Genomic DNA, 268,589 nt, shown 5'->3' with positions numbered 1-268,589 from the left:
TCTGTTTTTGTTCTCGCTGTCATTGTTTATAATCCAGAGGGATCTCCTTAATGACACAAGCTTCAGTAATCAAGGCCATGTGAAATTGGGAATTCATTTTTTTTTTTTTTTTTTTGCAAGTTGGTGAGTCATGAGAGCACATTGTGAAATGTGCAGGTTGACATGCTGATGTCATGGCCAAATCTTAAAAAACAAGCTGTTGACTGATTTCTATTTATTATTTATTACAATAGAGAATGTAAAGGTCAAAATGAAGGCTACTGGCCACCCTTGTGGCTAATAGAACAATATGTAAGGACAACAATGCTCATTCAATCTACAAAGAACTGAATAGTTGAAAGCTTGTCCCAGTTGTTCATGCTATCATTATTTCATCCAGTTACACTTGAGCTGCTGCAGTAATTCAGGCTATTTAGTTTATCCTTAACATGGACTAACTCTCTCTTTGAACCATGCAGACTAAATCCACACTGATAAGACTTAATTTGGTAAAATTCACAGTTCTGCGTTTTAGCATCCAGTAACTGTTGAAAAGTTTGCTGCCCCACGATTTTCAGTTTGAAAGCAATGAAATCAGACTTTTTGGAAAGATGACAGAGACCCTCTTTTGCTCCTTGATTGGGTCTTATCAGTCACAAGAAGTATTCCCCTGATTTGTTATGCCGCTATAGCATGATCCATCATGTTTGACTACCAGTTGTTAAGTCAACGTGGATAACCAAGTACATTCATTGCTGACCTTTTCTTTTTGTGCAAGCAGGTGTTATATTCTGCCTTTAATCATGTTACTGCTGCGTACACGTGCAGAAGCCATGCCAAGTGCTCAGTGAGTCACGTTATCTGCACATCATGTCATGCATAGATAGAAATGATGTGCAGCATGTGTTCTTCCATATGTGATGTTTTTATGCGTATTTAGTGACGGGCAGCATGATGGTGCACTGGACTCAGATTCACTGGGTTAGGTTAATTGGCAGCTCCCAATTGGCTATAGGTGTGAATGTGAGCGTGACTAATTGTCTGTCTCTCTGTGTTAGCCCTATGACAGGCTGATGACCTGTCCATGGTGTACCCTGCATTTCACCCTATTAATACGGGGTGAAACAAGTCTCCACGGCCCCTTTGTGACCCTGAAATGTATAAAATAGAAGAGGTTTGGACAGATGGATGGATAAACAAAATGTGACCGCTGCCTGATGAATAAAAGGTTCTTGTGTATTTAGTTTAATAGAAGCCTATCCAGTAAGTCTATGCTCCAGTTTTGTTTAGTTAAATTCTGGGACGTCTTGGATGTTACTGAGTACCAATTAGCAGTTTTCTGTGTTTGTATGCCCTCACCCACTTGTGGCTAAAAAAAGTGCTTCAAAACAAGATTTGAAACTAAAGGGTGGCCAAAACTAAATGGTTACAGTAAGAAGAAATCCCTTCATAGGAAATTCAAAAGGCACTGGCATGATACATACTTCCAGTTAAAATACATGAGCCTTAAAGTAGTCCTATCTGTCAGGAATAACAAAGGACAATGCATCTCCATGCACACGAACAAATGAATCACATTTTGTGACTATTTCACAACTCCCCATGAGACTGGGCCATGTTATTACTGCTAGAGGCAGACTTAGAAGGTCATGCTGCTTTCCAACGGTCAGCCTGTCAACTCTGCTAATGGCCGGGGTGCTTCAGTTACCATACGGGTGCATATTATTACCCACCTTCTTCTTCCCTCATTTCTTTGCTAGTCACAGAAAGAGCTTCATTCTAGGAAACAGCGCCCTGTTTTTGTTGAATTTATTGCTAAATGCAAGCATAACATTTTCATTCAAGTGCAAGAAAGTTTTCTTTATCTAAGTTTCCTTCATGTGTACTGCTCATTTCCGTGGCCTCTCACACACACACACTTTAGCTGCTTGTGTGATGAGCTCTTGCCCCAACTCTTGCGGGGTGAAGTCAGTGCACATAACTGTTAATTACAGTCACTGAACTGTTATATTTATACACAAACCCAAGAAAGATAATGGTGAGATTTTCTTCCAGGTTCTTACTTCATTCTTTTCCATAAAAGAATTTCTTAGGATTTAAACTGTCCAGCATTTTACTTTGGTTAAACATTTAAGATTTACAATGACTGGCAAAACTTTATTATGATTGAGACTCTAGTATTACAGCCTTCTGAAATCATGCTTTACATGACATAATGTTGAAGGTTATAAATCACAAAGAGGATTACTTCATTCTGCCTGTTCCTTGACGGTCAAGGCTGCACATAAACTATATGTTCCAGTGTCTGTGAAGGTTCCCAGTCATCCAAGTCATCGTAGTCAAAGGAGCTTGCAAAGAAAAGCGTCTGGACTTCTTTAAGTTACTTGAAGACGTTTCACCTCTCATCCGAGAAGCTTCTTCAGTTCTTCAGAACTGAAGTCCAGACGCTTTTCTTTGCAAGCTCCTTTGACTATATGTCCCAGTACACTGAACCTCCCGAGCTTTCTGCATACTGTATTTTACAAGTTGCGAGAAGGTTTATTGACATTGTTATTTGTCCTGCCTGAGTGAGAGAAATATATATTTAGGAAGATTAATGTCATGAAAGAAGTTGGAGATGATTTTGCCGGTTTACAACAACAGTTACCTCAAGGTGTTTTACATTGCAAGGTAAGGACCCCAAAATGTTAGAGAGCAAGCAGCTCCTAATGGTGGGAACGAAGAGCTCCTATTTAACAAGAATATTCCTACTGGCAGGCTCAGGGAGGGGCAGCCATCTGGTTTGGGGGAAAGAGGCTGTAGCAGCATAAATAAGAGGTGATCACTCCAGACTGAGAGGTAGTTGCACAGGAGAGGGGCCAGATAGCTGAAGGTTCTGCACCACTCTTATTCTGCTTTTTAGAAACTCTAAGAAAAACAAGTAAGCCTGCAGTCTGAGAGTGAAGTGCTCTGATAAAATAACAGGACACCACAAGGCTTTTATGATCTGACGGGGCCTGATCTGACTTTGTATGTGAAAAGAAGAATTTAAATTCAATTCTGGATTTAACAGGGAGCCAGCAAAGAGAAGCCAATATAAGAAAAATATGATCTTTCTAGCTGGTGTTAGTTTTATTATTGGTGTGTTAGATCACACGGAGGCTTTTCAGGCAGCTTTTAGAACAGCCAGATAATAATGAAATACAGTAGTCCAGCAAATGCATGAAGACAGAGACAGTTTGTTTCTAACTTTAGCAGGACTGTGCACACAAAGGAAAGCATTCATAGATATTTGCTTAATGTGTGTGTTGAAGGACGCGTATTGGCTAGAAATTACTCAAAAATTCCTCAAAGTAGTGCTGGAGGCCAAGGTAATGCTTTTATGATTTTTTTCTTGCCAAGTACAATAACCTCTGTTCTGTTTGAATTTAGAAACAAATTTGGGATTTATACAATGTATAAAATAAATATAAATATAGTAAACGTTCATTTTTATTTCTTCAGCCTTCAACCTTAACTGCAGATCAATAACAATGTGGTAGTCACCAATTCCTGAAACCTGGGAACTTGATTTATCGTCTTTTTATGATTTGTTGACAGCTACTAGTGCAAACACGGTGCTAAGATAAGAGCATGTTGACAGACTCTGAAGGTGAATAAAGTGCAGGATAAAAGCGTGTGCAGCTTTCCTGCAACATGACACTGGATTTTACTTACTGCAACATTTACCCATTAGTCAGAACATCGAGCTGCGAATAAGAGTGGAAGAGTCAGATGCCTTTCACTTCACTGTTGCAGTCGTTCAAACATTTCCAAAAGCTATAAAAAAGTGTTATTTTTGTTCCTGATTGTTCTCTGCCACTTCAAATTCACACTTAGAGAGTACAGTCTCACGTTATTTAGAGACTTGCAGTCAGTTAAACAGCGATGAGAGCTTGTGATGGTCTCTTGAAATAGCACCAGTGACATCAACAGTGAATGGCAGGAAGGAAGTTCAACATGAAAGGATGAATGCATTCAGAAAATGGCCTTTACCCAAGTCGCAGACAACAATAGTCAAATGAGCCCGTCCCACATCAGCAATGACGTGATAAAAAGAAATAACAATAGACCGTGGCCACTTTGCAGCCAACATTCAAACAAAATAAAAAACCTCCAAGACTGACCGGATCCACATTCACGTGAGAGAGATGCGATTTGAAGCATAAAGGAAAATAATAACTAAATATATTTTGCTGGATGGTCTGAGATTCACTACTGACAGATCTAACTAGAGCATTTCTTTATAACTGAGATAACCTGAACCAATAAAGGATGCTGCCCTTTAAGAGAGGAAATAGACTAACTGGCCACTTCATTAGGTACACATGCTAGTTAGCCAATCACAAGGCAGCCTACTGAAGTTCAAGCTGAACATCATAATGGGAAAGAAAGATGATTTCAGAAATTGTTGATTTTTAGCTCAAATGTGAATGACCTGAAAAAGAGAGTGAGCAGCAGTTCACTGGATCATTACAACCAAGGCATGCAGAAGGCCATCACACCATGAAGCAGATGGGCTGTACTAGCAGCAGAAGGCTACACCAACTATCACAAGTAACTGAGGCTACAGTTTGAACAGGCTCACCTAAATTGGACAATTGAAGACTGGCAACCTTTCCATGGTGTATCCTATCTCTCGCCCTGCTTAGATAAGCAAAGGAGACCTTAAATTTTTGCTTGTTTTTTCCAAAAATAATGCTACCCCCCGCTTACTTTATTACTTTACTTTATTACTTTATAACCACGATTTTATTTTTCTGCTTCAGAAAAAACAACTGCCAAGTAGTTTCATTTCATTTTAATTCATTTCGTTGTCATTTGATTTTAGTAGGTTTTTTGTACACAAGGTTAGAGAGGCATGGCTGAGATTATTTGGACGTGTGCAGAGGAGGAATAGTGAATATACAGGACAAAGGATGTTGAAAATAGAGCTGCAAGGCAGAAAGAAAAGAGGAAGAGCACAGAAGGTTCATGGATGTAGCAGAGAAGGACGTGCAAGATAGTTGGTGTGATAGAGGAGAGGAGGAAGCTGGAGATAGGGTGAGATTGAGGCTGAAAACTGAGGAAGTATAAAAATACTTACATATGCATATCATACACACATGGTTGGATTACCAGAGAATTATATTTGACATTTAGAAACATATGCACCATGCACTGAAGTTCTCTGGACCACACAATAAGGCTATCATGCCTAGATAGTGTATTTGTGCATGACTGCGTATATGGTCTGTTTAAAACTCATGTTGTTGCCTCTCTAGAGTGAAATAAAGCATGTCATATCACAAATTTGTATTCCCATTCTGGGTACACTGATTTGTGTGAAGCAAGACAGAATATCCGTTGTTTACTAAGGCAGGATGCCAGTGAGGGCAGTAACCCTCATTACTGTTGAACTTTTTTGCATTTTTGTGCTTGAGTGGCCACATCCACTATGACAAAATGATTTTAAAGATTTATTACAGAGATTATAATATACTGATATCAGAAACTGCACTTAAAGTCCATGGAAGTACTCTCTGACAGGTGACAGTCTGAAGAGTATTTTGCCTGCTTTGTACTTTGTCTGCTTCTCACATTTGTGTATTGCAACTTTAATTAAAAGTTAATTTCCCATGCCCTGGCAGAGTCCTGTCAGGGCTGGAAGTCTGACCGAGGCGGGGGGAATTCCTGAGGCCCTGCCATCGACTTCCACGCCTCCATAAAAGGTATACCTGTTAAACACTGGACTGCACAAGTAATAGAATTTTTTTATAAGTAGCTTTTGTTCATGGCTGTGAGTAAAAGTAAGGTTTCAATGTCCTGGAACAATAACATGTTTTTTTGTTGTTGTTGTTGTTGTTGTTTTTTTTTTTTAGCAATTAATATGAAAAGTGTAATTTGTGAAGAGAATAAAAATGTCAGACACTTCTAAGACATGCTGTCACTTAAAAAAAAGAGAAAATATAAGGAAAGGACCACCTGATCACAAGATGATAAATTTACTAAAACTATTGAAAAAACGAACAGAGAGATACTTGATGACATCCACGAAGCATGAAAGGTTTTTTAACGACTATAATAATAACTATAATCGAATTATTTTCTTCATTAAATACAAAAAGTTAGTTTTAAATTTTAGTTTTAAATTCTTTAGTGACAAGCAAATTTACATTTCAGTTCTCCAAAATACCCATTCTCAAAACATATGAAATGCTAAAAGTTGTATTGTGTTAACTGAGTATTGTGGAAAATAAAAATCAAAGTGTTTTAGAAGTCATTAAAATGTGTTCAGAATTTCCAAAATGGATAATGAGTCCTCTCATAAGTCATTACACACTGATGTTCCCTACATGAGCATCCTTAAATAATTTCATTATTAGTGAAATCTGTCAGCATTGGTCTTGGTATCGGCACTGGTGGTACTGGTGCTGTATTTACTTAATACCGGACAGATACCAAAGTTTTCAGTTTTGCACAGCACTAACCACAGCTATATAATGAAGCCTTAGTGTTCTGTTGGCTGTCACCTTCCAGGTGGAATTGGTCAACTGGTGCTTTAGTTTGTGATAGTGGATTGCCACGTTCACCCATAGTTTGCATGGAAACACTGATTTGTCAGCATCTGCTTGCCAACTAAAGTAGTAATGAAACTGTGAACAAATGAGAAACATGACATTCGCCTTCAAAGTAAAAGCTGAAACTTACTGTTAGAACCATCGTATTTCAAAAGCTGTAACTTTTATTTTAAAGCTAAATCTCGTTTCAGTGACGGCATGCTGATAATAGAAGGGAAAAAGATTAATTGTTCAAACTCTTGATGCTGCAACAGACTCTTCAGAACTTCCTGATTGGGGTAAAACTTTTAAATTTGGAGTCCAGGGGATCAAAGTCAAACAGACGTGTGAACGTATGACCTTTTACACTCAGTGTTACACAACATGTGACACTTTATTGACAGTGCTTTGTGCACAAAAACTGGGTGGGGGTTGCTTTCCGACTACTCGAGCTTTCGCTCCTGTACACTCTGTCCCTCTTGCTATAGCTCTGTCTACTTCCATTCCTCCAAGTCCCAGGGCGCTACTGAAATAGAGGAGACATGATGGAAATAATGAGGGTCAGCTCTGGCCTCCAGCCTCCCCTAGCTCCCTGAAACAACTGCTCCACCCTTCCCCTGCAGCCGACCCACCAACCACACCCCGCCACAGGACGAAACCTCAAGTGTGGACATCTCAAATCTCCTGCATTTTAGTCGAAGACCATTCTTTAATTTATGGATCTATATTTATTAGCGTAGAAATCTAGTAGAAGAAAGGAAAATGTGGTATAACTGATCTGCAGTGCATAAAATGAAGTTCTCTACAAGTCGGGACGTTTCAGTGTTTCTTCCTGACATGTTTTCTGCTGAAGGAGTGAAACTAAAACTGCGCAGCATTTGGCAATCGAGGGAAATAAAAGTTTACTTTGCCTGTTTTTCTGTAGTCCTTGCATAAGAAAGCGGTACTGTACAGAAGTCTTACAGCTGAAGGATAAACTTCTGGCTGAGTTTCGCCACAGAGGAGCCCCCTGGCAGGGAATGAAGAAGGAGGAAGAGGAGGAGGGAAAAAAGCAAGAGGAAATTGAATTAGAGACGGGAGACTAAACAGAGTGCTCTGAAAAAAGACACTTCTTGCACTACAGTTTTTTGTCTCTCAGTGTATTGTAGATTTAAATAGATATCATGTTTTGTATTGCTGGCTTTCAAGTCAAAGATTAGCTGTGGGAAATGTCTGAACACATTTTTATTGTTATTGTTATTTTATTCCACTGACCAAAAAAAAAAAAGAAAGAAGAAAGGGCTAAAACCTATAGGCTATAAACTGTCATATGCACCCATAGCAGTGATGAGTCATGCTGTACATAATGTAGTTAAAAAAGATGTGTTACAAAGAATATGCAGTATCTGGTTGCTAAAATTAGCCAACACAAAAAGAAATTTTACTGGGTAGTTTTTGTGCTTATGAATATATCTTTTTTTGTAGCATGATACAAGAACTAGGCATTACATAGGTGTGTCTTGAGGAACTTCTGTTCTTGAACTGCCATTTTTAAAATACCTCTGCTGTCATTAAGGAAGTCATTAAAGGACTTTTACATCAGACCAATGCACTTTGCAGCATCAAAGGGAGAGAGTGAGCACTGGCTGACAGGATCTCTATTTCCCAGAATAGAAAGTGAAGTCAGCTGAAGTGTGTGTGAGAGAGAGAAAGTGAAGAAAAGAAACACAGAGCTAATGAGAAACGTGGGGGTTCACAGACTCTGGAAACCTCATACACAGTCACACACTCACACTTGCTAAGATGGAAACACATATTCATGTTTCGGTGTTCCAGTTACAAACATGCAATGCAAAAAACAGGTGTTCATTAATATACTGAAGCTTACAGTGTACCGAAATCACAGCAAATTCACATATTGATGAATACAAACATTTATACACGCTGTCACATAAATACACTAACTGCCCTTTTAGCACAGATGATAAAAACAAACTCGGAAAGAATACTTAGGTCCTATTTGAACATACTCAACTGAAAATAGCATTTTTTTCAGATAAGATGTCTTAGAAATTTCCCATTGATTCTGTATCATGTTACATAAAAGCCTGCATAAATATCATACAGTTTTTGCTCTGCTCCTTTACCCATTTAAAAGGCAGCCATAAGTCATAATCAAGAACAAAATGCCATGCGGACTTAGCATGAGCTTCGTACTAGAGACTCGAGCAGGTCTGGCTCCCCTCAAATAAATAACACAATTTCACAGACACACTTTACTGTTTATTTTCATTCATTTAAAAAGGTTCAGCCAAGACAAATACAAGTGTTGAATCAGATCGATTGCAAAAGCAAACCTATCTGTCTGTGCTGATGTGGCTAAATCAACCCTGTTGTTAGTGCTACACATCTCGTGATAATGCTGGAGGGGGGAGGGTGTGTGTGTGTGTGTGTGTGTGACTGGAAAGGAGCCACAGTTTACTAAAAGCTCTATGTGCCATGGGCAATAGCCCAAACATCCTCTCTCCTGCAGCATCTCCAAACAGCATGATAAGGGCCAGTAATTTAGAAGAGAGATAGGTGTAGTATGAGCAATAGATTGTAAAAACTAATGGAAATTCTAAACTGGCATCCATTAATTTTTTTTTTTTTTTTTTTTTTTTTTTTTTTTTGCATGTCAGGGAGGAGGGACTGTACCCCTCCCTTCCTGTCTGTTATCCAGGCAATAACAAGTGCAAGAATATGAAAAGCAAACAAGTTTAGGGATGTTTTCATTCTTTTCCCGTTTTGAATATCTCATCTCCAACAATGATGACTCTGTTGCTCTTGTTCTTTTTTAATATTTTAGTCAGCTGCTTACTTTAGAAACTCATTTCCATTGCAAATATATTCAACAAAACCCAGATGCTGGAAGAGTAAAATTTGGTTAACAGCATCTGCAGAGTAATAAGAGCATCCAGGGACTATATTGCAGCTTTCATGCAAAGAACCGGGGCGATGCTTGAATGATTTTTCAAAGTGCTCTTTCACATCAAAATGTGGTTTAAAGCTGCTATCTTCAGGCAGAAATTGAAACCTCTGAAACATATATCCCAATTAAGCTTTTTATAAGCTTTTAAAAGCAACAACTTTGCTGGATTTATGAAAAAAGTACAATTCAAATATTCCATAGCAGAACTACGTAAGAGCACAAATCTAACACCAAGATTGTGGCTCTAACAAGGTCCAAACACAGAACTATCAAACAGTGTGGAATTCAGATAACCAAAACAGCAAAAGCCCTCACACTTTGTAGCTGACACAACCATTTATGGTAGACAAATGCATCCCCAGCTCAGATCTCCCAGCAGCGTAGTGCATCAATCACGCTGGTGGAGGGTGATATAAAGAGCGGAACCCTCAAATGTAGTGCAATAGAGTAGAATAGAAGAGCAAACCCTCAGGAAAGAAAGCAGCATTAATTTCAGAAAAAGAGAAAAAGAAATGAGCAAACTGAGCTGTTAGTGCATGAACAGCACAAGCACGGTTGCAGCGACTTTTGGCTGATATGAAATGACAGGCTTTTTACTGAGGTAAGAGAGGGCAAAGGTAAAGCAATGGGGAGCACTTTGCCCTGCCATGAGGCTTTTAAGAGCTTCGGTGAGGGTTGGCGTAACTTCATTAGTGTCCCTGGGCGGCAGTGAGAGCAGGTGGACTGCACTGAAGGACTCGAGGGAGGAGAAACAATCCCATCTGCAACTAAACAAGCAATTACAATTACAGTTACAAATAGTCTGTGCCACCTGCGTCGGCTATGACAAATAGAAGGCGGATGAAGATTACTGTGCAATTACGATGTCTATCTAAGCCATCTATCTAGGTGCTCGTGGTATAAATGTGTTCTTCCTGGTTGCTTTTATTTTGTGCGTGTACGTGTGTATTTGAGTGAGATTTTGCGGAGGTGGAGATCACACTGCTGTCTGCCGAACAACAGGGAACGAGTGAGGGCAATGGGGGCACTCATTGATCTGGACACTGAGCATACAAACACACACACAGAGTTAACTGTGTGGAATAGAAAGATTGCCTATTTGTTGCTACGGCAACAGTTTGATTAAGTTCTTACACCCAGAAGGGAGTGCTCAAAAACAGAAATTTCCATTAGTATGCATGTGACAGAAAACACACGCTCTCTGTAGAGAACATGGCAATTTAGATAAGTGGGGGTAAAGTATACTTAGTTAAAAGGGTTAAAAAAAAACACTAATGATGAGCAATAAAGATTTTTTATAGACTAAATATATCCAACAAACCTGGATAGATCTGAATTAAACTGTTTACAGAAGTAAATGTTTGCTACTTATGAAAAAAAAAAAATCCATAAACCAGTTTTAAATCTGTTATCTGAGAGACTGTGGCTGTTCTGGGGGCATCATATACACCTGTATATAGAGCCTCTTTTTGTACTTACAACTATCTCAGTTTTTTCGCATTTTGAAAGGTTTTATTTCAAAGCTTTTTAGTAATGAGCCACCATAAAAATGTGTTACAACCCTGTTTTGTTGGGACCCAAACAGGGACAATCCACTTAACCAACAACAACCTCTTGTTATTGCTGTCTGACACTCTGTGAAAGAAGCTTAATACTACACTGGATGTAGTGTTCAGATGTGGAGAACCTATATGGTATATATGATCTTAATAACCAAAGGGCTGCAATAATTCTACAATAGAAACTGTCAGTAATTGATGCATACTTTTTTCGGATGACTTGTGAATCTTTTGTCCTCTAGCATCAGCTAGTGGATGGTAGAAGCTATTGTCAAAGTGTCAATACTATACATCTACAGGAATATAGCAAAGCATTTGATATTTGCTCTGCTTGCCATTAGGGGGAGGCCTTATTCTTTTCATTTCCAGCTGTGGGTAGCCTTGGGGCAGCTCATTACTTTTACTGTGGCTGAGACAGCGAGAGTCTGGAAGCAAACTGAAACTAGTGCTTTTCCTCCACATTAAGGATATTTAATACACTCATTTCTTTTTGCCCTCTATATTTGTGTGCACATTACATATTGATGTCTTTCTTCATTTCTTTTTACTTATCTACTCTCTCTATAATGATTCAGTTATTTGGCCATAATCCTTTTTTTTAATAACTGTTGTGTTTATACAGTTGTACATAAGCAAAAAATCCACCTAATCCTGGCACCGAAATATTTTGCAGTGATTCCAACAGTGCCATCATGTGGCTAGTTTAGTAACTCACAGTGTGATGAACGCCGTCCACACCAGTGATTCAGTCACACAGACCTTTTGATTTTAACCAGCATCGAGGACGCACTAACGGCCTGAGTATCTGGGAAACAGTACCAAGATTTAATTCTGAGTTGATGATTATAACTATGTAAAATATGTGTATGTCTAGGTTCTTCCGTGTACTTTTTTCACTGTGAATAGAGTCAGCCAGAGGGAAGACATCATGAAGCACTAAGTGCATATTTTCAGAAATGTTGTAACGTGAAGGTAACGTCTATTTATGTGTGTGCACACACTAAAAATATCCACAGTGTCTTCCCTGCTGGCAATATATTAGGAGATTATTTGATCCCTAAGAAAAAAAAGCAAAAATACAAACTATTGCCCCTCAATAATGGTGACATGCCCAGAGTTTATTCTGCCTCATGCCTTAGGACAACTGGAATAGCTTCACCGCTATGACCACGAATTGCACAAGTGATTGCAAAGTGGATGGATAGTGCTCCCTTAATTCTTATGCAGACTACAGTTTGCAGGCTATTGGTCCCTCATTCGCGTTTTTGTCTCATATCATGCAAACTTCAACAAAATAATGCAACTGCAAGATGTGCTTTGGCATTCAAAATATAGCTGCTACCTGACACACGGGCTGAGTGACATAGTCAGTGTGGTTTTCCACCTATATATTTATATGCCAACACAGTATTGCACAAAAGGCTTTTGCCAGACTTTTTTAAGTGGTGTTGAGCAATATTTCTCAGGCTTTCTGACAATCTTTCTCTGGACATTAGTTTTCACTCATTTTGAGTCGACTCCTAAATATTCTTATATTTAAAAGAATATTTGTGCATTAAGCCACTTAGCACTGACCTGAATCATTTAACCTTTCAGTTGATTTTCAGTCCATTTACTGTTCACCAAACCGTCATTAGAAATTGTCTCAGTGGGAGAGAAGCTGTTCTTAAGGAACTCAGAAGGGAGAAAATGCTGAGACACAAGAAAATAACTGAAAATCAGAGGCAACAGATTTTATGGAGGGGCAAATCTACATTATTCTAATGTTTTTTGGTTCAGACTGTCACAACAGTAAGTGTCTTTAGCCATGTGTAAAATGTAGTAGGGGCTCTGTCATGGATTGGGACTGCATTTCAGCCAGTGGTGTTGGGCATCTTGTTAAAATTGTTGGACTTATAAACACAGAAACATTCTAATCAAATTTTGATCCACCATACAATACCACGTGTAAAACATCTGATTGACAGTATAGTGCAGTCAAAGCATAAAACAGAACTCATTATTGGCAGTGTGGTATCACCGTGGTGGACAACAGAACAAACACCAGACAAAGAATTACTTGGATATTACATGGTTATTACTTTGGTAATTGCATAGTAATAACTTAGAAATTACCACATTATTACGCTTTTGTTTCCCCTTGTTACCCTACTATTACCCCTTTATTACCGAGCTGTAATATTAAGTGCTTCCATTGCTTTTTATTCTCTAGTAATTATCATAAACTATGCTTTAAATTTTTTTTGCCATTGTAGATCTATCCTTTCTCTTTCAGGTACTGAAAATGCTGACTTTATTCTGTCCACCAGAGTCTGGTGGAGCTTTAATCCACTGCATTTGTAGATTCCATCATCATTGGATCAAATGTAATATGTTTCTGTAGGATGATTTTTTTTTTGTTTAAAAAAAAGGGAAGGATGCTGCTTTGAAGAAAGGTGCTATGTTTTTTGAAGGTCTGTTTGTTTCCTCAAACTGAAAGTTGAGTTATTATAATCATTCAAATCTAAGGACAACAGAAGGATTGAAATATCTACCGAACCTTTTAGTCAGGATCAGGTAGATGCAAACCCTGACACCCACCCACACCTACACATGCATATACATCACACACAGTGACACAAACAAACAAATGAGTTCAGGTTTACTGAGGTCTGTTTATGTGTCTGGCAGCCACATGCATCACTGGCTGGTTTTGACTAAACCAATCAGCAAATGGCTCACTTGGCATTTCCTTTTACCGCAGCAAGTGACCAAAAAGACTGTAAAGAATAAAGAAAACAATGAAAGGTGCACGAACGAGTGGGGGAGACATCAGACCACTTACTACAGTGACGTGGATTTCCTAATTGTACGTCAACCAGAAGAGCTGTGTCACGCTGAACGGACCAATAGGAGGCACAGAAATGGGGCCATTTATGGCATCAACGCTGGCATGAGATGAGAGCTGCTTGCATGAGGGAGCTTTCCATTGAGTAGACAGACGGAAGGAGCATACAGCAATTCTCCAGTCACTGTTAATACAAAAACACAACCCACATGCACTACACCTTTCCACCAACAGCAGGTGGATGTGCGTGCTGTAGATCAGCTTGAAATAAATCCACACAGTTCAATTCTTGCAGAATAAATGATATGAATGTAACGTGTCTCCTTCTGTAAATGTGCTGTTGCTAAATTAAAGGTTTAAAACAACCTTTAATAGAAAAATTCATATGCATTTGTCACAGTTCTGGGTCATTTTCACCCAGCATTTTCTGTTTCTTATGTTTTGGTGTTTTTCTGTATTATGATTTATGTCTGATTCTTTAGCTATCCTGTGTTGATGAGTATTATAAATCGATGTTTCAGTTTGGTTCTAGTCATGAGTTTAGTTTGATGTTAATTCTTCTTTAAGTCTCTGTCGTCCCTGGGTTCCATGTGTTATATTCTTTCAGTCTGCCTCTTAGTGTCAAGTCTGCGTCTTTGTGATTTGTTTCGTGTTTTCTGTTTTATTTTGATAGTCCCAGTCTGATGTCAGTGTGTTCAGTTTTACTTCTCCCCTGTCTCATTAGTCTAATTTCTCCCAGCTGTGTCTCCCTCCTGTTTCCCGTTCCCTGATTACTCCCAGTGTATATAAGCCCTGTGTTTCTCTTTGCTCTCTGTTGCGTCGTTAACGTCTGCTCACCCTCAGATTTCACTGTGTGTTCCGTTACCTGTTATGCCTGCCTGTTAGTTTATTTTCCCCCAGTTAGTAGTTAGTTAGTCTTCTGTTCAGTCTGCAACCTGCAATAAAGCTGTTTATTTTGAGTTCAACTTTGCCTCAGTGAGTCCTGCATTTTGGGTCCTTCCTCCCTGCCTGCCTGCACACAGCCATGACAGAACAACGCGACCACAACCTGGACCCAACGGATTCATCCTGGGAGTGTGATCTCTCCCGCATCCACAGCCTGGTCAAGCGGATTTCCCACACTAAGGACGCTAAAGTGATGGCAATGGGATTAACGCTATTGAAGCGATCCTGGAGGGGAATCCTCATCTGCACCCGCTAAGAGGATTTATGGGCTTGATGGACCAGCTGCACGAAGCCCAGGAGGTGCTACAAGCTCGGGAGCTCGCAGCTTTCACCCGTTCCCGGTAGTCTATCCCAAAGCCCCCGCCACAGCAGCAGCGACACACGGAGCTTTCCGCTACACACCAGCGACCGCCATTGGAGAGAGGCGTCTCAACACAGCTGCCGCGGAATTCCTCCTCGTGCCATTCTGAGCCTAACTCACCGGCCTCCTTGGCAGCAATGTGGTCAGAGGATGAAGAGCAAGCCTTCATCGCTCCACCATCACCAGTTTCCTCCATCACCTCCGTTCCCTCATCGGAGAGGAAACGCCGTCGTTCACGCCGCGGGCACCCCTTAACTCAGCCAGATTCTGGGACTTCTGAGCAGCCGGCTGGGGTGAGTGACAAAAACACCAACTCTGTTCCATCTGAGGGGGGCTGTTTCATCAGGAGACACAAATGACTCTGTTCATGCTCCTTTAGAGCCTAGAACTAAGGCGAGCTCAGCCAGCCTGCAAAAGACTGTTTTCCTGTTCACTCAGAGCAGAAGTATCTAAGACTGTTTCCTCTAAGCTCTTCCAGCTAGTTAAACCGTGTTTCAGGGACTCAGGAGGACCTACTCCATCCCCCATTTCACTTGGACTCCAGCAGCCACCAGCTCAGTTAGCTGCCCAGCAGCCACCAGCTCAGTCTTCCACTCCACCACCTGCTTTACAGCCATCATTACTGCTTTCAGCGAAGCCGGTAGCCCAGTTAGCTGCCTGGCCTGTTGCTCAGTCGCCAACTCCACCACCATTTTCTCCTCAACCATTACCTCAGTCCTCTGTTCAGTTGCCGTTAGCTCAGTCTCCGGTGTCCGCCGCTACCCGTAGCTCAGTCTCCGGTGTCCGCCGCTACCCGTAGCTCAGTCTCCTGCTGAGCTGCCCTCTTCACTCACTCATGCTAAACAAAGAGATGCACTCATTAAGACTGTCTTGTTCCCTCAAAAGCTGGCTTCTCTAGAGAGTGTAACTCTCCCCAGGGCCTCCCCAGAGGCTGAGCTTCAACCCTCAGCTGACTCTGGACCCCTGGAGACCAAGAAGCTAGCACAACCCGTGTTACCTGAGAACTCTGAGCCCTCTCAGCAATCATTCTCCGCTGAGAGCCCGGGAGAGTTAACCCAGTCACCTCCGCCCTCTGTTGGGAGTTTCTGTGAACTCTTTCAGCCAGCAGAGGACTGCACCTTGCTGTCAGTGCCTGAGCCAAACCTATGTGCTGCTCAGCTCCAGTCAGCGTCAACCTTGCCAGAAGCCTCCATGCCTGCTGGAGGGTCCAAGGGGCCCGTTCAGCAGCCTGCTTCCGCTGGAGGGTCCGTGCAGCCTCGGCATCTGCCCCGCCTGGTGCGGCCTCGGCATCTGCCCCGCCTGGTGCGGCCTCGGCATCTGCCCCGCCTGGTGCGGCCTCGGCATCTGCCCCGCCTGGTGCGGCCTCGGCATCTGCCCCGCCTGGTGCGGCCTCGGCATCTGCCCCGCCTGGTGCGGCCTCGGCATCTGCCCCGCCTGGTGCGGCCTCGGCATCTGCCCCGCCTGGTACTGCAGGTGCCATGCCACCTTCAGGTCCACGTTTGCCGCCTCAACATCGTCGGCCGTCTGCCAGGCAGCTTATTGGGCATCATCGCCACCGTGCGCAACCTCCTGACTGCCACCACTGCCTTCCGCGTGGCCGACCTCTAGACCTGTTTCACCTGTGCCGCCGCCGCCGCCGCTGCTTTTCACACAGTCGGCTTCCTGAACTAAACTGTTTTGGCCGCATGCATTGTCGGCCTCCGGGTAGGCCCTCTGAACTGTTTGCTGGTTCTGTTTTTCTTGTGCTCTAGTATTTTTGGTTTGTCTTTGGACTTTGTTTTTGTTGTTTGTTTCCCATTCCCTGATTACTCCCCAGTGTATATAAGCCCTGTGTTTCCCTTTGCTCTCTGTCGCGTCGTTAACGTCTGCTCACCCTCAGATTTCACTGTGTTCCGTCACCTGTTTTGCCTGCCTGTTAGTTTATTTTCCCCCAGTATAGTTAGTCTTCTGTTCAGTCTGCAACCTGCAATAAAGCTGTTTATTTTGAGTTCAACTTTACCTCAGTGAGTCCTGCATTTTGGGTCCTTCCTCCTTGCCTGCCTGCACACAGCCATGACAGTATTAAAATATGGCACTATTTTGGACATTTGAGAAGCATAATAATGATGATGATATTTATGTGCACACTCCTGACTAACCTTCACGTGAAATCATACAAAACACATACAAAACACATACATCACCATATGGAGGGAAGCAAGGACCATGAAGGAATCCAGTTAGCCCTATCATGTTTCTCACCTCAAAGAGCCCACTCTCACACACAAAGCGCACACACGGGTGGTGATGAAGTGGCTACTCCTCCTTACTCATGAAAAACAGTGAAGACCACAGTACAGTATCTGTATTTTCTTCTTCTCAGTATGTACCTATGTGGTGTAGGTAACTAAAATGATATTAGACATTCAAAAGCTACTACTCTAATTTGAGAGCTTGGAAATAAAATTTCAACCTTTAACTTTTAATAACCTCTAAAACCCAAGTTTGTCAATCCAAAACTGCAACCAGGAACAAGCCATCATTCATGGCCGCTGATGAACATGCGTATACAGAGTGTGTAAATAGCGCTGTTTTCAGTGTGTCAACAGTAACAACAGTGTTAATGGTACAATTTATTGATCCCATGCAGGTAGAAATAAGGAGCCATGCTCCCATGTTCATTAAGTGAATTGCGAATGAGTGTTGGTTAATCTGAAACCTTATAAGACCTTGAAATCCCATCATTTTCTGTGTGCTGATCCTTGAGGCACCGACAGTGACGCTGTAGAGCACAGACACAATACATGCATGCAAAATGCAAACCCACCCACAGACTCAACAGTACTGATTGGTTTCCACAGTCAGGGGCCGGGTTTTCAGAGAAATGTTTTGTGACTGTGCATGAAATTTCAGCATGGCATGAATCACCAATGCTGGATACCCTAAGATGGGACGTGAAGTGTTGCTACGTCTCCACAAACGTAATCAGTGAAATAGCTGAAAGCCACTTGGCAGAGATGTTTTAAGTGGCTGGCTATGTGGTTATGATTTCTGGTTGTTGATGGATTTCCAAGAAATTTAGCAGCTATTGCAAAGAGTGTGGTCACGAAACGGCCTCATAGTAAGGGGTAATGATTCTGCTATAAGCTCAGAGTAACTCAGGGAACAGCAGCAAGTGAGCTTCACAAACTTATAGAAATACCTCTGGGGGCTGTGGGAAATTTATAACCACACAGACTGATGCGAACCAGCCGTTCTTCTCAAGACAGGACACGTGGAGTGCCAGCTTATCCAGACTGTTCTCACATTGTTGACATAATGTGCAGATGTTTGGACTCTTCTTTTCTCATATATGAAGAAACAGACCACATCATTTTAGTAATAAATTATTTTTAAAACATTTCCCTAATATATAAAGTTTTGGGAACACACTGTTAAAAATAATGTATAAGAGACAGGCCAGCTTCAATCATGTATAATAATACTGATGTATTTAACATGGGAACTTGTTCTGAAAAAGTTCAGATGAGGACCATAAATAATGCCGTTCCTCTGTAGAGGGTGACTCCCCGGGATTTTACTGTGCATTAATCTGCATTTCCATCGACCCTTTTTCTTGCTTTCTCACCCTCCCCCTGCTCGCTGTTGCTGTGAGTCCATGACTCCTATGGGAAGGTGTTGAGACGATAAGAAACAGACAGTCTGGAAAGCAGGAAGAGGCAGAAAGGGGGCAGGGTGAAGTGATGAGGCCTTTACAGCTGCGTGTAACGGTTCCTTTGCTCGCTATTCATTATTCCCAGGTGCATGTAAGACAAATCCCGGTTTTAGTGGAAGAACACATGTGTGCACAGGCACTCGAACACATGATGCACAGATTAGGATAAACTGCTAAATATATCATGAGTGACTTTAGCATTTTGCGAAAGAGTCAGATCGCCAGGTGGTGCTTTTTTTGTTACATAACACTGACGTGCTGTTCTTTTCATAGACTACTTTACTAAGAAAAATAGCAGAGTGGGACACATTAGAGAGAAACAGGAAGAAGCACACGGGGGAGTGAAATGTTTGACTTTGTAATGTCTTTATTTATGAAAGCTGAAAAGCATACAGTTATGCTTGACCTGAAAGCTGCTCAGCACAGCTTCAGTCCTGTGCCATTTAGTCAGTACCACTGTGATGGTTGCTGTGAGGCAGCAGGGAGTGTTACTCATTTACCGGAGTGGTTGTTTTTTTTCCTGTAGTCCTGAGGATTTAAAGAAACAAGTGTATGAACACAAACCCAACAGACTTTCCATGGTGTGCAGATATTCGCCCTTTGTGTGTGCATGTCTGTGTTTATCAGTGTGTGTTTCTATGATCCATATATTTTGTATTATATACAGCCACAAGAAGGAAAATTCACAATTAAGAAATTAGCACTGAAACATAAAAAAGTAAATAAAAACAGCTGCTGTTATCATTGCTTACACTCCCCTTCTCTTTTACTGTTTGTGCAAGTTGCAATAATTGTCATTTGGCTTTTGGATGGAATGGAACTTGCCCATAACATCTGTAAGACAAAAATAGGAAGCACTGCCGAGCTTTATACACCGAGCCAAAGAATTTCAGTCTAAGTGCACTGGCTGCCGATGGATATGTATGAGGTGATCTGAGATGGTTTGAAGAGGAGAGCGACAGGAATATTAATGCCAGAGCAAATTTGTTTGGCAAGACGTTTGGCTCTTAACATGTTGTGTATCCTTAATTGGAATCCTTTGAGCCAAACGTAATATGTTTGCATTATCTGGTACGGTGCCGTATGGCAAATAGGGAATAATCAAAATCCCAAAAAGAAAACTATGTTTTACTGTGCAGGTGCATCCATTGCATAAAGACGGGGATTATTGTAATTTTAACAAATGTTGACCTACATCCATGTCATTGCATTAAATAAGCTGCTTCCTGTGTGTTTTGATGTGATTATCATGACTGATCCAAATCATATCTGACTGATAAACTCAAAACTGTTCTTACCTGAGGGTTCAAATCAGTTCATAAGATGAGCGGCAAAAGTGTCACTGAATTATTAGTGTTTATGTTGATAAAAAGTAAATAAAGGGGGGGGGGGGGGGGGGGGGGAAGCAGTAAATCTATACTTTAATGTCTGTTTGATACAAGCAGCCCCACCTCAAACCAGCCATTGTCCAGGTTACTGGCTGCTTTGATGACTTCTGCATCTCCCTGTGTAATTTGAATTTAGCAAGTATATGCATTTCACAAGATTACAAACAGTTTCACTGTATGCTAAGCAAAAATCTGTCTAATACAGTCCTGCATTATAAATGCTCAGCTCTATATTCTTTCACAGATATCCTCCTGAGTTTGCCCAAACATCTGTTTGTGGACTGTAGGTGAAGGCCAGATGCACTGGTTGGGTGTCTGTAGTGATGTGGATGCTGTGTACTAGTCCTGTTGTGAGAGAAGCGAGTATGAACATGAAGACGTCAATTTACTCTCCTACCCTCACCTAGTCTCGCTAGCTCTGGGTAGTAACCAAAAGAATGAGATCGCTGATGCAAGCAGTGGAAATGAGCTTCCTCCAAAATGTGTCTGGGTCACCTTTGAATTGGGAGGGGGGTGGGGGGTCAGAATAGATCTGCTACTCCTTCACATTGAGAGGAGCCAGCTGAGGTGATTTGGACAACTGATTAGGATGCCTCCTGGGCGCCTCCTAAGGGTGGTGGAACTCAGTGGTGGAAGATAGACAGAGACGGATAGATAGATAGAGTCACAGATATATTGTATGACTGTAGCTGGAGTCGGTTTTAAAGCAACAGTGACAACTTTAAAGAAAATCTAATTCTGCCTCATTGGTATTTTCTGAGACCATACTTTCAATAGTAAAACTGTTAACCCCTCTCCATTCTCTAGGGAGTTTGCATTCTGATCCCTTGAATCCAGTCAATACATAGCAAACAGCTTGATGTAAAGACAAATAGATTTCTCTTTGAGGTTTAGCATTTACTGAGAGATTGAGACAAGGTGATGCACAGGTATTTGTCTTTGTGTTCCGCTTTCATTCATAATATGAGTTCTGGGCTTCTCTCATCACATGAGCAGTTGTAATAAAGCTCGCAGCAGTAATAATTCGGGAATTTGCCCTCACAGTTTTTGTATTAAAAATAAATGTCAATATGTGTATCTTTCTGTGGTAGGGATAGAGCTCATAATGAACAAAAAAATAGTCCAAGCATTTACAAAATCTGCAGAGTCTGCAAACCGGGACAAAATAAAGGGAGGTCATGATGTTAAAATGAAACAAGAACTGTGCTAAATTGACTTGTTCCGTCACTTGCAGTAAAATCAGCAGGGACCGGAGGTCTGAGCCCTCTTGGTGGATATGAATGTTGCATGAAAAATGGCCACTGCCAAAACACACACATAAAAGCACAAACAAACAAATCCTCCCTGGAAGCAACATACCACCCCTCTATAAGAGTAGCTGTTACGGAAAGACAGATGACTAGCATCCAGACAGTTTCCTGCTCCTCAACTGACTAAGAGTCGTTTGTATGGATGCTGCATCCCCGTTTTGTTCCTGGTGGGTGTATTTGCCTCTGTGTCCACATCTGTGTGTCTCTGGTTGTGTGTGTGTTGTGTGTGTGTGTGTGTGTGCGTGTTTTTTTTCTCCCTCTTTTTCTTTCTGTGCTGGTGTTACAGTTCATGCATGTGCAGCCATGCATGCAATTGTACAAGTGTCTTGTCCTGTCTGCCTGAATACATCTTCATTTGAGCATTTGTCTTTGCCGGGAAATGTTTAAGAACTGCAACTGCAAGCCATGATTTCAGCTTTAAGGGGGGTATTTGCACCTTACTAAATATTTTATGAAGACAATAAGGGCTGTCTGCCTGCCTGTTTAGCTATTGATAGTTAAATGTTTTCAGACACATAATCTTTAGTCTTTATACCAGTTTCCCAAACTACTATGCCAGAAGTCATCACATGTATATACTCACATGTGCATACATCATATGTAGTCCCTTTAGCATTTTTTTTTTATTTCATTAGAGTACATTGCCGTCCCTTCTCCTATTTTTCTCCTCACTGGCCTATATTTTTTGTTTGCTTTGTCTAATATAAGACTTTTGGAAAGAGATAAGCTTTCGGTTTATCATAATGTGCTGCTCTGAGTGCACTGAAAACCACATCATTAGCGAGTAAAACCTGATAATTATTCTTCCAGCTGCCCACACAGAGCGACATATGCTGCAGCAGAGCAAACAACAACAAACAAAACATTATTTTGAATAGCAAACAGGTATAAATAGACAATTAGCATAATGTTCAAAAGAACAACTCTCACTAGATGGGATACTTAACCCTGAGGACAACAAGAGGCCGCGGGAGTTGTCCGCATAAATACACACAAACGCACAGCCTTTTGATACACCTCTGCACACACCCACACACCTGCCTCTTTTTTCATGTCTTGTGAGCCCAATTGACCAGACAGTTTTTTTTTTGTTGCACCACAGATGCAAAATATCCATTTGCATATTAATCATTGAGTAGATGCAGCATATTATTCTTGTACTGAATTATTGAATATATGAATTAAACACTAACATCCATGGTATGTGCAGTTGCTGGCTCACTGCTCTAAGATGGCTGATGGACATCTTGGTGGCATAATGAGCTTTGTGCCCAAAACTGGATTAACCTTTGTTTGGAAAAAAAAAGTCAAAGAGTTGTGTGGTAAATAAAGCCCTTTTAAACACACTTTAACCCAAACCGTAAGCGTTCAAAAGTAATGGGATAATGTTACATGATTTTCAGGCAGCTGTGTGCTATTCGAACAAAGGTACGGACAACAAAAAAAAAAGAGCTTTACAATAAGGAGACATTGTCTAAAGGGCTGCAGAAGTGATTGTGAGAACAATGAAGGAAGATAAAGAGGCTCAAAAAAATGACATTTATTGGAGGGGGCATCAAAGGTTTGCAAAGACCAACATTTGCATTTGCAGCTTTTAAAAAATCAATTCTAATCAATAACCAGCAATAATCACTAACCAGCTGCAGGGCTGACCCTCAATACATTTGCACTCAATTCTGCAGTTAAAAGCTGGGAAAACTGTGTCATGGTGTTACATGAAAAAATATGGCATCGTAGCTGTAATACAGTCGCAGACTATTCTATATATAGGGTTTATTTATTTAAGTGGGATTTCTCAAGCACAGCAGAATGAGTAGCCCTACATCTTGTCTGTGTGTGTGTGTGTGTGTGTGTGTGTGTGTGTGTGTGTGTGTGTGTGTGTGTGTGTGTGTGTGTGTGTGTGTGTGTGTGTGTTATCCCAGCAGATCACAAAGGTTTGCAGAAAGCTGGACAAACACAGCAGGAGAAGGTCAGGCAGAAGTGGTAAACACACAGCAATGGAGGAACTGTACACAAATAAATTAAACTGAGACCAGTGGTGGAATACAGGTAGAAATCCTGGACACAATGTTATGTACACAACAGCCACTTTTTGAAATAAACCAGAATTGTCCTGTAAGTAACACACATACATAGACGCACACACCCACACTTACAGCCCTGATAAGCTTCTTTTTTTTTATCCATGGATTCCTGAATGGTTAGCAGGCACAGCTTATCACACTGCTGACGCAATGCCATCCCGCTGCCCAATAAAGACATTCTTTCAAGTTTGACTAACAGGGACTGACTGGTTTGGTTGTGTTTCCTGATCTCGCCTGATGAGCTCAGGGAGCACTTGGAGAGACAAGACTGAGCAAACCTTACTATGGCTCTTCTTCTTGTGAGAGAATTATAGCAAATTTCTTTTTTTTTTTTTGCTCTTTGTGAAGCACAAAAACATTTAAACTCATATTTCATAAATTTCTCTTCTCTGTTACCACACACACAGAAACTTATAACGACACGGGTATTTGAGCTGCAAGTTTCAGGTCATTAGTGGTGAGAACTGGCCACTGTTGGAAAGAAGCAAACAGGATATGGCAAATGTTATGCTGCACTAACTCATAAACAAATCTTAATCCATCATATGGTAACAGTAAACAGAGTGGACTGAACAAGGAGCATGTGTGTGCGTGGTGCAAGCTTGGATTTTGCATGTGTGCATAGCAGGAAGTTCATATTTTCCTATGTTGAAAAGCAGTTCCAAGAAGTTCCACTGAATGTAGTTAAAAACAGAATAAATTTCATAGTTTGCTAGTGATGATCCCGCCAAGCAATTTGACACTATTTGCCATTTAGGATACGACCACATAATTGTAGATGTCTCAGCTAAATTTAGACACCGCAAGTGTGGAAAGTGAAATGTTTGGTAGATGCTAAAAGGACACAAACAAAGGTCAATGTTAACATTTGATGCATTCTTTGGAGCTTTTGTTATTTTACATTTATTTACATTTACAGTCCATACAGTGACCTAACAGCTGAAAAAAATATCTACTAGATTTTTCATTTTTCATTTACAAATTCCATAAAAAAAGGTCTGTATTTGAACTGTGTGCTTATGCAGGTTTTTATGAGCTCTCAATTTCTCAAAAAAGAAGAATGAGCATTAAAATAATTTTGCCCAGAGCAGTGCTTAATATACTGTAGATGTGTACTCTATGTGCAATCTTCCTGCACATCCACGGCTTTAATGCCTCTGTTCCAGATACAAAAACAAACACAGAAAGTCATTATACTTCACTGTGGTTTTTTTCACAATGTAATAAAGGTCTTGTATAAGAGTTGCATGCTTCTGAACCATTTTGTCGATCAAACTCAGCTTTTTCTAAGACATCCTCGGGCCACTGCTGATTTGGTGGGCTTTGTTTAGAACGAGTAAGTCATGGGTCTTTGGAAGGCGTGCTGTAATTGAAACGGTGCAGTTTGCCCATCCAAGCTTTACGGTGTCGAAGGAGCACCTTCAAAGAATATTTTTTGAGGGGTAGCAAAACATGGAGAGGCAGAGGAAAGACGTGAGAGAGAGCAGTCATCTCACTGCTTTACAGCCTCCAGAAACATAGTCTGTCCTCTCTCCTCTCCACATTTGCACATGTACACAACCCCAGAGGCATGGAGTCACTGACACACACACACACACACACAGGTTCTCCACAAGCAGCTGCATTTGGTTTTCATCTACCCCGTGATGTCTTTCTAGCCCGGTGTGTCAGAATATAATCAACAGGTTTGTTTTGCAATATGCAAAGAGGTTATGACAGCAGGAACGCACTGTATAATGTCTAAAATGCAGAAGTTTATACAGGAACACAAACAGTGAGACAAGGTTTATGTACAAACCACAGGTCGTGACACTCTTAGTTCTGGTTTATGTTTCAAATCCCCTAAAAAAAATAGCACCTAAAGGTCTTTGTTAATCTATAACTAAGTTAAACAGCTAGCATCGTTGTGACTCATCATATCATTTGCAGTGGCTTTAAATTTCCCTTTGTTTTTCAGTACAATATGTGCTCACAGTTCCTACTGATATATAGTTTTTACCACTGCCACAGAAAATTGCAATGAACTGGTATATATTTCTGAATTTAATTTTTAGGATATAAAGTCAGTAAAGTAAGTAAGTAAAATGTATCTATAATCACATTTAAACAGCTTTAACCGAACAAAGTGCCATACAAAGTACACTTATATCAACATTGTACTTTTTTCATGTAATTACATAAAAAGTACAATAGTAGACAAATAGAATAAGGAATTTAACACTAAGGAGACACATAATGAAAACAACAACAACCAAAAGACAGCTTAAGGACAAACAACGGTACAGATATAAAAATAATGAGAGATTAGTGTGGTAATGTAAATGTAAATGAGATGTTAATTAATAGTTTTTGGATCATAGCTGAACTAATTAATGCAACATAGAAGTTTAATTTTAGAAGAAAACACAATGCCTTTCAGAATCTGCTCAAAACACAAACAATGACTCTTAACAGTAACTTGAAAACACTTTCTTCATTCACATTGTTTGATACGGAGAAGAATAGGAGCTGAATCAATGAATGATATCTCTGACACACTCTTAATAAATGCAAATGTTTTAGCTGGCAAAAACCCAAACATACATTGGTTGTGATGGGGTTTCTCCTCTGGCTAGCTACTCACGGTCCCCATAATCCACAAAGAGTCATTTGACATATTTCCATGTGAACAGGGTGAAAAAACAGTTTTGATACTTAAATTGTGTCAAAATGACTTTTTGAGGCATTTTTAGTGTAAGATGTACTTGGTAAATGTGTGCGGATTTATTTTTTGTACGTTAGCTGAGTTGTGTTACCAAAATCAAGTCTCCTGGACTCTTGGCATTTTGTTTCCACCCAAACAGGTCAGACCGCTGGGTGGAATATTTAGGTTACATGAATGACAGTATAAATATATGTCAGGATGCATGAGTTTGATTAAGCGACCATGCTACAGATAACTCAATAAAACCAAGCCATATGCTCACATCCAGTTGTCCTCCAACACTTACCAGTAATAGATGACACCGTTACTACACTTCCTCAGTATACCTGGAGAAGTGTGTCTGGACAATGTTTCCAAGAGGAAAGGATGAGGAATGTTATTATCATGGCTACCTTTGCCAAATGTGATTTATTGTATGCTGGCCCCCTGCAGGGGCCAGCATACTGTAACCTGTACAGGAACACATCTTCGTTTTCTTTGACATGGTTGCGAGTTGGAGACTAGTGCGTGTTAAACAAAATGAGTGTACGTGGTGATTTCCTTTGACCAGTTCAGTTTAGCTGTAACGCTGACGGCCGCTGTGGAACACAATCAACCAGAATAAACAGCCGGAGCCAAACTTAACAATCTAATCTCTTGTTCTGACATACTAACCAGCTTAAATACCGATGAACAATTTGTGCTGGCAAAATTTTCCCAGCGCACTGCGATAGGATGACTAAAACCCAAGATTTATACCCTGATTGCACTTGACTGATTGCACCGACCCATGTTGTGTAACACCAGTGTCAGTGGAAATAACGTTCCAAAGTTACAGCACAAACTACCAATGTGGGGAAGGATAGGCCTCATATTTTCCTGATGCATTTACACACAAAATAAACTGCACCCAGTTTATTAACTGTCTGCTTATGACTTCTTTGTCTTTCGGTAACATCTGTACTGCTTTACATGTTAAAGAACCCCAGTTTGCCAGTGTTGTTGTTGTAGTATTTTTACAGAAAGATATTACAATAGCATTATGCAGATGCAGTCTCCTTTTAAATCCTCTCACAAAATGTAGGCCAAACAGGTGAAGGCCGCTAACTTGCCCTGTCCCGGTCTGCCACACAGGAGGCACAGGATGATGTGATTTAGGATTTTAATCCGGAAAAAAAAGAAAAAAACATGGCTCGCAAGATTACTAACAGAGGAAAGCATTCTTCTCTTTTTTTGGACTGTGCTTTTCATTTCACTGCGTGTTTTTAGAGGTACACAGTGCGCACAGAAATGAAAGCGAAGGTAAATAAATAATTAAGTCATGAAAGATTGAAAGCTTGATGAATGATATTGTTTAAAGCTGCATGGTACCAGTGTGCACAGCACGACATCCACGTTTTGGTGTTCTGTCATATTTACAGTGCACAGCACTTCTAAAATGTATAACAGGATTGTTATAGTCAATTCTCGTAATGACCCGCTCCATCTTCCCGAACAAGCCAGGAAATCTTCGTATAAACATGGCATCCATCCACTGCGAACTGAGTCACATCCAGGGCGAGACCGCAGCCTGCAGAATGAACAGCAGAAACACACGGAGGAGGGGAAGAGCCAAAACGTGATGGAGGAATCACCGGAGCGGCAAAAAAAAGGAAAAAGGGGGGATAATTTCTAGTGGGAGGGGAGAGAGAGAGACGAGGAGAGGTTGAGGGAAAGGAGAGAGAAAAACCATGTAGAGGAGTTTGGGTAGTGGCCTAGATGTGTGAAACGCCAGGGGTTGCCTTTTTTTCTTTCTTTTTTTGGTTCACTGCTTGACTAACACAGTCAACCCAATAGTGGAACAAATATAACAGGGACGTCCTGAAGCACCAAACTAAATGAAAAGTTGTGTAGACCGCTCAGTTTTGCGCTTTTTAAATAATATGCAAACTTTAGAGTTGGGGTGGTCCTGAGTTTTGGTGCACAGAAATACAATAAAATAAAAAGAGTTATTGGTGGTATGTGCAAACTAAAACACCCACACAGGGACTAAATCTATCTCTTTTATGCCGCTTGACTGATAACGATGGCCTTGGAGGCAGACGGAGGTTCATCAAGGAGCGCTCCTGGAAAATATCCCCGGGCGGCGTTGGAGCGCAACGGCTACGTGAAGACATGTGTCACCCCGCTGTTCCAGGACGCAGGGTGCCAGTTGTCGTGGCTCAGACTCGCCGTGACATGGACTTGCCGAGGAGTGTCGTCTGCGGTCTGCGTTGCCTCCATCTCCGTTACTCTCGCTCTGCTGCTCAGATTGGTCGACTGGGATGCAGGCAGCAGGACCAACGGAAATAGCAGCGGCTCCGACTCTCGTCTTCATTTCGCGGCGGGCTGCGCTGTCGAGCTGCTTTTGAGCGTGTGTTACTGCGTCTCCCCCGCTTTTACACTCGTATGTGCCTTCTTCTGGGTAGGGCTGTATCTGATTCGCTGCGGAGTACTCATCCGCACCGCGCTGTTTCTGTTAGCGGTGTGCCACTTGGGCGAAGCCGCGGCGCATTCCCTCCTGTGCGGCGCCGAGGAGCAGCTGCTGTCCTTCTCCGCAACCCTGGTAGTCCTCGGCTGCCTAGGCAGCGGGGCTCTGCTGGTCGTCCGGCTGGGTCAGGGAGTGTCCATCCTCGTCTTCATTAGCGTCATCAGGACCGTCTCACTTGTCTCCCTGAGTCGAGTCCGGGCCAGTTGGAGACCCTACCTGGCCTACCTGCTGGGGCTGCTGGGGGTTTTGCTTGCGAGGTATGCTGACCGGCTCTTGCCGGCCTCAGGGACCAGCGGGACGGGGTGCTGTGGCTCTGTGACCGGGGCGAAGGAGGAGGACATCCCTGTCTTCAAAAGGAGACGGAGGTCCAGCTCCATAGCGGCCTCGGAAATGATGGCTCACAGTCAGAGCAACAGCAAGTCCCACCGCAGGACTTCGCTGCCTTGCATTCCGCGGGACCAGGTAAGATGCAACTTTGGACCGGACCTTACTGGATGTTTTGTTACTGATTTGCTTAGGAACTTTCAGTCACTGGCATGTAATACTTTCGAGTCCCCCTCTTTCTCTGATGGCATGTGTGAGAGCTTTACATGCATTTTTTTTTTTTTTTAACATTGGGCCAAAACGGAATAGGCCGAAGACACTATAATAACACTTGTTTTGATGACCTGTTTGCTCCATGCAGGGCCACATCTGTGTTTTCCCAAGATTCTTGTTAATGTAGTATTTTGGTCTTTTGAATTTCACAATCCTGTGCATCCCTTTAAACACCGATGTTTACCTTGAGCCTACTCTGACGTTGTTCATTTGGTCATCATAGTTGTGCTGTGCTCTGTTTGGGGCTGCTGATAAGGAAATGGATGGTTAGTTATCACGCCAAGTTACCGCGTGCCTGTGTGTGAGTGTGTCTCTATTCGCGTGCATAGGTGTGAAGTCACATGTAAATATTCTTGCAAGCCTCTGCTTCTCCAGCTTGCAGGCCCGTGGTGCCGTGTCAGACTTTTTACACATATTATCTTTATGGCAGCATAAGGGATTGTGAATAATGACTCACAGCTTGTGATTGTTTATAGGCACACACGTGTATATATATATGTGTATATATATATATATATATATATATATATATATATATATATATATATGGAGAGAGAGAGAGAGAGAGAGAGAGATACTAAAACTGGGAAATTTAAATAAAACATACATAAAAAATGATGTGACTTAATGTGATTAAAACTTAATGTGACTTAAAAAATACTTGTTAAGTAATGTTAAGCTTCTAATATATCACAGATGGTGCCTTCTTCTTAGAACAGTGCCCCAACCTCCAAACATCCATCCCTTCACACTCATGGATGCTACCTTGTTTGAATGTTCTTCACCCGTCTTTGCCCCCCTCCTTCTTTTTGGTTCTTATGTCCTACACCGGCAAGCTGAGATAAAATGAATGTTATATGAAGCCACTCATTTTCAACTGAAAGTGTCACCACATGGTGCATAGTAATAGGGAGGCATGCTCGTGTTTTCACAGTGGGGATTCGGTGATCATCCCGAGTGGGTGAGCTTGTGTCACAGTCACCCATGTATGGCTTAGCTACAGAAGCAGCATAATCCTGATTACGCTGCTCTTTTTCTTCAACTTTACCCTGATCTCATTTGTAGATTTTGAGAATAGAGAGAGAAAGGAAACATGGCGGAGAAAGAAAATCTTAACAGTAGCAGTTAAATGGCTTGGTTTGTGGTGTAATCACAGTGGATGATGGTGTTTTCTGTACGTCTACACTAAAACTTTGGTACTTTGTACACACTTTGTAGCTTTCTATTATTTATATTTGTCCTTTGGAAGAGGGAGCGTACCTCATATTGCTTTCTGGAGAAAAATATACAGGTGCTGTTTTCTGTGATTTTGGATTTTACTGAGACTGTTTGATGTTTTTAATGAGAATCAAAACATTCAATAATGCCCTGTTAAAAAGAATGTTTCCTTCCTGACTTTTGCATTATAAAACATTATTATAATTAGCTATATATCCATGTTAGACTGAATTGCCATAGATGCATTTTGTCTCACAGAAGCCTAAAATTTGTGTTTACCTGAGATGAACTCAGTGTGGGTGATGGTGAGCCACCAAGTGCCCCAAAATAGCAAAGGGAATACACCTTTCAGTTTACTAATCTGGACTCACCCACATTGTCCCAACACACAAGTTTCATTCTCTCACGTCAAGCTGTTCCCACATCAGCTGTCTGACTCGTGATGCTGGGATGTTCACTGCTAATTGGTATCTAGGGAACAGTGAGTTAGTGGACTATCTGTACTATTAGAAGAGCTCCATTACCCATTCTGGTCACCATGTTTGGAACAGGAATAGTGACAAATTGAATTCTGAGAGTTAAAAAAAAAACAATGAAATTTTTTTTTAACTGACCAGATGCTTAGGACAGCGCGTCCTCTTTTAACCTTTTCTCACTGGGTGTAATCTGTAGGACCGACGCACGGACACAGATGTACGCCACAAAAAGAGAAAGAAATGCAAAGCAATTGGGTTGCTCTTAAACCTCCTAAACCTCCAGCAGGTCACCGGAGAGCCACCTGGGGTTAGCACTGGGTTTTTGTTTTAGCCACACACATTACATAGGTAAATTTCCAGAAGCAAAATGAGGTTATATTAAAAATCAAGCCCATTTTTGAGGTTGTGGCCTTTTTCTCAGAGCTTCTCTTTGACACAGATGCTCATAGTTTATCCATACTGTAGAAAATGAAGCTCTCCAGAGTGCAGTTGTACCTGAGAGAAGCGGGCGTTTTCATCAAGCGTTGGTTGTGCAGTATTTATGAAGCAGGCTGGTGCAGCCTGCCAAGCCAGAGGCAAGACAGGCACTCTGCTGAACAGGAAGCTGGGAAATAGCATTGGCTCAGCTCCATGGCTTTATTTCAGTATTTTTTTTCTCTAAAGTGAATGGGATTAATTCTCCTGCTGATGCACCACTACGTTAAAGCCTGTTGGTTTCTGCTGTCCATACAAAGGAGTTTATAATATTTGATGATTTTAACATGAACTTAACTCCATTATGATCCTTCTGGATCAGCTCCACACAGAGGCCTTGTGTTTTGACAGGAGTTGTTTGTCTTTTAGCCAGGGTCTCAGTGGGATGGGGATTTTGGAGAATAGTATTTTGTTTGTTGGGTTGCATGCAGCTGACAAACACTTGCTGTGTGCAACATGACAACAACCATAAGTATGTCGATAAGCAGCGTAATATTTAAATTTATTTATTTATTTTTTTGATGCCGGTGTTTGCTTTTTCAGTTGCATAGCAGCAATATGGGTTTACTGAAATATTTGCACATTGTTTCATTCGAGGCTAATTTCACTACTTTATATCACGATTAAGGTTGCTCTCTTGTTCAAATCATTTTCATAATCTCTTCACCATATAAAGTATCTGTGTCAAACAGGAGGGGAAAGGCGGGAGAGAGACAGATTCTAAAGCAGAAACATGTGCTCTGAAATCTATTTGAGGGAAGGCCCACATTCTCTCACTGACGCACATACATTTCCAGGGAGACACAACCAGCTCCAGTCGCCAGAGCGCTCTTACTCTGAATGGCATCCAGTCTTAACATACAGTATTTTTTCTTTTATAGGATAATGATGGAGAGTTGTAAAAATAATTTAAAATGCATAGATAATACAGCAAGGTTTTTATCTTCTCAATAATTGCCAGTAAAAGCACAGATGACTGTACAATATCAGAAACTGTGTTAAAGCTTTGCAGTGCAAATATTATAGGATTATGGTTCACTGAACCTTGTTATTAGGACAAATAAACCGTATACAAACTGAGATGTTATAAAAAAAACATGAGTTGTGGGCTTGTTGGTTTGAGTATACCTCATGTTTTGTTATTTATTGTTGTTGCAGATGTCACCTGTAAACAGCAACGGTATTTATAGAAATAGCCACTTCCATAATAATTAGACAATTCCCTGATGTCAGTGTAACTGTTTAATATGGTTAGCTGAGCTTCCCTGCCATTTTCATGTGTGTTCATTTTCCTATATGTATATTTACTGGAAACTGGAAACAGAGAAGCTTCACCTTCAGTGTAGAATTTGTGCCTTACCACCAAAACCAACATGTTTCAAAAGTTGCAACTTTTACTTTGAAGGGGAACGGATGCTGTTTCCGGTTTGCATCTCACTGGTGCTCTATGATAAGTTAGTGAGTGTTTACAGACGAATTGGAGTCTTCCATGATAACTGAAGGTGGCCGTGCTAATCTGCTGGTCTCCAAAGAAATCACAAGGAGGTTTTTAGTGCAGCGCCCTCGGTGGGACCAGCAAGCTAAGCGGTCAGGGAATGCATATATTTCTCTAAGGACCGGCAGTTATCAGGGCAACATTGATCGGTCTTTAGGCCTGCATGACCTGAGAGTTGGAATTTTCCAATCAGCCTGGGCCATTAGATAATAAGGCTGTGCAAGGTTGTGTATGTCATTGATTTATCTCACAGTACACCTGAAAAAATGTTGGACTTACTGTGCTGTGTATAGTAGATGAAAAGATTATGAAAAAATATATTGTACTGTGGAAAAGTCTTGGGTCACTCTCCATTTCTTTATTCTTTGTTAGGAAAATGGGAAAAAGGTGCTGCAGTTTATTGAACATTGTGCAAAAATACATGGAAATACAGTGTATGAGGTAAAAAGAGTTTAAAATTCTAAGGTATGATCACCTTTATTCTTCAGGACAGCCTGAACTCTCTTAGGCACGGTTTCTTGTAATTTCTTTAAGTGATCTTCAGGAATAGTTCTCCAGGTGTCTTGAAGGACATTCAAAGCTCTTCTTTGGACGGTGGCTGCCTTTTTATTCTGTCTTCTGTCAGTTATCCTACACTGCTTCAGTAATGTTGAGGTCTCTGGGGAGGCCAGTGCAGGACTGATAATATTCCACTGTGTGTTTTCTATCCAGGTATGGTTTTACTGCACTGACAGTATGTTTGGGATTATTGTCATGCTGAAAAATTAAGCTATTGCCATTCCAATACTTCCCAGATGGTATTGCAAAATCTGACCATATGTTTCTATCGCCATAATTTGGAAGGATTCTCAGTTCCAATTTCAAATTTATTGAAATTGAGGTTAAGTGGCTTAATGTAATCCTCTCAACATAGTCAGGTACTGACCACGTTGGACTGAAAATGAGTGAAAAGGAAGTCAATCTCCTTCAGAAAGGCTGGAGAACTATTGCTCGAGACCACTTTAAATTTTTACAGAAATGTCTGACTCATTGCATGCAAAATATGAAATAATGAGGGCTGGCTCAAGACTTTCACACATTACTATATCTATACATAAAAAACTTTTTTGCTATACCTGAGAAGCTTTACAGTGTTGTCTACTAGATTATGGTAACATTTAAAAAGCAGTAATTTAAGTACCTCAAAGAAAAAACCCCCCACAAAGTTATATTTGTGCATAAAGTGAAAAAGTGTGTGCAGGAAACATAACAGTCTTGATTAGATATTACTGTTTATATATCACTACATTTCAGTTATAAACATATATACTCCTTTACTATTAAAAAGACACACTGAAAAACAGGGAAGGTAGTCATAGTGATAAAACAGTGAAAACAGACTTCCTGAAGAAAAGTGATTGAAAGAGTTGAATCAGAACAGGGTGTATCTATCCATGGGTAGCACCGAGACATGGGTGAATGTGTGTGTGTGTGTGTGTGTGTGTATGTGTGCGCGTGTGTGTGTGCGCGCGTGACAAAGAGCTTTAAAAAGCTGGGGGTGGGGGGTAGCTGGAGTTAATGTGGGGTATAAGAGGAGTGTTGAAAGATTTGCAGTTTACAGCGAGGCAAAACGTGGGAGTGAGAGGAGATTCTCTGCCAAGCTCCGCTTAAGTGTTGATTGTAAAAGGACAACTATCTGATCCTCGTGTTCAACCTCTGTGCTTCTATTCTAAACACACCTTTGCTCTGAACACTCACATGGACTCACACACAGCTGAGGCAAGTTCGTACTGACTGCTTATAGTTTGCCTGGCAGTTATTGCGTATGTGTTTTTAATGTGTTTGTGCGTATGTAAGGTGAAGATGGCCCAGTGCCACATGCCTCCAGAGAGAGGGAGAGAGAACACAGGGCAGGGGGAAAAGAGCAAGAGCAAAAGAAAGTGTGTGCAATAGAGTGGCCTCCCCAGCTTGCTCTTTAAAAGCAACAGCAAATAATTTTAACCTTTCCTGGTCATTTCTGTATACTGTACACGCGCTTACACACACACGCACATACAGTGGCTTCCCTGCTGGCTGTCCAGATGAGGTTTGGTGGCGCTGGACAAGGATTGCCTTGTTACTTGATTCAATGGTGTGTTTTAGCTCCAAAATATGTTTGGTGAGAGGTGAGGAGGGGTGAGGGGAGGGTGGTTGGCCTGGGCAGGGGGCAACATTGACAAGCAGACTCTAGACCTGTCCATACATCTGTCTGCAGGTATGTCTGCTTCTCTCTTCCCCTACAGTAAACACTCTTACACTGTAACAGATTTGCAGCAGGGGTGGAGCACTTTACTTTCATGACATTTGTCAGTTTAAGCCTTCATGAAAAACCCAACACGCCACCTCACACATCACACATTTAAGTGTTCTTTGTTGTTCAGCTTTCCCTTTACTCTGTGGACGCAGAGCATGGGCAGTTTGGATCAGTGAGGACATAAGCAGAGGTACATTTTTAAAACTGTATTTATGCAGGAATTGCTGGCATGTGTGCATTTCTTTCATTGCTGTGCCCTGGGTTTACAGACTTAGTTAACACCTACTGACGTACCTGGGAGCTACACAGCAGCACAAGCAGTGTTGGAGTACTGGTGACCCAACTAGCTTAAAGAATGCCCTTCTCCTTAATGTTTTCAGAATTATCAGGAAATACGAGGGATCATTTTCAACAACCGGCATCAGATCATCCTGGCATCTCCAAAACCTGTTAAAAATATACTGTGGGTTCAGGATGATTTTTGAGCAAAGTGATGTAAAAAAATATTTCTAAAGTTTTGATGAAAAAAAACCCTATTTTTCAGTGGCAACATTTCCTGCAAAAAAATGCATTTACATATTAAAACTGGACCATTAACATCTTAACGGCTAAAGTCAGTCTAATTATTGTTGTATGTATTTAAATTGTTAGCTTTTTTATTTTAGCTAAACAAAATTATGGGAAAATATATTTCATCATTTAAAGTATTTAAATGTTTAAATAGAATATTATTTAAATAGTATTCACAATATCTATACGTTGTTGAGTGCATGCTCAAATACAGGTGTGTGTGTCTGTGTAAGACTGTATGTGTGTCCTTCGTCGTGGTTTATGCTTGGTCAATAGTCTGCCAACACCGTGTTTATCTTGGACGCCTCCAGCCTGTCTGTAGATTACCCAATCAGATAATCAAGGATATAATTGCATCACATGCATCTGGGAGTGTTTTTCCCTTCCATTATCCCTCATAATGCACACATACACGTCTTGCTCACACACACATACACGCTGCAGACACACGCGGGAGTGACACGCATACAGCAGCTAATTGTGGCTGACTTTCAACTGTGTAAAGTTGTGGTTTCATCTAGGGATAAGAATGCAAAGCTGCCTTTACCTGCTGTATTCTGTTTTGACAGAAGAGCATCACTGACTGCTAAAGTGCTTTGAAGAGAGATACTCTGGCATACCTGCTCTTTCAGAAATGAGTCTGAAGTTATTATAATGATGGGGAGGTGGACATGAAACAATGCATGAGAGACTACCATGATATTTTGCTTCTGATGTTTAAAATAACTCACGGGTTTATTTTAGTTTGTAATGAGTCCTTTCCCCCCCCCCTCTTTTTTAACCAGGGGCAAGCTAATGGAGCAGCTTTATTATATTTTTCAAATATAATTTTCATTATAATTTTTCACTTTCTGGATGTAGCTCCAAGTTTGTTGTTTTTTTCCCCTCCTTTACAGTTTTTGCATTGGAGTAATTGGTAGTTTCAGGGCTGCTAAAATATTTTCTTAATTAATGAATCGGGCCTTTATTTATTGTAAATGCACATTACATCAGGCCTATATTTGTGGGAAGCATATTATTTGTTAGTCCCACTGTTTTATTAAAACAAGCTGTCATGTAAATACACAGTAGTAGGGCTTCAGCTATGAATTATTTTAGTAATCGAGTAATCTATTGATGATCCCATCGATTAACTGAGTAATCAGATAAGAAATACTTCTATCTTATAGTCAGCAACAATAAATATTTAAGAGAAAAAACACAGGTCTTTCAGAATAAACTGCTCATTGGTTTCCAGTATAGAAACTGGAATGTTTTTAAGTTTAACTGCATACAACATATGTCAAAAAAACAAAAAACTCTACACTCTGTGATTGAATGTACATGTCATACTGGAACTTTTAAACTCTTGTAAAAAAAACATTTAAATGCAAAAATGTATGAATAATCAGTACAGTCAGAGGTCAAAGTCAAATAAAATGAGATATATGTATGTACATACATATATATAACAACACCCAGCACGCCCCTGCGGGCGGTTTATCCTTCAAGCTCGGGTCCTCTACCAGAGGCCTGGGAGCTTGAGGGTCCTGCGCAGTATCTTAGCTGTTCCCAGGACTGCGCTCTTCTGGACAGAGATCTCCGATGTTATTCCCGGGATCTGCTGGAGCCACTCGCCTAGCTTGGGAGTCACCGCACCTAGTGCTCCGATTACCACGGGGACCACCGATATCTTCACCCTCCACATCCTCTCGAGCTCTTCTCTGAGCCCTTGGTATTTCTTGGTAGTTAACAGTCTGGTAGTCTGGTTACATCTGTGTTATAGACCAGCGTTTCTTTCCATGACTGTGTTAATATTATTATCAACAGTAGTAGTAGTGTATTTATTTATTGTTTGATCTTATTTTACAAAGGACAGCTACAACCTTAAGCTAACACATGTCATTGGCTCACTAATTATGTTACACATGAAACAGTTTAAAAGGCTAATAAAAAGCTGTTGTTGTTGTTTTGTTTTTTTTTAAAAGAAAAACAAAAAATTGGAAAAAGAAATTGAGATTCTTTCTCTCTCACCTATTATTCCCACAGAGGCGGCAAGAAGACCCACCTAAACCCAGGGGTTAAAGTAGGATTTGGCAGGTGGAGGAGCTTAAAAATTGGGTGTAGAGCTGCAACATGTGGAAATAAGAAATAAGTCACATAATAATGTGCATTGTAAGCTCCATTAGAGTTTAATTTCTATACAGGTTGTGATGAGCTGGCCCGTGATACTGCTGCTCTAAGATGCTCTGCTCTTTGTGGATTTAGCAAACTGAATTCAACATGATATGAGATTTCATGTTAACCTGATTTTCAACCTCTAGACACTATACAGCTGTTATGAAAGGTCGAAATTGGTGAGAGAATCTAATCAGCATACTTACCTTAAATTTAAATTGATGGCTGCTACCCTTGATGTAACCTCACACCACAGCCTGCTCTGTACCAGTCAAGCATAGTGCATTACTGTAAACTTCACCACAGTACTGGATTGTTACCACTTTCATCTGCACTGAACTGCCTGGCTTTTCATGTTATCTGTGAATAACACAAATTGTTATACTGCATTGCATTTACATTCCTTTAAAAACAGTCTCTCATTTTCCTCTCTTGTTCTCTCTTTCTTACATCGTAGTCCATCTCTGAGTGTGTCAAGCATAACTCTATCCGTCCCCGGGAAATGGACGAACTGTATATTTAGCTGCAAAGACACAATAATATGCCAAGTAGCAGAGAAAACATTTGTATCTGGTGATTTTTGTGGAGCTGTTTGAACAGTTGCATTTGAAATTTACCTGCCACTTAAAAGACATTAGTCCATTTATGCTCAGTCCTCCTCAGTAGTGTTAGATTGATGCAAAAGTAACGAGAACACAGTTTTGACATGCGCACCATGAACGCACCACAGGGACACGCAGTATAATGTATTAACCTGCCTATCAGATAACTCCTAGCCCACTTTAACCCCTGCTTAAACCTATACACCAATTCTGTTACAGTCACACATTTAACTTCAGCGAGAGTAGATAGCATTACATTATTCAATTGCATTGCTACACTCTCCCACCTTTCAATGCTGCAGTTGCAATTAGCTTTCTTTACATCTCATTGCTACATGACAGTCATTAGCTCTCTCTCCTACTATACAAGTTTAGAGGCATACTCAGCATGATCATTCATTTATTTAATTTTCTGTCCAGGAGCTATTCCCAGCATTGGAAAGCTGCTCTCATGTTTACTCTTGTTTTGCTCCTGTTGTTATTATTTCTTTTCCTTGCACCCCATTACAGTTTCTTTCCGGAAGTTGATGCCGGTGGTGATAAGGGTAGCTTTGACTGGGCTGCAATATTAACATAAAGCCATATTTTCCCTTGGGGTATTGTGCCTCTGGCCATGGGCAGTAGTAGCAAAACAAACAAATATTTTCTTGTTTCTTTTTTCTTTTTTTAATCTTGTCTTCGTTCACCCCTTTTCTGCCCCATCTTCTCTCTTTCTTTCACTTTCAATTGGCTTTTTTTTAAATGTGTCCCTCTGTTTTCTCTCCCACTCACCCGATTTCCTCCGTGTCCAACTTTCACAGGACAAATGCCAAAGGCAGTATTATTGTGTCCTCAGCTGCCATCACTCACTGTGTTATGTAAGACATTGCTTATGTGTGTCTGTATGTGTATGTGTGAGCACACGTGTGAGGTTTTGCTTGTGTCTTACCTCAGATTCTGGCCTTCTGACAGTTCACAATCATCTCCATTTATTAAAACTGAGGCCAGACACGTAGATCTAGAGCTGTGTGGTCTGGTTCGACTCTGACCTCTTGCTCTTTGTTGTTGTTTTCTGTTTTAAATCTGCACAGAATTGGCAGCAGAAGATGATCTGCCAACACAGGGCATCACAGATTTGGTATATGGTATGTTAACCATATACCCAATCTGGGTATATATAAACAAACTGAAGTTAAATTAATATATATTGAGGTTGCCTCCACATACACGCTTGGTTCCGGAATCGAAATTTTAGAGATGCCCTGGAATATCCTTTTCCATACAGTAGTTGCTTATAGCAATAGGCCGCTCTGGGAATTCTCAAAAATCCCTCTCTGAATTCTGCTGAGTTGGCATTTTCCCCTGAGAACATAAAGGGGAAATGAGAGGAAGGCTCTAAGTATTGGTGTACCTATGAACAGCAGTTAAGTGTATTTGGAGTTCTTGGAGAATTTAGGTCAGATCCTGGAAAGGAAATTGTCTACGGACTAGTAGAGATTTTACCATTGGGGTAGTTCAGCACTCATGTGAGCAACGTTGAAGACATATATTGATAGGTGATTAGGAGGAATTCCATACTTGGAGGTCTTTGGCCACGATGAACATGATATTCAAGCATTGCTTTTTGTGGAACTCCTGATCCATACCACCATGTCTTCTGTGGAGTAGTTAAAGTTTGAATTCTTAAGGAAAGCCTTAAACATATTTCTACCAGAGGAGTTAGGAGCTCATCGGTGGTTAAGTGACAGGTTTTGGATGAGCTGTGTCTTTAGATGCTAAAGGGTTCTTGCTATTTTTGGCCCTTGTTCAGTAGCATGCCTCTTCAGTATCACAAGAGGTTGGGAACAGTGACTATACACTATCAGAATAGAGTATAGGGAATAGTCACAATTTTTAAAGGGGAGGTGGAGACAATGAATCCATAGCAGACTCTCTATGTTGATGTGTCATACATCAAACTACATGCTAAAATCACTGTTTAGAAATGCAGTTTCATGCAACATATCAGATCCAGCCAATCTTATACAACATCTACAATTTTGTGTGTGCCTTCAGATGCAGGCAGTCGGCAATCTGATGATCTTATATTTTATGTCAGGGGTCGGCAACCCAGGGCACGCGTGCCACAGCTGGCACACAAAGGGTTAACTGATGGCACGACCATAGCTGGACTGGTACCAGGCATTTGTCCGGTGGACCGATGTGATTTTTCGTTTTTATGGGTCGATGATTTTTGTTTGTTTGTTTGTGTGTTGTTTCGTCTTTTGTAACGATATAAACAATGAGAGGTGGTGGTTTGGCCAGATGCTGGCCGATGTGTAAAAATAACTCAATTGTTTAGTCGTGGCTATGGCGGAGCTTCCACAGAGGCCAGCAGGTGGATGAGGTAAAGGGGAGGCAGGAGGAGGAGAAACCCGAGGCAGCCGCCCCCCGTGTCAGGTGAACTGAACTTCAGGTAAGAAGTTATGACCTGCAGTCTATCTGGGTCAGATATAAACCAAGTTTAGGTGGAGTTTATTTTTGTTGTGCTGATTTTTTATAGTCAGTTACAATAACTCGTACTGCGTACTAGCTAGCATGACGGAGTTTATATACTGCTGGGTGGGTGCTATGATGTTACTGATAGTGAACTTTATTGTATTCATAAGGTTATTTAGTAGAGTTGCCAACCGTCCCGTATAAAACGGAATCATCTGGTATTCAGAGAAAATATTACGCTTTCTGTATTGAGCTGAAAAGGAACACAGTTTGTCCCGGACTTCAGCTAGAATGGAAAAAGACACAAAGCGTCTCTACGCTGTCAGCTGCCTCTTCTTCTCTCATTCTCTCCCCCTCCCTCTTCTGTTGTTACTTCAATCATGAAACTGATCAGTGATCAGCTGATCGGCTTTTCTCTCTTGTTTGTTTATCTTCCACTTTGCGCCAGAAAGAGGAAACCAGTGGAAAAACAACAGCAGCACGTTTAAGCTTGATCAGCTGTTGTTAGAATTTATTTAATATTCATTTCTAGTATCAGCTGATGTTTGCTGGAGCCACAGCTGTAAAGCTGCTGGTCATTATATCGGTTTGGTTATCTGGTGAGAGGGAAACATGCAGATGAAACCAGGAGATGTCCTTACTGAATCATCAGAGCTGAACAGGTGATGGAGAAACAGGTTTACCTTTTAGGTGACATGAATGAGTTGAAGTTATGAACTGTTTCTGAGAGACAAATAACACCAGGATCCTTTTCTAAGTAGCTGACAGCTGGTAACTGTGCAGGGGTGGGTCTAGCAAAGTTTTGCCAGGGCATTAACAGGGAAAGGGGGGCACAAAGAAATACTTTTCTTTCTTATTCTCGTTTAAAATGTCTCGCTTTTAATAAATAATTATCTGAATCTTACAACCAAAGTTTAATCTGACGTAAATGTATAGAAATCATACATATACCAACAAGACAGTGTACATCACTGTCGCAACAGCGTTTGTTTTCATTGTTGTGAGGATACCATAAATAGCATTTGCATTTTCTGTTGTACAGTTCATTTGCTGTTATGGATAAAAAGTGTCTTTTTTTGTTTCAAGATAGCTGATAATTATTCGCTGACAGCTGCCAACATCTGTGAACAAATATAATTCTGTAAAGTTGTTTTATATAGTGTGTAACTGTTCATGTAGAGTGTTATTAAATTTATTGCTAATGCAATCATATGGCACATTGACTTCTGAGGAAATTTTAGACGGCACTCGTCATCAAAAAGGCACTCTTTGTTTTTTATTCTTGAAGTTCAGTTGCAGCATGCACCCGAATGTCGAACTCCAGGCCTCGAGGGCCAGTGTCCTGCAGGTTTTAGATGTGTCCTTGATCCAAGACAGCTGATTTAAATGGATAAATTACCTCCTCAACATGTCTTGAAGTTCTCCAGAAGCCTGTTAATGAACTAATAATTTGATTCAGGTATGTTGACCCTGGGTGAGATCTAAAACCTGCAGCTCCAGGCCTGGAGTTTGACACCCCTGCTGTATGAAGTGTAGTTTGCTGTTGTGATGGCCAGTATCTTGTCCAATGAGGCTTTCTTTCCTATAGGAGCTGATGATATAAGTCCTGATTCTGCTCTCAAACATTTTAAAATCTTATTGTTTACTTATAAAATCCTAAATAATATGGCACCTGATTACTTAGCTGATCTCCTCTGTCTGTATAGCCCTAAGGGAGCACTAAGATCATCAGGTCAACTGCTATTAGTGCAACCTAGGTCTCGGCTGAAGACCAGAGGAGACTGTGCCTTTGCCATTGCCACACCCAAATTATGGAATAATCTTCCTCTAGACATTCGGGCATCAGATTCTATTCAATCTTTTAAATCACGTCTAAAAACGTACTTGTTTAACCTGGCATTCAAGGCTAACTAGTGGGATTTTCATCTGGCTCTGCATTTATATTATGTAACAATTTTATATCTGTAGTTTATATTTTATATTGTGATTTTATCTGTATCGTGGTTTTACTGGAAAGCACTTTGGTGTACTTTGGTCTTTAAATGTGCTAAACAAATAAATTTGATATGATATGATCAACTTAAACCAGCGTACCTGCTACAGGCTGTGGTTGGAGTAAACCTGTAACTTGCACAAGATCTTGTTGAACAGTGCTCTGCTCTAAGGGAAATCTAAAATAAATAAAATAAAAAATAAAATACTTGCAGATAAAAGCACTATCCAAGCATTTCAGTTACACTTGAACTATTAAAAAGTGATTTTGACACGTGTACACAAAAGAATAGTGGTGAGTGGAAAAACAAGGTATCCTTAACAAAGTTTCAGAGATACAAATCTTTGCTTCTAATCATATCTTTCAGATTCAAATTAGAGCAAAAACTGGGCACCGAGACTTGTGAAGACAGCTTTTAGACCTGAGCTGATGTGACAGGTGTTTTATCCAGATAACTATATGCCCAGCTAATCATGGGATTGCTTTACATCATGAATTCAATTTAATCTATGGGTGGAGCTGTGCAGACTGTGGATTGGGACGCTACCAAACACAGATTGTATTGACCAGATTGTACATTCCTTTCATCAGTTAGATTTCAGGTCAGGTTTAGATATTCATAAATACCTGGATACTATTTATAGACATTTTTTTTCAGAGAGATGTGGTAAACCATCACAAAGTGAGCCCTTGGTTCTCATCTGAAGAGCAGATGAAGGGGTTGGGCTTGGGCTGTGATGTGTTCAGAGGACAGCACTACGTATACAGACACACACTGTCTGCTTTGCCGTTTCTCCCTGATTTGATTGCTCAGTCAGACAAACACACATACATGGAGTACATTTCTGGCCTGTTTGGTTTCTGTATGATTAATCTCGTTTTAATGTTCATGTATTTTATTTTTTCTTCTTCTTTTTCTTTTTTCCTTAATACATGTCTCTTGCTTCCTCTCCCTTTATTCTCCACCCACTTTTTCCTTCTCTACTACTTTCTCACCAGTCTCATTCAAGAAGCAATTCAGTGACTGAGTCCTGATTGTATGAACTTGCTCTGGTTATCGTCTTTAAAAAGTATCATTGAAGAACAAAACTTCCCAAAGAACAAATGCAAAACGGGATGTAAGTCGTTATGCATGCAGCGTCAAATGGAAGACCAGTGTCTGAATGCTCATGCTATTCCCATGGGACCCAGCCTGAAATGCTCACGCCCGACAATGTCAGTGTCTATCAGCAAGAGCAGAAAGCTGACAGAGAGAAGTGGGTTGCGCGAGCGTGACGCACTCACCTCTCACAGTAATAGGAGGAGAGAATGACAAGCTGGCGTCAGTAGCCTAACATGGGTACAACAACACAGGGGAAAAGCACTTCACTTAGCCATGGAGCCTTGGAGGGAAGGAGGGAAGGAGGAGGAAGACTAGGATGAAATGGTTTGTATGTTTTTGTGGAGGAGTATTTATGCATGCATGGCGACTTATTTGTGCATGATGCAGCTTTCTCAGTGAAGTAAAGATGACAGTAGACTGTGCAGTTACACGAATGCACAGGACGACTGTTATTGACTTCTTTATACATTAATTTATCATCCATCTTATATTATTTCTCTTTATTCTTGTTTATGTTTGTTTTTCACTAGTTTACTGGATCTCAAAACTGTTGGAGATGGCTGCCCCACCCTGAGCGTCGTTCTGTCTGAATGTTCTTCCTGTTAGAAAAAGATTTTTCTTCCCACTATCGCCAAGGGCTTTACCTTACAATATAAAGCAGCTTTTGTTGTGATTTGGCACTACATATATATAAAATTTAACTGAAGAAAATAAAAAATAGAGTTAAATTGACTTTTGTATATAGGACTTTTCTACTCAGTATGAGCACTCGAAGTGCTTTCGTACTACAACCCGCGTTCACACATTCATACGTTTTTCTATACCTGAGCACTACTAACCTAACATGGACACCCTCACACTCTCATTGATAAATTAGTTCTGGGTTAAGTTGCCTAAGGATACTTCAACATGCTTAAGGACACATGGATCAAACCAAATCAAATCACTTTTATTGTCACATCACATGTGGAGGTACACTGGTACAGTACATGCAAGTGAAATTCTTGTGTGCGAGCTTCACAAGCAACAGAGGTGTGCAAAAAATACAATACCATAAGAACAAGCAAAATATAAGAATGGCTAAATCTGAGTTATATGAATAAATATATGTAAAATATAAGAGTGTATGCATATTACTGAATGTGTATACTAAATATGTATATCTACGTGTGTGTGTGTGTATATGTGTGTGTGTGTGTGTGTGTGTGTATACATATTTTACAAATTAAATAGAGTAAACAAACAAATAAAATATACAGAGGTTGGTAGTTGGACATGTGCAAAACATGTGGCATTTATATACAGTATGAAGTGCATAATGTTGAAGTTCCAGTAGTGAAGGTGAGGTGTCTATGAAGTGTTCAGCAGTCTGATGGCCTGATGGAAGAAGCTGTCTCTCAGTCTGCTGGTTCGGGACCGGATGCTGCAGAACCTCCTTCCTGATGGAAGTAGTCTGAACAGTTTATGGCTGGGGTGACTGGAGTCCTTGATGATCCTTCCCGCTTTCCTCAGGCACCGCTTCCTGTAGATGTCCTGGAGGGAGGGAAGCTCACCTCCAATTCTTCTTTCAGCACACCGCACTACTCTCTGGAGAGCTTTGCGGTTGTAAGCAGTGCTGTTGCTATACCAGGTGGTGATGAATCCAGTGAGGATGCTCTCAATGGGACAGCGATAGAAGGTCCTGACGATGCGGGGGCTCATGCCGAATCTTTTCAGTCTCCTGAGAAAGAAGAAGTGCTGTTGCGCCTTCTTCACTGTTTTGTTTATGTGTACTGACCACATAAGATCCTCAGCCAGATGTACACCAAGGAAGCGGAAGCTGCTCACTCTCTCCACAGCAGCACCGTTGATGGTGATGGGGGTGTGTACTTCTCTGCACCTCCGGAAGTCCACTATCAACTCCTTTGTCTTTGCGACGTTGAGGGTGAGATGGTTGTCTTGACACCAGTGGGTCAGGGCGCTGACCTCCTCCCTGTAAGCCGTCTCATCACCTTTGGTGATAAGACCCACCACTGTAGTGTCGTCTGCAAACTTCACAATGATGTTGGAGTTGCTAGTGGCCGTGCAGTCGTAGGTGTAGAGTGAGTACAGGAGAGGGCTCAGTACACACCCCTGTGGAGCACCAGTGTTCAGTGTGATGGGGGATGAGGTGATGCTGTCCAGTCTGACCACTTGGCGTCTGTCAGACAGGAAGTTAAGGATAAAGTTGAGGAAACCACCAACCTTCCAATTAATACACACCCTGCTCCATCTCCTGATCCTCTGCAATACAGTTGCTAAGTTTCAGTGCTAACATAGCTCCTTAATACATGATTGTGTTGTACAGTCATGATCAAAAGTTTTAAGACCACCTGAAAAATGGCAAAAAATCATATTTTGCATGGTTGGATCTTAACAAGGTTGCAACAAGAAGAAATAGGAGTGAGACAAAGCATTTTTTGAGCATGTAGTTTCTTGAAAACAACACTTAAACTGAAACAGGCTTGTGGCAGGGGTGTGGTCTCTGGCCTGCTGCAGCGGAGGGGCCCTACAGTGAGCTCTCAAGGCGATGCCCAGGTGTGGCAGAGAGGACACGTGTGACTGCTCGAGGTGATCATCTTCTTCTTCTCTGTATGTTTAAATAGTGACGGGGGGACTGAGAGGAGGAGGAGGAAGCAGCTGTTCCTGTGCGACTGGTGCCGGAACGTCAAAATACAGTTGCTTAAACAAAAATAAAAACTAACCTATAGCGCATGAAATCCAGTGTGTGCGTCGGGTCCTTACCACAAGGCTGTTTTACAGCTGATCAAAAGTTTAGATTAAAGGCCAAATCTGTGCAAAAATGTGGATTCATTTTCATTTTCTGTCAGGTGGCCACACTGTCACGACGTTCTGAAGGCAAAGGCAAAAAACCTTTTTGAACTGGAAAACTACAAAACCACAACAGAAGTTCATGTGTCAAAGATGCAAAGGTGACTAGAAATACAAGCAGTACAAATCTGTACTTGCTGACAGATGCATACATGCATTTACTTGACAGTACATGCAAAGGCTTAGTCATGCAACTACACTGTGAAACACAGAAGCACTCAAAGACTACCATTCGGCTATATTAGTGGCTGACATCAGCACAATCCATGCACGGGGACAACAGGATAGACAAGAATGAACTGATAATAAGAACTAATACTTTTGGCTGCGATATAGTTCACAGAAAATTATGGGTCAGAATTTGGCATAAACAGCAAAAAAACAAAACAAAACATGGATCCATCTTGCCTTAGATCAGCGGTTTAATTTGTTGTTTGTTGGGGTGTAAGAGTGTGGGAGATATTTTTTGGCACACTTTGGGCCCCTTATTACCAAATGAGCTGAAATGTCACAGCCTGCCTGAGTATTGTTGTTGACCGTGTCCATTCCACCACAGTGTACTAATCTTCTGTTGGCTGTTTCTAGCAGGATAACACATTATCTCAAATCATCTCAGTTTCTTGAACATGACAATGAGGTCACTGTATTCAAATGACCTCCACAGTCACCAGATCCCAATCCAACAGAGCACCTTTGAAATGTGATATAAGGGAAAATAAACATGGAGCAGCCGAAAAATCTGCAGTAACTGTGGGATGTTATCTGGTTAACATGGACGAAAAATCTATCTCAGTGGTCAAATTAGGAGAGAGTGGAGGCATAACCTGGACTGCTTACCAGTACATCAAAGGGCTAAAACCAGTGTTCATCTTAACAATATCCACAAGTTGTCTTTTAAAATCATCCCTGTTAGTAATTAGGCTGAACTCATTCATAAAGTGTTGCATTTTAGCTCATTTCTGGGTTTTGGGTCTATTGTGGGATTAAACCCAACCAGCAACTAACCAGTGAGGGAAAGTAGAAGTAAACAAGTGTTTTTTGTTTTCTGTGAGTTCTATTTGTTAACACCTGCCAACTTCAATACTGCAATCTCACTACTCAAATTTAAAGTTACACAAGTGTTAAATATTTCTATGGGAAGCTGCCTGACAATTTTCCCCATGCCACCACCTTTTTTGCAGCTTTTTTGCAACATTCATTGGGCAGATCGGCATCATAATTTTCTGTTAATAAGTATAGCTATACCAAGCTGGTCTCCACTCTTAGTGTTGCTTTTTCAAATTTATTAAAGCGTTTTGACAAATTCCTTTTAATCATTTTAATCTCTTTTTTAACACATTCAGAGTTGTGCTCCATATTAAGTCCATCAAACATCTGCTTGCTGACACACAAACTCTTGCTTGACAGAATGACGTCAGCCTGTAATAAAATCAATAAGCAATCATTGGCGTGGTCTGGTTTCACAGTGCATTGACAAGACCCCTGATGTGCTGATTGGGAACAATTAGCATCAGTGAGCGCCGCTAACAGGGTTTTGAGTGATGACGGTAACGAGTGCATGTCTGAATTCACGTGTGTGTGTGTGTGTGTGTGTGTGTGTGTGTGTGTGTGTACGTGCGGTGTGGGTGGGTGGATGGATGAGTCATCGTTATCCAGCCCAGGAGCCCCATCTCTCTCCCTCACTCACACACACTGTCATAAACACACACTGTCATAAACACACACATGCAAACCATGCATGCACATGCAGCTTTGCCAGTTCCATCTGGCTAGCTAGCTGTGTTCAGGGGGTAAAATGGAATTCACCGGGTCAAAATGGACCAGTTTTTATAGAAAATATAGACTGCTTTCACTGCATGTTGTGAAATATAACATAATTATGATACTGAGCAACAATATGACAGAGAACTTACCTTAATGAGAGGCCAGTATCAGAAGCCTAACAAACTCAAGTGCTACAACAGGGAATTAGTGACTTATAAAAGGGTATTCTGCAAAGATTTTTTTTGCTACACCAAGGCTAAATATAAATCTTACCATGCAATCTCTACATAAGTAATATTTATTTTCTAACTCAGCTCTGTTATGTCCATATTTAGGCTGACAGTTTCATTTTTACAAACCAAGGTTTTATGTTTTACACAGATTTGCTTTTGATCACCTGCACACCTACCTGTTTAATTTAAAAATGTTTCAGGTCTAAGGCGAGGTGCAGAGTCACGTGCTTGTGAAATGCTCACAGGTACAAAACCTTTCAAAATTGATATTCCCAGTCCCATAAATATACTAAATGGTATACTAAATGTATATCATTTAGTATATTTTATATTTAGTACATTTAGTATATCTAATAGATACAACCCAAACTTACAAAGAAATCAGACCTCATGTTAAGAAATTATTGTTTTTTGAAAATAGAAAAGCATGTCATAACTAATCATTCTGCTGGATTATGGTCATATTTTACAGCATATGCTCAAACTGCAGCAGCTATTCTTAAGAAACTTTGCTATAGTACCATTTCATTTAATATTGGAAAGAAAGGCATCAATTACATTGAAAGTTTGTCTTCAATAATATATAGACACAAGACACAAGCATACTTGTGTAACCAATTGCTTAATTTCTAAGGCTACGTTCACACTGCAGGTCTTAATGCTCAATTCCGATTTTTTGATCAAATCCGATTTTTTTGTCTGCTCGTTCACACTACAAATAAAATGCGACAGCAAACGTGCTCTAGTGTGAACGCTCAAAGCGGCCCGCATGCGCAAAAGAAGATGTCACACACTACGCGCTCTGTTTAGACCCAGAGCAACCAATATTGTTTGACTGATGGCCGTTAATATAAAGACTTCGGACTTCACGTTTCCCAATTTTTGCTTTAAGTTATTTTGTTATTTACATAATAATGTAAACATTATTATGTTATTTACATGATCCTGTCGGTGGCGCTGTCACTTGGTGTTCGCTCGCTCTGTGGTATAGTATCACTTCCTGTTCCTGCTCAAACACAGTGGTGTTTCTGAGTAGCTTATTTGCTTAGCAGTTTAATTAAACAACTTCTAAATACATTCTTTTTTCACAGTATAATCTTCACGTGCTTCATCCGAAGCACACTTTCTGTGTACTCACTACCTAATTTATAGCCAAAGTATTCACTCACTGTCTCTGTACTGTTTCGCTAGCTTAGCTCGTAGCCGACCCGTTAGCACCATGGCTACTTCACCTGTCCCTTCTGCACTTTCTTGCTCATTGTGTCAGATGTTTAGTTACTCCTCGGCCTCCTTTAGCGGTAATGATATCTGTAACAAATGTAGCATATTTGCAGCTCTGGAGGCCAGGATTACTGATCTGGAGACTCGGCTTCGCACCTTGCACTCACCCTTAGCTAGCCAGGCCCCTGTAGCTGGTGCAGCCGAAGATAGCGTAGGCCCCGCTAGCTGTTCCCCGGCAGACCCCAAGCAGCTGGGGAAAGGCTGGGTAACGGTGAGGAGGAAGCGTAGTCCTAAACAGAAGCCCCAGGTACACCACCAACCCGTTCATGTGTCTAACCGTTTTTCCCCACTCGGTGACACACCCGCTGGGGGTCAAACTCTGGTAATTGGTGATTCTGTTCTCAGACATGTGAAGCTAGAGACACCGGCAACCATAGTCAATTGTCTTCCAGGGGCCAGAGCAGGCGACATTGAAGGAAATTTAAAACTGCTGGCTAAGGGTAAACGTAAATTCAATAAAATCATAATTCACGTCGGCAGTAATGACACCCGGTTACGCCAATCGGAGGTCACTAAAATCAATATTGAATCGGTGTGCAACTTTGCCAAAACAATGTCGGACTCTGTAGTTTTCTCTGGTCCCCTCCCCAATCAGACCAGGAGTGACATGTTTAGCCGCATGTTCTCCTTAAATTGCTGGCTGTCTGAGTGGTGTCCCAGAAACGATGTGGGCTTCATAGATAATTGGCAAACCTTCTGGAGGAAACCTGGTCTTGTTAGGAGAGATGGCATCCATCCCACTTTGGATGGAGCAGCTCTCATTTCTAGAAATATGGACAAATTTATTAAACCCCTCAAAACATGACTATCCAGAGTTGGGACCAGGAAGCAGAGTTGCAGTCTTACACGCCTCTCTGCAGCTTCTCTCCTCCTGCTACCCCCCCAAAAACCCATCTCCATAGAGACTGTGTCTGCTTCCAAAAAGACAAAAAACAAACTAAAAACCAGCAACAAACAACTTAAACATTTACAAAGAAAGAACAATACAGTATCCACATCTGAACCAAAGAGTAAAACAGTGAAATGTGGATTATTAAATATTAGGTCTCTCTCTTCCAAGTCTCTGTTAGTACATGACTTAATAAATGATCAACAAATTGATTTACTCTGCCTTACAGAAACCTGGTTGCAGCAGGATGATTATGTTAGCTTAAATGAATCAACACCCCCGAGTCATTCTAACTACCAGAAATCTCGAAGCACAGGTCGAGGGGGCGGTGTGGCAGCAATTTTTCACACCAGTCTATTAATTAATGAAAGACCAAGACAGACTTTTAATTCATTTGAAAGCCTGATGCTTAACATTATCCACCCCAGCTGTGTAACTCAGAAACCAGTCTTACTTGTTATCATCTATCGTCCACCTGGGCCTTACACAGAGTTTCTGTCTGATTTCTCAGACTTTATATCTGATTTAGTTCTGAGCTCAGATAAAATAATTATTGTGGGTGATTTTAACATCCATGTAGATGCTAAAAATGACAGCCTCAACATGGCATTCAATCTGTTGTTAGACTCAATTGGTTTCTCTCAAAATGTAAAAGAACCCACCCACCACTTTAATCACACTCTAGATCTGGTTTTAACATATGGCATAGAAACTGAACATTTAACAGTGTTTCCTGAAAACCCTCTCCTGTCTGATCATTTCTTGATAACATTTACATTTACAATAATTGATTACGCAGCAGTGGAGGGTGGACTTTATCAAAGTAGATGTCTTTCTGAAAGCGCTGTAACTAAGTTTAAGAATATAATCCAGCCACTGTTATCATCGTCAATGCCCTGTACCAACACAGAGCAGAGCAGCTATCTGAACGCTACCCCAACAGAGGTCGATTATCTTGTTAATAATTTCACCTCCTCACTACGTACGACTCTGGATACTGTAGCTCCAGTGAAAACTAAGGTCTCTAATCAGAAGTACATGACCCCGTGGTATAATTCTCAAACACGTACCCTCAAGCAGACGACTCGTAATCTGGAGAGGAAATGGCGTGTCACAAATTTAGAGGATCATCATTTAGCCTGGAGAAATAGTTTGTTGCTTTATAAGAAAGCCCTCCGCAAAGCCAGAACAGCTTACTATTCGTCACTGATTGAAGAAAATAAGAACAACCCCAGGTTTCTCTTCAGCACTGTAGCCAGGCTGACAAAAAGCCAGAGCTCTTTTGAGCCAACCATCCCTTTAACGTTAACTAGTGATGACTTCATGAACTTCTTCACAAATAAAATTTTTATCATTAGAGAAAAAATTACCAATAATCATCCCACAGATGTAATATTATCTACAGCTACTTGTAGTTCCATTGATGTTAAGTTAGACTCTTTTTTTCCAATCGATCTTTCTGAGTTAACGTCAATAATTACTTCCTCCAAACCATCAACGTGTCTTTTAGACCCCATTCCTACAAAACTGCTCAAAGAAGTTCTGCCATTGATTAATTCTTCGATCTTATATATGATCAACCTATCTCTAATAATCGGCTATGTACCACAGGCCTTCAAGGTGGCTGCAGTTAAACCTTTACTCAAAAAGCCATCTCTAGACCCAGCAGTCTTAGCTAATTATAGGCCAATCTCCAACCTTCCTTTCATATCAAAAATCCTTGAAAGAGTAGTTGTCAAACAGCTAACAGATCATCTGCAGAGGAATGGTTTATTTGAAGAGTTTCAGTCAGGTTTCAGAGCTCATCACAGCACAGAAACAGCTTTAGTGAAGGTTACAAATGATCTTCTTATGGCCTCTGACAGTGGACTCATCTCTGTGCTTGTCCTTCTTGACCTTAGTGCAGCATTCGATACTGTTGACCATAATATTCTATTAGAGCGATTAGAACATGCTGTAGGTATTACAGGTATTGCACTGCAGTGGTTTGTATCATATCTATCTAATAGACTCCAATTTGTGCATGTAAATGGAGAGTCCTCTTCACACACTGAGGTTAATTATGGAGTTCCACAGGGTTCAGTGCTAGGACCAATTCTGTTTACATTATACATGCTTCCCCTAGGCAGCATCATTAGAAGACATAGCATACATTTTCACTGCTATGCAGATGACACCCAGCTCTATCTGTCCATGAAGCCAGATAACACACACCAATTAGTTAAACTGCAGGAATGTCTTAAAGACATAAAAACTTGGATGGCCACTAACTTTCTGCTTCTCAACTCAGATAAAACTGAGGTCATTGTACTCGGCGCTGAAAAGCTTAGAAATATGGTATCTAACCAGATTCTTACTCTGGATGGCATTACCTTGGCCTCCAGTAACACTGTGAGGAACCTTGGAGTCATTTTTGACCAGGATATGTCCTTCAACGCACATATTAAACAAATATGTAAGACTGCGTTCTTCCATTTGCGCAACATCTCTAAAATTAGAAATATCCTGTCTCAGAGTGACGCTGAAAAACTAGTTCATGCATTTATTACTTCCAGGCTGGACTACTGCAATTCATTATTATCAGGATGTCCAAAAAACTCACTGAAAAGCCTTCAGTTAATCCAAAATGCTGCAGCAAGAGTACTGACAGGGACTAGAAAGAGAGAGCATATTTCTCCTGTTTTGGCTTCCCTTCATTGGCTTCCTGTTAAATCCAGAATTGAATTCAAAATCCTGCTCCTCACATACAAGGTCTTAAATAATCAGGCCCCATCTTATCTTAATGACCTTGTAGTACCATATCACCCTATTAGAGCACTTCGCTCTCGCTCTGCAGGCCTACTTGTTGTTCCTAGAGTATTTAAAAGTAGAATGGGAGGGAGAGCCTTCAGTTTTCAGGCCCCTCTTCTGTGGAACCAGCTTCCAGTTTGGATTCGGGAGACAGACACTATCTCTACTTTTAAGATTAGGCTTAAAACTTTCCTTTTTGCTAAAGCATATAGTTAGGGCTGGACCAGGTGACCCTGAATCCTCCCTTAGTTATGCTGCAATAGATGTAGGCTGCCGGGGGATTCCCATGATGCATTGAGTTTTTCCTTTCCAGTCACCTTTCTCACTCACTATGTATTAACAGACCTCTCTGTATTGAATCGTATCTGTTATTAATCTCTGTCTCTCTTCCACAGCATGTCTTTATCCTGTCTTCCTTCTCTCACCCCAACCGGTCGCAGCAGATGGCCGCCCCTCCCTGAGCCTGGTTCTGCCGGAGGTTTCTTCCTGTTAAAAGGGAGTTTTTCCTTCCCACTGTCGCCAAAGTGCTTGCTCATAGGGGGTCATATGATTGTTGGGCTTTTCTCTGTATCTATGAAGCGCCTTGAGGCGACATTTGTTGTGATTTGGCGCTATATAAATAAAATTGAATTGAATTGAATTGAATTGAATTGAATTGAATTGAATTGAAATTGAATTGAATTGAATAATGTAAATAACCTAATAATTATCCTTATTGCTGTTTTAGAGAGGAGCGGTGCTTCAAAGGATAGTTGCAGATTTCTGTCAGGATCTGCAGATTATGCAGTACAAATAAAATGTTAACGTTTCTCCAACGTTGTCTTCCCAGCAGTTTCACCGGATGGCCAGGAAGCGTTCGCGATGTCTTATCGGGTGCTTCTCAAGCGCTGATAATTGGCGTCTGTCTTGTGTCAGTGACGTAAAAGACGGATTTAATACGACTTGACCGTTCACACAGCAGTCGCTTTCTGAAACATCAGATATGTATCGGATTCAGTACCACATACGAAAGTGACCCAGATCGGATTTGAAAATATCGGATTTGTGCTGTTCACACTGTCATACCATGATCGGATATGGGTCGCATAGGGTCAAACAAATCGGATTTGATGCGCTTTCGCCTGCAGTGTGAACATAGCCTTAGTCACAAGGCTTATCTAAGTATATAAAAAAAATAACAAAAATATCTCTCAACTTACTCATGAGTTGAGTTCAGAGCTAATATAAGCACAACAATAGAAAGTTGGTAACCAGTGCACCATATTACAACTTGAAACTTGAAAAGATTGCTTGCTAGTACTTCACAACCAGAGTTGACCACATGTACATTTCTAAGAATAGTTGTTTTAGTGAATTTGTATACTCATTTCCATATCTCTCTGTCTACATACATAGATAGATAGATAGATAGAAAGATAGATAGATAGATAGATAGATAGATAGATAGATAGATAGATAGATAGATAGATAGATATCCTAGGGTGACCAACAGTCCTCTCTTTTTGCACTTGTTGACTTGTAAAAGCCTATATGAACCTTTTTCATCTTACCATTCATTAACTGCCCAAGAGAAGGCATCATTCATATATATACATACACACACACACACACACACACACACACACACATATATATATATATATATATATATATATATATATATATATATATATATATATATATATATATATATATATATATATATATATATATATATATATATATATATATATATCAGTTATCTCAGAAGCTTACTGAGATAAAATGAAATAGGAATTATTTCTGTCCTTTAATTCCCACCTTCTCTGTCTCTCTCTTCATGTTGGCTATGTGTAATGCATTTCCCTCCTCACTTTTTCTGTCTCAGCTGGGCTCTAGTAAGAACAGTTGCTGGTCAGTAGGGGTTTTGGTCTAGCTTGCTGGGTTGCTGAGGAGTGGAGCGTTTGAGTCGTGACACCGGGCATGTGTGTTTATGTGTTTGTCAGTGCACACGTTAACCGTTTGTACATGTGTCTTTGCGAGTGTGCAAGTGTGTAGGTGGGCAAGATGAAATCCATGCTCCTTTAGCCTTTAATTGTCATTTGTCATTATGTGACATAACATGCACAGGCTTACACAGACTGCTGCTTAGTGTTTTAGAATAAGATTTTTTAACTCTTGTAGACTAACCTAACTGGTTTCACACTGCCAGCGTGAGCACCAGAAAAAACACAGATGTCGTTTCCATGTTTTTCCTGTGGTTGACTAAACTGTGTTTTATGCAAAACAAGAGAGTGTTTTTTCAACCCTGTGCGACTGCTGTTGTTATTTTTAGCTTTCAGATATTTTTTTCAATAAGAAGTAGGTCATCATGTGAACATAGTTTTTCTTGTCATAATAATTGGATCGATAATACAGAACAGAACTTCAGGGGCAGTTAAGATTAACAAAACCCATTTGTAATATAAATATCAAAGTGCAATATCTAGTCTAATTTAAGTTTTAGGCAAAGTTTTAATTTGTGACTAACAACTGTTCTTTTCTGGTTTTCCACAGCAGAGTTTTACATTTTTTAAAGTAAATTCTATACAAGAAAAGGGAGACTAAAGGTATCAAACTATACCAAACAGATAATAACAGATTATGACTGTGTCTTTGCTGTGATGACAGATGAGACCAAGACTGAGCTACTTGCCATAGACAGGCAGTAGATAAAGATCAGATACTATAGTATGTAACATATAAAGATTCCAATTATAGTCTATAGTCCAGTTTTTTTTTCTTTTTGGCTTGAACAAACATTGCAGTTTTTTAAAATTTCTTTCCTACCCTGTTTAGTACAAAATTCACAGCAAATTATCAGTGGAAGCTGCTGTCCAAATTTGTTGTGTTTTCAGAGATTCATGCAGTTATAGAACATTTATGTACTGTGTAGCTGAGTTTTTATCAGTCTGATGGTGTCAAAGACTAGTGTTCTATAGAAGTGCTGCTTTTGTAAGTTTAACAGTTTTTAAATGTGGTCCAGCTTTAGGTGCAGTGAGGTTTGATATCTGTGGTCCTGAAGTCAACCGCGGACAAGTGTGTGATCCTATTGTCTCTATGGGACCTGGTCTGCTTCTTTCCTTCTCTGTATATTAATGTTTGTTTTTACATTCATTAAAGTTACACCACTAAAGTTATTATGTTATTATATCTATGTTATTGTTAAATATCAAAATGGCCCAAACTGTAGAGATCCTTTTTAAATATCTTCTTTGCATCTTCTTTGAAAATCACTGACTTAAAAAAATATGGAATCAATTTTATGTTCTGCGTATATCAGAAAACCTCAAATAGACTGAAATAGAATAGAATAGAACACCTTTATTGTCTGTCACAAAGCAACAGAAACGTATCTTTGATACAGCTCAAGAGAAGCAAAAAAAATTACACCTGCAAACTGCATTAGACATCAGAGCAAACATTATGCTGATAGTAGTAAGTCAGACAAAAGAGCTCCCCCTGCAGACCACAGTATGATGATGCATGTGCCAGGCGACCCAGCAAAATTAGACGTGTGTGTGTGTGTGTGTGTGTGTGTGTGTGTAGATGCACCATCCCTTCGTACATATGATGTTGACTTTTCAGTTTGTGTCAGTGAAATAACTAAAAGTCTAATTAAGACTAAATAATGGAGCTGTCAGAGTTTATGAGGCTCAGGAGTACATTAGACCACTGTGATTTTCCTGGCCTCTTATAGACTTGACAGCACAAGTGTATATGAGCTGTAATTGGAGGCTGTCAAGGGACAGCCGACCACAGAGGAAGGTTTAATGGCCTGTGGTAAATATGGATGCTGAAATGCTTTGGATTTCTTTGATTTCTGCTATAATGTGGCTCTATTTTAATGCCTTTTCTCTAAAACAAAATTTTCACTAAAAAGAAAGGAATGCAATGCATTTAAATAGCTATATATGCAGTGTATATATGTGTAAAGAGTTACATGTAATTCAGCTTTCCTGCTTTTTCATTTTGTGACGTAACCGCCTTCCCATCCTCAGGGGCTCACATTAAACAAATCCACTGTATTAGGCAGATTATCTCATCTGCCATTCAAGATGCAAAGTCATCTCCAGTGGATGACGGTTGCACTGTCAGGACATCACATTTGATGAAATCAGCGTACAAACAGACACTCACAGACACACACAAGCATGCATACTAGGCCTGGGACCAGTTATCAGTTAACAGTTATTGTTAATAATAATTAAATGGACCTAATGTTGCACAAGAAACATGATGCACATTGCCTTTATGCAGGCAAGTCAAACATTTAAATATTAAAAATGTTGTGTAACCTGGGGGTGTATGGTATAGCCCTGAGTATGTAATGATATGATGTCAAATTGTAAAACATAAATTGTAAATAGTGTAAATTACTATTATTAAAGTTTTTGGCTTTTTTATTTGTACACTAACTTTTTGTTTATTTGTGTTTTTAATTTTTATTTTTTCTTATAGCTCTAATTCACATTGTCTTATGACTTTTCCCCAGTGTGGGGTTAATAACGTTTATGTCTATGTCTATATATATGATGACAGAGAAAAAAATATTGAACATTTTAGTAGTGGATGCAGCTTTCAGGCAGCAGCATTCATTAGTCCACACAACATTAGCGGCATTTTCCATACTTCTTTTCCAGTAAGCTATGTTATTGATGGCGGACCTCTAGTGCCATGAGTTACCAGCAGCAGCAGCAGATTTATAGTGTAGGGACACAATATATACAGTAATACAGAATAAGTCCAGAAGTAGCCTAGGTAGTAGTTTTTATGGAAATATTAAGTAAACAGACTGAATAACTGTTTAAAACTTTAGATCAATATGTAATTGAAAAATATGTATTTTTTACCTGGTGTGTTGTAACTTGGGTCAAGCTTTTGAACCATTTCCTTAAGTGGTTACCACCATTGACCCAGATCAATGAGTTCCATCCACTCTTTGCTCTTCTCCTCATATGGAAAACAGTAGTGAGTGCTACAGCCATGTGCTGTGTTGCAAATCACTACTAGCATATCCTCCTTCATAGCCTAGTTATAGTCAATGGTGTATTTTTGCCTAAAGTGTTGCAACAATGTGGTTATGGGTTTAGCAGGAACAGTATTCGTGTATATTTTGTAAGGCAATGTGCTTTGTTGGAGGCCTGAACTCTTGTACTTCCCTTTTTTTGGTACTAGGACAATGGCAAGGAGTCAAGGAGACAAGGAGTTTGTTTGGGTTTTCTCTGTTTTGTCTATCTTATTGTAGAAAATGTACATTTAATAAATGTTAACTGCTCATATATAATTTGAAAGGATTCTTTGTGATCTTTAAATTAAAAGTAATTTATAAAGCGTACTGTGTATGCACCTTGTCTCTAGGCGCACAGGTAAAATACAACATGGCACGTTCCACAAACCAGCGCTCACTCTTATGTATTTTTAATGAATTCATTAGTTTATGAGATCACATTTTGTTGGAAGACATAATTACACACTAATCAAAATATGTTTATAAGTACAGCATTCTTTTTTCCTATTAAAAAAAACTTACCTTTAATTTTAGAGGGAGTATCACTGGTATACACAGTGTCACTAGTTTGAATGATTTGACTATTATAAATAAAGACATACCTAGAACACAAAGGTACAACCTTTACATACATCTAAAGAACTTTATTCAGATGTATTTTAAATTATTTTAAATTCTACATTGTCCTTTTTCAAACGCATGCATCTGTACTGCTAATACTACTACTGCTGTCCTGAACAGCTGTTCAAGAACAAAAACTGATGATAGCTTTGCCCCAAAGTGTGCAAGCCATTGCTTCTTTTTACATTTATCATTGTCTTGTTTTGTCCTGGTTTCTATGTGCATGTATTTTTCTACCATTACATGAAGTTAAAATTGCAGTGGTTGCAACTTTAAGTTAAACTATTTAGAGAATCACACAGAATTCTTGTGCTTGATTCTTGATGTTAAATCTAAACGTTAAAAACTTCTTTACCAGTGCACCAGCTTTCAGCATCGTGGAATGTAGGTCAGAGAAGTATAATTAGAAATACTCACAATGGACAGTTTCTGTTCTTTGTTGAAGTGCCAAACAGTTACCTCTTGCTTCCATCTGGGGCCACTAGTTCTCTAATGTAATTTCAAACTACCTGTACATTTTGAGAAATCCCCCTACTGGTCATCTTTTGAATCAGCAAATGTCTAGAATGATGAGTAGGCAGCCATGCTCTGTTAAAGACGCCGTCGTTTTAAGCATTAACCTTTTCAAGGTTGTTATCAGTGTGTTTACCTGAATTACTCTTTTTACCTTATTGAAGGAAGTCTTAAAAAATAACTTCATAGAGGGTACAGATACAGGATGGTGGTGGAAGAGAGCTGAAGAGAAGCAAATGTAGATCAGCCCTCCAGCATTAAGGGTGCACGTGTCTTTTTCTTTTTGTTTATCAGCTGTGCCTGCTCTTGTTTATTTTTAGATGGGAAAAAGGAAGAGAGGAGTGGTAAGCAAAGGAGGGACCGTAGAACAAGAGAGATGATGTTATGCTCCCAGATAGCGCTCTATAGTTTAAGTAGAATGATCTTTGAGAGCAGCTTCTGTTCATTAGCTTTTATCTGCAGATTATGTGCCATCCAGATTGGGACCACAAGACAGCTCTGGACAGATTCTGGGTCAATGCAGCCCAGAGGGAAAGGGCAAAAAAGGATGTGTGTCTTTGGCAAAATTTCCTCTTCTAATCTGAAGATTTGCTGAATATCAAAATAGCTTCAAAGCAGATCTTTATTTTCATAACATTAAACTCTTTTTGTTCCTGCTCAGCTGACTGTGCAAGCTGTCCAGTCTTTAATAATCTGTTTTAATACACTCAAGACATTTCAGCACATTCCTATTCATGTTTGACTCACTTCTGTCTCTCCAGTGATATGTTAGTGGGGCACGTTTGCATTGTTGTTATTATTGTCTTAATAATTAATATTTCAGGTTTTGATTGGGAATTGATCTCAGCCAGGTGACAAAACGAATGAAATAAAAGCTAGTTTTTATGCTAGTATGTTTACAAGTTTCAGTAAATCATTGCACCAATTTCCCATTTTCCTAGCAAAAGAAAAGAGTGGTGGCTCAAGACTTTTGCACAGCACTGTAACATAGTGGTATTATATCACTTAACTCTCAAACATTCCCGTAGGAAGAATTTTGACAGAGCAATGTGCAATTTCATATTTATATACTACTAAATCACTATAACAGTTGCCTCAAGGTGCTTTATATTGTAAGGTAAAGATCCTACGATAATACATAGAAAACTACAAAGTAAAATCTGATGAATGCTAAGAAGCATCATCCTTGGAAAGGGGCCTCTAACTTTTTAAGATTCCCATATTTTGAAGTCAATATGGTCTTTTCAGAAAGTGTGGCTCTCTCCATACTGTGGTGATTTCATTTTTTTATATAGTAGCTAAATCATCTGTTTTTTTTCCCACATTTGACATGTAATTCCAGCTTTAGCCGCCACCAACCATGTTAACAGACTTTTAATGAATCAATATGTACCTCAGTTTCCTGATGCTGAGAGTGCTTTTCTTATAACACACGTTACCCACTGTTTGGTTGTCATGAATCATCTGCTATCACAGGAAACCCTTGACAAGTAGAAGGCGTAGTATAACTGTGGCCAACTGAACCCCAAACAACAATTTTATGGTCCATAGATGAATCACTTTGATCTTTGCCCCAATGTGTCCTAGCAACCAAGTATTTTCAATATAGCTGATTTCTATGTGCTGCAGGTTTTGTTGTCCCTGAACCACCAGTGAACCAGTTTTCAATTGGTAGATGTGTGGAAGCAGGGGCGGGTGAGATGATGAGGCAGGGATGGGGGGGTGGGGGGGGTGGGGGGTGGGGGGGGGTGCGCGCTCATGAAGCAGCAGCAGCAGAAAAGAGACGAGAAAGTGCAAGGAAGTGTTTGTGGGCTACATTGTTGAAATGTCAGTTGCTTTGGATTGAGACTCTTATGTGTCACTTACTGTGACATTTGAATTAAGGTTTAAGGAAGTGAGGACAGCATAAAGCTGTTGACTTCTCCAGGAATCTTGTTGCAAATATCACGAGTGAGTGGCTCTCTTCGAGCTGAACGTTAATGATGCAGAGGAGGCACTCAGCAAGTACCATGGGGCGCCACCAGGACAATCTTCTTAAACAGGTCCAGTATTGGTTTGATTCACTCTTGGCATAGGCTGCTTGTTCTCTATGTGCTTTGTGTGTGTGTGTGTATATGAGTGTGTGCGCTCGTGCATACACATGTGTGCAAGCCATTTTATCAGTAATGATGAGATGGTTTAAATAGGACAACTTGAAGCAATGTCTAAATTAAGCTTCTTGATAGAGCCTAGTTTTTAGGTCACAGAGTCTGGCGTTCATAAGAAGGAGAGTGAAGCCTCTACTGAGAGATTCACTGTCACTGTTGTTCTTAAGTGAAGTAGTCTTGGGGAGAAGCAGTTTTATCCGACTCCAGCACAATGGTTTGTGTAGTTTCTCCATCTTTAATCCAAACACTCTTTAATCAATATCTTCTGATCTGTGTTTGCATTTCAGTTCTGCCGAGTATGAGCAGGAGTTAAAGGAGCATTTATTGCAGAGATACAATTTTGCAAAGAAATGTAGCCTCTGGGGCATTAACAATCTTCAACTGCTCCCCTTCCAAAATATATACCATCCATTATTAAACAATCAATTGATTTACTTAAGGATTAACTGTTGGTCCAGCGATGAAATCCTGTAACTGTTTGTAAATCTTTAATAGTCCTCTTGGCGATTACAGAATTCAGAATATGAACTTGGCCGCTGGCAAGCCGTGTTAAATATCACTACTCCTGAATTAGTTCATAAATCTGAGAGGAATGAGAGTTTTTTTTTCATATTTTATTCTTTTATTTACTTCATATACAGGAAAAAAAACATTTGTCAGCTCTCCACTGTAGTGCTGTATTTACAGTTGTTGTAGATGAGACTGTGGAGGAGCTCAGCTGGTCTGCTAGGGTGAGCTGTTCTCTTTTTCACTTGATTGGCCATGGCCTGCCTGTGGCCATAGCTTCTCTCTTTCTATGTGCCTATCACTCTCTTTCTCCCATTCTCTCTCTTTCCATCCCTCTTTTTTGCTTTATCTCTCTCTCTCTCTGCTCTCACCATCTGCCTTTATGCCTGATCTGCCTGCATATTTTCTAACTGTCTCTCAGGAGAGGGCTGGGGGATGGGGGTAGAGAGGAGAGAAAACTGTTATAGTGGGAAGTGGTGGATATGGGAAACCTGAGGAAAAATCCTTTGTGTATCATCTTCATTTGTGTGGAAAGAGTTTGAAACTTGTATTTGACTTGAATGTATATTCCCATGGTTACAAAATCACTTGACATATTATTAGGTACACTTTGGTAGTACCAGTTTGGACTCATTTTGCATTGAGAACTGACCTAATTCTTTATGGCTCAGATTCAACAAGGTGCTGGAAAGAGATTTTGCTCTATATCTGGACACACACACACACACACACACACACACACACACACACACACACACACACACACACACACACACACACACACACACACTGACCCTGCTTCAAGGTAAGGGTTATGGGTATGCTCTTCTGCAAACCTTGGTTGTAGTGAGCGGATGTTTCGGTTAACATTGCCTTCCTATCAGTCATTTTCCTCTGACCTCTTGGCAGTTTCACTCAGAGAAATGCCTCTCACTGGATATTATTTCTTTTTCTGGCCATTTTCTGTAAACTCTAAACTAAACTAAAGATCGTTGAGCAATAAAAATCCCAGCAGATCAACAGTTTCTGAAAGATTCAGACCAGCCTACCCAGACCAACAATCACGCCACCATCAAAGTCACTTAAACCACCTTTCTTTTCCTGTCTAATGTTTGGTTTGAACTTAATTGGTCATTAGTTTTAATTGCTGCCATGTGATTGGCTGCTCAGATATTTGCATGAACCAGCAGTTGAACAGTGTCATAAAGCGGTCCCTGAGTGTATATTTACAGTATATACATAAACTATGAACCCTTTGAGGTCAGGACTTAAAATCACACCAAAAATAAAAGGTAAAAATGTTTTCTTTGGAATTTTTTGAGCGCTGTGGTGTTTTGTCCTGTCAGTTCAAATGCAATTGAGAGTGGTTTAACCTTTAAACACTGATGATGCAGTTTGACAAGTAAACCAAATGAGGATCTCTGTGGTTTCATAGGAGCCTGGCATACACAGATCTCTTTTTATTTCTCTGTGTACATCACCAGAGTCGATTTGTATTCTGTTACAGTGAACTCAGTTTGAGAAGGTTTTATGACCTATGTTTCTATGTGTACTACATGCTGTCTCAGTCTGATCCCAAGGTAGGTTCTTGTACATGCATACCTCTGTGTTTGTGTGTGTGTCTTTATGCACATCTTCATGTGTCCACTGTTGATTTACTCATTGACCATTGCTCCCCCTGTTGTAGCCTGTGGTCCTTCATACTGGGAGAAATCCATAAACTCCTTCCTCACCTTTACACCAACATGTTTCAAAACAGATCTCTGTAGCATCCATCAGCTCAAATTCTTTTGCATGATGTACTGAATGTACTAGCAAATGCACAGACATAAAATTAGATTTTCTAATCTAAATTCATTGCAAGAAAATAAATTAATCTAGGAAGTTAAATATCAGAGAATAACATTGCCATAAAACAGCCACATCATGTCTCCGTGTCTGGGTGGGTGTCTACAGGTGCACACAAATTGCTGTTTCTACTATGTCACTCCCTCTGTGACATTAGCTCAACAACTCTATTACTGCCAGGTAAGAGGTGAATGTCACAATAGCAGAATGTCATAAAGCTCTGGAGTGGTCTAATGGGTTTTGTTCAGGTTGAGGTAACACATGCACACTACCGTGCACACGCATGTACAGACACATGCTCTTCCAGTAAACTATCACCTACGTCCTTGTTGCATTCACTCATCACAACTCTGAGTCCTGATGTGTTTGAAGAGCTAATAGATTTTGTTTAAAGAAGCAAATTTTGAGAATCAGCTGTCAATTAGTTGGAATATGGAGGGGTGCCTCTCCTGTTGCTGTCTCATCTTGATCTTTTTTTCCTCTGGACCAAAAAAGAATTGAATTAATAAAAATCCACAAGCGGGTCACTCACGAGCTCGAGATATAAAAATAACACTTTAAAGTCCGACCAAAGTGAAAAAGTTTGGCAGGGATACAAGCAAAGTAGCAAAAGCAGAGGTTGCTGCCAGTTGTCAAGCCTAGCAGCCTCAGGGGGCAGGCAGATGGGAAGGCTTATGGATGGAGTGATCATGTGAGCTAAATTAGCTTCATGTGCTGCCACAGTAAGGAAAGAAAGATACAGAAGGAGAGGGGGTGGGGTATAGTGGAAAATATTGTTCTTTGATTTGTCTACATTAGTAATGATCTAGTTTTTAATAACCACGAGTCATTGTTTTATTTTCAGTATTCTCCTATTTCTAGTAAATACACTATATTATTATTATTATTATTATTATTATTATTGTTATTATTATTATTATTATTATTATACTGTGCAAAAGTTTTAGGCAGCTGTGGGAAAAATTCTGTAAACAAAGAATGCTTACAGAAATATAAATGATTGTTTACTGGCCCCAAATGTATTCTGCAGCAGGACAACCACCCCAAACATAAAGCCAAAGTCATTAAGAACTATCTTCAGCATAAAGAAGAACAAGAAGTACTGGAAGTGATGGTATGACCCCCACAGAGCCCTGATCTCAACATCATCAAGTGTGTTTGGGATTACATGAAGAGACAGAAGGATATGAGGAAGCCTACATCCACAGAAGATCTGTTGTTAGTTCTCCAAGATGTTTGGAACAACTTACCAGCCGAGTTCCTTCAAAAACTGTGTGCAAGTGTCCCTAGAAGAATGGATGCTGTTTTGAAGTCAAAGGGTGGTCACACTAAATATTGATTTGATTTAGATTTCTCTTTTCTTCATTCACTGCATTTTGTTGATTGACTTGATTAACACTTCCATTTTTATGCATTCTTTGTTTACAGCATTTCCTCACCTGCCTAAAACTTTTGCACAGTAATGTATATTTATTGCACCTGCAGACGTTATTGGCCATGGAAACCTGTGCTAGGCTCCTGACACACACTTTTTGTGCTGATGTTAATGTCAGATACAGTTTGGAACTCTATTAATACTACTCTGCTACTCTATTACTGAGTTAGCAAAGCACTAGTGTAAAGCACTTTTACTCTCTCTGAGTCTCACGACTTGCTAACCCTGCTCTGGTACTTTGTGTGGTCTGCTACTTTTAAATTGCTGTGGTTCCCAAACCCTTGCAATAACACCACTTACAGTTGATAGCTAGGAGGCATGAAACTTAACAAATTGCAGTTTCCAATTAAGGACCACAGTTAAATTCAGTGAGTTTTTTTTGAAATAGCCCATTCCCAGACTGCATGACCAGTTTCTATTTTATACACTTGTGGCAAACACAATAGCTTAAAATGTTTGGAATGAATTCTGACAAAACCTTGTAGAGGTTTAACTGGCTAACATCTACAGACATCCACAGATGACAGTATGATGGTAGGTCATTATTATTTGTTTTATATATAATACAAAAACTGCCAGGACTGAAATCAATAGCAACAGATTTTGTTCTATAACTTTAACATTATCCTACTCATGTAATTTAATCAACAACAAAAGTAGGGTCCTTGGTATTAAAATATAGCATAAGTGTAAGAAATAAAAGAAAAGGTAGTCTTCCACCCTTAACCTGAACTTTCAGGTCTTAGATCAATTTCTAAAAGTGCTCTGGATATCAAAACTCAGTACTACAACACACAGGCTGGTGGTTTAGGGACAAAATATGAGAGAGTGCTTTGAATCAAAAGTAAAAAATATGCAACACTTTGTTACATATTAGTATTTGACAATTTCAAGTATTAAAAGCTGGAAAAGTTTTTCTGTTTTAAATCCTATATAGAGAACCTCTTTTCCCATATCACCAAAAACCAAACCAAAAATCTGCAAAAATAACTTAAGTATTTAAAAAATGACAAAGAAAGAGCAATATACATCCTCAACCGGACCAAAATATAAAACAGTTATTTGTGAATTATGAAACAATACTAGGTCTATGTCTCTCGGTTCTAATTGCCTTTTAGTAAATGATTTAATAATTGATCCACATATTGATTTATTCTGCCTTACAGAGGCCTGGTTACAACAGGATGATTATGTTAGTTGGGCGATCGTGGCTCAAGAGTTGGCAGTTCGTCTTGTAACCGGAAGGTTGCCAGTTCGAGCCCCGGCTCGGACAGTCTCAGTCGTTGTGTGCTTGGGCAAGACACTTCACCTACCGCCTACTGGTGATGGCCAGAGGGGCTGATGGTGCGATATGGCAGCCTTGCTTCTGTCAGTCTGCCCCAGGGCAGCTGTGGCTACAAATGTAGTTTGCCTCCACCAGTGTGTGAATGAATAATGGAATTGTAAAGTGCTTTGGGTGCCTAGAAAAGCGCTATATAAATGCAATCCATTATTATTATTATTATTATTATTATTATTATTATTATTTAAATGAATCAACACTCCTGAGTTATACCAATGTCAGAATCCTCGAAGTACAGGCCGAGGAGGAGGATTAGCAGCAGCAATCTTCCACTCCAGCTTATTAATCAACCATAGACACAGAAAGAGTTTTAATTCATTTAAAAGCTCAAGTCATGGCCTTGTACACCATATACCATAATTAGAAAATGGCAAAAAATTGTTTGGTCCAACATTCGCTGTTTTGATTGGTGTGGGGGTAGGGATAGGCTTGGGGCGTCGGGGGATTCCTTGGAGGACTCAATCCGGGGTTGCGGTCATGGCCTGTTAAGGGCTCTGTTGGCTCTTAGGCGATGGTTTCCTCGTGGCTGCGTGCAGCGGGGCTAGGGGAGGGTCTGTGCTGACGGACATGGGTTACTGACCTGGTAGCCTGGCTGCCCCTGGGTGGGTCCGGGGTGGGCGTAGGGTTCTGGGGGTGCGCCGTCTCCGGGCCGGGACCCTGGCTGGGCCTTGGGAGCTTGGATCCTGGTTGGTGTGTCGCCGGGGTTGTGGGCGGGTGGGCATATGGGGGTTCAGTCCTGGCGCGGGTTTCCGCCGGTGCATCAAGCCACCTGAGGGGCTCAACTGGTGGGAGAGGCTGTTACATCTTTGCAGGAGGTCTCCTCTCTCCAGGAACTCACTCTGCCTGTGCCTCAATTTTATCCCACAACTTAGACATTCACATTACTCACATTTTCATAACACATACATATAGGACCTTGGGGCCCACCCCCAAGGTCCTATATGTATGTGCATGCTACACGGCAACCAAAAGACCGCCAGGGTGTACGACCTCACCTCTGGCGTCGTTGCCCACCACTCAATTTTAAATACACGTATACATTGAGGGCTATCAGGAGGGGCTATGCGTTTACCTGCTGCTCTCTGGCAGTTAGCTCCATGACCTCCTGGGTTTTAAATGCACCTTAGAACACACATGCATCAACACTACATATGAGCGGGCGGAGGGAGGTTTGGAGTCTTCATACACCCCCGTTCTCTGTTGCCTGTTGGGGCGGGGGGGGGGGGGGGGGGGGGGGGGCTGGGAGGAGGAGTTGGCCATCCGATTGGGGTCTGGAATGTGGGGCCGCCCTGCTGCTGCGGAGTCCGGGCAGTCTGCTTCTCTCCACCCCAGGGGAGAGGGTAACACTACCTGGGTCTGGGTGCAGTTTCCCCCTCTAGGGGCAAGAGTACCTAGACCTAGGGTATAGAGTGCGTTTGGGGAGTGTGATTGTGTGTACAGTGTCTATTTATGTCTGTCTCCACGTTGGGTGAGTGCTGAGTAATTGCATATGAGAGCATGAGGGTGGGAATGGATGTTCGTATCTGTGTGTGCCTGTTTGTCTATATGTCAGGCCAGGTATCAGACGCCACCTCTCTAGGGACTATCATCCACTTGGCTCTTACTTTGAGTTTCTATCTGATTTCTGGCACTATATAAATAAAATTGAATTGAAGTGATCTTTTTGAAATCACAATAGAATAGCATTTTATTTAGACAGAGACATTAAATAATAATATTTAATATCAAATCTTAGTTTGGGGAACTGATCCCTGCAAGCATCAAAGTTTTACTTTTCAGCCCAATTATTGTCTTTAAGATTTTTATCTTTTGCTTTTTTATCGAGAGGAGACATGTCCAAAAAAAAAAAAGACCAGTAGCTAAACAGAAAAGGTACTGATCCTTCACATGTTTAAAAGCATTATTTTATGGCACAGATCATGTAAGCTTCAGTGAAGAGGCACAATACTCGATCACTTCTACATCTTTTACACTATACAGCCTATTTCCTTAAACCATTCACTGACAAAAAATAAGCATCTTCTTTGGGAACTAGTCTTCTTAATCTTTTGATCTTTAATTGTTGCTTTGCATCGTTTAATTATGGCATTAATCAAAAAAGCTATTTATTTTAACTTTTCACTTAATTAAGCACAGCAAGATTGGTGAATTCTCTCAAATGTCAGTTCTTTTTTTCTCTTTATCTTTCTCAAGGCTCACTTTATTGCAGACACTGCATTTTGCATGCAGAGAATATGTACATGTAGAAACTGCCTTGTGTGTGTGCGTGGGCGTGTGTGTGTGTGTGTGTGTGTGTGTGTGTGTGTGCGTGGAGTAACATGTTTGGTTGTGTGATGAAACTGGTATAAACTGAAGAGAAGCTGATTAACCGATGTTGACATTAATGGTGGAATCCATGACTGAAACAACACGTGGCCTACCTCTGACACAGATGAGCCTTTGGGGTTTATCAATCAGTATGTTGAATCAATAATAGCTAAATATAGAACAAAAGGTGGAGGGGTAGGAGGAGTGGGGCTTGTTAGTCAGTTTTCAGGATTTTGACCACTCTCATTACTTATTATTAACCTGCTGTAACCATATAGTACAATCGTAGGCTAAAGGCAATTGTTTCATCTTATTTATTTGCTTTATTTTATTTATGCTTTATGCTCAAAACACACACACATATACACACAGACAGTGGTTGCGCTGCTGTGCAACCACAGTATACAGACAAACATTTTTCTATTCTCTTTTAGATAAAAAACTTTTGTATGCATCAGTGTGTAAAGACTTTTTAAATCCACAACATGACTGTATTACACAAGAAAAAATGAACAATGGATTATTAATTATTCACCTTTTCTCTCATTTTGTCTTCTAGTCGTCGGGCACCAGTGTGGTGGTGGACATCGCAGTGATGGGTGAGGCTCATGGTTTGATCTCAGACCTGCTGGCAGACCCATCGTTGCCCCCTAACACCTGCAGCTCTCTGAAGGCTGTCAGCAATCTCCTCAGCACCCAGATCAACCTCCAGCCACTCCACCGACCTCGCATCCCTGCAGACACCCACACCTGCTCTGACTCTGAAGATGGGCCTGAAAAAACAGAGAGACTCGCTATTCCAAAGGTTATTGCTTGTCTTTCTAGAAAAGTTGAGTTTGTTCAGTTCTGACTGTTTTGTGGAAGTTTACTTACAGCTAAAAACAAAGTTTTGTCTGGTCTTCCAAAAGGAGAAGAAGAATCACTAATATTCAGTGTAAGATTTACAGTTATTGTAGATACAGGTGTTTAACTGTTTAGTGTGCTAGGCAAAGCAGATAAACGTGAATAGAAAAATCAGTGCCAGTGCAAATTGTAGACACAGTTCTAAACCATAAATGTTAAAAGTAGGCTCAGTGGCTCACCCAGTAGTTTTTAGGCTACTGTTTTGAACACTTGTGTTTGTTCTGTTGCCGTCTTGTTTTTCTGCTTTTGTATTTTAACTGGTTGTGACCATGCTTGGATAAAATATAAAAATATGTATTCCCCAAATGTTGGTAAAAACTTCCTTTTTTACTTTAGTTGCATATTTATATTTTTTACAGATTTGTCTACAAACACTGCTCTCCAAGCTGTGAAACGTGCAAGCTAGAAATGGAGACATGTTTTTGAAACAGGCTGCAGAGCTGAGCTATAACTGTTTACTTTGAAGGCAAAGCTTGTTCATTAATTTGCGTCACATATTTTCAAGTTTTGCATACCACTTGGTCAGTAATTTGCAGGTTTTTGTAGACAAACATGAATAATGACAGGCAACCATGGCAACCTGCTAGCAACAAAACCAATCAGGGAGCAGTTTGTGGTGCAGCACCCTATTGCAACCAGTTTTACCAAGCAGCAGCCAGAAAACTTTGGGAAACACATTTTTCCATAGGAACCAGTGCTGAACCAGTAGTCAGCTCAATGTGTGAATAATCTCACACAAGAAACCTCAGTTAGCTAATGCTAGCTAAGTAGCATGCATAGGAAAAAGTGTGGGGTTTTCTTTCTTTTTTTTCCTTTTTTATCTTTGTTGTGATTGTAGTTTTGGCTAGAACAGGACTAAAAGAAAAGTAATGACAGAAAGAATTAACAGAAAGAATTAACAGCCTCCAGCTTAGGGTGTGTGTTTTAGTACAACCATTATTCTGAGCGCACGTAAAAAAAAAATGGATCACACGTAAAAACATTTTGCAGGTGCATGTGTTGCATTTTGAGGAGAAATTTATTTTGAGCGTAGAAAAGCTAAATTTGAGTGAACAAAATTAATTGCTGCGTGCAAAAAATTTATTTTAGTGTTTGCTATTATCATCTCCGAAAAGCGTTAAAGCACTTTTGCAAATATGTGATGTCTTGTTAATCGAGCAGATATTTGAAGTTTACACAGCACCATTCTCGCATGAAAATATCTTAAAAGTTTATTTTGTAACCCAGAAAGAGTAAAATTTCAAACTCCGCCACTCTGCGTTCCTCTGCCACTGCCTCATTTGAGTTTTGGACGAAATGGATTCTGGGATATTGCATTTCGAGCTGATTGGAGACCAAAACAGCCAATCAGGGTTTTTTTTGCATCCAAGTCTGTGATTGGCTGGTTTTGTGGCACAACTATAACGGTGTACAGAAAGAGTTGAACGCGCATGGGCAGAAATGTTGAGAGCGCAAGCGCAACACATTGCGAGCAACCGCAAATGCAAAAACTGAGCGAGAGGGGCTGCTGTTGTGTGTGTGTATGGATAATAGCTAAAATACATTTTTTGCACACAGCAATTAATTTTGTTCACTCAAATTGAGCTTTTCTTCGCTCAAAATAAATTTCTCCTCAAAATGCAACACTTGCACCTGCAAATTTTTTTTTACGTGCGCTCAAATTGTTTTTTACGTGTGCTCAGAATAGTGGCACAAAAATAACGGCATACTAAAAAAGTAAGGGAGGATCGAACAAGGAAAGATACATGCCCAGCATTATATCAATCACAAGACAGCCTCCCCCCCATCTAAAAAAAGATCAATGTCTTTATTATCTATATTGTGAATATAATTCACAAAACTAACACTGAAACATGTGACTGATATCATAAACTTATCCAGAAAATGAGTAGTAAGGGCATAAGAAATAGCTCAAGTTAGAAAGAGAGTATTTTTTTCATATAAATCTTTTTACAACAAGAGGACTCATCTGCTGTCTGTTAGAAATAATGTAGGTTCAAGGCACTTTGCATTGGCTTTACTGTTCAGATTCGTAGACAGATTCATCCTTTATGTATTCTTTGTTTGTTTTAATTTCAGGGTTAAGAACCCCACTCAAAGTTTATGCAGAAAGTTGAAAAAGTAAAAGGTTTTCATTGCTATATACTAGTGATGCTATTGATTGTACCTAAGCAGTGATGATCAGCAGATCACCCTAACCTTAAAGGTTCATGATTGCCCATGAATAACCAATGAATAGAGGGACATACAAAAAATGGAAACTGGCATTACTATAGTTATGCCAGACTTATTATACTTCCCTGTATTATATTGAGTGAGTAAAGTAAAAAGTATTAATAATGTGCTCATAAAAACACAAAAAATATTTAATTATATTTAAGCTATGCTTTTTAGTTGTATTGTTGTACACACACACACACACACACACACACACACACAAACACACATACAGGTATTTACCAGGTATGTCTCTTTTGGCATATATCAGCGATCTTTTCCATTTCCTCCCTCACTGCTAGCCTGGTGGGGGCCTCTAAGATAACTAACAATGACGCAAATTCTTCCAGGGGGCTTTTTAATGTTTTACAAGGCCAGTGCTTCAAAATGTATGAAGGCACTTAACATGAGCAAGGAAACTAAATAAAGTGTGTGATGCAATGCAGGACAGCCTACCAGGAAAGTGACTAGCAGCTTTAACAATGCCTGAGTGCACTCAAATGCCTGAGCCATGTAGTGGAACTCAATGAGATGCTGCCTCATTTTGGCTCATTGGGGATTTGTGAGACTGCATGTGGCAGTGGGTAATGTAGGTGATTCAACTCACTTGCACTGGCCTGTTGTATGGCTCTGAACTAAGGACAGAAATAGCAGTTACATAAAGGTAATCAGTACTATTGGTGACTGAGCTACAACTAAGCTTTGACCTTGCTCAACGAGACAGCAAAACCCTGTTTTTTTCTTAAAAGTATGGGTACAATTTGTAGGTTCTGCTTGTAGTTCCTTGTAGTTTCAGGATATTTTTCTAATATTTAGCAACTTCCAGCTTCTGAACTCGTTTGTGTTAAACAAATTTTCTCTTTATATTACTCCTAGCAAACTTTGAAAATGGTTACATTTTCAAAGTTTGCTGTGATTTTTCAAGATTGGCTCATAACTTATTTTTTATGCAGTGAAACCAATTTTCAAGTTTTTTTGTCACTTTTTCAAGCTACATTATTGTTGCATGAAGATGTTTCAGATATGCCCTTTAAAGTGGAATACCCCATAATATTAATAAAATTTACAATAGAAAAAGCGCCAACAGCCATTCTCTCTCAGCCCACCCTTTTCTCTTTTACTCGCCTCCTCAGTCATTCGTTCACACTCTGCTTGAGATCTTTGAATAGATTAAGTGCCACAGAGCAGAGTGAGCATGTGTGTATGTGAGGTTATCTGCTTGAGTGGATGCAAGTTTATTTTAGAAGAACATCAAATGTGATCCTCTGCTGCCCTCTATATTCTGCTGTAAATGTGTTTGTGTGCTCCCTTCAGAAAAATATGAGCTCATTAACTGAGTTCAGCTCATGGATTTACAGAGAAATGTCTAACACTGGGTTGATTAACACCATGGGGACATGGTGCATGTCTCCCTTCTACTGTCTTTCACAACTGTCAAGTGTGCTCAGTGTGACCCTGCTTTCATCTGTATCTGTGGCCTCCACCTACAAAGCCGTTCCCTTTTTTGGGGTTGCCTCTCCGGTGCACCGTTGTCACTTTCATTTGCACCAAAGTGGGTGAAATTGATTCACAGTGGTTTATGCTTCCTAACTGAACGCAGTGATATCTCTGAAGTTTGACTGATTTTGACCACTGTGACGAAGAAGCATTCTCTTCATCATTTTTAAGCTGCGTTTTATTAAAAAATCCCTTTACTTTTTAGAATTTCATAATGATGCGTTAGCTACTTACCATTAGGTAACATCTACACATTCATCTGTATTTCAGCGTCTCAGGCGGAGTCTTCCTCCAGGATTGCTTAGGAGAATTTCATCAACTTGGACCACAACCACATCAGCTACAGGGCTGCCTACCATCGAGCCAGGCCCTGTACGCAGAGACCGCTCAGCCAGCAACAAACACACTACAGAAAGGTAACGCATCTTACTCAGAAGGTTTAACATTACTGTAATTTCTTTATCTGACTTTTCTCCTCCAATAAACCAGTGATTTTTGGAACAACTCAGTGATGATGACCATCTCAAAGAGTCGCTCCATGTCTGCCTCCTGTGCTGCCTCCTGTGCTGCCTCTGTCACATCCAACCACCTGTACAGCAAACCACTGGGAAGACCAGGTGTGTGTCTGTGAATCTATTTTACTGTAGAGTGTAGAACATTTCAGTTATTTTGGGTAAAAACAAAACAAACAAACAAACAAAAAAACGAGTATTGATTTACAATGCAATCTTTTTCAGGTTTCCCTCCCTCCAACATATCACCTCTGGGCTCTCCTTGCTCATCTCCTCCTGTCCAGGGCACTCCTGCCTCCAGCCCTACGATAAAAATATGTTCAGTGCAGCTTCCTGAGCCGGCTGGGCCACTAACAGAGCGAGTACCTGGCTCTGTGGCCCCCAAAAGCCACCACAGAACCTTAACTCACAGCCAGAGCGCTCCGAGCTCCACCACGACTCACTGGCGGCCTCCATCACTCTGCGGCAGGTAATTTACACGCTATCACATACTAAATCAGTTATTTACTTACAATATATAGAGCGATTCTGACCGCAGAAAATTTAATTGTACAATTTATGTGTCATCTGCGTGTGAGTGGGGGAAATTAGTCACTTCATTAGTTTGCTCTGAGAGGAAAGGAACATCTAAATTACCAGATGAGAGAGAAAAATTAGGATGGACCGGTGTGTATACTCTGAATGCTTGTGTCTCTCTGCTCTCCGTTAGCTGTGGCAGGCCGTACAACAATCGACTGAACAACGGGGTAGAATCTGAAGACAAAGGAGACAGAATACCCCACCCAGGTAATCAAGTAAAAAAATGCATATTTTTCTGTTTATTCCAGATACAAATTAGAGCACAGCTGATATTTCGGCAGATATAAGTTGTTTGTCAATCTATTGGTGTTGGTATTTATAGCAGCCAATAAATGTAAATTGAAAAAGTAAAGAAGAAACAACAGAAACACCCTTCAGTTATATACAGTTGCATAGTTTACGACATTCAAGCAGAATGTAAACAAGAAATCCACCACTCGTTATGGCAATAAAAGGGTTTGTTTTTGACACTAATTTTAGTAAGGACACATAAATTTCTTTGTTTCATGTGTCTGAAACAAAAAGATATCGGCTTGTATATTTAAGTTCGTCAAATATTGGTCTCGACCTTAAAATAATCTTATATAAGGCAGGATCTAAATCAAGGGCGCTTCACCTAGGACAGCTGAAGTTTTGGACATTTGGATTTTGATTATGTTTTCATGGAGTCATTATAAAAAAGGTCTTATAGTTAACATTAACATAGCATTAACTCCAGTTTTTAGTTAAACAGGAACATCTTTGTGTTTTAGTGATAATGTATTCTCAACAGAAGAAACACGTCTGTGTTCACTTCTAATGTGTTTAGTCCTTTTTAATGTATCAAATCCTATGTGGCCATAAGTACTAGTGTGATTAAAGCTACCTTTCTAAATCATGTCATGTATTTCCAGATGAACGCGCAGTAGCGTCATCAGACTATGATAGCACGTACGACAGCACCTATGAGACCAACCACAGTGACAGCAGCGACTTTGCACAGAATGAAGAGGAAGGAGAGGGAGGCAAGAAGCCTCCTGAAGCAAGGGAAGGTTGCAGGGAGTATCCGAATGACGGCATTGTTCTTCACCCTGTCCTGCTCTCTTCAGAGGTAGACAATCAGACCTCACTTAATGTCCTTCCCCCAAAATAATTTCATTAAGAAGGAATAATTGAATTGACAATAAGAGCAGCACTACATCATTTGCGAACTATGTGAAACCATCTTATGATGTCATGAGCTAGCTATCCTCTATTAAGCAGCAACTATCTTTGAAAGTTACTTAAAAAAAGCTGGTTTTGCTTTAACAATATAAGCCAATGAGGCATAACATTACAGTCACCTGTCTAATATTGTGTTGTTCCACCTTTTGCTAGCAAAACAGCCCTGACCGAAGGTGTGCTGTGATAAGATGTTACAAGATGTTAGCAACAGATTCTTTAAGTCCTGTAAGTTGCCAGGTGGGGCCTCACAACATCCTACAAATGTTCGACTGCATTGAGATCTGGGGAATTTAGAGGCCAAGTCAACACTTCAAACTTGTTGTGCTCCTCAAACCATTAATGAACCATTTTTGTTTTGTGGAATGATGCATTATCCTGCTGAAATAGGCCAGAGCCATCAGGGAATACCGTTTCCATGAAATGGTGTACATGGTCTGCAACAGTGCTTAAGTAGGGAACATGGATTTCAGTATCCTGGTGCCAGGTGTTCAAAAGTAAGCAGCAGACATTGATTTACAAAGAAAACATGACTCATCAGACCTTCTTCCATTGCTCTGTGGTCCAGTTTTGATGTTCACATGCCTGTTGTTGGAACTTTCAGAAGTGGACAGAAGTCAGCAGTGGACACTCTGACTGGTCTGCAGCGATGCAGCAAATTGCAGTGAAATGTGTATTTCGAAACCAACATCAGCCTTTTGAGTTACAGCAACTCATCTGTTGGATCAGACCACACGTCCAGCTTTCACTCCCCACATGCATCAATGAACATTGCCCGCCGACGACCCTGTTGCTTGTTCACAGCTGTTGCTTCCTTGTATCACTTTTAATAGATACTGACCACTGCAGACTGGGAGCTCCCCACAAGTGTCATAGGTAGGACCCAAACGTGGGCCTCACAGAGCACAAGGTGAAAACTCAAAAACAGGTTTATTGCTTTGAAAACTTAACCAAAACATGAGGCAGGAACAAACCATCTAAACTGGGAAAAACATGAGCAGGAAGAAACACACTTATCTGACTGATGTGACGGGGGAAGCAAAACTGAACATCATATACACGAGACTGAAAAGAACTAAATAAAACAGGAAGTAAAAACACTGAGACCACAACTAAGACATGTGAACTTGACAGAGCAATTGGAGAATAAACACACAGAGACATGACTGACTGGGGGGATGAAGAAAGGGAACAAAAACATGATAACTAAACACTGCCTTACCTAATAAGGAACACAGACTGGAAACAAAGGGAAACTAACATAATCAAACAAGAAACTATGAACCACAAATAGACATAATGAAACTCAGAGGCGCTAGGAAAAAATGAATAAGTAGAAGACTATGAAGCTCCAAACCAAAACTCATCTTAACCAGAACGAACCAAAACCCTTATAGAACTGTGAGAACTATAATACAAAGATAACGAAAAACAATGAGAAAAAAACAAAAGTCTGGGTCGACGAACCAAGGATCATGACATCAAAAGCTGCAGTTTTGGAGATGCCCTGACCCGGTCTTGTAGCCAACACAAGTTCGCCTTTGTCCAACTTGCACTAATCCTTATGCTTTCCCATTTTTCCTGCTTCTAATATAAAAGGCTCACATGGCCCCTAATATATCCCACCCACGACGAAGAGATAATCAGTGTTATTCTCTTCACCTGTCAGTGGTCATAATGTTATGCCCAATTAGTGTATGTCTACAGAGTGCATTAAGTAAACCAATGTTCCTACTGTTGTGTCACTGTGATGACTGAAATTTTTAAGTCCTAAAGATTATTTTACCTTATGTCCAAATATTTCTTTGCACCACCCTGAACTTCTCTTTGTTCACTTACCTTTGCCTGACAGGACAAGCCAAACTTGGCCCCAGAGACTCTGTTAATGCCAGGGCTGGAGCCTCTAATGAGTCAGCTTAACAACTGGAACTTTCCCATTTTTAGTCTTGTGGAGAAGACTCACGGCAAGACGGGCTGCATCCTCAGCCAGGTAAATACTTCGTTAGTGAGGAAATGTTGCAACTTTAATGAAAACAAATGATCATTAATTCAATAAACAGGAACTCATATTGTTGAGATTACATTTACAGTAGGCTTATGTAATTAGCAGCTTAACTGGATAAAGATGTTAGCTTGTTAATGCAGGTGGTGGAAAAATGAATTGATTTCTAATATGCATGATTTGATATCCAGGTGATTCACTGTAGTGTGTGTTTTCCTCGTGGTGGCATCTCCCAGGTTTCTTATAGGCTGTTTGAGGACACAGGTCTGTTTGAGACCTTCAGGATTCCTGTGCGAGAGTTCATGAACTACTTCCATGCTTTGGAAAATGGATACAGGGACATCCCTTGTAAGTAGAAGGATCACATATTTAAGAAAAAAACAAAAAATGATCCATCATTACCTTTTGCTGCCACAAGGTGGATGTGTTGCTCATGAAATACACTTTTAATAGCGTGTCTATTTTTCCTGCCTTCTGTTTACTGTGCAAATATATACTGAAAATGTGATGACACGAGCTTGAATTTATGGTGACAGATTCGATTATTTAAAGGATCCACAGCTTTTCAAATGTCAGTGATGATTTAGTCCATCTTGACCAGATCTCATGCATCTGCATGATGGAGGATCAGTTTCCAGCCACCTGATTGTAATATATTGTAAAATGGCTCCTAATTAAATACAAATACAAATCCACAGGGTACATCAAGAGGGAATATTTTTACATGTTTGGGAATACTATGGATAAAGCCTACTTAGAGGCATCAATATCCATCTCATACATTGTTTGAATTAGCAGATTTACTCATAGCACTTCATTCATTATGCGAAAGACTATGACCCAAAATGTTTACAAGTTGTGTTCTTATTAAAAGACCTTCCAGTGAAACTTAATTAATCAAATCAATCAATTAATAAATGTTTATTTTATATGGATTTTTATGTTACATCTCCATGTCTTCCATGGATTGTAACATTACACCGTTTCTGTAAAAACGAGAGAAGTCGCTTCATCAGCCATGCACTGATACAGTAGTAATCCATAGTATACAGTATACTTATATGTATACCAACTTTACATATTATATCGCCAAAATATATTTTAAAAGGACACTGCTTGCATTGAGGCCCAATGAGGTGACTACCATGATTGAGAGTATTTAAAACTAGTCCAGCTGGGACTTCTTCACTACGCTCTTACCACCCACACTGTTGTGAATCAGCACTTCATTTTACTCTCCTCAGATCACAACCGGATCCATGCCACAGACGTGCTGCATGCTGTCTGGTACCTCACCACTCAGCCGGTGCCAGGACTGCCCACCCTGCTGACTGAGAACGGAGTACACACTGGTGCGCTGTCTCCTACGCATACATTAATCTTCCTGATATTTCATGCAAAAAAAAAATGCATAATTTTAATTCCAGTCTGCCAGACTCTAGCAAGCCTGTTTCCACGTTGGTGTAAATCTTAAAGCTTAAGACACTCATAACCGTACCTAGACTGTACAGGACAGATATTCAGTCAGAGGATCAAAGTGCATAGATTGAAAATTAAGCTGACAATTTTGTTATTTATGCATTAATAACTTCTGTCATGAGGGACCAAGCTGAATAACTAGGACATACATTTAGTCGTTCTCATGGGTCCTGAACCAGAGCTAATGCTCACAACTTACCGGTAACTAGATGTCGTCCTCAATTTTTATTCATGCTTGTTTACACGTTTTGGACGGCATCACAAGTGCAGTGTGATAGCAAAATTACCCAGATATTCCCATATTTATTTTTATTGTAAGTAGTTTTTTTTATTATTTTTTTCTCCTGTTTGGTCAATGGCAAGATACTAAAAGTTAGTGATAATGCTGGCATGTCCTGCAGAAATGAAGTAGACTTGCAGGCAACATTTCAGAGGAGCGATCAGAGGTCAGAGTTGCTGATAGTTTGCCTGTGTTGTCTCTTTGGATGTAGACTCACAGAACGGCATTACACCTGGTGCCACAGGATTCCTGGTGTCCAAAATGAACCCTGTGCTGCATGAAGGCTATGGCTGCCTGGCTGGTCTTATCCCTGCCCTGGAGCTCATGGCCCTTTATGTAGCTGCTGCCATGCATGACTATGACCACCCTGGAAGAACCAATGCCTTTCTAGTAGCTACCAGTGCACCACAGGTAAATAAATACAGGAAAATGTTTGTGACCTGGAAGGCTTGAGGGAGGAGCCGTAGTGAGGAATGAGCCGTAGTAATGGCTCGATAGTGATGGATAAGACTGACGGATGGGAAAGTTCATTTACTGGGAAGCTAAAACTGGGAATGGAGTAGTGAAAGGTCATCAATAAGGTCGCCCTGAGCGTTGTCCACATCAAGTTGTTGTGTGGATATTCATTAACCAAGTGTCTTCAGCAACTATACTGATCTTAGAATACTAACTGACTGAATTATTAGTTATGTGATAGTAATTAATGTTTTAAGGTAAATAAGCTCACAAAACTGAATGTCAGTAAGACGTTTTTTCATTAAGTTTATGTTTATGAAATGCTCCAGAGAGATGATAGGCAGCATATTACCAGTATTTGTTTATTATGAGCAGCGTAAACCTTTATAACAGTTCAGATGTAATTATGATGAGATAAGGAGTAATGTAAGCTGTCACATTAACTGCACTTTGAGCTAAAATCTGCTTGTTTTGCGTATAATTAATATGAATGAAGCCGCTTATCCTGTTATCAAATGTTGTTACAAATGTTGTTACAAGAGCGTAAATGGTGTGAATATAAACATACATAATACTCAGACATGAGTACTGTTGTTAAAGAGCTTTAAATGAACCAAATACAAACATCAACATACAGCCAAAAGCAGATTAAGTCGCTAGTCTAAGCAGTTTACAGTTGAGACTGAGGTAATGCAGATACTGCAGGTTTTAGGCAACATTATGGTAAAAAAGAAAGCCAGAATTAGCACCAACAAAAAAACGGATTCTTGTCAAAGTTTTGATTCATGTATGAGTTATTTTTATTTTTAGACTTTGGTGTACCAAATCATACCTTAAAACCTAACATGTAATATTAAACATGGTTTAGTAAGTGACTCATTACTAAACTGGGAAGATTCATTCATTGACAGATATTAAATATTAATTTAAGTTTCTCCTTTTAGGCTCTTCTTTACAACGACAGGTCAGTCTTGGAAAACCATCACGCAGCTGCAGCTTGGAACCTCTTTATGTCTCGATCTGAGTATAACTTCCTGGTTAACCTTGAACACGTCGAGTTCAAACGCTTCCGCTTCCTAGTCATTGAAGCTATCCTGGCCACTGACCTCAAAAAGCACTTTGACTTCCTCGCAGAGTTTAATGCCAAGGTAAATCAAATAAGCTACATAAACAGTATAAAACCATCCATCATTCGTCTGTAATTACAATACTGTTGCTGACTCGACTTGATATTTGAATGCAAACTATGATGTGATATTTAGAAGTTCAATTTTCTAAATGTTGCCAATACAAACAAGACGCAGAATTTAAAGCACAGTTTTAACAATAAACATTTTAACGAGACATTTTATGAAACTTTGACCTTATCTGACCTTGAAGAAGAGCTCAGAGGTCAAACGTGACACATTGTAAATCCTTAAATGGTACTTTCTATATATTGACAATACACTTTTTGTCAGTTTTCCACCAACAACTTATTCAATTTTACCTTGAAGACCTTTATAAGCCAAATTCTAATGTATTGTTAGCGTCACAATAATCTACACACCTACAAAGTTTTATTAGAAATCATTCAAAAATTTTGAGCTATCATGTATACGGACAGAAAGAGTGATACACACATGCAAACACTACCAAAATCATAACCTCCCTTAAAGAGATAATAAACATTTACTGCAGGCTCTTTTCATTTTTTTTTTCTGTAAAGGTCTCTTTCTGAAGTAACAGAGAATGTCTTTTTTTTTCACATTGTCTTAAATGCAAGGTCTATAAACCTTTCTACAACTAATCTATAAGCTCTGTTTTTGTTTTTGACAAAAACATCTTTCTAATTCTTTAGGTAGGGGATGAAGGAGTGTCTTGTATTGATTGGACCAATGAGAATGATCGATTGCTAGTGTGCCAGATGTGCATCAAACTCGCTGATGTCAACGGGCCACTGAAGTGTAAGGAGCTGCACCTACAATGGACCGAGGGGATCGTCAATGAGTTCTATGAACAGGTATGTTCATGAAAATGTCTCCCTTAAAGTGTTCCCTTAAAAATAACCGCTTTCTAAATGTTCAGCATTTTACATAAAACTAACAAAACACAAAAAACACAAGAATCATTTCAAAAAGAATTCTACCAAAATATGCTTTTCTTTAACTCTACACTTGCCCAAGTCTTCAACTTTAAACAAAAAAAAAAAACAACTTAATAAAATCAACCATTTATTACTTATATATCAGTAATGGTTTAACACAATAAAACTCTACCTAAAAGCCAGTGTGATCAGACTGGATATTTTGCTAAAGCCTAACTTGTGTGCCAAAGTACAAGCAATTGCCAGATGCCACAAACCAAATAGTTATACAAAAAATTTTTAAATACAGGAAGTGCTGTGATGCACAGGAGCGCCTCTAGTAGTGTTTTCACTGTCATCAGGCTATCATTTGTAAATAAACCAAAGTCCTGTTAGGAGTGGCTGTTGCAGAACGTTTATTAGATCATTAATGAGAGATATGAGGTCATTTTTCTGTAATAGATTACTAACATAGTTTGATAACTATCTCAGTATTATTTCAATATTTCAGTCACATGAAAAATTATAAAGCTATGACAAGTTAAAACTATTTTACATTCAGGGATTAGGAGTTATTAATTGTAATTCAAGCTAAATTTCTGTACAAAAACAATAATTATTGTGTTTGGTTTCACTGTTTTACTAACGAATCCTGTCAATATAAACAAATATCTTGTGAGAGTTAACCAAAAATGTTCTAAATTGGCTGCCTCGTCTACAGCCTTATCAGTGATAAACACAATGAGATTTTCAGTGAAGGAAAATCCAAACACAGAACATTCACAGGAGGTCAGTCAACATGACAAATAAATCCAGTGGGCAAAAAAGAGTAAAAAAAAAAATCTAAAAACAGAGGTCGGAGTTCACACAGAAGAAAACAAGGCAAGACAGAAAACACAACAAACACTAAGAGTTCCCAGAAACCTTCCAGATTCCTAATTTCTTTCTAAGTACATTCTTCATTCCTTTCCTTGAATCCTCTTTGAATCCTCTTAACGTCTTAGGCCCTTCTGCCAGACATGTGAGTAGAGGAGGCGAGTAAGAGACACAGGGAGTCAGTCAAGGAAACGGGCATTTAACTAAATGAGACATCCTGGCTTTGGAGTCGGATTTTTAAAAAGATGTTAAGTAAATATGATGTTTGGCATGGCTATCATCCTAAATTGTTTTGGTACAGACCAACTACTGCTGTGTTTCATTATTTCAGATGTCATTCAAGCATAACAGTGTGCTTCACAACTTTATTATTGAGGCCATCTTTCAAATAAATTGACAGTGTGTCAAGATATCATACCTTTTTCTTTTATCAAACAAATACACGAGTAGTGAACTGAACAGTTCCTAAAATAACTTATTTGTAGATTCCTCCTCCCAACACGGTTTGTATATTTCAGCAGTTTAGCACAGAGGTAACAACACTTCCACACAAAGGATACACCTGTTGATCCTTCGTTACATCTGCTCTGGCAAGCTTCCTCTCTCCTCAACCCTCTGTCCTTCAAATTCATTTTAGGAACTGAGACTGTCTTGTAATGAGATTGCTGTCCAGGTCACAGGCAGGGGGACGGAAAAGACGAGAAATGAGGAAAAGTCTCTTGACTACACAAAGTAGCAAGACAATGAGGCAGGGAATAAAGGAAACTGGGAGAGTGACATTACAGAGGTGACAGGAAATTGGAAATTAAAGCTAAGAAACAGACACAATGAACTGAATCCTTAAAAACTTCCAGTATGCATGAAAGGCATTTCATTTCTTGCCCCTAGAACATTTCTCTAAGGTATAAATGTGTAGCCACATGTTCCCTCTGACAATAACTGAATATTGAAAACACTTACCTATTAGCTCATGTATTTATTACATCTGCTGTAGATGGATGCCTGGCAACAAATCCTGCTATAAACTCACAAGACCATAAAGATAACAAGCAAGGATTTTGTAGACAGCATAGCACTAATTTGAAAACTCTTAAGCTTTATTTATTTCTCAGCGGTACCCACAATATAAATTCCTCTCAAATCAGGTCTTTATGTTAGACATACAGGCTGGGACAGAAGCTTGTTATCACAAGGTTGCTTTGACAGTCACCAAACTTAGCATCAGAATGTGTATTATCTATTTAATCCTTTTTAATGAAGGGAAAACTCAGAGAAAGGATATCAAACCAGCGTTCAGCAGCGAGAAACCTCTAATCTGAACATTGCTGATTCCCGAGGAAAGCGACATGCCTCTCATGTCTGCTGCTTAGCATTCTGGTGTTCCTCTGGATGCTTTGGCTCAGTTGTCTTAAAAAACTTTATGGATTATGTAAGTCCTTTGAGTGACAGCATCCCAGGGGATGGGGGTTGGGGGTGAGAAACAGGGTGGCGAGAGACAGAGCGTATGCACATGCTTTGCTTTCATAGAGGAGAGGCGCATGACCTAAATGTGCCATCCTTTGACAGCACTCATTCACAGTCGCACTGAGGAAGATCACAAGTGGAACGAGGCTCTCTGTGACATCAGAACAGCACAGATATAAACGCACACACACACAAACATGCGTAAATTTTCATCATGCACTGCAATGCACCAATTTAATATTCTACACTTTAAAAATACTCACTTAAAACAAAGTTTCTCTGTTTGATTGTGCCGTGTCTATAAATACACACACACACTTTTCACACACAACCACTAGTGCTGTGCACTGACGCCATCCAGGTTTCTGGTTTCCATAGCAATTGGAGCTCTTGGCCCTCTGTCCTCCCGGTGAAGAGCTTTGAAAGCCCTAACATCATATAACAAACATAAAAGCACAGTACAGGACTGTCACGATGTATTAAAATACAATACAAGCTGTGTGGTCGTGGGTAATCCAACACAAACCACACGATTTGGGGCAGATATGACTCCACTTTGGTTTTCTTTATGTGGTCTCCATTTACAGTATACGACTGTTACACAGATAAATACATAAACAAATCATAATTACAGTTTATCTGATGCGGAGTCGTGCACCCAATCTATACATACACAGCAAAGATAATTAGATTTGTGTCTGTATTTACTGGTGGTGACCATGTGGTTACAAATATAAAGATCACAGTCACCATTACTCTGGAAAATTTCTGCAGGCAGCCTCATTTGGATGACTGATACATACAGATCGGCCATAGTTTGAACTGATGTTTTTCTATTTGTAGTCTTCTTGACCTACTTTCAAGAGACTGTGCCCAGAGGCAGCATATCTGGAAGTTTCTGTGCTTGCCACTTGAGTTATACAGAAGACTAGATGCATAGCTGCGTTTACCTTTGAGTGATATCGTGTTTAATTCGTATATTGATTTATTTTAATATAGAAATTAGTTTATGCTGTGTAAAAGCCCTTATTCTCTGCCATCTTTAAAAATGTACAGCTCTTGAAGGAGAGAGTGCAAGACACATCATTTATATTTAATAATTCCTGTTATTCTTACATTTTCATATTTGTACTCCGCCAGGGCGATGAAGAATCATCCCTGGGCCTTCCCATCAGCCCATTCATGGACAGGTCTGCTCCACAGTTAGCTAAACTGCAGGAATCATTCATTACTCACATCGTGGGACCGCTGTGCTCCTCCTACGACTCAGCTGCTCTTATGCCGGGACACTGGGTTGATGAATCTGAGGGAGACCAGGAAGGACAAGATACAGAAGAGGAGGACGAGGATATGGCAGATGAGGATGCGTCAACAAGTTCTGACACCTCGCGTATGTCAGTCTCTTGATTATTCATGTTGTAGAGAATACCTAACGTATGTCACTGCATCGTTCCTGTGAGTATTCACTGCATGGCAGGACATGTTCCAGGACTTTCTGTCATTATTTTTGACTCATTTATCGGCATTTAATGCAGCTAGTCTCTGCTGCTGTGATAGATGCAAAAAACACACAGTTGAGAACACTATTAATTACTACACATATTCCTAATGGGATAAATAGTTATCATTTGCTTTCTTGCAACAACAAGTGCAACAGTTATCATCAGCATCTATAATTTATTATTAGAAATTCCAGTTCTTTTGATTTTCATATATATGATGCTCATTTCATCATCCCCCTGCAAGTGCAATGTTAGTTTCTCTTTTTACAGTAGTTACGCGCGTCCCGCTCCCTTTATTCCTGTAAGTAAAAATAAAAACACAAACAAGGAAACCACAGTACTCTTAAATTTTGCTTTTAGCACAAAAAGAATATATGCGTGTATATATATGTTAATTATCTCGCTGTAAAGGTGCAGACTCACTGTTTTCCTGTTTCATGCCTTTCTCCTAACGCATGTGTAAAATGAATATCAGTCCTATCTTGTAGCTCTCTGCAAGAGAGCAAATGAGCATGTTTCCCAAAAATCTTCTATTTCTACTCTTTTTCAATCCCAGAATCTTCTCTAACTGTTGGTTTTCTGTCTGACAGAGCGGCAAGAAGCCAAAAAGGTGAGCAGGAGGAAAGTGTTTTGCCAGATCACACAGCATCTTTTGGAAAACCATGAAATGTGGAAAAGAGTGCTTGCTGCAGAAGCCCAGGAGGAGGCTCAGGAAGAGAATCCAAACTGCATTGGCAAGCCCACCGATCCAATAACAGCCATTCACGAGGAAGAGGAGGAGCAGGCAAGCAAAGAGGAGTCGACTGATGGCCTTAATGAAAGGGAAGAGGTGCCAGCTATAGAGGAAGAGGAGATCCTTCCACAATTGGACACTTCAGGAGAAAAAGAGGAAGAACCTGAGTGAAATGATGAACTCTGACCTCCTCTTAAACCAGGAACCTGAACGTTGTCCAAAACGTTTTTGGGTTTTTTTGTTTTTCTTTCCTAACTAAACTCTTTATATGGTAGCCAGCACATCACTTTGACACAACACTGTAGAGGATGTTTTGGGTAAAATGTGCCTAACAAAAACAGGGTTGAGGACAGGGATAAACTCGTACCCAGTGCATCTGACGAGGAGAGAGATGTGAGACGAGCAAGAAGATGAAGCGACAAATGAGGGAAAATAGAGAAAAACTCAGACTGAGTAATCAAGATGGAGTGCATTTGTTTGTTTTGCTGTTTGTTTTAGTTTGGATTTGGCACCCAGACTGCTCATCTTGCACTATGGGCCAACCACGCTGATTCACATCTTCACTCCACCAGTGAGTAATACACTGTCACCCCGCTCCCCCCCTCCCACACACACACTCCTCTCTTTAGTTCCCATGCTATCAGCACACTTTGGAGCCACGCAGCTGCTCGAGGATGTGCACCAGGCCCCTTCTCCGTGAACACAATGGGATGAAAGCCAGCGGAAAAGCCGTGTCCACTGAGCCTCTGCCACGTGAATTTCAGGAAGAGATTGAAAAAAAGAGCCAGTGGTCATGCATTGTGTACACACACTTCACACAGACACACACAGTGCTATAGCAGAAACACACTCCATGCTCAGAACAGATAGGAAGTTTAACAAAGAACTCTGTTGCACCAAAAGCTTTATTCTCATTCAAGGAAAAACATACAAAACAATGTTTTGTTCTTGTCAAACAATGTTAGCAATCATTTCTCCCTTTCTTTTGTTATAATCAGTTCAGCGCACCTACACGTTTCCAGTCTGCATAACTCAGGAAGGCAGAAACCCTTAGAGATTGAGAAACAAAAAAAGGACCTCTAGTGTTCTTGTCCTTTTAATTGTCACTGCTTCGGCCTTTTTTGTCACTTCAGTGCGTCCCCAGCAGAGTGTGGTTCTCTTTGTGCAACACCTAATGCACATTAATATTAATCACACTACAGCTAACTCTCAAGAAAGAAACCAGTCGGTAATATCCTCCTGAGACCCAGCAGTTCATTTTTGTGCACTGTAGTACACATTTAGTTTTTGCTTGTACCTCTCATACTCTACTTGCCACTCTTCTAAGTCCTTATGTTTCTTAGAGAGGACAACAGTACCTTTAAAATGATATCACATGTGTGGGGGTGTGGCCTTGCCAATTGTCTTTTTCCCACCTTTTCAAAATGAGCTGGCATGCCCACAATCACATTTTATGGGAGAAAGAAAGGTAAGCATGATATTTACATTTAGAATGTTTTTTAAAATCAGATTTTGATTAATTTTCAAAAATAAACAGCTAGTAAATAATTTGAGGGGTTTTTAAGAATTAAGCTTATTTAGTTTCACAGAGGAAATGACTAATTTCTTAATGTGTACTCTAGTGCACGTCGGGACTTTGTACTTATATTTATTTCACTTTTTCCTAGTAGACAACTCTTTGACAAAGGCAGAGAGAATTCTTAACAGAATAATTGAGGGAGATTCAAACATAGATTTTTCAGAAGATGAGAGTCATGTGAGCCACATAGGAGAGGGTGAGAACCCAGGAGGAGCCACACAAAGATTATCAAGATGCAGTGACAGATGTAATAGAGAAAAACACAGGGCCACCTGAAATCTGTCATCCTATCTGGTCCAAAACCAACATGTAGGAGAATCTGGAATTTTTGATTTTGAGTTAAAAATAAAATATGGGTAAAATGCAGAAATGTTTTCCAGTAAAGTAAAAAAAACAAGAGTCGCAATTATAGCTGAATCCATGACACCTGATTGTTTCTACAAGATCACGTCTTTGCTGAAAGTTGTCAATGATCTCAATGTGCCAAAAGAACTCACAGTATCTGGAGTTCAACCTCCTCTTGGCTGAGAAACCAGGGACAAACATGTGAACAAGACCTGAATAATACCAGTAATGAAGAGTTCTCTCCAAAAATCAAGAAAAGGTAGCCCCAACCAGATGAGAGTGTAACAAAATATGGTTCACTCCACTTGCCTGAAATGGTTAACAGTCCAAGGCATTTCAGTTGTAGAATGGTTGGGTGCAACAGTAAAACATATGTGAGATGTGGGAAGTGCCAAATGTTCCTTTGTGTCTCCAAATAAAAAAATCACAGTACTTCCTCAGATATCATAAATGAATTGACTTTTGTGAAATAGAAAGCCCAGTGCAATCACTTGTTCCTGATCCAATGGCTTACAGCTAGTGAAGTGTCAGTGACTTCTAAGTTGACCCATGGTCTACATTTTTATGATATTGTTATATAAATAAGTTTTAATATCCTGCTTACAAAAATTTCAGTGGAGCATTTAATTTTCTTAAATAGCTCTTGAATTTTGTTAGTTTCACATTCGTGATCAATGAAGTCCCCTTGTGCACTGAAGTGCACATGTTGTAAAATTTTAATAAAATTAGTTAAAAACAATTTTGTTTTTGTAATGCGTTTTTTACCATCCCAACACTTGATTTATCTGAAAAAAATCAAAATCAAAATACTTTTTTTCCCCTGGGTCTCAGGAGGATATAAGGTGTTTTCATATTGCAGGCACATATAATCTGTGCCCACATTTATGGGACCTCTCAACTTGGATCAATCTTTAAGGGATTTGTTAAAGAGAAGAGATTCTGTTTCTCTCCAGTGTAACTTATAGGCTGGTATGTAGGCCAAATGTTTCAGAAGGTGCAGTAATCCGCCATAGTGGACTAGGCCAGAGCTCCAAGTTACCCAAGAAGATTTATGTTAATAAGACATTTCAACACTGTGAGGCTTATTGCCATGCAGGAGGTGCTGTGCGCCCACAAAAAAACTATACATGGAAGCGTAGGACCGGGTCCACACGCATAGGGGTATTCTTTCAAACAGGGGTTTTCTTTTGTTGTTCTAAGTAAATAAATCTGATAAAACACCCTTAAAATATTTCTGTCCACATGAATGCAAAAGCAGTTAATGAGCCAAAAGTCAGTGATGTACATCTACAGTTGCTTAAAATTGCCTCGTGTAAACAAAAGATATGATAGCGTGAACTTTGACCTCTCGAGCCAAAAAAACTTTAGAAAGAGTTTGGAAGTATCAGCACCATGAAACCTATCTGTGTTTTGGAGTGACTTTTAATGACACATAGAAAAAACTGTTAAAATAACTTTAAAGAACTAGTTGTTTTACTTCCATAAAAAGCCAAAGAAAGTTATAGGGGAAACAGTAAGCCCCTTACATTTCTGAATCCAGCTTAATAAATAACCACATGTACACAAATATATGATATTTACTATCTATTTATTGAATGATGTAGTTTACCTACTCTTTTTTAAGAGACTATTTCTCTTCACTCTTTTATTAATGTCACTGTTTGCGATCGTCTTTGATGTCCTTGGACATTCATATTTGCTGTAATGGAAGAAAATGTGTGAACAGCCTCGGTAATGAGGCTTATTAATGGAAGAATCCTTTCAGCTGCACTTGGAGCTGCTCATGAGAGGTCAGAGGGGTCTCAGATCTTTGTCACAGTTCAGCTGATTCTTTCTGGTGTAAGTCTTTGAAGATGAGCCAGTTCAGTTGGATTCAAAATCATGTGATGATCCACTTCTCCAATTCGCCAAACCGTATTACAGGGATATGCAGTGTAGTGTATTTGATCTGATGTCAGAAAAGCAACAGGGGCTCTTTGTGGATTCAGATCTCAAGAATTTAGGTTACTTAGTTTCTTCATGCAGTGAGCTGTAATGGACAGTTGTTTTTCTTTTATCATATTTGCAAAATAAAAAAAGGATGCATTCATTTTGACAAGACTTTTTTTTGGGAACCTGCCTGACACTTGAGGTAGGATCAAGGTAGAGATATCGAAGAGGCAGTACAGCATAGTTGACCTGTAGCAATGGATTTTCTGCTTCTGTGGTAAATCTCTGTAGCAGTTTGACAGATTTTATTATTTCATAACGCAACAATTTCAATCCCTCAAAGAGTGTAAACAATTTGAAGCCACAGACGTCACACGTGACAGGCGATACGCTAGCTTTGGCTTGGCAATTCTACTTGTACCTGAAGTGATTAGACAGGGATTAGAGGAGAGCATTAACCGGGTGGAAACATTTACAATGAAAACAGCAGCGCTGAAATTAAACCTAAAAAGAAAAACAAAATACAAGAACTGTGACAGAAATATAAAAAGCAGCATTACACTTTTCAGTAAGTGTACACTTTATGCAGTTAGATGTTAAACACTGGATCTCAGTCACTAAGAAATCCATCAAACAGGCTTGTTTGCTTATTTTTACTGGCTACCTTTACTTGTCCTATTGTAACCCAATTTCTTAACTCAATTAGAGTTTTGCTAATACTCTGGTAATACTGTGTAAATCTGCAGCTGTATCCATTGCACTGTTATCAAAATGTCCATTGTGCAAAGGAGGGCTAAACAGTACAGCATAATTCCCTTTACTGCTTATACCCTGTACTTACAAAGGAGTGCAGTACCACAGCTTCTTTTTTAATACTATGAAAAAAAAAAGGCCTGCACTAACTAAATCCTGGGCTTTTTGTTCATGTTTTAGTTCAAGTTGAAAGCCCTTTGGTGTTTAAAGTCTTTTTTATTTACAGTTGCTATCACTCAAACTCAAAGAGAGAAAAACTTAATTAGGTTTTCATTAATAAATTATATGTAGCAAAAACACAAATCAAAGCAGAATTACCTTCAGCATTGATGTCAATCACACAAAAGTCCCTGACTAAAAATCTTTTTAAAAAAATCTTGACAATTAAAAGAAAAAGGAAGAAAAAGTAAAGGCAAATCAATATGTGATTTTTTTTTTGGTAGCAAAAACTGCAGCACTAGTCATATTTGCATATTTGTAGCATGTGCGGCAATCCGCTCTTGGCTTTATGTGTCACTTCCTGGACCAGTCGTCTTCCACTAGCCTTTCTTTGCATTGGCTTGTTCTGATAGGTTCGCTTATAGCAGGTAAAAATGACCTGTACACACCAGCTGATACACAACAGAGCAACACAACTGTAGATCAAGAAATTATTTAGGTTTGCAAGCTTTTAAACTTGAGTTTTAAAAAAACATCAACCCACCTCACTGCAAGAAGCTGCAAGCCTCCTGTCGTACACGTGAATGAGCATGAGCGCCATGCGCTGTAAATACCTGATGCACTATAGAGTATATCAGTACCTCACGTATAATCTAATGTGAACTCTATTACATTGGATATTTCATCTTTCACACCTGTATGGTCCCATTCTCCACCTGTGTTTGGGGGTTTTGTAGACTGTTTCAGATCTCTTTACTTTGTTTTCACTTATCAGAAATTTGAAACTTAACAGATCAGTCAAAAGAGAAATTTACCCTTTGGACACTTCAAAGAGACTTAAGTCAAAGCTGTGATATAGTTTCAAGTTGTTATTTAGTTTATTATCATATTCATTTCAATAATCCAAGAACGCTGCAGTGTGTTGCTGTGTAAGATTTTAGGGTTTTAACTAGAGAGGAATGATGAACCGGTCAAGGTTTCAGGGGTCACGTTTTAGCTTCTCACTACAAATCATATTCTTTAATCGTTGCTAACCATATTTCAATAAGGACAGATCACTTGGAAGAACTGAACATAATTTATTGAGAAAGAGGAGTTAATGTGTTTGACTGCGATGAGCCATCATGGCAGAATGGAATCCCAGCAGTGCAAGGATTTAGGACAGGACCCACCGGCGTCTAGATGCTGGTGGTGGAAGTGAAGACTGAGGCTTGAATAGAGCTCTGACTGAAGTGGCTGAGGTGGAGATGGGAAGGAGAAGGTACGCAGGAAAGACAGTCTGAAAGTTAGAATGACGGAGAGCACAGATTTAAACCATTCTAAGTGAAGGCTGATTGGCTCAAAGAAGGCAGGCGAGAAGATGATTGGACTAGTGTAATGATGTCAGGATTGAGAATGACAGCGTGCGAAAGGGGTAGACGTGTAAAGAGAAAAGCAGCCGAACACCCAGGAAAAGCAGGCAGATGGGTGAATACAGATCTTCCTTATTGAACTAACGTAAGCTTCATATAAATGTACGCTTTAACGTTTTAGATTTAAGTATTTCCCGCATTTCAAGGCAGCCGTTGGTTTTGTTTCATATATGCACAATAATTAAAGAAGAAAAATCTGTTAGCACATGCTAGAAATTTACTCGAGGCTGACAACGCATTCAAGTGAGAAAAACAGTTATTTTTGCTAATGTTTTAATATTGTTGAATCCATCATGTAATTTAAATCAAACTTTGCATTATGTCAAGAAAACTTCATGAAGACCTAATATTAACTAAGATGTAATAGATAACTTTTAAAACGTTTTGCATAACTAACAGGAAACCAAAGAAAGCCTGTTTGGTGAAACACGGCTGCATTGTGTAATTTAAAGTATACAATATAGCTGATTTGGAGTAAATAGGCCGATCTATGGAAAGCTAGCGACATGGTTAGCTGAAGAATCTGAGTAAAAAATTCTTTACTAACACAAAAAATGTCACATCTGTCAGCTTTTTGTTCTTTGTCATCACAGCAGCACTGGTCAGTGATTTGTACCAGGCAATCACATGGCAGTCATAACTCTTATTTTCTCTTAATTGAAAAAAAAACAATTAGAAATATTAGTTATAAAAAAAGAGACAAACAAACAAGAAAACTGCAGGGTCACAAACTACCCAGTTATTTCACTTTATAAGAGCCAGCATGAGCCAGTTTCCTTTAAATGTTCAGGGGGAGATTGCCAAACACTGGATGAGCTTGTGCAAACCAAAGAAACTTTTTGAACGATGCGTTTTTTTGTGATTTGCACAGAAACAAGCCCTAAAAGGAGCATGTTTTTGGTCAGTGTTATTCCAATACTGGTGAGGGTATCTGAATATGCATATATATTTTGTTCTGTGAAGATAAAAATGAATTCAAGAATTATTGGTATCCATCTGGCATCACCACCGCCCACGGTGACGTGCACGTTAACTGCCTGTTATTCTTTCACTGCCATGTCAACAGGCACCAGTAGCAATGTAACCGGCCTACTGTTCTGTTCTTAGACTGAAGCTCTTGTACTTGTTTTTTTCTTTTCTTATTTGAACCAAAAAAAACCTTTTCTTTTTGTATTTCTTGTTGTTTTGGCCAATTTCAAAGGGGAACATGCTCCTGTGCCATTTTCACATATATGTATGTAGACATTGTTTGAATGCTATATTCGTTAGTTTTCCTCTTTTGTAAGAAAGGAAACCAAAAGTCTTTTTTTCACAACTTTAAGCACGATAAAGGAGACTGGTATGTTTTTATCTACTATAGCAGGCACTTCACAGATTCAATTCTTTCCTTCTCTTTAGTATCTTGCACTTAAACACATGTAGCAATACCAACAGGATGAAGAAAATGTGTGATTCACCAGTATTTAAGTGAAATTTGACATTTTATTTCAAGATATTGTTTGACTTTGTATAAAAAATATATACTGTACAGATTCAAAAGTATATTATGACAAAAAAACTTTTAGAAAAATATTTATTTTTACTGTTTTGGAATTTAGACACAATACTGTAGCTCCTCTATTGCCAGACTTACTGGAAGTGCCTCTTGATAATGTATTACAAAATAACTATACAATATATTGGGATTATTAGAACCTGTCACTAGCAGAGCAGTGTTGTTGTTGTAATGTGAATATTGTTGAATAATAAGATTTATAAATGCTTCACGTGTGTGTCTTTCTTTGGTCATTTCTCCAAAAACTCACAGGACTCGCTCTTTAAAGAAATACACAGATATGTTTTATTATGGTAATGTGTTTTCTGCATGACAGAAATTTGAATTTATAATTACACTTTAGAATGTACAGTCACCGGCCACTTTATTAAGAATACATGTTCGACTGCTTGTGAGCGCAAAGATCTATCATATGACAGAAACTCAGTGCATTAAGGCATGCAGACATTGTCAAGACAACTTCCCGATGTTCAAATCGAGCATCAAAATGGGGAAGAAATGTTATTTATCTGAATTTGAATGCGACATGGTTATTGGTGCCAGACAGGCTCTTCTGATTGTTTCAGAAACTGCTGATCTGCTGGGATTTATCCAGTGAGCGGCAGTCCTCTGGGTCAAAATGTCTTGCTGAAGTCAGAGGTCAGACGAAAATAGCCAGAAAAGTTGGAGCTGACAGGAAGGCAACAATAATTCTGATAACCACTTGCTTCAACCAAGGTGTGCAGAAGAGCATCTGTGAATGCACAGCACACTGAACCATGAGGCAGATAGGCTACAGCAACAGAAGACCACACCGAATGCCATTCCTGTCAGCTAAGAACAGGAAACTGAGGCTACAATTTGTACAGCCCTATGAAGAAATTGGACAACAGATGAGTGGGAAAATGGTGAGTCAGAATATTGCATAAACTACATGAACAGCTGCCCTGTATTGATGGTTCAAGATAGTGTTGGTGCAATAGTGTAGAGAATGTTTTCTTGGCACGCTGTGGGCTCCTCAGTACCAACTGAGCATTGTTAGTGCCAGAGTCTACCTGTGTATTGCTGCTGACCATGTCCATCCCTTTATGACTACCCACTACTACTACTACTCTTCTGATGGATGCTTCCAGCAGTATAACATGTCATGTCATAAAGCTCAAATCATTTCAAACTGGTCTCTTGAACATGACAACCAGTTCATTGTATTGAAATGTCCTCCACGGTCACCAGATTTCAATCCAAAAGAGCAACTGTGGGATATGGTGGAACAAAGGATTCACATCGTGGATGCGCAGCCAGCAAGTTTGCACCAACTGTGTGATGTCATCATGCTAATATGGAACAATATGTCTTCTGCACTGTTCTGGACAGAGATCGCACACGTCAGTCCCGGGATCCATCCTGAGTCACTCACCCAGTTCACTACCCTGTGGTCAACGTCTGAACCAGCATGGCTTCAGTTATACTGTATGACTCTCGCTCATATTTGAGGTAGGCTTGGGTAGCATGGGGGCTAGTCTGGGGCCCCCTGCTGGATACACACACCTTGGATGCTCACAACACATGAAACTGGGTTTAATCTTACTAGTGATGTCATGTTTTTGTTGTTGTTTTAAATGAGTATCAACTCAGTCCTTACGTTCTTAAAAGTCCTTTAGACAAATTATCATCACATATAGCTCTCTGAATAATTCTATAATTCTAAACCTTTTTGTCAAATTAATGGAATTTTTTAAAAGTTATTAGTATTTACTAATTCTGATGTAGACAGTCAAATAAATCAGCTGCATCTCCTCTCTAGTACAGATTGAAATGTGTTTATTAATCTTGTTTTCACTAAAGCTGCCTTTCTCTTGACGTGGTCTTTGTCAGATTGATTTTACGTCAGCCTTTGGAATTTACTGGTGAGTGTATTAAATATCATGGCACATCTTTTCTACCATTTGCTCTGTGAACTGAAAATATAGGACAAGTTTTGCCCTTGATTAGGGGTGGGTTTTTATAATCGATTTATTGATTAAAATCGATTCTGGCTTGGATTACGTAAAATCGATTCATTAAAATCCTGAATCGATTTTTTAATATAAATTTATTTTGCCCAAAATGACAGAATCTCTGGTGAAATCTCACAAAATTTCAACAACCACCAAACAGCTAAGACAGTAAATGAGAGCAGGTACACGGATTCTGCACAAAGACTTAAACACACAGCACAACCCGCGGATCAGAATCAGTTAGATGTCGCCTTTCTCACGGTTGGGGCTGAAAGCCGACAGCTCGCTGATTCTGATCTGTCTGCGGGTCCGCGCTTTGTGTTCACGCCCTTTATGCGCTGATTCCAAAGCTGTTAGTTTGATGTCTCTCCAAACAATATTGACCGAACCAGCAGCAAAAGAAGATCCAAACTACGCTTCCCATAAACATCGTCATGTATTCACTCTTACTTTTACTGTTTTGCTTCAACCACGATGCACAGCTCTCTCTCTCTCTGTACTGTTTTCTTCATTATTCGCTTGCTTGTTATGCACAAGTTTACAGCGCTGTCGGCCGCCGATTTTTTTTTTTCGTTTTATATACTTCCGAAAAGAAAACCTAATTTCTGCCGTTCAATACTGAACAAATTTAAACTTTTTAAAATTATGCAAAATGCAAAACACTTAGCCATGTCTCTAATAAAACTGCTGTAACTTCAGAGGTAATGTTCATGTGTTGATTAATGGTTTTCTTTCGTTTTTGATGTACTGCAGAATATTTTTATAAAATCCAGGCCAGAAAAATCACCTTCATGTTTTTCTGTGTTTATCTTCAGCTACTTTGACACAAAGGCATCTGCTGTGATGCTCGAACCTTTGATAAAGTCTTGCGTGTGTCAGCTTCCTTTTTATAGATACAAAAATGTAAATGTATTGATCTGAATTATAATATTTCTGACTGTCAAAATTTCCCAGATTCAAATCGAATTAAATCGAATCGTGGATCGAATCGATTCGGGACCTTGTGAATCGGAATTGAATCGATTCTAGAAATCAGTGACGATACCCAGCCCTACCCTTGATCTTTATGATGTGCTACGTTTCAGTCAGATGGTTTATGCACAAGCCAGTGCCCTACATTTTTCTCTCAGTTTTCATTCTGTATTCTGCAAGGAATACATGTACGCTCTCCAGGGAGACGCTTGCTCTTTTCCCCATCACTTCCTCCCCCCCCCCCTCCTCTTTTCACTCTCAGTCAGTTCTGGTCATTCTGTCCTCTCTCATAATCTCTTCTTCCCTCCCACCATCTCTCCATCTCCACACCTATCAAAAATCCTTACTTATTCCCTTTCATTTGTTCCTTCTTCCCATAATCCCTGACCTTCTTAAATCCGACTTGTGACTCCTGTGGATAATGACTATGCACAGGAATCAAGTGTAGTGAATCAGAAGGAGGGACCATCACTCACACACCACCATTAGTTTATAGTAAGCCAGTTCAGACCGTTCACATTCCCCATGTCATCTTTCATTTATCTCACTATGATCACTTCTACACGGACTAAATCGGAAATCTTTTGCTGCATTTTGACCTTTCGGTTCTCATTATAAGTGGGTGTTTACCACAAGCTGATAAATCCAAAAACACCTTAGTTTACAGAGCCTCCAAAGTAATTATAAAGCTCTCGTAAAGATACAGAGACGTCCCCACTCCAGTTACTGTGGGGACTGTGTAAAATTACAATGTTAGATAGTAAAAAAAGAAAACTGGATTGCTGTAGGCGCTTTCCTTTAAATGTCAGTGTTGAAAATGTAACATAAAAGCAAATTTTGGACAAAGCTTGAATTTTGATCTTAACCCTCTCAGGCTCAAATTAAGTTTTTTGTTGCTAATGCACAACCAAGTCCTGCAGTGGTACTTCTGAGAAAAAAAAACTCATAAAATATGTATGTGGGGTAATCAGGTTGTTAGTTTTTAACTGTTGCAAATCGGCAACCTCTGCCTTGAGAGAGTTAACAGGTGTGCAAAATTTTTAGCACATCTGTTATTATATTTTCTTGTTTGCACAATTATGTAACGTGGGGACCCTACTGGACACAACATGTGAAACTGGCCTTAATCTTACTAGTGATGCCATTTTTTTATTTTTTTAAATGAGTCCTTAAGTTCTTAAAAGTCCTTTAGACAAAATAGCAAAACATAAAGTTCTTTAAATAAAGAGCTTAAGTTTTCCCTTATCTGTTATAACAAAAAGTATTATGTTTCAACAGTAAAAATATTAATTTGATTAAGAGGCTTGTGCATATTGGTGGATTATTACAGAAACATAAAAAATGATTTTGACAATTTCCAACACTCTTAATTTTAGACATCTGTTAAGCACTGGATAAAAAGAAAATGCCTAAGAATGAAACTCCAGATCCATTTTGTAGATGTGTTTGTGTTGGTTTATAACTCAAAATGTCCAAACAGATTGATTGAAGCATTGAAGATAGAAAAACTAAAACAAATCGCAATGCCCACAGTTTAAGATTTTGACTTTAGTCACTGTGATCAGTGATGTCAAAGGCTGCCGACAAGCAAACAGGAATAAAAAATCTCCCGACAAGATGCTTTGCAAGCCCAACGATTAACCGACCCAAACCTTATACCCAACTGAAATTTCTCTTTTACTTTTTATTTCAACTGTTCTGCTATAGCTTGTCTAGGACCTTGGAAAGAACAATTTTAAGACTGGCCAGAATTATTAAGGATTGAGCACCCTTCTAAGGACAACTTCCATTTTAAAGTAATCAGAAACGGCCTGAAAGGAAAGAGAGGCATAATATTACCAGAAATAATCAGGTTATGAATAGCATCTCCAGAAGGAGGGCATGAGGTAGCGCCAGTGCTCACTGGACTAGAGTATTATCTTACAATCACAGCACCATTAAATGAGAGCATGGACAGAACCAGAAGGAATGATTTTTATTGTACGTTCTACATTAACATTCATTTGAAAGCTGTTTTTTATTTTCTCAAAAAAATAAAGCAGTATCATTTTAGAATAAAATTCCTGATCAGCTGATCAGCTAAAATTGCAAACTCATGTAGATTTAGGACAGGACCCGCCCCTGGATCTAGAGGGAACAGCACAGAAAAGCAGCCTAACACCCAGGAAGGAAAGCAGACCAGTGATTACAGATCTTTCTTATTACGCTTCATAACAATCTGCAGCAAAACTGCAGTGGTTTCTGAGTCCTGCTTAAACACAGCTACATATGGCACAGGATGCTTTTTTGCTCAGTGTTGCTCAGAAATTGAAACTTCTTCCATCTCTCATGCACACACTTACACTCCTACACTTTTGTTACCTGCTGATTACACATTTCTTTGGCTCTAAGTAGCTAACTTAGCAACATGTGTCTGCATATGTAAAGCCCATAGATTACTTACTGTACATTAGATAACAGCAACTTTTTTAATCAGTTAATTTTAATGCAAATTTTTAAACTTCATAAGGTGATACTGCTCTTATATCAAGAATGTGACCTGATCTGCCTGCAGTCGAGACCTTTCCCCAACCGAAAACATTTCCCGCATCATGAAATGAAAAAGACGAAAAAGTAGATCCAGGAATATTAAGTAGAGAAGACTGGGACAACAGTCCTCTCACAAAAATTCAACCAACTGGTCTCCTCAGTTCCCAAACGTTTACGGACCGTTGTTAGTACTCAGTAACCCTGTCCCAGCTTTTATGGGATGTGCTACTGTCATCAAATTCAAAGTATTTTTGTTAAAATCATAACATTTCTCACTTTAAACAAATATTATGTTGAATTTATGAAAGCTGCAAATCTCTGCATTCTGTTGTTATTTACATTTTACACAGCATCCCAACGTTTTTAGAAGTCGGGTTAAATAATCAAAATATACAAGTGTGACTCTTTAACCTGTGAGGGCTTCATTTTTATGCATCGGTGATTAAATGAGAATGAGGATGCCACACAAAACCCTGCAAGTCAATTGTATTAATGCAACAGGTAGTTGAGCCCTACTTGAATGAGACAGCTGCAGGTTCTGAAGACAAAGATTGAATGAGACACTGAATGAGAAAATTCAAGGACACTCCAGCGTGTCTGTATGCTTTTTGTAATGTGCACCATCTGACAGTTGTGACCGCCAGTGCAATCAGATACAACTTGGCAGGACAGGTGCTACAAGAACACTACGGAAATCTGCTACCCGTCACCTCCTGTTCCTACTACTTACCCACGTAAAACTGAGCTGTCCTCCAGGACGAGGGGGTTAAGGTGTATGCTGCTGTCATGCATAAAGATCTAAACACTTCACACAGGGACAGCAGTGGCACATTGTTGAGCTCAACATGATGTGGACACTATTCTGCTAATAGAAGAAAAAAGTTTGATGACAGCATTTCATATTTGTGTCTAGGTGGATGTATTGGGTTGATTAGAAAATTGTTTAACAGTAGCTTCTTCACAAATGAAAAACAAACTTTGTACCTGTACAAACTCATAAAAAATGCATTTAAAACTTTATACATATATATATATATATATCCCCTCACAAGCCTGATTTCAGCAGCAGAACCAAACGGGACTTTTATGAATCTGCACTGGCGTGACAATGGGTACAATTGTTCTTTGTGCACAGCTGCAGAGAAACAGGATCAAATCGGTAAAAACATACTGTCACTTTAATGAAAGGAGCGCACACAAACATACAGTTCATTATAAAAGGCTTACACAGAGACTAAGAGGGGGGATGTACACAGCGGAGGCTCAACTATCAAATTTTGTAAACCAAATCAAAGCTTAGGACAAATATTCTTTGAAAAAACATATATTTAAATGGAAGAAGCGTGATGTTTTCACACGAACCCGGTGAATGACCAGCTCACAGCTTGTTGACAAACGCACGACACTGTAGGTTACATGATTCCAATAAAGCTCCGCCGAACTATGCAGAAATTAGGGAGGAGGGGACAGACTGTCTGAGGAGAGAGGGGGAAAGGAGACAGAATGAAAGAAAGGAGAAAGCGAGGGAGAGAGAGCAGTATATTATGAAAGACACCGAGTAGACTCATCGTACCAACGCCTCTCTGTCTGCAGTCAGTCGAAGACGAAGAAAAAGAGGAAGGGGGGAAACCCGTTGTAGGGCGACCTCTCTGAGCGCATCTTACGCCCAGCATCTCACTAACACACAGCCCACATCACGCAGAGAAGACTTGTGTCACGGGACTAAAACGTCTGTGTAACTTAACACTGTGCCCGAGAGTTGCCGTGCGGTCGGCTGGAAATGAACTCTGAAGGTGGGCTTCGTGTCGGCGCATTCACCGTAAGAATCGGCGCTTCTGCTCATCACCAGTCCACATGAGAAGTTTGACAGGAGCAGGTTGAAGGGAGTCTACCAGTGCTTCCGATAGGCTGTTCACTTTGCAGGCTGCAGCTCGCGGTCGGAACTCGACCACTGCTCCACAGGACACTGAGGTGAGTTGGGGTTTTTAAACAGTTGCTATTGTTTTGTAGGCTGTTGTGGGCTAAGTCAAGTCAGACTTTTAACATGTCTGCATTCGATTAAATTATCACGCTAAATGCCAGCAATTCATTTTAAAACACATCAATCTAGAGTTTCATCAAAGAAATTGAAGTTTATGTCACCTGTAGTGATCGGGACTAGTTAACAGTAGTGACCTAAGACGTGCAGGGAATTGTGTATGTGTGTGTGTGTGTGTGTGTGTGTGTGTCTCACAAAGCACCTGCAGTACCTGCATGGCATCCTGACAAAGGAGCCATACAGCAGGATCCCGAGTTTTAACTTGCCAGAGGTGTTTCGTGCACTAAAAGATGTTCCTTTGATGAAGTTTGACCTGCTTGCGTTATGAAATGCTTTAAAATGCCACCTTAACTAATGTCTCAAAAAGGACGTTTGTAAATTGCAGGAATAGCGCTTGGGGACAGGTACTAGAAGCTTTCAATTTGAGTAGATCCTCCTGAATTACTGCCTAAACAGTTATAAGGATATTGTTGAAACAGATGTGCAGGGTAACTGGTGGGTGCTTTAATTTGTGTTCAAACTATAGCAAATATGATGGAGATATAATCCAAACTTAACCATCATTTCCAAACTTTTCCTAACACCAGCCACAACATCTAAATCCAAATGAAAACTCTGAGACCTTTAATATTTTCATTACCTGAAATCTTAAGCTGTACACGGTTTAACCTGTACAAAGTGTTATTTTTACATAGGCAGCAAAATGCCGTAAGTGTGGTGATTCATCTATGCACTTTACTGCAATTCTCATCCAGCTGGTAACAAGGACATCATAAAGGCATGATCAGATTTGTCATTGTTAATTTCCCACGATGTTGCCTGCCTTCAAGCTGCACCTTTGATTACTGGAAGGAGTCATTCGTTTCTGTTTAGATTTCTGCTCTGCGCTGAGATTTTGCATGCAGAATACAAGATGAGGACACTTATGTCTATCATGCTAATAAGGAACAGATAAAGAATGAGGCTTGATGAGCGAGAGGGCAGCACATTCAGTCAGTCACAGCTTGTGTCGGGTGTATGTGGTACATGGTATATTGTTTTATTTAAAAAGAAAGAAACGTTTGTGTAGACAGGTTTATATCAGGTTCAGTTATGCGATGTGCAAAAGTCCTGTCAGTGGTCTAGTGGACCTAGAAGCTCAGTTTGTTTGTATCAGAATTATATTTGTATGTGATTTGAACATTTCTTTCAATGCTGACTTACAAGCCAGCCTATTTACCCAGAGATTCAGAAGCTGAAGTCATCCTCCTTCAGCAGTGATTCTGTTTAGGTAATTTAATGAAATATGGCACAATAAAGCCAGATTAAATGCTATTTAGCTGAGTACTTACAGCTGACTAACGTATATTTTTTTTGGGACGCTGTTTTATGAACTCAGTCATCTACTGTTGGTCAAATTCCTTGAAAGTAGGTCAGACCTGTTGCAATAAGCCAGCTAGTCTGTTCTAAATAAAAGAGCCAATCAGAGAGAAATATAAATGTGTTACATGTAATAGTAACAACAGCAGTGTCACTGACATAAATGCTAAGAGCAATGAGTTTGTGTTATTCTCTGCAAAGCGATCGTCAGCTCGCTTCCCTGGAGCAATTACATTCACTGTTTCACATGACTGCTGAAATGGACTGAGGAGGGAGGAGAAGGCAAAACGTGAAATAAGCAAGACAAATGCGAGGAGCTAGAGATAAAGAATTCATACACAGGCAGAGAAAAGGGTCAGAGAGGGACCAGTGAAAGAGATTTAAAAGGAAAGGATAAACACAGCATCCGTTATTTTATTTCTCCACCTTTAGAATTGCCTTTTTGTTTTCAGTGTACTCACGAAGAACAACCCCAGTATTTTAGTTTGCCGTGCAATGCATTGCCTGCAGACGACAGCTTTTTAAAAAACATTTTTTTGATTCACCAGAATCTAAAAACGCCTTTCATTCCTGATTTACACTCACAGCTTCACATAAAAATGAACAAGAATGAAAAACATTAGAAAATGCTGCCGTCAAAAGTTATAGACTTATTAAGAAAAAAACACCACCACTGTGGGGCTTTTACAGTGAATCAGCTGTTTTCACAAAGTGTTGATTTGTCGTCAGCCAGTGAGACAAATGAGACAAATAAAAAGAAATAAACAGATTTAGACAAAGAGGGCTCTGTCTTTAGATTTATTGTACATAAATGGGACATAAAAATCTTTGCATAGAGCTATGAAACACCCGAATGGTTAGCACAAGCATGAGTATATTATGGGAAACCCCTTCTGTTTTTTGGTTTTACTCACACAGATGATGCTCATATCAGTGTAGTTCTATTCTGCGCGACAGTACACGCAATGACCTGGCGCTCCAGCAGTGCCTGGATAGGTTTGTTATGGAAAATCCCTAACAAGACTGGCAATAACGGTACATGTACTTTGTGTATTTTGCTATGCTTGCTAAAAATGATGAGATTAAGTGTGTGGATTGTACTGTGAAGTTGACTCTGCTCTGATGTATCTAAAAGGAGATCTCAGCGATGTTTAATTTTTTTTTTAAGGTCTGAACTTTTGGATTATGTGGCATTAAATACAAAATAACAACTAACTACTTAAATAAATAACAGTTGGAGCCTGACCACTTTATTCACCAGTACTGGCTATTTATATTGGTGTTTGGAAATGAAAATTTTTAAAGTGAAGAATGGACGAGGCAAACGCCCTTCAACCATGTTACTTGTGTTGACACAGCATAGTGTGTCCTCTACAGAACTCTGCAATTTCCCTGTTTAAATACATACCTTCAGCAGATGCGAATGCAGTCAGGCAACACGTAAGTGAGTAAATACAGAGAATATTGGATTTTTTAAACCAAATATCAGCATCAGTCTTATAAATCCAACATTGGTCAAGCTCTAATATCATCTATCATCTAGTATAAGTACTTTAAAGTCTCAGTGGATAAATTAAGGCAAATACTTACTTCCACTTGATGGGCAGGTTACTGACTGTAGAGGCAAGCCAGAGTAAACCTAGATCAGCAGTTTAGTGGCGGGCACGTGGCGGTTATCATCATCTATCATTAGTCATCATCGTTCTTTCAGCTCATTTTAGACGCATTTTCTCCAAGTTTATAGAAAACCTTCCCACACCGACAGCATGCATTTTTGGCCCCCAGAAGCAACTGTTTATCTTCTAGGAAATCAAATTACCTCTGATATGATATCATTTCAGTGCACTGAAGTTCTTAGACATAAGATTACAGTCTTAACATGCCTCATAGCTGAGTTTATGCTTCATTGTATTCTGTCTTGTGGTCTGTTACTACCCATATTATACAGCAGCGTGTGTAGTTTGATATGTTTGAATGTTTCGTTTAAAGATAAAAAAAATATTGTGAAAAAAATGTTTTTTTCTTCTGAGAATCCAGAAGTCATCACCTTTTATTTGGCATTTCAGTTTTAAGCTTATAATAAATATAAAATACAGAAACCTGTTTTTCTTTTATGTTTTGTTATGTTTCTAGGATTATGAGTTAGTTTCCTCTCTGCCAGCCGCCAAAGACATGTTTCTGTTTTTTCGTGTGCTGAGGATGAGAAGTGGGTCACATGCTTGAATTATCCATTTGCAGGGTTGCATGCCTCAGTGCCAAGAAATTGCAATACGTGGGAGACCTCTGCTAAGAAGAAATACATTTGTGGAGGATGGAGGAGAGAACTGAGGAAGGACACACACAGGAGAACGGAGGCAGTGATTGTGCAGCCAGACAGCCTCGCACCTCTCCCTGCACCAGTCTGAGGGTACACACAAACTGCCATGTCCTCTTTGTAGATGTAGTGAGTGTGTAAGTGTGTCTGCTGTGGAGTCACATGCTCTCTCTGTGTACGCTTTCAGACATGTCTGTGTGTGGAGACCAGAAATAACTAAATAACTAAATTAGAGCAGTCCAATAATCCAGCAAGCCTACAAGAATGATGTGCAGTACAGCACGTACCCTTTCATTTTTTAAATATGGAAACAGAGTATATGAGACAAAAGGACATTCAAAGCTCTTCTTTGGATGTTGCCTGCCTTTTATTCCATTCTCTGTCGAGATGATCACACACTGATTCAATAATATTAAGGTCCGGGTTCTTGGGAGACCAATCCATGACTGATAGTGTTCCACTGAGTGCTTTTCTCTCCAGGTGTCCTTTTATTGCAGTGGCAGTGTGTTTGGGGTCCTTGTCATGCTTAAAAACAAAGCCTTGGTAAATCAGACACTTTCCAGATGTTATGTTATGGTGGATCCAAATCTGATAGTACTTTTATGCGTTCATAATTTTGACAAGATCCCCAGCACTACTGACTGAAATGCAGTTGCAACCATGACAGAGCTTCCACCGTGTTTTATAGCTAGCCTTTCTCTCTCCTGACCTCATCTGCGTATTCTGACAATGATTTAAATCGAAAGTTTCAAATTTGGATTTATTACTCCAGAAAACCTGGTTCCTGTTCTTGTGTAACCTCATCCTTCTCTCCATTTCCCTACCTTAAAAATTGCTTCTCAGACTGTTGAGCATTTCTGATGAAACTTCAATGAAACTTTTCAGGTTCTGTGTCAAGTCTTTGAGTTTTAGGCCTGCCACTTGTCCAGTTTTCTTAATGACACACTGCGCACCAGGCAGACACATGAATACATTTTCAGCTAACTGCCCTTTGGGAATCACCTTGTTAATGCCAAACAAATTTGCAAAACTTAGCTTTGTATACCTTCAGCTAACGAAAGAAGAACAAATTATGTGTTTTTGCCATTGCCTTCTACTAGATTCAAAATTAGCTCTTTGCTAATAGAGGTGCATTAGGTTCCTTTTTTATACTTGAATGATTCACGGGTCAGTGTTAAGTGGCTTAATGAACAAAAGAAAAAAACATTCCTCTGAAAATGGTCAGGTACAAGGACTGGACTGAAAATGAGTAAAACAAAGCAACAATGTCCAAAGAAAAACTTTGAAAGACCTTCAGGAAGCCTGGAGGATTAATGCTCAAGAGCTATAACAATACTACAACTCTGGGTCCTTGGAAGCAAAATGTAAGAAAAGGAACTGGGGCTCAAGACTTATACACCGTGCTCCATGTGTGCATGATGAATATTGTATTTAATAAATTTTGACCTTTCTTTCTTAATAAAAGGACACAACCGATTGTCAGAGGGAATGAATGAATCATCTCTGTCTTCTACTGAATATGCTGTTCCTGCATTTTCACCGTTGATCGGTTCATGGCCATAATCTCTGTCTGTATTAGTTTGAAACTTTTCATCTCTTGGATTTCACTTGTTGAGGAGTTTCATTATCTCAAAGCACAGAACAGCACCTTGTAACCACAAAACAATTTTCCAATCTTTGCAGTGCTATCTTCTTTCTTTTCCTCACAAAACATGTAAAATCAGCCACCTAATAGCAATTATTCATCTTAACAATATTGTCTATAAACACTAAACACTCCTGATTTTTTGTTGTTGTTGAGCAGTAAAAGTCATTCAAGGATAAAGACGCTCAAATCAAGCATTCTCAGGGTTGTGATTTTTAAAAAATTTTTTTTTTTTTACAATAATCTCCCTCCCATGTCTTGTTGTTGCTACAGTAAAAATGTAATAATGGTTATTCAAATTTTGTTGAGGTGAAATTGACAAAAATAGCACAGAGCAAGATGCAAATCTCATATTGTCGCATAATGACCACCTCAGGCTTTCCATCTCAGTCTTTCCCTTCTCCTGACTTAAGCGTTTATATAACATAAGAAAAACTTCCAATTGGCTCAAAGCATGTCTCTGCCAACAACATGAAAGTTATAAAACCTTAAATTAGATCAGACAGCGTTGTTTCTTTTTCCCACTTGAAAGTGATGTGAGACAATGGTGTTCAAGCAGCTTATCATAATACAGACTGCAGTGGCAGGACAGACTTACTTCTTCTCAGAATTGTTTGGTTCCCTGACCGGCAGGGTGGGACATGGCACAGCCCATTTTAACTGCGATCAGGTGCTCAGTGTTATTCTCTGCTTTTTGTTAAATCCACCGGTGTCTAAAACTTTGGTGTCATAACGCCTCAGTTTTTTGTTACTTCTAAATCATACTTACTTTCTAATCGTGTATAGTTAACTATTTTATTCTTTTGGATCTCACTGTTAGATTAGAACAAAAAAATCCTGAAACCTATTTCTGTGTGTGTGTCAGATGCCTTTGTTAAGTCTAAGCGTATTAGGTGGATGACATCAAATGAGCTAAGAACAAAAGCAGGTCACAGGTCACGAGGAAGCTTTTGCTTCAACTTTCACACAGACTTAATGTGAATGTCTTTTTAGTGATTTCTAATCATGTCGAGGCCACTGCTTATTTGCCACTCGGTGGAACACCGGTTAGGAGGTCACAATGCTTGCCATTGTTGAAAAATCCCAAAACAAGCAGGATGTTATTCAGAAAGAAAAGTAGTCCGTTACCACGTTTATACTTTTGTTAAATTGTTAGGATGTCTTACTCATGAAGGAATAATCAGTTCCTGATGACTAGGTCTTTTGAGTGCCTATTGTACTTTTTATTATACAAGCAATTACCTTCATTGTCAGTATTATCTGCAACAGAATAAGGTGTATTAAGGTTCTTTGGCTGCTTCTTTTAGAGAGATGTTGTGTCATTGGGTGTTTTCACACATTACATAATTTACTGGGATGATTTTATCTTGTGTAACAATGCAGTTTAACTTGATGATCAATTTCATTTAAGGACATTTCTTTTACAATCCTACTTTAATTCTGAAAAACATACTGAATAACTGTACCAAATAATTCAAAAAAATATGAATTATGCTAAGAGTTGACATGCATCAGACATCTGGCTCAACTTCAATGAGCTCTATGCTGGTACCACATTAAAGAGAATGGGTAAACCCATGAGTTACCTGGAAAAATGCAGAGGTGCATAGAGACTACTTTTTATAAATACATCTCCAGGAGATTTTGCCACTCACCAAAATACAAACACTTTGATTTTAGCTGTTACTGAACATAAATGAAGAACTTTATGACTGCAGTAAAGTCAACTTGTGTCTCAATAAAAGTGATATTTGGTGTGAGCTTGAACTAACACAGACACAGTGCACTGACTCCAACTGATTTAAATGCGACTTAGATGAGAAACAGTCATGTGTGACACAGAGGCTTAATTCCCTCTAAGTGTCACTGCTGATTGGTGGCAAGGAGCCTTCGCTTGGTGGGAAAAAATGTGTATGCATGCTTGCTTCATCCCCACCATTAAATGTCATGTCATGACCTACTGGTGTTAATGCTCTACAGCTAGCACTGGCCGGCATGATCTCACCTCGCATTGATGGGGTCCCTCAATCTATCCTGCTTCTAAGGATAGGTGCTGACATAAGACATATTATTAGTCACAGTCTTAAACTCATTATTATCTTAACATATCATGTTAAATATACTCAGGGTTACTTCTATCTGTCTAATTTGTTGATGTACTTTTACAACAACTAATATATAAAGATACAGCCAGCTGTTTCCAATAAAGCGACTACTAAATGGTCAAAAAGGTCAATCTGTGACCTCAAATCAGATTTGTTATAAAACATCAAGTAATAGCAAAGTACACAAGAAAATGACATATAGGATATTAAATGAATGTGTTGTCTCTAAGCAATAAATCCATAATAGCCCTTCATCAAATTATAATTTAGGTGCTTTCAGAGTGAGTCTGCGAGCTTTGTTTTCAGGATTTAAATCATCTAGCAATCACAAAGTCAATTACAAGTCTTTTTACACATGATCAAGTTAGGCCTCTAAACAGAGAAAAAGTCCATACAGGAACTAAGATGTGGCAGCAAGTTCCAAACTTTCATTTGGTAAAGTGGGACTTTCTGCTAAACAACTTCAAGAACTTACTTTCTTTATGTGCACAAGCAAATTTAGGTACTATTCTTGTGACAGATATTTGCATTTTGTTTGTCCCGTTTCAATTCTCTGCAGCATCTGTGGCATGCAAAGGCTTCTTTTAGTCCTCATTAAATCATGACAAAGTTGATTATACAATATTAACTTAAAAACATTAAGGCATCATAGCGTAATTGTTCTCTATTAGTATTACTGATGTCTAGCTGCAGTTTCTTAACTCTAGCTTATTAGGGGCATTAGAAACCGGCACTGATTAACACAATTAAATAACTAGGATTAGCCCTTAACCTTAAGATGTCATGCCAGGATTGTTAAGGCGTCCCCTGTGTGTCTCCGTGAGTCGTCAGAGCACTGTGGTGCATAAATAAACATATCAACAAACATTTCTTCAGATGTAAATTTAGATTTACATATTTATACTCACTGGCCACTTGATTGTGTAAATTGCCAGTACTTGATTGGACCCGCTTTTGCCTTCAGAACAGCTTTAATTCTTTGTGGCATAGATTCACCAAGGTACTAAAAACCTTGATTCTCCTCTGAGATTTTAGCCCACTTTAACATAATAACATCACACAGTTGGTTTGTCAGCTGCACATCCATGATGCAGATTCTGCCATATGTCAAAGGTGCTCTGTGATCTGGTGACTGTGGAGGCCATTTGAGCACAGAGTACTCATTGTCACGTTTAAGAAACCAGATGATTTGAGCTTGTGACTGGGTACGCTATCCTGCACTGTGATACACTGGAGCCATGAAGGGATGGAAATGGTCAGGAGCAATAGTCAGGTAGGCTGTGGCATTTAAACAATGCTCAGTTGACACTACCAGGCCAGAAGTGTGTCAAGAAAATGTCCCCAACCCCATTAATCCATCACTACAGTGTCAGCTATTGATACAAGGCAGAATGGATCCATTCTTTCTTGTTTTTTGCACCAAATTATGACCCTATCAATTGAATGTCACAGTAGAAATGGAGACTCATCAGACTCAAGCAAAGATTTTCCAATCTCTTACCATTCAGTTTTAGTGACTCTGTGTGAATTGTAGGTTTTCTGCTCTTATTGAACAGGAGTGGCAACTGGTGTTATCTTCTCCTGCTGTGTGGTCAGAGATGCTCTTATGTATAACTTGGTTGTAAGAAATGGTTATTTGAATTAGCGTTGCCTCTATTTCTGCTCAAAGGAGTCCGGTCATTCTCTCCTGACCTCTGGCATTAACAAGACAAGTTTGCCCAGAGAACTGTTTTGGGACTCAAGTGAACCACAGTGACAGCCATTATCCACAAATGGAGAAAACCTCCCAGGAGTAGCGAGCCTACTAAAATTACTCCAAGAGTGCAATGACAATTCATACAGGAGATCACAAAAGACCCCAAACTAAAAAAAACTACAGGCCACACTTACCTCGGTTAAAGTTCCCAATCCAACAATAAGAAAGAGACTGGGCAAAAAGGGCATCTATGGGAGAGTTCAAGGAGAAAACCGCTGCTGACTAAAAGGAACACAAAGGCTCATATCCCATTCGCCAAAAAACAAACAAACATCTTGATGATACCCAGGACTTTTGGAAAAATATTCCGTGCACTGACATGAGAATTATTTGGGAGTGTTACATCCCTTAACATCTGGCATAAAACTTACACAGCATTCCAAAAAAGAACATCATACCAAAAGTCAAACATTGTGGTTCTAGTGTGATGGTCTGGGGCTGCTTTGCTGTGTCAGGACCTGGACAACTTGCTGTAATTGCTGGAGTAATAGATTCTGCTCTCTGTGTGGCAAACAGTTTGGACCCTGATGCTCAGGCACACTTGGGTTATGGAACAGGACAGCAGGTCCACCTTAATTGGAGATTACGTATTGGAATTTCAGGCGCGGGACCACACCTCCAAACACGCTCCTTCCGGTTGTCAGGTTCCCGCAGTACTGCAAGCTGATCATTCTAGTTTACGTGCCCCACCCTCCCTCCTTGTTCTCAATTCTTTAACTTCTTTATTTCTATTTAGTACATGGGGATCTGCCAGGCCCGGGAGCCGTCACCAGTCCCCTTTGAGGCCTTCCCCAAACCGCAGCTCAATTCATGTCCAAGCATTCACCTTTACTTACTAAAACGCAGTCAAACCTAAAATGCGGACGTGGGCCCAGCTAGTGAAATGGCTCATAAAACACAAAATGAAGGTTGTAAACACAAGGTTTGTGTGCCGGTTTCTGTGAAAGAAACAATTAAGGAGAATAATAGCAAAAATGATTTGAGCTCTTTTTGTCATTGTTTTATGACAGATAATTATGTTAATTTTAGACAATATTATACCTACTGCCTCAAAAGACAATAATAAATCATTAAAATCGGGAACCTCACAGGCAGGATAATTAGTAGCTTTGTTTACAGTACATCGAGTGCAAACACTGTAGAGAGGAGTGAAATAAGTCGTGTGCACAGTGCACGTTACATCTCTTTGCGCTTAATTAGAAATGAGATTACAGGAGACAGAGAATGAATACCATAGGGGGATTTGCTCCCATGGATGTGCAGGGAAAAACATTTACCTATAGATTAAACTCCATCATCCATTTCATGTGAAACTTTTAAAACACATCTAGTGACTGGAACAACTCTACATCATCCATTCCTTCATTCAAAGTACAGAAGACTACATCACAAAGTCACTAGAAAAAGAGTAAAAGACATTTCAAGTATGAAGTTTATTTTGTGTTCTCTTAATGAATGTTTTTTTTATAATGATGGTGGTTAATTATGTAATCAGCCTATAAAACACTAAATCCCAAATATTCCACTATATATCCTGAAACATCCAGCTATTATAATGCATAAGGCAGAGGAAGTGCAGTTCGATTTTGAATGTTTTTCTTTTTTAATTTAAATCGTTTGAGGTCTTTAGAGGATCACAAGAAAATATCATGTGTCAAGTGTGAGCAGTATAATACACGGGCAGTTATGATTATCTTCAGGAAGCGATACAGCAACTGACACCTTTGTATTTGTTGACGTCATGGTGAAAGAATCAATTCAAATCACATTTTAGGATGAAAGAAATAAGTTTGAGATTCTGATTTCCTTCATTACACCTGCAGCCACAGTGCAACAGTTTTAGTACTGCAGAATTTAAGATTTGGTCTTTAGGTGAAATCAGGGGTGATTGTGGTGATTTTCTCTTGTCTTATTTCTTTAACACTTTAAAGGTATAGTCAGTCGTTTTTTGAGCTTTAAGGTTTTAAGGGTATTGTTATAAATGTACACTGATTACTGTAATTACATCTTCTAACAAATCGATGGGTTCTCACAAGGTGTTTGTGTAAGTGCATGCAAATTTCAGTGATAGTGAGGCACTGTTATAGCTTTTACAGCTGGGATTCATTTGGTGGTGTGACTACGGTATAACTCAACAAACTGCACAAGTCAATTCATTTTTAGTTATATAGTTTTATTTATATAGCACCAAATTAATTAATTTATTGATTGATTGATATATTACTTAAATTACTTTTATAGTGCCTAATTTTATTTATATAGCGCCTAATAACACCAAGTGTTGTGTCAAGGTATACTAAAAAACGTATTCCCCAGGCACGGGATGTGTTTCACACTTAATGCACGTTGTAGATAACAGAATCAGTAAAAATGTGATGCTTCCAACTGATTTTAAACCAAAACCCAGGTGAGAAGAGCCTCACATGTGAATCTTTTAACTTTAAGTTTAGCCTCACTAAACCATTAATCGAACTTCACAGTAAACACCCCATCAGGACTCCATTACATCATATTTTATAGGCATGTTTGTATCACCTCTCTGCTGTTAGGTGCAAGCAAAAATGACCCTGTTTAAGGCTCTGATATCTTTTCCATCTCACTTAAGACAGTTATGTCATGGCAGGATTTTGTCACTTAATAAAGGACTATTTATTCCAATTTTTTTTTGTGCTAACTGTCACACCTATTTTATGTGTAGCTTATAGCACATTTAAATTACAGAAGGTGACCCAAAGTCTTTTATAAACAGGCGTACAGTATTTACATTGGTATTGGCTCAATACCAACATTTGCAGTATTGCAGAGCACTATTGGCCATACTGTATTATGTACATTTCATTACTAAAGTGAGATGAAACCAGATGACAGTTGTTTACATTAGTGTTGGCTAAGAAGACACAGCCTAAGGGTCTTGTTTTTACAAGCCAGTGGTCTCTTAGCGTCAGATACATCACATGGCAATAAAAGATCTTTGTAAAAGGAAGCCAAATGAGATAAAATAAAGATTGCCTTCATTTCCTGAGCTTGGTAACCGGAGCAGTGTGTCCTATAGGCTAGACCAGCTAATTTCACAATGTGACTTCCAGCCTTCACAGTTAACGAAGGATGCATCCCCTGAATTGGGACAAGTATGGGATAGACAGGCAGAGGGCTGATTAGAGATTAGAGACAGGTTAGCGAAGGAGCTAAAGGTGCAAACCGAACCAAAAACTAAAGCAAGAGAGAAAAGTGACTATCAAAAAAACAGAAAATGTAAAATAAGCGACATGGAGATGCTGAAAAATGAGAAATCAAGTGGTAAACGTAAATTAACGAATTCAGGGGGGAGAAAAGACAGGCACTGACATAATGGAGGGAAAGGAAAACAAGGAAACAGAGGAGTCTATTAATAAAGACCAAAAAAACACTCTCTCACACACACACACAGACACAAATGCAAACCCCTAAAGTAACATTGAACAACAATAAAATTTAACAGCAATCCAAACATAAAACCACAAAGGTTAACTGGTGAGATAACAATAAAGTAGAGAATCAGACTCAATAACATCACAAGAAACAAAGCTCAATATTAGAATAATAAAGAAACTAAAACAGAAATAAAAAAAAAAATCAACAGGCAGAAAAAACAATAAAAGAGAAACAGAGCTACAAACAGTTTAACTAGGAATCAGGCACTTCAAAACAACACAAAACCCTGGGGCCATGACACAGGGATGTTTTTACAGACTTTACTGACTGTGTTTCTTTGTCTGAGTGCAATCTACCACTCCAGACTGCTACAGAGCAGCCTGTTAAAGTGTTGGTTTCGACTTAATTCAATGATGCTTAAATGATTAAATTTTTTCATAGACGTCATGGGCTCCCCCCCCCCCCCTCTTTTTTCATGGAGATTGGAGCTGGCTTTACTTAGCACATAACTACTCTGGACTTGTTTTTGGAAGTGCTTGCTGCAGCACTAGAGATAAGTCTATAACAAGTGCTGACCTCAGTGGTGACTCCCTGCGCCTGGTTCTTCCTGTTAAAAGGGAGTTTTTTCTCCCCACGATCACATAGGGCTTTCTTATAAGGGCTTTAAGTTACAGGTCATGTTCTCCCTTTAGTATTGCAAAGTCTTTACCTTTTAAGCTGCTACTATACAAACTGAATTAAAAAATATGTTGAATTTAATTGAATTTACCATTGTTATAAGAATAGAAGATGTGAAACATGCACATGTCACATACTGTATAACAAAGTCGTCCATTCATCTGTCAACACTCAAAGGTTTGTTTTATCTCGCTGTTGTTCACAGTTCATAGAATCTTATTTGCACTGCTGGGCGCTCTATCCCCTTCCCTCATCAAAATCCTTGTTATTCTTGTGACGCTGGCAAATGTTAATTATTAGTGATTTTTGGATGAGTTGACGAAGTTGAATGTGGCACGTCCGTGCATTGTAGAAGCCACAGTGGTGACATAAGCATTTCATTTCTGTCTTTTGTGGGTAGACAAAAACAGAAGCATTACATAATCAAGTATATTATGGAGGATGATTATGTTAAAACAGTGTGTTTTCTCCTGTTGGAGTTTCATGCATATCAATGCGTTTGTGTGTGTCTTTCTGTTTTCTAGATGTTTCTGGTGGCATTGTCCTTTGCCTACTTCGCAAAGGCTCTGTCGGGGAGCTACATGAAGAGCACAATAACCCAGCTCGAGAGGCGCTTTGACATCCCTAGTTACCTAATAGGTGTCATTGACGGGAGCTTCGAGATAGGTGGGTAGGACTGCCTGTGACTGCTGTTATTTTGTTGTTCTATTTGTAGCCTCTGTGTCATGGGCTCCCCTCGCTTCTCTCGTTCTGTCTTTGGGGAGAAAATATGAATGGGTCATCAAGATATTCAAGCTTCAGATAAAAGATTCATCAGAGTTCCCAGAAGAGGACAGAGGGGTGTGTTTGCGTGTTTGTGTGTCTGTGTGCGTAGATGATGAGTCATAATGTTGAGCAAGGACATAAGCTGAGCTCCTAGCTGTTTTTAAGCTATGGAAAGCCACATTCTAAAATTTGAAAGATGTTGTTATGCAATATTTGTTTAGTGCACTTGTTAATGGGCTACAAAAACACTGACCCTTCACACAATATAAAATCAGCTGGGATGGAACATAAATCATATGCATCTTTGTGCCTTCAATTGATTTCCTAAATGCTATTTAACAAGATGTGACCTGACATGAGTCAGGTCACATCAGAGTACTGACAGGGACTAGAAAGATAGCTCATATTTCTCCCAGAGTAGGATCAAAACTTTCCTTTTTGTTAAAGGATATAGATAGGGCTGGACCCTAAATCTTTCCTTAGTTACACTGTAAAAGGCTTATGCTGCTGGGGGCTTCCCCCGTTTAACCACCAGTTATGGCACCTTGCTGCCCCCTTCCTGAGCTGGGTTCTGCTGGCAGTTTCTTCCTGTTAATAATAGAGATGGACCGATCCGATATTACGTATCGGTATCTGTCCGATACTGACGTAAATTACTGGATCGGATATCGGAGAGAAATAAAAAATGTAATCCGATCCATTAAATATCAAAAAAGCACCTCACAAAACTTGCGACACGGCCTAAGTCAGCTCATAACCACAGCACGTCGGAGCAGTGTGCATCACGTGATAGAGCGGCTGTGTGTATTTGTAGCCTCGCTACCAAACCAGCATTTCATCTCCGAGGAAGTTTTCCCAGAGAGAAGTAAAGCAAGTGTGTAAGTTCATCTCTGAATGTTTGTAAAGCATTCCCACATTAAGCTTAACAACCGATATATGGAGCGACTGCCTCTCTCTCTCTCTCTCTCCGTCTCCTGCTGCTACTTCAATCATGAAACTGCTTAATGATCAGATGATCGGCTTTTCTGTGCGAGTCCGTCTCTCTTCTTTGTTTTTGGCCCACTTTGCACCAGAAAGAGGAAACCAGCGGCTGAGCAACAGCAGCACGTTTAAGCTTGATAATCTGTTGTTAGAATTTATTTAATATTACTTTCTACACCAGGATCCTTTTCTACCTCCTTTTCTTTTCTTCTCTTTTCTTATTCTCTTTTAAAATGTCTAGCTTTTAATAAATAATTATCTGAATCTCACACCCAGTTTTAATCTGATGTAAAATGTATAGAAGTCCATTACTGTATATAGTAACTATTAAGTCTAATAAACCCTAGTAAGCTATACTACTTTTTCCTTTGGGAAGATACCATCTGTGCAGTCTGCAATTCTGTTGAAGAAAGATGTTGAATCTATTTAATTATTCTTGAAAAATAATTTAATTCTGTGCATTTTTTTTTCACACTGCATCAAATTAAAGTTGATTAAGTCGATTAAGCATCATGAGCTGGGGGGTGGTTCCCTATTTTTTTTTGCTGGGAGTTTGCAACCCTATTAGTTAGGTTGCTTAATATTTCTGCTAAGTACTCTATTATATACCAGAATAGGGAGGATGGTGTAGGTTTAAGTTCATTAGATTGATCAGTATTGCTGAACTATGAAATATTTTAGGTGCAGTGTATTTTTTTTTACATACAGGTATAACAGAATAGCTTTAGTGTTGTTTTTTATTTAAACTTGAGTATGAACTTATACAAAATGCAGCAAGATATTTAAAAAACAGTTTTATTGATTAAAAAACACACTATATCGGATTCATATCGGTATCGGACATAAAAAAGTGGTATCGTGCCATCTGTAGTTAATAAGGAACTTTTCCTTCCCACTGTTACCAAGTGCTTGCACAAATGGAGTCGTTTGATTGTTGAGATTTTCTCTGCATTATTGTAGGTTCTTTACCAAATAATATAAGCACATGTCCATTTACGTTTATTCCTACGTTGGGTGAGTGCTGAGTGTTTGTATATGTGTGCATGAGGGTGGGAATGCATGTCTGTGTCTGTGTGTGCCTGTTTGTCTGTGTCTATATGTCAGGTCGGGTCTTAGACTCCACCTCTCTGGGAACTCCCAGGCCCTCCAAGTGTGGAGGCCTATCTCCCCTCACCACACTCCCTGCCGGTGACTGATGCCCTCAGGGGTCGGTGCATTGTTGGTTCTTGGTGTCCGGGGCTGGGCGCTCAGGTCATGTGCCAGCTCACTCCCGGTGGCTACTTGGCGGGGCCTGGTGCCTGCTGCTCAGTCAGGCCTCTTCCGGGGCGCGGAGGGCCCTCGGGCCTCCGGCCTCTGTGCCTGCGGCTCGGTTCACTCTGGCACAGCTGGCCGCCGGCGGAGCCGGCGGGCACGCCGGTGCAGCCCCCTCTAGTTTCTGCCCGGTGGCTACTGGGTGACCCCTTGTCTGGGGATCCTCAGCCCTTCCCATGAAGGTGGCACGGATGCCCCTCCGGTGGTCCTCCTTGGGCTCTTGCACTCTGGGGCCTCTGGATGTCTGGGGCCTGGATCTCCTCCATGCCTGCTTCATGCCCTGGGGGACAGGGCTATGGCTCTCTACATCCTCTTGCAGACCATTACATGGGGAAACCATTTGAATACAAGCGCGCCGACCCACACAGGTGTGCACACAGGTGTTCACTGTTTGTAGACTTAAATCACACCTTTCTTGGCTGCTACTTCAAAGCACATTGTGCGCTGTCTGTCCTGCGTGCTGCACAACAACATTCAATATTTAGTATTTACTGCTGTTTACACTTAGCTAGATTAATGCGATGGTGTTGTGTATAGTATGTTGCTTTGTTTTGTTTTGTTTTTTTGCTTGTTTTCTATTCTTTTTCTCTCAACAGGTGATCCCGGAGATATTTTTTTTCCCCCCCTTTCTCACTGTCCCTCTCCCCTTCTGTTTTTCTTTTCCTTCCTCTTTCTTTCTCCCTTTCCTATCCCTCACTCATGTCTGTCCCGTCTGTAACAACTGAAAATAAAATAAAATAAATAATAAAAACAAAGGTCGATCAAATGGACCAATACGGCAATGCCATGATGATCCATTTGGCAAAACAAATCCATTGGGTATCCTTGTTGGTCTTCAGACAACAATTCTGACGGCTAAAGAACCAAATGGGACAGGCAAAAAAAAAAAAATAATAATAATATAAGCACCTTGAGGTGACTGTTGTTGTGATTTCTCTTTTGTCTTCAGAACTGCCTTAATTCTGCAATTAATCTTCATCACATAGGTTCAGCAAGGTGCTGGAAATAGTCCTCAGAGATTTAGGTCCATATTAACATGACAGCATCATAGTTGCTGCAGATGTGTCAGCTGCACATCCATGATGTGAATCTCCTGTTCCATCAGTTTAATTTCAAAGGCCAGCCTGTCTGGCACCAACAATTATGTCACGTTCAATTTCCATTTCAGTTCAATGCAGTTCAATTTCATTTATATAAATCCAAATCACAACAACAGTTGCCTCAAAATGCTGTATATTGTAAAGCAATAACCCTGCCATAATACATAGAAAATCCCAACAATCAGGTGAACCCCTGTGAGCAAGCAGAGTGGGGAAGGAAGAACTCCCTTTTTACTGGAAGAAACTTCTGGAAGGCTCAGGGAGGGGTAGCTATCTAACATGACTAGTCAGGGGTGAGAGGAAGACAAACGTTCAGTCACTTAAATCACATTTCTTCAGTTTGAATTTCAGCTTGACTTCACCTTGACTTGTTTTACAAGCTCAGAGTTACTACTCAGAAAAGTCACAGATGTAAACAGTATATCAGCACACAGGCTCATCATTTAGGAACTCCCAAAAACAGAAGTGATCATTTACTTTTACTCTTTTTAAAGAGAAACTCAATTAATTTTACAAATCAGAATGTGTGCTGAAGAGGTCATACTACATTTATTGAGAAGTTGTAAACACCCTTTCAAGCCTCAAGAGCAAGAAATGTGTGGATGTGAAAATATGATGTTAGAAAAAAATGAGTTATTTGTATTTTAATCATATGGTAATAATAGGATCATCTGTAATAAATTTTACAGTCAAAATTCAGTCCGAGTAGTGTTACAGCATGCATACAATTACCACTGTATATACTGTTATCAGCTTGTTCTCCAATGGTCCACTTACCAATTTCTGGGGCAGTTATATAAGTCTAATCCATTCATCTGAAGAGCCTCTTGTAGGTTATAAATTATACATGGCTTGCAGTGCAGACTCAGTCCCAAAGAAACATGCTATAGAAACAGGCTATAGAAGATAAAAGTCATTGTGTTACAGTGGGAGACAATAGTAATGAAGAATAATTAGCATTTATGATCTGCAGCATTGCGGGTCGCACATGTGTGTGTACCCTGGTAGTCTGCCGGAGGAGAAGATGGTGATGGCACCTTGGGTGGAGTCGATACGGAGTATCCTGATTCTCTCCATCTCCTGTGAAAGCTGCTGGTCTCATGTGGCCTAGGCAACAGGCTTTTTCTATAGGACTGTTGCCAGGGTAACATAGAGGCAGATCAGGGCACTGTGAAGAGGAAAGAAAAGGGAAAAAGGACAGTGCAAGGAACAAGAGAGGACAACAGAGGGGGCGTGTGAGGGGGTCGGGGAGGAAATAAAGAATAATAAAAAAGGAAAGCAGAGAGTGATAGTAATAGATGCTGATCTTTAGAGAGATCATGCCTGCAAGATGAGCTCAGGTGACTGACTATACGTACATACACATACTACGCTACATGAATCATTCTTAGTTTGTCATCTTCATGTGTTGAGCAGCCGGCAGCGCTGATATATTCCTCTATAAACTTGTTTAGCTTCCAGCTCACCTCTGTATCCCTCTGTCTCTCACTTTTAACAGGTTTTGGGGAAAAAAAAATCTGTTACTAGATAAAACTTAGATACCCATAATCCATTGATGAATTTACGAGTATAATAAGGACTGCGCTATGAGAGGCATGTGGTTATTTTCTTTAGAAGGCACTACTGCAAAAAGTTATAACTATTGTAGGATACTAAGTAAGATGGGATTTCTTTACCACTACACCACCCCATTTAAAATGGAGTTTCCATGTCACTGATCGTGGACAGAATGCGCTAAAAAAGGTGGCAGCAGGGAGCCTTGTTTAATTTTTCTGTCATGTTTGCTACTGCGTGCTCTAAATTCTTCTCTCAAAATAAGATCTCACGCCAGTTGAGCAACCAGGATTTCCACATGAAAAATTAATGCATCACCTTACACTGACTCATTTAAATGTCACGCACGCTATTATAACATCTACTGACTCTATAGTATAGGATAAATATTTTACAGGCTATGGAGTGCATGGAAAATAATCGCCTCGGCCTTTTCCTTTATGATTTGTATCTGTTCAGGTACAGAAAGCAAGTTAAAAAAAAGACCTTGCTGATTTTATTCTCAGCACGCAGAGCCACATATGAACCAAACACTATCAAAAAGACCATAAAAAAACTATCCCAAGCTAGTTCATGGAGGCAATGATGTGGTTTTTCCCCATATCTGTGCTTTCTGCTCTAAATCAATGATATTTCTTGCTCAAACTTTCCAGGCAACTTGCTGGTGATAGCTTTTGTCAGTTACTTTGGAGCCAAACTCCACAGGCCAAAGATCATTGCAGTGGGCTGTGTATTGATGTCCATCGGCACCTTCATCATAGCTCTGCCTCATTTCATCATTGGTCGGTGAGTAATCCCAACTAACAGGTCTGTTTGCTCTTTGACTTTAACCATAACCCTAATAGCAGATATTAATTATTGTATGAAAGATTCAAATAATCAATTAATGTTATTCATTTTTGTCAGGTGATGACTTGGGATAGTTTTAGTAACTGTGGAAATAAATGTCATGGTTATTTGGGAATTTTAATGATTTTTGTAACAGTTTTTTATTTCTAATAAGAAATGAGTCTACATGTTTGAATTTATTTTGCAGTTTGTCTAATCCATACAGGCTCAAAATTATAAATACAGTAATTTAAATATTTTAATAAGGGATTCTGAAGGTTCTGCAGTGTTTTTTAACTTGATGAGGGCAATACCTGTTGACTTCTCGTTAGTGATGATGGTGTACTGTGACTGGCAGTTTGATTTTTCCCAGCATAGAAAAAGGATTTGCTTGACAACAGTCATCGGACTGGCTAAAACTCAAAATAATGGGAATGTCAAAGGAACTCAGTGAAGATCCAAGAGGGAGAACTTTCGATTTATACAAGTTGGGAAGGTCTCTTTGAGGCATTTCTAAAAGAATTACATATTCCAGATCATCAGGTCAAACAATTGTATGCAAGTACAATTAATTCAGTGTGTTACCACTTTACCAAGGCCTACAAGAAGACCCAGACTGTCACCCTTATATAAGAGGAAATTGCTTACGATGTTTAGGAACAACCCAGTGACCACCAAGACTCAAACCTTCCATGAACTGGAAACTGCTGGAACACCAGCATCACTGTGCACAGCGAAAACGTTTTTTACGTCTCTGTGGACTGAGAGAGTGCTGACCATGAAGAAGCCCCTGCTTCTTCTGCCAAGTTTAACTGAAATTTGTAGCTGCTCACATGTACAAGCCAAATGACTTCTGGAGAAAAATGTTACGGTCTGAAGAGACAAAGATTGAGCTTTTTGACCACTATGACACAAGGCATGTTTGGAAGAGTAAACATGAGGCTTTCAAACCTAAGAACACTGTACTGGCTCTCACGCATGGTGGTGGTCACATCATTCTCTGGGACTCTTTTTTTGCTGCTAGTGGTATTGATACAAACCACAACCCTGTTAAAAATGTGTGGACTGTGCTTAAAAACCAGGTACATGCCAGAAAACCAGCAAGTATAAACTTTCTAGTCAAGAAGAGTGCTCAAATATCCAGCTAGAATTATCCCAGGAGCTTGTTGATGGCTGCCACAAATATCTTGATGAGGTGCAAATGATATTTAACCAAATATTATTGGAGTGTATGAGTATATTTGAGCATATATGTATACTTTTACTCTGTGTGGATTAGAGAAAATCCAAAATAAAGTTCTTGTTTTTTAAAACCATTAAATATGCTGCAAATCAATCCACCGTGGAAAAAGAACAGTTCAAAAATAATTAAAGACCCCAAATTACCGTCACATCCATGCCCGTGATGAGTGTGTGGAAAATCCGGAGGACAGCTGCGTATGCGCTTGCTATATTACAAGTACTTAATCTGTTATTTAGAGCATCATGGGCCAGCCTATACCAGCATGTTGCCTTTTCTTTAAGCACTTTCCTTTCTTCTGTCACAAATGCACATAGTCACATGTAACTGTACAAACGTCCCTTCCAGCACAAGTTGAAGCTATAACTAGTTGGAATGAGTATTTAGTCTCTGTCGCTGATCTGAACTGTTTGAATTTTGTGAACAGCTATGAGTTTGAGACATCAGTGCGGTGGGTAGTGAACTCAACTCTTAACCCCTCTCCGTGTCGGCCAGACTCACCAGCAAACCTGACAGAAGACGGTACACTACCTCAAGTGCCAGCCTCAGGTTTGTGCTGACACACACACACAAACACACACTTGTGTAAATGAGAAATATGTCTAATAATACTTGTCTTTTGCTCAAGGTTGTGAAGGCGAGTCCAACCTGTCCATGTGGATCTATGTGCTCCTTGGAAATGTTTTGCGCGGGATTGGAGAGACACCTGTTCAGCCTCTGGGAATCTCGTATATAGATGATTTTGCAACTGAGGAGAATGCTGCACTTTATGTTGGTAAGAAAAACATCACCTAGTGGTAGAGATAAATTTGGTCTTACCTATTTTGACTGACATGGTGCAGATGCACAACCAGAGAGAATCCCACATTGCGATAGATTTGAAAACTGAACGATATGTAGCACAAGTTTTGGTTATTTCTGTGGGAAGAAAGTCATGGGGGAGATAATCTATGGGCTTTATCTGCAAATCACTGATGACTTTCCTGCAGCATTTTACCATAGTTCCTAAGTCAGAGGTAGCAACTATGTGCTCAGACATTTTGTGGTTCAAATCTGGTGCCAACGTTTTGGCGTGGGCAACAGTCTGTGCAGGTAGAAAACATGAAACTTGTTCTAGACTGTAAACCTGCACTGCATCAAAGGTAAGTTATGTGCATTGGATGCGCTTCCAGGGCTAATGCCAAAGCCAGTGTCCTATTTCTACACTTTTATAGAAAATGATACTCCTCTGCACCGAAATTAGGTAGGATCTTCTTTTGCCCGTGCTTCACCTTTCCACAAGTTTCAACTTGGTAGTTTTTGCGTAAACTTGCTCGAGGATAGAGAGACAGACACACAAACAGATTTTCCTGCACAACCATGTGCAGAAGAGTTCAGAAGAGAATGACCAGACTGTTTTTAGGAAAGGAACAGTAACTCTGATAACCACCTATTACAGTCAAGGTATGCAATGTCACTGGGCAATTTTGCATATGAGCACCTCTGAATGCACAGTGCGTCAAACCTTGAATGAGATGGACCACACTGGTTATCAGTGCTGTTTGCTGAGAACAGGAAACTGAGGCTACAGTTTGCCCAGGCTCACCAAAATTGGACAACAAAACATTGGAAAAAAGCTGCCTGGTCTGATGAGTCTCGATTTCCAGTGCAACATACAAAGGTTAGGGTCAGAATGTGGTGTAAACAACATGAAAGCAGGGTGGTGGTGTAATGATGAGGGGGATATTTTCTTGGCACACTATGTCTATCCTTTTATGACCACAGTGTACTCATCTACTGATATCTGACTGTTTATATGTCATGTGTCTCTTTTGGCATGACTGTCACATCCTAGGTTGTGTGCAGACCATTTCAGTGGTTGGCCCTGTGTTTGGTTACCTATTGGGCTCCCTTTGTGCCAAAATCTATGTGGACATTGGATTTGTAAAAATGGGTGAGTTTAATACTAACAAATTTTTTAAATTGTTATTATGAGGCCAGACTGTCTACACAAATCGCTGCCATTAACACCATGACTCTGATTATTATCTGAGTGACTGTGGAATATTAAAAGTCCCTCGATTCATCTTTTGATTTAATTATTGTTGCTGATATCATAAAAAAAACAATGGTGCCACAATAGCTGATAAGAGTTGATAAACATTAAAGGGTGAGCCCCAGCTAACAGTCAGATGTTAAAATAAAATCTTAATAATAAGCACCATCATTGTTAGGAAAAAGTTAGAGGTGGATAAGATGTTTTGTACCTATTAAAATAAATCATATTTGACTGTGGTTTAGGGTCCTAAGGCCAGATCCACAAAACTATGCTGACATGGCTGTATGTACACATAAAGACAGAACGTTTTCTGTTTTAATAAATTGTAATCATACATAGCCTGATATGCTTTTCCACGGTTAAATGAATATACAAATGCTCCCAGATAACCATTTGCAACTGAAACTGACTTGTGCAACTGCAGAACAGCTGGCTTTGCAGACAATTGGGGTTGTGGCTATTTATTTTACTGATTCAATTTAATTCAATTCAATTCAATTTTATTTATATAGCGCCAAATCACAACAAAAGTCGCCTCAAGGTGCTGATTTTTAATGTTTATTTTTAAATGATGAACGTGATAATATTTATACACATATATCTACATATGAGTGAGCAGAATCTGTAGCAGAGGGATGACATTTCCTGCACTTGAAGCTTTCAGTTCTATGGACCAATACATGTTTGAGCAAACTTTGGCTGCTTTGGTTGTATCCAGGCAAACAATGCAAATAAAAAGCCCACTGTGTAAAATAGGTAATTTAACATGTTAATACCTCAAAACAAACAAGTGATAAAAAAGGGTTTATAGACAATGAGCAGCAAATGTCAGCAAATCTTTTGATAGTTTCTGGCCCTAGAAAAATTGCCAGTCACCCCCAGAGGCTGAGTCAGCAGACTCTTGGTTGGTTTCTTACATTGTGAGACTGGAGGCTAATCAGCATTATTGCTCGATTTTAAATGTCAAAAAGATAATCAGTCTCAAATTGCAAGACTGAAAGAAACATTAGGCTAATTTAGGACTGTGGAAAAAAAGCTAAGGTTAAAATTGAATTTTGTGCTGAAATCTTAATTAAAATAATTATAAAGCTCATTACTCATTAGCATTATAAATGAAGTCTGATTGCTGAAAAGTTGCCAATTAAAAAAAGCCATGGATTACATTTCTTGGTTTATACTGAATCTTTTTTTTACATTTCACCTGCATGCAGCTCACTCTATAAAACTCTTATTATTACCTGATCTAAAGTATCCAAATTGTTACTGTACCATTTTTCGAAAAAGCAGCAATGTCTAAAATTGCATTACCACTTTTTTGTGCACATGCATTGTTTATACGCTTAAACTCTGATACTGTGCACTGAGAGTGCCCATCAACAGCGCTGTAGCTTTGTCACTTAAATACAACAGGGCCATTGTTAATGTTATTTGTAACACCTGTTGCCTGACTTCCTTTGGAGCTCAAATATCTGCTGTGAAAAAGAGTTTTTCATTCATAAAACTGAGGCCTGATGTTATCAGAAAAAAATGGCTCACATTCGTTGCGTGCACAATTCTAAACAGAGCAGGTGTACAGGATTAGCATCACTTAGGTAATGAGGCCAGCTGAGGAAGAAGAGGGACAAAGCCCTCTGGTCGGCAAGAAAGACTGAGAGAAAGAGACAGAAGAGAACAGAACAAAGAAATGGGACAGCAGGAAAAAGCTAAAAGGAAAGTAGCCTTTAACAAAAAAAAGGAGAAGAAAAATATAGAGTTTCAGATCGATTAAAAACACACAAAGGAGTAAACATGTGTTCTTCGGCACTGGATTTTGTTATTATTATTCTTAATCTAAAAAAATAACATTCGTTTCTATAGTTTTCCTATGCTGTATAATACATTAAATGTGTCCTGTCTTATTCATAGTAACAAGCATGTTCATAACAAAGTAACAAAAACCCAACAAAAAATAGCTTGAGTAAAAATATCAATCAGTACCATAAAGTATGTCATTTTCAGACTGGACACACAATCTGAGTGCTTAGAATAGACGAAAATCAGAAAACTAGTAGAATGAATAATACATGTACCTTGTTTTCAGAAAGCATTACTTAACTTTCATCTTCTATGCCCCAAAACATAGAGACCATCACCATTACCCCATCAGATTCCCGCTGGGTGGGGGCCTGGTGGCTGGGTTACCTCATAGCTGGGGTTATCACCCTTCTTTCTGCTATCCCATTCTGGTTTCTGCCCCGCTCACTACCCGTGCCCGGGCCAGAGGTCCCAGAGAAGTGCACACCAGAGCAGACGAGTTTCATCAAAGGCTCTCCCCTTCTGAAGCACAAGTACTCAGCAGATGAACACACTAGTTTTATAGAGATGGCCAAAGGTAAGGAAGTCTATAGGTTATTGGGTGTGATGTTTTTATATATGTCATATGTGGAAAACAATGTTTCTCAGAGCACATTGTATTTGGGATTAACACTTCACAATCTTGCAGTAATAACACATTTTCTTTGTGTTAAAGTGAGTACGAGCCACATTTTACATGAAGAATTGCTTATACATCATATTGCCAAAAGTATTCACTCACCTATCCAAATCACTGAATTCAGGTGTTCCAGTTATTTCCATGGCCACAAGTGTATAAAACCAACCTTGACACGCAAACTGCTTCTACAAGTATTTGTGAAAGCATGGATCGCTATCAGGAGCTCAGGGAATTCCAGTGTGCTGCCGTGATAAGATGCCACCAGGGAATGACAGCAACTCAGCCACTAAGGGGCACGCCATATAAAATCACAGAATAGGGTCAGTGGATGCTGATGCATATACTGCACAGAGGTCACTGAATTTCAGGTCAGAGTGAATCTTTACAGACCTCCAAACTTCATGTGGCCTTCAGATTAGATCAAGAACAGTGCATAGAGAGCTTCATGTAATCGGTTTGCATGGCCATGGTTACATAACTAAGCGCAATGCAAGTTGTTGGATTCAGTGGTCTAGAGCAGTGGAGACACGTTCTCTGGAAGCACAAATCATGCTTCTCCATCTTACAATGGACAAGTCTGGGTTTGGTGGTTGCCAGGAGAACAGTATTTGTCCGGCTGCATTGTGGAAAGTGGAAAGTTTGTTGGAGGAGGATTATGGTGTTTTTCAGGAGTTTGGCTTGCCCCTTTAGTTCCAGTAAAAGGAGCTCTTAATGCATCAGAATACCAAGACATGAGCAAGTTTGGTGTGGAAGAACTGGCCTGCGCAGAGTCCTGACCTCAACTTGAGAGAACGCCATTGGGATGAATTAGACTGGAGACTGCGAGCCAAGCCTTGTCGTCCAATATCAGCAAAAATTCCGATAAACACTCCCTTACCTTGTGGACAGCCTTCCCAGAAGAGTTGAAGCTGTTATAACTGCAAAGGGTGGGCCAGCATCATAATAACCATATAACATAACATAACATAACATAACACACACACACACACACACACACACACACACACACACACACACACACACACAAAACATAATAATCACTTAAGTTCATATGTGTATGAAGGTAGATGAGAAAATAGTTGAGGCGATATAGTGTGCCTGATGCATCACTGCCTTTGCATATTGCTATGTTTTTTGGCATATTACATCAATATGCCAACAATGTACACTCTGTACAATATAAACAAAGTGGAGGCTCTTATCAAAACTTCACTTGCACAGCTTTATTATGCCTTTGAAAACTACTCATAATGAGTTGATTTTATACAGTGCAGCTCACCACTACGTCATCAAGACACTGAATCAGCTTTATGTCACGACTTAGAGAGTTATTGCTTATTTTGTGCTGATGTTAATGGCAGAGAAGGTTTGGAGATGTTAACAGTACCGCATTTGAATCCAGCGAGCTCTTTAAAAAGACTCATTCTTTCAAAAAAGGCTCTAAATGCATCCTGCGCAGCTAGGAATTTGATTTTAAACACCTGTGGTAATGGGACAGAAAACACCTGAATTCAAAGAGGTGCGACCCAAATACTTTTAGCCATATACTGTATGTATTGCATATTTTTGTCTTCCTCCCTTCACCTCCAAACAGTCGCAGCAGATGGCTGCCCCCTCCCTAAACCTGGTTCTGCAGGGTCTTTCTTCCTGCTTAAAGGGAGTTTTTCCTTCCTGCTGTCACCAACTGCTTGCTCATAGGGGGTCATGTGATTGCTGAGGGTTTCTTTGTGTTATTGAAGGGTGCCTGCCTCACAATAAAGCACCTTGAGGTGGCTATTGTTGTGATTTGGTGTTATATAAATAAAATTGAATTAAAATGAATTTTAACTCATCTGTATTTTTGACTCCACAGATTTCATTCCAACCCTGCGAACGCTGCTGGCACACCCAGTCTATCTGGTCTACCTGTGCGTGACAATCATTCAGCTGAACTCTCTCATCGGCATGGTCACTTACAAGCCCAAGTACATTGAGCAGCACTTCAGACAATCAGCTTCAAAGGCCAACTTTCTGATGGGTATGGTACATGTTTCATGAACATTGTGCTGTTATATAAATTATTAGTGTGTTACACTTGAAAATGATCACAGACAACTAGGGAAAGCTTTCCAGCTTGTTTCATATTGTATGGGAGAAAAAGGACTCGGACGTCCCTTGTTTGATCAAATGAATTCTAGCGTCAAGTATGGAAATGGCGTTATAATGCAGGAATCATGTGTTTAACATGGTAATTATAAAAGATTTATGGGCTTTCTGTCCATTCAGCGTTACCCTCCTCCTTCTTCTCTTTTACATTTGTTGGATGAAGCAGAAATAGAACTTCAGGGAGTGGATCTTGTTAGAGAAAGGAGAGCTGGGTTAGCTATATTCTAATTCAATCCACTAACAGCCACAGCTGCAGAGACTGGAGCTTTGTGAATATGAGAACTACTTTGCACATGAAATAAAATATCTAATGAAGTTCATAGCGTAAAATGAAAATATCTAGGTTCATGTGGTCTCATCAAGGGAGATGCCTGCGCTGACCAGACTGGCTGCATATGAAAGAGAATGTAATATTAGTGACCAGAGCTAATGACATGGATGTAGATAAAAGACCATGTCTCCACATTGATGTTAAATAAAGCTATAAAAAGATAAAAAGCATGGTTCTTTTTTGATCATGGTAACTTGGAACTAGTGTAGGGTTATTTTACCTCCGGAGCTGCCTCAATAGTTTACTTGCAAGGTAGGATAAGCAGGTATCTGAAAAACAATAGTGAAGCTTTGATGAAAAATTTAAAATGTTACCATCATTCGTTGTTCGAATCCTGATCTAGCCTTTTAAACAGCATCTAATTAATCATGTGCTTTGCTGTTTCCTTTAATCTCAGGTGTGATAAATATCCCAGCTGTGGCACTGGGGATGTTTTCTGGAGGTCTGCTGATGAAGAGGCTGAAGCTGAACATCATGGGAGCAGCCAAGTTCGCCTTTGGCACATCCCTTATTGGTTACATCCTGTCACTGTTCTTCTTCGCAATGAGTTGTGAGAATGCCAAGGTGGCCGGGGTGACACTTTCATATGACAAGTGAGTCAGAGGCGATTATATGATGTGTCGAGGTTAATGGCTACTTGTCTGGAAAATTTATTTTTCCTCCAAACTATTAAACGCAGCAGAGTTGGCCATCTAATATTTGAACGATTCCTCACTATGGTGGCTGAAAGCAACACGTTATTTAAATGTTTCATATCGTGCATCAGAGTTGATGTGCAAAAGGGATTTCTCAAAAAAGAAAATGTATGATAAAAGTCCATTTAATCATGAGGATGTCGACTCATATTTAAGCAGAACTGGCAACATTTCCATGGAGCTGCAAATAAAGGAGCACGAGGAACCCTTTTGTTAAGCATTTTTGGGAACCAGTAGGTGATTACAAGCTGAAACCAACACAAAATCATCCTCTGGGTTTGCCTAATAATGCACGTCAGTATTCAAACACAACTGAAGTGACACTGCTGAGATGAAAAGTTAAAAGTAGCCAGAGGGGTGCAGCGTGCTAATTAGTCCACGCAGCGAATGTGCCGAAGCTCGAAAACCAATTTAAAAACCAAACACTGCATGTGGTAAATAAAATATGGAATGTGGAAAATAATGCTCAACATCTCGCTTATTTAGTTTCATAAATGAAGGAGGATTGCTCTGGCGCCAGTCATTTTTGAAGACACTGATGATTGGAAACATGCAAGTTTGACTGTGTTTATTTAAAGCGGTAATATTTCATGTTATTACAGATTACATTGTAACCGTATAAAAAGGGGGTTGCTTGTAGTGATGAATCTAGAGAGAACTGTGGGAATTAAATCTGCAGCTTACTTAACAGTCTGAGCTCAAGATATAGTCTGAATTTTGCTGGGTAAACTAGATGGCGACGATTTAGGAAATAAACAGCAGGATATTCCTCTCAGGAGATGATGGACCAAAAAATCCACCAAAACAACTGACCTACATTTGTCTGTAGGCCAGGAAGAGTGACTGAATATGCTGCACTTTGCTAACAAATTTGCCATATCACCTTGATAACGTATGTCTAATGTATCCCTAGAAACTCAAAATCCATATAAAATATATGCAAAATTGTAAATAATTGTATTTGTTTCTGAGTTGTACTTCTTTCTGAGTTGTACTTCTTTCTTATCATCTATCTTCCAGCATCGATAGGATATCGTATGATAAGCACCCGCTCTTCACAGACTGCAACTCAAAGTGCGTTTGTTCATCGAGCGACTGGGACCCAGTCTGCGGCGAGAACGGCATCACATATGTTTCTCCGTGTCTGGCTGGCTGCACCACCTCTGCTGGCTCAGGAAAAAACACAGTAAGTTTACAAGCGGCTCAGAAAGTAAATACTGTACAAACAGAATCGGTTGGAAATTATGAGGCAAAAAACTTTGTTAGTGTCTCGTCTGTTTTAAAACTTGGAGTAGTCTTACATCCCAACTGCGTAACCTTGGCTGGCTCAGAAAAACATGCATTTTTCTCAGAAGTGGGTTTCTACGTTTCATTTGGATTACACACTGTTTTGCCATAAAAGTCGTTTGGCGTGAACTTCAAGGCATAATTCTCTTTTTTTTAAAAACTAAATGTTAGTGAGAAGAGATCTTCTGTCACTCATTCATGACTGTGCATTCATTTATTCTCCATTGTGAGAATAAATACAGTTTTCATGAGAAAACGTCGTAACACTTGCCCACAAGATACATGCTTTAATATGAGAAAATAACAAAATGAGTTGTACAATCTTCTATTCCTGTAAACTTGACCAATATAAGATAAAAAATAAGAATAAGACACTAATTTCATTGCATTAAATTGAATTGCTGGTAAAATCTCAAACGTGGGCAGCAGATCAGTGATCTGGAACCAGGCTGTGTCGGTCTTTACGGCTCATGGCTGGTTTTTAAAAGGGGACTTTTTATGCTAATTCTTGCACTTTATTAAATTAACTTTACATGATTCACATTCAAAAGTGCATGTTTCTGTCTGAAATAGGCAATTTTAGCTCCTCTCCCCTTAAGGCCACTCTGACCATATTAAGGAAATCCCCTCTCTTTGACGTCATGCTTTCGGCTTTTGGTGATGACTTGCACATGCGCAGACCTTTGGCAGTGTTTAAAATGATCCTCCACCCTTGTGAAACTATATTAATTATGATAAGTCTGCTTTAATTGTTATTTATTGATTCGTGCAGTTATCAAGAAAGGGTATTCACAGTTTTGATGACTAAGTGCTGTTTTAGGGAGCAAGCATGTGACTGAGGGCCTTTAAGGGAAGCCCACACAGCCAGTGCTTTCAAGCTGTTTTCACACATGAACCTTGGAGAGTTTCATGAGAATTAGATTTGGATATTTTCCACTGTTCCTTTTTCTAACATGTAGCACACAGCAGGAAATAGTCCACTTAGTTTAGGCCAGGGAGTTCCTTACACAGTGGAGGCAGCCTCTCTAAATCGCTGTACACAATGTTTTACATTCATTTGGTTGCTTACTTCCTGGGTATTATTTGCCTGTAAAGATATGACTGCCATGTAAAAGTAAACTATGAAGACTCGTATATGATTGTCTTTATTTAAAGAAAGTTTGATTGACTAAAGGCTTGTGTTTGAAGTTTTCTGTTAATCAGTAAGTGAGGTTTTTTTAACCAGCTAAATTCAAAATGAGGGAGTTTAATGCTAGATTTACTAAACTGCTTAAAACTGTCTTATGGTGTAAAAACGTTGGGACAAGTTAGTTAAGTCAAGTTAATTTATTTATTAGCACATTTTAAAACAACACAGGTTGGCCAAAGTGCTTTACAACTAAATAGAATAAAACAGCAGGGAAATAGAGAAATAACAAGAAAAGCAAGAAACAAAAAGAAAAGAAACGCATCAAAACTCAGTCAAATTTAAACACTAAGGAGTAAAGGCGTGTCTTTAAGTGAGTTTTAAACATCTCAAGGGTTGTAGAGGTGCTAATTTGAAGAGGCTAACTGTTGCAAAGTTTAGGTTTGATTACAGCAAAGGCCTGGCCTGCTCTGTGTTTTAGTCAAATCAGCTGACTTTAAAGATTTATTAGGAATAGTTAAAATAGGAATAGTTCAAAGTCCAGAAAGGTAAGAGGATGCTAAAGTCCATTTAGTGACTTAAAAACAAGTAATAAAATGTTAAAATCTGTTCTACTGGAAGTCAGCATAAGGAAGCCAAAAGTCAGCATCTAAAAAACATGGACAGAGTTGTGCAGCATCCCAAATCAATAACTGAATATTGACTTGAACAGTGTCCACTTTTATGCACATAGCACTGTTATTGTCCCAGGGGTTGTATTTGAGAAATAACATGCCGTGTATCACTTTTTCCATTAAACGTAACCTGTGCCAGTATGTCTGAATGGTAATTCTCATTATTTATTGTATTTTTGTACAGCGACATTGTTTTTGCACCTCATGTTTTGCAAAATCTTTCTGCACTTTTTCTATAAAAAAGACATTAAAAACTACTATCATCTTTTGATTTGTATATAAATTTAGTTTGCAATTCTATGTATACAGGCTAGTGACAAAATAAAGGAAAACCCTCTCTGAACTCCCTCTATCTCAGTAAGGTGTTGGGCACACACACGCACACTGGTTTTTCTGTTAATTTGTCTGTAGTTGTCTGTGTCTAGCTATATGGTCATATGTGTGGAATATGCGTGTCTCTCCAGGTCTTCTCTAACTGTTCCTGTGTCGGTGTGGCTGGTAACTTTACGGCCAGTACAGGTCACTGCCCTCAAAAGGACGACTGTGACAGGATGTTCCCGTACTTCCTGGCTCTCTCTGTCATCACTTCCTTTATCATCTCTCTTGGGGGGACACCAGGATACATGCTTCTTATCAGGTCAGATTAAATTTAAGACATATAATGAGAAAGGATCTTGAAATAACTACATTATCCCTGTAATTGTATTAGCATTTATATCAAGCCTCAATTTCAAACTTTTAGAACCGTCTATTTAAGGTGGTACAACAAGCATTTCTTGTACTGTTTAGTATTTTCCTTACCTTGAAATCCCCACACACCTGGGTTTGGGATAACAGTGGACAATTGGGAGGTTCACTCAAAGAACAGCCAACATTTCCTTGCCAGTATTTTGCTCGAAAGTGTGGCTTGTTGAGGCTGTGCCACGCCTGGCATGCAGACAAACAGAGGTCGAAAAAGCAAAGACAAAAAAACTTTGGTCACGATGAACATTTTTCCATTGCCGCACACAGAAACACGGTGTAGTGGCGGCACTCCGTCTCTATTTCACTCTTCTGTACCACCTTTAGGAGTCGGTCCGGCAACATGCATTTGAAACGCGAGCAAGTCCAGGTACTTTTCTTTCAAAAAAGATGTTTATTGAAACTTTTAATTTACATGGCAAGACTCGGTCAAAAAACTGTGTTGCTTCCAGCTTATCCGACTCCCCAACTACGTAATTACAGTGTGCCGGAAGCCCAAAATACTAAAAAGCGCATTAGAATATCGCACTTCTATATTCTATACCTTTAACAAAACAGTATTTTGAAATTAACTAGAAATTATATTCTTAACATCAAACATGTATATTTCTCCTCTAATCATTTTACCAGTACCAATAAAATTAACCTTTAATTGGCTCTTACACACGGAAATACTAACATCTTGAACCAATTCAGATTTAATAAAATGTTGTTATACTAATTAATCAGCATGTACACAGAGTTATGCCTTGTGACTGAGCACAGACTTCCTGCAGCCATCTCTGATGCAGCATGAGTCTGCGGCCAATATAAATAAACATATAAATCAATATTTAAAAAATCTGTTTTCTAATTGATAACGAACAATCAGTAGATTTCGGTGATCTCTAATAATTAATATAGGTCATTATTGCAGTTTTTGTTTTCTCATATGAAGAGATAATAAAAATAATATGTTGACAAAGCACATTCATGAGCAAATCACATAGTGACAATGACACGCTTCTGCAAAAACAAAGCCTGAATTACAGAAAGCTATAATTGAATTACTTTGTATTGTGAACATCCATGTGGGAGTGTTTGGACTGATAGAAAAAGTCCAAAATCTATGTCATCATGCACATTTTCCAAATCTATCCAATGGACTGGATCAGAGTCTTTGCCAGGCCGCCTTGCCTTATGTTTGACATCCCTGAGTTAGACTATAGATGGGGCTTGGATAAATAAGATACACAGAGATGCCCACACAGTCCATCTGAAAAGACCTAATGCTGTACATGTTGCATGTGCATGCTTTGCATATGAAGGGCATATCATATAATTTGGACTCTTTAGAACAAGCCCTGTACTGTACTACTACTACTGTAGTAGTTGAGTCAGTCCTAAATGTTTAATGTCATTTGTTGTAGTTACCATTGACTTTTACACAATTTTATACCTGCTTGTTTCACTACTGCAAACTTTGGAGCTTGTTTTCATAAAGCCTTGTATAAACTTCCTGTTATTAGCAGTGGCTGCATACTTGTTTGTGGATTTGTTTGTCTGCCAAACTTATAAAAAAGGGACTTTGTCAAATTAATATTTAAAAAAACCCAATATTTGTTCCAGTGGCTAGTTGAGAATGACGGTGAGGGCAAATCTTTGCTCTGCTAGTCACAAATGATTTCAGTGACACTGGAAAGTATAAAACAGATACTGTTACCTTGCTGACATGTCTGATCTCAATGTGTGGAAGCACACGTATCATGCCTGTTATTCAAAACTATGATATGCTCCTTAGCACACTGGTAATTACCAGTGTCAGTTTCCACAATCACATTACTCAAGGTTAAATTCAATAACAATGAAGAATTCGTTTAGCTCAGCAGCAGGTATAGAGAGACTTTACAAACCCCAACAATCAGTGTTGCAGCTGCAGCTGAATACTAAGTTACCTAAAGTGAACGATGACTGGCTAAAAACAGTGCTGAGGGTCGTAGTATACGAAATGCTTACTGCTTTAAACTTTGTGAGCCCAGAAAGTGACAGGTGAACATTTTGACTAGCTGACCTGTGGCTAATAAACTGATTTATTTGATTTATGACAATAACTCTTGAGTGTCAAGTAGACATCTAATAGTAAAATAAATGTAATCCAAGACTACGCTTTATAGCAGCTCCCTTGTACCTGTTATATAGTTAATCCTGCCAGCTGAAGCAAAAAATGCATTTTAGACTGTTCTGTGTTCAGTCTTTCCTGAAAGTTGTTCACATGCCTGTGGGATAGCTGTAGGGCCGTTCACTCGCAGAGCCTGCTTGATGATACAAGTAATCTTCTAAGTCTTATCATAGAAGCATTTCCACTCCTGGATCCAATACACTGACACAACCAGTCTTATTTGTGTACACAAAAACAGCATCAATGTTGTACAGAAACATCTCGCACATCTTCAGGATTTTACCAGAGGTATAGGTGGTATACAAACCCAAAATCATGTGTCATCAACCAGGCTTCAAATTTTCTGCCACACAGCGGCCTCTGGTGGTTAACTGTGGACTTTACAGTGACATGCTGTGAGATATTCCATACATGCGTGTGCTAATCATTTATTTTCTGCTTTGTTCTCCCTATAAATCCAACTCGGGTGTGTTTTTCAAGTGAAGAGATTTATGCTAAGGGAATTACACCCTCCTATATGCGAGCACATAAGCACACACTTAACACACAAACGTAGGACGTCTTAAAGCCATGTCAGCTGATACTGTTGGATTCCAGTGGCCTGGCAGGAATGTAGTGACTTTGCGCTGTGCGTGAATAGTCATCTTATTATTCCTCTGTTCATTTTCAGAGATCAGAAAGCCGGTTTAGTTTCCATAGGAATGGTAAAAGTTCCTCTTAACAGTTTTATCAAATGTCATATATTTTGTTGTTTAAGTGGAACAGCTATGGTTTACATTTTGTATTTACATGTACACTGGCTTGAGTAACAGTGGCATTACTTCTGATGTTACCTAATAGGCTTTTTTTTTTTGTCCAGTAACAATAGAAACTGATTTAAATGATAGTAACCATATTCTATTTATTTATTTATTTATTTATTTATTTATGCAGGTGCATCAAACCACAGCTGAAATCTTTGGCCCTGGGTTTCCACGCACTGGCAACACGGACCCTTGGTAAGACTTGTTCGGTAGTCGGGAATGTTCTGGGATTTGATCTTGGTTTAACTCTTCCTGAAAACCTTTGCTTTGTTTGTCCAAGTTTAGTCATAAAATGTTTGTTCAGATTTTTCAAAATAGCGTTCGCTGTTACCTGTTGTTTTAATTTTAGGAGACGTGACTGTGAAAAGACTTTGTTTCCTTTGTCTCACAGCAGGGATCCCAGCACCCATTTACTTTGGAGCCATCATTGACACCACATGTCTAAAATGGGGTCAGAAAAGGTGTGGGGGCATAGGAGCCTGTCGAATATACAACACCACCGCCTACAGGTTGTACTTACACATGTACTATTCAGTCGTTTGTGAATCCCCTTTTTTAATTAGTCCAAACATTCAATTCACAATGCAGCCTTAAGTGTGACCTTCTGTAGACCAGACCTAATCTCATTTATTTGCTGATGCTTAACTGGAAATACTTCAATTGAATTTGAACTGAATTGGCAGTAACCTCTTGCCTACCCTACTTCTTGTTTTCTAGTTTTTCTGTGACCCCTGGAAGCTATACGCGAGACATTATAATTCCTGTTTATAGCTTCCAAATTATGATTATTAAACATTAATAAATATTATCTAATTACCCTAACTCAATTTTCTGGTACATCTCAACATAGGGAATCTATTGCAGCATTAATTAATCACCAACTCTTGTCTGATGTCTTGCCAAATTTTGCTCATTTTCATCAAATCAATCTTTTTCGTGCCTCTCAGAATAGCATACCTGGGCCTGACTCTGAGCCTACGGACTATCTCCTTTATTATTTGCATCCCGGGCTTCATCCTGCTCAGTCGACAGCTGAAGGAGGAGGAACGAAGCGCCATCCACGGAGCTCTGAGGAACGGTGGAACCGAACTGGACGTGCTCAGGAAGGAAGAGTTGGTTATTTCTAATTCTGACCAGCCACACCACCCATCAGAGAACAGCACAGATAGGCAGACACGACTTTGACAGAGCCAGCAGAGCTGACGGCCGCATATATACCCACAGTATGTCCAGAGCGCCGCTGCACACATGCACGCTCGCTCGCATGAAAACAAGATTTGCAGGGAATCACTTTTGGTCCAGTCATCTCATGTAAAACAGAAATTCTATATTTGTACTGCTGGATGTGTAAAGGCTTTGTAAATCTGACAGAAATTTGATGTGACTGAAATATTTCTTGAATGTACATGCTGTTTTTCCTTTTAAGAAAAAAATACAAACATACGATATTTTTGAGTTGAAGAAAAATATCAGTTAGGAAATGTGACTTGTACAGACTACTGCAAAACAGTACTATTTTAAACACCAGCATTTCAAAAGCTGCCTCTTTAAGATCCTTCTTTCAAAGTTATTCCAGCTGACAGTAGTGTTACAGAACCGAAGAGGTAAAGTGGCCTTATAAACCAGAGGCACAACAGCAAACTGATATGTCCTAAAAAGAAAAATCTGACCTTTATAGACCTGAGATATTTTTTTCTCCTTTAAATGAGTTGTAGAATTGCTCGTTTCAGTAACACTTGGAGGATATTGATATGATGTTTCGGTATGTGCCTCATTCACTCAACTGTTACCTCTTAATGTGTGTTTCAGAGATCTTTAAAAAACAATTTCATTTTACTTTTAAATTTCAGATCATCGGATCTTTACTCGTTTAGGAAAAAACGATTCATTTTTGCTTTTTACTTAAAGCCCAAAGTTGTGAGTGTATAGCAGTTTGTTGTTTTTGTGCTTTCTGGATGTGAACTTTGGGTCCGTTGATATTCATAATCACTAGAAATGGGAATTGTATTTTAGTGAAATCTGCTTCAGCAAACAGCTCTGCTTTTTTCCAACTCTAGAGCCATGAGAGCCTCTGAGTGGTGCAAATGTTTTAGTTTCACACACACAACTGACTAAAGCTGTTAATAGCTGGTATCAGATCAAATTTGCATCTTAAACTTCTCAGTTGGGCTCCCCAGGCTCTGGTATTAAATAACCGTTGCTGTGCCTTGGAAAAGGCAGAGATTGTATTGTTGCAACACTGATAAAGTACTTACTGTAAAAAAAAAAAAAGGAGAAGAAGAAGAAAACACTGTGTGTGATTGTTGTTGCTGATATGTAAAAGTTCTGTTTCCATCGTCATGCGTTTCACTGGTTGGTGTTTCTACCTTTGTATTCTTTATGTGTGTCTTTATGCCAATGTCACAATTTTATCTCCCCTTTCTTCTCTTAAACATTAACCCCATTTTTGTAAAATCTGACAGTGATTTCTCAGTTGTATGAATCGAGTATGTAGCATTTTTTAAATTTTATACAACTTTTTTTTTTTAAAGAACTCTTTTTATCCCAGTCTGTCACTGAAATCCTGGACTTTTTTTGTTTAGCATTTCCTTTCATTGAGAGCAAATATCTGACTGCTTAAACTAAAACTCTGTTCAGGGATCTGATGAAATTATCTGAGGGTACACTAGCTGCTCTGATGTGATGTTTTGCAATGACTGATGAAGTCGTGATCTCTGGAATGCATTCAAATTCATGCCCAAAGTATTGATATGGTTGAAAGTCGAGCACCGATTATTGAGACTCATTGCAACACTTTTCTTTAGTGCAATCTCTTTGATTGACACATTTGTGCAATACCAGATGCCCTTTATATGTACATCAGCAGAAAGACTAAATTTGCCCAGTTTAAAATTCAAAACGTGGTAAAGGATTTGACAGACTTTTTAATAAAGACACACTTTCCCGGAGTATTATTTTCTTCGGACAGTTCCAACAGCAGTAAGTGGATCAGACAGAAATGATAAAGCTTAGGGTACATCCTACCACTGACACTAAAGTGTATTCAGAAGTATTGATAATGCAAACCCCTCCCCCGTGCCCCCCCAACACACACACACACAAATAAAATAAATACAAATATATATTTATACACATATGTCCTTATGTGATTGTATATTTTCATGATAAAAAGCATCATCTGTCCTGTTATTACAAGTGACAAACACCTCAACATCACATGTTGTGGTATTTGTCACTTTCAACGGGAGCTGTGCGTTTTAAGTAATATGCTGGTTTCATAGTTTATAATATTTATAGATAATATTTATAGTAGCATAAACTCTATTGAAAATGAACACTATTTACCATGTAGCTTTTGTATTGCTGTTCTGCTGTGGGCTATCAGCAACTCATCGCTGAGGAGAACCTGTAATCTAAATACGGCTTCTGGTTTGGTAGCTTAGGGGACCTTAACTGAAAGTATTTGCTTGATTTGTGGATAGATGAAATTTGGCAAAATTGGGTTTTAAAAACATGGTAAACTGTTAAACTTTAAAAACAGCATGTGGATTGAAGGAAGGTTTCTTGCATTGCACTGCTGTTATGAATATTCTGAAGTTTCCTATAACTTTCCACTCAAGTGCCAAATCAGATTTAGTCAGTCCCATTTTTTTTTATTTTTAGATATCAGGGTGAAGTGATATTGCTCCAGTAACAGAATGTTCAGTGTGACTCAAAAAAGGCATTCAATTTAATTTTGCAGTCACCAGTTTTATTTCAAGGTCATGAATTTACGTTTTTCAAAGGAGCCGTGGACCCACAACACACGTACTATTTGGGTAAGTTGCAGCATGAGGTGACTGTGTCATCTTCAGGTTCAGTTTCAGGCTGACAAACTCAGAACGGTGTAGAGAAAGAAAGTCATTATCTCAATAATGTAAGGCATTTACTTGCATTAAAGAAATCAGAATGTAAATAATTTTCTTGGATTATTTTTGTAAAATTTCAAGAAATATCTTAAATGAAATATTAAAATAAAGAATTTTAATACCCAATCACATTATGTTTTTTTTGTGATTTGTTTCATTAGCTGGGAAAATGAAAAAAGAAAAAAATGGTTGTAGTGCAGGAGGCACACGGACCAGAAGGGAAGTGTGGTCCTGCTCCTGAAATTCAGATAAATGATTAACAGAGTTTGTGTTAAGAATTCAAAACAAAGTGCAGGAAAAAATAACCTTTATTAAAGAAAATTCTGCTTTCTACGTCCACTGGAAAGGCACTTAAATCTGATTTTTACGTCCAAACAGCAGAGCGCAACATGAACATGTATTTATATTACCGGGAAAATGAACAATGGTAAATCACTAATAAAAAGCAAACATTTAAATATGTGGTGATGACAATCGCAGGTCCTGTTTCACAGTGACATGGATTTGTTTTGTTTGGATAATTAAAAGATATACAAAAAATATATATTAAAAAAAAAACAAAGACAATCTTTTTTTGTGACATAAAATATGAATCCCAGCAAACTGTGCACCTTAACACAAAATTGAGCATGTGAAGAACATCCAGACAAAAACCTAACTATGACTTAAAAAAAAAAAAAGTTTTACTTTATGTGCCAGATCTTTTTACAACTTCAAATTAAAGGAAAAAAAAACTAAACACAGACACAAAAACAAACAGATACTGGCTAAAACCTCTAACTACTGTCATCCATTATAGCTGTACAGGTATAACATCTGGCACATCGGCTGAAATACCGCAAAACAAAAGTGAAGCTCATTTATCTCAGTGCATCTGTACATGCAGTCTGTATTTGCATACTAAAGTTAAGCTGCAAGTGGCTGCACAAAAACAAGAGAAAACCTTTAGCATAAAAATATTTTTCTAACCATTTCACCACATTTATAGATCGCCTCAACTTTCCCCATATCTTGTGCAAAGTGGCAAAAACAAATGAGACAGAAAACACTCATTTTGTTTGATATTTGATATATTAAGTGCTCTGTGATCAGTCCTGAGTCACTTACTAACTGAACTCCAATTGCTTTGCACAATTAATCTGCCCGATAGCACACCCTTGAAAAAGAAAATCCTCTTAGTCAGGCTGCACCAGGCAGAAACAGATATTACTCATTCCATTTAAGCCAGTCTCGTGCTCTAATAAAGGTTTAAGTCTTTTGAAACCATTGCTGCTACCAGCCGAAAGCATGTTCCTCAGATGAGCCGGTCTTTAATTTGTAATTAAATACTACGACACACGGTGTTACAGATGGTAAAGCATGTGGTGCAATTGTCTGTGACTGAGCTAAGTAAACACTTTAACCTTTAACTTTTCATCTAATCTTCCTTTTTATTTCCACTGTCTTGCAGATTCTGAAAGGAGAGAAAATGAAAATATCAGTTAAAATAGTATACTGTATTATACAAGTCAACACTCCATAAAGGTTCAAAGTGTCAGTTAGTTGTTAAAGAAATGGATGAAAACCTGAAAGTGAACAGAATTTGCAGTCTTTCACTAGTGATTTGTGCTTTAAATGTTTCAAAACATACTCGAGGCCTAAGCTTAAATGATAAATTGATGGCTTCTTTGATCACGAAATATGGAGGGACCACATTGCTGATCCGAGGCTGCCTGCCTGATGTTAATTGTCTTGAATGTCACTTTGAATTGTTACATCTAGCTAGTGAACGACCCAGCAAATCATCACCCTGCTGTGTTCAGAGCTCAGCATTACCTGGAGCTCCTGGTGTTCTTTCAACAGCCTGTCATACTCCCTGGCGAGGCCCTCCATCTGTTTCTTCATTACATCTGCCTCTGAATGAGACTTCTTCAGACCTGGAGAGGAAAACAATGACACATGAGAACAAGGAATTCCCACCCCCCATGTCTTTGTCTACAGAAACTGACAAGTTATAAAAGCTACATTTGTTTCCAGGGAAGGTGTAGAGGACTGAAATATACACAGATATTAACCGTCTCCAGAAGTCTTCAGTTCTTCTTTCAGTTTCTCTACTTCATTCCTTAGCAGGTCCATGCCCTCAGCAGTAGCCCTATCACCCCGCCCTTCCATCAGAGTCTGATAACATAAAAATACATATATTCAAATCTTCAGTCAAATATAGTTATCCCAGTAACTCCAGTGGAAAACACTATGCATATTCCAGGCGTACAAACTGAACAGTCAAACCATCGAGCAGGCTATAAACATAAAATATGCTCTGGATGTGGATTAAGGGTTAAAGCTGAGTTGGGTAGCTTTCATTTCAATTCATCTTTATATGATTACAATCAACTGGGTACTCTGTTAATATAGCTTTAGATTATGTAAGCAACAAGCTAATATGTGCTATTAAAATCTGGACTTTGAAATTCTGTTTTATCATTCAATAACTGCGTAACTTATTCCCTGACCAATATGAGTTTCCCCACATGCAGTTCAAAGTGGGTTATTGATTACAAATAACAGATCTTTGTGCCATTACCTGTTTCAACAGTTCATTGTCTTTCATGTATTTCTCAGCAGTCTGGTTAGCATTCTCAGCCTGTGCTTGAAGAGCAGCCGTAGTCCCAGACGCTGACGCTAGCTGATTAATCAGAGTGATCAGTCGCTTCATAACGCTGCAAAAACACACAAAGGTTAGAGGAAAGCCAGGTTCAAAGTCCAGGTGTTGTATTAGAGCTCAGACTCACAGCCACAGGAAGACGGCAAAACCAGAGATGTACAGATTCCTCTGGGCTCTAAAAAGCTTCATGTGCAAGTGGTCGAACATATTTGGTTGCAGCTTGGCATCGGCGCCGTGCTCTTTAGATGAATACTTTCTCACTTCACGGACAGCATCTTTAAAAACCACAAAACAATAAGACAGACAGATGAGTTACTATACAGAGATTTGAGTTTTAACTTGTATGATCGTCACAAGATTTTTTATATTTTTTTAATCAGACAAAAAGAAAAAGAAATCAGCCATAAGTCCAAAAGTAGCATTAAAAATACAGACAGGGATGATTGTTTGATTACCGAGGAAGAGAACAATGAGTATTATGATCATGGTGAGAAACACTTTATTCCAGAATCTCGACATCCAACTCCAGATCCTCAGTTGGAAAATGCTCTGCCATCTGCACAAACATTTGAAGTCACATCACTATGGTGCACAACATAACATTTCTTACAGGATTACTACAGCTGACAGTATATTTGACGCAGAAACAAACACCACACTTTGCTGCCAGTGGTGAGACAAACCTGACACATATGCACAATGTCGTCATTATTTAGTGTTTAGTTAGTACCTTTTTCAGCAATCCAAAGTACCACAAAGTGCACAATACAGATGAAGAAATGAGTTCAGGCAGGGTGGAGTGGGTGTAAATGAGTTTCAGGGGTAATTTGTGACAGAAGGATGTCAGCAAAGGTGAAAGGAAATGTTCAGAGAGACCTGCTATGATGTGTGAGTTAAAGATGTTGGCAGATTTTAATTTGAGAGTTATCAGAACAGACAAGATTAGAAATGCATACATCAGAGGGACATCTTAGGTTGAGCAGTTTAGAGAGGCAAGGTTGAGATGGTTTGGGCATGTGCACAGGGATAGTGGATATACTGGACAAAAGATGTTGAGCTACTCAACATGAGAAGGAAAAGAGGAAGACCACAGAAGAGATCCGTGAATGTAGTGAAGGAGGACAGCTGGGTTGGTTTGACAGAAGAGATAGGATGAGATGGATCCACTGTGGGTACCCCAAAACTCAGCTACCAAAAGAAGAAGAAAGGGTCTCCTTTGTCAACAGAGACCTGAGTGCAAAACCATATTCAACTTGAGAACAGAGTGATAGTTATACCTACCTCCTGGCAGAGATAAAGGGTAAACAGAGGATGACAATGACGCCAATTTCCACATAGAGAAAGAGAGCCACAGCAGTCCACTGCAACGTCATCTTTGCTGATGGCTTCTGAAGCTAAACCAACCAAAAGACCGGAAACCTAACAGAAAAGAAGAAAAGGGAAAGGAATTGGTCTCACCAGCCTCCCTCAACAAACTTTCAGGTACAGAGAAGGTAAGCTACCTATCGTACGTGGCCATTTCTCAGTAATAACACTACCGTTGAAAAAGACTGCAATAATCTCGAAACCAGTCTATTCACCTTCACGGAAGCTCGCAGAGGCTTGGAGTGAACTGTCAAACCGCTGTTACTGTAACCTGGTTTCACAGCATCACCGCAACAAATACGTGCAAATAAAGTGCTCGTTTATATGTTTAACGGCTAGGTACTTTCAGCGATTTCACTCTTCCATCTTTAGCCAGCGTTCAGTATCAAGCTTGCATTAACACATTAGCTAACGCTAACATGCAACTAACGCAGGTGATATAGAAACATACATTTTTAAAAACTATTTAAGACTATTAGAAGGCCTGCTATAACACGTTATGCTAGATTCCAAGTAGACATATATGAAACTTCCAAAATACCGTAAAAGCAGCAACTGAGATACTTACTAGTTAGCTTTTGAAATCAAACAGGGCAAAGTTTGTCTTCCTCCATCAACGAGTCCTCCTACCGCCTCTTCTGAAAAAATAGCTTCCGTTGCAGTTTTTCAAAATAAAAGCTGTGGCGCTATTACATTTTTTAATCTAACAATATAAATGCGGTCCGTCCTACGTACAATTATTTTCCTCAGTTATTGCTATTCCTTTTTAAACTGTAGTGCTGTTTTAACACCCCTTTCATTTTATGATATTGAAGATTTTCGTTATAGGGAAGATTGTGACATTTACGTTGAAGGCAAATAATTAATTACTTGAAGCCATTTTTTCCTTCATGACAAGGAAATAACGAAATAAATTTCTTACACTTCATATTGATTAGCCACTCTCAGAACACTGAAATATCTTTTTCTTTTAAACCCCTGAAGCCAATAGAAATATTGCATCTCAGTAATGCTTTACATAAACATGACAAACAAAAACAAACTACGCATGTATAGAGATGCACTCTTCGTCAATCACCACGATTATTCTATATTCTGTTTAATAACCTACTATTGCACACTTGCAGAAAAAAAGAAAGCAACAGAGACAGAAATTGCACAGCTATAGATTAAAAACATTTATTGAGCATAAAAACAATAACAATAAAAACTAAAGTCACACCGTTAATTTTCAATGTGGTCATGTCCTGAGATCGTGTACTGATCCATATGTATTCTGGAGGTAATCTATTACAGCTGAAGTACTGGACAGAGAATTGAACACTTTTCTCTCCGGCTGCGAGCTAACCCTCTCCAGCATGTAGATAAGATGATGGTGGAAGCATGTGAACGGAGTGCCCTGTTCAACAGATATGTCCACCCAGTCCCATATACACTGCAAAGGAGTGTCCTCATAGCCAGCAAACATGGCAGGGTTAGCAAGTAACCCACGTGCAGCCATGACACCTAATAAAAAAGATAAGAAAAAAACATGAGCCAAATAGAAAGAAAAACTGCCACAGTTAGAAGTATATTTGTTACAATGTTGCTGAAAACAAACATACCATCAACACCAGTGAGCTCGTGGGTCAACTCCACATCCCGGAGATACTTTATGTCGCCGTTGGCAATGACAGGGACAGAAACACTGTCTTTAATTGTCTTTATAGCATCGTAATGGACTGGTTGGTGGCGTTCTTCTGTTGTACGACCATGGACTGTTATCCATGACACACCGGCTGATTCAGCCTTTTGACATAGATCCACTGTCTGCCTTAGGTCCTTGTGAATTCTGTGAAGGATAACAGTAACGGTATTAATATACCAATAATAAGTAGGATCATAATCATAACTAGTATTGTTTTAAATAATCTTCCTTTGGTTGCTCCCTTTAGGGTTACCAGGGCAGACCATCTTTCTCCATCTCACTCAGTTTCTAGCATCCTCTTCTGTCACACCAACCCTCTGCATATCCTTCTTCACCACATTCACAGTGCTCTTCCTCTTTTCCCCCTAACTGGCAGCTTCATATTCAACATCCTTCCACTAGCCCTCCTCTGCTCATGTCCAAACCATCTCAACTTTGCCCCTCTAAGTTTTCCTCCAAACTGCTCAACCAGAGCTGGCCCTCTGAGGTACTCGTTTTTATTCCTGTCCACCCAGGTCACTCCCAAAATCTGAACATCTTTAGCTCAACCAACTTCAGCTCCGGTTACTGCCTTTTTGTTAGTGCCACACTCTCCAAACCATAGCAGGTATCACTACCATCTTGCAAATCTTCCCTTTCCCTCTTGCTGCCATCCTTCCACAAATCACCCCCTGACACTTGTCTCCACGCTCTCCACCCTGCCTGCACTCTCTTCTTCACCTCTCTTATGCACTGTCCATTGCTCTAGATGATTGACCCCAGGTATTTAAACTCATCTACCTTCACTCCCTCTACATCTTGAATGTTCACCATCCGGTCGTTAAGTCTGACGTCACTAGCCGTGTCTGGGCCTAAACTCCGCTGCAGGTCCATATATCAAACGATCACTTATGGCATTACTGAGAGTTGAAAAACTGTCTAAAGTCTTTCATCTTTAATAAAATGATCAGCATTCAGCCCTACCATATGTAATAACTGAGTTTAACATCCAGGCATCCATGAAAATGGAATTTATGACATTTAACGGAGTTAGAAGTTAGCAGGAAGTTAGCTTGCTAGTTTCTATCTAAATACAATATAGCATGTCCTGACTGCGGGGTTTTGGAAACAAATTAAAACGTACAGCTCTGTTATCATTTCCAACATAAATGAAGACAGAAAACTAAACAGCAGTGACGTTTGTAGAGTTACTGAAGTTTGGCTAGCTGGTATATAATGATGTGCTACGTGACCGCTAGCGACACAGCTATGTTAGCATAATATAAACAAGCTAACTGGTTTTCCACTCGATGAAAGTTAACGTGAGTGTTCTCAGTGGTCAGGAACAAATGCAATCGCATGGCAGGATGCTGTAAAAGGACCAAACTTCAGCCAGGAGAATAATCCATCCACAATACGAGGTTAGTCATTCATATACTGCTGCATGGGCTGGGCTGTAGTTACATCATAGCTTTATTTAAGCATCAGAGCTTAAATAAATGATTAGCGGTAATAAAAGCCAAGGGAGGTCAACAGTGATCACTGACTGTTTTAGGAGCTTTTTGAGATTAAATAGATAAAAATACAAAACATTAAACATGTTAACAACACAAAAGCCATAATATACGCAGACTACTTTAGGCCCGGAAGTAGGATTCGTCGCGTCATCACTTAACGACCGGATTCCACCTGTCTCCTTCTCATTCACAAACATGTATTCTGCCTCACTTTATTCACTTTAATTCCTCTTCTGTCCAGTGCATACCTCCACCTCTCCAGCCGCTCTTCCATTTACTCCATACTGTGCCTACACAGTGTCGTTCACAAACATCACTGACAGGTACAGTTATAAAGTTATATATTATAAAGGGGTCATAATTCTTCAAAAAGAAACAAAGCTTAGTATGTGTGTTTTTTTTTTTTTTTTACCTTATTTTAATTGATGCTGTGTAGTTTGGATTGTCTACTTGATTTCTGACGTGTCTCACCATGTCTTTAACAAGTTCAGGCTTGTTAATAAGGCATGCACCATACCCAGCTGACATAGCCCACCTGAAAACAACACAAAAAAAAAGATACTGAAGCGTTCTGAGTACACTGGGTTTACAAGATTTGTACCTAACTACTGGTCCCAGTAACTCTTAGTTACTATCTGGAATAAAATGTAAATATTCAGAATCAACAAAGAAAAAGCTACTCCGTACAATCACATTGTTTAAATAATGAAAAGTGACAGCATTAGTTTAAACTATCAGTAGCTGCACCTCTGGGGGCAGCCGCAGTTGAGGTCAACTCCATCTGAGAAAGGTGCCACTGCACAGGCTGCATCAGCCAGACTCTGAGCATCGTGGGCAGCAAACTGAACTATCAGAGGTCGGTCACCTGAGCAGATAAACAAAGAGTTGTAAACCATCATCATGTCAACAATAGCAATACAGACAATACTGACATTAGTAAATTTTAGATTATGTCGCAGGGAAAATCTCTCTGTTTGAAGAAACTAGGTATGAAGTGCAAGAAATCAACCTAGTAGCTCATTCCAGCTCATATTACAATGTTACTCACGTTCATTAGTAGTGAATTCACTGTCTCTGGCTTTGATTGAGCGCAAGAAGTCAGCTGCAACGATCATTGGAGTGAAGCAGATATCGCAGTTGTACTTCCTAACCAAGGACCTGAAAGCAAGCCTGAAAGAAATAAACATTAGCACAGTGAGCATCATTAACTGTACACGTGTTTCACCAGTAGCCATCCATAAGCAACGGAATTGTAAATTACAGTTAAATAAATGACAGCTTTCACTTACTTTGAGTATCGAACCATTGGGGCACAAATTTTCAGTACTTTTCCCTTTTCAAACATGTCCATGACACTCGTGTTGCCGTTAGCGGTCTTCATTCTTCACATAAGCGGCCAAATGTTAGCCACGTAGCGTAACAAGCTAACTATCTCAATATGCACGTGAAGCCTTTCGCTGTTCAAATATACTATTGTCCGACATCTATGGTATTACTTCAAGGCTAAAAGAAGACCCCACCTCACAGTGTAAAACGCCATTCTGCTAAACAGAGATACGCAGGTATGACTACATGGACCTCAAGACGACACTCACGGAAATGTGCCCACTCAGTGGTACAGGGGAGGAAAAAATGCGGGCGTGTGTTTGGGACTTATGAACTGTTACGTCATGCAACAAGATGTATGTTTATGTATTTAATCTTTTTTAATTTATTCGTTTTGTAATATAACCTCCAAACATACGCTATAGCTATTTCAGAGTGTAATGTGTATTTTTTCAAATAAATAATCATGAAAAATAAAGAAAATGTTGTTCGACGCCACGACCACACCTTTACGTCACGCAATGCGACCTTCAGGTTCTGCGGGGGAAGTTAGCTTTTCAGCCTTCAAAAGACTAAAGCGCGAGATTAAAGAGCAATGCTGGAATAGAAGCTTGCTGATTGATAGGTGAAATTTGAAAAGATGAAGATGTTTACGCTAAAGAAATAACAAAAAACACAGTATGTGAATATTTATGTTTTAAAAATAAAGTACCACCCAAATGCTTAGTAAACACTTTTTTCATTATGTTAGGAAAATTGAAAATAAGTACAAATAGATTGAAAAATGTGCGTGCGTGGAATTACAGTATAATAAGGCAAAAGCAGAATTTGTATCATACTAATGAGCTTGAAAGTCAGTTCTATTGTAGGTATGCATTTATTGTACCAGAAGAGTGTTTGGCATCACTAACATGCTGAAAAATAAAGCTGTTGCCATTAAGGTGCTTTCCAGAAGGTACTGCATAGTGGATATTATGGTACTTTTACATGTTCATAATTCTATCAGTTCTGACAAGATCCCAAACACAAGTGACGGAAATGCAGTTCCTTCTTGACAGTCCTCTCTCAATTGACTCAAACAGCAGATGGATAAACTGTATGGGTAGATGCATCTCTCAGGTCCTGTTTCAGTTCTCTGTTGTATATATATATTTCCTAAGAACATTATTTTCATACTGTTCATCTGCTAGTTTGATTATATGTGTGTGTTTTAGGACTTAGATGCAAAATATATGGAAGAAGTTCTAAGCAGGAGTTCATGGTTCCTTTTCTTATTAGGTCAGACCCATTCTTTTCCATTTATCCTCATCAGGGTCGTCAATCCCATCTAACAGAGGGCGAGAGGCGGGTACATCCTGGACTGGTCGCCAGTCTGTCTCTGGGTCACATGGTTTATGAATAATGAAAAGTGAAATTATGCTGCAGGAGGTTTCTGCAACATTCATACTCTCCTCTAATCAGGGCAGACTTGCCAAAGGTGAAAGTACTTTTTGAAGAAACTCACCTTGGGCAGCAATGCTTTAGACATATTGAACTAATGCTCACAATGCTAATAAACAGAGCACAAACTTTAAACATGAAGAATTTTGATGATAGCCAAATTATTGCACTTTGCCTCTGTGGCCACAAGAGGGCATTACAGTAACACAATTATACAAAAACCAAAAAGAGTCCGACTTAAAAGGGTCAATTCACCCCACATCAAAATATATTTTGATGCTGTCGACTTAAAAAAACAAAAACAAAAAACCAACACACATCAGTATATCCTGATTACTTAAGTTAGATCTTCAGATTTAATAAGGCATTGTCTGGACAATAGGTTAGACATTCTAACTAGCATTTGGTCTGTGACCATGAAATAGTTCAAAACAGTTTACAAATGTAAATTAGAGGTCAGTCATTTTTTTCCTCACTCCATATCTTGTTCTTTTAACAAATCTCTTTATTTTAAACTGGCACTGAATATGTGACTGATGTGGGGGGAAAAGAAGAAGAGTCAACCAATACACCAATTAAAATTTTAAAAAGAAATTACAAAAATACTCCTCAGCACACCACACTTGTGTAGAGAGTCATTTAACCATCTGATAATAAAAAAGTCAGAATCAAAATATCAACAAGATAAATACAAACTCCAAACAGGTCACAGGAAAAGTTGTAGCAGGGGAATGCAGCTTGTTACTTTGACTAGTAAGCTAGTAAAGTATACCAACATAGTATCCACTTCAGTAAACTCCACACTCGTGATTCATCTAAACTACCTGCTTGTTCAGTTTAAGCTTACACACGATTATGAATAGAGAAGTTTCCTTAATCCATCAATATTTACATCATACAATATTAAGTGCGGCCTTTAACAGTAGCTAGAGGCAAGGCTTGCAAAGAGCTTAAGTTGTTGGCTGTGCACAAAAAAACAAAACAAAACCAGCCGTTTTGTACAGTGTGGATAAGTTAGTGATATATTTTTTTTAAGCATATATATTTAAAAAAAAAAAAAAAAAAGTGTTTACTGCTCTTCTGCTCCTTGAACATCCTCAGCAGTGTTAAAAGGTGCTCCTGTCTTTAGCTACAGCCTCATCGCTTTAAAGATAATTTTTAAAGAAGCCACTCACACGCTTGACCAGCTTAATGCAACACAATTTGCTCAGAGCAAATATGCATTGTCCTCATTATGGTCCATATTGTTTCTACAGCTAATAAAAACAACACATCATTACGCGTCTGGAAACCTTTCAACCAACTACAACCTGAAGCATTCAAAAGTAATACCCATGCTAGTGGAGAGCTTCATTCATTGGCAGGGATATAAACATGTCCTGACATGGTCTGAATATTTAATCTACTCAAACCATGTCTTACCTGCTTTGTTCTCTGTAACATGTTATAAACACACTTCTTAAAATGATAGCAGGCTACACAAGTGTTAAAAAAAGACAAGACAGCAGGTCAGTGGCAACTAGCCTTAAGGGAGCACCAATTTAGGGGCCGAGGGAATGAGAGCATGTCCCCGGCCATCTCCCCCCGTGATTCCACTCTCACTGAGGTAACTTTCTGTTGGCCACAGCATCCAGCTCTACGCTGGAGAGGAAACGCCTGGACAGCCGGTGACAGTTGTAGCTCAGCTCTGTGGTGTAGATGGTGCTGGCTTTCTTGGGGTAGATGATGGTGGTGCTCTTGAACTGCTTGGGGCGATGGCGAGGCTGGAACTCTAGCTGTGTCACGTAGTGGCGCCAGGTGCTGTTGGACACAGCCATAACGGTCTGCCTGCAGTGCTCGAGGCTTTGGCCCCACGGCTCCAGGCTGACATTCTGGATGAAGTGGCGGTCTGAGTCATAGTGCACTGAGGAGGTGTATCTATGGATAAGAGAGAATGCAGCGATTTTAGTCAAACAAAATACAGCAAAGCTAACTTGTGAGAAAACAGTGCCACTTTTCTCTTGTACATGCTTTTTGGGCTGTCACATCAAAGTCAACACACCTCATTTCCTTTGGTGGTAATGGATCAAGTGCTATGCCTTCCCCAAAGGACAGCGGGTGTAGCTGTGGGAAAGATCCAGCAGGTAAAGCTGGAACCTGCAAAACATGAAACAGACCCTCAGTGGATACAGGGGAACTTTGGCCCAGTTCAGAGCCACAGGCAGTTTAAACAAAACGTTTTGGTTTTTTACGCATATAAACAAATAACTTAAAACAAATGTATGTTCAGTGCTGAAGTGGCCTACTTCTTTACTTAAAAGAGGGCTGTTGCCTAGTAACTTCAATAACCTCTATTTTATGTCTCAAATCAATAGCTGTGCAATAGCAACATGCAGTCAAAAGTAAAACAGTCATTTTTAAGAGCAAGAAGTCAGATTTCAGGTGCAGTTCACGACCATTTGTTTTGCTCCGACAGGAAACTGATGGGTTAGATCACAGGATGTAGTGAGACACACTGGTGGTACGTACCAGGGAGCCCCTTCCTTCGTCTTCAGACACAGAGCTCACTCCACCGGCTTTATCTGCGGACACAGGCAGCAGCCAGGCACTGGGGCTCGGACTAGGGGGTAAGCCAGAGTCCGGGCTATCAAGTCCTCTCTCAGCCCTGCAACTCATATCCAGAGGATCTCCTTCACATAAATTTGGCAAGTTCAAACTGCCAACCATTTCTAGGTACAAGTTGCAAAATCCCAGCGAGTAAGAGACAGGTTACGAAAGAGGATTCCTTCCAGCGCGCAGTCCGCCGTATTCTTCTTCTTCTTAATTATTCCGTCACAGAGTCCCGCGGTGTAGCTGCTAACCTCTTCCCGGACAGCATTCACGGCTGCACGCTGGAAAAGTCATCAACCAGGCGGTAAATCAGTTTCCTTCCCTCCACAACTCCAAAGCCAGAAACTCGAGCTTTCAAACTTCTTTATCTTAACATCTCAAAAACGCCGAGCACTTTATGCCACCTCCACGGTGAAGACATTCAGAGAGACTTGAGCAGGTTTGTTTCTAAGAAACACTGAGCTTGTCCTGCTGCCCGCGGGTCCTCTTCAAACTTCTTCCCCCTTCAAAGGGGGCTTTCAGCTCCACGAACACAGAAAAGGAAACGCCTTTCGAATCACTTGAGTGGATGCTGATTGGTCAGAAGATAATTAGCAACAAGAGACCGGGCCAAGCATGGGAACTTTTCCAGATCCTCATTCAATTGCAACCTGGCGAAATCAGGTTGATGCGTTTTCCTGGTATTGTTCGAAACGCGCAAGTGAGAAAAAAAAGTAGTGTACGCCCATGTTATGAAGCATAAGGAAAAACTTTATGCTTTGCACTGTTGCCCGTGGAACACAGGCAATTCAAAGCAGTGGCATTTTGCACCTGAAGGAACTAATGCAGGAGTATCAAACATAAGGCCTGGGCACAGGAATGGCAAAGACTTTTTCCTAACCCAATTTTCCAAAATGTGAAGGAGTGCATATAGATTTTGATTTTTTTTAAACTGTATTTTCATAGGACTAGCGTTTCCTATTGATAAAGACCACCGCCCTGCCGGTATTCATACTACACCAAAGTAATAAAAGTAATGGATACAAAAAAAAAAAAAAAAATCAGTTAACTTACAGAAAATGTTTTTATTTTTTATTTTTTGAATTAAGTCCACATTTTAAAAAACTTGTTCTCCAGTTTTACAAGTTTATGTAGTTTTACTAGTCTGGCCAATGTAGCATAACAGAGGACTGCATGTGGCCCAAGATGTAAAATAATGTGCACACTAAATGCAGCCATCTATTTTGCCAATGAGGACTTATGGAGTTGGGAGACACTGATGTCAAAATGCATAAACACAGCCAGGGAAAAGGCATCGGATAAGGTTTTGGTGTCTGCAAGCCAAATTTGGAATATATTTGACCTTGAGATCAAAAAACAAACCTATTTGTGCACTTTTATGGACACACATTCACTAAAAGAAAACCTTTACCTTCTATCAGTAAAGATGATTTTTAACAGAGGATTAACCTTTACAGAATATGACTACACACTTGTGCGATTAAGGTCAAAGACAGCCTAAGTGTTAAAAACTGAAGGGAATCCAAAGATCCCGTTTGCTTAAAGAAGCTACGAGTTCAGTTTGGGTCACGGGACAAACACCGCAAAAACAATCAGAACACCTATGATCACGCCCCCTTTTAATGAATGGCACACAGATTTCAATCCCACACTGAATTAAAACAGATGAGCAAAAAAAGAAAACCGACGGTTATCCTTGAAGTATAGTATTTTCAGCTTTAATTAAGATCAGGCCTCCTGGAATAGTCGAGAGAAGCAGCCAGAAGCTCTCTGATTAGAGTTTAGTCAACAACTCCACATTCTGCAAAACAACAAAAAACTGTGCAACAATTAAGTAATGTTACAAAACTCAGGCTTTAGTGTAATAAAACCACAGACGTACATGACATGTGTAACAACATCAAACAGTTAAGGAAGTTTCCTCATAATCCACCCTCAGCTTGGGTAGGCATCAGTCAGAAAACTCAGTCAACTTTGTCCTCCTTCTCCACGACGACCGAACGCAGCACAATGATGGAGTCTTTGCGATGAATAACCGCAACAAAGTTGAAGGCCATGCCAGCCTACGCTTTTCAAGATGCGATTTCACAGCCTCTTCTTAATGAGCTTCTCTAGTTTGCGGATACGTGAGGATTCCTGCTCAGGGGTGGGGGTACTGAAGGACAGAGAGGGCCCACCGTCTGCCCCTGAGGGCGGAGTGGGTAGCCTTTGCCTGAAGAGCTCCAGCATGCTGCTCTGCTCGCTGCGCTTCAGGCCCTGCGCACACAAAATAAAAATAAAGCACACACAAATATATGTTTAAAATAAATAAATAAAGGATGCAGGATAACAACGACTGGTAAATGAACCTATGCAGCACAGCCTTATGGGAGATATCGTTGAAAGATAGATGAGAAAATCCACACTGGCAGAGACAAGCTAACTGACCTTCATATCCAGAATCTTCTGGAAGGTCTCGGGATTGCCATCAGCCAGGAGCTTGATGTAGTTATCAACAAACACCACCGGAGGTTCATGTGGGGCCATCACCACCTGCAGAAAAGTAGAGTTTAGGATTGTTGATGTCGCCTTCCCCCCCACCACAACCACCAGCACCAACCACCTTCCTGTGAGCCATCACACGATGACCCGAGAGATCTTTAAGTGATCCCATATGGGGGCAGCTATGGGCCAAATGGGAGGAAAAGGAGGGGCTCCAGCTGATGGAGCCATGCAGTTCTAGCTGCAAACAAAGTTTAGATTATACTTCTATATTTAGGCACTTCTCCTTTTACACACCAATTACCTCAAGCACCAGTGGATCACCCGTAATTATTTTGGAGGTATAATGAGTCTAGGTGAAAATCAGCTTTACTGAAGAGCAGGCAAAAAAAAAAAAGTTTAATGGGGCACAATTTTTCTGGATTTAATCCTCTTGGTTGTTTTTTTTGTTGTTGTTTTTTGTTTTTTCCCTACAACAGAGACTGGGTGGAAAACGCAGATCGGTTAGCATTTCTTGAAGCCGCTACAAAGAAGGAAGACCAACACATGGCTGACAGACCACCCCTATTCCCATCTCATGCATACGCATCCACAGAAGGGACCAGCTCACAAAATGTTTCTCCTATCCGTCACTTAACAGAGTCTAGAGTCTTTCAAGCTTTGGTTCCATCTTCACTTGAGGTAAAATAAATGAGAAGACGAGCTGCCGAGGGAGTGAGCGAGTGGAGGAATCAGAAGCAAAAGACAGAGCGAGTGAAGAGCAAGCATCAAAGGCTCAGGATCGTGTGGAATTCTCTGCTTTCTTACAAGCTCTGCTGACTGAGTGATTTACTAAGCAACTGTCCTGGAGCCAGGCCAAGAGCAAGGCCTGTAGGGACCCTTGTTAAAAAAAAAAAAAAAAAAAAGGAAAAAGAAAAAAGAAACAAAGAAAGATGGAGATGCAGTTTAGAAGGAAAATGGGCATTAAAAGGGAGAGAGAACCAGAGTAAGTGGGGTGGGGGGATTTATCACAGTGAGAAGGGTAGGGATGAGAGCTACCTTTAAAATACTCTCTAAAAGAGAAGAGAACTTCAAAAGTGGGAAAGAGAGACGGAGCCATAGCAGGCTGGGCTGGGTGTGGAAAACAGCCACGTCTCAGAGGCTTTGTACTGGCCAGGAGAGGCCGTCTCAGACGGACCAAAAAATTCCGATGCACTTTGAACATAACTAAGTACTGGCTCGCAAAACAGACAGCCCAAATAAAGACAGGTGACAAATTAAAGGAAAAAACCATAAGGAAAAACGAAACACACCCATTTCATCTTTTCCAGGATGACAATACTCCCATCCACACACAGGGAATCACAAAATGGGTTGACGAATAAGAAAATAACACATGCTATGACTTTGTCGTCAACAGGTCGCAAATGTGATCACAAAAGGCCCTAAATAATAACACACGCACACATATACACAGAAAATTGTCCTATCTATAAAGCATGGTGGAGGGACCATTGTTGTTTAGAACTGTTTTGTGTTTTGGAACTGTTAAAAACAAAGTAATATTCTGAGATAGGCAGGCTGGTGACCTAAAAAGCTGCTACAATAAACATCTCATGGAGGTTGCTCTTGATAACTGAGGTTCCCTAGGTTACCAAATTCAAGCATACCAGGGAGCAGATGGAGTGATTTCTCAGTAGGTTTCATTTATTTTTGGCACATTATTTTATTTTGTATAGATGTTATTTATTTATTGTGATTACTTCTTGGCCTTCTTTTAGCGCCAATGTGCAACAGTACCGCAATTTCATTGTACTATTGTACAAATTATGAGTGTGTAGTGACAATAAAGAGGTAAACTAAAAAAAACATGCCTGTGTGTTATCAGTTTTATCTAAAATTCGATTAGAGCTCCAACTGAAATTTTGGTCATTTTAAAAGGTTAAACACAAAAACATTAAAGACTGCAGTTATCCTCTGTTTTATGGAGCATTCTAGCAGTTTTCAGGTGATTGTTTTGCTCCATGACACAAAACCTAATATTTTGGTGGTGGCACACTCAATGTGGACTGCCTGCCCCTACCTTTATAAGCTAAAGAGGCAGAGTCTGAGACAAAACTGAGCAAAAAAGCAGAGCGAGTGCTGGATGTGTATGAATCACATCACAGTGTCAGAAAAACAACCCCAAGTAAATCATTATGTTGTTCCACTTGTGCTGTCAGTGAAGTGTTTGATAATCTATTAACCATAACTCTACCTCACACACGCAGCTTGTTATGCTACTCAGGAAGCAAGCATAATCCATGTCTGCTGCTTTAAGTATAGTATAGTAACATCTACTCGCAACAAAACACCATGGTTTTGATCTTCATTTGGTTCACAAATGTTGTTATTCTTATAATTCTAAGATCAGCTGATTTAAATACTAACTATTTTAAACTCTAATTTACCCCCATGGAATTCAAGTTCTCCAGGGTATAAATGAAAACTTGCAAAACAAAGCTGTTTCCGTTCAAAGAACTTAGACTGCACTTAATTAATTGACAAGTACAAGGAATCTGCTTTAATCTCGGAGCTTTAAATACTTAAATTGCTCCTTTAACGCTCCCACTGAATTGCAGTTTCTCAGGAAGACGGATTTTAATTCCAAGCCACAGCATCACAGAGTGTAATTTAAAACTATCGTTGAGGTTAGGCAGAGGAATTCTCGTATTGACCTCCTTTCATTGGGATTGTCTTTCAGAGGCTTCACTCTAAGCTCAAGGTGGAAGCAATTACCTACAAGGAACCTTGATGTTACACAAAGTCAATGCTTAAATCGTTGGATAGTACAAAAAGCTTCTCTTTACCGTCTAAAAATAGTTACAGTAATATATCTTCTTTACATATAGTCTATATTATCATTCAGTCTATCATATCATTAAAAATACTCCCTGTTAATGTATTTACAATTTACAGTGAATTTTCCTCAGCAGTTTGTTTGGTATCAAGTTTTTGGTTTTTTGACATGTCTGCTGTATCAGATTTCCAGCCTTCGGAATGATTATTCTGTCTCCAGTTGTCACAGTAATGCATATAAATCAATCAAAGTTAGCAGCTATGTCTGTGAGAGCTTTCCACAAGTCATGCAGATCACATTCCAGCTAAAGGGGCCCACTGGCAGTCGAATTCAGGAAAAAAAAATAAAAAGAAGCAGACAGTTGTGGGTTGATGTGAATGAATTAACATAATTCTATAATATGAAAGCCTTCTTAATGTGTGGCAGATGAGTGGAAATGTACGTACGCACATTCAGGGCATTTATCAGGCAGACAAAGACAGGTTCTACAGAGGCCTTGTGGAACAGAGCGTATCCCTGCAGACAATGGGCTGAACAGACGATCGAATATGAAATGGTTAGGAGGGTTTGCAAAGACAGAAAATGTCTAAGACAAAACAATGTTAGTGCGCCCGAGGGCCAGAATCTAAGCTAGGGTGTTAAAAGCGCCATCAATCTAAACTATTTCTTATACAGTCTCACAGAAATCCACTCCCTTACTGGGAAAGCTTGGCCAACATAGCATGATCAGAGCAGGTCACACTTAATCACACATCAAGACTGTCCATCTTTTAGAGGAAAGACGGCCTCCTGGGAGCCCAAGAGGAAAATCAGGGACAGGCGGGTGTTTTCTACCCTCGTGGGACAGTTAATTAGGGCGAGTTAATCTATGGCATCCGCATACCAGTGTCCTCAGGAGCCTCATAAGGGCTGATCCCAGTGACTGCACTCCACAGCTGAAAACAACGTCCTGCATACAGCATGCCATTCTGCACGTGTGAGTGTGTATTTTTCCGTGAGTAGACACAAGGTTATAAGCATTTATTTATTTACTCACTCATACCTTTCCACTGGCTCAAAGTCAACCACATACTGAGTTAAGAGTATGAGCGTGAGTATTACGTTGGCCTGTTTAGCATTCATTAAAACAGCAGTGCATTAGATTTGTTCCTATTCTTTCATTACCTCCTGTGAGACGCTTTATTTTGTGGAAACATGCTTATAAAGTGTTAGTGTAAGGGGGGTTAAGGAGACAATTAAAGGACTGTTCTGCCCAAAATAAACTCAAAGTAGATAATCTGCTCAAGTGACTCAAGACAAACATTTAAAAGCTGGCTCGCCCGTCCAACCACAAACACTCGCAGGAGAAATGTTTGTTCAGTCTATTGTTGAGATCGGTGGAAAAGCAGTTAGCTGTAGGTCGTGCCAGATTGTTCTCGGTTAAATGTTAGTGTCAGCACAAAAGCTCGTGTTTAACTGGATCTGTCAAGTTTCGACATCAAATCTGTAAAACGGCAAATAAAGGATAAAGAAAAAACCCAAAAACCCTTTACACTGCACCTACATAAAAGGCTCTATCTTACAGGCGAAGCCTTTAAAGGTCAGAAAATGAAGCTTCAGTTGTTAAAAAAAGGCCAGCAGGAATTTAGCCACCTAAGTTAAATATAATAAAATCTTAAGTGACCCATAAAGAATAACTATCATTGATACTGTGTTTAAGTTTAACTATATGGTATTTAAAGCTCTCATTTAAATCCATCGGTTTAAGATTCTTGGTTTATGCAAGAAGTGTAAACCAGCGGCCGTAGAAGCAAGGTTAAGTGGTTTTCCAGCATACATTTAAGGACGGTTAACTGGGATTGTTTTCATACTTGCACAAACATTCACTTGAAAGCTGCCAGGAAATACGTGCCTGAATCAAACAGCTGCACCGAAGTCAAGCTCACATTAATGCCACCCCTCCCACTCCTTACCTTAAGTATCATCTCTGCACGAGTCATGCCTTTAACCACTATCTTGGTGTAGCTGGCAGGTGCCTTGCGGAGCACCTGGGAGCCTATGGAGGGCAGATCCAACAGGACCGTCTTCAAGGAGTGAGTGTCGAGGAGAAGCTGGTGGGATAGTTTGCGCAGCACTTAAACTCAGCCTTATACAATCAGTCGCAAGTAAATGTATCCAATCAGAACCATAACTTTTCAGACAATTATAGTAGGAGTTTTCTGTTCACCACAACAGTGGATTTTAAATCAACCTATCGTGATGTGACTAAAGTGCAGACTTTCAGCTTTAATTTAAGGGCTTTAAAATGGTATTGCATTAACTGTTTTAGAAATCAAAATCCAACATGCCCCGCTCATAACGGTGCCTCCACCATGTTTGATAGATGATGTGATTTGACTTAGATCAAAGCTATTTTCCTCCTTCTCCATCACTTTATTTTCCTATCAGTCTGATATCAGGTCATTCAATAGATGTTTTCTGGCAAACTCTAATCCTGAGTATAACCATTCATTTGCAACACTTTGTATTTATGTTCATACAGGAGTCTCTTGATTGTAGTCTTTGTTAATGATATGTCTACCTCTTTGACAGTTGTCTTGAGAAGGTAGGTGTATCATTTTCTATCATTTTTTTCAGTTTTCCAAGTCAGTACATTTATACAATACTTGAATGAATGTACCAGACTGCTGATTTGGCCACTCTTAAGTTTCTAATAGGTCGATTTTGTTTTTCCAGCCAGAAAAGAAAACACCCCACTTCACTCCAGATCTTGTACAGTGGGGCAAAAAAGTATTTAGCCAGCCACCGATTGTGCAAGTTCCACACTTAAAATGATGACAGAGGTCAGTAATTTGCACCAGAGGTACACTTCAACTGTGAGAGACAGAATGTGAAAAAAAAATCCATGAATTCACATGGTAGGATTTGTAAAGAATTTATTCGTAAATCAGGGTGGAAAATAAGTATTTGGTCAATAACAAAAATACAACTCAATACTTTGTAACATAACCTTTGTTGGCAATAACAGAGGTCAAATGTTTACTATAGGTCTTTACCAGGTTTGCACACACAGTAGCTGGTATTTTGGCCCATTCCTCCATGCAGATCTTCTCAAGAGCAGTGATGTTTTGGGGCTGTCGCCGAGCAACACGGACTTTCAACTCCCGCCACAGATTTTCTATGGGGTTGAGGTCTGGAGACTGGCTAGGCCACTCCAGGACTTTCAAATGCTTCTTACGGAGCCACTCCTTTGTTGCCCGGGCGGTGTGTTTTGGATCATTGTCATGTTGGAAGACCCAGCCTCGTTTCATCTTCAAAGTTCTCACTGATGGAAGGAGGTTTTGGCTCAAAATCTCACGATACTTGGCCCCATTCATTCTGTCCTTAACACGGATCAGTCGTCCTGTCCCCTTGGCAGAAAAACAGCCCCATAGCATGATGTTTCCACCCCCATGCTTCACAGTAGGTATGGTGTTCTTGGGATGCAACTCAGTATTCTTCTTCCTCCAAACACGACGAGTTGAGTTTATACCAAAAAGTTCTACTTTGGTTTCATCTGACCACATGACATTCTCCCAATCCTCTGCTGTATCATCCATGTGCTCTCTGGCAAACTTCAGACGGGCCTGGACATGCACTGGCTTCAGCAGCGGAACACGTCTGGCACTGCGGGATTTGATTCCCTGCCGTTGTAGTGTGTTACTGATGGTGACCTTTGTTACTTTGGTCCCAGCTCTCTGCAGGTCATTCACCAGGTCCCCCCGTGTGGTTCTGAGATCTTTGCTCACCGTTCTCATGATCATTTTGACCCCACGGGATGAGATCTTGCGTGGAGCCCCAGATCGAGGGAGATTATCAGTGGTCTTGTATGTCTTCCATTTTCTGATGATTGCTCCCACAGTTGATTTTTTCACACAAAGCTGCTTGCCTATTGTAGATTCACTCTTCCCAGTCTGGTGCAGGTCTACAATTCTTTTCCTGGTGTCCTTCGAAAGCTCTTTGGTCTTGGCCATGGCGGAGTTTGGAGTCTGACTGGTTGAGGCTGTGGACAGGTGTCTTTTATACAGATGATGAGGTCAAACAGGTGCCATTCATACAGGTAACGAGTGGGGGACAGAAAAGCTTCTTACAGAAGACGTTACAGGTCTGTGAGAGCCAGGGATTTTCCTTGTTTGAGGTGACCAAATACTTATTTTCCACCCTGATTTACGAATAAATTCTTTACAAATCCTACCATGTGAATTCATGGATTTTTTTTTCACATTCTGTCTCTCACAGTTGAAGTGTACCTCTGGTGCAAATTACTGACCTCTGTCATCATTTTAAGTGGGGGAACTTGCACAATCGGTGGCTGACTAAATACTTTTTTGCCCCACTGTATATGCTTTGTAATGAAATAACAAAGGAACAGGCCCTCTGACTGGGGAGGATGACACATAAAAATGACTCTACATCCTACATAGTTAATGTAATACTTTTGTTAAACCCTTTAATGTAAAAAGGAAAGTCACATTTTAATTGTTTCGTTTTAAATCCCTAGTGGTGGTGTAAAGAGGCAAAGCTATAAAAACACTGTAAGGCCCTCATTGTATATGCATCAGAACAGTAATGCATCTTAATACAGATTGCAATAAATGAAACTTACTTGTTCAGCTCCCACCATGCTGATAGGCTTACATCTAAACAAGTGGTTGATGAATTTGGGAATGAAAGAACTAAGGATAGAAAGAAATGACAAATATATCAGCAAACAGGAGCTTTCACACAGGGCTTAAATAAAGAAGTGTAAATGTGTGCTTATGCACTGTACTTTGTGAACTTGATGCAGAATTGCGTGAAATATTTGCGTGTGGAGGCGAGATTGTCTCTGATGATTGGCACATTTTGTTTAATGTGCATTATAATGGATGTCACATAAGGACTCTGGTCACCAACATGCTCCACACTCTGCCACGGCATCTAGAGGCAGAGAATTAGAAGTTTAGGATATTTACCATCTGGTTAATACAATAAATCCTTTAAATGCACTGAAATAAAGAGAACTCTACTGTTTTTCTTAATGAAGATTTTTGACAAACAGACATTCCCAAAACAACGATATTTTGGGGATTTTTAAAAATATACTATAATGCCAAATGTACTCGCTCGTCTGTCTTCACACATATGATCTTCAGTGACATCCCATTCTTAATCCATAGGGTTTAATATGACGTCAGCTCTTCAGGGAAGCTATTCCACAAGGTTTAGGAGTGCGTTTGTGGGAATTTTTGAGCCACACACTGATGTTGGACAAAACGGCCTGGCTCTGTTTTAATTCATGCCAAAAGGGTTCTATCAGTTTGAGGTCAGGACTCTGTGCAGGCCAGTCAAGTTGTTCCCCACCAAACTCACTAATCCATGCCATTACGGACCTTGCTTTTTAAACTGCTGTGTAGTTATGTTGGAAGAAGAAGGGGCCATCCTCAAACACCCTGCAAAAAGTCGGTAACCTCTGTGCACTATGTGCCTCAGCATCTGCTGACTCTGCTCTGTGATTTTATGTGGCCCACCACTTTCCCAGTCACTTCCACTTTGTTATAACACCACTAACAATTGACTCTGAAATATTTAGTAGCGAGGAAAATTCACAACTGGACTTCTTGCACAGGTGACATCTTATCACAATCGCCTGCTGGAACTCACTGAGCTCCTGAGAGCGACCCATTCTTTCACAAATACAGTGGAACCCCGACTTACGAAATTAATTCCTTCCAGAGGGTCTTTCGTAAGTTATTATCGTAAGTCAAAGCACCTTTTTCCATTGCCTTTTAAGTGAGGCGATGCTGTCTGAAGACAGCATACGTATGCATGCATACATACGTACGTGTACATGTATATAACATTATGGAATTTAATTCTAAACTTTAAAACTAAAACTTACGTTAATTCATGTACGTACGTAAACTGTGCAATGATATTTTTTTAACATTTTTTAAAACTCGCTCATATTTATGCCTTACGCCGGCCCCATTATGAATGAACGATAGGCTGATTGCAAACGAAAAGCACACGAAATAGCGCACTGCAACTACAATACGTCTTTCATGTGGAACAGCGAAACGCATTTCGCAAACAGATTTCGTTACACAGGCATTTTGTCGTACCTCGGGCAAAAATATTGCCGTTAAGTGCCTTCGTAACTTGAATTTTTCGTTAAACGGGGTCTTCGTAAGCCGGGGTTCCACTGTACTTGTAGAAGCTGTCTGCATGCCTAAGTACTTGATTTATAAGCTGTGGCCATGAAACTGATTGGAACGACTGAATTCAAAGATCTGAGTGGGTGAGTGAATACTTTTGGCAACGTAGTGTATTTACAATACGAGCTGAATGTGTGAGTGCATGATTGTGCTCAACCTTGCTCATAGCAGTTAGTGCAGGATCACAAGCAGCATCAAGATCCTGAACAAGCAGCTGGATACTATTTGAGATCACACTGTGAACACATGAAAAGGGAAATTGTCACACTCTTCACATAATAGCAGCTAGGCTTTTTTTTAGAAGAAATAAAAGCCGGTTTGCAGTTGTCACGTACGTGCTGAATGTGTCCATCTCCCCCGTCAAATTGATTCTCTCTACCAAGACTTTATCTACCTTCTCCTTCAGCTTCTCTTCCAACTGGAACACAAACAGACAAAAACATAAATGGTCTTTACTAAGAAAACATCAAATGTCTTTTTTAAATTGTCTGTGTGAAAGGACAGAATGGATAAAACCTTTAAGGCTTTAATCATGAATGTTTTCCTGATCAAACGTGTCATTCTGTTAACTGTCAACATGATGGACACGTTGCACGCTCCCAAAGGTATTTTTTTTGCTGATGAAGATCTAAGTTACATGATGCACCATATGTGTACATGCCTGCTGTGTTGTAGCCAGACAGTACTCCGCAGTGCTCAGAATGCTACAGATCAGGCAGAGCTCGTCTACAGTGAACTTTGCTGCTTCAGAGACTTCTTTTTCTTTCAACAGGCTGCTGATGGTAAGACCCCCGCTGTTAGTGCTGGATCTGGACAGAGATTGACAAAATGAGAGGGAGAAAATCAGCGGTGGAAAGAGATAAAACAGAAAGAGACAGAAGGGTCATGGTTAGTCTGGGCAAAATACAAGAGGAGAAAAAAAAATCTTTAAGGCTTTATAACATACTTTACAACCCTATTAAGAAAAAAAATGTGCTGTGTAAAATGTATATCAATTAACATTATATTATATTTATTATGATATCACGTCACCTCTTCTTTTAACAACACTCTGTCAGCACTTGGGAACTGAGGAGACAAATAACATTTTCCCATCCTTCCTTGGTACAGAATTTCAGTGTTGTGGTATTTTTATTTTTTCATGTGTGTAATTTATCAAAGGTTTTCAGTGGGTGAAAGGTCAGGCCTGCAGGCAGGTCAATTTAGCACCTGGACTCTGTTGAAATAAATGCAGAACATAGTGAGGCATCATCTCCCTGAAATCAGCGAGTATGTTGCTACAAAACGGCTAAATAGCTTGGTCAGCATTAATGTGCTGTCATGTTGCATACACTAAAGCACTGAACACTATAATGGATGTTGGTTTGTGACAAGAAGAAAGATTTTTTTTTACATTTTGATTTGTCAGACAACAAAACAGTTTTCCACATTACCTCAGTGGATATTTCTCTTAATTTATATTTTTTCTTTGACTGGCTAAAATAATAATAATAATAATAATAATAATAGTCTACCAACAGGACACTGCAGAGCTCAGATGGAAGAAACACTGGGTGAGTGAAGACTGTATCCCCATAAATATGGAGGTTTGTGCAAGGAACAGAAATCAGATCTATGGCTGAGTATCGCAGGATTTGAGACTATGTGTGTGGGTGAAGGAGATCGAACAGGTACTGAGGGGGCAGGACATTAAGGGATTTATAAGTGAGAAGAAGGATCTTGTAAATGATGCGTGACTTAACTGGGAGCCAGAGGAGATTTATGGGGGTGGGGGCGATTTGTTGTCAGAGCTTGGTGCAGGTTAGAAGCCTGGTAGTTGTATTCTGGACATACTGGAGTCTGTCCAGGGCTTTGTCAGATATCCAAAGGCAAGGATGAGGGTTTCTACTACATAGTCATTGAGTGATGACCAAAGTCAAGAGATGTTCATTAGGTGGAAAAAAATATTCTGGTGACAGATTTGATATGAGCATGGAATGAAACTGTGGAGTCTAGAAGGACACCCAGGTTGCAAACTTCAGGGAACTGTTAGATGGTGCAACTGTCAATAACAATGGGTACAACTCCTATCTTCCGGAGTAGGGCCTTGAGGGCGATAACCAATAGCTCTACCTTGAGGCACACCGTGGTTAACTGGGGAAGAGATAGACCAGGAGCCTCCCGTGATGACAAAATGTGTTCATTTAAGAAGGTACTTATACAGCCCTGAGAGTGCTGTACCAGTTAGGCCAAGAAAATCAAATATGCGTGAGAGAAGGACGGTGTGAGAAAGAAGGAATACGACTGCTGAAGTGCTGTGGTTGGATATCTTCCAAGGCAAGAGCTGATTTATTATACTTATAAGGGGACACCGAGCAGGTACGTTCTGCCTTGCAGTTTTGTAATAAGTCCTGATCATGGACTAAAATGTACTTTATTAAAGCACACACAAACACACCATTTGACAAAAACTATGAATGTACAAAAAAGAAAAACAAAAAAACCAAACGGTAAATGAAAAACGAAGACTGCGGTACACTGTTTGTGCTTGCATTGTATTGTAATTGAAATGTTTGTGGTGGGACTTCACATTGTTTACAATTTGAGACAATGAATTACTTTATGCCATTAAGTTATGCAATATTGACCTCTGGATTTTTTTTTTATTCTTCTTCATGAATCTAGCTGATGTGGATCCTCTTCTCTACTGAGCTTTAAAGAGAACTCCTTTAAAAAATAAAATAAAACACTGGTAAAGAATCCATTATTATTTGCAACTGAGACACAAATGTGGAGCACTGGGCCAGTGAGACTTCACAGACGACCCAGTCATTAATAAATGTCAAAACAAAATATGTGTTTAAAACCACAACACAGCTCAACCTCCATTCTAGGGGCTCTTCCAAAACCAATTCACAGCACACCACACTGGACGGGTGTCTTTAAGTAAACACACTTGCAAAGAGTCTGAGTGCATCTATGACAGTGTATGTATACAAGTCAGAACATGGTATGCATTAGTCGCCACACTCAAGTGTGTAATTACAGTGCAAAGCATATGCTTTTGTGTGTCTGTGTGTGTGTACACACCAAAGCTAGTGATGAGTTCTTAAGTGGCCAGTGAGGCAGAGATGTTTTTGCTGGTAGCATTTTGGGTTTTGCCACAGCTTAACCAACTCCAGATTGCTTACAACACGCTATTCTCATTCATCAAACAGAGCGAGGACTGAGGATGTTAGTTTCAGACTGAACTGCTAAACGGTCCCAGCAACAGTGTATGGGTGTGACACTCTTGTTTAAGAAATGGTAATCCCAAATAAATATGTGTCATTGATGGAAATTGTTGAAAATTACTCATATATTTCAAAGTCTGATTTTTGTTTTTGTGTGGATTCAGCATCTTCAACAATGTCATGCTAGTTCTTTCTTTACTTATGTGTAAAGTGTTGCAGAGAACCACTGAATCCACCTTCAGGGTCATGTTGATAATATAACTTTTACCAATTACATTTTAGACATATCGTTTTTAATTTAGACTGAAAACCTGAAATGGTCTTACTTAGGCAGGTTGCCAGAGAGGATCTTCCAGGCATACTCTCTGAGGAATTTCTGGAAGATGGTTGTGAGGGCTATCATCGGTTCTCCAGTGCTTAGTTGGGAGCACTGCACCATACACTTTTTGTAATAGACAAACAGGTCAGCACAGCTGGGCAGTACTGCTCCACCCTCCTCCGTGCCAGCCTTGGGAGGGCCTTGTGCCCGGAAATCAGCCACAAACCGGTCAATCAGCTCACCCAGATTCCTGCAGAAACAGAAAAGAAAGCCAGCACCCATGCATGAAGTAGGGTCTTGTGAAATTAATTAAATCAATTTAATTAAAACAGGATTGTGTTTTTTCCCCATATATTGATTCATGGACCGAGTCAATCAAGCAGACCGAGTGAGACGGATAAATAGGAGAAACTAGTTTAAGCATGAAAATAATCAGCGCTGCAGTCAACAGGTCCACAGCCAGTTGGTGTGGCCCACTCCTGCTGAATCAAGGAACTAAAGCCAAGGACAAAACAAGCAGGCCACTGTTCTCTTCTGCTATGTCCCACTGGGGACAAGCTGATCTGGCCGTTGCCTGTATGCAAGGCTGTAGCTGCAGAATAGGTCAATCCCATCCCCTTGGACAGACAAACACTATTTAACGCTCCAAAGAGCCAAGAACCAGGGGCTGCATGCAAGCACCACAGTTCCAGAACTGTTACAGGAGCCATCACCAACACTGGGGGAGGGGAGTGACTGACTGAGGACGTAAGGGTGGTGGTAAAAAAAGTGAAAGGGGAGGTGAAAAGAAAAGAAAACAGGCAGGAGGAATAAAGAGAAGGAAAATCAGACTTGGAGAAAGAGGGTTATAAATAAATAAAATATGGATCAAGAGAAACAAAACTGAAACATGTATTACATAAAGGGGGCCTGAAGAAAGGCTACCAAAAAAGAAAAAAAACATAAAGAGGTGGGAAAGAAAATAGGCAGATCTGCTGCGGCAGCACTTACTCAACCTCCCTCTCTCTTTCACTCACTGTCTGTGGTTGTGGAGCTAATGGGAAACATTTATGCCACAGTGGATAGAGGAACAACGGATGGAAAGACAGAAAAAAAGGGAGTGAAGTAGAATAGGAAGGAGGGGAAGGGGGGTCTGATTGATGAGTGGGCAATGGAAAAAGTATGCATGTGCCAGCTTTACGCACAACCTGCTCCCAATTCTGGGTTTGTGTACCCTGATCCAATTAGATCTTTCCTGCTTCTATGAGTGTGTGTTGCTCACTTGTCCTGGGACTCTATGTAGACGTATAGATGAGGTTCAAAGCATTTGGAGACAATGCCATGGAAAGGGTTGTCTGGAGCTTTGGGCTTCTTTGGCTAAAAGAATCAGAGAATAAAGGTGACAGGACATTTTTATTTAGCCTCAAGAAAGTTATTCATCAAAAGGAGGAAATATCTGAGAGCGCAATTACTTTGCGAAGAATGTCGATAAGGTCAATCCAGGTTAACTTACCTTAGTCAGATCTTCATCCTTTTCTGTGCCGGCCTCCTCTCCTGGCTCATCCTCCAGAAAGGGGTTAGTTGGGTCTAGTGGGCTGTCTGGCCTCTTCTGCTGTAAAAATAGAATAATAGAGCATGTAATAGCTTGATTCTCACTAAAGAATTTGTGGCATATCTATTACATATTATTATATTAAATATAACAGAGCTCTTTAATATTAAATTCAGGATTTATCACCTTTTTGTCAGCACAGACCAGGCTTTCATAAATCTGCACCTCCAATAATTAAATTCCACTCAACCAAATCCCCGATTGAATAACCAAACCAGCACGGGTGTTAATTGAACTGAAGACAAGAGGGACTCTGTCTAGCCTAAACATTATCAGTCCTGAACAAGCCTGCCCTACTTGGCCATGGCAAAACTAATCACACCCCTCATAATCCATCCATTTCTGTGTGTATCACTTCCACCTCCACATGGCAGAATGACCTGGATTAAAAGGTTTCTTTAGGTTGTGACACACCAAAAAGCACTCGGTGTGCATATGAGCAAAATTAGCTAAAAATCAACAGTTTCATGTATATAAACAATGTTATGTTTTGACTGACTGGGATTAATCTGTAGCCTTCCAGTTGGCTTAAACTACAACAAAGCCAACTGGAAGTATTTCAGTGAGTGTTAAGTTCCCAACTGGAGAGCACATGTTTTGCATCAGTTTCCCCTGTCAGAGTATTTAGACGGCTTTTCATATAACAAGGAAGGTGTGACTGAAGAGTGCTTTTAATGTTGCAATTATGATCAAATTTGCTACATCTAAATTGTATTTGTATGTGGATATTTTTAGCCTTAAAACGTGTATTGTTAGGTGGGTATTGTTTGTCTCTGTGTGCTTTTCTTACTCCAGGTACGTCCGTCAAAGTGCATCCCGTGAAGCGTTTGGCCAGCAAGCCCTCAAAGTTTGTGGTCCTCTGAATGGCAAACAGAAGCAGTTTCACCTCAATCTCCTTAGCCCGTGTTCGCATCACTTTGGCTAGCTCAGCCCTTTGGGAGAAACCGAAAACACACACAAAACACGGACATAGTGTCAATTTGAGCGCGTTACCTCTAATTTCTATAATTTGACATCCCAAAATGTTTGACACTGCTGCAATTTTGGCCAGATGTTTTTCATTCCCAGTAGCAACACATGGTGCCCGCTTACTTCGACGTCTTCTCATGTAGTTGAGGGGGGAAAAAAGAGACCGAGAAGTGTTTCCCACTAGGTCACTGCTCATGTAGGCCACCTACGTCAACTGCGAAAGTTGTACCGGATCCCGGAGTCAGGCCTGGCACACCATAACAGCGGGGTTCTTTTCATAAAGCCAAAAAGTCCTAACAAGCAATTTCTCGATTTCTGCCTGGATAATTTAATTCAAATTCTTCTCGGCTGGACAGACACACAGTGTTCGCTAATCGGCATAAATTAGACCAGTTATGCACAGTGTAACTCATAACCTAATTTTTGTGTCAACACATGCCTCCAGATGGGTTTTAAATCCCAGGTTTTACTGTACGTCTGTACCTGGTGATGTGGCAGAACTCCACGGCGATACGCTCCGTCATGCACCACTCTTCAGGAAACATGCGTCCATATTTTTCTTCATAGTCCAGCAGCTGGCGCTTGATCCATGCATAGCGGCGATCGATCTTGTCGAGCCAAGCAACCTGTTAAACAGGGACAGCCATTTCTTTTAGAATGAGATTTGACCTGGTTCCCCCTCTCTGTTATGGAACCATACAGTAAATAAAAACCCATTTTTTCCTCCCCAGTTCTTACGTCTTGATTTTCCTGGAAGAGGACCAGATACTCTGAGAGGTGCTGCCTAATAAACTTCTTGATGATCTCTTGTTTGATGCGTGGGTCGAGTACATTTGCCACCAGACAGGCATCCCTCAGCACATTACTGGGCCCACCTGGTCTCTATAAGAATAGTTCGGGACATGAAAGATGTGTTTATTCTAAAATAGAGGTAGATAAGGAAAGTAGGCACATGAAAATGGAGAGTTTGGGTGGAGATATTTACCTTCGAGCCCTGTGAGGGGAAGGCTTCTTCAAAATCTGCCAAGATCTGAGTCCCCAGCTCACTCTGTGCCGCCTTTACTCTAGAGAGGTCAAAATGAACATTGAGCAATTAACTGTTATCTCAGTCCATTTTGCTGAAATTACAGCATTTTAATGTTAGCCTCCAAAAATACTGAACAACAGAGAACAGAGGCAAACATATTTTGGTTCACTAGCTACTGTGACTGAGACCTTTCATGACTAACAGCCAGTTAGCAGATCCCTTATTTAAGTTCTTGTCTGAAAGCCAAGGGGAAAACTTTTTACAGCCGTCAGCCTTTCACTTACACATAATGACCAACTGTGTTTTTGAACTGCTACAAAAAACATAAAGACTCAACAGGGTAAAATGCTTTCAAAAAATATTAAATAAATAAATAAAAAGGCCAGTTTGGCTGTTCCTTGATGTTTGTATCCGCCTGCAGACATCCAAGCCAGGTTAAGTACAGCATCCAATGGCACGACGGTCATTTCAAATAAACAGGAGAGGGTGGAGATGCAACATCGCATTTGGATGTTGTTGTCTGAACATCTACGGCTGTCGTGATTGGCTGCAGAACATAAGACTCTAATTATACAGGGACTCCACAGCTCACAGTGATTTCTGTGGCATCTATCTTACCACGGTTGAGCAGTATGACTCAGATGGGGGAAGAAAAGAAAGAAAAAGAAGAAGAAAAAAAAGCATTAAGCGATAAAGTGAGAAAGGCTTATTAAAAAATAATCAAAGTTAAACTTGCTCAAAGGTGACAGCTACACTGGCTCCATTTAGTCATGGTTCAAAGTACTGTCTGAACAAAAAAGGTTAATTTCTCAGTGAATTAAATAGAGGAATGTCAAAGAGAGCCTGTCACATAGCTATAACGTGCATATTAGCCGGTTAAGTTGACATTTTTAGAACATGACTTAATGAAAAAAAAAAAAAAAATTGAACCGAAATATCTGGGTTTTTTTTTTTTTTTTAAGATTTGAAGCAGTGTACATGTTTTTTCATTTAACTTCGTTAAACCGAACTGCCTGAAGAAACCTTGACATCTGAAATTATCTCCACATTGAAATTCCAGTGTTTTTTGTCACTCATGCCACCTTTGTACTTCACATGGGATCCCTAATCCCTTCTCATATACCCATTCTTGTTCATGTTTTATCTGTGCAGCATTCTCTTGTCTGCGTCTGCCATCTGTGGCTGTGCGGTTGCAAATGTGTATTCCCCAGAGGATACAGTCTGTGTAGGCCGTGTTTCTCTAGGAGAGGTCTTGATACTTTCTATTGACTGTCCAGCATCCAGCTGTCAGCCCTGCCTTCATATCTTCCCTCTTCTCCATGTCTTTCCTCTCATCCTTCTCTCCAGCAGAGTCACTTCTTCCACGCAGCTGTTATTTGGTATGAACACTGTCTACCACACCTCAATCATAACAGAACAGAAGGTCATCTTATTATGTTTTTTTGTTTTTAGGGATCAGCTTTTGCTTTGAACCTGAATATTAACCAGCTTAATATGTCCCATACTGATTCTGGTGTTCTTGGAAAATATTAGTAAAAATGGAAATTTGGGAAGAGCTTTGTGAAACAACAACAGCACAGCTAAGAACTGTGCCTGCACGTCTTTGTCTTTGTGTGTGTGTGTGTGTAAACCTCTGTGTGAGGCAACCTTCAGATATTGGCATGACTGACTCAAGACTGAACAAACATCCTCAAATGAAGAATTGCGTTAGAGGTACGAGACTGATGAGAGACACCGCAAGAACGATTAATCTCAAGAACATGGTGTGAAAAAATGCTTTTTCCACACACATACGCAAAAGGAGTACATGGAGATAAAAACAGCCTCAGCTATAGTGTGTCCCTTCTCTCTCACAATGGAAGAAATTCTGGCATAATGCAACCCTATTCAGTGAGTTTCCTTCCCGTGTTTCCCTGTATGTGTGCAATATCTGCATAAACAGGATGCAATAAGCAACATACTTCATCTACTAGTGTAACCACTTTTCAACCGTTTTTCAGCTGTAAGAAGAAATCAGCCTGTGGCTACTAAAAATGAGATTCTCACCAGATTGCCCATGTGAGTTTGAACTCAAACACTAAATGTGCTTAAGAGCTGCTGCAATGCAGTTGGCTGATTAGATATTAGTGTTGACAAGCAGTCAAAAAGCTATTCCTCAAAAGCGACCAGTGAGTGTACAGTATAAGGTTAGTCATAATTTGGTCAATTATAAAACACATTAACATATCCAAAAAATAGTGGTTTTTTTCCTTATGAATGCATGTGGTAGGAGCCACAACAAACAAGCTAAATACACAGAACTTTGTTCCATTTCAGATAAAGTGTGACTTAAAGGACAGGAAGCAAAGCGAGTATTATAACAGTATTATAGCTATAGGTATATGCATTAATGAGCAGCTGAACACATATACCTTATAAAGTGGCTGGTGTGCATGTGTTCATTCGTATAAGTTACCTCTCTGAAAGCTGTCTGATCTGGGGTATGCCCATATATTTGTGGAAATGTTCGAGCACGTTCACCACTCCCTGCAGCAAGTTGGCCACCTCACCATACTGCCTCTTCCTGGTCATAGCTCTGGAACATAAAATGTGTGCAAGTATAACATTTTTAAAAACTATCAAAACCTGTACTCTGTAACTGAAGGTGTAAAGTAGTTGGGCCAAATTTCTCTATATAATGTGCATCCAAATCAGTCCAGCATAATTCTAGCAGCATGCTACTCACTGTATATCATGCAGTTATTGCTCTTGTTTCAGTTTCACGTGCTGCAGTATGCAGTAGAAGCTTAACATGTTTTTCTGCACCACTTATAACACTGTATTAAACCCAACTGTACCATCGGTGCAGATCATACACTAAATCACTCGTTATCACAATGGGGAACCTTCTGAGTATTTCTGTTCCTAGATTTAAGTATACCCACTCTAAAGAGTCGACACCCCCCGCCAGCATGTGCAGGTGGTTCAGGGTGGTGATGGAAGTAGTGAGGTGGCGCTTGGCATGGTCCAACTGCTTTATGTCTCTCGTTATCTCCTTGACCTGTGCGGGAACAAGTCAGACAGGAAAGGCAAATAACCCACAAGGAGAAAGGGTGGGGAAAACAACATGGAATGAAGGAGGAGGTCAAAGCACACAAAAGGGAAAGGAAGAAGCACAAAAAGGTGAGTGCGCCTTGTGATGCAATATGCCAAAAAGACAGAGCAGGATTAACGCCACACCCACTGCTTTGAGAAACTATTTTTGCCTCCTAAAGGAGAGTCAGCTCGCCACTCCTCCCCCTCACAATCCCATCCCATCTTCTTTGTAAACACTCATCCTACTGGCCTTCCCTGGACTCTTGTAACACAAAGACACGCGGACGGCACATTACCTGGACTTTAAATAACTTGCCCCACTGTCTCTCTTGTAACAAGGAGGACACAAACGGTAGCTCCCATCTGCTAGGGTCAAATCCCCAGTGAGCTTCAGAAAGCTACCTTTGTGTGTTTGTATATGTGTGTGTTGTTGTGTGTACCATTTGTTCAGACTTCTCAGCTTTGTCCTTGATGTCTTTGATTTTTCCAAAGAGCTGCTGGATAGCTATCTGGGCCTCCTCCAAAGCCTGCACAAAATAAACAGAGCAACATGATAAGAAGACTTCTACTGCGCAAGAACGACTAAAACAATTAATCTCAGACAGTATTTGCATGCCAAGGTTTGCCAAGTGGACAGAGAGTTTTCTGCTTGCTGCCTGGTCAACCATTAGAGCAGAATACATAACAAGAGGGGGGAAAGGCCAAAAAATGTTTGGTGCTTCTTCCTGAAGTACAATGTTGTCTCCACCATCATGCTATGTGTGAACAACACACAGACACCCCCCCCACACACAAAAAAAACAACATACAAATAACTCAAATTCATTAGCAGAGAAGACGGGAAGTCTGTTCGGAGCAGATGGTCAAATGTGATTTATTCTTTTAGCAAACTTTTAATTAAAATCTGTCACTTCAAATAAAAACATCAACTTTCTATAAAAAAAAATCAAAAATCCAAAAGTAAGCTTCACTTCTAATGATGTTTTGTTGTGAGAAGCAGGTGTTGGCTGCAATATTTGTCTGTCATTTGCAGTTGTGGGTCAAACTTTCATAGAATTTGTTTTTAAATTAATTAATCTGGTCTCAACACTGGCTTTGGTCCAGGTGACAAACGATCACGCTAATGCCTATTCCCAGCTCTGGAATGGAGCAATGTCAAACATACTAATTGTGTGTTTAACACACACGCTAACTCAATATCTGACATTGATAGATCCTAAGTTGACACATATGCCATAAGGCTAAGCACTGCATAAAGGCTGTCACTATAAAGGCTAAAGACATCATTAGCAGCTTTAACAGCCTATTAAGCCAAGGCAGATTAGATAACATTAGACAGTGAAAATTGTCAGATAGCTGAGGTGCCATTCTAATATTTCCCCATCATCTGACATGGCAGCTGTTCTTTGATGGTCCAGATTTTGCTCTGACATCTGATGCCAAGGTAACGGGCTTCATTTGGCCCGATGCTGTGGCAGCTCTGCAGACGCAGCTTCGACTGGCCTCGGACTCTTTTGCACACAAGGAATGCTAACAGCCGGCACCAGCTGTGCAAGGAATTTACCACTTTTAAAAGCACTTCTGAGAAACAAGTGGACATCGAGTTAACAAATGCACACAAAACTGTGGCTGTACCACCAACAACCACCGCACAGACATATAAATACAGCTTGCACTGACAGCAGGGGATTAATTTTCCTTCCTGTTTGGTGTCAAAGAGCTGTGATTACTGACAGCCTCCTAGAGAGGCATTCAGCAAAGTAAAGATGACACACTATGACCAGTTCAAGTAGTGACGAAACACTGATTTGGCCTTTAATCCTGCAGAGGGTGTTTTAACATGAAAGTTCTTCTATTAAAATGGCATCTAGCTATCTATCCAGCCTCTCGTGTATCCTTTTCTTTGCTTTTTATGCAAGTGGAGTAATTAATTGAAAATAATTAGAGGTTAAGTGATCCCTCTTTGATCTGATGTTTGGGAGAAAGAAGTGCCACTGAATCTTTAAAGAGGATCCCTGGAGCACATCTTAAACAAACAAGAGGCTTAAACTTCCCAAGCTGAAATTTGTCGCTCATGCAGACTCAGCTGAGTCAATCTGGCTCGCTTCCTAGCGCTCATTTCCTGTATTTAGCCTTGAGGAAAGCTGAGAGAGACCACTGCCCAGCAGGCGCCTCTATGCCAGAGATGTTATCTGCACTCACAAAAACACGCACATCCAAACCAGTGTGTCCCTAACATGCAATAAGCTGCACATGTTCCATGGCACACACAGACTGCATTATGGAGAGCAGACAAGAAGCGGAGAGCTTTGTTTTATTGTTTGAACGCAGTTGGGATGCATTTTACCTCTCCCTCTGGCAGACTAGGAGTAGCGTTTAAAAGTAAAGGGCATATTTAATGTTACTTTTGAGTTCTGCGCCAAACACAATAAATCTGATCAACAGCTGAAACGCTGCCTGAGCAGCTTTTGTGTACATTTCACTGAGACAATTTAGACAGAGGAGAAAAGCTCAGGAAATCGCCACTCATGTTAAAAAAAGGGTTGCTATAGCCAAATGTAACAGAAAATAATATCAAAAGGCAGCATTTTTCAAACGCACTCTTGTGTATTTAAGAGTGGCCAGCTACTATGCTGCTTCTACTGTTTTTCTTCAGAACTTCATCTGCACAAAACTGTAAAACACACATGGTGAGATAGCTTCAGGACTGCAGAAGACTAAAGATGAAAGCATGGAAACTACAATAAAAGCCCAACAGCCAATTTAAAATGAACATTAAATAACAATCTAAGGCAACTCAATAGGAAGATAACCCAAAAGTGACATAGATATAACATGCGCCTAACACCGTGCAGGGAGACTTACTACGGTGATCCAAATCAAAAGACACCAGAATTTCTAAAAACAAGAGTTTTCCTTTGATTACTAACATAAACAAGTTGAAATTTGCAGTTATTGTGCATAACTGCTGCCAGGAAAGCATGACGCGGTCTAAGCAACCCAAGGAAAGCCTTCCTCCACCCTTTATGGGGTTTATACAATCATCATTTAAGCACGCACAACATCCAAAGATTCAACAACGACAGCCGCCACCAACAGATTATTGTTTCAGTGCACCAGCCACTCAACAGCAAACCATTATTTGGTTCTTTACCTCTTCCAGCCACTTTTTCTTTGTCATTTAACCATTATTTGGATGGTGGCTGGTGCCAATCTGCCATAAGCCTAAACAGCAACCAGTTAACAGGATTGTGAATGGTAGGCAGAAAATGATACCAAATATTTGATCTGCAGTTCAAACCCATTCAAAACAAAATTATTTAACGTCCTTAATTTTCATTATAGAAAAACACAAAATGACCTCTTCATTAGTGCTATGGCGTTATAATCAGATGACTGTGGAGCAAGTGTGCGCGCAAAAAAAAAAAAAAACCCTCGTTGACATGACAACGAGCAGGTGAGAGGATGCAAAGACAGCTGTATGTGGTGGGAAACTTGCAGGCTGGTAAACAAAAGCTGGTAAATTTTAAATATAGCCAGATTAGCAAAAACATCAAAATTAAACTTTATCATTAGCATGTTAAATAATAGCATCTGTAATACTAAGTCATGCATGTAAACTACATATGAGCACTGCTGCCATTTCTTTAGCTAATGGGAGCAATCATCCTATTATAAACCAAGTTTGTGCTGATAAAAAAGAGAAATGCATTTGGCTAATTGAGTGTCTTGTGCAAGATCCGGTGTTATTGTTTAAAAAACATAAAGGCAAGTAAAGTAAAACAAGTGTTTCATTTTCTTCACAAAGATGAAGATTCTTAATCTTATAGGTGCAATTTCACAAGGTTGCCAGCTGAGGATCTGCGAGGTGTCAAACCAGAAACTCTGATGCTCTTGTCCTCTTACTCACTCTCTCTCTATTCTTGTTAGAGCCAGTTTGCACTGTTTTGGAAGGAGTGGTGCACATGTATGAAAGATTCACTTATTGCAGTGTCCTGCAAGGAATAAATTTCATTTTTTACACTGAGCAAACCCTGACAAGTTTCAGATTAGCCCTTTTTCTGGGCATTTGGAAACTAAACTAATTAGAGAAAGAGTTTTCTAGTGATCAGTTAGTCTTTTAACGTGGCAAACAGCCGTTGGAGCACAGATGACGCTGGTGGTTGCAGCAAATGGGTCTTTGAGCACCTGCAGATATTTTGTTAAAAAAAGCTAAACGGTTTGTGATTATTAAAAATAATAATTTACCACATTTTTGGGAACCCACTCATTAAAAAGAAAAGAGAGACAACAAATCTCTCCTGGACATTCAGGCTACAACCACTCACACAGTGCTCTCTGTAATTTCACCCTGGCCCTCAAACATGTGCAGAGAGAGAACATTAAGTTGTGTTTCAAATGACCCGAATACTTCGTCAACAATTGTCGCTGCTTATGAGAGCACAGTCTTTGGTTACAATCCAGACACTAAACCGACATTTTCAGTTTAAAGGTTAAGCCTAAAGTTAGTGTGAGGAGTGATGAGTGTGAGAACATCTACAGGGCTGTGCACTGTGAATTTGCCCCCAAAAGCTTTTAAAGTCCTAAAAAAACAATCTTCAATTATCACCCAGTTTATTCACCCATCTGTATTTCCCCCTACCTTCCAATCAGCCTCCGTAAAATCAAAGTTGGAGGACATGGCTTTGACTCACTGGATGACATCCAGCACATATTACAGAGACAGGTGCCAGGGGTCCAAACTGACTTTTTAGGGACAAATTTATAAACAGCAGCTGCACTGAAGAGGTCCAAAAGTGCACAATAAGATGGTTTCTGTGGGCTCATACCTGGTATATAAAAACAAAGCCAACATTTAAACAGTTGGAAAAGCCACCAGCGCCGTGCTTTGGTTTAAACCCTTACACTATAACAAAGTCTTAAAAATAGTGACAACTCTTAAAATATATTGAGAGATAAGCACTGCATGTGTGATTGACCCACGCTAAACATCAGCTTTTGTAGTCACCAGACTCTGACCACTAAGGCAGTCACATATCCATATTCAGTCAGCACATGTGACAGTCTAACTCTCTAGAAACTCCAAAAAAACTCAGTTGAAGTCATACCCAGACTGCCTCAACTTTCTCTCTCTTCCTAATGTGCTCACCCCATCGTTCATTGTAAATATAACTATCTTGGGTTTCAACTGGAGGAATGCGCCGAGCTCAGTGAACAAGTTCGGTCAATAGCAGAAATAAGAAAGTTGCTGATCTTGTTGTTTTTACTCTATAGCTGTCTGCATGTTTCAGTTGCCCTCTTGAAATGCACACCCCTCCATCTTTCCATCTGCAGAAAGGATTTTCCCCCTGGAAAAGTTGGAATGGCTCTGTGGGGTTGGAAAAACAAAGTAAAATTATTGTGTGAGACTGTTTAATGTTATTGGTCTGGAGGGGATTTAAAGTGTTTCCGCTACCAAACAGTAGCTAACTGGGAAAGACGCGGCCACCGGGCCAGACTACCTGACGACAATGCACACCTAATCGCATGAACTGGTCAGAACACGCAGGGCTCACCCACCAGGTGTCACATTCACTTTAACAACTCTTTGACTTTGCAAGGACCTGGATTAAATCAGGAGGCGCCGTTTTTTCGTTTTGTTTTGATTTTATTGTTTGTTTTTTTTCCAGCCATGATCTCTAAAGAAAAGGCAAAGATTCCAAACTCTGGGTTTTAAAGAAATCAAAGTATTTACATACGGGAATCTATTTCACAGACGTGTTTTCCGTAAAGAAGGGGCAGTGTGAGCTGCGGGAATGGATCTGAGTCATATTGTCCTTTTCCATGGAAGCAATATGGAGAGACGAAAGAGAAGGAGAGGGGGAAGGGCAGCGTCTTCTGAGTTTGTTACAGCCACTGGCACCCTTTTAACTTCAGGAGAAGGATGCAAGCCTGAACACCACAACTAATGAACAGACATGTTACGTATGGGCATAATTACTTTCCTTCGTCTCCCCCACTAGGGATTACAAGGTCTTCAGTGTGTGTTTTAGCATCGATTTGTGAGAAACAGCGGTGCATAATAAAACACACCTGCTATACATGCCTCGGGGGACAATTATATCAATATTTCCAAAACAAAGTATATTTCAAGGACAGCTTACCTGTCTGCCATCTTGGCCTACATTGGTTTGGCCCCTCACAACTGTCCTGATGTTGTCATCCAGACGCCTACCAAATGTGACATGAAAGAGCAATTTATTCACACTGAGGGTAAGATACAAACAAGGAGAAAAATTGACAAAAAACAAATTGACTGAAATCTAACTCACCGTATCTTCAATCGAATTTTGTTTACTACATCGTCGATATTAGCCAAGGACTGATGGAAATGCAAAGACAGGAAATCAGGGAAGCATACAGTGAATTTTCCCAACACATTTTAAAAATCTGTGTTTCAATGCAAGTTGACTACTGTTTTTTAAGTTCTTCCATTTTCCTCCTTTTCACAGATTTGTGCTTCAACAAGCAGATAGCTTTGTCTCAGATGATACAGTCAGTTCAGTAGATCTACACAGGGCTAGTCTAACCCCTAACCTAACTATTATGCATGTAACACAATAGGACAAAAATGCCTCCACAACTGTGCTCACCTCTGCAGTCTTAACACAAACTATAGGGTTACAGTGACCCCTTATGGAACTAGAGTATACACATGTTATGATATAGATGGTTTAGATTTAACTGTTGCAAGAGGAATAAAACAAATTCATATGAAAAAGGATACTTTGCCTAATCTATCAACCAAAGCTGCAAGAAAAGCAACAATAAATTTCAGTCTTTTCTTTTTTGTATTCCCTCTATGTCTCACAGTCAGGTTTGAAGCAATCACATGGAGCCAAGTGGCATTACTCACAATCCAGGCCCTGAAACAGAGGTAATCAACAATTGTTCCATTCCCTTCACAAACAAGCCATAACTGTACAGTTCTTCTCTCATGACCTTCTTCTTACATTTAATAATATTTAGCAATTTCAGCAGGACACTGACACACTTCAGTTGCATTAGGTCGTCACTTTGGGACCTCTAGTAGAGACCAAACCATCAGCAGGACATATATATTGGACATGATAAAAAAAAAATGATTGAGTCCTCACCAGGTCTAAATACAACCTGAGATGGACAACAAACACATGGCTTGTTACACCATGTCATTGTGTTCACTGTTTAGTTAAAAAAAAAAAAATTAAACCCAAATGCAGAAGGACAGTGTCACATTTTCAGTACACCCTATTCAGTAGCTTGTAAAACCAAGTGTTTTCTTGATCTCTCACATTTTTGTGGAAGACTTTGAGGCCACTCTTCTTTACAACCTTCTTTCAGTTCATTGATGTTTTCAAGCATTTGCTTATTCTCGGCTCTAGTAAAGTTTGCCCCAGAATTCAGTCAAGTTGATGTCTGGACTTTCTTTTTTTGTAAGCATTGCACGGTTCGACCTTAGGGGTGAATTTGCTCAAACATCCAATTCTGGGAAGCCTGGCAGCTGTCTTGAATGTATTCATTTTTTTTTAATTTCTTTTTGTAGAACGATAGACTTCAAATTGCATAGAAAATTGTTGAATCTAATTTGCCCATAGGTGTGAATGTGAGTGTGAATGGTTTCCTGTCTCTCTGTGTTAGCCCTGCGTCCGGTGTCACATGTCCTGCCCCTATGGTAGCTGGGATAGGTTCCAGATGACTATATTCAAAATAGTACGACAAACATTCCTGGCTGTCTGATTGGCCTGAATATGTAAAGCCTAAATGCAGGAACCTACTTCCAAATGGGTCCTGTTACTCTGCCTGCTAGTTTAAAGCTCCAGAGTAGAATGGGATCATTCATTGTTAATGCTACATTATAAGTAACACCGGGACGTTTCCCACTGTGGCAAATGAGAACATGACTTCTAACTTAAAGATTATCACTTTAATTGTGTCAGTCTGTGTCTGGACCACACCACATCTGTATATATGTGTAAGTGAAAACCTGGCTGCAATCAGTTGTGTAGCACTTCAGTCTACCTGCTCGGTGGGGAAAAGTGTGTTGATGTATTCCACCGCATTGAAGTCGGCTCTATCCAGCGGGTCTTGGCTGGGGAATACCTTGCACACACAAAAAAAAACCGTTTGGTCGGAAACTCACGTGCTGACCGACAGATACTTTGTATAAACATGTTGTTAAATGAGTTGTGATGTGATGCTAATTATTCATTATATGATATACTAAATTTAACACCAACAAGAGATAAAAGCTAAGGCTAACGTCGTAACGTTAAAGCGACCATATTTTAATTACTTGACATGCCTATTGCAAGCCCAACACTGTTAATATTACGGTCAGCTTGGTGTTTAATAGCTAGTATTCTTAGTCCAGCTTTTTACCCTACAGTAAGCCTGCAAGATGGTTAGCCTACCTGCTGAAAGCTGTCAGCACATTAGCAAAGACCAACAACAACAGGTTACAAAGGAATCCTTCAGTAACGAGGTGAAGCGGTTACCTGTTCAATGGCTAGCTGCACCTCTGGGGTTAGATGCAAAATAGCCTCTAGATCTTCAGCAAATTCAAATTCTTCTTCCTCCATCATTGTCAAAACAAATAAAAAGCAAAGATCTCTTCGGCATACCACTTCCTGGTCAGGAGGCTTCTGGGATACCGGTGACGGAAGAGGAAATGCTGCATTCCAGGACTGTCGGAATTTACATATTTTGGGAGGATGGGGGTATTATTGTAGGGTCTCTACCTTACACTATAAAGTGTCTTGGGGTGACTGTTTAGCAAATCGTGACTTGGCACTACATAAAGAAAAACTGAACTGAATTATTTTTAGATTATGATATAAATGTAAAGTGAAAGTAAATACTCAGGACCACAGAAATGTTATTTAATAATGTTGTGCATGTTTTATGTTTAGTCATGTTGTTTTATGTATGGTAACAGGGCTGCAAATCAGTATTAGTGTTTTCTTGGAAAAAAGTCAAGTATAATAAATACTATAAAGTAAGGTAGGAAACTTTGAAATTAATTTGTCTTCTTTTGATAATACAGATGACAGTGTTCAATCTATTCAATCTAGTTTGAAAAAAGTTAAAGGATAGAAAATATGTCAAAGAGGATTGACCTTTGTTCTGTGGTGTTAGCACAGAGCTTGACTGTGCACCTTTGTTATGCCACTTATTGTTTTATCTCTTCCTTTTGAAAGCTAAGTAGGTTTTGGTTACAAGGTTGCATATGTGCTGTGGGACAACTTGCAGTATATAATTACTATTTTTAAAAATCTATTGATGTTAAAAAAAAATATCATCTAACAATTATAGGAGACATGACAGGTGTAATTAACACAACAAGTGTTTTAGTGTTTTTCTGCATGGATTATTTTCGAACTTGTGGGTAGGACAAAATTGTAGTGGCCCACAAATGACTTAAAATGAGGAATAATGAAAGTCCACGATGAACTGCCAAAACAATACAATTACTGGTAGGTTATAGAATCTCATATCTCAAGTTACATAATACCTAACGTAATACCTTGATATGAAACACGATGCTGGTGAATTAAATTAATCAAGAAATCATTGTAGATATTCGGAACATTGTTATCTGGCAGACTGCAAGAAGATCCTAGATTTTGTGCATCATAAGGTCCCATCTTTTCTCCTGACTGCATGAGAGGTCATGTGTAGTTTCAAAACTATTAAATGTATAATAATCAATTAAATACAGTGTGCTTGGAAAATATGCACTTTCTATTTACCCCCACTCCTTAAAGCCTTGTGTGAGATGATGTGATGAAAATCCCTTCCCAGACTATTCTAATTAAATTTTACACAGCCTTACGAGCTCTTCCCACACTGAGTGTCTGCCTTCAACAAGTCTTTAAATCTCCTCATAGCTCTGCTCTAATTTTAATATATCACCATCTGTTCCGACCTGTAAATGATTCCCTGGACAAGGTGCCTGCTCCTTATTGTAAGCACAGTTTTATAAGCTTACCAGAATTACCTGCTATACATATGTATATATAAAAACTGACCCACTCCACTAGACTAACATATTTATAACACACCTTGTCATTTAAGGAGCAGCAGTGCCTCCTGCTGTCATGAGAAGCAATACACAAACACACGTGCACATGTAGACATGCCTCATAAGCTCCAGTTTCTGAGTATCTGCATTTAATAGCAACTGTTATGAATGCCACAGATAAAACCCTAACATGCAAATGAAAAAGTAAGCAACATAAAATCCAGAAATGTTGCCGTGTTCTTGGATTCTGAGTTTGTTCAAGAACAACGGACCAGAATAGGAAAATTATACCTGAGACAAAGTGCTGTAGTTCTGGAAGCAAAATGCTGCTTTTGGGGGGGAAATCTTGGAGCTGCATTGTGCTTCCAGGACTACAACACTTTGTCTCCTCAGTTCACAAACACTTACGGAGTGCTGTTTGCAGAATAGATGATGCAAGACAGTGGTAAACATGTTCATGTTCAGACTCTTGGAATTAAATTCAAAATGAGCATATATTTTTCAAAGGACAGTACAAAGATAGCACATCAAATGCTAATGCTATTTCATTCTGTTTATTAACTTTGCACACAGCATCCCAAATTTCTTGGATACAGAATTGTACATTTTTATCCTGTTAGGTTTTTGAAATCAGTTCTCCCCAGTGTCGAGACTGGGTTTCCTATAAATGGACTGAGGCAGTTTCAGGATGATTTTTATGGTCGAAACATCTGAAAGTAAAGTTTGGTCACAAGTTATTTGATCATTTGTAATTTTTTTTATGTGACACTTTTTAAAAAATAAAATATTCATATACAGTTTGGTCCATAATATTCGTTTTTGTAGTTTTGCTTCAATCACACAGGATTTAAAATAAAACAATCAAGATGTGAGTGGACTGAAGGGTGGAGTGCCCACTCCGAGTCGGGGATGATTTCCTGCCCCAAGTGAAGGAGTTCAAGTATCTCGGGGTCTTGTTCGCGAGTGATGTGAGAAGGGAGCTGAAGATCGACAGACGGATTGGTGCTGCGGTCGCAGTGATGCGGCCGCTGCACCGGTCCGTCGTGGTGAAGAGAGAACTGAGTGTAAAAGCAAAGCTCTCAATTTACCGGTCGATCTACGTCCCTGCCCTCACCTATGGCCACGAGCTGTGGGTAGTGACCGAAAGAACGAGATCGCCGATACAAGCGGCAGAAATGAGCTTCCTCCAAAGGGTGGCTGGCCTCTCCCTTGGAGACAGGGTGAGAAGTTCATCCAACCGGGAGGGGCTCAGAGTAGAGCTGCTGCTCCTCCACATCGAAAGGAGCCAGCTGAGGTGGTTCGGGCATCTGACGAGGATGCCTCCTGGGCGCCTCCCGGGTGAGGTGTTCCGGGCATGTCCCACCGGGAGGAGGCCCCGGGGCAGACCCAGGACACGCTGGAGAGATATAATCTCCATATAAACTCCATATATTTCTCAAACCAGTTATCTGGTTTGAGAAACTCTTAGTCTTTGGGTCTTTATACGTTTGTGCTGTGAAGCACTGTATCAGATCTGCAGCATTTGGCTGAATCTGAGCAGAGAGTATCGCCCTATGCTTCACAATCCACCCTGCTCCTTCTACCAGCAGGCACATCACCAGTGAACACTTGTGACCCCCGTTCTGCCGGAGGCCCTACCTGTCCATGTGATGTTTTACCTCCACCACATCTGACAGATAATGTGACATGCTTCAGATCATGAGCTGTATCTCTCCTTCTCCATATTTTCTCTTCCCATTATTCTGGCACAAGTTCATCCTGACATCTGTCTAAATAATTTTTTTCTCAAAACTGCACAGGCTCTTTGAGATGTCTGATCTGGCCTTCTTGTTCTTTGAGTGCAACCTGCTCAACACTTGGAATCAGTTCCACATCTTGTGTCTCCTTAATTTTTAATATATCAAGCCTCATCTGGCTGTGAAAATGTTTGTCAGTTAATTGTACAATTACTTTTGAGCCTCTGAAAATGAGGGAAATGTGCATAAAAATGGCTGCAATAAACAGTTAAAGCAGTCAGTTTCTTACAAAGATAAAACTGAAAAAAAGTGTAAAATGTATGGACCTCAATGTATTTTCCTCATCTTTGCTTCTTAAATGAAATGAAACCATTTGACAAATTTAGATGACAAATGTCTTTGGTGGAAATGCTGAGAACTGAAGCATTTAATAAGGCAGCCTGTGCTTTTTTATTCGGGGCCACAGGCCAACAAGATTATCAGAGTAAAAAAATATAAAGCAGAAGAAAATGAAACCACGTCAGTCTGAGTGGTTGAGTAAACGTCCTTAGTTACTTTCTGTCACCACTTTAAACACATTCAGTGTGAGATTGGAAAAAGCTGGGTAGACAGAATGAATAGATAACCACAATCATGATGGCACTTAATTAGCTAGACGGTTTTTGATAGCCAGTGGAGAGCCATTAACTCCTAATGCCTGGGCTGAATATGCTGGACTCTTGTCACTAACAGCTATTTTTTCCCCCTGCCAGGCCTTAGCTTGGAAGCATTCGAGTGAAAGAGGATTCAGGTCAAGCAAAAACAAGTGGTCTAGCAAGGCAACACATTCCCGAGTCTCTGGAGAGGCAGAGGAGGCAGATGAGATTAGTTCATGTCAGGATAAAGTCATCACAAGGTCTTGGACTTATTTGTGGAGATGGACATGACGTCTTTCAGGTTCATGCAGAGGTCAAGGTTTATAGCATTTATGAAAATCGTCGATTCAAACTTGTTAAAAATAAACAAGTTAAAGACAGGGTAGGGAACATGTTTTTGGCATCGCTAGGAAAAAAAAAACCCATTCGAACTTTTCATCATATTATGGTTCAGGGGATCAGAAGGGTAAGAGCTGATCCAAGGTGCATGGTTACAGCCAATCGCAGGTCTTTTTTAAGACGAGATCAGACAGGTTAGTAATAATAAAGTAGCGTAAAGAGCAACAAAAGTCCATATAAGAAGAAGGGAAATCATGCAGTTGGTTATGATGAAGTCTTTCTCTTGACAGAGCTTTCTTTAAATCCTGCTTGAATCTTTAATCACAGCATTAACAGAAGGTGCGGAATATAAACAAGGGGCAAGCATGTGTGCCCAGAAACCAATAAATGTGTATGGGTCAAAGAAGCAAACATCAAAAAAGCTGAGAGGTAGTCTAAAATTTTCATACCTAACTTAAAAATAAAAAACACAATACATTGTTCATGTTGCTGGACTGTGGTCCGAATATAGTATATTTTCTCTCTTGTTATAGAATAAGGATGAAACGAAGCTTAAGTTTATTTTCATGCTCTCATGCCTTTGTATACGTCCATATTCTCTTTAAGTTCACTCTTATTTCAACTGCTCTTCTGTCTGGTATTAGGCTTTGAGTTTTAGTTTGGATGATTGGCATACCTGTTTTGAACCATATCTGACAATGTAAATTTTTATCCATTTATAACACATATATTGTGTCACTTCACACCATGTTGGTGCACTGTGAGAAACTAGGAAGCAAAAAATGCAAAACCTTTTTTGTTGTAGTTCCAGTTGTATTCAACAAAATCTGCAAAGCTTGTGAATTTTTGGTGACTTGAGACAGGGTCCTGAGAGGTAACTAGTAGGGGTGCAACGATACTCGTATCGATATTGAACCGTTCGATACAGTGCTTTTGGTTCGGTACGCATATGTATCGAACAATACAAAATTTTTAATTAATTTTATCAACTTTCCTTCTGACGGTGCTGTCTGTGTTGAGCGCTCAGTGGATCTGTGCTCGACAGTGCAGCCTAGGCGGAGTAGTCGAACGCAGATTCACTGAGCACAGGGCAAGCTAGCGAGACAGAAGTTAAGCTGTCCTTGCAACATGGCAAATTGAACCTCCCCCACCCTCATTCAGATCTGGCGTTTGGAACTATTTTGGTTTTCATGTGACGTATGACCCTGAAGGTAAGCACGTCATGGACAAAAGTAAAACAGTATGTTGGATGTGCCAGCAATGCTCAATTACATGGGTGGGAACTAGTGTGTTAGTGCAGTTAGCTCGTTAACGTGTTGGCCGTCCAGCCCCACGCACGGGGCGATCTGCGGTAGCTCGTTAACGGAGATTTGCCGTGTTGTGGCGTTAACGTCATTTCAACGAGATTTACGCTGACAGCACTAGTGGGAACACAACGAATATGACTGCACATTTACGCCGACATCATCCTAGTGCAAAGACAAGTGGAAGCAGACAAAAACAACAAGCATGCATGCTACAATCTTTACCCGAGTCATTTAGACAGCCGTTAGCACATGATTCTCCTTATGGGGACCTGATATGTTTAATATGCTGCTGAGAATATAGCCCAGAAGAAGCGTATAGTATAGCTTTTATTTTGGAAAGAGCCATTTCTCTGTAATAAACTCTCTTTTCCAAAGATGAGTGATTCCTCAATCAGATACAGGGCTCGCAAAATTGCTAGCCCGACGTCCCGGGGCTAGCGATTTTTCCAGTCGGGCTACCAAAATCTATCTCTGCCCTACCCGTCGGCCTATCGTAGGAAGGAAAAATATATGTCAATGCTTTTGCATTCTTTCGGAAATGTAGCTGGGTAATTATGTCATTGGCATCTGTGAGCCACTGTCAATATGTGACATATTGAAATCACGTTTGAATTTGCGCTTGTTTTTTGCTTTCACTTTGCAATCGTGCGAACTGTGTATAGAGAGCGACAGCACTGATTGGTGAGTGATGATAATTTGCGCACCAATTCCTCTGACATCGTCTTATCAATCGTTAGCTTACTTGACCTTAGTGCAGCATTCGATACTGTTGACCATAATATCCTATTAGAGCGATTAGAACATGCTGTAGGTATTACAGGTATTGCACTGCAGTGGTTTGTATCATATCTATCTAATAGACTCCAATTTGTGCATGTAAAAGGAGAGTTCTCTTCACACACTGACGTTAATTATGGAGTTCCACAGGGTTCAGTGCTAGGACCAATTCTGTTTACATTATACATGCTTCCCCTAGGCAGCATCATTAGAAGACATAGCATACATTTTCACTGCTATGCAGATGACACCCAGCTCTATCTGTCCATGAAGCCAGATAACACACACCAATTAGTTAAACTGCAGGAATGTCTTAAAGACATAAAGACTTGGATGGCCACTAACTTTCTGCTTCTTAACTCAGATAAAACTGAGGTCATTGTACTCGGCGCTGAAAAGCTTAGAAATATGGTATCTAACCAGATTCTTACTCTGGATGGCATTACCTTGGCCTCCAGTAACACTGTGAGGAACCTTGGAGTCATTTTTGACCAGGATATGTCCTTCAACTCACATATTAAACAAATATGTAAGACTGCGTTCTTCCATTTGCGCAACATCTCTAAAATTAGAAATATCCTGTCTCAGAGTGACGCTGAAAAACTAGTTCATGCATTTATTACTTCCAGGCTGGACTACTGCAATTCATTATTATCAGGATGTTCAAAAAACTCACTGAAAAGCCTTCAGCTAATCCAAAATGCTGCAGCAAGAGTACTGACAGGGACTAGAAAGAGAGAGCATATTTCTCCTGTTTTGGCTTCCCTTCATTGGCTTCCTGTTAAATCCAGAATTGAATTCAAAATCCTGCTCCTCACATACAAGGTCTTAAATAATCAGGCCCCATCTTATCTTAATGACCTTGTAGTACCATATCACCCTATTAGAGCACTTCGCTCTCGCTCTGCAGGCCTACTTGTTGTTCCTAGAGTATTTAAAAGTAGAATGGGAGGGAGAGCCTTCAGTTTTCAGGCCCCTCTTCTGTGGAACCAGCTTCCAGTTTGGATTCGGGAGACAGACACTATCTCTACTTTTAAGATTAGGCTTAAAACTTTCCTTTTTGCTAAAGCATATAGTTAGGGCTGGACCAGGTGACCCTGAATCCTCCCTTAGTTATGCTGCAATAGATGTAGGCTGCCGGGGGATTCCCATGATGCATTGAGTTTTTCCTTTCCAGTCACCTTTCTCGCTCACTATGTATTAACAGACCTCTCTGTATTGAATCATATCTGTTATTAACCTCTGTCTCTCTTCCACAGCATGTCTTTTATCCTGTCTTCCTTCTTTCACCCCAACCGGTCGCAGCAGATGGCCGCCCCTCCCTGAGCCTGGTTCTGCCGGAGGTTTCTTCCTGTTAAAAGGGAGTTTTTCCTTCCCACTGTCGCCAAAGTGCTTGCTCATAGGGGGTCATATGATTGTTGGGTTTTTCTCTGTATCTATGAAGCGCCTTGAGGCGACTTTTGTTGTGATTTGGCGCTATATAAATAAAATTGAATTGAATTGAATTGAATTACTATGCAAACATGACAAGTGAAATCTCCCGCAGCAAGCTTAAACATGTGAGAGGTTGATCGCTCAGCGCGTTATGTGAGTGCCTGTGTAAAAGCAGCAGGATATATATTTTAGTTCTGCTGAGCCAAATAAGACAGGTCAGGGTGAAGAAGTGACAGCCAAAGAAAAGCTTACCACAAAACAGAAAAGTTATGACAAATCAGACTATAAGGCAAAAAGAAAGTGCAGCTTTATGGTTTCATGGACAAAAGAATTTCTGTGGCTGCAATATGACGAGCTAAATAACCAGGGGTGCACATAAGTGGTCCGCAGGTGCGCATTCGCTGTCAAAATAAAAAACGCGCACAAGATAAGAAGTTGCAACGCGTGTTTGCGTACATAAGATTTTCAGGAGGAGGACAGACATTTGTTTAGAATTCTTAACGATGTCGAAGAAGCTCCTTTAAGCAATTACTATGATGTTCCTCCACCTCCAAAGAAATGTCAGGAGTCCGAACCACAAAAGAAGCGCGTATTCTTGGAAAAGTGGTTGCAGGAGGTGAGCTGGCTTCAAACAAATGATGAACGCACAGAGATGTGGTGCAGAATGTGCCGTGAAAATTTAATAAATGACAAATTAAAAAGGCATGAACATTTTTTTGTATCGAAAAAATATCGAACCGTGACACCAAAGTATCGAACCGAACCGAACCGTGAATTTTGTGTATCGTTGCACCCCTAGTAACTAGCATCAATTTCTTATTTATTCCAACATCTCTGCACCATCGCATCATCATGTGTTTTTATTGTCTTTGTCATGGTGCTATTGTCGGTATTGTCTGTTATTTATTCTGTTATGTAAACATGTACAAAGTTCAATTCTGGTCAATAAAGCTGATTCTGATGTGTCAGTCCTAAGTAAGCTGTGGTGTGCTTCTTTCTTCCAAAACCAGCTACTTCAGCCATAATTTGCTTCTGGAACTGGACTAAAGCCTCACAAAGTGGATACAATAGGCAGGGATTGGAGTGTGGTCCAGGGATTTAAATCTTGGAAGAAAAGGAAAGAACTGTCAGTGATTCTAGCAGAACTAAAGTTACTTCAAAGCTCAATACAAGATATTTTGCACTGCTGGTTCTATATTGAATTCTGCACTGAATCAACATTATTGATATATTAAAGCATTGTATAATTAAGATAAAAATCTGAATTATAAGCCCAACAGCCTGTCTAATTATAGACAACACCAGTATCTGACTATTTGACAGCGGGCAAGTCTTTGGGATTTGCAAGAGGAAACGGCTAGTCCCAAATCATTTTATCCTATGACCTTTGACAACCACCTTATAATCAGTTCATCCTTGAGATCAAGTCAGCATTTGTGCCTGATAAAATCTAATTTCACCCTAGTGTGCCTGAGGTACATACACATTTTTCTAAATGCAGTATGTGTGGTCAGTGTGCCCCTAACATTTGACATTTTGCCACTAAAATTGTATAATTTCTGGCCTCACAAAAAATTGAAGAAATTCCTAAAATGCAGTAGTTTTTAGTGTATTTTTATTTTTATTTTCAAAGGGCAAAACTAGAGCTGACCAATGTAGGATTTTTTAAAGACTGATAATCATACAGACAGTTGCTAATTTAAAAATCGAACGTTTCGTTATGTTGGTCAATGCTTATTTCTTTTTGCCTCACAAAAGATAAACAGATTTCCATCACATGTTTATGTGTAGTTATTTATTTATTTGTATACACTCTACATGACTCTGCTAGTTGTTGTGTTTGTGGCGTTCCAAATGTGTGTTGTCAACAGGAAAGTTGCAGACTGCCCTCTGGTACACAAACTATGCAACATCAGCACTGAAAATGTCCAGGTCTCTCCTATACATTTAAACTTTTCTTTCATTTCTTGTTTTAAATTATGATACCAATACCGATAGAAATGGCTAATACTGGCAGTGTGTCCTTAAAAAATCTTAAAGAAATTGAACAAACAGAGGACAACAGAAGAAACAGTAAGTCTAAAACACCAATAACAGTAGATGGAAAGCATCTGGAAGTTATAAACCTTAGAAAGAGGAAAAGAAAATCTGCATCAATCTAAAAAACAGACACACTGAACAACTGAACTAAAATTGAAGAATAAAGTAGACGGCTTGAATATAACGCTCATTCATTCACATGAAAAAGTCCCATGTAAACAGTGTTGGGGAGTAACGGAATACATGTACCGCCGTTATGTATTTAAAATACAAAATATGAGTAACTGTATTCCGTTACAGTTACAGTTTAAAAAGGTGGTATTTAGAATACAGTTACTTTGTTGAAATAAATGGATTACACGGCGGTACTTTCCTGCTTCATATTGTCGCGGGTCAGGCCTGTTTGGGTTTTGTTTGACAGCTACGTTCTGTTGTTCCAGGTGGCAGCGTTACAGTTGCCATGGTTACAGGGTGACGCTCTCTCTCTGCGTGTTTCCTGGGTGAGAGAGCGCCTTTTTGTTGTTGTTGTTGTTGTTGTTGTTGTGCTAATCTAATAGGCAGAATGCTACAGGTATAGCTCTAAAGAATGTATCCTCATGGGCAGTGTAGTCCGTGCTGCTGGGAGAATGGACTGCCATACCCGTTATGTGTCTGTGAACGCGAGGAGGGAGAAAAAGGCGAGTGGAAAAGTACGAGTTGTTATCAAGCAAAAACGGGAGCTGGAAGCATGTAAATATAATAATAACCACTGCAGCCAAGAAGAGTGCCTGACGAGCCCAGTTGTAAGTAAGCTATTAAGACTCGACTGTACGCTGTGTTCATGTCTTCCTCCAAAAACAATAAGTTCCGTTGGAGCAGCCTTTCAACGCCTCTCTTTGTCTCTGGCAAGCAAAGTTGACCCAGACAACAAAGTAAAGCTATTTTTCGGCTAAGAGCCCAACACGGAACCCGCCGTATTAGCCAGAGGTCCCTTTACTATGGTTCGGAGCCGCGGACCTTCAGTAACAGTAATAAAGCACAGCAATAGTACATTCACGTAGTTGTAAAAAGCATGATAATATATTAAGTAATCCAAAGTATTCAGAATACGTTACTCTCATTGAGTAACGTAACGGAATATGTTACAGAATACATTTTGGGGAATGTATTCTGTAATCTGTAATGGAATACATTTTAAAAGTAACCTTCCCAACACTGCATGTAAAGTATAACTAAATGCAAAACTGCTTGATTCTTAGATGTGTGTTTGACCTGCTATATCACCATAACTTGAAGCACATTCTGACATTACTGAGATTGCGTTTGGTTTTTGAATTGGTCAAACCACTCAAGCTTTCTGTGCTTTGTTGTCACCAGGCAAACTTGACACTACAATAAAAGTTGTATCAAACTATGAAACATGTGGTTTAACTCTGGCATGACTCTCACTATGCTTCCTCTTCAAGACGTCAAACACTATGCGTCAGAGTTCCTTTATTTTCTAAAAAAAAAAAAAAAGCAACAAAACACAACAAAACAAAAAACTGTCATCTTCTTGGCCTGTATAATCACTTGCTTTTATGAAAAACCTCATGAGGTATCAGCAGCATGCCATTTGCACAAACCTGATAAAGAGTCATGCACAGTGGACATTCTGCAATTGTATTCGTAGACATGCTAATGACAGTCAAACAAGAAAATTTCCACATATTAGTATCTAAACAGTTTGTTTGGCCAAGATCGTCATCATGCATAAATAATAACAGATGAGAGACAAGAAAAAAACAAAAAACATCAAACACCAAACAATCCACACCCAGTACTGTTGTAGACGAAGAGCTGCTGCAGAGGAGGAAAAACTCAAAAGGCAGACATCCAAGGCTGGCAGCGCTACATACTTGGCAATCCAGTCAGTCTTCAAGCTGCAGCCAGACAGCTTTCTGATCAAGCTTGAAAACTGATCAACTGAACATGCAGATCTTGCCATATGAGCACTTTTCTTTCCCTCTTGGTCTCTACCACTTATCTGAGTATAATTTTAAAGCAAATAGTATCAAACCACGGTATGTCCGAGGTGGTGTGTCCCCGCTAACGTGAAATAAAATTTGACAAATGATAAAGGAGGTAATAAAAATTATATTTGATAACAGCAATTATATGTATCTTGCTTAAGGCTAAGGTTAAAATTACTTCATTGTCTCCCATAGGTGAAAATAACTCTGTCTTTAAATGACAGCTTCAAATCTCATTGCATGGTACTCGCCTGCTCTGTGTGACACTAAGCATAATAGAAGCATGTGGTTCCAGCCTCCCCTCTAGCAGTTTAAAAATAACATTCAGATGTAAATGTCAAGGTTAAATTTGATATGAAGATGTAGCAAGCACTGCAATAATTGTGTTTTCTCCCCTTATTTTAACTTTGATGACAGATGTAGAAGTTCACTTGGCTTGAATCTGATGAAATATAATGAATATAATGTAATGAATTTAGCCACGCGGATTTATTTAGTGTTTGTAATTGTCGCAGTGGAAGGTAAATTCAAAATTATTGCATTCATTTACTTGTACTATGACTATGGGGTGCAGGGGATTTAGTTTCTGTGATACGAATGATTTAATTACTCACATAAACTAAAATGCATGTTTTATTGATGAACTTTTGCTGACAGAGTTAAATTAGGTTGTTCAAAATGCAATGCTTTCAAAGCAAATTATATTGTCTTGAGATTTTGAATCCAGTTAGCACCGTGCCTAGAAGGGCTTGGGAAGAGGTTAGCATGCTAATTATGAATGCTATACCATAAGATGGGTGAACACAGAAATTGAATTTGTGCTATGGTGCTCAAGTCCAGCACTCATTTCCTTTTTAAATTGAAACACCTGAGATTGCTTTGCAACAAAGTACCATTGATTTGCTATATTGCGCATTACTAAACTGCATTTCTCCTGCATGCAACTGCATGAAAAATATGTTGTGCATAAATTGTTTTTTGGATGTAAAGTTTAATTCTGCATGCAAGCTGATGGCTAAGCATTATTATGCATATTAGGCCTATCTTTTACCTGCGCGTGTGTGCATATCTGTGACAGATGGTCCATTTAATGGTCCATTTAATAAACTTGCTACAATGGTTGCCTTCGGGGTTGGCATGCCCAAGATGTGGGGAATGACCTTGTTTATTATGACCTGTTACAACTGGGACTGTGTATTGTGTGTGTTTGTGCAGCATTAACAATCAAAGTTCTATGCTACTTCTAAAAAAAATTAATATGAAATTAAAATAGCATTCAGACTCACAACACCTCATGTGTCCCTGTTATGAGATTTCATCAAAATGTTCCTGAAACAATGACAAACATTAAAAAGCATTAAAAAAAAAAACAACCTGCCTTTTTACTACATTCTACTACATTTTTTGTGTGAATTTCACTCATTGCCTTTAATGATAAAGAGTGAAACTGGTCAGTATAGTAAAAATCCAGCTTTGCAGTTTACCCAGTTCACAATATATTGTGGAAGTATTGTAAGGATTACACAAGAAATCCCAATATTTTACTCCAACTTTAATCTTGGCTTCACACGCAACTCAAGGTGCCAAAAACCTAACCCTCTCGCTTCACCTCACACTGGGTGTGAGTGGAGCCACCTGGTGGTCCACCATAATATCTCCTTTTATACATTTAGAAAAATGATCTTATAAAAAAACAAGATACTTTTGACCAAAGATGTATAGCTGGGACACATGTAGCCCAGTTTAATTTGAAGTGTGTCGAACCAGTAAAACTGCATGATAAACTGGTAAAAATACAGAAAAAGGTCCATTGCCTACAATGTTCTGTAATTATAAAATGTAAAGTTTTCATCCTTTTTTTCTTACTATGGCTTCACTATAATAATTGTTTATGTTATTTAATTACTTTGAAGCAGTATGAATGGAAATCAATCAACAGGAAAAGCTGTAAAACTTTTCAAAAAATGCAAAAACAACCAGCAACTATTCAGAACTTCATTAAACTGGGAAACAGCCTAAACAAAACAAAACAAAAGTGTGAATTTAATAATGTTGCATTAAAATTTACATGAGGGACAAGTCAGGAAACACATTGCACAGTGATCTAAATCACTGGGGAAGACATGCCACTCAGAATATGCTGTTTAAATTGTGAGAGATGGTCCTTCCACAGTCTGGTGAAGCAGTTAAGCAGGACTGAAATCCATTTTCTTTAATAACGCATGGTGCAAAATGAGACAGAGCACCAGAATTAAGAAGGAAACGTAGGCTATATCACATTCAGGATAGCGAATGCTCCTTCTGTACATGAGAAAAAAACAATTTCTATTTGATTAAAATAAATCCTTTTAGGATTTTGTTTCTCTCCAATCTCTCTCCAGCCGTCTGTTTTTGATAGCAAATTTGCATTTCTCTCTTTTGTGTTTAATTTCCTCTCATTTTGACTGTCCTCCACCCTAATTGCCTTTTCTCTGATATATATTATTGAGCTCAAAAGTGCTATGACAAACCAGAGAATTAGAGTGTGTGGGAGGGTTTGGGCGCATCCATTCAGGTGTGGGTGAAAATGACCCTGAAGGGGTACGTGTATGATTGAATATGGGTTGTGTGTTCCCAGGAGCATGTGCATGTGTGTGTGTCTGTGCACCTTTTTGTGCCAGGATGTGTAGGACTAATCAGAGCATGGAGGATCCTGTAGTGGCAATAATAGTAGCAGAACACAGGACGGTACAGTAATGTCTTTTTCTATCTCCATCTCTCTCTTTCTTCCTCTTTAAATCTTGATTTCAATGTCTGTCAGAGAAATCAACAGGGTAATTACATGCATGATTATGTTGCCCTCTTTCATGCTGTCTTTCTGGTTTTCTTTCAACTTTTTCTAAAATATTCCTGCTTTCCCCTGCTTTGCTCTCCGGGGATATTTTTGAGTAAAAAGTGAGGCTTTGTGCCAGTGTTCTTTTCATGGCGTCAAGGCGGATAATGTAAAAAATAAGGAGATGATATGGAAGACATTCTGAGACAATACACCATATATGAGGCAATAAAAAAAGGAAACTAAAAAAGTAATCAAGGAAGGAGATTAAGACAAAACAGAGAAATAATAAAGCTCATTTTCCTTTTTTGATGTAATTTGTACATCGTGCTTGAGTATATCTACAGTCTTTTCAAAAATCAAACCATTCACAATGAAATCATGAGATGGATTCTTCAGTTAGTGCCCGGATTACTTGCTTTGAGAGGCATTTTTACTATTCAAACATAACGCTCCATAAACAATTACTTCTTATTTTAAGAGTCCTCAGGGATCACTTTAACATCCCACTCAATGTGCTCCCTCCAGGGGCGTTGTGATACTTTACAATGTATAATAATGCCTCTTTGAGTATCTACAAAGGTTTGTTTGAAATATTAGAGCTTTCTCTTCTGTTCCCTTCTCTTCGCTGGTATAATAACTACCTGTTTAGACTATGATTGCCCCTAAATATTGATGAGTACATTACAGCTGTGTAATTAGTTCACTGAACTCATCTATTTTTGTTGCCAGATAAATCTGCCCCCAAGCTGTTGCACTGGAACATCAGCATATGGAAATGCAGGAAAAACACACCCAACTGGGCAGGATTTCTGGGATCTTGGAAGCAAAAAAACAAAACAAAACAAAAAATTAACAAAATTAATGCCAAATGAGATGAGAAAGTAGTGAGTTTTAAATGTTAAGGAACTGTTCAATTTCAATCCTTGACTACTTCTGCTATTACTTGATTTTCAAATTAAAATGATAAAAATAATAATTAATACCTGAGAGTTTACTGTTTTTCATATGTCATGTACATTAAAGAAGCATCTGCTTAACTGAAGCGTTTTATTCTGTCAGCACCTGACATTCTTTATATGTTAGTTATCAATAATTAGTTATATAACTTCAACATGTTTTATACAGCAGAGCCACAAAATCATAAAATGACTACATGCAATGACTAAAGAAATTAAGAAAACATCTGCTGTAACCACATGAGATTTCACTGGATTTAAATCTTGCATCATTTGATTTTTAGTTTCACTTTCAGTTGCCGTTCATTGGACATGAAACTGACCTGGTTAGGGCAAATAAAACGTTTATTGTTCAGGTTAAAATAGAATCTTTACAAGCTTATACTTACATTTTAAACACTGAATTCAGGTCTTTTAGTCTCATTAACAGAGTTGTATAACATCAAACACCTAGCTATGCAGTGTGCTGTAATAGGATATCATCATTGCAATAAGTCAGTCTGGTAAATTTTTTCCCTCGAAGTGTCAGAGAGCATAAAGTTAGAGAGTTACAGGGTTGCAGAGTGCTAATGAGCATAGTTTGTAAAAGCCATCAACATTTTGCTGATTCAGTCATTTCCAGCTCTCCTCTGGTATGAACATCAGCACAAAATCTGTGCGCCGGGAGCTTCATCGTATTGGTTTACACGGCTGCAGCTTCTACAGGCAGAGTGTGTAGGTGGCCCAGCACTTTCACACACGTGGTGATTGTCTGCTCATTATCATTTTTTTTATTACTTTTTTGCATAAGGTGAAAAGTTGTACTCCATCTATAGGTGAATTATAATAATAACTCTTACACTGATCACATGTATAGACAGCCAGGATATCGTTTAAAGCTGTTTTGCGTGTTGGTTTTGTTCCCAGACGATACAAGAGACAAACCTTCATAGCAACAGTTGATAAGTAACACAATTTTTTTGAAATGAAAGGACATTTAACGGTCACTACCTCAACTCCTGGTCACCAGGCTGCTCCGTGAAAGCATTCTTAGCATTATTAATACTGAGTCTTTTATAATCAGAAGAACTGCTTTTCATTTGATGCTCCGTTTATTCTCTGTTATCCTGTATATCAATTGATATTTTGTGGTGTGCCATTTAAATCCTCAGCACTTTCTTTTTTTATTTTATTTTATAGCCTGACCTTCATGAACAAAGCCCCATCAGTGATGTGCCTTGATCACGTGAATTAAATTTTCTCTTGACCCATTTGCAAGCCCAAATATGCACTCATCATGCTTACTTGCGAGTACTAACTTCATCTCTTTGAGTGCAACCATCGATTTGTGAGTCATCACCACTTTATTAGCCTTTTCCTCTTTCTGACCACATCTCCCCCCCCCCCCCCCCCCCCCCCCCCCAGCTCTCTATCTCAGTTGCACAGTGCCAGAAATCCTTCAACATTACGTAAAAGCAGAGAAAGAAAGAAATTGTTTTGTTCTGTCGTGCTCTCTTGTTGCAGCATTTGAGGGCATGTATTTCCTGTTAGTTGGTGTTAATCTTGCCTTCATAAAACATGTTAATGCCAGTGTTAATCAGAGCTTCCGCTGAATGCGTTTGTGCGAACAACAGGCTGCTAAATGTCAACTGTTACTGGATTATCTGCAGGCTGGAACCCCGTGATAATGATATATGGAGTATGCGTCTCTGTGTGGGTGCTTTGGAAACTGCGCATGCGTGTGTGTGGTTGCAAATGTGCATGCAGTGATTAACACAGGCCATTTCTAGTTTCCTGGCACCCTGAATGAATCCCTTTTGAGTATAAATCCTTTATTCTGCCACTTTTATTAATCGGAGAAAGACAGGGAGAAATAGCAACAGAGGAAGAAAGACCGTGCAAAAGGGGGGAAAAAGATATCAAGGCAGGAAAAAAAAACCCACTAAAAAAAGACAGAAAACAAGTTTGAGAGATGCACAAAGAAGCAGAGAGGAAGAGTTTTAGAGGGGTGTATAATCCCTATAGTGTTTTGTTGTTGCTTCTGTCTGCAGGGTAGCAGAATTCTAACTAGGCTTGAACTATCCCAGCTCACACAGCAGCCACTGCAACGGTGTGTCCTGCTGTACTGTTCAAATAACACAATTTACAGTACATATGTAAAAAATACAAGCTTGAAGCGAGTAAGTGATAGCAGGTGAGTAGCTTTTTTCAGTAGCAGGACAGGACTTCTGCCAGAGGAGAAAGCAGGCTTGTGTTTAGCTAGTGAAAGGACATAGAATTTGAGGTTGAATTTAATGGAAGGTGTCTACTATTTATTTTTGGGCTTTTTTGCCTTTTTTGATAGTTGTGCAGTGTAGATCGTACAGGGAGAGAGAGCAGGGGAGGGCATGCAGCAAGGGCATGCAGCAAAGGGCTAGAGTTGAGACTCAAACCCAGGCAGCTGCATTTCAGCCGCATGCACATGAGCACCTGCTCAACTAGTGAGCTAAACTGACACCCTCATAGGAGGTTTATGAGCTTGTCTGTGATTGGCAGGTGGCAAAAGGGGTGAGCAACACAGACATTTCCAGTAAGCAAAGCAGCGGAGAGTGGGCAGACAGGTAAGTGCAGGTAAGCGGAAAATCTGTTAAATCCTTTTTGCAGGTTTGTCCAGCTCTGAAGTGTTGGGAAAGTTATCCTTAGTTAGGATAACAAGCACATTTCATCTTGCGTGGGATATTTGAGCCAATGAGTGGTTGCACTAGAAGGCAGAGAGAAAACAAAAGTCAGTAACACCTGTTACACAGGAGCACCAAAACTAGCATCAGACAGCCTGATTGCAGCACACAAGCAAGGGCAATCTGGCATGGAATGGAAATGCAAGCTGGTCCGTATATGCAAATAAATGACTGATGGAGAACAGGTGTGCCAGCTAGCGAATGAGAAACACACAGGCTCCGCCCATGGGGAGAGATGGCAGCAAACCAGCTTTGATAGCTGCTATTCTTCTATTATGAGAGTGCATGGAAAAACAAAATCACGCGGTATATTTTTTCCTGTAACACCTAATCATTACGCTGCATACAAATTGGGTTCAGGGGAACCCACTCTTAGTTGGTGGGGGACAAGGAGTTAATGGTCTAGATATGCATACTGTAGCTCCAGTGTTACACCACCACCCATCAAGCTTCAGACATGGAGGCTAATCTGAGGTGCTTACACCTTGCTGGGAGAATCTTTGCTCTACCATTGTAAGCATAAATCATTCAGCTTATAAGCTAAATGTTTGTGTTTTAATATGCCAACAAGATGTGTGTGCATGGAGTAATGGTCACTTGTCTTTTACACATGTGAGGTAACAATGTTATGTAGAAGCAGCTTACTTAACTGACCTGCCGAGTGTCTCACTGGTCTTGCATGCAGAGATTTATTGATTTAATAACTGACAACCAAAAGTGGCTGAAAGGGACCTTTGTCCTTCTGGAATTAGTTTGACTCTTTCACCTATTTAACTAAAACAAATACAGACAGGTGCTTTTAATAAACACATGCTTTTAAGCTCACAGGTGAGAACCTGGACGGTTTATAGGTAGGAAGGATTTGCAGTCCATTTACTTAATTACATTAAATCTCCACAGGCTGATCACACAGTCTACATCACAGAGGTGTTCTCCCTTCTCAACATATTAATCGCAAGTGCTTTTCCCCCAGAAAGTCTCAGCGTTACAATTCATTATATTGTCACCTTTAATTGATGCATTTTAAAAACTTAAATGGGACTGGCTTGGTGAAATTGCACAAAAACAGGATGTCTATGTTAATCACAAAATATTCCACTTATTAGGGAAACTCCCCTCCTGGCAACTCTAACCTAACCTGATAATAATTGTTTCTATCAATATCACATTAGCATTATCACTAGGGCCCAACTATACTGTATAATTGGAACTTCTCTACCTCACTTTTGAGATTAGAATCTTGCTGGAGATAAAAGGTAATGAACTTTTTTGTTTATCATTTTTCTCATAAAACTTCCATGTCTCATTGACACACCTGCATACACACACTTTAAACGTTTGTAGATAAAATCACACCAGTATAACCTAGAGATGAGCAACCTGTGAGTGAAAGAAGGCAATGCAGACTTATTTGAGAGCCTCAAATCATTCATTTAGATCAGCAAACTGGAGAGCACAGTCAGTGCATAAAAGCTCATGTTTCTGCCCTGCAGTACAGTATACTGCAAAATGTGGCTAAATCCAAGACTGCTTTGGTGTAACACCAACTGCTGACTTCATCACTACAGGAAGTGTTCATTGATCCGACATCTGATTTGTCGATGCGGCTGCAGTTTTAGTCAAAGACCTTGGCTGCATTTTTGATCGAAACATTGAAAAGGTGTACCCACTGCAATGTCAACGTCTTGCCACATCCTAACTGTGTGAAATAGATTTATTTTTGTTGCCTCAATCAAGACAAAATGGTGGTCAAAGCTCAGCATTGAAGAATGAGCTAAGAATAGCAGTCTCACAGCTGCTGCCCAGCTTTCAGAGGATCTCCAGCACAAAGGAAGCCCACACCATCCACTGAAAGACTGCAGAACAAGAGATGTAGTTGTTATGGAGAAACAATTAGATGAAAGTTTTCATAACTTTAAAACATTGATATGTTCAGGAATATGCAATTAAAGACATAGGGAAAGAATTAAAATTATTACTAAGCATTTTTTAATTAAAAATAATAAATAAAAGACTCAGCCACAGGACCTTAATGGCGAAAGGAGACACAGACACTTTGGCCCTTTTACCCATCTTCTGACTCAATCTCTAATTTGATCTCAACTACATCCATGTAAAGTTCTGCAGCTGTATCTTACACAGCTGATGAAATCTATCTATAGAACGAGCACAGGCAGACCGACAGTTCTCTGCTAAATTCTAAGCCACTGTTAAGCCACTTAACACTGACCTATGAATCATTCAAGCATTCAAGTACCTAACTCAAGGGATGTTGTCCGTACATGTAACAGACAACTTAGCTTAGAACTGAAGAAGAAGTTTTAAATTGTACCTAGTAATTTTGTTACTTGCAAAAACACATAATTTGCTCCCATTTCCTGGCTTGAATCTACAAAAATGGCAAAAATAACACAGTTTGACAGGAAAAAAATAACATTTTTGCACCAACAAGGTGATTCTCAAAAGGCTGTTAGCTGAAAACCTGGCATATGCAGGCATGGTGCGCGAAGTGTTCAGAGCAAACTGGATAAATGGAGAACAGTAGAAGTGGTCTAAGTGGAAGTGCGTCTGTCAAGAAAGAAAGGGAAAAAGTGTGTGCGTGCCAACATTTGTCAACAGGTGTAATGGGAAAGTTTAGGTTCAAATTGTCATCAATTTGTAAGGAGGAGTTCCGGTAAGTGGTACAACAGTGTGTGTCTACAGTCATCTATAAAACAGATGGAGGTTCTGTCATTGCTTAGAACTTGTCAAAAAAGATGTAATTTTGAATACAGAAAAGTACCATTTGATCCACCGTGCAATACCATCTGGAAAGTGTCTGATTGGTAAGAGCATCACTTTTCAGCATGACAAGTCCAAATACGCTGCCAATTCAGTAAAGCGTACCTGGATAAAAACACAAAAGAGCTCTACAAGTTATGGATTGGTCTCCTCAAAGGCCAGACCTCAACATTATTGAAGCAGTGTGTGATGATGTCGACAGCATACAGAACCTAGAAAGGAGCTTTGAAAATGTCCTTTAAGACTTTAGTGCAATGCTGTACATAAAACTAAACCATTTTCCAAGTTTTTAAAAAGCAACTTTAAAAGAAAAGAAGAAAAGAAGGTTAAATAACAATCACATTACTAATGTATTACAGATCAAATTATTTTCAGATTTCTTGGAAAACAACATTTTTTGGCCTATGAATTATAACATATACTCAATTTACCACTAATAACAACCCACAGTTGAAAGAAGTTGACCTTTGAATTGCCATTCTGCAGAAACAGCTACAGAAAGCACCAAAAGAAGAATGACTTGACCTGGATTCAGTCATCTTCAAGACAGCTGAAAGGAAAAAGGATAGAATGTTATAGAGATATGATTTGATCATTCTTTTATTCACCCTCAGCTGAAAGCATGCATATTTGCCACCCAGTGTGCTGCCTACAGTCAGTGTGAAAGGGTTTACCTTTCCTTGAAACATTCAGCTCAGTGCAGCGCAGCCACTGGAAAACTATCTACATATTTTGTACTTATTGCTATACCATTTTAGACTAGGTAAGTATGCTTTACATTTTTTTTACAGAGTGCAAAGGTATTTGCTTGTTTAAGTCTCCTCAGCTTTAGACGAAAAAAGTGGTACAGGTGTAGTTATCAGATATAATAGCCCAGCAGGAACTGACTGTAGATGATGATGAAGTCAAGCGAAGTTAGGTTTTAGAGGTCCTTCTTTAGTCACTTTGGACTGACCTCTCAGAAACTACCTCATTAAAATGTTTATTTCTGTGTGAAGTTATGGTCAAAATGTTTTGACAATGAGACATAAGTGGCAAAAATGATTGTGTTTCTTAAACTTGCTGATTTTTTCTCTCTCTTTTTTTTTTTACATGTTTCTATGATAAAGTCAAGATCAATCAAAAGGATATGGACACAAATGAACACATTTCATCAAATGAGGACTATATAAATTCTAGATTTTTTTGTCATAGATTTAATATAGTGTCACTTGAATTCCTGCCTTGCTATGCCCACCTATTGTAAGTACAAAGTCCCATACACACCACTTCCAGATGCCCATATCTAGCAAATCAACTTAAAATAAATAAATAAATAACTAAAACTGGCACATCGACTAGTGAATGCTGAACTTTAAATGCCATTGCTGAATCCGTCATTCTGTCTTTCAGGTTGAGTGCTACATAACCTACCTCATCACTGATCACCACCATGATAAGGTCTCTGTATTATCCCACGGGAGAGTCACAAAAGAAGGTATGTTTCCATCAAAGGTTGCACAGTCCTTTCAACTCCAGATTTTAAGGTCATAGATTTTAAACAAGTTTAATCATAATCATGAGTCTACAGTAAACATAGTTAGACTTACGGTTGACCTCTCTTTATTAAAATACGTGTTTTTTTAAAAATGCACGATTATGTTAATTTACATTCTCTAAGAAATTCTTGAAATTTCATCATTGACTAGTTCCAACAATAATCACAAGCTTGTCTCCCTTTTTTGCCAGGCTGGCTACTGTTATTGTTAAATGTGAATGTGAACCTGTGTTTAAAGATTCTGCAAAGCAACTTGGTAATATCAAGGAACTGCACAAATGTTCCCTAAGAAGATCTCAGTGCAGTATTAATGCAGTGTTCTTACAGGCAGCAGAGTTCTACTTTGAACTGCAGTGTAATTACGTGATTCATAAACATCTATAAAACTGACAATAATTCCGTTTTAAACAGTATGTTTCAGTGGAAATGAAACGCTGCATATATTAAAGCCTAATTTACACCATGGCGCTTTACTGTATATTTAACACTGTCTGTGGTACTCGATTTAAAATATAAGTGTTTTAAGTTACAGTTTTTAGAGCATGTTTAATGTCATCTTGTCCAAGTGAAGAACATGAAGTCACTAGTTCGGTAGTGCTACATTCAATGTTAGCTAACTACTGACAGAACCAATAACTAAATAATATTGAAAACAAGGAAATTAAAATGAAAAAGACTTACAAAAAGACTTTCCACTTTCACTCTTTGTCTCTTAGTCCACTGAAACAGGTGAATCCACCCGTTGGGCATGATGCTTGGGTTTGTAGAGCACTTTATGAATGAAGACTGGTGAGGATGGTGTTTGTGTCAAGTACCCCAGTAGTGTGCTGGCTACTGTCCCCTCTGTGTTTTCCTTGTCGTGTCAGATGTACGGAAAAAGTGGCAGAGCATATATCTACAAGATGTGTCAATCACTATTTCATGCAATTTGTCATTTAACCCCCTGTTATATCAGGATTAAGTCTTTCTTTCCCCCAAGCACACCCCACCAGTTAAAAACAAAATATTATATAACATATAATAGGCTACTGCCAGTGTTGGGTATGACATTTTATAGTAACGCGTTACTGTGATCACATGACATTTGTCAGTAACATATTACTGTACTAAATTTAGTAGTCACATTACAGTTACACTTATGTTGTTACTGCAAAAGGTTCTTCGGTTGTCTTCCTGCATATTTGCGTTACAATCAGCTGATTTTAGTTCATGTGTGTGAGGAGTAAAATGGTGGACAGCAATACAGTTACTGAGGATTGCAGATGAGGACAAGAGCAAAAAGCTTAATTGGAAGCTGCGTCCAGGACAGAAATGCTAACAGCTCTTTGTTTCTTTGCAAGCATGTGCACAGACAGCATGCAAATGCTAAGCTAGTCAAGAACCCAGAGTGATATTAAAGCTGAGTGCATGCAGATGCAAACTCAGCGGTCAGAGACTCATTCTTCTGCACTTCACTTCTGCAGGTAGCAAAAGCAGGCTTGTAGCCTCCATTTCTACCTGTTAATGTTTGTAGCGTAGAATCACTGTGGCGATCACTTTGAAGTCTCTGGTCTAGTTTTTGTCTTTGTGTTGTCACCTTTGTGTTCATACATAAATACTAAGAGAAACATCATACTGCATGCGTGTCCTGATTAGGATATGGATTTGTGTTGGTGTGTGGGACTTTAGCCTCGGGTTTATATTGTTAACTGGTAACTACTGCATGACGATGTGTTTACTTTAATGCCTTGTTTGTTGAACTTAGTTGGACAAGCAGAAGAAAATAGATGGCTGGATTGATGGAAATTGTTGTAAAAATTTCTACTTTTTAAATTTCTTACCAAAGTGAGAAAAAGCCCAAAGGTACATTGAAAGTACGACACCTAGTCAGTCTGGATTTAATCCAACTGAGATGCTTTGGCCAGACCTTAAACAGGCAATCCATGCTCAAAACCCCTTCAGTGTAGCTGAATCAAAATTCTGCAAAGAAAAGTGGAAAGAAATTCCTCCACAGTGATGTGAAACACTCATTGAAAGTTATCACATGACTGCAGTTCTTGCCGCCCAGGGTGGAACAACCAGTTATTAGGTTTGGGGGGGGAGTTATTAGGGCCAGGTAGATTTAGATAGATTTTTTACAACGATAAATGAAATCATTGCATATTGTGTTTACTCAGGTTATTTTTGTCCAATATTAAAATTTGATGATCTCAAACACTTATGCAAGAAAATAAGTAATGGAGAATGGGGCAAATACTTTTTCACTGTACTGTATAATAATAGCCATATTATATGTAGCCATATAAAAGCCGTCTTTCTGATTTTATTTTTTAATATGACACCATTTCAGAATGGGCTTAAAACCAGATCTAATTTTTCAGAAAGTCCGCATCATGAACTGGATGAATGGAGTTTGAAAAGCAGAAAAAAAGTGTTTAAAAAACATAATCAGTATTACATTTGACTGTTTGTCCATTTTTAAAAAAATGTTTTTGTACATGGCTTCGATTGGGTGTTGTTATTACAAGAAAAGAATGTATCTTTTGGGTATTTTCAGCTCCCTGATCAGCATGACCAGGTTTACAATGACAGTTTCCTACTGGGAAAAGTGATTACATGAGGGTAGAGGTGACACTCAGATTAATCAGTTATTAACATGCATTATTCAGACTTTACAAACATACTTAAAAAAATAAAATGAATATGTGAATATCTGTTATAGTTGATTGTATGCGTTAAAACTGCATTTTGAATAAATATAAAAACAAATTTGAGTTGCAGAAACCGTACCGTCTCCTCCTCGTCTCCATCCCTATCTTCTGCCATTTTTCATTGTTCTTCCTTTTCCTTGCTCCTGCTTTCCCCACGTCTTCCTTGCAGTTAATGTGGATTTCTCTATCCTCTTCTGCTGTCAGCTGTCTCCTTCACCTCCTGCTGTCTACCTCCCTGGCTGTCAGTCATGTCATTTCCCTTGAGGCACAGTTGATTTATATAGAGACAATTCAAGACAACAGACAATAAAACAATAATGTCATAAAATCAGGCTTGGAGATCAACACAGGGTTTCTCTTGGGAATGAAAAAGAAAGAAAGGGATAAATAAAGATCAGCATATGCTGACAAAAAGAGGGGTAAATGAGGGGAAAGACTCAGAGGGTGGAGAAAAAATGAGATACAGAGGTGAATGAGGTAGAAAAATAAGGAAAGAGGAAACAATAATATAAAGATGATTTTAAATGGGTTTAGAAAATTGATTATTTTACACACATTGTTAAAACTCTGACACTCACATTTGTGTTATAGGCTGTCATAGTCAAATGATCTGATCTGCTGTGATCATATCAAACCTATTTGTCCTTTTCAGTCATTTGGAGGGTACTGTAGTTTTCTCTGGTCCCCTCCCCAATCAGACCAGGAGTGACATGTTTAGCCGCATGTTCTCCTTAAATTGCTGGCTGTCTGAGTGGTGTCCCAGAAATGATGTGGGCTTCATAGATAATTGGCAAACCTTCTGGAGGAAACCTGGTCTTGTTAGGAGAGATGGCATCCATCCCACTTTGGATGGAGCAGCTCTCATTTCTAGAAATATCGACAAATTTATTAAACCCCTCAAAACATGACTATCCAGAGTTGGGACCAGGAAGCAGAGTTGCAGTCTTACACGCCTCTCTGCAGCTTCTCTCCTCCTGCTACCCCCCCAAAAACCCATCTCCATAGAGACTGTGTCTGCTTCCAAAAAGACAAAAAACAAACTAAAAACCAGCAACAAACAACTTAAACATTTACAAAGAAAGAACAATACAGTATCCACATCTGAACCAAAGAGTAAAACAGTGAAATGTGGATTATTAAATATTAGGTCTCTCTCCTCCAAGTCTCTGTTAGTACATGACTTAATAATTGATCAACAAACTGATTTACTCTGCCTTACAGAAACCTGGTTGCAGCAGGATGATTATGTTAGTTTAAATGAATCAACACCCCCGAGTCATTCTAACTACCAGAAATCTCGAAGCACAGGTCGAGGGGGCGGTTTGGCAGCAATTTTTCACACCAGTCTATTAATTAATGAAAGACCAAGACAGACTTTTAATTCATTTGAAAGCCTGATGCTTAACATTGTCCACCCCAGCTGTGAAACTCAGAAACCAGTCTTACTTGTTATCATCTATCGTCCACCTGGGCCTTACACAGAGTTTCTGTCTGATTTCTCAGACTTTATATCTAATTTAGTTCTGAGCTCAGATAAAATAATTATTGTGGGTGATTTTAACATCCATGTTGATGCTAAAAATGACAGCCTCAACATGGCATTTAATCTGTTGTTAGACTCAATTGGTTTCTCTCAAAATGTAAAAGAACCCACCCACCACTTTAATCACACTCTAGATCTTGTTTTAACATATGGCATAGAAACTGAACATTTAACAGTGTTTCCTGAAAACCCTCTCCTGTCTGATCATTTCTTGATAACATTTACATTTACAATAATTGATTACGCAGCAGTGGAGAGTGGACTTTATCAAAGTAGATGTCTTTCTGAAAGCGCTGTAACTAAGTTTAAGAATATAATCCAGCCACTGTTATCATCGTCAATGCCCTGTACCAACACAGAGCAGAGCAGCTATCTGAACGCTACCCCAACAGAGGTCGATTATCTTGTTAATAATTTCACCTCCTCACTACGTACGACTCTGGATACTGTAGCTCCAGTGAAAACTAAGGTCTCTAATCAGAAGTACCTGACCCCGTGGTATAATTCTCAAACACGTACCCTAAAGCAGATGACTCGTAATCTGGAGAGGAAATGGCGTGTCACAAATTTAGAGGATCATCATTTAGCCTGGAGAAATAGTTTGTTGCTTTATAAGAAAGCCCTCCGCAAAGCCAGAACAGCTTACTACTCATCACTGATTGAAGAAAATAAGAACAACCCCAGGTTTCTCTTCAGCACTGTAGCCAGGCTGACAAAAAGTCAGAGCTCTTTTGAGCCAACCATCCCTTTAACGTTAACTAGTGATGACTTCATGAGCTTCTTCACAAATAAAATTTTTATTATTAGAGAAAAAAATTACCAATAATCATCCCACAGATGTAATATTATCTACAGCTACTCTTAGTTCCATTGATGTTAAGTTAGACTCTTTTTCTCCAATCGATCTTTCTGAGTTAACTTCAATAATTACTTCCTCCAAACCATCAACGTGTCTTTTAGACCCCATTCCTACAAAACTGCTCAAAGAAGTCCTGCCATTGATTAATTCTTCGATCTTATATATGATCAACCTATCTCTAATAATCGGCTATGTACCACAGGCCTTCAAGGTGGCTGCAGTTAAACCTTTACTCAAAAAGCCATCTCTAGACCCAGCAGTCTTAGCTAATTATAGGCCAATCTCCAACCTTCCTTTCATATCAAAAATCCTTGAAAGAGTAGTTGTCAAACAGCTAACAGATCATCTGCAGAGGAATGGTTTATTTGAAGAGTTTCAGTCAGGTTTCAGAGTTCATCACAGCACAGAAACAGCTTTAGTGAAGGTTACAAATGATCTTCTTATGGCCTCTGACAGACTCATCTCTGTGCTTGTCCTTCTTGACCTTAGTGCAGCATTCGATACTGTTGACCATAATATCCTGTTAGAGCGATTAGAACATGCTGTAGGTATTACAGGTATTGCACTGCAGTGGTTTGTATCATATCTATCTAATAGACTCCAATTTGTGCATGTAAATGGAGAGTCCTCTTCACACACTGAGGTTAATTATGGAGTTCCACAGGGTTCAGTGCTAGGACCAATTCTGTTTACATTATACATGCTTCCCCTAGGCAGCATCATTAGAAGACATAGCATACATTTTCACTGCTATGCAGATGACACCCAGCTCTATCTGTCCATGAAGCCAGATAACACACACCAATTAGTTAAACTGCAGGAATGTCTTAAAGACATAAAGACTTGGATGGCCACTAACTTTCTGCTTCTTAACTCAGATAAAACTGAGGTCATTGTACTCGGCGCTGAAAAGCTTAGAAATATGGTATCTAACCAGATTCTTACTCTGGATGGCATTACCTTGGCCTCCAGTAACACTGTGAGGAACCTTGGAGTCATTTTTGACCAGGATATGTCCTTCAACGCACATATTAAACAAATATGTAAGACTGCGTTCTTCCATTTGCGCAACATCTCTAAAATTAGAAATATCTTGTCTCAGAGTGATGCTGAAAAACTAGTTCATGCATTTATTACTTCCAGGCTGGACTACTGCAATTCATTATTATCAGGATGTCCAAAAAACTCACTGAAAAGCCTTCAGTTAATCCAAAATGCTGCAGCAAGAGTACTGACAGGGACTAGAAAGAGAGAGCATATTTCTCCTGTTTTGGCTTCCCTTCATTGGCTTCCTGTTAAATCCAGAATTGAATTCAAAATCCTGCTCCTCACATACAAGGTCTTAAATAATCAGGCCCCATCTTATCTTAATGACCTTGTAGTACCATATTACCCTATTAGAGCACTTCGCTCCAACTCTGCAGGCCTACTTGTTGTTCCTAGAGTATTTAAAAGTAGAATGGGAGGGAGAGCCTTCAGTTTTCAGGCCCCTCTTCTGTGGAACCAGCTTCCAGTTTGGATTCGGGAGACAGACACTATCTCTACTTTTAAGATTAGGCTTAAAACTTTCCTTTTTGCTAAAGCATATAGTTAGGGCTGGACCAGGTGACCCTGAATCCTCCCTTAGTTATGCTGCAATAGATGTAGGCTGCCGGGGGATTCCCATGATGCATTGAGTTTTTCCTTTCCAGTCACCTTTCTCACTCACTATGTGTTAATAGACCTCTCTGTATTGAATCATATCTGTTATTAATCTCTGTCTCTCTTCCACAGCATGTCTTTATCCTGTCTTCCTTCTCTCACCCCAACCGGTCGCAGCAGATGGCCGCCCCTCCCTGAGCCTGGTTCTGCCGGAGGTTTCTTCCTGTTAAAAGGGAGTTTTTCCTTCCCACTGTCGCCAAAGTGCTTGCTCATAGGGGGTCATATGATTGTTGGGCTTTTCTCTGTATCTATGAAGCGCCTTGAGGCGACATTTGTTGTGATTTGGCGCTATATAAATAAAATTGAATTGAATTGAATTGGAATTGACAAAGATCAAATATTTATTCCAAACTAGAAATAGAAGGCAAAATAGTTCACAGTCAAAAAGACTTGTTTTCCCCCATCAATATGTGAATTTACATCAGACTGGAAAACAAAACCCAGCAGAAAGTGTGAATAATGTTTCAGGAGTCATAAGTCCAGCTTGCACTGGAACGGTTCACAGCCGAGTGTGAAGCAGCGGGAATGAGGATCAGCACCTCCAAATCTGAGGCCATGGTTCTCAGCCGGAAAAGGGTGGAGTGCCCACTCCGGGTCGGGGATGAGTTCCTGCCCCAAGTGGAGGAGTTCAAGTATCTCGGGGTCTTGTTCGCGAGTAGGGATGGGTACCGGTATCTGGTGCCATGATGGCACCGGTTCTGACATAAACGGTAGTAACCAGACCGAAAAGCAGCGCACATTTCGGTGCTTTATTTCGGTGCTTTTTTTTCCTGAGCTGTGATACACTTTAGATTCTAGCCAATCATTTTACGTTTCCGAGGATAGTAGGCGGGCGTTCTTTTAGAGCAGAGCTACAGATTAAAAATGCCCAAGGCTAAGCGGTCAAAACTCTGGCTGTACTTCACAGCAAAAGATGAAAACTCAGCAGCCTGCAACAAGTGCTTTAAGCTGATACTGTGATACTGTCAAAGGAAGTAACACATCAAATCCGATGAAACACCTGGCGACGCATAGCGTTTTTTTTAAAAGACGAGAAATGCGCCGTATTTGATAGCTTGCTGTGAGACCTCACACCGTGCACATCTACTGTGGGTGTGGTGCCTGTTATCGGACCCGGAGTTTGCAACATCCCCCAAAAACCCAAAGAGTAGAGTCCTGGCCCCTAGCCCTGCCAGTGTAGCAGAAATGATGATGGATGATGATGGCAGCAGCAGCAGTTCTTCTCAGAGTGAGTAGCTTAATGTTGCTCGTGTGTAATTTACCTTGAGTAGGCTAACCACGTTATTACATTAATGCATGTAAGTTGAACTAGCACAGCGGTCCCCAACCCCTGGGCCTCGGACCGGTACCGGTCCGTGAGTTGTTTGGTACCGGGCCGCGAGAGTTGAGGCTCAGGTGTGTGTGTGTGTGTATAATTTTCAGGGTTTTTATCAGTTTTCAGCGTTATTTTGTTATCGTTTTTATCGTTTACTCGGTTTTCCTTGGTCTTTTCACGTGTGTTATGAATAAATTTTCTTTTTTTCGGTACCGGTACTAGTTTTATTTTGTTGTATTTATCCGCGACACCTTAAAGGCCGGTCCATGAAAATATTGTCGGGCATAAACCGGTCCCTGGTGCAAAAAAGGTTGGGGACCGCTGAACTAGCAAACATCATCATAGCTACATGCGGCTGTCTTCTTGTTTGATGGCAGATACTCCCTTCTCCCTGGCCAAAAAGGCTAAAATGACCAAAGAAAAAGTGGAAAACAGTTAAACATGAGAGGTTTTTGGACAAAGTTTGTGTTTTTTCCATTGATTAAGCACTGCTTCCAGCCAAGAATGATACCATATATGCCCCATAGCTGCAGAAAAGGCTAACATTGTTATCCTTTTACAAAAAAACAGCTGAACATGAGAGGTTTTTGGACAACATTTGTGTTCTTTAAGCACCGGTTTGAGCACCGTTTAAGCACCGGCACCGTTTCAAAAGTACTGATTTGACACCGGTATCGGATAAAACCTAAACGATACTCATCCCTATTCGCGAGTGATGGGAGAAGGGAGCCGGAGATCGACAGACGGATTGGGGCTGCAGCTGCAGTAATGCAGACGCTGCACCGGTCCGTCGTGGTGAAGAGGGAGCTGAGTGTAAAAGCGAAGCTCTCAATTTACCGGTCAATCTACGTCCCTACCCTCACCTATGGCCACGAGCTGTGGGTAGTGACCGAAAGAACGAGATCGCGGATACAAGCGGCAGAAATGAGCTTCCTCCGAAGGGTGGCTGGCCTCTCCCTTAGAGATAGGGTGAGAAGTTTGGCCATCCGGGAGGGTCTCAGAGTAAAGCCGCTGCTGCTCCACATCGAAAGGAGCCAGCTGAGGTGGTTCGGGCATCTGACAAGGATGCCCCCTGGGCGCCTCCTGGGTGAGGTGTTCCAGGCATGTCCCACCGGGAGGAGGCCCCGCGGCAGACCCAGGACACGCTGGAGAGATTATATCTCTCGGCTGGCCCGGGAACGCCTTGGTGTTCCCCCGGATAAGCTGGAGGAGGTGGCTGGGGAGAGGGAGGTCTGGGCCTCTTTGCTTAGGCTGCTGCCCCCGCGACCCGGCCTCGGATAAAGCGGAGGAAGATGGATGGATGGAGTCAGAAGTCAGTTTTCATAAATATGTGACAGCTGTTCCTTTCCAAACTGTTTGAAATGATCCTACATATATTGAATACAGAGAAATATATAATGTAATAATTTTATGCTGTAGCTCAGTAGCTCAGCTGAGATGTTTCATTGTAATGATGAATTATTTTGTGTGATTTTGAAGTCAAAGCTGTAGTTATAACTTCCAACGGTTGGCAAATTTCTGCTGTCAGTTTAGTTTCAGTTCAATTTTTTTTTTTTTGCAAAAGCTTTTACTCCGAGACATTTGCCGTACACTTTATGTCTTTCAGTAGATTTCATCCAAAGTTAGCAAGAAGTGAAAAATACTTAAAAGACTCAAATAAATCAGTAGACATGATCACTATAGACATCGCAATAACTAACAAGTTTGTCTACAGTTTTCTTTTGTAAATTAAGTAAAAAAACATTTTCAGGAAGCTGATGTGGGTATGTGTGTTTGAGGATGCACACCAATGACTCAGCAGCAGTCCTTCTAATGAACACCACTGAGTGGTCTGCGACTTGTAGGTGGAGACTTGTCACATCAGTCTAGAGAGCTGGAAGGTTTTGGTCAGTTTGACGTGGGAGCTGATATTTTGTTTCACAGTGAAATTGTTGATTTGCACATGCTGTGGGTCACAGTGAGCCTTCTAGGGAGCGATCTGAAAGTGGCAGCAGCAGTGGAAGTGGTACACACGCGTGAAAATAGATGGAATTATGGACAAGCGATTTGTTTTTTATGAATGGAGTTGCAAAACTTTGGAATTGTTGTAACTGTCATTGTAACTGTTTAGCCTGAGTATGTGTTGAATATTTCAGGTAGGCTCCTCGTACTTTTAATGCAACACAGCTCTCGTCAGTAAGCCTCACCAGGGAAATGCACATATTATCCATCAGCTATATTATACCCTTGTTTGCACATTTCTTGCCCACTGAAGTTAAACAACTAACTTGAAGTCTTATTTGGTTAATGTGTGGTTTCCAACTTTATATCTGCAGTGTTTCTCCCATAAGTCCAAAACTTCAGCAATAGAGCAAATAAATTTTAGGGGAATAGCAGAAGTGAACCAGAGTCATCTGTTAACACTATTTTGGTGTTGACAGAGCAGGAATGCAGTGCTTTTATTTTGTGTTTTTAACCACCAGACACTAATTTTTCAACATAAATTGGTTGATAAGGTTTTGCAGGCTTTTGTTGGCTAATATTTGGAATATTAGTGTCAATCATCTGTGCTCAAACCTTGTACATCATGATGTAAATTTGCTGAACAGCCTGCTTGCTAACTCAAGCAAAGCTCATAAATCAGGTCTCATAAATCTAATCTTGTGCACCACGAAAACAGGCCATTTATCAGTGGAAAAGCTGCAAGACTTACATAACATGTATTATTACCATGATTACAAAGAGCAAAGGAAAGAGAAAGAAAAGGCAAGAAAGGAAGCAGGACGACAAATAATCATCCATCATCTGTATTTTCCAGCAGACAGTGCTGATTAAATATTAACAAAATAAAGTGTTGTTAAACACCCTAATTGTGGCAGGCATGATTAACACCTGACAGTTTAAGGATTGTGAGTTCTTGTCTCTGTGTGTGTCCAGGTTGGTTGTGTGCGTGTGAAATAGAAACTGTGTGTGCCCTGCGGAAAATATGTGAGTGCAAACTGTGCAGCTGAAGGTCACTCTGAATAGAACCAGATAAATGAACTGGAGACACCAACAAGCTTATTACTGTAGAAAGCGTACCCACACAGCACATACACAGATACAGCACACACTTGCACACTCTGCAGACTTATTACAGCTACTGTAGTGACATGATTGCTCCTCCTCTGATTTCCTCTCCCTGCCGCTTTATAAATCTTACTTTAGCAACTGGGGAAAAGGTTTACAAATTCTAGCTGTAGCTAGAAGTCCCATAAACATTATATCAGTTACAGTTCCTTTCTAAAAAAATGTATAAAATAAAATAGCCTCAATTGTTGCTGACGCTTACATCCACTGGTGCAGAGGTGCTAGAAATAAAGATACTATTTGTGACACAGCACGGGAAAAGCAAAAGATGCAGACTGAGAACAACTTTCCAATATTTCCAATGTTTGTTATCTTATCTTCACTGTTGGCAAATATCTCTCAAAACTGTTGTTTATAGTGAAGTTTATTGAACAATTTTGATGCTTAAACTGCAAATAAACAGTGCAGTATTTTTCCCATAAAACCTATCAGCTACGAGGACAACCCGCCCCCCCTGCTCAGTATTGCCACACATGCTAAGAGGTGCAACCTCGCCAGTCAGCCAGTGAAATTTGTCCCCTGGAAGATGCTGGTGACTTTTCCTTCTTTAGCCTTTGGCGATAACGTTGAGAGGATTGTGATCTACTGACAGTTTCATGTGAACCTGGTGGACTTTTTAGAAGAAGGTTAATCACTTACAAATGTGAAGTGAGCATTTATCTGTTTGTGTTGTTACTAAACCACAGTAATTCAAGGAACATTGTCACATCTTCAAGCTACAAGTTCATGGAAAATAGGTAGAGATTCTGCACGTTAATGTAGAAATTTTCAACTCTTAGGAAACATTAAAAAAAGTAAAAAAACAATATCTGGCTTTTTGCATGTTTAAGATTCAGCATCTCCATTGATTAGGGACTGTGACAAAAAGTACGTTTTTTTCCAATAACTTTTGGTAAACTGTACCAAATCTGAGGATGTACTTCACATCAAGCAGCTGACATTGACCTGTGCAATCCTGTAAATGTTGTCCGTTCGCACAGAGAAAATGTGTCGGGTCTTTGAGATATATTCCTTGCACCTGCCTAAAACTGTCAAGCTGACAGCAGTAAGTTTGTGAATTCTGTAGAGCAGAAACGCAGCGAGGGACCTAACAGAAAGTGGCTGTCTGGATTTAGAGTGCGAAACGTCTGGTTCAGCTGAACCTTTCTCATTGGTATTCACACTTGTAATTGACAGATTGTTGGCCGAGCTAGAAAGAAACGTCGCTCATGTCAGAATGTTCAGGAGGGGGTTATTTTAACAAACATTCACTCCACACGTGGGTACTGAGGTTACACTTCAAGGACACGAAAAAGAAGCAAAGATGTACTTCTACAGATGTCTGCGATTTTACTTCTAGACTTATTTCAAAAGTGATACTACTTCACTGCAAACTGTACTGTTTGCATGAGTATGACTGCATGGAGAATATCCAATATTGTCATGATGCTAATTAGAAAAATATCCCCTGCTTACGCTATATATTACTTGAGCCCCTCTGATGAATAGTCCAGAGTAAATGATAGCAGCATACAGTATACTGGATGTGATGTCTCTTGACTGTACGTCACCGTTCACTTATTCCATCAGCTTACTCCGTCCATGACAGGCCCATTTCAGAGAACTGAAATAGCTCTCAGCATGGAAGCAAGGGGACATGGCAAGCTGACATCAGTGAAAATTAGAGTCATGAGCTGCCCTTTTTATAGGGTGTAATGCATGTGAATTTAATACAGTGGCCTAGATCTCACTGCCCTTCTTAGGAAGCCGCATAAAAAAAAAAAAGCAGTGATACAAACAGAAGCCCATACTGGCTTCTCACCCTTAAAAAAGGGCAATTATAGTAATTATGAAACACTGTATTGTAATAATAAATATTTTTCAGCCTCCAGCAATAGACACCGCTCTATGTGCTCTGCTTATTTACTTCGATGTGGGTTTGGCTTGTTCTAAGTTCCCTTTGAGGAAACAAAAAACTCTTTGAACTTTACTTTACTTGTCATGTCTGAAAGATAATCTTGTTAAGGGAAAGAAAAAATCACTCCCTTCTAAATCTAGTTCACTGAATGCAAAGGAGGCCACCGTTTCTGGGAACACGACGATCTGGATTCTCCTGTCTTTTCATTCAGTCTCATTGTGCCATATCTTGGCTTTCACACAACCCTTCATGGCCACGTCCCAACAACCAGATTATGGAAAAGATTAAACAACATTTCTCACAGATCTGATAAGTGGATATGTCATGCATATTTCCTGTTCTGTGTTGTTTTGGGAAACAGGAACAGAAACATCCTATTTTGTAATGAAATTCAGATATGATAATTTAAAGCAACAGAACACGAAACATTAAAATCTCGTATTTAATTCTAAATCTAGAGTGTGTAAGTCAGTTTTCCGGGACGACAAAACTTGTTTGTGTGTGTTTCCATGTGTGTGAGGCAGCAAGTAAATTCTGGGTAGCCAGACATGCGTCACTCCATACTGAGAGCCTGGAGGAAATAGTGTTACGGTGTAGGAGGGTTATCTTGCTTTTACTTTCTTCTCCCCTCACACATAATTTTCTTTCTTACTTCCTCTGTCTTTTTTCTGACCACAGGCCCTCCTCTCATTTCCTCCCACTTGTATTTAGGAAAGAAAGCATCTTAAGAGAAGCCATCTTCCTTTTCAGACCCTTAATCCCCTGTCAATTCATCTTCTTTTCTCCCATATTCTCTCATTCACCAGAAACTGAAATGTCAAACCCATGATTATCTGAACTGCTCTCCTTTATCGTCCCCACCGGTTGCCCTTCCCCTCCATCTTTTTCTTCCCTCCATCCTAGTTTCCAGTTTCTGGTTAGGACAATTTCTTGCAGTTTTTGTCAGTCTCTGTGCCAGTTTCCTCATATGAATAAGTGTTTACACTTATTTGTTAATTGGAATCAGTCCATTAATAAAGCAGATATAGTTTTGAAGTGGGTGTTGAAAACGAGGTCATACAAATTTAAACACAGCATTAAACTGATGCAATTTTTGCGCCCTTCGAGTTGAACTAGATTGATTTTGTGTGCGTGTGTTTGTGTGTGCATGTTGCCGAGGGACATTTAACCAAATATTAGCAGAGGCGTATGCATATATTTATGCCTATGTGTATGTATGTATATATTTGTATATGTGTGAAGTAGTCAGACTCGAATGTCAAGGAAGGTGGTAGGGAATAGGCCTGCACAATAAATTGAAAATTCATTGTCATCGCGATATCAGCCTGTGCGATGGGCCCATCGCAAAAGACGACGTAAACTGCAATAATTGTGTACCTTAAAATGTTTACACACGTGCTTTAAAGAATTTACCAATCAAAGAAACCCCTTTACACATTTGACCAGTCGAATAGAGCCCTTCACGGCATTAACCAATCACATGGATTAGAGGCCCGCTTTTCACGCAGGTGGGGAGCGAACAACACTGCAGCAACGAGTCAGAGTTGTAAAGGCTGAGAGCGAGACGCATGACGAGAACGCTAATGACTATGAACTCGTGCCTAAAAAAAAAAAAAAGTACCTCGCTTATTTGGAGGTACTTTGGATTTGATAAAGACGACGTTCTCCAAACACAGGTGCTCTGCAACACTTGCCGAACACTCGTGGCAACCACCAGAGGAAACACGATTAATCTCCACCATCATCTTCAATACAACCACAGAGAACTGTTTGAAGAGTTCCAGAAAGACAGGGCTAGCCAAACAAAGGTTGCTAATGTTAAGACAAAGAGCACCGCAGTCCAACAGCCGTCTCTGTATCAGAGTTTTCAAGTGGAACTCCTTATGAGAAAATGTCGAAGCGGTATAAAGAAATAACAGAGGCCATTGCCCATTTTTTGGCTAAAGACATGATGCCTATAAATATAGTTAGCAGAGAGGGCTTCACCAGTCTGATACATAAAGTGGACTGGAGATACCGCATCCCCTCACGAAAAACGGAAATTATGTATTCGGGTTTTTTTTCCTATTTTATCGCAAGTCATATCGTTATTGCAGTATTGATCACAGTTACCGCACATCGCAGGTTTTCCTAATATCGTGCAGCCCTAGTAGGGAAGCAGACTCATTAGACATTCCGGTTTCCAGAGGAATTACAGTGAAACTTAACAAAACTTCCCCCCAAAGTAACTTAATTAACAAAACTCAAAAGTACATGGATTTGGTAACACAGCTCACCTCTCCTCTCTCATCTGAGTCTGGCAGAGAGTGACCATATATAGGTCAATCTCCCTTCAATTAGTCCGGCCAGTACCACTCACCTAAGCTTAGTGATGTAAAACTCTACATAGTTGACTAAAATGACAAAAACCTCCATACACTTCTGATTAGCACATTTACACAACTAAATGGCTGTATTAACAAAAAAAAAAGATTCAACAAATCCGTTCAGACCTGGAAACAAACAAAAGGAAGCATTTCTATGGTAAAACAAACCCCTTCTCGTGGTTCAGCCTGCCGATGTCATGTGTGACATCATCAGCACTTTAAAATGAGGAAATGATAGGTGGGCCTGAACTACATGAAGACTGAAAGAAAGAACAAAGTATGAACAAATGACTTAATCTGTAACATAATAAAATATAAAGAAACATGTAACTGAGTATTTGCCTTAATTTGCAGAATGTTTGATTTGCCGGCAACAAGAATGCTTACACAAACAAACCCGGGATAGTTAGTGCAGCAATGTTACTTTGACAAATAGCAAATCATAGCAAATAAATACAGAGATGGAATAATGTGCATAATGTGCAAAAAAAAAAAAGGTCAACACATCTGGGACAAATAGACAGTGTTACAACTGCTCATACATTTTGCACAATATGTATTTGTATATTTTTGACTGTGTCGATTAAAGAAAAAAATGTATGCAGTACAATCATTCAATCCTTGAATAGTTCAAAAAGTCAAATTACCATGATATTCCTGCCCATGACAAGTGTATGGAAATATCTGTATATATTACCATAGAGATTACAATGAAAGTAAATTCAATCTAACAAAAAACGTGTAAATTTGTCTTTCTATCTTTAGAGCAACAGTGGGCTGAACTTAGAATATCGAAGCAACTTTATTTTTCCCTTTTGTCAATAATCAACAGGAGATCACTGCTTTGAATAAGACTGTTTCTCAGTGTTTCTGTGGAAACCGTTAAGTAATAGTGGAGATGACTTTGATGTGGGTTATTAGAGACATTATAGGGAAAAACACAAAAATAAGAAAAATCTGCTAGAGAAGTCTGGAACTCCAGACATGGCAGCTGCTGGCCACACTTGCAGCTTTGAGGTTCGCAACAGTTTCAGCTGTTTTTTTGGTGATCACATCTGCTCATTATGGCTTACTGTAAACATAAGATGAATTAGAACTGTTGCAGTGCTGTGATGGAATCAGCCAGAGGTATAGATGATGTTGGCACACATCTCTGTGCAACTGTACATGAAAATGTAATGTAAAACTGCAGTCGTGGATGTACAAGCATTTCATATCTTTTTAGAATTCGTTTATTAAGAACATTTTTGGTCTTTGGTCAATCTCAATTTCTTTACTTATATATTTATTATTCATTGTTTTTCTTTGTTAAAAGATGTCCTAACCATTGAATAAAATAAAACAAAACTACAGAAAAACTTGAAGTTGATAAAGGAGAGGGTATAAGCTAGCAAAACAATCAAAACCACACTGAAACTACCCTCCTTCACCCAGAAAACCAGAAGCACAGAGCTCAAACAGTGCTACAGCAAAATCTCTTTGGACCTGGTCATCTCCTTTTGCTCAGCTTATGTACTCCTATTGCTGATTGCTGACTGGAGACTGCTGTGTGGAACTCACTGACTTTATTTTATAAGAAGAACAGTAGTAACTAAATTAGGGGATAGAGAGTGAATAAAAAACACAGACCAGTCCACAGTAGGGTTACGGTAACTTTAACATCTTGACTTTCGCTTCATCTGCGTCAATGATTTGGGTGAGAGAATGCAAGTAGTGAAAGCTGACCAATCTCTTTTCTTTTAGTCTTCACAGCCATAATAATTCAGATGCTGAGCCACTGTACCGAAGATATAACCACTGAGAGCTCAGTTAAAAACATTGGTATTAAATTAAATCTGTCTTGGCTTTGTAGACTTGTAGTAAATGTACATTGAGAAATGTAATGCTTTTACTAGATGCAGAGCAATAAAGTCATTTCTTTAACTCAAACCAGAATGCTTCTGTCCTTTTCTGATAATCGGTGGAAGACCAATGAAAGAATAAGGTAGCAATACATTTCTTCTAAATGGTTAGTAACACCCACCCTGATCCAGCTATAATTTGATCATAACCAGAGTCTCAAGAAATCCAAACACAGACAGAAAACAAATGATAATGATACAAAGTCAACTAAGGCCTCAGTGGTCACTGGTAGTCACCGGGTTCAATCAGTTGCAGAGCGGGTGCTGCAATAACAACCTCCTTGTGGTTGCTAGCAGATTGCAGAATGGAAGACACCCACTTACCTGCAAACACTCTCTAACTACATGCCAAACAATAGTGAAACTTGAATAAAAAAAAAAGAACGTTCACCTTCCGAGTGAAAATTGTGCCTTACACCTGAAACCATTGAGCATATGGATGGATATGTCTGACGTGGTATCCAGTTGGCAGTACTGTGCGCAGTGCGGCAGTGTGCACATGGAAGCAACCGAAGTCACTGGATAACACAACTGAGTGTTCAATGCCCCACCATTTACATATAATGGTAATCTTAGTTTATGTCATCACAGCTGAGCATTTTGTGGATCTGTGTACCTTTAGCTGCCAGATATACCTTAGCCTCCCACTGTCCTCTTCTTTGTTGCAAATTTTGATTCTGAGTGTGTTCTTGATCTTTCATGACTGTTGGCACAGTTGTCTGGTAATTTAGTACAACACAATACTCACTGAATATTACCCGTTCTAGTGTAATGACATTTAATGGACTGCTCACTCCATCCATTTCATTGATACCAACATATTTACAAAGGCACAACTTTTACTTTGAAGGCAAACATTACCCATTTCTACTTTGGGTTGCACTCACAGTTTCACTGCCACTTAGTTGATGACTGTTTGATGAAAATGTACATAGAGTTACCTGCCAGCGCAACAGGCCATCTGATAGAAAGAATGACTCCTCAGGAACACATGAACATCTTCTCACCACAGTTCAACCATCTTCCAAACATGTGATGCAGGGAGCACAACAGTATATGACAACAGTATAAAAAACCAGCTTAAAAGACTTGCTGCACACGTAGCAAAAGATAGGAGTTGCACGTTTGAGAATGCGGTTAGGACAGTGGGGTAGTACAGCATGATTAGCACAGATGAGACGTGCACAGGAGGAAGCAAACAAAATGACAGACTGTGCATACATAAATGTACTGCTCTCTCATTCTAAATGAGCTACATGAAGGAAATGGGTCACTTGAGCACAGAAAGGCCATTAAAGTTGATTAGGCACTGTTGCTTTTGGCCCAGAATTAAAAAAAAACCAAAAACCCCACATAAACCATTTAGTCACAAAAGTGGGCAAACAATGAACAGAGAAGGAACTGAAAGGCACCTGTGTAACAATTAAAAAATTTCCAGTCACCCCAATATCTGTTAATCGCAATCACTCGTATCATTCTTAATGTGACAAGGTTTAATGGACTTGCTCTGTTAGTAATAGGAATATGTATGATCACAAGTGACATTTGAAAATTCACCCCGCCCATTTAAGGCCATTGGTGACCATAATTGCACAGCTAATGAAGCCACTGGCTATTCTCCAGGCTTACATTGGCAGGCCACCCACAGTCCCTATATAACTTCCATTCAGGATTGATTTGGAAGACTGCCCAAGGTCATATAGCAGGGCAAGAAAGAAGCTAAAGGAGGATTATGTGCCACAGTTTTGGTTTTCTGTCTTACCTAAATCCAGTCATTAATTTGGTCTTGATTCATTCTCCTTCCACTTGGGACCATCAAATCCCGCTTTCCATCCATCGTTGTGACACAGTTATGGTGCTAAACATTATGTTTCTTCCCAAATCACTCTCTCATTTGGTCGGTGTGCTATAGGTGACACCCAGTCAACAGTAATCCCAATCAACAGCAATGCCAAAAAAGCTTTGTGGACATGTCACTGTGTAACACAACTGGGTGCTCAACATGCCACTATTTGCATTTGTGTTGAAAATGAAACATTTTAGTTTGTTTTGTCGTCGGTGAAGATTCTGATCACAGCTATTAAATTCTCTGCTGAGCCAGTTTCTATTCGGCTCATACCCATATGAATACACGTTTCCAGTCTTTTGAATTGAATACGACTCATGTTCTTTCAAGAAGTATCCCTTCACAGAAGGTTTTAGATGACAGCTTTATATTTCTCAGTTTCACTCTGAGCTCCACTTGTATATTTAGAAGTCTATAAACATCTCTCCATACAGAGCTTGAATGACTAAGATACATTCCCTGTGGGGCTCGAAGTAAACATCAACCATCAAAGGCGTCATGCAGTCCCTGTTTTGAGGTTGAATGTCTAAAGAGTCATGATTTATTTATTATTCATTTATTTATTATTAAATCCTGAAAACTGGGTAAAAAAAAAGGTAATAAGGATACACAGATCCATACTTTTTGTGTTTGTGTGGTTGTTTAAAAAACAAGCCAATGCATTCAGTGGTATTAGTGCCTTAGGTAAACACACAATTTTTCTAAGCTACTGTTTTTGAGTAGCTCAAAAATGGATAGTAGCCACTGAAAAATGGTTTAAAGAATACATATGCCAATAGAATTAGAAAAAATCCTTCATTTCATAATCCATAAAAGTAAACTGAGATGCATTTATGCAGCAGCATGTGTTGCTTTTTAAAGAACACATAGCTGTAGGTAATCTACATGAAATACAGAGAAATTGAGCGGCTTCTGGTACCGATGTGAATATAACCTTCTCTATTGTAATGACATTTAATGGACTGGTCTGGAAAAGTGCTTCAAGTAGATTAAATAAAATGCAGTTTGTCTTTATTTTGTGTCTTTACAGACTTGACAAAATCCTGCATAAGGACTTATGAGAATGAATATCCATCCATCCATCCATCCGTCCGTCCATCTCCTTGAAACCAGCATATTTAAAAAGGCACAGTTTTTACTTGGAAGGCAAATACTCTCCATTTGTACTTTGCATTGCATGGTTCACAGTTTTACTCCCACTGAGAGAAGGTCATAAGCATTTGCAGACAAGTCTCACAAACTATAGGCAACCACGGCAATGTATTAGCGACCAAAGCAATCGCAAGGTTTTTGGTGCAGCACCATATTTATCTCTGCAATCACTTTTCACCTAGTGATCTCCAGCATCTATTTGGGGAATACATATTTTTCCTTGACGTCCAGTGGTTACTAGGCACTCACCATCTGGTCACTACGCCTGTGTGACTGGGTCCAACATACATTATACAGGCAGAGAAGAAGTTGTATGAGGGTAACCAAATGTTCAAATGCTGTCGCTCACAGAAAGCTCTGCAGAGCACAAAACTCTGCATTAGATCATTTGCACATGTTTGGCTTAAAACTAACTACACGTTTCTTAATCAATTAACCAGTTAATTCAGTGGTTCATTAACTTACTGTTGTCTTCCTATCAGCTTAAAGCAGTCTGGCAATTCCCTTCTGACCTCTGGCATCAACAAAGCATGTTTAACCAGAAAACCATCGCTCATTGGATATTTTCTGTTTTTCAGACCATTTTTGTAAACATTGACATCCTTCTGTGGAAAGCCCCAGCTTATCAGTGATTTTTAATATACTCAAAGTTCGAAGTCACTTAACCTTCTTTCCCATTCTGATACCAGGCCGTCTTCATGCTCTATTAATGCATTAACTTGCTGCCATGTGATTGGCTGATTAGATATTTGTTTTAATGAGCAGTTGAACAGGTAATAATGTACACTTACCTGCCTGGCTGATGAGTGTAGTTTTGCATTCATTTACTTACCAAGGCAGTTTCGTCCCATAAAGAATGATTTAAATATCTGTTTTTCAGTTTATGTAAATGTGGAGTCTTTTATTTCTTTGTGAAGGTTTATCATACCTACAGAGAGAATATACTTTTTCTTCACTTCCTCTTTATGTAACCTTTAATTTACCTCTTGCACATAGAGGTTCAGGATTTCTTTGCCCTAAAAGTGTGCAATTTACATATTCTCCCTTCTTATGTGCCTATTTTTAACCCATATTATGAAAGTATTCACTTAGTCTTTCTTCACTTTCTTCACATTCTTTCCCTCTCTAATCAGTCACTTTCCCATTTTTTTCTGCCCCCGTCACCCTCTCCCTCTCCTGCTTCTTCTGTTTGCTCTTGCTTGTGCTTATTTAAATGTCACACTTTCATTTTAAGTTGGATCATTTTTCCTGCCAGAGGGGAAGAAGGAGGAGAGGAAGAAGAAGGAGACGGGCATAAAGGAAAAAGGCGAGGTAGAACATAGCAGCTTTAAATGTAGGAGTTCACACCTAAATTACAGGGGAAGGAGGAGAGGAGAAACCAGAGAGGGAGAGATTTTATTCTGTAAGTGAGCAATATTAGAGAAGAAGGCATGACTCAAGTCGGAAATCTTGCAGTCCTCCCTTATCTCTTCTCAGACAATGCTGGAGCCGAACTTGAAAAACACTGCAAAGTACAATGGTGGTTTAAGCACATAAATACATAGTCCAGGAAATTAGTAAGTAAGTTTGACAACTTTTATAATATAAAAAATATGCATAAGGAGCACACTGACAATTGCAGCTTAAGCAGGTGTTTTTTCTTTCTTTCTGATATTTAAAGTATTTCAGTATCCCTAAATTTAACTCGACATTCTAAGATGAAACTTTAATGATCTGTGTATTGAAATTGGGTCATTGCAGCAGCAGAAAAATAGCATACACACCACTTTCTGTGGTGTGTATGCTTCTACTTGGATCATGTTGAGGATAAAGCTCAAAATAAATGCAGGGCTGGATGCAATAAGAAATCTTTCATGAGAAAAAGAGAGGAGAAATTCATGTCCTCTCTTTAGATTGATTTATGCTCTAATACATTAAGATCATCAGTCAAAGAGACAGTTCAGTGTTTAATTATATTTATTAATAGTCAAACGACAGCTTATCTGTGCATTAATCCTGAATTTACTGATTACCAGGCTGCACATTATTTTAGCTGTGAAGGCCTTTAGAGGTTTAAATGTGCCACCTGATCCAGCAGCAACGGTCAACCCATTTTGATCTATCTTGTGACAGAATTTCTATCTTCTGCAATCTTGACTGTTTGGGTCAAGATTTATGTGCTATTGGCATACTGACATGGACAGCCAGCAGGTATTATTACACAAAAGTTTGTGCATTCTTCAAGGTACGAAGACCAAAGAGCCTCTTCTTCTTCTTTCAGTCTCTCCCTTTAGGTATCACCAGAGTGGATCATATGCTTCCTTCGTACCCTAACCCTAGTATCCTGGTATACAAACCTTCTGGCATGTTCTCCTTTCTGAAACTCCTCTGTGATCTTCCTCTTTTCCTCCTCCTGGCAGCTCAATCTTCAGCATCATTTGTCCAATATAGGCACCATCCCTCCTCCACACATATCCAAACCATCTTAGCCTTGCCTCTCTAACTTTGTCTCCAAACTGCCCAACCTGAGCTGTTCCTCTGATATATGCACTTCTAATCTTGACATCCTGGGCACTGCCAATAAAAATCTTAGCATCTTCAATTCTGCAACCTCCAGCTCCTCCTCCATGCCATCATTTCCAAATCATACATCACAGCGGGTCTCATTACCATCTTGTAAACCTTCCCTTTCGCTCTCGCTTCTATCCTTCTCTCACAAATCACCCCGACACTCGGCTCCACCCTGCCTGCACTCTCTCACTCACCTAACTTGACCACTCTCTGTTGCTTTGCATAGCCGGAGACCAGCAAGTAACAAACATGTTCAAATTTATAAAATAGCAAATTGCTATGATTATATTCACATTGCTGTTTATTCAAGTCTTAAGTATTTGCTGTTGTTAAGAAATAGCGAAGAACAATTTGACATCATAGGAATAACATATGTGAACTCTGTTGTAGCATAAGTGGATTTCCCTGAAGTAGAGCCAGTAACAGATGTGAAGGCTCTCGCTCACTTATTCTTTTTCTGTGTGTGTGTGAGTGTAAGCACTCAAAAGCTACATGATACTTCTCACAGGCTTCTGATGGCACTCAACGTAGCATGCCTGGGTAATCACTGGATTGCTTGGCTGCATGTCTGTGTCTGTAAGCACAAGTGTGTGCATAAGACTATGTCTGATGACAGTAAGAAACATAAAGTAGAGCATGAGATGCTGAATGATTGTTTCCCCCAGTCTACGTTCCTCTTCCTACCTAAATGTGTCTTGTCTGCATGCCGTGGCTTTTCCTTTTAAAGCTTGCTTGCCTGTTTGCTTGCGTGTTTGCCCGCCCAGAAGTCTGCATATTTGCACACCTCCGTGTTCGTCTGCCAAGCCTTTCTAAGCCCTTTCTGCATTCTTGTCTCTCTTCTCACACATTGCACAATATCCTGTCTTGAAAATCTGCTTATTTGTATACAGTATGGTACCTTGCTTGTCTGTTTGCCTACTTTTCTTTGACCTTTTCGTCTCTCTGTCTATTTGCATGCTCTCCTGCTGTCTTTGACTCTGTAAAAAAGTATTGTTGCAGTCATTTTGTATCTCTCAGCTATGTCTAAAATGCAGGTTTATGAAGTAAAAAAAAGAATATTAACCACTTCCATCTTTCTGTGCCCTTTCACTTTTTGTCCATTTCTATTATGTTCTTATAGCTGCCTATAGCTGTCTTCCTCTCCATCTTTCTGTCAATCTGCCTGCTTGTCTGCAATTAACCTAGCTAATTCTGGTTATTTTCTCAGTCTCATTGTCTTGACAGTTTGATTTTTCTGTCTCCTCTACTGTTTTCCTTTCTTCAATCATCAGTAAGAAGTTTCTTCTTCTTCCTCTGCACTCTTGCCTCCAATCTTTCCTCTGTCTTTCCCACTTATTCTTTCAGCTCAACTGTTTTTTTGTTTTTTTTGTTTTTAAATATTATGCTTCCTTCTCAGTCAGGATAGTTTTCACAGGATTGCAGCAAGAGGGTGGGGGTGTGGCGAGGGACAAAGGTGGAGAGGAGCAGCTGCTAATCAGCAAGAATGGGAGGGAAGGATGATAGGAAGACAGGAGCAGAGATGAGCGGCTTCTTAACTTGGGAAGTTTCACCTGAATTTTTACAGGCAGGAAAGGATTGGAGAGAGACATGGTGGCCAGGGAGAAAAGAGAGACACAGAAAGGGGAGACTAAATGGATTAGAATAAAGGACAGAAGGGAAGGGTGGAAGAGAGAAACATCAAAGCTGTTGAGGGAAAATTGTGTCTGGCATAGAAGCGGGAAGAGAAAAAGAGACACAGAAGGAAGCTAAAAAAGGACTATTACTTATCATAAAGCTGACAGCAAGCTTAAGTTAGCTGTCAGACAGCCCTACCAGGAGACCTGAACCTACCATCAGTCTCTGTGGTCTATCATCAAATCCATTCCCATGAAGTCCTGTGTTCACTTGGATCCTTTAAATAAGAATGTATTTGAATTTCATTATTAATTTGATTTAAAGAAACTTTGATTGTGCACAGTTTGGTACCTTGGATGCATATGTGTCATCGCTAATGACTGGACTCCCATAGCAATCACTGTGGCATATACAAAAGGCTTCTTTCACTGTCCGAGCAATATTATTTAACACATTTCTCTAAAGAGAATTTGGCCTGCTGTCTTGCAAACGCATCTTCAGAAGCCAACTAGACAAGAAATCATAGTTAAAATCCATCACGAGGCATTGTGATGTTACACAAACTATGCATGCTGCATCACTAGCATCAGTGGGCTCTTACATGATATTTTGTTTGTTTGGTGGCTTTGTGGTTAGCACTGTTGCCATCTTGCTTCCGCAAAACTGTATGTGACAAGGAAGTGATAAAAACACATGCTCATTAGCAAATGACTTGTATAACTCATTAGCCACTGAGCATGCAATTTTATACAGCAGACAATACACTAATTTGATCAAATTTTATATTTTCTAAAAACTTTTATACAATGTTATGACTAAAATTTACAAACTGGTCTTAATTTCTTATTCAGCATGACCCACAATAAGAGACTGACACCATAAACCCAGCAGCACAGTGTTTACAGCTGTCAAGCACAAAACTTGACGTGTCAGAAATCTCCAACTCCCCATGATCCTGAAATCCATAAGGAGTTGAGAAAATGGATAAATAGATAGATGGCTGGATATGCATTTATTTATTTTATGTAAGTATTTTTTTAATTACTTTGGTAATATCTAATGCAGTGCATTGTGAAGTCTGTAAGACCCAAAATAAATAGATGTACCTGGTTGTATGTATTTTATGTGATACAAGCTGTTGCACAGACTGCAGTTTTTGCTACAACTTTTTAATTCAGTTCAGTTTCTATATAGCGCCAAATCACAACTACAGTTGCCCTAAGCTGATTTTTATTGGAAGGTAGAGAGCCTACAACTACTACTATTGTATACAGTACAGGTCCACAGTACTCACAGTGAATAATATTTCAACACTGCAGCGAAAGATGTATTCACATTCAATTAAATCAACTGATTGTTTATGTTGTGTAGTAAACTTCAAGCTTTTCTCCCATGTTGCTGTTCAGACCCATCTATTAAAGGTCTTTATATCAGAGGAGAGGACAGAATTATGGCATAGACTTACTAAGCCTAAGTGAAACACAACTAATGTTGTGTGTTTTTAAAGTCTTTGCTCTTGCAATTAATTTAAGATATATAATTTAAACATGATTTTGGAAATTAAGCATAAATTATCCCAATGACCTTTTGCTTGACCCATTTTGTATGTTACACAACGTAACAAGGTTATCTTAAGATAAAAAAAACCCCAGTCTAATCTTAATTTATTATATTTGATATCTCCAAAAGTTGTTTCTGTTCATCTGGACGTAGCGTTTTGTGGGAGAATTATAGAGAATTATGCTTGATACATAACCTGAACTCAATGCCTTGCATAACAATGCAAGGACAATGCTGTTTTTATTTCTTGGACTAACTGCAGCAATCATTGACTTTTGCATGAAATATTACAGCCTTCACTGATTCTGTAGCTGCAGGGTAAAAGTGTTCATTGCATACAACACACAAATTGATATAGATTGTGTGTGATTTGGTAGTGAGTGGGATAATTTGGCAAGAGCACAAGAGGAAATCTTTTAGCTTGAAGACTTTTAACAGCATAATCCAGTTTTTTTTAAACGTTTCTTTTTCTGATTTGAGGATGCCTTCTACTGTGTCTGACACACAGATGTCTTATTTCTTTTTCTCATGTTGACTGGCTCAGTATTTAATAGCTTTTAATGTGAATATCCCCTTTCTAATCCCAGAGCAGGCATTGAAAATGATATAAAAATGAAAAAGCAAAAAACAATATACTGACCTTTGAAAAAGATTAAAAAAGATTTGGGTGTTTAAATAATTCTGAGGCAAACAAAGTAGCACCATATCACCATAGCTAAACATCAAGTTAGCTGGTTGCCAGTGACATATAACATATTTTCTGTTTGTGACAGAAAGTCTTTTTTTCTATGGCAACTAGACATCATGTTCTTGGAGGCAGTCTTGATTTAATGCGGATGAGGGCGTGCCCTGAAGTAATGTCAAACAAAATAGAAATAAAAGTAAGTGTTTTGTGATGAGAAGTAACCTGAACATTGTGACTCAGATAGTAAATCCCAACTCTCAGGCATGGTTGTGAATTTCTTTTGTTAACAAGGACAAATCCTGCAGGAATAACATTTGGAGAGGCATTTTAAGTGTTTCATAATAGAGAGCAGAGTCATTTGAACATGAACAGATGATAACAAATTTAGCAGTGATACTTAGCTTTGCATATATTCTGCACATGTGGAACCCAGAGAGAGCAACCAGTGAGGAACAAATGATGTCTGTAAGGTGGAACCCAAGCACTATTAGTCAAGAGTAAAGTGTGACTGTAGCTTTGGTTCATACAAAAAATGTCTAATTTATTACTAACTACAAGACACGTTCCAGATTTCAAATCACTGCCCTTATGGAGGATGTGCCTTTTTAGTGCTTTCTACTTCTCAAGGTGACAATCAGCTTTGCAAACCTCAGATGGTTCTCACCAGAGGAAGTAGCTGAAAGCATGGAGAGTCAAATCAACAGTTAATCAGTGGTTAAGGCAAAAAACAAACAAAAAAAAAAACAACTAAAAAATAAATCTAGTCTTTAAAATCTAACCGCCTGCATGGAAACAGTTACACTGTTTCATGATTTTATCACAGGCAAACTCAACAGAACTTTCTGAGACAGTGGTTCAGTGGTTTACAAGGAGGTTTCTTGAGTTGGCATGAGCCATTTTTGCACGGAGTTAGCATGTTTATACTCAGGTATTCAGGTACGTCCTCCCACAGTCCCAAGACATGTGCACGTTTAGTTAATTGGCGATTCTAAATTAACCATAAGTTTGAATGATTGTTTGTCTGACTGTATTTGCCGTGCGACACACTGTCTAATGGCAGCTGTAACCCTGAATTGCATCAGCTGTTAAGAAATGGGATGAAGGGCTCAACATAATGTAAATTGAATTAAATTAAATCAATTTTTATTTATATAGCTCCAAATCACAACAACAGTCGCCTGTTTGAACACTTTTGTCATCACGACAGTTTAGATTTTATGACTGACAGCATCTTGTATATTATCTATCATATATATATATATATATATATATATATATTCTCGTCAGTGACAATACTAAAAAAAAGAAAAAAACAGAAAAAAAAAAGAATCTCATAAAAGTTACTATTGTAGCACTAATGCCTTTGAAAGTGACTTTTGAGTCAGTTCCTTGAAATATTCCTTGATTTGTACCAGGTGACCTTGTACAAATCAATATTTTGCATATTGTGCGTCCCCAATGGTACCTTTCTTGGTTTTTCTCCTTCATCATTTGACATCCTAGGATCAGCGCAGGCACTGAGCATTATTCAGCAATAACCTCTTGTCACAACAGGTGGGTGTCATCAGACACGGAGGCATCATATTTTCAATCAGATCACTGGTACCCTCTGATCCTAGCACAGCCTTCCTTGAAATTGCATTCAGAACATAAAGCAGTGACAAATGTCAAGTTGTTCTGCTCTTCCATTATTCAAATCTTGATCTTATAGCCTTTATCATTTTTACATGTTTGTCAGCCATATGGACACTATCCTGCACCAGACGCTGACCCCACATACCTTTGCTGTAACAAGTTATTCTTTGAATAACTATTGCTTTCGAAGAAGTCTGGCCATTCCCCTCTGACCTCTGACAGAACTGCCACTGGCTTATTAGATATTTGGATTAACAAGGAGATGCACAGGTGTGCCTAATGAAGTGTGTGTGCACATTATGTATATATGATAAGCTAATATGGCAATATGGTCAGTGTGATATGGCAAATCTCAAATCACTCAAGTTCCAGTCACATTCTGATTCAGCATTAAAAAATAAATGAAGAAATAAAGAAAAAAAAGCACCTTGTTATTAAACCTCTATTATGATATTTCTCAATTAGGAAGGTGACAGTGTTACCATATGGTACAAAGCAGCTGTTAATAAATGCTGGTTAACGAAGCAGTGGTCCGTATGATCAATTCTCCTCAAAAGACTTATTTCTCTGGCAGAGATACTGATAGCACTCTCCGCGTAGTCATCCAGAGCCACAGATTCAGCTCCCAAGCCCAGCACATTTGAAATTATTCGCTTTTTAAAAAGGAGCCTATCGGCAGCAGCCCACCGAGGAAAACCAAGGCACTCTTCTTGCATGTTTTTATCTTCTCTCCTTTCCGCTTTATTTCCCTGTAATTGTCTTAATAATGTGTTTCATTTATATCTGTGTTATCTCCTCATTTTAACATGTCTCCAGGCAGTGCACTCTGCTCCACCAACACAGTCTCTCAACTCTTTAACTATTTAGTCAGGTTTCCCAGATCAATGAAGAGAGGGAGCTTAGGAGCTGTTATTCAGCATTTTAGCACTCTTCCCTTCTGCAATATTGTGCTTGTACTAATACATGGATACGCTGAGAGAAGACATCCACAGCTGCCTATACCTGCACTCATCCAAGCCTTCAGGCTGATGGTAGGGTAAATGTAAATTCCTTGCTCTCTGCTGACTTTTCTGGCATTTTAATAAACAATGCTGCTCCACGAAATGTATGGTTTATGTTGCAATAATGTGTAACTGTGTTACACAATGCAGAAGACAGTAATAGTTGTCCTGCCTGTTTTTTATTAAATTCAGAGGCTATTATCTAGATGTACATACCTGTAGCCTTGCACTGCCAATAACATACTCATGAGAAAACAGCCATGAAATTTAAATCTTACACAGCAGAGAAAGCAATAATTTCTGTGCTGGTGAATCTGTTTAAGCATACTGTAAATGTGAGTAGATTGCAGAAGAAAATACAGGAGAGAAACGTTTTCTAATTTGTTTTGTGCAGGTTATAATGTGTTGATGCATGTTCAGTTATCCAAGTAAGAGAATCGCCAAAAGTTGATTCTGTTCATGTGGATGTAGCGTTTTCAGTGGGAGAAACATTTCGTTACTCACCCAAGTGACTTCTTCACTCTCAGCTGACTGCAGGTTTGCCAAACCTTATTAACAGCACATTAGCACAAAGGCTGTAATTAGCACCACCGATGAACAATGGGCTGTGAGGTCAGTTTCTTGTTCATTATATGCAAATTGTCATGACCACTGATCAACCACTGATCAATGACCACTGATGAGCTGAGACTGAAGAAGTCACTTGGATGAGTGACGCCACATCCAGATGAACAGAATCAACTTTTTGGGATGTACAGGTTACAGTTTTCCATCATCATTATCAAATAATGTTCACAGATACAATTGTTGCCCAGGTTTGATTTACATCAGCATGCCATTGCAGTGACCAGTCTAACTAGCGACTTCTTCTCCGTTCAACTGCTCTCATCCTATCCCTAGCATCATCTTCTGTCACATCAACCCCCTGCACATCCTCCTTCATTACATCCATAAAAGTATGGATTTCAACCCAAGTTGAAAATCAGCAGCCAGCATCAGCAAATGCTACCCGTTTCCACAAATTGCAGCCCTTGGTTTGCTATCAGTGCCCTTCAGCATCACATCGTGGACCAGGAAGCATGATTTGACTTTTAAGTTGTCGTTGAGGAGAGTTTTTGCAGACAGCTGCTTGGATAGCCTGTTGTTATCCACTGGAGCCAAGCAGTTGGTAGACAGATTAAGAGATTAGATGTCCTTGTTACTTCCAGGTTTTAAATCTGCCAGTAGTCTTGTGATGTGCACAGTACAGTAGAAGAATTGCCAAAAAGACCCACTCCAGGCCTTAGCAGTGACAAAAGCGCCAAAATAGATGAGCCCCCCCCCCCGATATAAGCTTGAAATAGATGTGCATGCAAACAGCATTCATTCCCATAGGGAAAACCTACTGTGTGGCACATCCATAATGCACCGGCATTTCCATATAATCCCAAGGAAATATTTAGCCACTCTCAGCCATTCCCCCTCAGAAAAGTACTTTTTTTTCTTGAATGATGCATAAGGACTGTGCCACAGATGTGTTTCTAAATTATTATACTGATACTGCTGTATGTTTCAATATTTCAGGAAGCCTTGCTGCTGAAAAGACAGACACAGAAATACATTATAATTTAAGATTCCTGTTGCTGCCATTCCAGCTCTTCTAAGTTCCCTTCGGTATTAGAAGCATATGAAAAGATTTGACCTTATTTAGCTGCAATGAATTTAACTTAAATTAGCCAAAAAATTAGGTTGAAAATCATCTGAAAGAACCCTCAATATGCTTTTTCTTATCTTAAAAATGTGCTTGGACAGCCAGTTAACTGCTTTAGGCTTGTCAAAGCTTTAAGCACACAGTAATGGCATGTTTAATAGTCTACTATACACCAGGTTGTTGGAATATGCTTAGACTTGTTTTGTGCCCCCATCTCTCTCTCTATAAATCAATGACAGTGATACTGGGATTGAATTATATTTCCAGTAAAAATATCTTCATTTTACACAAGGGTACATTAATGCAACAACCTTTGATGCCAAATTACAGTTATTTACTTGAATTGCTAAAAAGAAAAAAAATGTTTTAGTGGTTGAACGTTACTGTATCCTTTCACTGATTTCTGTCTAACAACATCAGTGTACGGAATAAAATTTATGCACAGGAACAACCCCCCACACCTCCCTTGGGGGGGAGGGGGGGGGGGGGGGGGTTGTGCATTGGTGTAAGATGCACCAATGTGCATTGGTGTAAGAAGAGTTTTGTATCTTAGGCCTGCACTCTACTGGATGGAGACCTCTGATGTTGCCTGGCACCTTCTGGACCCACTATTCTAGTTTTTGGGTTACAGTTCTTAATGTTCCTATTACCACTGGGACCACTTTGGACTTTACCTTCCACACATGCACCATTTGTTCCCTCAGACCCTGGTACTTTTCTATTTTCTTGTGTTCCTTCTTTCTGATGCCGCTGTCCGCTGGGATGGGCACATCTACCACAACTGCGGCCTTCTGTTTCTTGTCAACCACCACTATGTCTGGTTGGTTGGCCAGCAGCTGCTTGTCTGTCTGGAACTCAGTCCCACAGGACCTTAGCCCCGTCATTCTCAACAACCTTTGGTGGTGTCTCCCATTGGGACTTGGGGGCTTCTAATCCATATGCAGCACAGATGTTCCAGTATACTATCCCAGTGACTCGGTTTTGCCCCTCAGTGTACACTGTCCAAGTTGCCAGCTTTTCTTATGTATATCTTGCTGGTATATGCTGGATAGTCTTTGGGGCACCTTCACATAGTCTGCAACTATGGCTACGTTCACACTGCAGGTCTTAATGCTTAATTCTGATTTTTTTGATCAAATCAGATTTTTTTGTCTGCTTGTTCACACTACAGATAAAATGTGACGGCAAACACGCTTTAGTGTGAACCCTCAAAGAGGCCCGCATGCACAAAAGAAGACGTCACACACAACACGCTCTGTTTAGACCCAGACCAAACAGTATTGTTTGACTGATGGCCATTAATATAAAGACTTGTTTCGGACTTTACGTTTCCCAATTTTGCTTTAAGTTATAAAGTTATTTTGTTATTTACATATGGCCTAATAATAATCCTTATTGCTGTTTTAGAGAGGAGCGGTACTTCAAAGGACAGTTGCAGATTTCTGTCAGAATCTGCAGATTATACAGTACAAATAAAAAATGTTCACGTTTTCCCCAACAGTTTCACTAACATCTGCACGGGACGGCCAGGAAGCATTCACAATGTCTTCTCGGGTACTTCTCCGGTGCTGATAATTGGCGTCTGTCTTGTGTCAGTGATGTAAAGGACGGATTTAATGCGACTTGACCATTCAAACAGCAGTCGCTTTCTAAAACATCAGATATGTATCGGATTCAGTACCACATACGAAAGTGACCCAGATCGGATTTGAAAATATCGGATTTGTGCTGTTCACACTGTCATACCATGATCGGATATGGGTCGCATAGGGTCAAAAAATCGGATTTGATGCACTTTCGCCTGCAGTGTGAACGTAGCCTTAGTGTGCTCTCAACTGTGGTAGATTCATTCACTATGAATTTTGTGCTTAGAGCTGGTTCTTGTGCTGCCATAATCACAGTCTCTGTGCTGTTCTTTAAACTGGATTGTTGTAGCCACTTTTGGGATTTATTTTCAGACTCTTCCTGTGTCTGTTGGTGAGTCATTCCATTGGAGGGGCTTGGTCTTCCATGATAGCTCCCCCTACTGTTCCTATAGCAGGTGGATAGTGTTGTGGCAACATTACCATATTTAGAACTATGGGTTGAGGTTAAATTCCAGTCTGGAATATGAAGTGCATATGAAGTTTAAGTAAAGTATATATATATATATATATATATACATACGCTGTATATATATATATATATATAGTGCATTTCACTGTACAATAAAATAGAGTTAAATTAAAAAATCCTATTCACTCTGTGGAGTGTGACTACACCAACAATCTTCATACAGTCATGTGATCCTCGTCAGGCGCTGTAGCAGACGAAGCTGGATTTACCGCACCTGCACAGTGTGTTGTACTGTACGACCAAACCCAAGCAAAATACAGATCAAAATCAATATATTTATTGTCTTCTGTTCAGCAATGGTCAGCAGCTTCCTTCAGGTTTGATTTTATATTCATAATTTTTCACGGATTTGTGCCTGCAAGAGAGTCCATTTAAATGCATTGCGAATTACTTATGCTGCCAACCTCAAAGAAGTGTCTATCAGGCATCAGAATTGAGTAGTGAATATGATGGATGTACAGTAAGAACCCTTACAAAGCAAAATGACTGCAGCCCTGGTGAAAGTTTAGATAAATCCCTAAAAGTCAGAGAGTACTGGGGGACTTTTGTTTAGGACAGTGATGTAAAAACTTTCACATTGTGGAGCCCTGATTGCAATTTTCAAAGAAGAAAAAGAACAAACCTTCTTATCCTGTTGGTGGAAGACTGAGACCTATCAGTCACCAGAGGCCCAGATTATAAATCGTGTTAAATTAAAGGTTTGTTTTCACAATTAAAGGCTATAAAGTAATTAGTTTGTTATAATGTAAACAACTCTTTTTTCCCCTTAAATTATCACTATTTTTATTATATAGATTCTATATGTATTAAACTGTTAGTCTTTATATATGGTCAAATAAATCCCTATGGTGTAGGGATTTCTCAAACACAAATAGTGTTTGAGAATAATCATTCCTCCAGTCAAGCTAAGGTGCCACACAAAGGTGGTCATCAACTTGACAACCTATGGTTTCCTAACCGAACTGTTAGCAGTTTTGCTTTAATGGGGTTGCACTGGCGATATATGACCAATCAGGAAAATGGACAGGTCTACTGGCAGCTGAAAGACTGATTTTAAAAGGAATGTAAAGATGTATTAATAGAAAGATATGGAGAAGGAAACACAATAGAGACTAAAATAAATACAGCTACTGCAGGCAAAGCATCAGACTGTGAAGGTGTGTGAGAAAAAAAGAGGTGCATTAATGTTTTTGGACTTCAAGCACTGTGTATGTGTTGGTATCACAATATTATCATTACAACTCAGGAGGATCTGACAGATTACAACTGTTATTTTAAACTGTTAGTTTAATTAATATTTAGATAGATGTGAACCAGAATCTGTTTTTATTCCTACAGCTGCAGTCTCAGTGGTTTTAACTGGTCAGAAAAAAGAAAATATAAAAGAAAAAAATTATTAAATAAATATAAAAACACAATTCAAACATGCTGTCTTTTTTGCAAATCTGAATACTTAAATGCATTTAAATACTTAAATACTTAAAGTTCATGCAACTAAATGTGCATTGGTGTAAGAAGGTGTTTGGCCAGTTCTGGTTTCTTATTATTCTTTCACATAAGGCCAGGTAGGTTTGTCTGGCCCTTTCCCCTTCCATAATGATCATCATTTAAAAACTACAATTTGTATTTACTCCGTTTCTCTTTGTCTGTTATTAAAATCTGTCTGATTATGGGAAACATTTAAGTGCGACAAATATGCAAGAAAAAAAAAGTTTTCACAGCACTGTTTCCCTGCTACAGAAAAATGTATGAATTCTTATAGAACAATAAAATTGCTTTAAAATGGTTTGCAGTCAGCAGGAAAAGAGTCAAGGATTAAAGTTGCAGATAAAAATCTCTAAACCTTTACTGATGATTATCTGTGAAAAAAAGCTAAACCTTCATGCTCTTGAACTATTTTTGCCTATATATCCAAGGGTTCTTCCAGGAAATATAACACTATTTTCAGGAGAACAGATTAGTCAGTAGATGGTGGTTTTGTACGTGCTGATACTTATCGAGAACAGAAACTGCTCTAGAGCAGGTTACAGTAGACCTGCCATAGCAATGGAGTGAATCACCTTTGTAATACTAAAAACTCAGCGTTACCCCTGAAGTTACCCTCGACAACTCTTGCTTTGAAACGCATACCTCTGATCTCTCAATGTATGCCTTAACTCTTGCTAAACATAGTTAATACCAACATTTCCTGACATTTGAGGAATTTCCTCTTCAATCCATCCTTGTTAGGAACATATGGCATTAGAACACTCAAACACACAGAAAGAACGCCGCTTTCATGGTTTGAGAAGCGTTGATAATTGGAGATGAAATGAGCTTGTCTTCATTAATGACAGTCACTGCTAAACCGTTTATCTGCACATACCCAGGTTACTGTGCTAAAATGATCCCCTCAACCAAATCCCTACTAATAGCTCTCTTTAATGTCAATAGGAGAGCATTGCCTTGGAGGGAAGCGCTTTCTTTCCTTGGTATAAATTTAAAGTGGATGTGTTGAATTTGGCAAAATGTTCTCATAAGACAACATTAAAACAAAACGATGGACCGGTTTCTCACAAGGTCTTGACTTGTCCCTCCAAATCATGTAAGATAAAGACAGGTGTGAGATAATTAATGTAATTTAATTGGCTCAAATGTTAAACTGCTTCTACTGGTAGGGGCAGGTATCAAAGCTAGAAATGATGAGTGCAAAATAAGTTCAGTGTAGCCAATGCTTTATACCTCATCTCTGCTAAGCTAAGAAACAGCTACAGTAATTAATCTTTTACAGACAATACTACCAATAATAATAATAATAATGATAAAAAAACCAAAAAACAATATTTATGACAGTTTGTTCCATCAGCTATGGCATTAGTGATGCTAGGACTTTCCTGTCCTTTGAATAGTTGCTAAGAAAATCAAAAATCCACCTTTCTGAGTCAGAGTACATGCAACTTTCCATTACTACAGTCTTGCATTTACAAGTAGATGAAGCATGTGAAAAAGACCCCAAAGCCTTTCAAATTGCATTTTCCATGCTATATTTACATATCACATTACCAGGAGCATAGAGAGGAGAAAGAGGACGTGTTAAATATGAAATAGGCAACCATTAGTGGAGGGTCATTTAATCTCTATGGTGCAGAGAATATTAACAAGTGTATGGACAGTATGTTCAACAAAGAACCTCCAGCAAAAGAGCCTAATCCTGGAAAGGACAAAACACTGTGAAGCTGGATATTACCAGTGGGAGGTTTAAAACTCTCTGCAATCCTGGATTTTAAGTGTTGGGCTTTGTTCTTACTTATCCTTGTTTCTCAATGTACAGTTTGGGATGAATATATTGTGTTTGTGCTGTGGTAATGCTCATATTGAGAACTTTAACATTTTGTGTTGCTAACAAATCCAGCAATGTCCACAAGGCTTACAATTATGAACAATTTCATAGCCTCGTGAAAAACTAAGTACACCATGATTGCTTCCATAGGAATTAAGGACCTGGATCCAGTAGCATCCAGGTGCTGCTAATCAAATCAGTTGATTAACTGATCATTATCAAATGTCAGCATGCTAACCTTAGCCTAGTTGTTACTGTCATCTGCTGTGCAGTGTTTCAGTAAAATCTACTATATATTACTGGGGGCATGGTAATAGTGCAACTGAAAAAGGTGGAAAAACTACATATTTATTTTGCCTTTATCTCATATTTCAGTTAACTTTAAGTAAAAAGCTACAAGTATTAATGTCAAACTCTATCTTAAGAGGAGATTGAAAAAAATTACACTGCCCTAGACTGTAGCATCTACTGGTAGGGTCCAGGTCACTAAAAGCTTGAAAGCGAAGGACCAGACATTATAAATCTGCAGCCTTTCTCTGTATTTCTTTTATTTTTGCAAGAAAAATCAGATATCCAGCCTGCAGTTCAAACAAACAACTAGTTGTGTTATTCTTGGAAAGGTCTCAGGAGTAGGTCCTATAAAAATCGAGTATTTTCAGCATTTTGTCACAAGGCAATAAACCAATTTTAAGACACCATATCACAGCTAAGGGGGCTGCTGTGTGCCTCTGGTGAGTTTGTAGCATATTCTGTGAAGGTCTCTTTCAGGGGTTCTGAACTCTGGTTCTGAAGGAGACTAAGCACTTTTTTTCAGTCAAATAATCGAATAAGGAAATTAGTTACACCTGGGACACAAGAGAAAATGGATGCTGCCCAACAGGGCTGAAGAGCAGCTCTATAATAAGGATTAGGATTCAATAGAAGGTGGAGGGAAGCATATTGTTGTCATTTTTCTGTTATGTTATCTACATTTATGAGTTTAGTTAACTATGCATGTATAAGACTAAATAAAAAACTAAAACACACAAAATGTATAAAATTTAAAAACCACCAGTATTCACCCAAAATACACTGGTGCCCTCTGACATGCACCAAAGCAGCCACTCCATAATAGCATTGCTGTTTTGAGACTTGCTTTCTTGCTTGGCACATCCCAGTTATTCAACCATGACATCTGCCCCTGTCAGTGCGTAGTGTAGAGCTCTGGTAGCTGGGACGATTAGAAGTGAGAGAAAGTGGTTGTTGGAAAGGTGGAAAAAAAATAATCTGAGCCTTAATCAGATATGTAAAAAAAAAAAAAAGTAGAAGGTATTTCATGGCCGGATAGGCTCTTCGAGGGAACAATTAAATGATATGATGCTAGCTCTATTCCTGAACCCATGGCAGTACTCCATATTTGATAGATTGATCGTGTGTCTGCTGAAAGGTTGAGGCGATGTATACTGGTGAAACAGCTTGCATGACAAAAGCTTCTACACTGAAGAGGAGCGCAAATCTTTAGAGCGTGAAGATGAGCTGAGTAAAATAAATAAAAAGGTAATTCGAAAAGAAAATCATGTCATAATGCAGGGGTGCCACGCATACAACATGATGCTGTAAACTTTATTTCATAAGAGTGGCTGTAGAGATGTGATGATATTGAAGTCTATATTTAACAACCACCTTGTTTAGTCACAGGTTTTAGTGAACCTGTTAATAATCATTTGTTGCCAGTGTTGGGGTTGTTACTCAGAAAAACTAATGAGCCATAAGATTTTTACTTTAGTGGAAGTTTGAAAATAAAGTTGACAATGCAAAAAAGACCTTGTAAACCAGCACAAAGAGATTTCATAGTGATCAACACTACGTGTCTAATGTAAATGCTTCAATGCTACAAGCATGACTGATCATCCCTGCTTTTGTTATCTGTTTAAGATCAGGCTCCAGCTGCTGGGTTAGGGTGAGCATACACTCACCTTTAACATCATACTGGGTTCGTTATTAGATTTGTGTCAGCATGCTGTCAGTGCAGATGCTTGCAAAGAACTGATGTTGCGTTAGCGGTATAATAAAGTTGTTTCTGCCCTGAGTGCAGTTTGCACTTAACCATCATGCTCTTGACTTTTTATGCAATACAAATAAATATAATGTCCATTTTTCCATAATTCAGTAGATAGATTGAAGATCCCTCCACGATTTTCCTCCTTCCTGCCTGGAACCTAATTTTAGCTGGTTATAGTAATCTACCTGTCATTATCTATTATGCTGACAGCTGAAAAACATTTGTAACACAAGAAAAAACATAATTGTAACTATATTTTGAGTACTGAATTTAGTGACATGTTGTATATATGAAATATAACTATTACTGAAAAATACGTTATGTTACAGCACATTTTGTACCCACAATAGGTTGTAGCGCACATTAACTCAAACCTTCAGCTATACCATGACTATATAGTGGGTTAAAAATGTGTGTGTTTTTTTTAGTATTGACAGTGCATCTGTGTGAGAGGTAAGTTTTCTTGATCTTTCTCATAGATAGTTTGTTGTGAAAATTCCAATTTTTTCTGATCTGAACATGCTGTGAACGTGTACAAATCATCCATTCTCAAAAATGAATGATGTCAACATTAAGCGATGGTGAGCTGGTCCTGATGTTTTTAAACAAGAAAAGGAAGAAATGGAGATTCTGGGTTCGTTCAGTTATTGCAAGAAGGCAGAAGCAGGGAGAATTTCATAGTTTGAGCCAGGAGTTGAAGATGTATGATGACTGCTTTCGTACATATTTCAGGATGTCAGTGGGGTAGTTTGAGCTCTTTTTGCCAGAGTTGGAACCATTTCTGAGGAGGCAGAGAAACAATTTCAGAGAGCCGATTGACCCCGGGCAGTGTCTAGCTGTGTGTCTAAAGTAAAACTTTATTATTTTTTACTTTCCATATCATTATATAGCCAGAACTAGTCCGCATGTAGAGTTATAAGCATGCTTGTTGCCAAATGCAGATGTTTGTTTGGTCAGATCCATTTATTTCTATGCGAAAATTTGAATTTGGTTTGAAAAAAATAAATACTGCAAATTTGTCTGGCAAAATTAAAATTAGTTGGTGTGAATGGCTCCATTAAGTACAGGTGAGTCTGGAAAATATTTTTAACACGCTAAATATTCACATGGATTTTATACAGTACATCTGGTGTGTAAAAGCCTTAAGTTGTAACTCATAAGACACATAATTCATGCTGTAGAAAGTTATTTGGATTAGCTTTGGAATGAATGAAAGAAGGAGTAAATTCATGGATATACAGTGTGGTACATTTTAAAATGTCATGATACTGTAGTTTTATATCTTATGTAACAGATTGGACTGGAGAAAGTCACAAAAAAATGTAAAAAACTACACAAAGGTTATTGTGTGTGACAGTGAGAGGGAGAGCGATAGACTTCTCAGTAGTTTCTTTATGGACTGTTTTCCATGCAGAAATGTAGCGCAAAACCTGAAATACAGCAAAACCATTGCCACTCTGTAATAATTAACTTGGCTGGGATGTAGTGGGTTTCTCTCCTTGTTCTGATGCTCCACATTAGGTTCAGTCAGTTAAGTTCTGTTTTGTTTCATCAAAATCTGTATTACTTTGAGCCAAAAATATCCATGGCCAAAGGTTTGGCACTGTGCTTACAGCTTCGAGCCATCCATCAGCTCAAATTAGGCTGCACGCTTGTTCTGACAACATCTACCCCCACCATTTCAAATAAATCAGCACCTAGCAGCAACTGTCACAGCTACAAGTGGCGCAAAATAAGACAAGCTTTGTTTTTCCCCAGTTAAATTTAACGCAGTTTGCAACAAAATTGCCTACTGCTATTTAAATTTGCACATTTCAAATTGCTGCACTCTGAAAACTCAAACACCAGCTGCATAAACAACTTTGCCTACATTTTTCCATCACAAATATTTTCCTTTTTATTACCAAAAGAGGGTTTTGCACTGACATAGTAAATCTGGTTTTGAAGTTTTTAGGTTTTTACAAGAAAAAAGAGAATGATTTAGGAAAATTAAAAGCATTTATCTATTGTTCTAGGATCTATTATTCTATTTGATACAATAGCTAAATTAAATAGTCAGGTTTAAGATAATGCCTGTAAACATTGTAGGTTGCACTTGGCTACACAGAAAGTGTGCAGAGGAAAACTGTGGTCTAAATTCCCGAGCAGCAGCAATTCCACAGAATTTGATAAATATTTTAAAGGGAACCAGAAGCACATCAATTGTATAACACTAGGAGGAAACCTACCTTCAACTAGTAAAGTGAAATATAGTCATTTTGTCATCAACAATTTTTATTTATTTCATTTTAAATATAGTCATTTTGATTGTCACTGAAAATACTGTATGCTACATTTGCAGGAGCAGGAACAGTATTTGTTGAGTTTAAAGCAAATCTTTCTTTCTTTGGATCATTGCCATGTTAAACACCTGCTGGCTGGAAGAAAGCCCGCAGGTTAAGGTTTAGGACCACCCCGAATGACACATTCGACAGAAGCATCCATCAAATCTTGTAAATTATTCATAGTTTCAACTTGATCATGGAGTCCTCCAGCAGCAGAATGCCCTCAGGAAAAAAAATATCACTCCCTGTTTTCTTCTTGCTTGCTTTGGATCTTGTCAGTCACTTTGTATGGAAATGGAAATGCATAAGCAGTAAGCCTGAAAATAAGCAATTAGCAGCATCAACTACCTCAATCTTTTAACTACTCTGTTTTCTCAAAGGGATTCGTAGAATTGATGCCGAAATTGTCCTTGGTGGTGTTCCCTGTCTGTCATCCCCAGAGTATCTCCACTTTCCCCCCCGAGCCTGAGTTTCTGCCCCCTTTTCCGAAATTGTCTTCACGTCTTACACACTCCCCTCCCATCTTTTTTACTTGGTTTTCCATCATGTTTCTTTTCCCATATTTTCATTTACTTTCTTCTTTTTCTCCTGTCCTGTTTTCAGTTGCTGGTGTAGCCAGTTGTTTAGTAGTCTGTGCACATCCCAACTTTCCATTACCTTGTCAGTACCAGCAGACAAGCACCTGCCTACAGATGAGGAAACGAGAGACTGTGAGAGAGGAATGGAAGGCAGAAGTTCAACAGCTATGGATTATAGATATAGGTCGGGGAGGGGGCATTACAAGACATAAGGAGGTACATAGCTACATTAGCATAATAGCATAAAGTCAGAGGCACACACACGTGTATACACACTGATTGTTGGATGGCTATATACAGTGTTATAATAATAATAATAATTATTATTATATTTACATGCTTCCAGCTCCTGTTTTTGCTCGATGACAACTCGTACTTTTCCTTTTTCTCCCTCCCTCGCTCACAGACACATAACATTCTCCCTGCAGCACGGACTACACTGCCTATGATGCTACATTCTTTAGAGCTATGCCTGTAGCATTCTGCCTATTAGCTTAGCACAACAGCAATAAAAAGGCCTCTCTCACCCAGGAAACATGCAGAGAGAGAGCGTCACCCTGTAACCATGGCAACCGTAACGCTGCCGCCTGGAACAACAGAACATAGCTGTCAAACAAAACCCAAACAGTCGTGACCCGCGACAATATGAAACAGGAAAGTACCGCCGTGTAATCCATTTATTTCAACAAAGTAACTGTATTCTAAATACCACCTTTTTAAACGGTAACTGTAACGGAATACAGTTACTCATATTTTGTATTTTAAATACGTAACAGCGGTACATGTATTCCGTTACTCCCCAACACTGGCTATATATAATTTCATGATCTGGATTGTTCTGCCCTGTATTAGTCTGGTTGAGTCAAGTCGTGGTGCTGTTTTCGTGCAGGACACTCATTGTTGTATGGCTTTGTGATGTTGACCAGCTCTTCCTCTGGGAGGATGCTGTGATCTGCTCTTTGGTCCACTAGCTGCTTGGCATTGGTGTTGTGTAACACCTCTTTCTCTCAGATGTTCTAGTTTTGTTCTGTTTCAGCTCTGGGTTTGTCTGTCCTTATGCCATTTGCCTTTGTAGCTGAAAGTACATACTAAATGGATCTTTTAAGAGTAGACCCTTTATACTCTTCGGATTGGAGTTACCAGAATGTAGAATGGCAGATATACAGGACAGCTACAATCCGGGTATCCCAAAGGCTAAACCATGATAACAATCCATGAAGGTCAGCCACTGCCAAATACCTCCAGAAGGTAAGCCAGCTGAACGGTAGGAATAAGATCCAAGCCGTCAACATATACCATACTGGTCATCAGAAGAATCAGGGCCTGAAGGCACAACTGGCGCAGATGCGAAAGGTAAACTCCTTGCATTTCTGTGCTTTGTCATTTTCCTTTCTTCTTTACTAGAGCACTTGTACTGTCTCACTGGGATCACTGAGTTTTCTTTGCTTTTCCTTTTGCTGTACTGCCGCATCACTGTTAAATATATTTTTCCCGTTGCTTTTTATTTATTTATTTTAACAATTTCATTCTTTTGGCCTCTCCACTCATAAACGCTCATGCTCACTCTTTTCTCCACACACTGATTTTCAGATGTAATCTAAGGTTCTTAACCCTTAACCCTAGATTGCCTAGCAGCTAGTCGCTGCATTAATAATGATTGCTCTGTAGTGCACTTCAGGGTCAATGGACCTATTAGCTGTGCTGAACAATTCAACTGACAATAGACCATCAAAATAATGGTACTTGACAATGAAGAATTACTGTACTTCACCAATAACTCAGTGTGAGTGGATTTCTGCAGACTCCGATTGATGCATGTTGACCAAATAAAATAGACAAAAAACACCAACTAGCTTTGAATTGAAATATTCACAGTAAATAAATATTTAACAGCATGGAGTGTATAAGAAAATAACACAGACATATACTTCAAACATGCATCCAAGCACATTTTGGTTGGCCAGAGGGGCCGATGGCGCGATATGGCAGCCTCGCTTCCGTCAGTCTGCCCCAGGGCAGCTGTGGCTACAACTGTAGCTTGCCTCCACCAGTGTGTGAATGTGAGAGTGAATGAATAGTGGAATTGTACAGCGCTTTGAGGGCCCCGAAAAGCGCTATATGAATGCAATCCATTATTATTATTATTATTATTTTATAAAATAGTCATCTATTTGGTTGCCAATGTATTCATTATTTAGCAATTTACATTTAGCAGTTGCCTGTCTTTATATTACTTTTTTGTTATATGCTAGGGTTGTTTTTGTGATATAGTATATATAGTATATAATTGTACTGCCCTGTAATTGCCTACCTGCTCTGAGCATTATAGGCGGACAAGAAAACAAAGTAGAATGCATTCAGCACATTTCTTTTCTCTTTGCTATGTACCTGAGCTGCATTAATGCCCAGCTTCAATACTGAAAATATGGCTTTTGTTATGAAAACCTGTGTTTTTGTATGTTATATCAGCGGTCCCCAACCCCCGGGCCTCGGACCAGTACTGGGCCGCGAGAGTTGAGGCTCAGGTGTGAAATGTATGGTTTTCAGGGTTTTTATCAGTTTTCAGCGTTATTTTGTTATCGTTTTGATCGTTAACTCGGTTTTCCTGGGTCTTTTCACGCGTGTTATGAATAAATCTTTTGTTCGGTACCGGTACTAGTTTTATTTTGTTGTATATATCCGCGACACCTTAAAGGCCGGTCCGTGAAAATATTGTTGGGCATAAACCGGTCCGTGGCGCAAAAAAGGTTGGAGACCGCTGTGTTATATAACTTGTCTGTTATTACAGCTGGCACTTATAATCCAAAATGTTTCTACTAAACAAAAAATAATAATTTTTGGGGCACTTTTGTCAGCAGATAATTTTTCATTTAAGTGACAGAAAGAACAAGTACAATCAGTGAACACAATTATATGGGAGTTTTTGACGTGGGTTTGTCTGACACATGCTGTAAACAGGTACACTTTTTTCCTCTTGTGTTGTATTTCTCACAATCTACTGTAGCAGTACAATGAAGGTTTACTGTAATAATTCAAAGTTCCTATATTTGTGGATATGCAAATATTTTTGTTATATATTCAGGAATTCTGGGCTAATTCCTAACCCCAGTGGAGGGTTATAATGTTCATTTTTTCCCCTGACAATAAGCCAATTTAATTTTTTTTATTCTTAAAACATTTTTTCAGCTCCTCTGTCTTTTGGCAGCTCTCTTCATAGGTCAGCACAGTGGATCATCTACCAACCCTATCTCTACCATCCTCTGTTACACCAACCCTCTGCATGTTCTACTTCACTACATCCATTAATCTTCTCTGTTCTTGTCTTCTTTTCGTCCTGCCACTATCCCTCCTCTGGACATGTACATACCATCTCAGCTTTGCTCCTTTAACTTTGTCTACAAACTGCTCATCCTGAGCTGTATATACTAATTTCTAATCCTGTATATTCTATTCATTCCCAGTGAAAACCTTAAAATCTTCAACTCGGCCACCTCGTGTCTTTTTGTCAGTGCCCCTATTTCTAAACCATACATCATATCAGATCTCTCTACCATCTTGTAAACCTTCCCTTTCAGTTGTCTGCAGCAACTTCACCCTTCCGGCACTCTCTTCTTTACCTCTCTTGTGCACATAGGAATGACCCCAGGTATCTCATCCACATCCCTTCACTACCTCCAGTCCTGGCAGCTTCACTGCTAAACCTGTCTCCTTCTCATCCACACACATGTATTCTGTCTTGCCTCTACTGACTTTTCCAGGGCATACTTCCACCTCTTCCACCTGGTCTCTCCTCCACATCAGATCCCCTGTTCCTCTGAGAACAACACAGAAACGCCTCTCTGACCTCATCCATCAGCCTGCCCATCACTACTGTGAAGAAGAAGGGCCTTGGTGCCAATCCCTCATGTAATCCCACTCCCATAATGGAGTGCTGCACATTTAACTGCCAACCTGTCACTCTTACCACCACTGTCTCATGGAACTTTATGAATTCATATGAACATTATTCCTGAATTAATGTGAAAAACTAGATTCTGTTGGGTAGTCTAATACATAAAACTCCATTATGATTGTATAGAATCATCATGTGTGTATAGCTTGGCTGTTCTATGAGGACTGCATATAAAAAAATTTAGCTTTTTATAAAGTTGGACAGGCGTACAAGTATAATGAGCTTTATAAATGAAAACTATAATTTTGAACAGAATTGAAAGACTTGACTCGGCACAGCTGAGATCTCCGAAAATGTCTGGTGAATATATGTTCCACATGTCCAAGTTGTACCAAACCCTGTCAAAGTGTTCAGAGGACTGAAATCCAGGAAGCAGGGTTAGAATAATATAACTAAAAGAAAGGTTTAAAAACCGAATCTGAGGAAACACTATATGGAAAAGTGAAGTACATGGAGCGTCAAAGGCAAAACATTTAGAAGAATAAAGAGATAAATGTGGAACACAGAATTATGCATATGTATGAATACGTGTGGGGACCACGGGGATCAAAAATAAGGAGTGAAACATAAAACAAGTTTTTATTGCTGACTGGAAAAATATGAAGTCCAAAAGGGGAGACTCGGACAATAAATACATGAGGTAATGAGGGTAGTGAAGAGCAGGTGGGGGACACAGTAGGAATAAGTCAAATAAATAAGAGATAATGAGACAAGGGAAGTCAATACAAGGTACACAAGACAACAGAGACTTCCAAAATAAAATAGGAACTAACCAACAAAGGAGCAACTTATGCAGAGACAAACTTAACATACAGTACAAACCTGAAACAACGATACATCGGGGGAAAATTCAGAAAATAACAGGAGACTAACAGAATACACTCTATGTGGGATACTAACTGCAAAAAATAACTGCAACCAAGAACTAAGGCTCAAGATACTAAAGTGCAATAAGTATAAGAATAAACTAGAGCCACATTAGAACAATAAACACATTCAAAGCAAAATCTCTGAGTTCAAGAATGAGGAACCATGACAAGAGGAATAAACGGTAAACATGATAACAGATACTAACTCATCAACAAGTCCGACACGGAAACGCTGACTGAACCAGAAAGGCAAGAAGTAAGAACTTAAAGACTAGAGCAGTAAACCCTGTAAATATAAATAAAGATATAGGCACTAGAATGGAACATTACTAGAATGATGATGACATCAAAACCGTAATCCAACTCACGCAACAAAGTCATAGGACCATAACAAACCCAGTTTGAAGGAAGTGGACTTTTCCCTTTCCATTATCCAAATCTTCTCTTGTTTTGTGTGAAGTTTTAATTGAGTTATTAAAAGCTGCTTCACTCTTCCCTCTAACTCAAGGTGATTAGCAACGTATCTGTTGAGAAACTAAAACATAGAGAATCAGATTAACCATTGTGATTTGATACTGTGATTTCTCAGAGACCAGACACCTGAAACAGGAACTTGGAGGAGTCAGTGTGCCAACCTTCAGGATTTCTCAGTGGGGCATGGACATTCCCACAAAAACAAGAATCCAGATTCAACAACTGGTAGCTGAACATGCTTCAAGACAGAAGACAGCAGTAATTTACAGGATTAGCTTCTTTATGGAATGAAACACATCAACCAAATTTGTTCAAAAGGTGGAATTGGAACTCAGATCACAGGGACTGTAGAAATGCATCCGTTATCTGTAATTTCACCAATGGGCTTGTTTATTGTCTTTCATAAATGTATGATATTGAAAAGGAAATGTGAGGCAAAAGGCAACAGACCGAAGTGCTCCATAGTATCAAGGTGACTGACCAGTGGTGAGAATGCTGACAACACTGAAAAATGTAAAATGATTAAAAGTGAAAATAAATATAAATAAACTGAAATAGGAAAAAAATAAAGAAAAAGAAAAAATATCTACTTTTAAAAGTGACATAAGCTCTCATATTTTCTCTATGTCTTACTTCCTTATCACATATTGATTATTACAGGTTTATCATGGAGGAACATTGTGTGTAAGAAATAAATGAGTTTGGTTAGATGGAAAATCAGGTAAACTGTGTGAAAAACATTTGTGTGTTGACAAACCTCATCTTTGCTTCTGACACACCATCATTGAAGTTAATAGAGCTTGAAATGGACCACTCAACCAGGCACTCACTCTGCTGATCACATTTATTGATCACTTTACAACCTTCTTGTCCAGTTCTTCCACTGCTGGGGTCTTAATCGTGTTGGAACTTTAACATTGTGACTGATCTTGCAATGGTGCTACATGTAATAGAAACACAAAATGAATTTGAACACATGAACATGTGTTGAGTAAATTCTTTTACCTAAACTAAAACTTTTAATTGATTAATTTAGATAATTTTTCATAATACTGAAACTTTGGAAAATAAGCACTTTAGTTTATTAGGCTTTACTTGATGCTAAACTTGCATTTACAGCACATTAATTCATCATAAGGTGTTAAACCATTTATGGTAACTCTGAAAGAAAGTCAAATGCATTGGGAAAGTTTGAAATATACTGTGTTTGATCCATAAGAAAGTACCTGATTTAATAAAACAAAACCTATAATGATTAACCTCTGCCTGCAGCATGTGTGATATGTGTCCTGTTGTTGACCAGTGCTGCATTATTAATATCTATATTGCTGCACAGTGCTCCGCATTATTAATATTATGGTGCTTGAGATGGTTTCAGGTACAACCATTAGTAGTGACTAATCAAATTAATTTGTGATTTTGCCGAGTGATTGTCCTCATATCCTCTCAATTGCATGCAAATTCACGGTAAGCCAATCCATCTTAAAACATGAAAGGACTGAGGCCGTTTAAAGTAGGACTTATCTTATAATATGTGAGGCGGGAGACCTAAGCCCACAATCAGCTAGAAACTTTCCATTTCCTCTACAGTGGTTAAAGGAGAGAAAATAGGTGTATATCAGATTTGTATGAATGTCTGTGAATCAAACAATGATCATAAAATGCTACTCTGATTTTGCAAACAAATTCAATATGATGCCCTCAATTTATTTATAGACAGCTGATAAATAAATCAGACAGCCTTGTAGCGTTCCTCTGAACTTATGAGCGACCTGAGTATTTCGGAGGATAAATGTTTGCTTACATTTTTTAGCAAACTATATTTCGCTGTAAACGTCTTCACTCCACTAGGTTCAACAGTTTATGATTCAGCAGTGTGAGCAAAGAAATGCCAGCAACTGAATGATTCAATCCTGTTCTGGGTCAGGCAGTGATTATCATTATAAACAACCTTGTAAATGTAAAGCCACGCAGACAACAGCATAGCTGCTGAGGGCATTAAATAAGAGCCCAGGGGCTTCACCAGCTTATATATGTGAAAGCAATCTAATGCTTTGTGGACACTGGGGATCAGGGTACTTGTCTCTTGTGCACCATACACAGTCCTTGGCATTACAGCTCTCTCTGCTTTCTCATTCTTTCGTGCTCACCAAATATGAATTGGCAGTAGCACAGATCCATAACTGTAGAAGTCTGTAAGTCAGAAAGGGTATAGTGGTGGTGTGCAACATACAGCAACCCATTATTGTGAATGTGTAAGGGTTTGTGCTAGTTTTTGTTGACAAAAACAGAAATCTGCATTGAACCTTTTCTATTAATTTCTTTTGCAATTTTGACTATAGTCTACTACACCTATATTGTGCTTTGCACATACAATGTAGAAGCTTCATGAATGGCAGTACAAATATGATTATTTGCCTGTTATTTGATCCCCTTGAAGCAATTGTCTAACTGCTCTAGTTACACTTAGCTGAGCTTAAGTTATATACAGTATTAGCAGGGTAGGATAGATATGAATGCTAGAGGAAAAGCCCTTAGGGTCCCTGATACTCAATGCAGTATTTGCTCAATACATTTATGTCTACTGGAAGCACACCACTCATGTTGTAGTGCAAGAATTAAAGGGATAATGTAAATTAGAAATGCAAAAGTTGTCATGATTGTGGTGCTAGACAAAAATGCCTTAGGGTTAACTAAATCAATACACGAATACACTACATTTCATAATCATCATCCATTTTTCTTCACTTACCAAATATATAAAATCAGACACCAGATCAACTATTTTATTCTTATTTTGTGTTGTCTTTATGTTTTTTTGTTTCCCCATAAATTGATCTAAAAGCTGAGCACAGCCTGCCTCTGGACTCCTGAGGGTTTGTACCAGTGATGTATGGCCTGACTTCAGGTCAAAACGAGAAAGATAGTCTTTCAATTTCCTGTTGTCTCTACATTGTTGACACCTCTATCCTTGAGCTAGAAGAAAAGAAGTGCTTAGCAGGGTTAATCTACACTACAAAAGATTGTTTAAAATGAAGATGTCCCTGAACTCACTCATACTTATGATGAGAGTCTGTGCAGCATATTGTAATCCAATGCAAAGACTTGGAATGAATACTGACTGTGAAACATTTTAAAAAAGTGGAGTTTATCAGATTACATAAAATTGTAAATGTCTTTACTAGATCAAATGCACAGCATAATCCTTATTATTAACCCTTTTATTTACCGATCTAGCAGCGGGCTCATTTTACAAGCGCTCTTTAAATGACTGTAACTTTGCTACCATTTGTGCTATAGACAAAATTCTAATGGTTTTCGAAAGGTAGAAAAGACAAGCTTTACAGGGATATTTATTATAACATGGTAGCACAAAGCATTCACAGGGTGCCACTTTCTGAACACATGGAAAAAATCAGCTGCGCCTAGAGTTTACCATGTGTCCTCCTCAGTCATTTTGGGCTTAAGAGAAAATTTGAATGGTTTTTAAAAGATGAGAATTATTCAAAATTACAAAAACAGTCCAGGTGGCCTGTATGATACGTGTGTGTTCAAGGGTTAAACGTAATTAATTAGGCATACATGCATTTTTTGGCATTGTTATCAAAACCAGAATTAAATCTTACAATAATTTTCTCCATCTCCTCCCTGAGCTGTCACACCAGGGGTTTTGCTGCCTGGCATCACACAGTCCATCTGCCCTCCAGCGTCTGCCTGCTGCTTCAAATATACAGACTTGGCCGCCACAACAATCGATAATGACTTCTTGAGCCATAACCCACTCAGGCCCCATGCCCCTGACGTCCATCAGGGCTGCATAAGCAATGCATGAAGATGCATTTTAGGTTGGACTTAAGGAAATTCTGCCAAGCTGTCAGATAATGGCTTTGCTCAAGCAGGGGGAATACTTGAATGATGATACAGTTGAGCTCTGAAAAGAGCACTTGGAGGCACACCTGAACAAGGCCAACATGTCTTTTACGGAGTGGGCAGACTCGGGGGACTCAGGACACTTCTCCCTGGGATGCTCAAGGCTTTGGACATCGTTGTGTTCTCTTGGCTGACACATTTCATTAGTATCACATGCTTAATGCCACATTCAACAACTAAATTTATTTTAATACTAGTAGTTTTCAGGACTACTACATATAATAGTCCTGCCATTTGCAGTGACCATGACTGCACTACACATAAAGTAGTGCAGTCATGCAAGCTTTGTCAGTAGTATAACAAGTACTCTAGAGGCCAAGCAACTTAAACAGTGGCCTGTGGGCTTCTCCAGAGCTGTCCTAAACTTTCTATGATTTTCATGAATTTGAAGGGAAAGCAGAATTACTTTTGTGCTTTTTGTAGTTGAAGTGCTTCTCCTCGCTTAATCAGATGGCAACCTTCAACAGGCACTGCAGTGTTCTGTATCCAACTATAAATTGGCCTGGAATGACAGTTTAGCATCTCTGTGCTGGATGTGATGATTCCCTGCCAGAAAACAGTTGATGGTTCATAAATAAGCTACTACTTTAACTGGCAGTCATTACTAAAGTGGTTTGTTCCATATAAATCATTGTTTTAGTACCACTAGAACGCCTCACAAAATGCTCAATAATATGGTTTAATGACAGCTGCTGTTGTGAGATTGGCAGTATACATTTAACATGAGTGATAAGAGATACAGAAGGACAAAAATGGTGTTAAACACAAAGTACTGACAAACCAATTCTGAATTATGTGAGAAATGTGTCTGCTGAAAAACCGACACAAAACCAAAACCTTTCCTGTGAGGGAATTGAAGATGAAGCTGCATCAGAGTCAGAGTGGCAAACCTAGTGCTGGAGCCCATACACTGGAAAGGTTACATATCTGATCTGACTTAGGAATGATTTGGATCTGACAGGAAAAGATGGAATGTATTTGTGCCATTAACTCGGTTGGCCTGCTGCCACAGTGACCAGGCCCTGAAAAAGTGGCAGAAAAGACGCTTAGATGGAGATATTTTTTATACAGTGTGTAATAAAGCTAAAGATGCAAAATTACAAAAATACGTTTGTACCTCTCAAGGGAAGAGGCTTTAAATACCAGTTTTTATGACAAATGATATAATGACTATATTGAGGGCAAAAGTCCAGGATTATGCTTTCCTGTAAATGCTCACGTAGGATATTATTAGCCAGCACAGGTATGTTACTATTTTTAATACACAGATTTCTAGTTTGGAATCCATAATGTTACCTTAGATTGGTGTCTACAGCAATATCATCAGGGAGGTTTCCTCAACAGATTTTTTTTGCATAGCTGATTGTATTATTTTAAAAGATGAAGATACAGGTAGCACTGGCCCTCCCACAAATAATGAGCCCATTTTGGTTTTTAGTACTGCTACACTTGCAATAGTATACTAGCGTGACACACACGCACCCAACTAAGTGGAAGGTACAAAGAAGTTTGGATAGAGGCTTGCATAGATCCTCTTGTTTCACAGTTAGTATTAATCACAAGTCTTTGCATTGGATTACAATCTACCACACAACCTCTCATCTTATCTGACACTTAATTGTCTGGATGAGGAAATTTGATTTAATTTAGTTTTTATTAACGGTTCCACTTTATGAGTGGGGTAAAAATCTCACTGTCACAAATAGCTACTGAAACTGTGAGAAGAGGTCATACTTTTGGAGTTTAGTTTTATATACTTGACAGAAAATGACAAGTACAAAAAAAGCCCCTTTAACGTACTTATAAGGTGCAAACTATGTTGTTTGAGCAGATTAACAGGAAAAAGGTGGTTATTACAAAATGTGGACAATTGCCACATGAAAACAGCGTTGTACTTGTGGATTGCCAGTTGTGCTCCTCTTTTCTGTTGACTTATCAAAATCTTAGCACTTTGAACCTGCCAAAATTTAGTATGAGTCTATTTCAGAACGGTACTGACAATGACATTTAATATCATGTCCCAGCTTAGGTGGAAACCAGAGAAAAAGGTATTGCCCTGTTCCCAAGGAACCAGGGCTTCAAGAGAACTTGCATCCCAAGAAGTTAAGTTTATTCATTCTTTTAAGCTCGATATCATCATTCATGTTCTTCAGGGTGCAAATGGGCTGCCATTTGCCATCCATCACAGAGACAACACAGAGACAGACAACCATTCGCTTTCATACTCACTCCTACTGCGACTTTGGAACCACCAATTAACCTAAAATGTCCTAAAGCCATAACATCTGGAGTGAACACAGGCACAGAGAGAACATGACAAAATCCACAAAGAAAGCACCGAGCTGGCCAGCAGATTTGAACCCAGAACTTTTGCTGTTAAGTGACAGTGTTGGCATTCATATTTTTTTAATCTAAGTGAATGATGTCGATATAATTAAGTGAACTGCAACTTATTATGAGATGAGCAGATTATGAAAAGATTATGGCTTTTAATTGTAGGAAATCCATTTAGGATCTTAGGCTAACAAGCAAGTTGTGACCTTGACCAAGACAAAAAAAAAAAAAAGAAAAAAGAAAATCTATAGTCTGTTTTTTCTTGCTTGGGCTATGCAGATTTTCAAAGCACCCTCCAGGATCCCAATGACCCTTTCTGATCTTTTCCTATCTGTTCCTTACAGAGTTCATCTCCTGCTTTTGTTGGATGCGGCAGGAGAGGAATTTGGGTAAATCTGTTCTCGTATTTATATGTGAATAGTCCAATGGCTCTCTACCCCTAGTCATAGGTTTGATGTTCTATCAGCCTTCATTTTAGTGGGGCATGTTTTGATCTATACACACATTGCATGCAGTAACAAACAGTTTTTGTTTCACTATTATAGACTTTATTTGACAATACGCTTTATCTGACTTGGTGTGGGAATTCTCGATGCAATCACACCATTCTAGGTAAACCACCTTTATGTCATGTCTCGTGTTTAAATGTCAGCCTGTCTCACCGCATCTGCCTTTCTGCTCCAGCTTCATGCTGTCAGGTCTCAATCTTTGCCCCTTCACTTTGTGCCCCTCATGGCAGTTGTCATTTACTCTGGTTCTGATACATTTCCTCAAGTATGTAATGAATCTACTCAGCATTCAAGGATGTTTTCCTCTGGTTAGTTTAAAAACTGGGCTGGAAAAGGAAGTTAAGTTGGCCTAAAATATGGGAAACTGAAAGATGTTTTTGGTCTCTTTCCCAAATGCAACTGGTGTTTTCAAGCTTAGCCAATTAAGAGGGGATTTTGTCTGAGCTTATCATCTTCATTCCTTCACTTCCCTCATATCTGGGTCTGTTCCCCTGTCCTTTTAGCTAGTTTTGTTCCCCTGTGTCCTCATCTCCTTCTCTTTCCTCCCCTTCTAATCGCTTGTTACCCCATCTCCTCTCTTTGCACTCCAATATCTTCTCTACTACTCCCTCCTCTAATCAGATATTTATTACTGGTAGATAGATTTCACTTTTTTATTTTCAGGTTCGGATGAGTGTTTGCCCTGTTTATAATTTATTCCCTGCTTATGTTTTATTTGTCAGTCATTCAGGGATCTGGTAAATATTTGCACAGAGAGGCCTGGCAGTAACCAGCCAATTGGCGTATCATCACTCTATGTCAACAGGAGCTGGCTTGCGTGTTTTTTGTGTTTGTGTGTATTTATACATATGCAAGGCAGAAAGAGATTGCATTATGATGTGTGTATGAGAGGGCTAGTGTGTGTGTGTGTGTGTGTGTGTGTGTGTGGGGGGGGGGGGGGGGGGGGGGGGGGGCGGGGGGGGGTTATTGCAGTGGCTTTGGCTGTGGGTCAGTAATGAATTCCAGCTTCCAGAGGGAAAGAGAGGAGGATCCAGCAGTGCTTTCAGGCTGTTATTGATCAGATGTTGTTTTATGGAGCTTTCCAGATAGAAAATAAACTGTATGAAGGGAGTAAAAAATAATTGAATCACACACATAAGCTAACTTGCTATAGTGAAAATCTTTTAAGCTGACTGCACTCTGACGATCTCTGCCCATTCGTGTCAATTGTTTCTTTGTCTTCATGTGTTTCAGATACCTGGTGGGTGGTGAAGGGATTGTCGGTGCTAACTGGAGGCACCTGGGCCCGGTGTTCTCAGTCTACAAGCCTTAGGATGTTGCTGGCACCCTTCTTCTCTAGCTTGGCAGGGAGTCCTGTGGTTATGTCATCTTAGTTTCTCTTCAGTTTTTTTTTTTGTTTGTTTTGTTGTCCTGCACCTTACCACGCTCGCACACAATCATGCACAGCTAGCGATCCTACTGATCTGCAGGAATAACTTCTTATGTAATTTTGTTATATATATTTAATATCAGTAACTTCAGTTTATGAAAATATTTTGGCAGCTAAAAACAATGTATTGTCCTTTTTTATCACTGAGATATGAGCTGTTGTGACAATAGAGATAGAAAAAAGGGGGATAGGATAAGCCAAGTAATTTAAAATAAGTCAAGGGAGAGAAGCAGCAAAAAAAAAAAAAAAAAAGAAGAAGCTAGTTTGAGATGTTCTTGTAATAAACGGGTTTAACTTGTTGGTTTGTGTTAAAATGTAATGTTATATTATGTCTGTCTTTGCAAAATTTACACATACCTTACTAAAATCTTTTGTGACTGACAGCTGTGACTCATCAGGGGATTTACATTTTGGCTCTAAGCTCTACACAACATTACATATTTATTTATCAACACATCAAAACATTCATATTTTTCACAATCTAAAACTCTCCTAAAACATTTCCTAGTCTCAGTATGTTTTGGTGGTCAATATTTCATGCCCCGACTTCTGTCCAAATCTATACCTAAATATTTTCAGTGGCCATTATTTTGATGGGGAGTTTTATTTGCTGTGCACCAGGGAAAAGTGTTGGACCAGAGTTTGCACTCCACCAGATGGCAACATTACCAGTGACTGTTTATTTCAATACAAACTGTATTCCAGCATATGGGCAGAAAATTTAGAAACTTTAGATGAATGACCACTATGTACTTGTGCATCTGTGTGTGTTTGTGTCTGCAGTATTGCTTCAGCAGCCTGGCTATTGCTCTCACTATGCATTATTTCATGCATTCTGAAGGATTTATACTGCAAATAAATAGGTTCACATCCTTTATGATGGATCGGGCTGGTAAAGACTCCAATGCGGCCCACTGGAGCGCTTTGGGAAATGTGAAGAAGGGCATAAATTGTGTATTTTTAACTTTTACTTTCATAAATTTTATGGCATTACCCAACAATAAAGGCCACTCATACTACACTGAAATAAGTAATAGATAAACAATTAACTTTTTTCACTGTCTACAATTTTTTTTAATGGGTCCACAGAAATGAAATGAAATGAAATAAAACAGGGCATTATCTGTGAGTTAATAATTTTTTTTAAATTTTATAATTACAGACCAGTCAATGAGCTACCAGTCTAGGGAGCTTGAAAAGAGATCAATTGGACTTCTTTAAGTTGCTTTCTTTACAAAGTCCTATATGCATTCATTATTGTATTAGCCCTAGTCACCATGTACTTATTATATTAAACTCAACAATTGCACAAACACGTTCTTCCTCATCAGACTGAACAGTATTATATCACCATGACCTAGGACAGCTCAAAACAGAATAGTGGCAGAAAATATTATAAAAATAGTGCAGTGGGTATAAACAGGTTTATATACCTATAGAGGTAATATAGAGGGATTCAAATAAAGGCTTCAAAGAGACTTTAGCAGTTTTTCAGTTTATTCAGTTTTCAGAATTGCAGTGGTACATTGTTACTCATCTGGATCTGATCCTCCTGAAAGCCCCAAAATGTATTATTCAATACACCAATTTTAGAATCCCCACACCCAATTACGTTGTCTTAATTAGATAGGTGATCAGATTGATACTCCTGCAAAGCTATAGTAAAAATGGCTCAGAATTAGTTATGTAACATTGTTACATATGAACTTTGGTATACTTCCATAACAGTAGTTGATAAAAAAAAAAAAAAAACTCCATAAACTCATACTTATCAATATCTTACATACGTAACGTTCCACTTTACAAGCAAAAACATGACATAAAACTAAAAGCAAGTGCTACCAAGGAACTGATGGTTAAAGTCCAAAGGGCAACAAACAAACAAAGGCAACAAATTTACTCAGGGCGCACAGGAGGAACAGCAACAGACAATCTGACAAAGGCTACAAGGAGAACAGGTCTATTTATACACAGAGGGTGATTAGGGGAGTAGCGACAGCTGGAGAAAGCGAGATACAGGTGCAGACAATCACAGGAGGGAAGTAAAACTCAAAGCAAGCCACAGGAGGCAGTTATCAAAGCAAAACAGGAAATAACCCAAAAGATAACTACTAAAGACTCGCCCTAAAACGAAGGAGGTTGAAACAATAAACTCAAGATAGAAACCAAAGCACAACGAAAACACAAGAACTAAAACTGTTCATTTGACCTGGAGTAAGGTGAAGACAGAAAGAGGAAGGGAGAAACAATGAGGGAACTAAACACAAATAACAAACTCCATAACTGCCAAACAGTAACTACAAACTAAATGCAAAAAAATATTTAATATATTAGAGGTAATAAAAGCAAAATGACAAACTAATAATAATCAAAAAGTAAGAGCATTTAAACTAATATGAAACCAAACAACTGGGACAAGAACACGGGACTAAAACAATGACAGACTGCTAAAATATACAATAGCACTATTAGCTAGCAGGCAAAATCTGCCATTTAGTCAAAAGATGAACCTATAATTTGAGTTGACTAATCCATGAGTGCCAAAGGCTGAGAGGATGAAATCTGAATAACAACTGTGCTTCCTGAATGAATGTTTTGTGTCTATCATTAACATCTGGTTTTCATAATAGATAATAATTACAGGAGGATGCAGAGTGCAGGTGCTATTTACCATGGGTTTTTTTTCATGCGTGCACAAGGTTGTATCAGGGCTTTTATGCCTGAATATCTGACATTACTTTTAGAATACATAGTTTCACAGCTTTAAGCAGAATTTTCCTTGTCAAGGTCTAGTTTATCTCTTTATCCCTCATTTCTCACTTTGCTTATGCACCCACACTTCCATCAAATATGCTTTTTTCCCTTTTGTATCTAATTAGAGTTATTCAGTATAAATGGGTTCAGACCTTGAACGAGTATACTGAAAGCTGAGGGCCAAAGCTTGCAAAGTGCAATGTAGCGTGTACTGTGAGCTTACATGTGTGTCGGTGTTTACACCTTGAAATAATGTGAGAAATAATTTTTCTCTAAGCTCGATATAATTTCACATGATTTTGTGTTTAAATCTTTAATGTGACAGTGACGATTTTCTTTTTCTCATTTGGCCTCTATACACCATGATATTCATTTAAAATGGGATTGAAGTGCAGACATTCAGCTTTCATTTAATAAAAATATCAAATTAACTGTTTAGAAATTGGAAACATTTTCATATGTCCTCCATTTTCAAAGGCACAAACTAAAAAAAAAAAACCCCATGGACATCACCGAATCCCAGTGTTGGGTAAGTTACTTTAAAATAGTAACTTAGTTACATTACTAGTTACTTCTATCAAAAGTAACTCAGTTACTTCAAGTTACTCGTTACTTTCAAAGTAACGAGTTACTAGGGAAAGTAACTTTGGTTTTACTCAGAATTCTCTTGTTAATGTGTTGCTTCCGCAACTTTGCCAGTCTTCTAGCTTGCTTACTTGCCACAAGTGCACTGTGCCACCTACCAATAGAAAGGAAAAGATAATGTGCATATTTCCACGAGAGAAATCCCACGCCTGGACCGTTATTGACTGCTGCCATGATTCTAGCCTACGTCACAGCGTCATGTGCGCCTTTTACATCCAACACAAAAACTGCAGTCGTGGTGCTTTGATTGTACTCAGAACTCGGAAATTCTGCCTTCTGAATAGGAAGATGTAAGTAACACCAGACTGCAGATGAGCTGCATACAGGGCTGGACTGGGACAAAAAATTGGCCCGGGTATTTTGACTAGAGACCGGCCGCCATTATAGGAAAGGTCATAAAGCCTTTGAATGAAAACAAACGCTGTTGTGACAGTGATGTTCACTGTTCTGATGGTATATATGCATCAATCTATCAATTGTTTGTTGTAAGATTCAGATAATTATTTTTTAAAAGCTAGACATTTTAAATGAGAATAAGAAAGAAAAGTACATCTTAGTGCCCCCCTCTCCCTGTTAATGCCCTACCTGCCCCCCCTGGCAAAACTTTACTAGACCCGCCCCTGCACAGTTACCAGCTGTCAGCTACCTAAAAAAGGATCCTGGGGTTATCTGTCTCTCAGAAACAGTTCATAACTTCCCTTCAACTCATTTATGTCACCTAAAAGGTAAACCTGTTTCTCCATCATCTGTTCAGCTCTGATGATTCAGTAAAGACATCTCCTGGTTTCATCTTCATGTTTCCCTCTCACCAGATAACCAAACCAACATCATGACCAGCAGCTTTTTTGCAGCTGTGGCTCCAGCAAACATCAGCTGATACTAGAAATTAATATTAAATAAATTCTAACAACAGCTGATCAAGCTTAAACGTGCTGCTGTTGTTTAACGCGACATCGGCTGGTTTGTTAAACAAACAAGAGAGCCGATCAGCTGATCATTGATCAGTTTTCATGATTGAAGTAGAAACGGGAGAGGGAGGGGGAGAATGAAAGAAGAAGAGGCAGCTGTGCAGCAAAGACACAGAATAACTCCAGCTCTGTGTCTTTTTCATTGTAGCTGAAGTCCGGGACAAACTGTTCCTTTTCACCTCAATAAGAAACGCGTAATATTTTCTCTGAATACCAGACAGGACGGTTGGCAACTCTAATAACTTATGAACAAAATAAAGTTCAACATCATTAACTTCATAGCACCCACCCAGCTATATAGAAACTCCGTAATGCTAGCTAGTACGGAAAAAGTCAGAATAACGAAAATAAACTCCACCTAAACTTGGTTTATATCTGACCCAGATAGACTGCAGGTCATAACTCCTTACCTGAAGTTCAGTTCACACTTGGACCGGCGGCCGCCTCGGGTCTCTTTTCCTTCTACGTCCCCTTTCCCTCATCCACCTTCTGGCCTCCACCACTTGCTAATGTTACAGAATCTGTGGAAGCTCCGCGATAGCCACCACACGAAGTAACGAGTAACGACCCTATCTAAATCCCAGTAACGACTAACGCGTTCCTGATTTTGGCATAATAACTAGTTACCGTGCTCGTTACCACAATAATAACGTAGTTACTGTAACGCGTTACTTAATAACGCGTTAGTCCCAACACTGCCGAATCCTGTGATTGTTCCCTTGAGATGCTCTGCAAGTCTTTATAGCAGCCACCTTCAGTTGCCGCTTGTCTGTGTGTCTCTCTTCATTGCTATATTGTGTTGAGATCAGGTGACAGACTCAGGTATCAAACAATATCCCATTTTGCCTTGGGAAACTCATGGGCTGCTTTTGAAGTGTGCTTTGGGTCTTTATCCATTTTCACTGTGAAGTGCTGTACAATCAGTTTTGAGGCAACTGGCTGACTGAGCAGAGTAAAGCCCTTATAAACTTTACAATTCATCCTGCTACTTCTGTTAGCTGTCACATCATCAATAACATTACCTCCACCAAAGATGATATGGTATGCTTCACACCGTGAGCTGTTCCTTTTTTTCTCCTCCCATCTTTCTGGTACAAGTTCATCTTGTTGTCACTTGTGCAGACTCTTGAAATGAGAGTCTAATCTGGTCTTCATGTTTCAAACAGCGGGTGTAACCTTGTTGCAAACTCCCCATATTTATGTGTATATAGCTCTGCATTGTACACTTTGACAATGATACACCTACAAATTCTGACAGCACGTCAGAGGCTAAAAACAAAAGATTGATCAGATTCAATACACAGGATGATTTCTTTTAACTTCAGTGTTGTTGTTAGTAGATATGACTTCATTTTTCAGCTACATTAGTGGTGGGGTGAGTCAACACACAGTTTGTTGTGCTGTACTGATTGCCTTATTGTTTCCAGCTGCCGGGAGCAATGCAAACTGGATGGTTGATGAGGAGGGATGGCACCTTTGAGGGGAGGGTCTAGATCGGACTCGAGGCAGTTTCATATGTTCCAATCAGTGACTGGGGACTTTTAAAGCTATTGGTTTAGCAGCTGTTTACTATGTTTCTGGTGTGTTTCAATAAAGCTTTGACTCTGACTTTGAATGTTCCTGGTAGATATGTTTCTTTTTT

General features: G+C 39.5%; 6 protein-coding genes across 8 annotated transcripts; 2 read left to right on the top strand and 4 right to left on the bottom strand.

Annotated features, from left to right (window-relative positions):
• Positions 1-28,402: 28,402 nt before the first annotated feature.
• On the top strand, positions 28,403-88,805 carry LOC102792196 (cGMP-inhibited 3',5'-cyclic phosphodiesterase 3A-like). The gene is made up of 15 exons (XM_006802050.2): positions 28,403-29,308; positions 70,375-70,620; positions 74,703-74,848; positions 74,922-75,049; positions 75,170-75,413; positions 75,654-75,730; positions 76,417-76,613; positions 78,576-78,713; positions 78,962-79,073; positions 79,970-80,077; positions 80,696-80,895; positions 81,885-82,088; positions 82,781-82,942; positions 86,486-86,735; positions 87,438-88,805. The coding sequence occupies exons 1-15, from the start codon at positions 28,403-28,405 to the stop codon at positions 87,749-87,751; spliced, it is 3,432 nt and encodes a 1,143-aa protein (XP_006802113.2). The 3' UTR covers positions 87,752-88,805.
• Positions 88,806-102,297: 13,492 nt separating this feature from the next.
• On the top strand, positions 102,298-142,374 carry LOC102792505 (solute carrier organic anion transporter family member 1C1-like). The gene is made up of 15 exons (XM_006802051.3): positions 102,298-102,760; positions 106,425-106,593; positions 116,620-116,761; positions 122,460-122,592; positions 124,302-124,423; positions 124,503-124,649; positions 125,709-125,807; positions 128,035-128,283; positions 130,238-130,402; positions 131,259-131,454; positions 132,577-132,742; positions 135,108-135,280; positions 138,476-138,540; positions 138,737-138,854; positions 139,293-142,374. The coding sequence occupies exons 2-15, from the start codon at positions 106,498-106,500 to the stop codon at positions 139,528-139,530; spliced, it is 2,109 nt and encodes a 702-aa protein (XP_006802114.2). The 5' UTR covers positions 102,298-102,760; positions 106,425-106,497; the 3' UTR covers positions 139,531-142,374.
• Positions 142,375-142,543: 169 nt separating this feature from the next.
• Positions 142,544-146,909, bottom strand: bcap29 (B cell receptor associated protein 29). 3 transcript variants are annotated; one of them, XM_087850950.1, is made up of 8 exons: positions 146,831-146,909; positions 146,179-146,316; positions 145,353-145,453; positions 145,025-145,172; positions 144,817-144,952; positions 144,308-144,410; positions 144,069-144,169; positions 142,544-143,706 (listed from the first exon to the last, which is right to left on the bottom strand). In XM_087850950.1, exons 2-8 carry the CDS (start codon positions 146,268-146,270, stop codon positions 143,671-143,673), a joined length of 717 nt encoding a protein of 238 aa, XP_087707076.1. In that variant the 5' UTR covers positions 146,271-146,316; positions 146,831-146,909; the 3' UTR covers positions 142,544-143,670. The 3 variants fall into 3 exon arrangements, with proteins under 3 accessions (XP_087707076.1, XP_087707077.1, XP_087707078.1); XM_087850951.1 differs by lacking the exon at positions 146,831-146,909 and adding an exon at positions 146,478-146,806; XM_087850952.1 differs by lacking the exon at positions 146,831-146,909 and adding an exon at positions 146,400-146,473.
• A 518-nt stretch (positions 146,910-147,427) lies between these two features.
• dus4l (dihydrouridine synthase 4-like (S. cerevisiae)) lies at positions 147,428-151,054 on the bottom strand. The gene is made up of 6 exons (XM_087851512.1): positions 150,735-151,054; positions 150,494-150,615; positions 150,193-150,310; positions 149,858-149,980; positions 147,867-148,093; positions 147,428-147,768 (listed from the first exon to the last, which is right to left on the bottom strand). The coding sequence occupies exons 1-6, from the start codon at positions 150,824-150,826 to the stop codon at positions 147,503-147,505; spliced, it is 948 nt and encodes a 315-aa protein (XP_087707638.1). The 5' UTR covers positions 150,827-151,054; the 3' UTR covers positions 147,428-147,502.
• A 1,651-nt stretch (positions 151,055-152,705) lies between these two features.
• rflnb (refilin B) lies at positions 152,706-155,346 on the bottom strand. Its single transcript, XM_006802053.3, has 3 exons — positions 154,720-155,346; positions 154,253-154,347; positions 152,706-154,128 (listed from the first exon to the last, which is right to left on the bottom strand). Exons 1-3 carry the CDS (start codon positions 154,915-154,917, stop codon positions 153,810-153,812), a joined length of 612 nt encoding a protein of 203 aa, XP_006802116.2. The 5' UTR covers positions 154,918-155,346; the 3' UTR covers positions 152,706-153,809.
• A 1,150-nt stretch (positions 155,347-156,496) lies between these two features.
• Positions 156,497-185,178, bottom strand: vps53 (VPS53 subunit of GARP complex). Its single transcript, XM_006802054.2, has 22 exons — positions 185,024-185,178; positions 184,548-184,628; positions 182,819-182,868; positions 182,651-182,717; positions 176,948-177,034; positions 176,357-176,472; positions 175,888-176,007; positions 173,391-173,469; positions 173,144-173,287; positions 172,889-173,031; positions 172,227-172,368; positions 171,338-171,436; positions 171,107-171,201; positions 169,853-170,095; positions 166,976-167,123; positions 166,650-166,732; positions 166,472-166,550; positions 164,889-165,037; positions 164,724-164,793; positions 162,052-162,189; positions 157,228-157,332; positions 156,497-157,056 (listed from the first exon to the last, which is right to left on the bottom strand). Exons 1-22 carry the CDS (start codon positions 185,108-185,110, stop codon positions 156,886-156,888), a joined length of 2,496 nt encoding a protein of 831 aa, XP_006802117.1. The 5' UTR covers positions 185,111-185,178; the 3' UTR covers positions 156,497-156,885.
• Between the last annotated feature and the right edge of the window lie 83,411 nt (positions 185,179-268,589).

Source organism: Neolamprologus brichardi, chromosome 14, assembly GCF_056152115.1.
Source record: "Neolamprologus brichardi isolate AB-2024 chromosome 14, ASM5615211v1, whole genome shotgun sequence".
NCBI classification, from domain to species: domain Eukaryota; kingdom Metazoa; phylum Chordata; class Actinopteri; order Cichliformes; family Cichlidae; genus Neolamprologus; species Neolamprologus brichardi.
This window is presented reverse-complemented; position numbering and strand designations above follow the sequence as displayed.

Bases quoted from the DNA above. Each gene is read 5' to 3' on its own strand.
- LOC102792196 (XM_006802050.2), top strand. From the start codon at position 28,403: ATGGCCTTGGAGGCAGACGGAGGTTCATCAAGGAGCGCTCCTGGAAAA. The intron at 74,849-74,921 runs GTAACGCATCTT...CCAATAAACCAG, and splicing joins AACAAACACACTACAGAAAG to TGATTTTTGGAACAACTCAG. The intron at 75,731-76,416 runs GTAATCAAGTAA...ATGTATTTCCAG, and splicing joins AGACAGAATACCCCACCCAG to ATGAACGCGCAGTAGCGTCA.
- LOC102792505 (XM_006802051.3), top strand. From the start codon at position 106,498: ATGGAGGAGAGAACTGAGGAAGGACACACACAGGAGAACGGAGGCAGT. The intron at 122,593-124,301 runs GTGAGTAATCCC...TTTTGTGAACAG, and splicing joins CCTCATTTCATCATTGGTCG to CTATGAGTTTGAGACATCAG. The intron at 135,281-138,475 runs GTCAGATTAAAT...TTATTTATGCAG, and splicing joins GGATACATGCTTCTTATCAG to GTGCATCAAACCACAGCTGA.
- bcap29 (XM_087850950.1), bottom strand. From the start codon at position 146,270: ATGACGTTGCAGTGGACTGCTGTGGCTCTCTTTCTCTATGTGGAAATT. The intron at 144,953-145,024 runs GTGAGTCTGAGC...GTGTTTTTGCAG, and splicing joins TTTGCCGTCTTCCTGTGGCT to CGTTATGAAGCGACTGATCA. The intron at 143,707-144,068 runs GTAATGCTGAGC...CTCTCCTTTCAG, and splicing joins AAGAACACCAGGAGCTCCAG to AATCTGCAAGACAGTGGAAA.
- dus4l (XM_087851512.1), bottom strand. From the start codon at position 150,826: ATGAAGACCGCTAACGGCAACACGAGTGTCATGGACATGTTTGAAAAG. The intron at 150,311-150,493 runs GTGAGTAACATT...TTATCTGCTCAG, and splicing joins TGAATTCACTACTAATGAAC to GTGACCGACCTCTGATAGTT. The intron at 148,094-149,857 runs GTAAAAAAAAAA...TATCCTTCACAG, and splicing joins ACAGCATCAATTAAAATAAG to AATTCACAAGGACCTAAGGC.
- rflnb (XM_006802053.3), bottom strand. From the start codon at position 154,917: ATGGTTGGCAGTTTGAACTTGCCAAATTTATGTGAAGGAGATCCTCTG. The intron at 154,348-154,719 runs GTACGTACCACC...CATGTTTTGCAG, and splicing joins ACGAAGGAAGGGGCTCCCTG to GTTCCAGCTTTACCTGCTGG. The intron at 154,129-154,252 runs GTGTGTTGACTT...TCTTATCCATAG, and splicing joins TTACCACCAAAGGAAATGAG to ATACACCTCCTCAGTGCACT.
- vps53 (XM_006802054.2), bottom strand. From the start codon at position 185,110: ATGATGGAGGAAGAAGAATTTGAATTTGCTGAAGATCTAGAGGCTATT. The intron at 164,794-164,888 runs GTACAGTGCATA...TTCTATCCTTAG, and splicing joins TTCTGCATCAAGTTCACAAA to TTCTTTCATTCCCAAATTCA. The intron at 157,057-157,227 runs GTCAGTTAGCTT...TTGTGTGCGCAG, and splicing joins AGAAGATTCTGGATATGAAG to GGCCTGAAGCGCAGCGAGCA.